At 47.5% G+C, this 258,063-nt stretch overlaps 1 protein-coding gene across 1 annotated transcript; it reads left to right on the top strand.

Moving 5' to 3' along the window:
* Positions 1-36,010: 36,010 nt before the first annotated feature.
* Positions 36,011-209,723, top strand: eif3eb (eukaryotic translation initiation factor 3, subunit E, b). Its single transcript, XM_072466877.1, has 13 exons — positions 36,011-36,188; positions 39,003-39,120; positions 45,510-45,627; positions 74,167-74,209; positions 74,905-75,009; positions 84,190-84,315; positions 84,716-84,840; positions 106,781-106,907; positions 124,833-124,934; positions 155,956-156,065; positions 189,149-189,251; positions 198,083-198,217; positions 209,544-209,723. The coding sequence occupies exons 1-13, from the start codon at positions 36,099-36,101 to the stop codon at positions 209,580-209,582; spliced, it is 1,341 nt and encodes a 446-aa protein (XP_072322978.1). The 5' UTR covers positions 36,011-36,098; the 3' UTR covers positions 209,583-209,723.
* The last annotated feature ends 48,340 nt before the right edge of the window (positions 209,724-258,063 follow it).

The raw sequence follows: 258,063 nt of genomic DNA, 5'->3' as shown, positions 1-258,063 counted from the left end.
AGTTGGCCCAGTACCCAAAGAACATGGCCTCGCTCTTGCCGCGGTTTACCTTGGCTCCCGAGGCCAGTTCAAACTGGCCGCAGGCATTCAAGAGCCTGCGCACAGACGCAGGATCCGAGCAGAAGATGGCGACGTCGTCCATGTACAGGGAGGCCTTGACTTGCACGCCTCCGCTGCCTGGGATCGTCACTCCTCTTATACCCGGATCCTTCCTGATGGACTCGGCAAAAGGTTCTATGCAGCACACAAACAGGGCCGAGGAGAGGGGGCAGCCCTGCCTGACTCCAGATTTGATCTGGGACTTTTCTGATTCCCACCCATTGATTGAGACTGCGCTATAGATGTTGGTGTAGAGCAGTTTGATCCAATTGCGAATTCCCTCCCCAAACCCTATTTTGGAGAACACATCCATCATGTAGGTGTGCGATATTCTGTCAAAAGCCTTCTCCTGGTCAAGGCTGATGAGGCAGGTGTCCACCCTCCTGTCCTGCACATAGGCGATCATATCCCTGAGTAGCGCGAGGCTATCAGAGATCTTCCTGCCGGGTACAGCACAGGTCTGGTCAGGGTGGATCACCGACTCCAGAGCAGACTTGACCCGATTGGCGATGACCTTGGCTAGAATTGTATAATCCACATTCAACAGTGAAATGGGTCGCCAATTTTGAATTTCTTCCCTTTCCCCCTTCTGCTTGTAGATCAGGGTGATGATGCCTTTCCTCATGGATTCTGACATGCTGCCGTCCAGAAGCATACTCTCGTACACTTCCAGCAGGTCTGGGCCCATCCAGTCCCACAGAGCCGAATACAACTCAACCGGTAAGCCATCGCTTCCGGGAGTTTTACTCGTCTCAAAGGACTTGACGGCCTTTGTCAGCTCATCCAGAGTTAACGGTTCGTCCAGGTTTTCCAGCTCGCTGTCGCCTAAGACCTCCGTGATGGTCGACAGGAAGGTCTGGGAAACAGTGCTATCTGTTGGCTTCAGATCATACAGTCCGGCATTAAAGGATTTACTGATCCTCAGGATGTCAGACTGCGATGACTTTACAGAGCCATCTTCTTCCTTCAGGCTGCTGATCACAAAGGTCTCTCTGTGCAACTTTTGGAAGAAGCGTGAGCACTTTTCGTCCTGCTCCACGGAGCGGACTCTGGAACGGAAGATAACCTTGGAGGCCTCCGAGGTGTAGAGCGAGGCTTGCTGGCTCTTCACCTCTTGGAGATCCTCCTTGACATCCACCCCCATCGACTGCAGCTGGAGCAAATTCTGCATACTTTTCTGGAGCCTGGACATGACCCCTCGTCTCTCTCTCACCTTTTGAACGCCCTGAAAATGAAAAACCTTTTGATGTTCCCCTTAATTGCTTCCCACCAGAGATGTGGAGACTCAAAGAGGGGTTTCACGGTTCTCCAACCTTTGTAATCCCTCCTGAGTTCCTCGAGGTTCTCAGGGGTCAGCTGTTTTACATTCAGCTTCCATGTCCCCCTGCCTACCCCCTGGTCTTCCTGCAGGTGGCAGTCGGCCAGTAGGAGGCAGTGGTCAGAGAAGAACACCGGCTTAACATCGTTGGACCTGACCGTGGAAGCACGGGACACAAGAAGAAGTCTATCCTGGAGCGGACGGACCCGTCTGGCCGTGACCATGTGTATCTATGCTGCGCTCCGTCTGCAGGGTTGCTGCAGACGTTGAGCAGCTTAGCGTCTTTTACCGTTTCCATCAGGAGCCTGGACGTAGTGTCTAGTTTGCTGTCGGCTCTGCTGGATCGTCCAGCCGCATCGAAGATGCAGTTGAAGTCACCACCCAGGATGACCGGCTTGGAGGTGGCCAACAGCAGTGGGAGTTGCTGAAGGACTGCCAGCCGCTCACTTTTTACGGCCGGGGCGGACACATTAATTAGTCTGAGAGGGGTGTTTTTGTATTTGACGTCTGCTACGAGGAGGCGCCCGCCCACCACCTCCTTAACGTCGGAGATGGTGAAGTTGCCTCCCCGCAGCAGAATACCCAGGCCGGAGGAGCGGCAGTCGTTTCCTCCTGACCAGATGGATGGCCCGTGGGACCACCAGCTCGACCAGCGCCTGTAGTTACTGAGGTGCGGAAGCATCTTTGATGCTTCGCACATTTATGGATGCAATTTTAAAACCCATCGTAAAAAGATAGATTTACCAGTCTCAAGAGTCCAGGGTCTATACAGTTGGCTGTTCCAGCTGTTGGTTGTTCCCCAGCATGCCGGTGGTGCTCACAAACTTTAGCACAGTTGCAGGGCTGAGAAAACTGTTCTGGTCCGCACTGGCCCCGTGAACTTGATGCAGATGCATTGGGGGGGTGGTGTAGCCCTGGCGTTCGTTGTGGCAGTCAGTAGGTGTTGGGGTTGCAGGCCGGTCTTCGCCTGGGTTGTTGCTGCTTGTTACTTTCGGGGGTTGGTCTGTGACCTTGTTTTCGATGTCCGGCGTTTGGTGGCCGTTGGTCATATTGCTGTTCCCATGAGCCAGAGGTTGATGATCTCGGCATGTTTTATTTCCTTCCCTGTCTGTGGTGTGGGGGGTCTGTCCATCCCGTTCCACATTGGTGCTTTGCCTCTTTATTTGAGGCCGATTCTTGTCTTGTTTTCCCTCATCGGAGGAGGTGTCAGCGCTAAGTCCGCTGGCTGGAAGGTGCCGCTTTTTGCCACTCCCCCTCGGGGGTTTCTTCAGTTTATTTTTTTGTTTCCTCTTTCGTTTGTCCCTGTTCACCGTTTCCCAGGGCACTTTATTCTTTGTCCCATCCTCTTCCATTGAGTGTTCCTCGTCAGATGAGGTTGGGGTTGAGTTGTCAGGGCATGCTGGGGCCTCCCCTTTTTGTTGAGGGCCCTTCTGTTGCTTTTCCGCATTCTGCGCTGTGGTGTCTTTGTCGATGGAGGGTGCATGAACCTCCCCTGTGGTCGCCTTTTTGACTCCGCTGATGATGATTTGTGCGTACGTTGCCCCGTGTTTCGGGCAGGCCCTGTAAAGATGGCCGGCCTCCCCACACAGGTTGCAGCACTTGTCTTCCTTGCAGTCCTTAGTCATGTGTCCCTCCTGCCTGCAGTTTTTGCAGAAGGTGACATTGCAGTTTGCGGCAACATGCCCCGTTTTGCCACAGGTGTGGCATACTCGCGGCTGTCCCACGTAGTCGAGGTAGCCACGATTTCCTCCAATGGCGAAACTGGAGGGGGGATGCAGGATGGTTCCGTCGCCGTCTGTTCTCAGAGTCACCTTGATCTGGTGCTCACTTGTCCAGATGCCAACGGTGTCTTTCAGTTGCACGCTGTTACTTTTCAGCTCAACGTACCTGGCGAGGAATATGAGCACATCAGACACGGGGACGTGGGGGTTGTACGTGTGCAGTGTAACAACCCGGTTTTGCTGCGACAGTAGCGTAAACAGAGGCTCTGCAGTCAGGATAGACAGGGGGCTCTGGTTACCTTTTTCTTTGAACACGTTCAAGAATTTGATGCAAGCTGCGACACTCTTGAAGGTGACATCAAAATATCCATTGTTGGGGAAGTCTTGCAAGCAGAAGATATCTGTTGCTTGAAACCCGCAGCACTCGAGCAGCACCCGCTTCACGAAGAAATTGCGATCCACAGGTGACTCCCCTTCCGCCTTCTTCGCTCTGACTTGGACAGTGTTTCACACTCCCCAGCCTGGTGGTCGGGATGCAGCTGCAGCCATAGCTCACACGTTGAGTCTAAACTGTATCGGCGTTAGACCTAAACCAGAGGCTCAGACCAGCATGTAGATCCACCAATAGCAGCAGAGCTCTAAACGTTTCCTCTTTGACGACTTCAATCCCTCCGTGTTCTCCAATCCACGATCGACATCGAAATCCTCAGCTTCCCATGATCAAATATACACTTGATCTTAGCCAAAAGGCCGAGAAGAACATAGAACATTACAGCGCAGTACAGGCCCTTCGGCCCTCGATGTTGCGCCGACCTGTGAAACCACCCTAAAGCCCATCTACACTATTCCCTTATTGTCCATATGTCTATAAGCGAGAAGCATTTGTGGGGACCAGTGCTGAACGGCGCCCGCCTGAAATCTCAGAGGATAAAGGGATGAATCCCAAAGCCACGGGTTCCTCGGGAATCTGCACATCAGAGTCAGAGTAGCTGCCTCGCTCTAATATGCAGATTCGCCAAATTGTGATCCGCCCACAAGGTTTACATCGCAACATCTCGGGAGACCGCGTTGGGTCTCGCGAGGTGTGGCGAGCCGGGTAGATCCCGGGAGCGGGGTCTTCCAACCTTTAGCGGCCGCGCTACGCCGCGGCGGGCTACTCTTCGGGTGCGGCGTGGCCATTGGATCGTGCCCTGTGTTCCCAGTGACAAGAGGGTGGGTAACCAGGGGACACAGATTTAAGGTCATTGCCAAAAGAACCGGGCCGGGCTGGGGAGGTGGAGAAAATGTTAATCAGTAAGTTGTTGTATTCAGGACTACACTGTCTTAAAGGAAGCAGATTCTATAGTTACGTTCAGAAGAGAATTGGGTGAATATTTGAATAAGAAAAAGATTGGCAGGGCTAGCAGGAAAAGAGCAGAGAGAGTGGGACTAATGAAATTGCTCAATGGGTCAAAGAGCCTTCCTCTGCACTGGTTATTTCAGAGTTGCATGAGTTGGATATGGGATGGCAGTCTTTCGTTCTCCTTGCTCCCGCACTCCAGTACAAGAACATTTGAAGCTTGAATCTCATTTTTCATCTGGTGGCCCTCATTCCACACAACACTGCCAAACAAAATATGTTGGTTGTGCCCCGCTTCATTGAACTGCTATTCGAAACAGCATTAACGTCAATGGTAATGGCAATAATTAAACATGAGCTTTTATCTTTTACGCTGATCAGATGAACTGGGCACAGGAATCCACGACAGGGCGCAGAGCTGAAGACTGCGAAGCAAAGGCTCAGTTAACACTACTGACTTCATCTGAAATCAGAAGCTGTGTCATATAAATCACATTTTGACATGTTAGCTTTAATTCAACTGAGCTGCCGCTCAGCTGCCTGGTCACATGGGAACAAGGGAGGCAGTGTTCCCCCGACACACTGCTTTACTCTGCAGTAAGCAAGTGCTGTGCGCAATGCCGTGAGCTTGTCAAGGGAGCCAGGTCAGTGGAACCTGTTTAAAAATGGCCCAGTTCACAGCTGCACTTGTCTGGGCGTTCCTCTGCGTTTTCAGCACACGAACACCTGAACACAGCTGTGAAAATCCGCTGAAATGATCAGTTATTCCGTGTCACGTGAATACAGAGTCAGAAAATCGACCAAACTCTCCACCAGAATCAAACCAAGGCGATATCTCTTCGTATCTTTTTAAACCCCATCTGCTGCATCACCTCTAACAACAAGTGTAAGGAGCTCATGGGCCTCCTTGTCAATAAGATCACCATCTGATCAAATTTTATCAAATGGTGCAGGCTCGAGGGGCAGAATGACCTCCTCCTGCTCTGAGTTTCTACACCCTCAGATCAGCCGTCACTTTTCCCCTTTCCATTAGCCCACTGAGACAAACTAACTTCTCTGAGTGCTAGCACTAGTCCCACTGTACCAGCACAGAACCTGCAGCTTACTCCACTTTTCACCCACCTTATCTCATGTCCTCTCTATTCTTCTTTTCAGTGAGACTCAGCTCCTGCTCCCTGACCCTACCCCCATTAAACTACTGATCTCGGAGCTTCCCTTCCTGTTCCCATGTTAGCCGATAGTGTTCACAGCATCCTCTCCTCAGGCACTGATCCTCTCTTTTAAATCATCACCCAGTTCATCAAAAAATCAACATTTGACCCCATCATCAGTGAAGACTACGATCCCATCATCTTCCCTGGAGCTCCATGTTTGAATCCCTCCAATCAGGTTCCTGTCCCTGTCACGGTACCGGAACAGCTCTGATCGAAGTCACAACATCCAGTCTGTGTCTGTGACAAAGGGGAACTTCCCCTACTTACCCTTCTCCTCCTGTCTGCCGTCTTTGACACGATTGACCACATCATCCTCCTCCAACACCCCTCCTCTGTCACCCAGCTGGATGGGACACTCTCACCTACTCCCATTCTCATCAATATAACCCTAACCAGGGAACCACCTACAATGGCTTCTCTTCCGACCCCCGCACTGTTACCTCTGGTGTCCTTCAAGGATCAATCCCTGGCTCCTCCTATCCACGTGCTGCCCCTCAACAACATCATCCAAAGTGCAGTCTTAGTTTTAATGACACCTCACCCACACCTCCCTCGATTCCTCCCTTGTTGGTAAACTATCAGACGGCTTATCTGACATCCAGTACTGGATGAGTAGACATTTCCTCCAATTAGCTATTGGGAAGACTGAAACTGTTGTCTTCTGTCCCTGCCACAAACTCCATTGTTGAGTTACTGTCTCTATCCCTCTCCCTGGCAACCCTCTGAGACTGAATCAATCTGTTGGCAACCGTGATCTCCCTGAGAAGGCTTCCAGTTACATTTCCGCGCCATCACTAAGACCGTCAACGTCCATCTCCAGGGCATCACCGGACACCCCTACCTCAGCTCATAAGTGCATAATTCCCTGAAGGTGGCCAGGCAAATTGAAACAGTTGTTAAGAAGGCTAATGAGGAAGGAGCTGTACTCTGAAAGCTAGTGATTCGAAAGTGGGCAGCACGGTAGCATAGCATAGCATAGTGGTTAGCACAATTGCTCCACAGCTCCAGTGTCCCAGGTTCGATTCCCGGCTTGGGTCACTGTCTGTGCGGAGTCTGCACGTTCTCCCCGTGTGTGCGTGGGTTTCCTCCGGGTGCTCCGGTTTCCTCCCACAGTCCAAAGATGTGCAGGTTAGGTGGATTGGCCGCGATAAATTGCCCTTAGTGTCCAAAATTACCCTTAGTGTTGGGTAGGGTTACTGGGTTATGGGGATAGGTGGAAGTGTGGGTTTGGGTAGGGTGCTCTTTCCAAGAGCCGGTGCAGACTCAATAGGCCGAATGGCCTCCTTCTGCACTGTAAATTCTATTGGACTTTAACCTGGTGTTGTAAGACTTCTTACTGTGCCCACCCCAATGCCGGCATCTCCACAGCAAGAAGGCTAATAGCATTCTTGGGTTTATAAATAGAGGCATAGAGTATAAAAGCAAGGAAATGATGCTCCATCTCTCCAAATCATTGGTCAGACCACATTTGGAGTATTGTGTCCAGTGTTGCCACCTTATTTCAGGAAGGATGTTAAAGCCCTGGAGAGAGTGCAGAGGACATTTGCGAGAATTATATCAGGAATGAGGAATTTTAGATACAAGGAAAGATTGGAGATATTGGGCTTGTTATCCTTGGAGCAGAGAAGGTTAAGAGGCGACCTTATTGAGGTGTTCAAAATTCTGAACAATTTTGACAGGGATATTCTGTTTCCACAGGTTGGGATGTCAGTGACTAGGATCGCAATTTCAAATTGGTCAGCATGAGCTGGGAGTGAGATGAGGAGAAACCTCTTTCCTCAGAGAGCTGTTGGGGGTTGGAACGCGCTGCCTGGGAGAGCGGTGGAGGCGGATTCCATCGGAGGTTTCAAAAGAGAGCTGGATATATATCTGAAAGTGATGAATTCAGAGGGCCATGGAGATAGAGCTGGGGAATGGGACGAGCTGGGTAGCTCTTTTGGGAGCCGGTCTAGACACGATGGGCTGAATGGGCTCCTTCTGTGCTGTAAATAACCAACTAACAGACTTCCCTTTCAGGCAGCGAGTCCCAGACTCCCAACACCCTCTGGGGGAAAAGGTTTTCCCTCACATCCCCCCTAAACCTCCTGCCCCTCACCTTAAATCTCTGCCCCCTGGTCACTGATCCCTCCACCAAGGGGAAATGTTTCTTCCTGTCTACTCTATCGGTAATATCCCACATGGGACCTATGAGGCGGGAGCGATTATCGTCCCCGTGCTCCTTGCGGAGTACAAACCCCCCACTGAGGGGCAGGGGAACCTTTGTATAAATGGTTAGCCAGTGAGGCAGCAACCAGAGAAAGAACCCGGTCGAGATTACCGGGTAGCGCAGATACCGTTATTATAAATAAAACTAACTTCTTATTTTACTTGGTTTGGACTCCCCGTGTCCTTATTAAACTATCTATGCCCCTGATAATTTTATACACCTCAATCATATCCCCCCTCAGTCTCCTCTGCTCCAAGCAAAACAACCCCAGTCTATCCAATATCTTTTTATAGTTAAAACCTTTCAACCCAGGCAACATCCTATCTGGCTGCATCACAGCCTGGTATGGCAACTGCTCGGCCCAGGACCGCAAGAAACTTCAGAGAGTCGTGAACACCGCCCAGCCCATCACACGAACCTGCCTCCCATCCATTGACTCCATCTACACCTCCCGCTGCCTGGGGAAAGCGGGTAGCATAATCAAAGACCCCTCCCACCCAGCTTGCTCACTCTTCCAACTTCTTCCATCGGGCAGGAGATACGAAAGTCACAAACAGACTCAAAAACAGCTTCTTCCCCGCTGTTATCAGACTCCTAAATGACCCTCTTATGGACTGAACTGATCTCTACACATCTTCTCTACTGAGCTCCGTCTGCTTCACCTGATGCCGGTGTCTATGTATTTACATTGTGTATTTTATGTTTGCCCTATTATGTATTTTCTTTTCATATACGGAATGATCTGTCTGAACTGTACGCAAAACAATACTTTTCACTGTACCTCGGTACACGTGACAATAAACAAATCCTATCCGATCACTGCAACTTCAGAGCGACTCTCAACAATATAGAAAGATAGAAAATAGGAGCAGGAGGAGGCCATTCGGCCCTTCGAGCATGCTGCACCATTCATTATGATCCAGGCTGATCATCCAACTCAATAGCCTAACCCCACTTTCTCCCATATCCTTCGATCCCCTTTGCCCTCAGTGCTATATCTAACTGCTTCTTGAAAACATGCAATGTTTCGGACTCAACTACTTCCTGCGGTAACGAGTTCCACAGACCCACCACTCTCTGGGTGAAGGAATTTCTCCTCACCTCTGCCCTAAATGGTCTACCCCGTATCCTCAGACTGTGACCCCTGGTTCTGGCCACACCCACCATCGGGAGCATTCTTCCTGCATCTACCTGTCCAGTCCTGTTAGAATTTTATAGATTTCTTCAAGATTCTTCAGAACTCCAGCGAAAACAATCCTAACAGACTCAATCTCTCCTTGTACGTCAGTCCTGCCATCCCTGGAATCAGTCTGGTAAACCTTCGCTGCACTTCCTCGAGAGCAACAACATCCTCCCTCAGAGAAGGAGACCAAAACTGCACACAATATTCCAGGTGTGGCCTCACCAAGGCCCTGTACAATTGCAGCAACACATCCCTGCTCCTGTACTCGAATCCACTCGCAATGAAGGCCAACATACTGTTTGCCTTCTTTACCTCCTGCTGCACCTGCGCGCTTACCTTCAGTGACTGGTGTACGAGGACACCCAGGTCTCTTTGCATGTTGCCCTCTCCTAATTTATGGCCATTCAGATAACAGTCTCCCTTCTCGTTTTTGCTGCCAAAGTGGATAACCTCACATTTATCCACATGAAACTGTATCTGCCATTCATTTACCCACTCACTCAACTTGTCCAAATCACACTGAAAGATCTCTGCATCCTCCTCACAGCTCACCCTCCCACCCAACTTGGTATCAGCTGCAAATTTGGAGATATGACATTTTGTTCCCTCATCTAAATCATTAATATGTATTGTGAATAGCTGGGGACCCAGCACCGATCCCTGCGGTACCCCACTGGTCACTGCCTGCCAATTTGAAAAAGACCCATTAATTCCTACTCTTTGTTTCCTGTCTGCCAACCTTTTTTCTATCCATCTCAATACACTACCCCTAACCCCATGTGCTTTAATTTTACACAATAATCTCTTACGCGGGAATTTGTCAAAAGCCTTCTGAATGTCCAACTATACCACATCCACTGGCGCCCCCTCATCAACTCTACTGGTTAAATCCTCGAAGAATTACAGTAGATTTGTCAAGCATGATTTCCCCCTCATAAATTCATGCTGACTCTGTCTGATCCCGCCACTGTTTTCTAAGTGGTCTGTTATAAAATCTTTGATAATGGATTCTAGAATTTTCCCACTACCGATGTTAGGCTTACTGGTCTATAATTCCCTGCTTTCTCTCTACCTCCCTTTTTTAAATATCGGAGTGACATTAGCTACCCTCCAATCTGCAGGGACTGTTCCAGAATCTATAAGAATCCTGGAAGATGACCACCAATGCATTCACTATTTCTAGAGCCACCTTCTTCGGTACCCTGAGATGTAGATTACCAGGCCCTGGGGATTTATCAGACTTCAATCCCATCAATTTTCCCAACACCATTTCTCCAGAAATATTGATCTCATTCAGTTCCTCCCACTCACAAAACCCTGCGTTCCCCAACATTTCTGGTATCTGATTTGTATCCTCCTTTGTGAAGGCAGAACCAGAGTGTGTATTTAGTTGCTCAGCCATTTCCTTTCCCCTATTATACATTCCCCTGCATCTGACTGTAAGGGACCTACATTTGTCTTCAAATATGTGCAGGAAAGTTTTGTCTGCAAGGTGAATAATGAGGCCATCCAAATAAAATTATTAGCGGAGGCAGATATAAATTTTAAGAAGACGCTGGCAGTAGACTTGGCGATGGAGAATGCTGAGAAGGGCGTACAGGAGCTTCAGAGCATGCAAAATGACATGGCCCACCTGTTAGGATGGGAACCTGCAGGCAGCAATGGTGCCAGAAATGAAGATGTGGGCCAGAATTCTCTGGCTGTTTGCTGGCGGTGGGATTATCTGGTCCCGCCGGCAGTGTACCACCACCCGCAGGCTGGAAGTGTACCACCACCCGCAGGCTGGCAGTATACCATCACCCGCAGGCTGGCAGTGTACCACCACCCGCAGGCTGGAGGTGTACCACCACCCGCAGGCTGGCAGTGTACCACCACCCGCAGGCTGGCAGTGTACCACCACCCGCAGGCTGGAAGTGTACCACCACACGCAGGCTGGAAGTGTACCACCACCCGCAGGCCGGCAGTGTACCACCACACACAGGCTGGCAGTGTACCACCACACGCAGGCTGGCAGTGTACCATCACCCGCAGGCTGGCAGTGTACCATCACCTGCAGGCTGGCAGTGTACCACCCACGCAGGCTGGCAGTGTACCACCACCCGCAGGCTGGCAGTGTACCATCACCCGCAGGCTGGCAGAGTACCACCACACGCAGGCTGGCAGTGTACCACCACACGCAGGCTGGCAGTGTACCACCACACGCAGGCTGGCAGTGTACCACCACCCGCAGGCTGGCAGTGTACCACCCACGCAGGCTGGCAGTGTACCACCACACACAGGCTGGCAGTGTACCACCCACGCAGGCTGGCAGTGTACCACCACACGCAGGCTGGCAGTGTACCATCACCCGCAGGCTGGCAGAGTACCACCACACGCAGGCTGGCAGTGTACCACCACACGCAGGCTGGCAGTGTACCATCACCCGCAGGCTGGCAGTGTACCATCACCCGCAGGCTGGCAGTGTACCACCCACACAGGCTGGCAGTGTACCACCACACGCAGGCTGGAAGTGTACCACCCACGCAGGCTGGAAGTGTACCACCACCCGCAGGCTTCCCGACGGCGTCGGGAGGCTGCAGTGGTAATTTCCATTGACAGCGAACAGGGCTGCCTCCAGCCGCCAATAAACATGTGGCTGGAGACCAGAGAATCCTGTCTGCAATTTTAAAACGGGAAGCAAATGCAGCCACAAATAGAGTGAGAAGATTTAAAAGAGGCAATCAATCGCCTATGGTTGAAGTCGAGTGTTACCGGTGAGTGAGTAATCACTCCTCTGAAGCCTGCCAGTGCAAAGAGTCTGAACTGCCCAGTAACAGGGTGAGTAACAGAGTGAGTAACTGTGTGAGTAACAGTGTGAATAACAGTGTGAATAACAGTCAATAACCGAGTGAGTAACAGAGTGAGTAACAGAGTGAGTAACAGAGTGGGTAACAGAGTGAGTAACAGAGTGAGTAACAGAGTGAGTAACAGAGTCAGTGACAGAGTCAGTGACAGAATGAGTAACAGAGTGAGTAACAGAGTGAGTAACAGAATGAGTAACAGAGTGAGTAACAGAGTGAGTAACAGAGCGAGTAACAGTCAATAACCGAGTGAATAACAGAGTGAGTAACAGAGTGAGTAACAGAATGAGTAACAGAGTGAGTAACAGAGTCAGTGACAGAGTGAGTAACAGAGTGAGTAACAGAGTGAGTAACAGAGTCAGAATCAGAGTCAGTAACAGAGTCAGTCACAGAATGAGTAACAGAGTGAGTAACAGCCAGTAACCTAGTGAGTAACAGAATGAGTAACAGAGTCAGTGACAGAGTGAGTAACAGAGTGAGTAACAGAGTCAGTGACAGAGTGAGTAACAGAGTGAGCAACAGCCAGTAACCTAGTGAGTAACAGAGTGAATAACAAAGTAAGTAACAGAGTGAGTAACAGCCAGTAACCTAGTGAGTAACAGAGTGAGTAACAGAGTCAGTGACAGAGTCAGTGACAGAGTGAGTAACAGAGTGAGTAACAGAGTGAGTAACAGAATCAGTAACATAGTCAGTAACAGAGTCAGTAACAGAATGGGTAACAGAGTCAGTGACGCAGTGAGTAATAGAGTCAGTAACAGGGTGAGTAACAGAGTGAGTAACAGAGTCAGTATCAGAGTCAGTAACAGAATGAGTAACAGAGTGAGTAACAGCCAGTAACCTAGTGAGTAACAGAATGAGTGACAGAGTCAGTGACAGAGTGAGTAACAGAGTGAGTAACAGAGTGAGTAACAGAGTCAGTGACAGAGTCAGTGACAGAGTGAGTAACAGAGTGAGTAACAGAGTGAGTAACAGCCAGTAACCTAGTGAGTAACAGAGTGAGTAACAAAGTAAGTAACAGAGTGAGTAACAGCCAGTAACCTAGTGAGTAACAGAGTGAGTAACAGAGTAAGTAACAGAGTGAGTAACAGAGTCAGTGACAGAGTCAGTGACAGAGTAACAGAGTGAGTAACAGAGTGAGTAACAGAGTGAGTAGCAGAGTCAGTAACAGAATGAGTAACAGAGTCAGTGACAGAGTGAGTAATAGAGTCAGTAACAGGGTGAGTAACAGAGTGAGTAACAGAATCAGTATCAGGGTCAGTAACAGAGTCAGTAACAGAATGAGTAACAGAGTAACAGAGTCAGTGACAGAGTGAGTAACAGAGTCAGTGGCAGAGTGAGTAACAGCCAGTAACCTAGTAACAGAGTGAGTAACAGAGTAAGTAACAGAGTGAGTAACAGAGTGAGTAACAGAGTGAGTAACAGAGTCAGTGACAGAGTCAGTGACAGAATGAGTAACAGAGTGAGTAACAGAGTCAGTGACAGAGTGAGTAACAGAGTGAGTAACAGAGTGAGTAACAGAGTCAGAATCAGAGTCAGTAACAGAGTCAGTAACAGAATGAGTAACAGAGTGAGTAACAGCCAGTAACCTAGTGAGTAACAGCATGAGTAACAGAGTCAGTGACAGAGTGAGTAACAGAATGAGTAACAGAGACAGTGACAGAGTGGGTAACAGAGTGAGTAACAGAATGAGTAACAGAGTGAGTAACAGAGTCAGTGACAGAGTGAGTAACAGAGTGAGTAACAGAGTCAGTGACAGAGTGAGTAATAGAGTCAGTAACAGGGTGAGTAACAGAGTGAGTAACAGAGTCAGTATCAGGGTCAGTAACAGAGTCAGTAACAGAATGAGTAACAGAGTCAGTGACAGAGTGAGTAATAGAGTCAGTAACAGGGTGAGTAACAGAGTGAGTAACAGAGTCAGTATCAGGGTCAGTGACAGAGTGAGTAACAGAGTCAGAATCAGAGTGAGTAACAGAATGAGTAATAGAGTGAGTAACAGCCAGTAACCTAGTGAGTAACAGAATGAGTAACAGAGTCAGTGACAGAGTGAGTAACAGAGTGAGTAACAGAGTGAGTAACAGAGTCAGTGACAGAGTGAGTAACAGAGTGAGTAACAGAGTGAGTAACAGCCAGTAACCTAGTGAGTAACAGAGTGAGTAACAAAGTAAGTAACAGAGTGAGTAACAGCCAGTAACCTAGTGAGTAACAGAGTGAGTAACAGAGTAAGTAACAGAGTGAGTAACAGAGTCAGTGACAGAGTCAGTGACAGAGTGAGTAACAGAGTGAGTAACAGAGTGAGTAACAGCCAGTAACCTAGTGAGTAACAGAGTGAGTAACAAAGTAAGTAACAGGGTGAGTAACAGAGTGAGTAACAGAATCAGTATCAGGGTCAGTAACAGAGTCAGTAACAGAATGAGTAACAGAGTAACAGAGTCAGTGACAGAGTGAGTAACAGAGTCAGTGGCAGAGTGAGTAACAGCCAGTAACCTAGTAACAGAGTGAGTAACAGAGTAAGTAACAGAGTGAGTAACAGAGTGAGTAACAGAGTGAGTAACAGAGTCAGTGACAGAATGAGTAACAGAGTGAGTAACAGAGTCAGTGACAGAGTGAGTAACAGAGTGAGTAACAGAGTGAGTAACAGAGTGAGTAACAGAGTCAGAATCAGAGTCAGTAACAGAGTCAGTAACAGAATGAGTAACAGAGTGAGTAACAGCCAGTAACCTAGTGAGTAACAGCATGAGTAACAGAGTCAGTGACAGAGTGAGTAACAGAATGAGTAACAGAGACAGTGACAGAGTGGGTAACAGAGTGAGTAACAGAATGAGTAACAGAGTGAGTAACAGAGTCAGTGACAGAGTGAGTAACAGAGTGAGTAACAGAGTCAGTGACAGAGTGAGTAATAGAGTCAGTAACAGGGTGAGTAACAGAGTGAGTAACAGAGTCAGTATCAGGGTCAGTAACAGAGTCAGTAACAGAATGAGTAACAGAGTCAGTGACAGAGTGAGTAATAGAGTCAGTAACAGGGTGAGTAACAGAGTGAGTAACAGAGTCAGTATCAGGGTCAGTGACAGAGTGAGTAACAGAGTCAGAATCAGAGTGAGTAACAGAATGAGTAATAGAGTGAGTAACAGCCAGTAACCTAGTGAGTAACAGAATGAGTAACAGAGTCAGTGACAGAGTGAGTAACAGAGTGAGTAACAGAGTGAGTAACAGAGTCAGTGACAGAGTGAGTAACAGAGTGAGTAACAGAGTGAGTAACAGCCAGTAACCTAGTGAGTAACAGAGTGAGTAACAAAGTAAGTAACAGAGTGAGTAACAGCCAGTAACCTAGTGAGTAACAGAGTGAGTAACAGAGTAAGTAACAGAGTGAGTAACAGAGTCAGTGACAGAGTCAGTGACAGAGTGAGTAACAGAGTGAGTAACAGTCAGTAACAGAGTCAGTAACAGAGTCAGTAACAGAATAAGTAACAGAGTCAGTGACAGAGTGAGTAATAGAGTCAGTAACAGGGTGAGTAACAGAGTGAGTAACAGAGTCAGTATCAGGGTCAGTAACAGAGTCAGTAACACAATGAGTAACAGAGTAACAGAGTCAGTGGCAGAGTGAGTAACAGCCAGTAACCTAGTAACAGAGTGAGTAACAGAGTAAGTAACAGAGTAAGTAACAGAGTGAGTAACAGAGTGAGTAACAGAGTCAGTGACAGTCAGTGACAGAATGAGTAACAGAGTGAGTAACAGAGTCAGTGACAGAGTGAGTAACAGAGTGAGTAACAGAGTGAGTAACAGAGTCAGTGACAGAGTGAGTAACAGAGTGAGTAACAGAGTGAGTAACAGCCAGTAACCTAGTGAGTAACAGAGTGAGTAACAAAGTAAGTAACAGAGTGAGTAACAGCCAGTAACCTAGTGAGTAACAGAGTGAGTAACAGAGTAAGTAACAGAGTGAGTAACAGAGTCAGTGACAGAGTCAGTGACAGAGTGAGTAACAGAGTGAGTAACAGTCAGTAACAGAGTCAGTAACAGAGTCAGTAACAGAATAAGTAACAGAGTCAGTGACAGAGTGAGTAATAGAGTCAGTAACAGGGTGAGTAACAGAGTGAGTAACAGAGTCAGTATCAGGGTCGGTAACAGAGTCAGTAACACAATGAGTAACAGAGTAACAGAGTCAGTGACAGAGTGAGTAACAGAGTCAGTGGCAGAGTGAGTAACAGAGTGAGTAACAGCCAGTAACCTAGTAACAGAGTGAGTAACAGAGTAAGTAACAGAGTAAGTAACAGAGTGAGTAACAGAATGAGTAACAGAGTGAGTAACAGAGTCAGTGACAGAGTCAGTGACAGAATGAGTAACAGAGTGAGTAACAGAGTCAGTGACAGAGTGAGTAACAGAGTGAGTAACAGAGTGAGTAACAGAGTCAGAATCAGAGTCAGTAACAGAGACAGTAACAGAGTCAGTAACAGAATGAGTAACAGAGTGAGTAACAGCCAGTAACCTAGTGAGTAACAGAATGAGTAACAGAGTCAGTGACAGAGTGAGTAACAGAGTGAGTAACAGAGACAGTGACAGAGTGGGTAACAGAGTGAGTAACAGAGTGAATAACAGAATGAGTAACAGAGTGAGTAACAGAGTCAGTGACAGAGTGAGTAACAGAGTGAGTAACAGAGTCAGTGACAGAGTGAGTAATAGAGTCAGTAACAGGGTGAGTAACAGAGTGAGTAACAGAGTCAGTATCAGGGTCAGTAACAGAGTCAGTAACAGAATGAGTAACAGAGTGAGTAACAGAGTCAGTGACAGAGTGAGTAACAGAGTGAGTAACAGAGTCAGTGGCAGAGTGAGTAACAGAGTGAGTAACAGCCAGTAACCTAGTGAGTAACAGAGTCAGTGACAGAGTGAGTAACAGAGTGTGTAACAGAGTCAATAACCAAGTGAGTAACAGAGTCAGTGATACATCACAAGTGAATAATATGGAAGAGTCCAGTACTCCGGATTTAAATGTTCACCCATTGTTCAACGTGAAAGTGGGCAAAGACGCCCCATCACTCTGATGTTTTTGGTAAACGGTGAACCCTTAAAGATGGAAGTTGACACGGGAGCCTCTAGCTCGGTGATAGGAGAACACACATTTCGATATTTACAAGGATTCTAGCCATCGCGTTTGAGGGGTACTGCAGCAAAACTAACAACTTACACAGGAGAAGCGGTAAGGGTTACTACCACAGTACTGGAAACCATTAGCAACAATCCACTCAGCTCCCAATAACAATACCGTCAGGCCAAGGGCCAAGTCTTTTGGGCCGTGATTGGCTCTAAGTAATCTGGTTAAACTGGATGGAGATCTTCCAAGTATGGGAAGAGGGACTGCCTGAGTTAATGAAGAAGTATGAGAATGCTTTTCACGATGAGTTAGGTAAAATAAGGGTCCTCCAGGCGATGATCTATGTAGATCCAGAGGCAACTCTCATTTTCTTAGAGCAAGACCAGTGCCAAACACCTTGCGAGAATGTTTGGACACGGAATTGAAGATACTGGAAGAATTGGGTACTAGTACTATCCAGCCAGTTCAATTCACAGGGTGGGCAGCATCCATAGTCCCCGTGATAAAGCCGGACAAGACCGTCGGCATTTGTAGAGACTACAAATTAACAGTTAATCACGCTGCCAAGTTAAATAAGTATCCAATAACCAAGATTAAAGACTTGTACACAAATCTGGCTGGAGGTCAGTCGTATAAAAACCTAAATTTGAGCCATGCATATCAGCAACTTGAGTTAGATGAGACTTCCCGAGGTTCTATTGCGATAAACACACAAAAAGATTTGTTTCAGTATAGTATAGGCGCCTACCCTTTGATGTGTTGTCAGTATGTGCTATTTTACAGAGAACAATGGAAAGTCTATTGCAAGGTCTGCCACAAGTCGCAGTATACCTGGATGATGTTTTGATAACTGGATCGTCAGCAGCTGAGCGTCTGGCTAACTTAGAGAAGGTGCTACAGAAATGTCAAGGGGCTGGAGTACACCCCAAGAAGGAAAAATGTCCTTTTCAAGCCACTGAAGTAGCCTGTCTGGGGTACCACGTAGATGCCGAAGGATTAGACTTCATGGAAGACAACATCAGAGACATAATGGAGGCATCGGCCCCCAGGAACACTCCTGACCTCAATCATTCGTAGGAATGGAAAATTACTCTGGCCTTTTCTACCAAATTTGTTGACATTATTGGCCCCCTTGCCTGTGTTACAAAAAAAGCACCAGCGTTGGATTTGGAAGACGCCCCAGAGCGAAACTTCATTGGTACATTTATCTTGTTTATTGGTGCATTTTGGCCTGTCTTGGGGATTGGTGTTAACCTGTGATGCCTCCCCATATGGCCCTGGTCAATGTTGTCACTCGAAGGCTTGTCAATGGTATATGGGGTAAATAGGTTCCACCAGTATGTATATGGGAGGCACTTTATGGATAGCAAACCACTCTTGGGTCTTATTAAAGAAGATAAGACTATTCCACCAATCGTATCAGCAAGAATTCAGCCTTGGGCGTTAATTCTGTGTGCCTACGAATATACATTCAAGCACACATTCTGAATGTTCATGTGCTCAGTCACCTGCCTTTACCAGAGAGGGCAGCACCCACTGCAAGAGATTGTTACACTGTTGGGTTCCTTGGACATGTTGACAGTTTCGGGGCAGCAACTCAAGTATTGGGCCAGCAGGAATCTGCTGTTGTCCAAAGTGAGGCGCAGGAGACTGAGAGGTTGGGCCAGTGGGCCAGTTACTGAAGAGATGACATCATATTATATACGAAAGGATGAGTTAAGTTGCGAAGAGGGCATCATACTTTGAGGAGCCAGAGCGGTCGTCCCTGTACCAGGAAGGTCCATGCCCCAGCAGGCAGCTCTGCCACCTGAAACCATGTTGCCAGCAGGGTACGGTGTTGACTGGCCCGGCAGTGAAGTACCGAGCCAGCCTGTGACAGGCCCGTCTGTTGTCCTCATGGAAGCGGATGGCTCCGAGTTACCAGCTCCTGAGGAGATGCCGGGTATGGTGGCTTCTGCAGCAAGCACCCCAGGGGGAGCACCCCCGACAGAGGAGTTACCCGCTCCACTAGAAATCGGAAACCACCTGAAAGACTGCTGGATTGAGGGCATGTGTTTAATGTTCCAGTTATTGGGGACTAAGTAACTTGATTATTATCAATGTACAAAAGAAGTGAAGAGAGGGAGGGATGGGGTGTTTGTCCGCTTTCAGGGGCGGGCAATCTGCCGAGAGGGCCAGGTAACCAATCAGGGACCAGGGTGGGAATCCGAGTAAATGGGGGGTTTGTGTATCAGTTCGATCCTGGAAGCTGATTCACAGCCATGAGGCCACCAGCTTCTGCATTGTAGTTATATGTAAATAATCATTGCAGTTGTTATTTACCTAACTTGTGAACGGGAAATATTACATTTTATATCGAGTGTCTCGAAACAGACATCTCTCAGCCCATTGGGCTGGATTCACCATTTCTGAGACTAAGTGTTGACGCCAGCGCAGGATTTGTGGAGTTTTACGACGGAAAAACTCGGTGCCGACCCCTCACCGATCCTGCGACCGGTGCGGGGTTGGCAGACACGCCGAGTAAAACTCCCGGCTCCCATGGCAAAAATGGCCGGAGAATGGCCGGGTCCGTGGGTGCGCAGGCGCACGGCAACGACCTGCAGCAGCCGTGCCGTAAAACATGGCACCGGCCGTGCGTGGACCCCACCTGCCCCCCTTGGCCACTCCCTGGCCACTTCCCACCAGTCCCCCAGCCCTCGCGGAAGCCCCCCCCCCCCACCCCGGGCCAGCAGCACGGCTCCCGTCCCAACTGTGGCGGCGCTGGACCCGGTCCGCAGCCGCCACGCCGGGTTCTCGGTTGCTGAGACCACACGTGAACCTTGCCGATGGGAACTCGGCCCATTGGGGGCGGTGAATCGCGGGGGCCCCGGAGAACAGAGGGTCAGGCCCGCTAATGATATGCCAATGGTGCTTAAAAGCAGCGCGTCGAGAGATGCATTTACGCCATTTTCGGGGTGCCGGACGTAGGCGTCAAACCTGCACCTACCGCAATTTTAGCGTCGGAAGCTTTTCTCCGGCCAATCGGGTTTCGTGATTCCGCCGTCGGCTGATGGTGCATCCGCCCAATGTGTCTGAGGTGCTCACCATTTACTGAGTCAGTCGAAGATATAACTCAGCCTGTTGGGAGAAAAAGACCTCAAACAGGATTCTCCGCCGGCGGGATTCCCAGTCGCGCTGGTAGCGCCCACCCCCGTGGGTTTCCCGGCGGCATCGGGTGGCCACAATGGGAAATCCCATTGGCAGGGGGCAGGAACGGAGAATCCCACTGCTGGCGAGGGGGCGCCGCCCAGGAAAACGCGGCTGGCAGACCAGAGAAACCCGCCTCTCACCTCAGTCCTTCGGAGCCGGTTTAAAAAAAAAATTAAAACACATTGTCTCAAAGATCTACCACTTAAATTTAACTCTTTTCCAAATCGCCTCTGTGGAATGAAACAGTCATTACCGATGTGGACTGACTTTTCCATCCATTGCAGAACTTTCCAAGCTGATGTAAAGAACCTTTTTTCAACAAAATACCAGTGCAGGTGCGAAACTCTGATTCACACACACAAGCTGCTGTTTGAACTGTTTATCGTGACTGTTCAAGGCCCCAATGCTGGCAAATCTCCTGATAATGATAAACCACTTCAGCCATTCATCACTGCTGTAGAAAGAAGCACTTCTTAACTAAACAGTGATGTTAACAGTGGTGAAAACAGTGCTTGACAAAGCAATGCTGTGATATGCCATGGCACCCGAGGAAGGAGCAGCGCTCCGAAAGCTAGTGACATCGAAACAAACCTGTTGGGACTTCAACCTGGTGTTGTAAGACTTCTTCCTGTGAAATAAGGAACAGCCCCACTGATGAAAATTCTTCTTAAAAAACATTTTGAAGGGTATTAAGTTAATTTTGTTTCTAAGTTCCATAAATTTGTTTGTAAAGAACAAAACTATTCCAGTCAAGGTAATATTTCCTACTTTGTGGTGAATAGTAGTACAAAGAAACAAAAGATTTGCATTGATGTGCAGGTTCGGTGGATTGGCCGCAATGAATTGCCCCTTAGAGTCCAAAGGGTGGTGTTATGGGGAGTGTGCCTGGGGTGCTCTTTCAGAGGGTCAATGAAAACTCAATGGGCCAAATGGCTTCCTTCTGCACTGTAGGAAATCAATGAGATTTCTCCAAAGTGGGCTGCATTCTCCCATCCTGCGGCTATGTCCACAGATCCGTCTGGTCTTACAACCAGAAAGTCTGCGCCGCGCGCTGGGGGGGGGGCTAGCAGCCGTGAAGCGTAAAGCCCCCGGCTTTACCTGTGGATACGGCCGAAGAATGGCCGGGTCTGTGGCCGCGCGAGCGCACGGCGGCCACCTGCGGCGGTCGCACCGTACAACATGGCGGCCACTTGCTGCGGTCGCACCGTACAACATGGCGGCCACTTGCGGCGGTCGCACCGTACAACATGGCGGCCACCTGCGGCGGTCGCACCGTACAACATGGCGCCGGCCGCGCGCAGACCCAGCCTGCCAGATAGTGCCCCCCTGTAACCCCCCTCGCCACCCCCGGACCATCCCCCACCAGTTCCCCCAGCCCCCGCCGAAGCCCCCCTGCCAGCGGAACGGCTCCCTCCCCCAACTGTGGCGGCGCTGGACACAGTGCACAGCCCCAAGGCGAGGTCACTGAACGGTGAGAGCACACGCGAGCGACGCCGCGGGGGCGGAGCATCGGGGGAGGGCCTCAGGTGACGTCCTGAGGCCGTCCACAAGGCGCACGGCGTACCCCTCAAGTATGCCGGTTTTGAGGGGGCGGAGGATCACAAAAACGGCGGCGCCGCCGATTCCAGCGTAAAAGGGGATTCTCCGGCCAAACGCGATTTCGGCATCGGTGTTGGGAAAATACAGCCCGTGTCTTTGACAACCACAGAACATCTCAGCTACTGAAGTACGACAGGAAATGTGGTCATTCATTTTACAGTCTCTCTGATCCCAGGCTGCTGAATGTAATAATAATAATAATCTTTATTGTCACCAGTAGGCTTACATTAACACTGCAGTGAAGTTACTGTGAAAAGCCCCTAGTCGCCACATTCCGGCGCCTGTTCGGGTACACAGAGGGAGAATTCAGAATGTCCAATTCACCTAACAGCACGTCTTTCGGGACTTGTGGGAGGAAACCGGAGCACCCGGAGGAAACCCACGCAGACACGGGGAGAACGTGCAGACTCCGCACGGACAGTGACCCAAGCCGGGAATCGAACCTGGGACCCTGGAGCTGTGAGGCAGCAGTGCTAACCACTGTGCCATCCCAAATTAATTAGTTTAATTTTAAACATTGCATATGAATTCCTTTTGACTGTCATTTATTTTTTTCCTCTACTGCTACATAAAATGGGGAAGGTGGTGGCGTGGTGGGAGTGGCACTGGATTAGCAAGCCACAGGCCCAGGGGAACACTCTGTGGACACAGGTTCAATTCCCACCACAGCACTTAAATTCAGTTAATAAATCTAGAATTGAAAATTAGTCTCAGTGATGGTGACCATGAAAGTGCCATTGGTTGTTTTAAAACTCCAGCATTAGTTCCCGAATGTTCTTTAGTGAAGGAAATCTACCGTCCTTACCTGGTCTGGCCTACACGTGACTACAGACCCACAGCAATGTGGTTGGGTCTGAAATGGTTGTTCAGTCAGGCAGTTCGGGAAGGGCCACAAATGCTGGCCTTGCCTGCAACTCCCACTTCCTTCGAAGGAATAAATAAAAACATTTAAACGCACTATTATTCCAATTTCCAGCTATTTACATTGATTTCTATTATTCATTCTTCATGACACAATATTATTTTTCCAGACTTATGAAGTATCCTCCAACTTTTTGTGAGCAATGATATGGAAGGGTAGTTATACCATCATCTCAAACCTGCATGAACAATGTCACTGAAGGCTGATTATTGCTTGATATTAAATTCAGATGAGCAATGCCACAGGAGAGCAGCTATATCTTAATAATAATCTTTATTAGTCTCACAAGTAGGCTTACATTAACACTGCAATGAAGTTACTGTGAAAAGCCCCTAGTCGCCACATTCCGGCACCTGTTCGGGTACACAGAGGGAGAATTCAGAATGTCCAATTCACCTAACAAGCTCGTCTTTCGGGACTTGTGGGAGGAAACCGGAGCACCCGGAGGAAACCCACACAGACACGGGGAGAATGTGCAGACTCCGCACAGACAGTGACCCAAGCCGGGAATCGAACCTGGGACCCTGGCGCTGTGAAGCAACAGTGCTAACCACTGTGCTACCGTGCTGCCCTTGATTTTGGATTCACATGAGCACTGCCATGGGAGGTGGGTTTAGGATTGAACTTGGTTTCAGAAGTGCAATGTTGTGTCTTGACCTTGGATTCATATGAGTAATTCCCCAGGTTCCAGTTATAAACTGATCTTGGATTCATATGAGCGATATCACTGGGGATGTTTAGCAAAGAGTGTAAAGCCTGACTCTCTTTTGCTCACTCTGAGTCAGGGCCCCTGCTGCTTCTCGTGGCATGATCCCTCCTCCAGTCTTCTGTGGTAATGCCCTGACTCAGCTCATTATTTTCATATCTTGTCATTCTTTTTTTTAAATTAAATATTTTATTGAAAATTTTTGGTCAACCAACACAGTACATTGTGCATCCTTTACACAATATTATAACAACACAAATAACAATGACCTATTTTATAAACAAAAAATGAATAAATAATAAATAACAAAAATGAAAACTAGCCCTAATTGGCAACTGCCTTATCACAAGTAACACGCTCCAAAAATATAATTTAACAGTCCAATATGTAATTATCTGTAGCAACGAATTATACATACTATACAGTATATATGAACAACCCTGAGAGTCCTTCTGGTTCCTCCCCCCCCCCCCCCCCACCCCACCCCCCGATCCTGGGCTGCTGCTGCTGCCTTCTTTTTTCCATTCCATCTATCTTTCTGCGAGGTATTCGACGAACGGTTGCCACCGCCTGGTGAACCCTTGAGCCGACCCCCTTAGGACGAACTTTATCCGCTCTAGCTTTATAAACCCCGCCATGTCATTTATCCAGGTCTCCACCCCCGGGGGCTTGGCTTCTTTCCACATTAGCAATATCCTGTGCCGGGCTACTAGGGACGCAAAGGCCAAAACATCGGCCTCTCTCGCCTCCTGCACTCCCGGCTCTTGTGCAACCCCAAATATAGCCAACCCCCAGCTTGGTTCGACCCGGACTCCTACTACTTTTGAAAGCACCTTTGTCACCCCCATCCAAAACCCCTGTAGTGCCGGGCATGACCAAAACATATGGGTATGATTCGCTGGGCTTCTCGAGCACCTCGCACACCTATCCTCCACCCCCAAAAATTTACTGAGCCGTGCTCCAGTCATATGTGCCCTGTGTAATACCTTAAACTGAATCAGGCTTAGCCTGGCACACGAGGACGACGAGTTTACCCTGCTTAGGGCATCTGCCCACAGCCCCGCCTCGATCTCCTCCCCCAGCTCTTCTTCCCATTTCCCTTTTAGTTCATCTACCATAGTCTCCCCTTCGTCCCTCATTTCCCTATATATATCTGACACCTTACCATCCCCCACCCATGTCTTTGAGATCACTCTGTCCTGCACCTCTTGTGTCGGGAGCTGCGGGAATTCCCTCACCTGTTGCCTCGCAAAAGCCCTCAGTTGCATATACCTGAATGCATTCCCTTGGGGCAACCCATATTTCTCGGTCAGCGCTCCCAGACTCGCGAACTTCCCATCCACAAACAGATCTTTCAGTTGCGTTATTCCTGCTCTTTGCCACATTCCATATCCCCCATCCATTCCCCCCGGGGCAAACCTATGGTTGTTTCTTATCGGGGACCCCCCCAAGGCTCCAGTCTTTCCCCTATGCCATCTCCACTGTCCCCAAATCTTCAGTGTAGCCACCACCACCGGGCTTGTGGTGTAGTTCCTCGGTGAGAACGGCAATGGGGCTGTCACCATAGCCTGTAGGCTAGTCCCCCTACAGGACGCCCTCTCTAATCTCTTCCACGCCGCTCCCTCCTCCTCTCCCATCCACTTACTCACCATTGAAATATTAGCGGCCCAATAATACTCACTTAGGCTCGGTAGTGCCAGCCCCCCCCCATCCCTGCTACGCTGTAAGAATCCCTTCCTCACTCTCGGGGTCTTCCCGGCCCACACAAAACCCATGATGCTCTTTTCAATCCTTTTAAAAAAAGCCTTCGTGATCACCACCGGGAGGCACTGAAACACAAAGAGGAATCTCGGGAGGACCACCATCTTAACCGCCTGCACCCTCCCTGCCATTGACAGGGATACCATATCCCATCTCTTGAAATCCTCCTCCATCTGTTCCACCAACCGCGTTAAATTTAACCTATGCAATGTGCCCCAATTCTTAGCTATCTGGATCCCCAGGTAACGAAAGTCCCTTGTTACCTTCCTCAACGGTAGGTCCTCTATTTCTCTACTCTGCTCCCCTGGATGCACCACAAACAACTCACTTTTCCCCATGTTCAATTTATACCCTGAAAAATCCCCAAACTCCCCAAGTATCCGCATTATTTCTGGCATCCCCTCCGCCGGGTCCGCCACGTATAGTAGCAAATCGTCCGCATACAAAGATACCCGGTGCTCTTCTCCTCCCCTAAGTACTCCCCTCCACTTCTTGGAACCCCTCAACGCTATCGCCAGGGGCTCAATTGCCAGTGCAAACAATAATGGGGACAGAGGGCATCCCTGCCTTGTCCCTCTATGGAGCCGAAAATATGCAGATCCCCGTCCATTCGTGACCACGCTCGCCACTGGGGCCCTATACAACAGCTGCACCCATCTAACATACCCCTCTCCAAAACCAAATCTCCTCAACACCTCCCACAAATAATCCCACTCCACTCTATCAAATGCTTTCTCGGCATCCATCGCCACTACTATCTCCGTTTCTCCCTCTGGTGGGGCCATCATCATTACCCCTAACAACCTCCGTATATTCGTGTTCAGCTGTCTCCCCTTCACAAACCCAGTTTGGTCCTCGTGGACCACCCCCGGGACACATTCCTCTATTCTCATTGCCATTACCTTGGCCAGGACCTTGGCATCTACATTTAGGAGGGAAATAGGTCTATAGGACCCGCATTGTAGCGGGTCCTTTTCCTTCTTTAAGAGAAGCGATATCGTTGCTTCAGACATAGTCGGGGGCAGTTGTCCCCTTTCCTTTGCCTCATTAAAGGTCCTCGTCAGTACCGGGGCGAGCAAGTCCACATATTTTCTATAGAATTCGACTGGGAATCCATCCGGTCCCGGGGCCTTTCCCGCCTGCATGCTCCTAATTCCTTTCACCACTTCTTCTACCTCGATCTGTGCTCCCAGTCCCACCCTTTCCTGCTCTTCCACCTTGGGAAATTCCAGCCGATCCAAGAAGCCCATCATTCTCTCCCTCCCATCCGGGGGTTGAGCTTCATATAATTTTTTATAAAATGTCTTGAACACTCCATTCACTCTCTCCGCTCCCCGCTCCATCTCTCCTTCCTCATCCCTCACTCCCCCTATTTCCCTCGCTGCTCCCCTTTTCCTCAATTGGTGTGCCAGCAACCTGCTCGCCTTCTCCCCATATTCGTACTGTACACCCTGTGCCTTCCTCCATTGTGCCTCTGCAGTGCCTGTAGTCAGCAAGTCAAATTCTACATGTAGCCTTTGCCTTTCCCTGTACAGTCCCTCCTCCGGTGCTTCCGCATATTGTCTGTCCACCCTCAAAAGTTCTTGCAGCAACCGCTCCCGTTCCTTACTCTCCTGCTTCCCTTTATGTGCCCTTATTGATATCAGCTCCCTCTAACCACCGCCTTCAACGCCTCCCAGACCACTCCCACCTGGACCTCCCCATTATCATTGAGTTCCAAGTACTTTTCAATGCACCCCCTCACCCTTAGACACACCCCCTCATCTGCCATTAGTCCCATGTCCATTCTCCAGGGTGGGCGCCCTCCTGTTTCCTCCCCTATCTCCAAGTCCACCCAGTGTGGAGCGTGATCCGAAATGGCTATAACCGTATACTCCGTTCCCCTCACCTTCGGGATCAATGCCCTACCCAGCACAAAAAAGTCTATTCGCGAGTAGACTTTATGGACATAGGAGAAAAACGAGAACTCCTTACTCCTAGGTCTGCTAAATCTCCACGGGTCTACACCTCCCATCTGCTCCATAAAATCTTTAAGTACCTTGGCTGCTGCCGGCCTCCTTCCAGTCCTGGACTTCGACCTATCCAGCCCTGGTTCCAACACCGTATTAAAATCTCCCCCCATTATCAGCTTTCCCATCTCTAGGTCCGGAATGCGTCCTAGCATCCGCCTCATAAAATTGGCATCATCCCAGTTCGGGGCATATACGTTTACCAAAACCACCGTCTCCCCCTGTAGTTTGCCACTCACCATCACGTATCTGCCCCCGTTATCCGCCACTATAGTCTTTGCCTCGAACATTACCCGCTTCCCCACTAATATAGCCACCCCCCTGTTTTTCGCATCTAGCCCCGAATGGAACACCTGCCCCACCCATCCTTTGCGTAGCCTAACCTGGTCTATCAGTTTCAGGTGCGTTTCCTGTAACATAACCACATCTGCCTTAAGTTTCTTAAGGTGTGCGAGTACCCGTGCCCTCTTTATCGGCCCGTTCAGCCCTCTCACGTTCCACGTGATCAGCCGAGTTGGGGGGCTTCCTACCCCCCCCTTGTCGATTAGCCATCACCTTTTTCCAGCTCCTCACCCGGTTCCCACGCAGCTGTATCTCCCCCAGGCGGTGCCCCCCCCCCCGCCCATCCTCTCCCATACCAGCTCCCCCCTCTCCCCAGCAGCAGCAACCCAGTAATTCCCCCCTCCCACCCCCTCCGCTAGATCCCCCGCTAGCGTAATTACTCCCCCCATGTTGCTCCCAGAAGTCAGCAAACTCTGGCTGACCTCGGCTTCCCCCCGTGACCTCGGCTCGCACCGTGCGACGCCCCCTCCTTCCTGCTTCTCTATTCCCGCCATGATTATCATAGCGCGGGAACCAAGCCCGCGCTTCTCCCTTGGCCCCGCCCCCAATGGCCAACGCCCCATCTCCTCCACCTCCCCTCCTCCCCCCATCACCACCTGTGGGAGAGAGAAAAGTTACCACATCGCAGGATTAGTACATAAAACCCCTCTTTGCCCCCCACATTCGCCCCACCACTTTGTTCGAACGTTCTTTTTAATAACCCGCTCATTCCAGTTTTTCTTCCACAATAAAAGTCCACGCTTCATCCGCCGTCTCAAAGTAGTGGTGCCTCCCTCGATATGTGACCCACAGTCTTGCCGGTTGCAGCATTCCAAATTTTATCTTCTTTTTATGAAGCACCGCCTTGGCCCGATTAAAGCTCGCCCTCCTTCTCGCCACCTCCGCACTCCAGTCTTGATAAACGCGGATCACCGCGTTCTCCCATTTACTGCTCCGAGTTTTCTTCGCCCATCTAAGGACCATTTCTCTATCCTTAAAACGGAGGAATCTCACCACTATGGCTCTGGGAATTTCTCCTGCTCTCGGTCCTCGCGCCATCACTCGGTATGCTCCCTCCACCTCCAACGGACCCGCCGGGGCCTCCGCTCCCATTAACGAGTGCAGCATCGTGCTCACATATGCCCCGACGTCCGCTCCCTCCACACCTTCAGGAAGACCAAGAATCCTCAGGTTGTTCCTCCTTGCGTTGTTTTCCAGTGCCTCCAACCTTTCCACACATCGTTTCTGATGTGCCTCCTGCGTCTCCGTCTTCACCACCAGGCCCTGTATATCGTCCTCATTCTCGGCTGCCTTTGCCTTCACGACCCGAAGCTCCCGCTCCTGGGTCTTTTGTTCCTCCTTTAGCCCTTCGATCGCCTGTAGTATCGGGGCCAACAGCTCTTTCTTCATTTCCTTTTTGATCTCTTCCACACAGCATTTCAAGAACTCTTGTTGTTCAGGGCCCCATGTTAAACTGCCACCTTCCGACCCCATCTTGGTTTTTGCTTGCCTTCCTTGCCGCTGTTCTAAAGGATCCACTGCAATCTGGCCACTCTCTCCTCCTTTTTTCATCCGTATCCAGGGGGGATTCCCTTCTGGTTTACCGCACAGTGTTTTTAGCCGTCAAAATTGCCGTTGGGGCTCCTATCAAGAGCCCAAAAGTCCGTTTCACAGGGAGCTGCCGAAACGTGCGACTCAGCTGGTCATCGCCGCACCCGGAAGTCTATCTTGTCATTCTTATCTTCTAATTGTGTTTGTGTCTCACTGTGCAGCTTTGTACCAGCGATGAACTATCGCTACAAAGAGCTGTCACTCTGATGCATGCAAATTAATCCAAGCATTGCCAATATTGCGACACCACTTAAACAAAAATAATTTATTGGCCAATCATATCGTGTGAGATAGTGTTACTGCACACTGACTGCTGACTATGACGTGTTGGCTGTAGTCCAATATTTACAGTAATTGTGTCTGATGCAGAGCCCACGGAATATTAAATACTGTGGTCTTTGTTGACCAAATTGCAAAGTAAAATAATTGATCAGGGGTGGGTCAGATCAGAACTGGCCAGGGACTTGCTTCAGTTTGTTATGTCCGGTGGGAGTGGGGGGTGGTGGGGTGGGGGTAGAATTAAAATAACAAAGTCTGAAGAGGTGGCAAATCTGAGAGAGGTGAACAAAGATTTTTTATATTACCATCTTGTCGTCGCTGTCGAAATGCCGAGTGCCGCCGATGAGCACGATCTTCCAAAGTTTCAGGAAATAGCAAGAGTGGATTCCCTGGTTGTTGTGTTTTCATTAAACCAGTCTTTAATGTTGTCTATCTGTTTCCTTCGCTGCGGGCCCCTCGCACTTCTTCTGTAACCCTGCTGTGGTGATTAGGCTCTTGTGGTGAATGTATTCACCATAATGCATGACAGTGTAACCATTGTATCCACCTAATGTAACCTTTGACCTGGAAGTGGTGATACGAGCTGCTTCCAGGTACTGCTTGATTAGGGATAGTCAGCACGGATTTGTGAGGGGTAGGTCTTGCCTTACAAATCTAATTGAATTCTTTGAGGAGGTGACCAAGCATGTGGATGAAGGTAAAGCAGTGGATGTAGTGTACATGGATTTTCGTAAGGCATTTGATAAGGTTCCCCATGGTAGGCTTCTGCAGAAAGTAAGGAGGCATGGGATAGTGGGAAATTTGGCCAGTTGGATAACGAACTGCCTAACCGATAGAAGTCAGAGAGTGGTGGTGGATGGCAAATATTCAGCCTGGATCCCAGTTACCAGTGGCGTACCGCTGGGATCAGTTCTGGGTCCTCTGCTGTTTGTGATTTTCATTAATGACTTGGATGAGGGAGTTGAAGGGTGGGTCAGTAAATTTGCAGACGATATGAAGATTGGTGGAGTTGTGGATAGTGAGGAGGGCTGTTGTCGGCTGCAAAGAGACATAGATAGGATGCAGAGCTGGGCTGAGAAGTGGCAGATGGAGTTTAACCCTGAAAAGTGTGAGGTTGTCCATTTTGGAAGGACAAATATGAATGCGGAATACAGGGTTAACGGTAGAGTTCTTGGCAATGTGGAGGAGCAGAGAGATCTTGGGGTCTATGTTCATACATCTTTGAAAGTTGCCACTCAAGTGGATAGAGCTGTGAAGAAGGCCTATGGTGTGCTCGCGTTCATTAACAGAGGGATTGAATTTAAGAGCCGTGAGGTGATGATGCAGCTGTACAAAACTTTGGTAAGGCCACATTTGGAGTACTGTGTACAGTTCTGGTCACCTCATTTTAGGAAGGATGTGGAAGCTTTGGAAAAGGTGCAAAGAAGATTTACCGGGATGTTACCTGGAATGGAGAGTAGGTCTTACGAGGAAAGGTTGAGGGTGCTAGGCCTTTTCTCATTAGAACGGAGAAGGATGAGGGGCGACTTGACAGAGGTTTATAAGATGATCAGGGGAATAGATAGAGTAGACAGTCAGAGACTTTTTCCCCGGGTGGAACAAACCATACAAGGGGACATAAATTTAAGGTGAAAGGTGGAAGATATAGCAGGGATATCAGAGGTAGGTTCTTTACCCAGAGAGTAGTGGGGGCATGGAATGCACTGCCTGTGGAAGTAGTTGAGTCGGAAACATTAGGGACCTTCAAGCAGCTATTGGATAGGTACATGGATTACGGTAAAATGATATAGTGTAGATTTACTTGTTCTTAAGGGCAGCACGGTAGCATTGTGGATAGCACAATTGCTTCACAGCTCCAGGGTCCCAGGTTCGATTCCGGCTTGGGTCACTGTCTGTGCGGAGTCTGCACGTCCTCCCCGTGTCTGCGTGGGTTTCCTCCGGGTGCTCCGGTTTCCTCCCACAGTCCAAAGATGTGCAGGGTAGGTGGATTGGCCATGATGAATGCCCTTAGTGTCCAAAATTGCCCTTGGTGTTGGGTGGAGAGTTTGGGTAGGGTGCTCTTTCCAAGAGCCGGTGCAGACTCAGGGGGCCGAATGGCCTCCTTCTGCACTGTAAATTCAATGATAATCTATGATTAATCTAGGACAAAGGTTCGGCACAACATCGTGGGCCGAAGGGCCTGTTCTGTGCTGTATTTTCTATGTTCTATGTTCTATGTACTGTACTGTAACCCTGGTGTGCTCCGCCTCTGGCTCCGCCCTCACCGGGGCCATATATAACCTGGCCACCTGCGGGTGCCACTCATCTGCACAACCGACTCTGGCTAGGCAAGTTCACGACTAATAAAGCCTTATGTTCACTCGCTCTCTCGGCCTCTTGGTGAATTGAAGGTATATTAGCACTCCAACACTTTTGCACGGATAATATGCCCAGAGAACTCCCCTTTTGATAGTTACCGCATATAATTGTGTAACAGTTGACCCGACATTCCCAGGGACAACGTCCAACAATCTCAGAAATAAAATATCAGTCTTGAGATGTTAATAATTTGATTTCATTGTAAATGTGTAAATACTGATGAAAATGACCACCCCAGTAAGTAAATGCTTAAACATGTGTGTTTATGTTTAAATTCTATTTATATTTATTCAAACTATTAAAGGTTATGAATGGCAAACAGTGTTGTGATTATTAAAAATGTTCGACAATTAACATGGATTCTTTATGGTGTTTGTGTTACTCATTCCCCTGAAATGACCTGTTCTTTGTTATTTCATTTGTGCCGAAATGAAGGAGGAATACAACGCCTCAGTCACATTCCCCATCCAGTAAAGGGCCCAGTGACTTTTAGTGGAATAGATTGGTCTCAACAATTTGATTCTTAAACATGTATTTACATTATTTCAGTTAATCTATTGGCAAAATATGCCGATTTATTGTAAGGCTGATGGTTCTAAACTTCAGAATTTCACAGACAGACAAATGTGAAAAAAGCTTCTTTGGAAATCTTTAGATTGACACTTGTCCACAAATTGGCAGCCACTCGGTGTCTGGTGCCCCAGTACATGGGGCTGGAAAAGTTAGTATGCAGCCACAACAGGTGATTCGGAAGGTGATCCGGAGCATGGCGAGGGGAACGGAACATAAAAGTTGGGATGTCTCACTGGAGTTGCACAGGACATTGGTGCGACCACATCCGGAGCCCCGTGTACAGTTTTAGCTCTCCCTATTTTAGAAAGGACATGACTGCATGAGGAGGAGTTCAGAGAAGGTTCACTCGCCTGATTCCTGAGCTGGGAGGGGTGTTCTTGTCTGAAGAAAGGTTGAACAGGCTGGGCCTGTGCCTATTGGAGTTGACCTGAGGAAGGAGCAGCGCTCCGAAAGCTAGTGATTCGAAACAAACCTGTTGGACCTTAACCTGGTGTTGTAAGACTTCTTACTGTGCCCACCCCAGTCCAACGCCGGCATCTCCACATCGTTGGAGTTTAGATTGAGGGGTGATCTTATAAACGATCCTGTGGGGATGAAGGATGAGAAGATGTTTCCCCCAGTGGGTGAGACTAGAACAAGGGGCCACAGTTTAAACATAAGGGGGCTCCCCTTAAAAAAGGTGAGAATTTTGTTTCTCTGAGAGTTATGAGCTTTTACAACTCCTTTCCCAGAGAGCGGTGGAGGCAGGGTCAGTGAATATTTTTAAGGCAGAGGTAGATAGATGCTGCTCTGACAAGGGTGTCAAAGGTCATAGGGGGCAGACAGGAAAGTGGAGTTGAGACCACAATCAGGTCAGCCAGAATCTTATCAATGCCGGAGCAGGCTCGAAGGGCCGAGTGGTACACGCCTGCTCCTAATTCAGATCATCGCATAGAGAATGACTGTAGTGGGAATTGACCCAGGAAAAGGTCAGGAGGGAGTGAAAAGGTCAAGGATCATTGAGGAAACAATTAGATGCAGCAATGTAGGGTTTTTCTGGGTAATTGTGTTATTTAGTAACCCTGCCAACAATTCGCTGCCTCCTCCGGACATCGTCTGAGACTGAAGCAGGCGGTTCCAAACCTCGCACTCCGATTTGATCATCAGCTGAAATGTCAGCCCCGTGTTTGCTCTAAACGGCTGAATTCCGCCTCTGTAACCTTGCCCAATGCCGCCCTGGCCTTGGCACATCTGCTCCTGAAACCCTCCTGCATGCCTTTCTCCAGACTGGGCTATTCCAGCGCCCTCCTGGTGGACTCTCAGCTTCCACCCTCCAAAGACTTGAGCTCAACCCAAATTCTGGTGCCAGTTTCCGAACCACCACCAAGTCCCGTTAACCCTTGATGCTTTCTGCGCGCTGACTTAAAAAGTGTTTCTCAGTCTGGCATCAGCTCGATTTAAAAATTCTTATCCTTGCTTTCAAATCCCTCAAATATTTTCAAATGGCTTCACCTCTCCCTATCTCTGTAATCTCAGTGTGATAACATTCAGGAGAACCATTAATGACTGATCTCCTCAGGGGTTTGTAGGGTTCCTGTGGTGAGCGGGCAGAGACCCGCCCTGCTGGGTGGGGCTTAGTTAGCGGATAGTCCTGGGCCGGGACGCTTGTTTTGTGAACCATGGTAGTCGCTTCATTGTCAGTTTCAAATAAACCAGTGTTTTAATCTCCAGGGGACCCACGGGGACGACCTGATTGACCTCCCTGTGGGACACGTGGAGTACGAGCTCCTCCGCAGAGGGACGGAGGCCCAATAGTCGGCTGGTTAAAGCTGTCCCAGGAAGGAGCGGGCACCTCTGGGTGATCCTGGCTGGAACTTGGACTGTATTTCCTTTTTAAAAAAAAAAAATTTTTTTTAGAGTACCCAATTCATTTTTTCCAATTAAGGGGCAATTTAGCGTGGTCAATCCACCTACCCTGCACATCTTTGGGATGCGGGGGTGAGACCCACGCAGACACGGGGAGAATGTGCAAACTCCACACGGACAGTGACCCAGAGCCGGGATCGAACCTGGGACGTCAGCGCCGTGAGGCTGCAGTGCTAACCGCTGCGTCACCGTGCTGCCCTTGGTCGCTGCATTTCCTAACTGTGAGTTGGAAATAAACCTCTTGTGACTCACCTTCTTGGGGCTTCTCATTGGCTGCAGTAACCAGTTTGGCCTTTCACCCCGTGCCTCCTGGAATTCATTGACTCTGCCAGCCCCACACTGCTCCGAGATATCTGACCTCTTCCAGCTCCCCAGGCTGTAACCATTCCACTATTAGTGGCCGTCAACTGCCAAGACCCTAAGCTCTGAAATTCCCTCCCTAAACCTCCCTGAGTCTCTCTTTGTCTTTTGGATATTCCTTACAACCTGCCCCTTTGACCAAGCTTTTGGTCCTTTTCCTTAATATGTCCTCGCAGTAGCTTGGTGTCTGCGAATGCTGCAGTGAAGCAACTAGCCACATTTTACTGTGTTAAAGGTGCTATATAAATCCACCTGGAGAAATGCAAGCTGCTCTTGCTCGTGTGGTGCAGAGGGCCGCATTCCGGCCTCTCAGCCAGTCGCGCTGAGTTTGAGTCCCACCCCAGGACCTGAAGGAAGGTGTGTTCTAATGAACCTGAAAATCCTTCCACTCTTCGCCAATGGTGGGTGCAGGACTGGGAGAGAATCCCTGGTCTGCTGTGTGATGCAAAGCAAGTTGGAGCCTCGACCGTCATTGTCCATAGAATCCCTACAGTGCAGAAGGAGGCCATTTGGTCCGTCAAGTCTGCACCGACCCTCTGAAAGAGCATCCTGCCTAGGCCCACTCCCCCCCTGCCCCATCCATCCTTCTGTCAGGAAAAAGATACCAAAGTTTGAGGTCACGTACCAACAGACTCAAGAACAGCTTCTTCCCCACTGCCATCAGACTTTTGAATGGACCTACCTCGTATTAAGTTGATCCTTTCTCTCCACCTTGCTATAACTGTAACATTATATTTTGCAGTCTCTCCTTCCCTATGTACGGTATGCATTGTCTGTACAGCAGGCAAGAAACAATGCTGTTCACTGTATACTGATACATGTGACAATAATAAATCCAATCCAATCAGACTCCGCAGTCAGCCAAGCCGGGAATCAAACCCGGGACCCTGGCGCAGTGAAGCAACAGTGCTAACAATCGTACCGCCCTGTCCTAACCCTGGACCATAACATGTAAAAGTGTACATTATCGCGGCAACTGGGACTCCCTGAGTGAACAGCAACACATTCCACCAGCCAGATACATCTGACAGCCAAGTGGCGATGGGCTGAATGGCCTCTGCTCCTGCTCCCTGGAAGCAGCAGCTGGAGTTTGATTGACACCGTGTAGGGGCGGGGCCCACTGGGATGGGCGGGGCCGGGTCGGTGGGCGGGGTCTATGACGCGTGAGTGGGCGGGACCCGATTGCCCGACGCGGGAGGGGGGCTGGGCCCGCGCTGGGGGCGGGGCCGGGGTCAATGACGCGTGAGTGGGCGGGACCCGATTGCCTCGACGCGGGAGGGGGGTTGGGCCCGCGCTGGGGGCGGGGCAGGTGTCGGGCCTGGATCGCAGGCTCTGGGGGCGGGGCCCGGATGCGGGGGGCGGGGGCCAAGCTCTGGGGCGGGGCAGGGGGCGGGGCAGGGGGCGAGGCCATTCGCGTTGGACCCGGTGGGCGGTGCCACGCGCTGTCCGCCGCCTCTCGCTGTTAATAAAGTTGGGGCGGTTTGAATAGCCCTCTTGCCAAGATGGCGGACTATGACCTGACGATGCGGATAGCCAATTTCCTGGACCGGCACCTGGTCTTCCCGCTGCTCGAGTTCCTCTCGGTGAAAGAGGTAAAGCCTCGGGCCTCCCCCCGCGCTCGCATACACCTCCCGGGGGAGCCGGCAGCGGCCGCCAGCCCGGGCCCGAGGCCTCTCAGGCCCCGCACGTGAGCTAGGCCCGAGCCTGGGCCTGGAGTGAGCCGCCGGGCCTCGGCCTTGTGCTCTCGCCCTCCCGGTCGCACCGCACCCTCCGCGGGAGTCCCGCTCTGGAGGGAGGCCCCGAGCGTGGGGGACGTTTCGCCACAACGTCCACCCCCTCTGCATTTCTGTAGCGCCTGTCTTTCATTCCAGCTGATGTCCCAAACGCTTCACCGCCGGAGTGGAGCCGCTGCTGCTTTTCCCAAAACACAACAGCCGGGTTTACACACGGAAAACTCCCCAAACATCAGAGTGATCCTGACTGAGTTATAATTTAGGGATAAAAGCAAATCCTGTGGATGCTGGAATCTGAAACAACAACAGAAAATGCTGGACAATCTCAGCAGGTCACCTCTGTGGAGTGAGAGGGGAGCTAACGCTTCCAGTCTGGATGACTCTTTGTCAAAGCTTCAACAATCATCCAGACTCGAAACATTTGCTTCATTTACTCTCCGCAGAGGCTCAGAACGGCTGAGATTGTTCAGCATTTTCTGATTTTTTACTTTTGTGATGGTGACTGAGGGATAAATGTTGGCCAGGATGCTGCTGAGAACTCAAAACATGTGCCATGGGATCTTTTACATCCACTGAACACGGGCCTTGTTTTTCATTTGTTAGATGGCACCTCTGGCAATGCAGGGCTTCCTCAGTACATCGCAGAAAAGGTGCCTTACTGGGGTTTTATAAAAGTCGAGTGCTGCACCACACCGTTGAATACTCTGCTGGACTCAGTTGATACAAGTTGTATTGTTTGTAGCTTTAAACTTTGCAGGATGGTGGGACACAGCAGCGAGATTTAACGGTGCTTGGGTTGTTCCATTACGACAACAGTTTATATAGCTGTTAATTTTTGTAACATCCCAAGGCACTTCAAGGGTGGCGTGGTAGTACAGTGGTTAGCACTTGCTTCACAGCGCCCGGGTCCCAGGTTTGTTTCCCGCTTGAGACACTGTGTGGAGTCTGCACATTCTCCTCGTGTCTGCATGGGTTTCCTCCGCGTGCTCCGGTTTCCTCCCACAAGTCCCGAAAGATGTGCTGTTAGGTGAATTGGACATTCTGAATTCTCCCTCTTGTGTACGGCTAGTAACTTCATTGCAGTGTTAATGTAAGCCTACTTGTGACAATAAATATTGGCTTATTATTACTATAAAACAAGCTAATATACTGAGCCTCTTTACGGTGTACTAGGTCAGGAGACTGAAAGTTTGGTCGCAGAAGTGTGATTTTTAAAAAAAAAAAGAGAGGTCAAGGGATGGAGGTGTGCATGGAGGCATTTCCTGACCTTGGGACCTAGGCAACTGAAGGCGCAGTCACCTTTTCCTGAGTGCCTTGGGATTGAGAATGACTTCCACTCTGGTTTGATGGGTTCTGAGATGACTGCAAAGTCCAGTGTGCGGTCTGCAGACTAAAAGTTTATGGAGCAAATGTAGGTAAAGGGAATTGAGGTGCATGTTAGACATAATCCAGCTGAATGGTGGAGGTAGGCGTGAGAGGCCGAAGGACATTCCTTATGTTATCATAACAAGTATGTCAGCAATTACAGCACATACCGATGTATATTTACGATTTCTTGATAATGGCCGGTAAAGCAGTTAGGTTGCATGGGATTCCTGGCTTTGAATCCAGGAACTCCACAAACCTTGATAAATCACTGTTAGACCTCAGTCAGTGTATCCTTTACGAAGGATGTCAAGGCCTGTGAGAGGGCACAGAGGAGGAGATTTACCAGGGATGAGGGAGAGGGGAGAAGCTACTTTTCTTGGAGCAGAAAAGGTTGATGCAAGATCTTCCAAATTTTGAAAGGCTTTGATAGAGGATGGAGGGAGAAATGGTTTTGTCTGTTAAGTGGATTGATAACCAGAGACTAGATTTAAACAGTAGAACGAGAAGGGAAATTAGCTGTTTCTTCACATTGTGAAGACTAATTTGAGTTCAATTCTATTGCTGCCATTAAGAGCAGTATATCATTTTTGCCTGTAGAAGGGAGTGTATGGTCCACGGTATATGTAACTACTTGCTCATTGCCTTGAGCTTTGCTGAAGTGACTAAAATAGTTATACAGTTCAACAGGTTTCCAGTAGGCCTCTGCTACCTCACCCAGGTGCCCATAGGCACCAAGTGTTGGCATGCTATTTGTGTGTGGGGAAAATCTCACCTTGACTGAGACCTGAGCAGTGATTTATTAAGGTTTGTAAACTTCTTGTATGGAATGTCCCAATTTTTCAAAGCACCCCATACAATTTACCTGCCGTATCAACTTACCCCGCTATCTTCAAGGATGTGTAAATGTACATTTTTCCTCCTCCCCCACCCTCATTCAATCCCATTGCCCGAGCAACAGGGAGCAGGGATCATTGCTTGGCTGTCAGGAATGGGATGCTGAGCTGATCTTTTTGTTCTCTTTTTGATTGGAGGGCCTCCAGGTTAACAATTTATTGCACTATCTGCTGCCTACCTGAATTCACTTAATCAGGCACCGATTCCTGGCGTTCTGCTGCATTTGGTTTCCTTTACCCACACATCATCCATTTTGGAAGTTGATAAAATTTGATCAAGTGATGTATAGTTTCTGGGCTGATAAATTGATTATTAAGGTGGCTGGGCATCGTACTTGAGCAATGGTCTGACCAGAGTGGCAGGTGAAGTTTGAAGAATTCTGCACTAACATTTGGCACATTTTGATTTCAGATTTACAATGAAAAGGAACTACTCCAAGGGAAATTGGACCTTCTTAGTGACACAAACATGGTTGACTTTGCTATGGACGTGTACAAGAACTTGTACCCTGATAAAGAAATTCCACAAGGTGAGTGGTATTTAATAGGTTGTGAAATTCAGGATTTAGAAAGTCAAATCTTTACAGCTCACAAGCAGTGGTCTTATGAATGAAAGCCATTCATAACCTGCCCCCTGTAGAACCATACTTGCGTGGATCAGTAGCATTTATTCCACAAGGGTTTCATTTGGGTTAGATTTGTGCATCTCGCTTAACTCTTAGCTTTGCAGCTATGCAATGATGAATTAGCCATTGTACAACCACTTCCACACGGCGAATGGAATATATTATAACACCAACACTTTAATGCAATGTTGTAGAAAGCTGCAATACTTCTTACACCAGTTGCAGCAACCACTTTCCAACTTGTGGAGGAATAGGAAAATGGGACATACATGCTGGAGAAGGAAACTGAACTGTGACAAGCCTTGGAGATGACTAACTGAGCAATACAACATTTGGAGGCACTAATGCAGATGTATACATGTGTCAACCATTCAGGCGGTTGCTTTGCCCTCAATAAACGGCTGGTCCGTGAGCCATGAGCCTTATGCCAACGTTGTCCTCCACTCTTGGCATTTTTTCACAAACCTTGTTGGAATACTGCTTGCAATACTGTTTGGCATAATTTCATTGCCTTGCAATCCCTTGCCATTCCATTCTTGAATGACTGCAGAGAATGGGTACAGAGACCATACAGTAAAGAGTTCACTCGCTCAAAATCAGACAGTCTGGGGATGGCTCCCAGTATGCATCACCTGAATTATTTCCAGTCATACTGTTGGTCTGAACACTAGAATCTTGCCATTATGGTGCCACTCAGTAACCTCACTGTAGATGAGGGAAGATTCAATATAACCTTGTACCATTTGCTGATCAGACCGTATTAGTAATGTGAGGTGAAAATCTCAGTCACTTAGGAACAGAAGGAAACTGTTCACTGTTCGAAGTTCTTCCATTAAGATCAAATCTGATCCGTATCTCAAATCTATTCAGACTGTTGCTCCATATCCCTCAATCTCTCGGAAGAGATGGTGGTGCAGTGGTAACGTCACTGGACTTTTAATCCATAGATGCTCTGGGACCACGGGTTCAAACCTCACCACGGAAGCTGGTGAAATTTAAATTCATTGAATGGACTATAGAATCTCAGGAATGGTGACCATGGAACAATCATCGATTGTTTTTCAAATAAACCACCTGAATCACTTTCCTTCCGTCACCGCCCTGACCTCGTCTGGCCTGTTCCAGACCAACAGCAATGTGGTTGACTCGGAATAGCGAACCAGTCAGTTCAAGGGCAATTAGGGATGGGCAATTAAGCTCTACCTGCAATACCCACATCCCACGAAAGAGTTGTTAAAAAATCCCCATAACACATCTTATCAATTTCATTGGAGGACACTTTGCGCGCCCCACATGTTATTTCATTGAATCGACAGGCTTATTGGGAGAATTTGCAAATGAACCCAAACGGAGTAGCTGTTTGTCAGTATGTTTAACATAACACTACAGACGTAGGACCCATTTGATGTCTGTAAGTGTCTACTGCTCTGTTTCTGGCTCTGCTCTAAAATGCCCCCCCCCCCCCCCCCCCCCCCCCCCCCCCGATGGCCCCTCTCTCCTTATGAAGTTGGCATGGTAAGGGCAGCACGGTGGTGCAGTGGTTAGCACTGCTGCCTCATGGCTCTGAGGTCCCAGGTTCGATCCTGGCTCTGGGTCACTGTCCGTGTGAGGTTTGCATATTCTCCCCGTTTTGCGTGGTTTCGCCCCCACAACTCAAAGATGTGGGGGCTAGGTAGATTAGCCACGCTAAATAGCCCCTTAATTGGAAAAAATGAATTGGGTACCATAATTCTTTTTTTTTTTAATGAAGTTGGCACGGTAGCACAGTGGTTAGCACTGTTGCTTCACAGCACCAGGGTCCCAGATTCGATTCCTGGCTTGGGTCACTGTCTGTGCGGAGTCTGCGTGTTCTTTCTGTGCCTGTGTGGGTTTCCTCCGGGTGCTCCGGTTTCCTCCCACAAGTCCCGAAAGACGTTGGGTAATTTTGACATTCTGGATTCTCCCTCAGTGTACCCGAACAGGTGCCGAAATGTGGCGCTCGGGGCTTTTCACAGTAACTTCATTGCAGTCGTTAATGTAAACCTACTTGTGATGAGAAAGATTCTTCCCCTTCCCAAATCTGCAGGTACCTAAAGGCCCCCCCCCCCCCCCCCCCCCCCTCAGGTCCGGCGGAGCTAGATGCGAGGTTTAGCGGGTGGTGGCAGGCAGGGATTGAGCACTTTGGTGACTTGTTTATAGGGGACGGATTTGAGGAGCTGGAGGACACACACCAAGTTCGCTTAGCTTTAATACAAAAGAGGGCAGCACGGTGGCGCAGTGGTTAGCACTGCTGCCTCACAGCGTCGAGGTCCCAGGTTCGATCCTGGTTCTGGGTCACTGCCCGTGTGGAGTTTGCACATTCTCCCCGTGTCTGCGTGGGTTTCACCCCAACAACCCAAAGATACGCAGAGGAGGTGGATTGGCCACGCTAAATTGCCCCTTAATTGTAAAAAATGAATTGGGTACTCTAAATTTATTTTTAAAAAACTATAATACAAAAGGGGAGCATGCTTGGTCCTCATGCTCTCTGTTGAATCAGGTTCAAAGGAGGAGCGGGCAATGTACATCTCAGGTGCAGACTTCAGCCAGTTCCTTTTTGCCGTCTTCATCTTTATGAAAATAGAAAATCCAACCTTGCATGTGTCGGTCGTCGTGAAGGGCATTAGCAACAAAATACACGTTTTACTCAGCACAGGATACTCCTGGGAGACGCTACTCCAGAATGCTGACAGCCTCATGGGCTTTTGCTGTGTTTTTAATGTGGTATCACAGGTCAGGTACAGCAGCGTAGTCTTTTAATTTGGAGTCAGCTTTAAGTTAATAACTGACTCTGGGGTCTCAACCACAAAAGGACTTTTTCACCCACCACTTCTCTTCCAAAATCTGAAGCATCTCCTTTCATTTGATCTCATTTGGGAGCTGGACCCATCCAGACAAGTGGAGAGAATTTGGACATTCTGGATTCTCCGGCAGCAGCACACCCCTCCCCGATGAACTCAATGCATTCTATACTCAGTTTGAGCAGGTAACCAGCAATCTGCTGTCGAGTGCCCCAGCAGCCCATAACTCACCCATACCCACCATCACAGCTTCCGAAGTCAGACCGGCCTTCCTGAAAGTGAACCCTCGGAAGGCGACGGGCCTGGACTGGATCCCTGGTCATGCATTCAGAGCCAGCGCGGACCAGCTGGCAGAGGTGTTTGCAGACATCTTCAACCTGTCCCTACTCCACTCCGAGGTCCCCACCTGCTTCAAGAAGACCACCATCATACCGGTGCCAAAGAAGAACCAGGCAACGTGCCTCAATGACTACTATCTGGCTGCATCACAGTCTGGTATGGCAACTGCTCGGCCCAGGACCGCAAGGAACTTCAGAGTCGTGAACACCGCCCAGTCCACCACACAAACCCGCCTCCCATCCATTGACTCCATCTACACCTCCCTCTGCCTGGGGAAAGCGGGCAGCATAATCAAAGACCCCTCCCACCCGGCTTACTCACTCTTCCAGCTTCTTCCATTGGGCAGGAGATACAGAAGTCTGAGAACACGCACGAACAGACTCAAAAGCAGCTTCCCCGCTGTTGCCAGACTCCTAAATGACCCTCTTATGGACTGACCTCATTAACACTACACCCCTGTATGCTTCATCCGATGCCGGTGCTTATGTAGTTACATTGTATACCTTGTGTTGCCCTATTATGTATTTTCTTTTCTTCCCATGTACTTAATGATCTGTTGAGCTGCTTGCAGAAAAATACTTTTCACTCTACCTCGGTACACGTGACAAGAAACAAATCCAATCCAATCCAATTTGCCAGTACTTCCCTGCCTATAACACACATGGGCTTTGCATCCTTATTTGCATTGGCACAATTGACAAAACCATACCTCAAGAAATCATCTTTATCCTGCTTTGTTCCCAAGTTGGAAAGTTGTGACTAGTGGTGTTCCACAGGGAGCGGGACTTGGGCCTCTGTTGTTTGTAGTATACATAAACGGTTTGGAAGAAAATGTAGCCGGTCTGATTTATCAAGTTCACGGATGACGCAAAGGTTGATGGAGTGAAAATGAAAATCGCTTATTGTCACAAGTAGGCTTCAAATGAAGTTACTGTGAAAAGCCCCTAGTCGCCACATTCCGGCGCCTGTTCGGAGAGGCAGGTGCGGGAATTGAGTCGCGCTGCTGGCCTGCCTTGGTCTGCTTTCAAAGCCAACAATTTAACCCTGTGCTAAACCAGCCCCTCAAATAGTGGTAAATGATGTTGAGGATTGTCAGAGGATACAGCAGGACATAGATAGGTTGGAGACTTGGGCAGAGAAATGGCAAATGGACTTTAATCCAGACAAACCTGAGGTTATGGATTTTGGTAGATCTAACATAGAAGAGAAATATACAGTAAATGGCAAAACTCTTGGGAATATAGAAAGTCAGAGAGATCTGGGCGTACAGGTCTACAGATCTTTGAAAGTGGCAACACAAGTGGACAAGGCAGTCAAGAAAGCATACGGAATGCTTGCCTTCATTGGACGGGGCATCGAGTATAAAAACAGGACTTCAGCGGCCCAGGAAGGCAGCTCACCATATAGAAACTTCAGCAGTCAGCTTGTACACAGCAAGATCCCAAAAACAGCAATGTGATAATGATCAGTAACATGTGTTTGGGGTATGGTTGACCTAAAAAATATTGGCCAGGACTTCAAGGCACACTTCACTGCTCTTCAAACAATACGATGAGATCCACCTGGCATCTACCACTACCGCTGTTGATATTGAGGGAGATCTGCATTGAATTTCTCCATTTCATGGTGATTCTGGAATCCATTCTCTGCGCACAGTGGTGGAAAGTCCTCACCCAATATCCATGGTGGAGACTTCCACATTGAATTTGTTTATGCTCCCTTCTCAAACCTCCCCAAGCTGAAGAGCTGTGTGGTATTCCCTGTGGTTCCCCGGCTTGTTATTCCAATGCTGCTTGCTGCTCCGTGGTTTTCTTCCTGTCACTGAACTACTGTGGACATGTGCCAGATTTGAATTCTTGGAGGCTGTGGTTGTGATTTGAGCTGCACCCTTCCCCTGTGCCTGCGTTCTGTTGTCTGGCTTTATGGAGATGAATTCCAGTTCTAGTTGTGGATGACTGCCTTTAAGAAGCACATAATGTCTTTGTTCTTTTCCCCATTCTTCATTTGATGGCCTGGTCTGCCGATCAGTAGCTTCTGTGTATCAGGACCCTTGTTGTAGTCTTTAATTCTCATCATTGCTGCTGCTTGAAGATGGAAAAACGTAAAGGTATTCAGCATAAAATATCCAACTGTAGAAGTGGATAATCAGTGCCAGAAACCTGTGCAATGCCTTTTTTAAATTTCAGAGTCAATAAGTGCATTTCGAGATGCTGCAAGGAGTTTGAAGCAGAATTGACCTCACAGTTGACTTGGCTACACTGTCATAGAAGCACTGTAGTGAACTATTTTCATGTTCCAAGAAATAGTGAAAACCAAGAAGATGTGCATGAGTCACCCATATAGAGATGTGCTATTTCTAGATGTCTGGCCTCGAAACCTCACCACCGGGAAGGGGCCTTTTTATAATGTTTAGCACAAAGTAGATTAAAAAATGTGCCAATTGAGTGGGGGCGGCGGGAGGGGGATTTGTTACGTGTTGCAGCAGTTGGCTTTTGTATTTTTGTGATTATGTATATATTTAAGTGCCTTTATTGAGATTATTATTATGTTTTTCAACAAAAAAAAATTGTCAATTGAGAAACCTTCGAAAACACTTTGTCCTGGCTGGCTCCTCATAATTTGCTTCTTCATGTCGAGGAATTGTAATTGAATCTTTTTAATTAGCTATAAAGAATTAAGATGGATATGCCTTCCTGCCGCGCCTCGCGCCTCCTGCCTCGCCTCCTGCCGCGCCTCCTGCCACACCTCGCGCCTCCTGCCACACCACGCATGACCATAGCACATCCCAAACACTTAGGACCAATTTTTGTAATGTAGTTACTTTTGAAAGGCAGCTCACCACCACTTTCTCAACGGCATTTGGGGATTAGCAATTAATGCTGGCCGAGCCAGTTACGCCCAAATCCCATGAATGAATTTTAAAAATCACTTGTAATGTTTTGCAGGGAGGAGGTGGGATGTTGAGAGGAGGGGAGAACTTCACCTAGAAAAAACGTTTCTTTCTATGTCCCCAAATAGCTACAACTTGTGACTAATCTTTAAACAGAACCCAGGGGAAGTTAACACTTGTTAATTTGAAGACCTTGCCTTGTGTAAGTGCACATTTGAGTAAAACTGCTCTGTTTGAATGCTCAGCTCTGAGGGAGAAGCGAACCACCGTGGTAGCTCAGCTGAAGCAGCTCCAGTCTGAAACTGAACCAATTGTAAAGATGTTTGAGGATCCAGAAACGACAAGACAAATGCAATCAACCAGGTAGGCAGCCATGAGACCACATTACACACAAGGAATTGGAAGCACAAATGTTTTCTGTTATTATTTATCTTGGCTTCAGTTGCGTAGAGAAATGAAGTTAGATGTGGGCCAGGTTTCTGATCTGGTTTTAAACACATGAAAGGGGAGCGTAATGGTAAGCTGCTCCACAGGTGATCGCGGGCTTGGTTTGCCCTACCCTCCCCTTTGAAGATCTGTGACACATAATAATCTTTCTTATTGTCACAAGTAGGCTTACACTAACACTGCAATGAAGTTACTGTGAAAATCCCCTCGTCACCACATCCCGGCGCCTGTTCGGGTACACGGGGAGAATTCAGAATGTCCAATTCACCTAACAGCACGTCTTTCGGGACTTGTGGGAGGAAACCGGAGCACCCGGAGGAAACCCACGCAGACACTGGGAGAACGTGCAGACTCCGCACAGACCGTGACCCAAGCCGGGAATCGAACTTGGGACCCTGGCGCTGTGAAGCAACAGTGCTAACCACTGTGCTACCGTGCCACCTCAAATGTACTTTTTTAAAAATATAAATTTAGAGTGCCCAATTCATTTTTTCCAATTTAGCGTGGCCAATCCACCTACCCTGCAAATCTTTGGGCTTTGGGGATGAAACCCATGCAAACACGGGGAGAATGTGCAAACTCCACACGGACAGTGACCCAGAGCCGGGATCGAACCTGGGATGTCGGTGCCGTGAGGCAGCAGTGCTAACCACTGCGCCACCGTGCCGCCCTTAAATGTACTTTTGTACGTGCCTGATATTTAGCAGTAGATAATCAAGAATGAAATCTGGAAAGGGTGATGCAGTGGTTAGCACTGCTGCTTCACGGTGCTGAGGACCCGGGTTCAATCCCGGCCCCTGGTTTATATCTGTGTGGAGTTTGCACCTTCTCCCCGTGTCTGCATGTGTCTCAACTCCACAATCCAAAATGATGTGTAGGCTAAGTGGATTGGCCACGCTAAATTGCCTCTTAATTGGAAAAAAATGAATTGGGGACTTTAAATTAAAAAAAAAGAATGAAAACTGGGGCAGAGAATTGATTACAGATGCTTAATGCTTTCTGTTTTCCTGATTGGTGGAGTTCTGCATTTACCCTTTGTGTCACAAATCCAAATGTGCAAATAGTACCACTCATCTATTTAACTCTTCCACTGCCAGAAATGATTTTATCTGTCTCGATTCATAGTCATAGAATTTACGGTGCAGAAGGAGGCCATTCGGCCCATCGAGTCTGCACCAGCTCTTGGAAAGAGCACTCTACCCAAGGTCAACACCTCCACCATATCCCCATAACCCAGTAACCCCACCCGACACTAAGGGCAATTTTGGACACTAAGGGCAATTTATCATGGCCAATCCACCTAACCTGCACATCTTTGGACTGTGGGAGGAAACCGGAGCACCCGGAGGAAACCCACCCACACACGGGGAGGATGTGCAGACTCCTCACAGACAGTGACCCAAGCCGGAATCGAACCTGGGACCCTGGAGCTGTGAAGCAATTGTGCTATCCACAATGCTACCATGCTGCCCCTAATTCAGTTGGTGGTTGGGAGATGCTGATTGGGGGGTGGGGGGGGGGGTACAGATGCTTGACCCAGGCACAGTTGATGTGTGCTTGTTTGCCAGTGTAAGGAGTAAAAGCAGATGTGACTGACTGTCCAGGCAAATTAAATTATTTTTATTGAGCATATAATATGACAGTGCGATATATCTACCGTTCTCCCCATCTATAAATAACCACCATCTGTAACAATCATCATTTCTGTAAATTGCAAACTGTTCAATACACGTTTTTTGGTTAAAAATAAATAAACCGCTATTTGCTCTGACATCCTAATATAGTCTATTCAATAGAATTTTGATGATTTTGTTTTTTCAGTTACATGAATTGGCTTAAATAAAATATTGAATTAATCTCTGAGAAGCTGTGTAATTATAAAAATGAAGCCAGTAATAGCCAGTTAGTCATCCGGCACAGAAGGAGCCCATTGAGCCCATCCTGGCACTACAGACCAACCAGTCAGTCCCATTCCCTCAGCTCTGTCCTCATAACCCTGCAGGTTGATTTTGCTCAAGTGTCTATCCAATTTCCTTTTAGAATCATTGATTGTTTCTCCTTCCACCACCCTCGAGGGCAGCAAGTTCCAGGTCATTACCACTCGCTGTGTCAAAGAAGTTTCCTTCGTATCCACTTTATAACTCTGTGCTGAAACCTCAAATCTGTGTCCCTTAGTCCTTGTACCAGCAGCTGATGGGAACAGATTTCCTTTGTCTGCCAAAGCTAAATCTGTCATCGTTCGTCCCCATATTGTAACTAAAACACCGCATCTCTGAAACCATTCTGATAAATCTCAAGGATCATCGCATCCTTTCTAAGGTATGGTGACCAAAAAAGGGCATGGTAGTCTTTTTGTGGCCTAACCAGAGCTTTGTGAAGCTTCACCATAACTTCCCTGCTTTTGTATTCAATGCTTTGCTCATTGCTCTCAATACGTCCTACCACTTTGAAAGATCAATGGCTGCCCAGGTCCCTCCCTCCCACTCTCCCCCGCACCCTGGTCTGTATTGCCTCTTGTTATTCCTTTTGCTCAAATGTATCACCTCACGCTTAAGGAATAACAGCAAAAGGGATTATTATTTAAATGATAAAATATTAAAACTTGCTGCTGTGAAGAGAGACCTGGGTGTGCTAGTGCATGAGTCGCAAAAAGTTGGTTTTCAGGTGCGACAGGTGATTAAAAAGGCAAATGGAATTTTGTCCTTCATTGCTAGAGGGATGGAGTTTAAGACTAGGGAGGTTATGCTGCAATTGTATAAGGTGTTAGTGAGGCCACACCTGGAGTATTGTGTTCAGTTTTGGTCTCCTTACTTGAGAAAGGACGTACTGGCACTGGAGGGTGTGCAGAGGAGATTCACTAGGTTAATTCCAGAGCTGAAGGGGTCGGATTACGAGGAGACGTTGAGTAGACTGGGACTGTACTCGTTGGAATTTAGAAGGATGAGGGGGGATCTTATAGAAACATATAAGATTATGAAGGGAATAGATAGGATAGATGCGGGCAGGTTGTTTCCACTGGCGGGTAAAAGCAGAACTATGGGGCATAGCCTCAAAATAAGGGGAAGTAGATTTAGGACTGAGTTTAGGAGGAACTTCTTCACCCAAAGGATTGTGAATCTATGGAATTCCTTGCCCAGTAAAGCAGTAGAGGCTCCTTCATTAAATGTTTTTAAGATAAAGATAGATGGTTTTTTGAAGAATAAAGGGATTAAGGGTTATGGTGTTCGGGCCGGAAAGTGGAGCTGAGTCCACAAAAGATCAGCCATGATCTCCTTGAATGGCGGAGCAGGCTCGAGGGGCCAGATGGCCTACTCCTGCTCCTAGTTCTTCTGTTCTTATGTTCTCTGGATTCAATCTACCCACCATTGTTCTGCCCATTCTACTAGTCGATCAATATCCTGTTTCAGTTGATTGGTATCATTCTCACTGTTTGCTGCATCTACAAGTTTGGAATTGATCAAGGCTCCCTTAGGCAGCACGTTCCAAACCCATGACCACCATCATCTAGAAGGACAGGCAGCAGACACATGGGATCACCACCACCTGGAGGTTCTCCTCCAAGTCTCACACCATCCTGACTTGGAAATATATCGCCGTTCCTTCATTGTTGCTGGGTCAAAATCCTAGAGCTCCCTTCCTGACAGCACTAGGGTGTACCTACACCACGTGGACTGCAGCGGTTCATGAATGCGGCTCACCACCACCGTGTCATGGGCAATTAGGGATGGGCAACAAATGCGGCCTAACCAGCGACGTCCAGATCCTTAAATGAGTGAATAAAGAAAAACATTGGCAAAGTTTGAAATGTTACTCTGTATTCCAATCAAGATCAAAATATATTGATGTATTTTTTACAAAAGCAACTTATGGCTAGAAAACAGACTGCAATGTTTGATCAATAGCCTTGCATGACGACTGTTAAGAATTGGAGCATTTCCTGAGCCTGGACGTTTTGCCTGTTGTTTTTCAGTGTAAGACTGAGGTAATTAAGTAGATGTCTACACAATCTCTAATCCTTTTAGAAATAATGAACTGACATTTGTTCTATTATTCCATTTCCTCCCCGAACACCCAAATTTGGTTTCCACACTATAATAACCTTTGGTTTCAGACTACTCAGCTATGAGGTATGCATGAAGTACATTATAGGATCTTGGTGTGCACATCTCCTTTCCTGGGTGTGCTTGTTGAGCAGTGGGGAGTACAGATTTGAAGCTTACCACTTCTTGAAGTCACAAACACAGACCTGCCCCCTGTGCTACATACCACCAACTACTGAAACTCATTCTTTTAAACTTCAAGTCACTGAGTGCAAGCTGTGTTAGTAGTTCTCCTGTTGCTCGTTTTGAGTAATCGTGTTGTAAAATATTTCTAACTGCAGAGCTTTTAAGTTAATTGTCAAAATAAGCAGTGGGGGCAGGATGAAGAGCATTCTTTCTAACCCAGCGAGTTGTCGTGATCTGGAATGTATAGCTAGAGGATGGTGGAAGCAGATTAAATTGTAACTTTCAAAAGGGAATTAGATATATATGAGAAAAGAAACTTTGCAGGTCTGTGGCAAAAGAGCAGGCAATGGGATGAGGGTTGCCAACTCCGGCCAAACATGTTCTGGGAGAAGTTGATGGAAGTGACTTCACGGAAACCTGGTAAGGTGCTGGCCAGCCGTTTTGGGGTGAGGGGGCGACTTTTCAAAGCTAGCAGGTCACCCTCCTACTTCATTGAGAAACTCATTCGGCATCTGAAATCTATCCATCCAACAGAATGAATTTGGACCCTGCTAGATTCAAAAAGCAGAGAAAATAATGGTTATTCACTGCACTAAACAGAAGTAAGCCTTAAATACTGAAACTTTACAGATGCACATTGTCCTTTTCTGATCATGTTCTTGTTCCCGTTGACATTGCTCCTCATCTCGTTTCCTTTTAATTTATTTTTTATGTGATTCTGTTTTTTTACACTCTCTAAAGCCCTACATGGGCAGCACAGTGGTTAGCACTGTTGCTTCACAGCGGCAGGGTTCCAGGTTCGATTCCTAGCTTGGGTCACTGTCTGCGGAGTCTGCACATTCTCCACGCGGGTGCTCTGGTTTCCTCCCACAAGTCCTGAAAGACGTGCTGTTAGGTAAATTGGACATTCTGAATCTCCCTCTCTGTACCCGAACAGGCGCCGGAATGTGGTGACTAGAGGCATTTTACAGTAACTTCATTGCGGTGTTGATGTAAGCCTACTTGTGACAAAGATTATTATTACATGTCTGTGCGCACACAAAATCTTGATGAGGTCAAAGCTCCATGAATACATTAAAAGTGGAAAGTAAATCATGGGCGGCAAACAGTCTATTGATCGCATAGTAAACCTAAAATCGCCACAATTCATACCAGTGCACAGAGGTACTTGCACATTGGTAACTGAAACTATTGGTTTCCAACCAGCATCCACTTGGGAAGGAACAATGCATGTTTCTGTGCACATGCGCAATCGATGCAGCATGCTTCAAATTGAGTTGGAGGATGTGTCCGTGTGACGCACTTGCCAAGAACTGAGAATGTTGGAAATGCACAACATTTACTGAGAAAACGGCATTCCAATCTCCCGGAATACTCTCTTTGGCCACCGGGAGATTGATGCTGATTCCAGTAGACTCCATGCGATTCCGGGAGGATTGATAACCTTACACGGGACTAATTATGTCACTCTTTCATGGTGCCTGCACAGGCATGACGGGGCTGAATAGTTTCCTTCTGTATTGTAAACTTTTATGGCAGAGTCAAGTTTTCAATCTGCTAAAAATGTGCCCGCTTTATGAGGAATTGTCACTTTGCACTATCTTGATCAGAAGTGTTTTAAGGGTGAGTGGAGTCAGAAGCTTCAGATGTGCAGTATCTGTGGTTAAAGTCTGGCCAATGGAGTGGAGCTAATTTGATTTACTCAAGCAAAATTGTTCCATTTATCACATTTAAAACATATGTTTTTTTTTAATGAAACAACTTTATTAATCTCCATCTGGAGAGTGTTTCAAAAGCTGATAGTTTGTCCTTTAACTATCTGCTGTTTAGTTGTGACCCTGCACATCATTAATTGATGTTTCCAATTATGAGTATTGCTACTAAATGATTCTTGCATGTAGCCAAATGGCACAAAAATTATATATGTCATTTTTATAATTATATTTGGTGTAACTTTACCGATACATTAAAGGAAGTATTTCATTGAAGTCCTGGCTCTGTGAGGTACCACCAGATTGTAGAGCTTAAGAGGATCAAATGAGAGGCTTTGGTTGTATGTTTGCAGATCAAAGTTGGAGGACAGTCTCTGTGCAAGGTGTCATTAATAGATTTGACAAGCCACATCAAATGCAGGGCAGTGAACAGCCCAGAGTATTTTCGGCGAGAGGGTTTGCAATTAGAACTAATGGTTTACTGAGAACGAGGGGGCCACAGACAAATGGGTCTTGTCCTGACTTCTTCAGCAGTAATTGAAGACAGTCTTTGTGTGTTTTTCAAAAATAAATGTCATAGATTGTGCAGTGACTTTGACAAGATGATGACTTTCCTGCTTCCCTCGCTATCTGTTTCGAGTGGAATAAGTGAGCCCGTCATACTTGGGAAATTTCTTTCAAAGACATGCATGGTTCCAGTTGCACTGCTGTAAGACTGTTAGTGTGTCTGGCTGCAGGTAGGCTGCAAGGTGACCTCCGTGACTTCCCGCCAAAGAGAAAATGCTGGAAAATCTCAGCAGGCCTGGCAGCATCTATAGGGAGAGTAAAGAGCTAATGTTTCGAGTCCAGATGACCCTTTGTCAAAGCTAAAGACAGAGAAAGTGGAAAATATTTATACTGTGGAGTGAGAATGAAAGATGAGCCATAGCCACAGAAACCCAGGGAAACTGGGTTGTATACCAACAAAAAGGAAGGACGGTAAAAAGAGGGAAAATCGACCGTGGATATCTAAGGAAATAAGGGAGAGTATCCAATTGAAGGAAAAAACATACAAAGTAGCAAAGATCAGTGGGAGACTAGAGGACTGGGAAATCTTTAGGGGGGCAACAGAAAGCTACTAAAAAAGCTATAAAGGAGAGTAAGATAGATTGAGAGTAAACTTGCTCAGAATATAAAAACAGATAGTAAAAGTTTCTACAAATACATAAAACAAAAAAGAGTGGCTAAGGTAAATATTGGTCCTTTAGAGGATGAGAAGGGAGATTTAATAATGGGAGATGAGGAAATGGCTGAGGAACTGAACAGGTTTTTTGGGTCGGTCTTCACAGAGGAAGACACAAATAACATGCCAATGACTGATGGAAATGAGGCTATGACAGGTGAGGACCTTGAGAGGATTGATATCACCAAGGAGGTAGTGACGGGCAAGCTAATGGGGCTAAAGGTAGGCAAGTCTCCTGGCCCTGATGGAATGCATCCCAGAGTGCTAAAAGAGATGGCTAGGGAAATTGCAAATGCACTAGTGATAATTTACCAAAATTCACTAGACTCTGGGGTGGTCCCGGCGGATTGGAAATTAGCAAACGTGACACCACTGTTTAAAAAAGGAGGTAGGCAGAAAGTGGGAAATTATAGGCCAGTGAGCTTAACTTCGGTAGTTGGGAAGATGCTGGAATCTATCATCAAGGAAGAAATAGCGAGGCATCTGGATGGAAATTGTCCCATTGGACAGACGCAGCATGGGTTCATAAAGGGCAGGTCGTGCCTAACTAATTTAGTGGAATTTTTTGAGGACATTAACAGTGCGGTAGATAACGGGGAGCCAATGGATGTGGTATATCTGGATTTCCAGAAAGCCTTTGACAAGGTGCCACACAAAAGGTTGTTGCATAAGATAAAGATGCATGGCATTAAGGGGAAAGTAGGAGCATGGGTTAATTAATAGAAAGCAAAGAGTGGGGATTAATGGGTGTTCCTCTGGTTGGCAATCAGTAGCTAGTGGTGTCCCTCAGGGATCAGTGTTGGGCCCACAACTGTTCACAATTTACATAGATGATTTGGAGTTGGGGACCAAGGGCAATGTGTCCAAGTTTGCAGACGACACTAAGATAAGTGGTAAAGCAAAAAGTGCAGAGGATACTGGAAGTCTGCAGAGGGATTTGGACAGGCTAAGTGAATGGGCTAGGGTCTGGCAGATGGAATACAATGTTGACAAATGTGAGGTTATCCATTTTGGTAAGAATAACGGCAAAAGGGATTATTATTTAAATCATAAAAAATTAAAACATGCTGCTGTGCAGAGAGATCTGGGTGTGCTAGTGCATGAGTCGCAGAAAGTTGGTTTTCAGGTGCAACAGGTGATTAAGAAGGCAAATGGAATTTTGTCCTTCATTGCTAGAGGGATGGAGTTTAAGACTAGGGAGGTTATGCTGCAATTGTATAAGGTGTTAGTGAGGCCACACCTGGAGTATTGAGTTCAGTTTTGGCCTCCTTAATTGAGAAAGGAAGCACTGGCACTGGAGGGTGTGCAGAGGAGATTCACTAGGTTAATCCCAGAGCTGAAGGGGTTGGATTACGAGGAGAGGTTGAGTAGACTGGGACTGTACTCGTTGGAATTTAGAAGGATGAGGGGGGATCTTATAGAAACATATAAGATTATGAAGGGAATAGATAGGATAGATGCAGGCAGGTTGTTTCCACTGGCGGGTGAAAGCAGAACTAGGGGGCATAGCCTCAAAATAAGGGGAAGTAGATTTAGGACTGAGTTTAGGAGGAACGTCTTCACCCAAAGGGTTGTGAATCTATGGAATTCCTTGCCCAGTGAAGCAGTAGAGGCTCCTTCATTAAATGTTTTTAAGATAAAGATAGATAGTTTTTTGAAGAATAAAGGGATTAAGGGTTATGGTGTTCGGGCCGGAAAGTGGAGCTGAGTCCACAAAAGATCAGCCACGATCTCATTGAATGGCGGAGCAGGCTCGAGGGGCCAGATGGCCTACTCCTGCTCCTAGTTCTTATGTTCTTATGAAACCGGGTGCTAATGGCCACAGAAACCAAGGGGAAAGAGTGTTAATGGCAGTCCCCAGAGAGGACAAAAGGTGTGAAAGGCAAAACTGCAGAGAAACTAACATCAGAGGGTAAAATGTGACAGATGTAGATGTGGGGGAAGGGGAAGCAAAGGGAAGAAAGGGTAAGGAAAGTTGGATAAGAATGGCAGAGGGGTTAAATATATATAAAGAAAGACAAGGGTGAAAGAAATTGTAAAAGACAGTTAAAATGAAATGGGATGAAAACAAATGGGTGGAGGTGTGGTAGAGCTGATCATCTGAAGTTGTTGAATTTGATGCTGAGACCGGAAGGCTGTAGCGTGCCTAACTGGAAGATGTTGTTCCTCCAGTTTGCGTTGAGCTTCACTGGAACATTGCAGCAAGCCAAGGACAGACATGTGCTCGGGAGCAGGGGTCTTGTGTTAAAATGGCAAGCAACGGGAAGGTCAGGGTCCTGAATGCGCAGACAGAAGGTGCTCAACAAAGCGATCACTCAGTCTGCGTTTGGTCTCTCCGATATAAAGAAGACCACATTGGGAGCAGCGAATGCAATAGACCAGATTGAAAGAGGTGCAAGTGAAACACTGCTTAACTTGGAATGAGTGTTTTGGGCCTGGGATGTTAAGCATGGAAGAGGTAAAGGGGCAGGTGTTACACCTGCAATTGCATGGGAAGGTGCCATGGGTGATGGGAGAGGAGGTGGCTAGGGTGGAGGAGCAGTGATTTCACAGTCTGACCAGATCCTGCTCTCAATCTCATCAGAGGAAATAGAGGTTAGGAATTACAGTGTGAATCAACCTATCCCATGTTCGTGTGTCAGGGAGTGGTGCTGGAATTGAGTGGTTCTTTGCAGAAGTTCCTTTCAGTTCTATACTCATTTTGGTTGATGTAGACAAATTGGATTCTTCCTGACAGTCAGCCAATTTCGTAAAATAGGAATATAATGGGAGAGGAGTGGATTCTAAAAAGAAGGATGAAACAATCCGGGAGAAGGGTGAAGTGAAAGAGCAAACATCGGGAGGTGGATAAAATGAATGAAACTAACTGTATGGCAAGTGCATCAGAAAGCAAAGCAAATAACACCTGGACACACAACCGCGCAGATCATTGGTATTCTCATGACTGAGATTGGCAGCTTTTTAAAAGATATTGTTGTTAAAGTTTTCATTTTATAAAACACAAATAAACGAATCCGTACAAAACAAAATACCATTTTCAAACCCCCACCCTTGAGAAGAAAAAAGAACCCCCTGATCCCCTTATTAATCATGAAGTCCCAATATTCATCAAGAACACCAGATTTGTGCCTGAGGTGCTGTTACCTACAGGGCTGCAGACCCAAGAGCTGGAAGGTGGAATTAGACAGCATAGTTCATTCTTAGAACATAAGAACTAGGAGCAGGAGCAGAGAATTTAGCCTCTCGAGCCTACTCCACTGTTCAACACCATCATGGCTGATCTCATCCTGGCCTCAACTCCACCGTCCTGCCCGTTCTCCGTAACCCTTCAACCCATTACCAATTTAAAAACTCCTCCTTAAATTTACTCACTGTAATCCCAGCATCCACCGTACTCTGGGGGAGCGAATTCCACAGATTCACAACCCTTTGGGAGAAGTAGTTTCTCCTCAACTCCGTTTTAAATTTGCTGCCTCTTATCCTGGGACTATGACCTCTCGTTCCAGAATGCCCCACAAGAGGAAGCATCCACTCCATGTCTACTTTATTCATACCCCTTTTAGCATAGGTACCTCAATTTGATCTCTCCTTATTCTTCTAAACTCGAAAGAGTATCGGCTTAAACGGGTCAATCTCTCATACGACAAACCCCTCATCTCTGGAATCAACCTAATGAACCTCCTCTGAACTGCCTCCAACACCACTGCATCTTTCCCTCAGCTTTTGGTGTCTCAACGTACTGTCATAGCCATTCTGTCTCTGGCACATCGATTAATCTGCTTGCCTTTAATGCACTCATATCAATGTTTTACACTCCATTTTATTTGGCTGTAACTCATTTTAAAGACGATCAAAATGAAGTTTTGTGAAAGTTGCTCCCACCTCTTAAAGTTGACAGTGGTAGCTGGGAATAGAATGAAGCTCAGCTTTATGAAGAGATATCCAAACTTGAAAAGCAACGAGTAAATAAAAGGTAAAATTAGGAGAAACAATGGGAGGAATGGAGAGCTGACAAATGACTGGTGATCATTTATTAAAATACTCTTCTTTAATTAAAGTATCTCTAATGCTTATTTTAATATTTCTGGTTTGTTCGTAAATAAATTTGCTATTTGAGTAGTTTTATTAAATTAATCTTTTGTTCCAGCTCATGCACTGTAATGCAGAAAATTTCATTGTAAATTTATACAGGACAATATAGGATGTCTTTGAACGCGCTAGCAATCCAAGGGTCAGGTGCTGTGTGTGGAATATTCGGGGAAATTGTCTGACCATAGCTGGTTTTATTTGGATGTGAGCCCACTAGAATCTGGTTTGAGACTTCCCATTTGCTTCACTTGTTCCGGTTCTAAACAACAGGAAACTTTGCTGCCATCACTGTGAGTTGAATCCAAGCCCATTCCCAAAGGTCAGTCATTAACCCGTTGTACATGGCAGTATGTATGGTACATGTCTCTGACAAAGTATTTTTTGAAATGAGGATATTGAGCAATGTGGTCTTGTTAGTGGACGTGGTCAGGAGAGTGGGTTGCCCAGAGGGTTTTCAGCTCTGGGACTGGATTTCAAATCTATTCTGTATGAACTATTAGCTGGAAGAGGCGTATTTGAGCAGCATGCTGTTGTCCAGAGTATGTGCCCTTCAGGTTTGTAAGTGATGTAAAATCTTGGAACAAACAAGGAACAGTGGGGATCTGGCAAAATTCATGCATTATAGAGTCATCGAGTTCTACAGAACAAAAGGAGGCCCTCCAGCCCATCGTGTCTGTGCTAGCCATCAAGCACTTACCTATTCTAATCCTATTTTTCACCACCTGGTTCACAGCCGTATATGCTGTTTCAAGTGCTCATCAAAATGCTTCTTAAATGTTGAGGGTTCGTGCCTTTGCCTCTCTTTCAGGCAGTGAGTTCCAGATTCCCACCCCCGTCTGGGTGAAAATGTTCTTCCTCAAATCACCCCTCAATCTCCTGCCCTGACCTTAAATCCGTGTCCCCTGGTGATTGCCCCCTCTATTAACCGGAAAGGTTTCTTCATATTTACCCGATTTATGTCCTCCTCATTTTGTGCACCTCGATCAGGTCCCCCCTCGGCCTTCTCTGCTCGAAGGAAAACAACCCCAGCCTAACCAGCCTCTCTTCATAAGTGGAATGCTCCAGCCCAGGCAGCATGCTGGTGAATCTCCTCTGCACCTCCCCAGTGCAATCACATCCTTCCTATAGTGTGGTGCCCAGAACTGTACACAGTACTCCAGCTATAGCCTAACCAGCATTTTATACAGCTTCATCATAGCCTCCCTGCTCTTTTGTTCTGTGTCTCGGCTAATAAAAGGCAAATATCCCATATGCCTTCTTAACCACCTTATAGACCTGTTCTGCTGCCTTCAGGGATGTTTGGACGCGATCCAAAGATTCCTCTGTACTTCCTAGCGTCCTACCTTTCATTGTGTATTCCCTTGCCTTGTTAGTTTTCTCTACGTTTACCAAGAGAAAATGGCTCTGTCTGCTTCACAACTGCATAGCAGGAAACAATACTTTTCAGATTATGATGTATTTTAATTAAACATTGTCACATGTATTGTCTTGCTTTCTATTCAATTTGTTATTTTTAAGCTTTGAAACAGTGCCATTACTTCACTTTAAAACACTTGAGGTGTTCCTTTATTTGCCCATTCCAGTACACAATCTTACAATTTTTTCAAAAAAACATCGTTTTATGGATGATTTGCTCAACAAAATGTGTATCGGTTTGATTGATCAGTACCTGGATAGTTCTGCTGTGTCTGAAATCAGATCTGTGGACAGTTGAGTTGTCTCAGCGTGTGCTTGGAGTGAGGGGCGGCAGCATTACATCAAGGCACAGCAATTTAAATTTATATCATAGGTTGGGAGGAGGAACAGATTGTGCTGTTGGGAGAAATGAATGTGAAGCTCTTCAGTACCTGTTTTGATTATGAAAATCAAAGCTGGACTGAAATTAAAGCATTCTGTTTTTTAGTATTAAGTGGTAGTGAAATTGGTATTGAATAGTTAATGGGTTTGACACCGAGAGTGTGCTGAGTTTAACATACCCTATTCAATTAAAGGATTTATGGCTGCAGCTTTGGTTCGTGGCTCCATCTCTACTGATAGTCTACTCCCTCGCGTGGCCTGATTTGGCAGCTCCTCCAAGCCAGTTCACTTGCTGATGTGCTGAGTGCTCTTTTCAACATGTAAGAAATAAATGATATGCTGAAGCACGCGTTTCTTTAATACCTGATTTTAAAAGAATTGATGTGATTTCCTCCATTTGTGTTTAAATCACTTTTTGGACTGGTGTGTAAAATTCCAGATCCACCATGAATTGTCCTGCGGGTCAGTTAGTTCATTATAGATATTACTTCAAAAAGCCCGGTGATAATGACATTACAAGCTGTTCACTAACATTTTCCAGTTCAGCACCAGAAATATCCTCCGTTGATGTCTTCAAATCTGAATTTGAATTTAGTGCTTCCTGTGTGGAGCTCTACAGGATGCAAAATCGAAGGCTTGAAAGAGTTAGCCAGAGCTTTCATTAAAAGCCACTGCCGCAAGTTCTGGATTTACTTAGCCAAGTCTTTGAAGGGTAAAGTGCTGTTAACAGTGACAGTTTGGTGATTCAGTTTAGGAAGTCCGAGCAGATTAGATGCTGCAACCCCAGAATATTGTGCCTTACTTTCCAACTCCATAAATGTCTAATTCAAAAAGATTACGGGTGTAGAAATGTTCTTCAAAAAGACAGTCTGAACTTAAGGGTGTAAGTTTTATTGAAGTTCTTACTGTGAAGGGGCAATCTATTCAATACTGTCATGTGCTAATACTTAACCTGCACTTTTGAATGTAGCAGCCTTTTATATAAAATGTACAGAATATTGTGCTGCCTACAGTTGAAAAGGTTTGCGGTTTCATGGAATGTAAAGCTGTGAGAGAACTCCAGTTTGTAGATGGAAACTCAGCCTCACTGTACCCCCAGCTCCCCCAGTGCAGCTGCCAACTATTAGCGACATATAGAAAACCCTGGTCTTTACTGTCCTGACAGATAAATTAATGGTTCTCTTGAACTAAGTCTGTCCTAACTTTTTTTCAATTTTACTCATTTTAAATGTAACTTTCTACTTTGGCTTAATTTGTAACGTGGTATTATCGACATTTAATATTTTCATGGCTCCACGAGGTTTGTGTTTGACAACCTTTTTTCTACACTGTAGTGCTTGAACCTTTTTCCTTGCAAATCCCCACCCTTATTCTTGTTGCTGTTTCTCTTGCACATCTCTGGTGCAAATGTTCAACTTGTGACAAGAAGTTTTGTACATTGCTTCCGAATATGCTCTGCCCAGTGTATTGTAAAGCCTTGGCGGATGTATTTCACAGAGGACAGGACTGCAGTATTCTTGGTTTGTATCTCAAAGTTCTGTTAGTTTTCAATCACTTAATCCCATTTTTTATATATTTGAAGTATTACGATTACTGTGCCTCCTGGCTCCCTTTCAAAACTTCCTTCACCAGTTCAGTTTGTATTAGTTGTATGTTGCTATTTGCACTTGATCACTATCCTGTGTAACATTGTGTTGTTATATTTGCCATTGCCGACTTCCGGTTGCGGCTATGCTGAGCTAAGTCGCACGTTCGGCAGCTCACGCCAGAAACGGACTTTTGGGCTCTTTTGAGGGGCCCCAGTGGCATTTGTTTGACGATTCCCAGTGTGGGAAGGTGACCGTATGGATTGGACCAGGAGTGGAGCGGTGAAAAAAGTAATTCTGGTGCAGCGAAAAGTGCGAGGGAGGAAAGCTAAGATGGCGGCGGGTGGAGACCAGGCAGCGTGGGCGCAAGAGCAGCAGGAGTTTCTCGCGCGCTGCTTCACGGAATTGAAAGCAGAGCTGCTGGAGCCGATGAAGGCTTCGATCGACAAGCTGGTCGAGAACCAGAAGGTCCAAGGGGCGGCGATCCGGGAGGCGCGGCAGAAGGCCTCCAAGAATGAGGACGAGATATTGGGCCTGGCGGTGAAGGTGGAGGTGCACAAAGCGCTGCATAAGAAATGGCAGGAGAAGTTCGAGGACATGGAGAATCGGTCTAGGAGGAAGAATCTGCGGATTCTGGGTCTCCCGGAGGGAGTGGAGGGGTCGGATGCTGGAGCATATGTGGTCACGATGCTGAACACGTTGATGGGCGCGGGTGCCTTCCTGAGGCACCTGGAGCTGGATGGAGCTCACCGAGTCCTAGCGAGGAGGCCCAAGTCTAATGAGCCGCCACGGGCGGTATTGGTGCGGTTCCACCGCTTGGTGGACAGGGAGTGTGTCCTAAGATGGGCAAAAAAGGTGCGGAACAGCAGGTGGGAGAATGCAGAGGTCCGTATGTACCAGGACTGGAGCGCGGAGTTGGCCAAGAAGAGGGCCAGGTACAATCGGGCTAAGGCGGTTCTGCATCGGAAGGGGGTGAATTTTGGGAGGCTGCAGCCGGTGCGACTGTGGGTCATGTTTAAGAACCGGCACCATTACTTTGAGACGCCGGAGGAGGCGTGGACCTTTATTCATGCCGAAAAGTTGGACACGGACTGAGGGTCGGTTGTGAGGGGAGGTCGCGGGGGGCTACTGTGGTTACTGTGCTTTGGGGGATGTTCTGTTTTGTTTCCGTGGGTGCTGGGTGGGGTAGGGTGAATTGGTTCGAAGGGGAGGTTTTGTGAGAGTGTGGGCATCGGTGGTTGGAAGGACGCGGCCCCGTTGGGGGGAGGGGAGATGGGAGGCCCGAGGTGGGGAGCTGGGCTTAGGCCGCAAAAGGGAGGTGCTCCAGTGAGGGCGGGGCCAGTCTGATGGAAAGCACGGGCTTTTCACCACGCTAGAGAAGGAAGGGGGCAGAGCCGTGGAGGGAAGGCCGGTGTTGGAGAGGAGCGCCCGCTGATGGACAGGAGGGGGGTGGGAGACTACCACATTGGGGGGTCGATGGAGTGGCCGGGGTCAGCAGGAGTCAGCTGACTTACGGGAGTGTTATGGGGGGAGCAACGCAGCTCGGGGGGGACCAAGCTGGGGGGAGGGGGGAACTGGGTTGCTCCTGCATTGGCCAAAGGTGAGCTGGAGCGCGGAGAGAGAGTCGGGGCGGGGGTCTGCCGCTGGGGGGAATGGAGAGTGCGGGAGGCGCGAGCACATGGCTGGTCTAGAAAAGGGGTTGGCTAATTGGCGGGGGAGGGGGGGGAGAAACACTGGGTTTCATTGTATGCCGATGACCTGTTACTGTGTATGTGGCAGACCCAGTGGGGGGGATGCTGGAGGTGATGCGAATCCTCGGAGTTTGTGGACTTTTCGGGGTATAAGCTCAACATGGGGAAGAGTGAGCTCTTCGTGGTACACCCAGGGGACCAGGGAAGGAGGATAGACAAGCTTCCACTGAAGAGGGTGGAAAAGAGTTTTTGGTATCTGGGGATCCAGGTGGCCAGGAGCTGGGGGGCCCTACACAAGCTCAACTTGACAAGGCTGGTGGAGCAGATGGAGGAGGTGTTTAAAAGGTGGGATATGCTGCCACTCTCCTTGTCGGGTAGGGTACAGTCGGCGAAGATGACGGTGCTCCCGAGGTTCCTTTTTTATATTCCAGTGCCTCCCCACCCTGATCCCTAAGGCCTTTTTTAAGCGGGTCAGTAGGAGCATCATCGGATTCGTGTGGGCGAAAAAGACCCCGAGGGTGAGTAGGGTGTTTCTGGAGCGGAGTAGGGACAGAGGAGGGTTAGCGTTACCTAATCTGTGTGGGTACTACTGGGCTGCCAATGTGGCGATGATACGCAAGTGGATAATGGAGGGGGAGAGTGTGGCGTGGAAGAGGCTGGAGATGGCGTCCTGTGTGGGCACGAGTCTGGGAGCACTGGTGACAGCACTGTTGCCGCTCCCGCCGACTTGGTACACCGCGAGTCCGGTGGTGGCGGCGACTTTGAAAATTTGGGGGCAGTGGAGGCGTCACAGGGGTGAGGTAGAGGCTTCGGTTTGGTCCCTGGTCCGGGAGAACCATCGGTTCGTCCTGGGGAGAATGGATGGAGGGTTCCTGAGCTGGCACAGGGCAGGAATTAGAAGGATGGGGGACCTTTTTTTAGATGGGACGTTTGCGAGCCTTGGGGCGCTGGAGGAAAATTTGGGCTTCCCCCTGGAAATGCCTTCAGGGTCATGCAGGTAAGGGCATTTGTAAGACGTCAGGTGAGGGGGTTCCCGCTGCTTCCAGCACTCAGGATGCAGGATAGGGTGCTCTCGGGGGTGTGGGTTGGAGAGGGCAGGGTCCCGGCCATCGACCAGGAGATGCAGGAGGAGGAGGAGACCTTGGTGGAGGAGCTAAAGGGTAAATGGGAGGAGGAGCTTGGGGAGGAGATAGACGAGGGTATGTGGGCGGACGCCCTGGGTAGGGTTAATTCTTCCTCCTCTTGCGCCAGGCTTAGCCTGATACAATTTAAGGTTCTTCACAGAGCGCATATGACAGGGGTGAGGCTGAGCAGGTTCTTTGGGGTGGAAGACAGGTGTGGGAGAACATAGAACATAGAAAATACAGCACAGAACAGGCCCTTCGGCCCACGATGTTGTGCCGAACCTTTGTCCTAGATTAATCATAGATTATCATTGAATCTACAGTGCAGAAGGAGGCCATTCGGCCCCCTGAGTCTGCACCAGCTCTTGGAAAGAGCACCCTACCCAAACTCAACACCTCCACCCAACACCAAGGGCAATTTGGACATTAAGGGCAATTTACCATTGGCCAATTCACCTAACCCGCACATCTTTGGACTGTGGGAGGAAACCGGAGCACCCGGAGGAAACCCACGCAGACACGGGGAGGACGTGCAGACTCCGCACAGACAATGACCCAAGCCGGAATCGAACCTGGGACCATGGATCTGTGAAGCAATTGTGCTATCCACAATGCTACCATGCTGCCCTTAAGAACAAATAAATCTACACTATATCATTTTCCCGTAATCCATGTACCTATCCAACAGCTGCTTGAAGGTCACTAATGTTTCCGACTCAACTACTTCCACAGGCAGTGCATTCCATGCCCCCACTACTCTCTGGGTAAAGAACCTACCTCTGATATCCCTCCTATATCTTCCACCTAATGGGAGGTGCTCGGGGAGCCCAGCAAATCATACCCATATGTTATGGGGGGGCGGTGTACTTGGTGTTTTCTACTGTGTTTATTATTGCTTAATGAGGGGGTTTGTATATTGGGGGAATTCGTGATGTAGTTGTAAGATGTTTATTTATCTGTTCTTTGTTTTTCTTTTTTCTGTAAGGGGGGGGGGGTTTGTTGAAAATGTGTAAAAATTTGAATAAAAATATTGCTTAAAAAAAAAAAATATTTGCCATTGCCTGAGAGATTTCGACCAGTAATCTAGCCATTTTCTATTTTGTTGCTACATCTGCCATTTCTGCTTTTCCTATTTATGTTGTTTGCAAATTTGATGAGTTAACACGCAGAAATCCACTTTTCAGTATTCTGAACATCTTCAGTGTAACTTTATAGTTCTCGCATATGTTCTCTTATTGTTAAAAAATATTCTATTCAGGTATTTTCATAAAAACAAACCAAAGCAGAAGCAAAATTGTACATTATAAATAAGCAACATTCACCTTCCCACCATCACCCCCTTCTCTCTCTCTCTCTCTCTCTCTCTCTCTCTCTCTCTCTTCTCTCCCCCCCCCCCCCCCCCCCCCCCCCCCCCAAACCCCCTCAATCCTCCTTAAACAAGTCAACGAATGGCTTCCACCTCCGAGCTAACCCATTAGCCGACCCCCTCAGGAAGAACTTGACCTTCTCCAGCCTCCGGAATTCTGCCAGGTTACTCACCCACACCCGCGCTTTCGGTGGCTCCGAGTCTCTTCACCCAAGCAAGATCCGTCTCCAGGCTATCAGGGCGGCAAAGGCCAAAACGTCAGCCTCTCTCGCCCCTTGGACTCCCGGGTCTTCAGACACCCCAAATATCGTCACATCTGGACCCGGGGCCACTTTCACCCCCAACACCTCTGACATTGCGTCCGCAATGCCCTGCCAGAACCCCTTTAGCTTCGGACATGCCCAAAACATGTGGACGTGATTCGCGGGCCTTCCCACCCACACCTAGCCTCTGCCTCCTCAGAAAACCTGCTCATACCTGCAACCGTCATATGTGCTCTATGAATTACCTTAAACTGAATGAGGCTTAGTCTCGAACACGAAGAGGACGCATTCACCCTCCACAGGGTCTCAGCCCATGTACCAGTCTCTACCTCCCCACCCAGCTCCTCCTCTCACTTCCACTTTATATCCCCCACCTGAGCCCCCTCCCAATCCATCACTCCTAGTAGACCTCGGGCTACCTTCACATCCCCTATCTCCTCTTTCGACATCACTTTATCCTGCAACCCCAAGGGCGGTAACTCAGGAAAAGACGGCACCTCTCTCCTCACAAAATCCCGAAACTGCAAGTAGGTAAAACCGTTCCCCCTGGGTGGCCCATACTCTTCCTCCAGATCCTCCACATAAATAGGTGTCCAAACCGCTTGATTCCCACCTGCCGCCAGCCCTGAAACATCTCATTCAGCTGCCGCGCCCCCCTGCCGGTGCATACCTATGATTGTCACAAATCGATGCCCACACCGAGGCACCCTCCAGTCCCAAATGCTGCCTCTGCTGCCACCACCACACCCTCAAGGCCAACACCACCATTGGGCACACGGAGTGTCTGGCCGGTTACAACAGCAGAGGCGCTGTCAACAACGCCCTTAAACTCGATCCCTTAGAAGAAGCTGCTTTCATCTGCCCCCACATCAACCCATCCCCCACTACCCATTTCCTGACCATGGCAATGTTCGCCGTCCAGTAGTAGTTCATTAAACCCGGCATCGGCCAACACCCCCCCCATCCCACTTCTTAAAAAATGCCCCTTCATCTGCTCCACCAGTCAAGTCAAATTCAACTTGTGCAGCTGCACCCAACCCCGCGTCACCCAAAACTCTCTTATTTTTAATCAATAAATCCATTTCCATCGTCTTCCTCTAGTTTTCTTTTCAGTGGAAGCCATTCATGTGGACCTTAAATTACTGAAAATCCAAGTAAGCCCTTTTTGACAGACTGCACTGCAAAACACTCACCTTCTAATTCAATTTTGTCTGTTAAATGTATTTATTGTCAGAATAATTTCAATTGCTCTACCTATTAGATTTGGTGCCCTATTAAAATATAGTGCTGCATTCACTTGTATCCAATTCTGCAGGAAGTCTGCTTATGTCGAATGATTCTGATGTGACAATAGCACGTCCCCTTCCCCTACAAATGTCCTTCCCAATCTGCTACAGATCACTAAATTAGCTTTTAATCTTATATTTCCCGAGCTTATTAACAGCCTTTGTTTTTGTTGGCAACTGAAAGACGATGCTTTCCAATCTCTGAGTTCTTGGAATGCATCAAGGATATTTGGTTACAAGTCCAATTGCAAAATATTGCGGATGCTAGAAATACTTAATGCTGTTGTGAACCTTCGTGGGGCAAAACTCATCTTGCTAATTGCTATTACCCCCGAGAGCAAGAACAACTCTCCCTTTAAACAAATTGCGTTTGAAGTGTTCATTAGAAAGGGAATCAAACAATGTTGCCCTAACTGGGTGTGTAGTTCTTGTTAGAAGCACCATTCGCAGCACAATAATGGCACCTTTGGGCATTGTGCGTCTGAGCATTATAGTATCAGTCCATATTTTGTTTTGCTCAAGAATGCTGCATACTCCATTGTCCAGATACGTTCAGCACATTGTCCATCCAGTTCATTGTGGTTACGTATTGCAGGAGAGAAACTGAATGGTAATGATGTTAGACTTCCAGTGACAAAATATAGGAAGTAAAGGGTAATATGTAATCGTCTGAGCCGAGGGGGGATGGAGAAACTAAACAACATGGCAAACAAGTGCTTGAATGATGCAGTACAGTCAGATGATTGGATGAAGCACAAGAACTTGATGCTATTGCAAGATACAATACACTACACCATGTCAAAATCTCAGCTAACTGTTGAATTCTGTACAGTTGCCAATATAATCCCTGAACCTTTTGGTGCAGATCTCAACTAAAACGTGCTCGGAAGCAGTTTGAGCATCCTGTAAATGCAGCGGCGAAACATCTTTTTTTCCTCAAATTTTTTCCCCCTGGCCTTCCATTGTAAAGAAGTACATTTGCAAGGAATCAGCATGCGATGAGCAGGGTTCGGGGTAGAATGTGTTCATCAACTTCAACTCGTGGGCAGATAGTCACATGCTGAACAGGTGGTCCTCATTTCCCTTTTCATGTTAAGAAGATATTTATAAATTACAAACTGGGATGCATATGGACCAAACTCCTTAAATGTAGAGATTCTAAAACAAATAATAGAACGATGACAGCTATTTTATGTATGGCAACCAGTTGTGCCCATCCGGTTGTTCTTGCTGTCGTTAAAGGGTAATTGGGTGCCTTAAGCTGCTTGGGCGTTTGAAGTTAAGTCCTTGTATAATTGTGCTTCAGCTAAGGAGCAATGCCACAAGGCTGAAGTAAGTTGACTTTGAACTTTAATGGGTGTTCTAGAGTTATTGCACTGACAATGCCTGACTGTATGGTGCTCTCTAATTAATATAAATTATAACTTATTCACAATTGGTTGCTGGTTGATTAGCTTAAGTTAAGGAAAATGTAATTTCCTATAGTGATGTTAATAGAAAGATGCGATTTTATTTGAATAAATAAGCCTGGTTAAATGCTTCAAGTTGAAACATAATTGAGTCAATCTTCCAAGTGGATCAGAAGTTTAAACAAATAAATATGGTCATTGAACAAATCTGTACTTGGGCAAGTGTTCATAAAGCTGTTGAGGATGAGGGCTAAAGTAGCATGGCCCTATTAGGTTACATTTTCTTTGCTAGTACATGCCAGTGCATATACTGAAATCAGGGTAACTAGAGATTTATTTGCATCTTTGCGATGAGGCCAAGTGATACTTTCAACTTCTTGTCTAGTTTAATTTTACTTCAAACTTCCTAATTCAGTGCAACAACATCAATTTTTCACTGGCTTATTTGGTCTATTAAAAATTTAATTTGTGTGTTTTTCACAATCCTGGCCTCGTGAGCATATCCACATTTCTGCAGCCAAGCAATTATCTCGTCACGTAGCTCAGTTCAAAATTTTGTTTGGGCTGAAGTGTTGAACGAGGAGAAGTTTTATGAAAACTGAAATAGAGAACCTTATTTGAAATAGGTTTAGAATAAGGGGCGGCATGGTGGTGCAGTGGCTAGCACCGCTGCCTCCCGGCGCCGAGCTCAGGTTTGATCCCAGCTCTGGGTCACTGTCTGTGTGGAGTTTGCACATTCTCCCCGTGTTTGCGTGGGCTTCGCCCCCACAACACAAAGATGTGCAGGGTAGGTGGATTGGCCACGCTAAATTGCCCTTTAATTGGAAAAAATGAATTGGGTAATCTAGATTTAAAAAAAAAAAAAGAATAGGTTTAGAATGATGTCTTGTTAACATCATTACACGGCACAAAATCATGGATTCAGTTGTCTTGGGCTTCAAATGCGTCACGTCTGCAGGGAAAACACTTGCCAACCTATTGTTTAAATCCATATGAAGTGAAAATAGCAAATAGCTTCCCCCAAAAAATTACTGAAGCCATTAGAAGTTGGATGACCACACCCACATGTTCTGGGCCTGTCCCAAGCTTGCTGGACAGCCTTCTCCGAGGCAATGTCGAAGGTTGTGGGGTGAGGCTGAAGCCATGCACAATAGTGGCAATCTTCGGGGTATCGGAGCAGCCAGAACTACACATGGATAAGGGGGCTAACGTCTTGGTTTTGCTTCCCTAATGGCACGCTGCAGAATCCTGCTCGGCTGGGCAGCACCACCCACAGCTGCAGACTGGCTCGCTGACCTCTCGGAATTTAGCCACCTGGAGAAGATTAAGTATGCCACCCGAGGGTGGGAGGAAGGCTTCATGGATACTTGGGGTCAGTTTGTCGGCCTGTTCCCAAACCTATTCGAGGCCAGCAACGAGGAGTAACTTGAGAATAAAAAAAGCAAGATGATGAGGAGCCAAGGAACTGTGCAACCATGCCGGGGGGGGGGGGATACGGAAGGACGGTGGGGAAACCACAAAAGAGAAGAGGAGGGAGGGGATAAATCCCCTTTCCCTGAAAATAAAGCAAAACACAGCTGAAGGGATTGGGGGGGGGGGGGGGGCAAGTGGGAGCATGAAGGAACTATAGACCGATTCAGAGGGCAGCGAAATGTATGTCGGGTCAATTAAACAAAAGACAAAATAAACCTTTCTGTACAATAAAGTAAATTAGCATGGGTAAGAAAAATGTGATGTGTGTATATACAATTGTTTATAAATATGAGAAATTGCCAATAAAAAGATTTATTTAAAAAAAAAAGTTGGATGGGAAAGCCCCAAGATCTGGATTCATACCCAGTGCCAAGGAAGATGGAGGTCAATCATCCCAGTCCCAGGAGTTCCTTTGGGTAGTGACTAGGCCAAACTGTCTTTGGGTGCTTCCTCAATAACTTTACTTCCATTGTACGGTCAGAATTGGGGATGTTCGCTGATTACAGTGTCCAGGTCCACCACATGGACTACAGCAGTTCAATGAGGTTCACCACCATCACCTTCCGAGAGCAATATTTTGATATGGGCAGCGAATGCTGGCCTTGTTGGTGACATCAGCGATTTCTTCTTACACCTTCCCCACTAATAGTGACCAGACTTAAAAGAAAAACACAGTTCTGGAAAAGGAAATTCAGAATCTTCGTGACAATACTGCCCATTTCATGTTCTGATAGTTCACATGAGCGAAGCCCTGTATAGATCTGCCTTTCTGGCTGGAGTTCTCAATTTTCAGTACTTCTGTGAATACAAGGAATTTTTATCCGCTGTGGGAAAATTTTGTGAGAGAGGTGTTTTGCCCTGCTCTTGCAATAGTCAATATACCAAGAGAGCAAGCCAAAAACTTAGAATTACCTAAAACATATGCAGCAAAATGCTAGATAGATATAATTGCAAATGACTGTCATGCACGTGTAGCTGTCAGTCACAGTAACATTAAGTTTTTGTACGCTGGCTGGGGGCACGATGAGTTCAGTCAAATTACATTTTCTGCACAAGCTTTTACAGAACAAATAGTATTGAAGTGACAATTGAGAAGACAATTATTCAGTTGTATGGTTTGCACCGAAGCTGTCAAAAGGCGGCACGGTAGCACAGTGGTTAGCACTGTTGCTTCACATCTCCAGGGTCCCAGGTTCGATACCTGGCTTGGGTCACTCTCTGTATGGAGTCTGCACGTTCTCCCCGTGTCTGTGTGGAGTCTGCACGTTCTCCCCGTGTCTGCGTGGGTTTCCTCCGGGTGCTCCGGTTTCTTCCCACGAGTCCCGAAAGACGTGCTGTTGGGTGAATTGGACATTCTGAATTCTCCCTCTGTACCCGAACAGGCGCTGGAATGTGGCGACTGGGGGATTTTCACAGTAACCTCTTTGCAGTGTTAATGTAAGCCTACTTGTGACAATAATAAAGATTATTATGTGCTGAAGAAGATAAAAGGGAACAAAAATGATTTGTAAAGGTTTTCATGATTCTTTATCCAAACTGATTTGACCTCTTTAGTCCTCATAGTCATACAGCACAGAAAAGGCCCTTCTGCCTGTCGAGTCTGCGATGGTCAAAAACAGCTACCGAACTATTCTCAACCCATTTGACAGCACTTGGCCCATAGCTTTGTATGCCTCGTTATCGCAAGTGCACACCTAAATACTACTTAAATGTTTTAAGGGCCTATGCCTCCACCACCCTTTCAGGCAGCAAGTTCCAGACTCCCATCACCCTCTGGGCAAAAACGGTTTCCGCACATCCCCTCTAAACCTCCTACCCCTTATCTTAAATCTATGCCCCCTGGTCATTGATCTCTCCACCAAGGGAAAAAGTTTATTCCTGTCTACTCCATCTGTGCCCTTCAAGATTTCATACATCTCAACCAAGTCTCCTCTGGCCAAGGGAAACAATCATCTCTCATCATAAGAAACACTCTCCAGCCCAGACAACATCCTGGTAAATCTCCTCTGCACCCTTTCCACTGCTATCACATCCCTCCTATACTGTGGATTCCAGAAATGCACACAATACTCTAGCTGTGGCCTAACCAACATTTTATACAGTTGCAACATAACCTCCCTGCTCTTAAACTCTATGCCTTGGCTAATAAAGGCAAGTGTACCATACTGTATCCACCTGCTGAACTACCTTAAGGGACCAGTGTACATGCACACCAAGGTACCTCTGATCCTTGTGCTTCCCAGGGTCCTGTCGCTTATCATGTATTCCCTTGCCTTGTTTGTCCTGCACAAATACATCATCTCACACTTATCCAGATTTAATTCAATTTGCCACTGATAGCTCATCTGACCAGCTCATCTGTATTCTCCTGTAATCGAAAGCTATCCTCCTCACTGTTTACCACCCCACCAATTTTCATATCATCCGCAAACTTGCTGATTGACCTTTCTACATTCGTATCTAAATCATTTATATAAACCACAAATAGCAAGGGTCCCAACACTGATCCTTGCGGAACCTCACTGGACACAGGCTTCCAGTCAGAAAAACGCCCCTCGACCATCACCCTCTGCTTGCTGTCACCCAACCCATTTTGGATCCAATTTGCCAAATTTCCTAGGATCCCATGTGCTCTTCCTTCGCTATCAGTCTCCCATGTGGGACTTTATCAAAATCCTTGCTGAAGTCCTGCAGACTACGTCAAATGCATTTCCCTCATCTACATACCTGGTCACCTCTTCGAAAAATTTAATCAAGTTGGTCAGGCATGACCTTTCCTTAACAAAATCATGCTGAATGTTCTTGATTAATCGCTGCCTCTCCAAATGCAGATTAATTCTGTCTCTCAGAATTACTTCCAGTAGTTTCCCCACCACTGAGGTTAGACTGACGGGTTTGTAGTTTCCTGGTTGATCCCTTCCTCCCTGCTTGAATAATGGTGCCACATTGGCTATCCTCCAGTCCTCCGGCACCTCTCCTGTGACCAGAGAGGAATTGAAAATTATTGGCAGCACCCCTGCTATTTCCCCCCTTGCGTCACTCAACAGTCTGGGATACATTTCATCTGGCTCTGGAGATTTGTCTACTTTTAAACCTGCCAGACCACTCAGAACCTCTGTCTATGTTAATCTCTTCAATTTTATTCCAGTCCTTCTCCCTGATTTCCATACCCACAACCGTCCCTCTCACGAGTGGACACTGACACGAAGTATTCATTTAGAACCCTACCTACATTCTCCGGCTCCACACACGCCTTACCCCTGTGGTCCTAAATGGGCCCTACTCTTTCCCTAGTCATCTTTTTACCCTTAATGTACTTGTAAAACAACTTGGGATTTTATTTTACCTGCCAGTATCCTTTCATGTCCCCTTTTTGTTCTCCTAATTTCCTTTTTAAGTTCCCTCAAACACATTCTATATGCCTCTAGGGCTTCTGCTGTTTGAGCCCTCGATATCTGCCATAAGCCTCCCTTTTTCTCCTTATTCAATGCTGCATATCCCTCAAAATCCAGGGGTCACTGGATTTGTTGACCCCACCCTTTTTCCTGATTGGAATATGTTGGCCCTGTGCTATCCCCATTTCCTTGAATGTGTCCCACTCTTCTGTCACAGATTTACCTAAAAGTGTCTGTTCCTAGTCCACTCTGACCAAATCATATCTGATCTTATTAAAATTGGCCGCCCTCCAGTTTAGAATTTTGATCTCCGGCCCATCCTTGTCCTTCTCCATAACAATCTTGAACCTAACAGAGTTATGATCACTGCCTGCAAAATGCTCCCCCACTGATAGTTCAACCACTTACCCAGCTTCGTTACCTAAAAACAGGACCGCGCCCTCTCTTGTGTGATCTTTTACGTACTGGCTTAAAAAATTATCTTGGATGCATTTTAAGAATTCTGCTCCCTCTAAACCTTTCATGCTATGACTACCCCAGTTAATATCAGAGAAATTGAAATCCCCCACTATCACTACCCTATTACTTTAACACTTCTCTGAAATTTGTTTACATAACTGCTCTTCTATTTCTCTCAGAGTGTTGGGGGACCTATAGAACACTCCCAGCAATGTGATTGCTCCTTTTTGGTTTTTATGTTCTACCCATATGGCTTCAGTTGAAGAGCCTTCTAAGATGTCTTACTGCTTTAATTGATTCCCTGATTAAAATTGTGACACCCCCTCCTCTCTTACCTCCTTCCCTATCTCGCCTGAGGGCCAATCCTGCCCCTATCTCAACCATGTCTCCGTGACAGCAATGACATCATACCCCTATGTTTTAATTTGTGCCGTCAATTCATCTGCCTTGGTTGTCAGACTTATTGCATTAAAATAAATACCATCCAATCGTGCCAAACTCCCTTGTGACTTAACTGGTCTAGACATTCTATGCCTTTCAGATTCCCTTCATGTCTCTTCTAATTTTGGCTTATTTTCCCCTGTTTCCCTAATTTCCCCCATTGGCTAATGGGGGAACATGATTTAAAAGAAAAATTGGTCAAGTCCTAATTTATTCCTGGATGCTTCACCGCTTCCTCACACCCAACATGCCTAGCTTTTGAAAGCAAATTTAAGATGGAAAATGAGATGCATTATCTTATTTTGACAAGTGGACAGAGATCACAGGTGTACAATGTTGACCAAAATGCTCCTGCTCCTGCCGCAGGTTTCCCTTGACAAAGGATTGACCTCTTCAGTTGGAAACATATTTCTGCGTGTTGGAAGCCTGTTTATTCTACATTCATACACACTGCATGATTGCGCACATTTAATTTTGCAGGATTGGCTGGAGTTCAACAGACTGCCAGCCAAAGCATACTTTCATAGTTAACCCAAATGTGGTGCAGTAATGTAAAACAGACCATTATGTTTTGATTTGAGAAAACTTAAATGTCGATTTGGGCTGATTTGAAATGGCATCAGCCTCTAATCCATCTTGGCATTTGTGATTATATGCATGCACATGTACAGGGCGAGTATATGGTGAGCTTGTTCTAGTTTCCATCTGCATGTATCCACTATAGGATAATAGTCCATTCCAAAAACTGTTGATTAATGCATTGTTCTTGGTTCCAATGAAATATTGCACGTTTTTGCACCACCTTTTTGTTCCTTTAAACATTGCAGGACATGTTTCCTGTAATGTCCTTCAATTGTAAATAATTGTTAAATGGATGTGTGCTTTCAATTGCTTAAAATCTTTATTTTCTAAATAGGGACGGACGAATGCTGTTTGATTATCTAGCAGAAAAGCATGGGGTAAGTTGGCATTCGTTAGTTATCGTGGATATTTAATTATTGACTGCAGAATGATATTGTCATTCAGCTGCTGTGGAATGATTCGAGTGATTGTTCAAACAATGGATTAGCGCTCCCCACATTAGGCTTTCCCCAAGCCCTGCCGTATGTTTTCCAAAAAATTAATTTACGGGATGTGGGTGTCGCTGGTTAGGCCAGCATTTATTGCCCATCCCTAGTTGTCCTTCAGAAGGTATTGGCGAGTTGCCTTCTTGAACCGCTGCAGTTCTTGAGGTGTAGGTACACCCAGAGTGCTGTTAGGGCAGAAGTTCCAGGGGTTTGCCCCAGCGACAGTGAAGGAATGGGGATATATTTCCAAGTCCGGGTAGTGAGTGACTTGGAAGGCAACCTGTTTGCCAGGCTTAATTTTTAATGGTGCCAGTCAATTATTTTGTCACAAACTACTTCACTAGTTTCAAATAATTCATCTTAAATATATTTTCAGATCAAATGGAACTTGACTTGATGTAATAAAGCTGCTCAATTATTGAATCTTTAAAACTGATGAATAGTTATTCCCAAAATTACGCATTCTGGTATAATTTACATCAAATTGTATCATTTGTGTTAATTCTCCAATAAAAAAGATAGTATCATAAATTGAAAAGTCTTTCTTCCCTCCAGCTTATTTTAAAAATAATCTTTCTTCTTTGAAGTTTCGTCAGGAATATTTGGACACCTTGTACCGATATGCTAAATTCCAGTATGAGTGTGGCAATTATTCGGGAGCAGCAGAATATCTCTACTTTTTCCGAGTTTTGGTGAGTAGTCTCCTACAGGTAAATGAAGCTTGGTGCTTGAATGTCTGGAGGCTCTGATCAGGTCTTGTTGCGCATGATTAGGAGGAGTACGGTTTTTCTTATAATAATCTTTATTATTGTCACAAGTTGGCTTACATTAACACTGCAATAAAGTTACTGTGAAAATCCAGCGCCTGTCCGGGTACACAGATGGAGAATTCAGAATGTCCAAATGACCTAACGGCACATCTTTCCCGGGTTCGATTCCCTGTTTGGGTCCATGCCTGTGCGGAGCCTACACGCTCTCCCCGTGGCGGCGTGGGTTTCCTCCGGGTGCTCCGGTTTCCTCCCACAAGTCCTGAAATTGGACATTCTGAACTCTCCCTCTGTGTACCCGAACAGGCGCCGGAGTGTGGCGACGAAGAGATTTTCACAGTAACTTAATTGCAGTGTTAATGAAAGCCTACTTGTGGCAATAAAGATTATTATTACTAACATTACAACAGCAACGACACTACAAAGGTAATTCGTTGGCTGTAAAACACTTTTAGAGCATCCTGAGGTCATGAAAGGCGCTATAGAAATGCATGCTGTCTCAAGTGTTTGTTTCCAAGTTGATGGGAAACAGGAGTGAGTGTGACGTGTGTATAATGGGGTGAGGGGGGTGGGAAAGAGGAGAGAGGAGGGTGTGATGGGGCCTCTCGTAAGAAATGGATATAGAAAATATCCAAGCATTGCTCTGGGTACAAGCAGTAATAATGTTCCACATGAGCCAGAAAGTCAGCATAAATGGTAAATACAGACAGTCTTGACACCTGATCGGACACTTGAGAGCTTTCAGTGCTTCTGTTGGATTGAAGTCAATGCCAGTGTGATGTAATACAATCCTGGAAGTGAACCAGAATTTATAATGTAATAATTTGAAATAGAAGCTTGAAATATGTTTCTGAGGAATTGAAAATTGATTTCTCTCTTGACTTTCTGCATGGAATGATGACTTGAGCTCTCTTTTGTGGACAAGAGTAAATTTAGATGGAGGAATAAAATCTAATGTAAATAACGTTTTTCTTGAGATCACGTTATTATGGGATGGGGAAGTGGGGGAGGCGGTTTGTGCAAGTGTAAACATCAACCTCTTGTGAATATAACGATGTTGGTCGATTAGTGAGTCTGTCACTTTAGAATGACTCGAGTAAATGCTGGAAGCCATGATCTCTAAAACTTTATAGGCTCAGCCACTGAAAACTGCATTAATTCATCTGCAATAGAATGGGTTTACCTGCATCCCCTTGTACATAATTGCTGTGAAGCTCCTCCCGAGGTTGCTGTTCGTGTTTGTGTCTTCCAATCTTCATCCCTAAGGCATTTTTTAGAAAGATGAATGCGACGATCTCTGATTTTATATGGGTTGGGAAAGCCCTGAGGGTGAAGACTGTCCTTCTTGAGCGGGGCGCGGGGAGGGGGGCTTGACCCTTCCGAACATTAATTCCACTGAGCAGCTAATATATCGATGGTTAGGAAATGGGTAGTGGGGGAGGGGCCGGTGTGGGAGCAAGTGGAGGCAGCGTCTTGAAAGGGAACAAACCTCCGGGTGCGGCGATGACCAGCTGAGTCGCACGTTTCGGCAGCTCCCGGTGAAACGGACTTTTGGGCTCTTGATAGGAGCCCCAACGGCAATTTTGACGGCTAAAAACACTGTGCGGTAAACCAGAAGGGAATCCCCCCTGGACACGGATGAAAAAAGGAGGAGAAAGTGGCCGGATTGCAGTGGATCCTTTAGAACAGCGGCAAGGAAGGCAAGCAAAAACCAAGATGGCGTCGGAAGGTGGCAGTTTAACATGGGGCCCTGAACAACAAGAGTTCTTGAAATGCTGTGTGGAAGAGCTCAAAAAGGAAATGAAGAAAGAGCTGTTGGCCCCGATACTACAGGCGATCGAAGGGCTAAAGGAGGAACAAAAGACCCAGGAGCGGGAGCTTCGGGTCGTGAAGGCAAAGGCAGCCGAGAATGAGGACGACATACAGGGCCTGGTGGTGAAGACGGAGACGCATGAGGCACATCAGAAACGATGTGTGGAAAGGTTGGAGGCACTGGAGAACAACGCAAGGAGGAACAACCTGAGGATTCTTGGTCTTCCTGAAGGTGTGGAGGGAGCGGACGTCGGGGCATATGTGAGCACGATGCTGCACTCGTTAATGGGAGCGGAGGCCCCGGCGGGTCCGCTGGAGGTGGAGGGAGCATACCGAGTGATGGCGCGAGGGCCGAGAGCAGGAGAAATTCCCAGAGCCATAGTGGTGAGATTCCTCCGTTTTAAGGATAGAGAAATGGTCCTTAGATGGGCAAAGAAAACTCGGAGCAGTAAATGGGAGAACGCGGTGATCCGCGTTTATCAAGACTGGAGTGCGGAGGTGGCGAGAAGGAGGGCGAGCTTTAATCGGGCCAAGGCGGTGCTTCATAAAAAGAAGATAAAATTTGGAATGCTGCAACCGGCAAGACTGTGGGTCACATATCGAGGGAGGCACCACTACTTTGAGACGGCGGATGAAGCGTGGACTTTTATTGTGGAAGAAAAACTGGAATGAGCGGGTTATTAAAAAGAAAGTTTGAACAAAGTGGTGGGACGAATGTGGGGGGCAAAGAGGGGGTTAAAAAGGGGGGAAAGAGGAGTTTTATGTACTAATCCTGCGATGTGGTAACTTTTCTCTCTTCCACAGGTGGTGATGGGGGGAGGTGGAGGAGATGGGGCGTTGGCCATTGGGGGCGGGGCCAAGGGAGAAGCGCGGGCTTGGTTCCCGCGCTATGATAATCATGGCGGGAATAGAGAAGCAGGAAGGAGGGGGCGTCGCACGGTGCGAGCCGAGGTCACGGGGGGAAGCCGAGGTCGGCCAGAGTTTGCTGACTTCTGGGAGCAACATGGGGGGTGTAACTGCGCTAGTGGGGGATCTAGCGGGGTGGGTGGGAGGGGGGAGTTACTGGGTTGCTGCTGCTGGGGAGAGGGGGGAGCTGGTATGGGCGGGGGGGGCACCGCCTGGGGGAGATACAGCTGCGTGGGAACCGGCTGAGGAGCTGGAAAAAGGGGATGGCTTATCGATAAGCGGGGGGGGGGGGGGGTAGGAAGCCCCCCAACCCGGCTGATCACGTGGAACGTGAGAGGGCTGAACGGGCCGATAAAGAGGGCACGGGTACTCGCACACCTTAAGAAACTTAAGGCAGATGTGGTTATGTTACAGGAAATGCACCTGAAACTGATAGACCAGGTTAGGCTACGCAAAGAATGGGTGGGGCAGGTGTTCCATTCGGGGCTAGATGCGAAAAACAGGGGGGTGGCTATATTAGTGGGGAAGCGGGTAATGTTCGAGGCAAAGACTATAGTGGCGGATAACGGGGGCAGATACGTGATGGTGAGTGGCAAACTACAGGGGGAGACGGTGGTTTTGGTAAACGTATATGCCCCGAACTGGGATGATGCCAATTTTATGAGGCGGATGCTAGGACGCATTCCGGACCTAGAGATGAGAAAGCTGATAATGGGGGGAGATTTTAATACGGTGTTGGAACCAGGGCTGGATAGGTCGAAGTCCAGGACTGGAAGGAGGCCGGCAGCAGCCAAGGTACTTAAAGATTTTATGGAGCAGATGGGAGGTGTAGACCCGTGGAGATTTAGCAGACCCTAGGAGTAAGGAGTTCTCGTTTTTCTCCGATGTCCATAAAGTCTACTCGCGAATAGACTTTTTTGTGCTGGGAAGGGTGTTGATCCCGAAGGTGAGGGGAACGGAGTATACGGCTATAGCCATTTCGGATCACGCTCCACACTGGGTGGACTTGGAGATAGGGGAGGAAACAGGAGGGCGCCCACCCTGGAGAATGGACATGGGACTAATGGCAGATGAGGGGGTGTGTCTAAGGGTGAGTGGGTGCATTGAAAAGTACTTGGAACTCAATGATAATGGGGAGGTCCAGGTGGGAGTGGTCTGGGAGGCGTTGAAGGCGGTGGTTAGAGGGGAGCTGATATCAATAAGGGCACATAAAGGGAAGCAGGAGAGTAAGGAACAGGAGCGGTTGCTGCAAAAACTTTTGAGGGTGGACAGACCATATGCGGAAGCACCGGAGGAGGGACTGTACAGGGAAAGGCAAAGGCAACATGTAGAATTTGACTTGCTGACTACGGGCACTGCAGAGGCACAATGGAGGAAGGCACAGGGTGTACAGTACGAATATGGGGAGAAGGCGAGCAGGTTGCTGGCACACCAATTGAGGAAAAGGGGAGCAGCGAGGGAAATAGGGTGAGTGAGGGATGAGGAAGGAGAGATGGAGCGGGGAGCGGAGAGAGTGAATGGAGTGTTCAAGACATTTTATAAAAAATTATATGAAGCTCAAACCCCGGATGGGAGGGAGAGAATGATGGGCTTCTTGGATCGGCTGGAATTTCCCAAGGTGGAAGAGCAGGAAAGGGTGGGACTGGGAGCACAGATCGAGGTAGAAGAAGTGGTGAAAAGAATTAGGAGCATGCAGGCGGGAAAGGCCCCGGGACCGGATGGATTCCCAGTCGAATTCTATAGAAAATATGTGGACTTGCTCGCCCCGGTATTGACGAGGACCTTTAATGAGGCAAAGGAAAGGGGACAACTGCCCCCGACTATGTCTGAAGCAACGATATCGCTTCTCTTAAAGAAGGAAAAGGACCTGCTACAATGCGGGTCCTGTAGACCTATTTCCTCATAAATGTAGATGCCAAGATCCTGGCCAAGGTAATGGCAATGAGAATAGAGGAATGTGTCCCGGGGGTGGTCCACGAGGACCAAACTGGGTTTGTGAAGGGGAGACAGCTGAACACAAATATACGGAGGCTGTTAGGGGTAATGATGATGGCCCCACCAGAGGGGGAAACGGAGATAGTAGTGGCGATGGATGCCGAGAAAGCATTTGATAGAGTGGAGTGGGATTATTTGTGGGAGGTGTTGAGGAGATTTGGTTTTGGAGAGGGGTATGTTAGATGGGTGCAGCTGTTGTATAGGGCCCCGATGGCGAGCGTGGTCACGAATGGACGGGGATCTGCATATTTTCGGCTCCATAGAGGGACAAGGCAGGGATGCCCTCTGTCCCCATTATTGTTTGCACTGGCGATTGAGCCCCTGGCGATAGCATTGAGGGGTTCCAAGAAGTGGAGGGGAGTACTTAGAGGAGGAGAAGAACACCGGGTATATTTGTATGCGGACGATTTGCTACTATACGTGGCAGACCCGGCGGAGGGGATGCCAGAAATAATGCGGATACTTGGGGAGTTTGGGGATTTTTCAGGGTATAAATTGAACATGGGGAAAAGTGAGTTGTTTGTGGTGCATCCAGGGGAGCAGAGTAGAGAAATAGAGGACCTACCGTTGAGGAAGGTAACAGGGCACTTTCGTTACCTGGGGATCCAGATAGCCAAGAATTGGGGCACATTGCATAGGTTAAATTTAACGCGGTTGGTGGAACAAATGGAGGAGGATTTTAAGAGATGGGATATGGTATCCCTGTCACTGGCAGGGAGGGTGCAGGCGGTTAAGATGGTGGTCCTCCCGAGATTCCTCTTTGTGTTTCAGTGCCTCCCGGTGGTGATCACGAAGGCTTTTTTTAAAAGGATTGAAAAGAGCATCATGGGTTTTGTGTGGGCCGGGAAGACCCCGAGAGTGAGGAAGGGATTCTTACAGCGTAGCAGGGATAGGGGGGGGGCTGGCACTACCGAGCCTAAGTGAGTATTATTGGGCCGCTAATATTTCAATGGTGAGTAAGTGGATGGGAGAGGAGGAGGGAGCGGCGTGGAAGAGATTAGAGAGGGCGTCCTGTAGGGGGACTAGCCTACAGGCTATGGTGACAGCCCCGTTGCCGTTCTCACCGAGGAACTACACCACAAGCCCGGTGGTGGTGGCTACACTGAAGATTTGGGGACAGTGGAGACGGCATAGGGGAAAGACTGGAGCCTTGGGGGGGGGGTCCCGGTAAGAAACAACCATAGGTTTGCCCCGGGGGGAATGGATGGGGGATATGGAATGTGGCAAAGAGCAGGAATAACGCAACTGAAAGATCTGTTTGTGGATGGGAAGTTCGCGAGTCTGGGAGCGCTGACTGAGAAATATGGGTTGCCCCAAGGGAATGCATTCAGGTATATGCAACTGAGGGCTTTTGCGAGGCAACACGTGAGGGAATTCCCGCAGCTCCCGACACGAGGTGCAGGACAGAGTGATCTCAAAGACATGGGTGGGGGATGGTAAGGTGTCAGATATATATAGGGAAATGAGGGACGAAGGGGAGACTATGGTAAATGAACTAAAAGGGAAATGGGAAGAAGAGCTGGGGGAGGAGATCGAGGAGGGGCTGTGGGCAGATGCCCTAAGCAGGGTAAACTCGTCGTCCTCGTGTGCCAGGCTAAGCCTGATTCAGTTTAAGGTATTACACAGGGCGCATATGACTGGAGCACGGCTCAGTAAATTTTTTGGGTTGGAGGATAGGTGTGCGAGGTGTTCGAGAAGCCCAGCGAATCATACCCATATGTTTTGGTCATGCCCGGCACTACAGGGATTTTGGATGGGGGTGACAAAGGTGCTTTCAAAAGTAGTGGGGGTCCGGGTCGAACCAAGCTGGGGGTTGGCTATATTTGGGGTTGCACAAGAGCCGGGAGTGCAGGAGGCGAGAGAGGCCGATGTTTTGGCCTTTGCGTCCCTCGTAGCCCGGCGCAGGATATTGTTAATGTGGAAAGAAGCCAAGCCCCCGGGGGTGGAGACCTGGATAAATGACATGGCAGGGTTTATAAAGCTAGAGCGGATTAAGTTCGTTCTAAGGGGGTCGGCTCAAGGGTTCACCAGCTGGTGGCAACCGTTCGTCGAATACCTCGCAGAAAGATAGATGGAATGGAAAAAAGAAGGCAGCAGCAGCAGCCCAGGATCGGGGGGGGGGGAGGGGAGGAGGAACCAGAAGGACTCTCAGGGTTGTTAATATATACGGTATAATATGTATAGGTCGTTGCGACAGATAATTATATATTGGACTGTTAAATTATGTTTTTGGAGAGTGTTACTTGTGACAAGGCAGTTGACAATTAGGGTTAGTTTTCATTTTTGTTGTTTATTATTTATTCATTTTTTGTTTAGAAAATAGGTCATTGTTATTTGTGTTGTTATAATATTGTGTAAAGGATGCACAATGTACTGTGTTGGTTGACCAAAAATTTTCAATAAAATATTTATATAAAAAAAAAAGAAAGGGAACAAACCTGAAGGCTTTATTAATGGCGCCTCTGCTGTTCTCGCTGGCTCGGTACTCCACAAGCCCAGTGGTAGTGGCAGCCCTGAGAGTGTGGAGGCAATGGATGAAGAACATGAGACTGGAGGGGGCGTCAGTGTGGTCACCTATCTGTGATAACCACTGGTTTGCTCCGGGGAGGCTGGACGAGGGCTTCAGGAGGTGGCAGCGGGCAGGTATTGAGAGATTTGGGGATCTCTTCATTGAGGAGGGTTTCCCGAACTTGGAGGAGCTAGAGGAGGAGTTTGATTTGCCGGGGGAATGGGTTCCGGTATTTCCAAGTGCAGGATTTTGTCCAGTGGCAGTCCTGGGCTTCCCTCGCCTCCCACTAAGGGGGCTGCAGGATAAGATGATGTCAAAAAAAGGGGTTGGGGAGGGGAGGGTCTCGGAAATATATAAGGAACTGATGGAGTGGGAAGGGGTTCCAATTGGGGAATTGAAGAGGAAGTGGGAGGAAGAGCTGGGAGGGGAGTTGGAAGTTGAGTTATGTGAGAAGGCCCTGAGCAGAGTCAATGCAACCTCATCGTGTGCCAGGCTTAGCCTGAACCAATTTAAGGTGGTCCACAGGGCTCATATGACTGTGGCTCGGTTGAGCAGGTGGAGGACAGGTGTGGGAGGTACGGGGGAAGCCCGGTGAATCATGTACATATGTGCTGGGCGTGCCTGAGGCTGAGGGGTTTTTGGCAGTGATTTCCAGATGTCATGTCGATGGTCCTGGAAGTGAGGGTGACTTTGAGTCCAGAGGTGGCAATATTTGGAGTGTTGGAAGATCCCAGGGTGGAGGGGAGAGAGGCCGATGTTTTGGCCTTTGCCTCCCTGGTGGCCCGGAGATGGATTTTGCTGGGCTGGAGGGACTCGGAGCCTCCAAAGTCGGGGGTGTGCAATAGCGACATGGCAGGGTTTCTCAGGCAAGAGAAGATTAAGTTCACCTTAAGGGGTTCACTGCAGGGGTTCGCTCCGAGGTGGCAGCCGTTCATCGACTTCAAGGAGAATTGATGTCAGCAGGAGAGAGGGTTGGGGGGAAAGGGGAGGCATGGAAGTGACGAATATGGGTAGGGAATCTAATGTATGGGTAGTTATGGTCTTAGGGCTGGGGGGTGTTGAGTATGTTATTGTGGGGATTTTGTGTGTGTTGGATCTCTTCGTTTAAAATGTTAAAATTCTAAATGCCTCAATAAAATATTTTCTCAAACAAAAAAAATAATTGCTGTGAAGTTGGGAGTAAGCTACTTGTGTGATTGCTGTGTTTTGGTGAAAGCTTAACAGTACAAAGCAGAGTTTGCCAGTTTTCTGCCTTGGTGTCCAAGTTCAGAAAGACAAATGTCTCAATAATTAGTCATGAGCAGCATCTTTTTCTTTGTGTTTTTCCAATTTTATTGACTTGACGTGCGCATTGCCACTGATTGCATCTGTGGAGTGTTGTACAGCTTGCTATATTTAAAGTCACTGTGCTGAACTAATCATTTGCTAATTCACTGCAGGAAAGGCAAGATCAGTAATTTAAGAAACAAATACACAAAAGAAACTGTAAGGATCCAATTTGTTGAAACCGAGTGCCTCTGGCGCAGTGCCATGTGGAGAACTGCAGCCGTTAATCAAGAAAAGTTGAAACGTTTTGTAAAAGTTTGGGTTCTAAATGTGCTAAATTATGTTGTGTCACAGGCAGCTTGAAACGTACAGTAGTGAAATTTAATTCCAGCAATCTGGCCAGCACTTTATCAGCTTTTTACTAATCAACCAGAATTACCGTGTGACCCCCAAACTGCTATCTTGCACTGAAAAAGCAAGCCGATGGGACTGTCGCCAATGCTGGCTTTGGATAGTTTCCACGTTTCAGCAATTGTTTCGTTTGCCCCACCAGTTATGTAAGGGAACAAGCTTATTAAGTTGAGATAATTTACTGCATTTTCTTTCCTTTTCAACAGGTCCCTTCCACTGACCGGAACGCCCTGAGTTCACTCTGGGGGAAACTAGCATCAGAGATTCTGATGCAGAACTGGGAAGCTGCTATGGAGGATCTAACACGACTCAAAGAAACCATTGATAACAATGTAAGCACCTATCACACTTTCTCCCAAGGTTCGGTTTAGCCAATTTATGGTAGCATAGAATCCCTACAGTGCAGAAGGAGGCCGTTCGGCCCTTTGAATCTGCAGCCACTGTCCGAAAGAGCACCCCACTCGGGACCATTCTATCCCCGTAACCCCACCTAATTTTGGATAATAAGGGACAATTTTGCATGGCCAATCCACCTAACCTGCACAGCTTTGGACTTTGGGAGGAAACTGGAGCACCCGGAGGAAACACGCACAGACACGGGGAGAAAGTGAGCATTTTTCAAATTACAAAATGAGTGCATCAATGTGCTCAGTAGAGTGTGTCTCGTGCAAATGGAGTTATAAAATAGATTTAACCTGCAGATTAAAAGCTTGTTTAATTTCTTTCTCCTAGTCTGTCAGTTCTCCACTTCAGTCTCTTCAACAGAGGACATGGTTAATCCACTGGTCACTCTTTGTCTTCTTCAATCATCCAAAGGGCAGAGACAATATCATTGACCTCTTCCTCTATCAGGCACAGTAAGTACCCCACGCACGCACACGCACTATTTTTCATTGTTAAACTTTGCACGCTACAACGTTTAACACTCCAGTAACGGAAGCACCTTTGTGGGGGATCTAGAACCAGACAGCACGGTTTAAAAACAAGGAATTTCGAATTTAAGTTGGAGATGAAGGGGAATTCCTTCGCTCAAATGGGTTGTTAGTCTTTGGAATTCTCTTTTACAGAAAAGGGAGGAGGCTGGCTCATTGAATATATTCAAGGCTGAATTAGATAGATTTCTGATCTACAAGGCAGTGACAGTTCTGTGGGGTCGACAGGAAAGTGGATTTAAGGCCACAATTAGATCACGCATCATTTTACCGAATGTCAGGACATGCTTGAGGAGCGAATGGCCTACTCTTAGTCCTGTTTATTATGTTCTTACGAAGACTGAAAGTCATGCTTGTTCCTTTCTTGTTATTAACATGTTCTCTAGTTTTCCATTGCAGCTTGGTGCTTTTTCACCCAGGAACTGAAAGACCATTTTGTTGGCCATGACACTTGTCATATGCCATGTTTTTTTTTGTAAAATTGTATTGAAGTCTAGGAAAAGTGGTTCAGCACCAAGTATTATGTTAATTGTAGTCACAGCTTATAACTTGCAGCATCTGCAATTTGTGGCCTTGCAAGCATTATGAGCTTCAGAGCTTGGAAACGAGCCAAAACATTGTTTTGTTATTGAGATCTTGGCTGGTTTCTTAATGGGGGAATATTTCAAATCTTGTCACAATTGTTAATGCAGCTCCCTTTTCTAAATATCCTCAAGAGTCCAAACTTTTCAGTGATGATTTGGAAGTAAACCTGAAATCTAGTTTGCAACTTTCCCTTTATTGAGCTGCTGAGGTTTTAACAGTTTAGTGAAAATCAATCAGCTGACATCCTTGTGGTGGTGACTTGTGAGAATTGCAGATTTCTGCAGGTGGCACCAACTGGTGAGCCATGCAGTCGTGGAGCTCTGTAATAATCATGCATCAAGCTGTAGCAACTAATCTGATAAACGTCCAGGATAGAAAAAAAATCAGGAGAAGGAAGAAGGCTGTTGGAGCTGATCAGAAAACAGTTGGAAGGGATGGTCTCTGAGCAGAGTTTCCCTAGTTGTCATCCAACAGAGCGGTTTAGAAACTAAAGTCATGGAATTGGATCAGGTACTTGTCCAAAGTGTCCCCAGTGTGCATATCGTGCCATTTTAAATTCACAAATTTGTTTGAAGTAACTGGGCACATGTGTCTGGCGTAAAATGTTGACTCCTGATTTAAGAGTACAAAGTGAAAATATTTGGATTTTTTGCAGTTTGAAATTGTCTTCAATTGTTTGGTAAATTTCGTGAAGTTGGGATGGAATGTGTTTTTAAACTTTTCTTTGTCCTGTTACTTTAAACTATATCCAGATTTTCAATCAGCTTGCCTTGCTGGTTGGAAGCAATGCTTCCAATAAACGTTGAATTTTACTGGGTGTATTTGTGGCCCAGTGAATTTTGATGCATAGAAGTAAATTATCTATAAATGTGTTGTTGCTGATCGATTATATGAAGTGAGAGTTATATGAGTGATTGTCGGCATTTTTCCATTTACGCAAGCTGATGGAGGTGCCCCAAGTCAAATCCGTTGGGGATGGGATCGCCTCGTGCACTTCTGCTGGTTGCCGGAGACACCAATCCACGCGAAGCCACAAATGGGGTGTTAGAAGTGGTTATTCACTGCCAATGTGGGTTGTTGTTTTGGTGTTGGTGCCTGTTCCCAAGCAGCTGTAGCTGCTGAACATCATGGTGTTTGCACATCTGCTCTTGGGTAATGTCACCATTGCCCGTCAGCAAATATCTCCCAGATATGAAAATCCATGTTTAGGGCCTTCACTTCTGCTTGCAAGCATCCTTGAAGGCAAGCTTTATGCACCCTACTGGCTCTGTTAACTTGCCAGACAGAAAATACTTGGGTTACCTGCACCTTCCATCAGACAGATGTGCAGAGCCAGTGCAGGCACCTCTGCTTGATGAGTGTCAACATACTTAGCAGTTTTTTGCCTTTGAGAAGATTGCCACATTTGAACATAAGAAATTCGAAGCAGGTGGAGGCCGTTCGGCTCATTAAGTCTCATTGGCCGATCATCTAAGTCTGTGCCATTTCTCCCCCATTATCCCCATATCCCTCTCTGTCTTTGACATCCGGGACCATATTGATTTCTGTCTTGAACATGTTCCACACCCCTCTGGGGTAGAGAATTCCCCATGTTCATCACCCTCTGGGTGAAGAAATTTCCCCCTCTGTCTTAAATGACCTACCCCTTATTCTGAGACTGTCCCTGGTTCTAGACACACCAGCCAGGGGGAACATCCTATCCACATCTACCCTGTCATGCCCCGTAAGATTTTTGTCCTTTCGCAGGATGCCTGCTATGAGGGATAGTTTATGGCATAGATGTACTAAATGGTAGGCACAAAATAGAACTTGTGGAGAATTATGACAAGTTGCATGTTGGTTGGCAGAGTTTGAAATTTTGCGGGAGGTTATGAGCATAATTATACTGCCATGATTATACTGAGGCTACATTGAATGTGAATTGTTCACATACACAGGAAGACCTAGCCAACATTCAGGCTTGGACTGAAGTGACCAAAAGTATTTGTGACACACAATGCCAGGCAATGACTATCTCCAACAAAAGGGCATAATGACCTCTCCTTAACGTTCTTGAACTGCTGCAGTATGTATAGGTGCACTCACTGATCTGTTAGTGAAGGAAAGCAATGTAATTCCAGGCCAGGATGGTGTGACTTGCCACTTGTGTCGGTGGTGCTGGGAGTGGATGTTGAAGGTGGTGAATGGGGTGCCATTCAAGCAGGGCTGCTTTGTCCTGGATGGGGTCGAGCATCCTTGTACCAGCCTCCCCGAACAGGCGCCGGAATGTGGCAACTAGGGGCTTTTCACTAACTTCATTTGAAGCCTACTTGTGACAATAAGCAATTTTTATTTCATTTCATCTCGAGTGTTGTTGGAGCTACAGTCATCCAGGAGTGTGGGGAGTGTTCCATCACACTCCTGAATTGTACCTTGTGGATCATAGAACCATAGGATGCCTACGGTGCAGAAGGGGGGGCCATTCGGCCCATCAACTCCACAGTGACCCTCCGAAAGAGCACCCTAGCCCTGTAACCCAACTAACCGTTGGACACAAAGAGACAATATAGCACAACTAAATCAGTTCAGTTGTGCGAAATAGTGAATGCTGATGTTTTTGATTCTTCAAACATTGTAACTTATTTCTGAGGTCAGATTTTCCATAATGATGGATATATTTGAAAATTAATCAACCATGACCACAGGCATACCAATTGTTCAGAACGTCGGTTGTACTTGTGTTTTATGGAACTTTACCTGTGATGGTGATTCATTAGATATATTTCACATAGTACGGGAAATTGTAAATGTTGTGGTGCTCTGAGTAGCTTCCAACTTACAAGATTAGAAGTTTGCTTGTTTCAAAGCCAGATAAAAAAGAATGATTTGAGCAGCCTGACTGATAATTGCTGAATGACTAACATGCAAGCAGGGGGCTGAATCCTGAAATTCTTTGGTGTGCAGAGCTTCTGCAGTTTCAAATTAATTGTCCATCTTCAGGCACTGTGAATGTATGTGCATGGCCTGTGTATCTGATTGCTGAAAGGGATCTGTTGGTCTCCAGTTAATCAAGGTTCTATCGAGGACATGTGGGAAGCTTTCTAATGTAGACCACATGAGTGCTAAACGCCTACTGCAGTGCATGGTGTGGATGAATCCTGTTCAAATTACAAGATGTCCTGCCTGTTGCAGGCTGTTCTAATTTGCCTTTGAGAGCGTGTCACTGATTCTTAATTGCTCCCCTGTTTCCTGCAGTGCTCTTTTGGTAAAGAAAATTGCTTGCTTATTTTATCTCCACTTTTGGCTCTCAGGAGGTGTTCTTTTTTTTTTGTATGCTTGGCCTGTGGCATTTTAAATACCACTGCTCTATGCTCGTTAAAATGGAATTGAATTAAGCTGTAATGATCTTGTAGCTGTTTCATGTAACCAGTGAGGTTGGATCGAGTGCATTGCTGGGTCCAGGGCTTCTGCTTCCAAGCTGGTAATGTGTAGTTTTGTTAAAAAGACATTGTCCCCCATCTGGCTCTTTCTGGGACTCTCTGCCAAAACCATTTTGAGCATGCAGGAGAGGGGGAGAGCGGGGAGAACAAGACATACGACCGTTTATAGCTTCTACAGTGAAGTTTCTGCGAAACATTTTCTGGTGCACACTGATTCTAGTTATAGTTGTTTGCTAATACAGAACTTAATTATTACTTGGTGGGGGGGAGAGGATACATTTTTTGTGGACGGTTTTGGTCTTGCACTTATCAAGACCATGTAAGGGAAAAACTGTTTATTCGGTATGAGAAGAGAATGCTGATTGTTTGGCAAATGGGCTCTGATGAGTAGAAGCATTGCTCAGGCGACTGCACCGATTGGTGACTGCCAGCTCACTGCCCAGCGTTGTTTGAAATTTAAACCAGGCAGCTTTGACTCTTGATTGGTCAAGGCATTGCTCTGAGGGATGAACCAGCGAAATGCTGTCACTTTCTGTCAGCTGAAACAAGCACAATGCACGTACGTGTGCCTTCTGTCTGCAAAGAAACACAGCCCTGTGTGTTAATAATATATGTAGCTTCCAGGACACACTGCAAGCCCGACTGACCATCTTAAACTGGCTGTCGGTGTAATTCTGAGCACACAGAGGATTATTTGGCAAATGTTGCCTAATCGCGGAATCACATCTAAAGATTTGTAAGCATTGGCTGGTTGTGTAGGGTCTATACCTTGCCCACTGAGACTAGTGGAAGGGACGTGCAGTTTGATATGATCCGCCAGTCTTTGGGATGAATGATCTACATACCCAGAATCTCTCTGACACTGAAATTCACACACCATATTACTCTTGTGTGACAGACGGGACGTCTTTTTGGCTTGACGGCAGCATCCCGTAAGTGGTGAATATCACTCATGTTGCTGCTGCATAGTAGCAGTGTGAAACAGCAAGCTTCACCTGTTGCTCAAATATTTGTGTTCGTTTACCCTTCCAGTGTAATCGGAGGTAGACTGAGCACATTTCAGAGCCAAAGTGACCGCCTTCTGTCTGTTGATGAGTTTGTGAGGAGTGCAGCACAAAGTGATCAGGGAGCCATTATCCTGCTTTGACGTTCCCTATTTCAGCATCAAGCTGTACATGGTGAACAAATGGATCGGGTCTTATTTACGAGGTCGCTAATAAGGCCAATCTTCTATTGCGTGGAATTGTAAGAATCCCAAAGCTTGTATTGATCAGTGAAGGTGGGCTTGCGATAGACTGTGGTAAAGAACCCCAGCCAGATTTCTCAACTAGTACGTCAAGGAAAGTGAGTTCATTTGACTGCTCCATTTCAAATGTGCATTTGAGTGCAGGATGGAGTCCATTAAGGCACGTGGGGAAATTATTACCTGCTGCTGTGGATTCAAATGCAGCAGACTTATCATCCACATTTTGGAAATTAGCAAAAGGTAGGAGGCTAGTTGTCATTCCGTTGAAGACACGTTTTCATGGAACCCAACAAAGATGTTGGCGAGATTTCCCTTGCATCACATTTTTGTCAATGCACTGAAGAGTGCAAGTCAAAAGCTTTGCCAAAAAATGTCTCCTAATCTCAGTCCTAAATGATCGGCCCCTTCATCCTGAGGCTGGTTTTGATTTCCCGATCAGTGGAAACAATCTCTCAGCATCCACCCTGTCAAACCCTTTCATAATCTTGTAGATCACCTCTCATTCTTCTCGACTTCAGAGAATATAATCCCAATTTACTCAGCCTCTCATCGTAAGACAACTCCCTCATCCTGGTGAATCTTCACCGTATCACCTCCAATGCAAGTGTTTTCGTTCTTAAATGTGGAGATCAAACTGCACAAAGTATTCCAGATATAATCTCGCCAAACCCTACACAACAGTGTTCCTCTACTTAATCCCTTTGCAATAAAAGCCAACATGCATGCCTTTTGCCAATTGCTTGCCACATCTGCATGTTAACTTCCTGTGTTTCTTGTACAGCACACCTAAATCTCTTTGAACACCAACACTTACAAGTTTCACACCTTTGGAACAAATATTCTGCTTTTCTATTCTTGCGACCAAACTGAATAACCTCACACTCAACATTATACTCCATCTCCCATCTTGTTGCCCACTCACTTAACCTGTCTATATCTCTTTGCAACCTCTGTGTGCTCCCCACAGCTTACCTTCTCACCTAGCTTGGTGCTATCAAGAAAGTTTGATACATTACTCTCTGTCTCTGCATCCAAGTCATTAATATTGAATCAGTAAATCGCTGAGGCCCCAGAATTGATTCTTGTGGAGAGATTTAAAGGGAGATTTAATAGAAACATTCAGAATTGAGGGAATTTGAAATATTAAATAGGAGCAACTGTTTCTACTGGGAAATGGACCAGATGTGGAATATTTAAGAAATTTGGCAATAGAACCTGAGGGAGACGTGGAAATGTTGTTACTCGCAGCGTTGTTATTGTCTGGAATTCATTGCCTGAAAGGGTGCTGAAAGTACTCTGAAAGTACACTGAAAGTACACTCAATAGGAACTTTCGAAAGGAAATCGAATCAATACCTGAAAAGGCAAGAATTTACAGGATTTTTAGAAAAGAGCAGCAAAGAGTGGGACCCAATTGAATAGCTCTTGCAAAGAGCTGGCACAAGGACGATGGGCTGAATAGTCCCTGTGCTGCGTGATTCCAATATTACAGAATATCAGTCTACCCAGAAGCGATGTAGCTGTGAATTCTCAAGAATCAGAAGGAGGAAATCGTATTTTGGTTGATATTTTCAGAGCATCATAATAACAGATAAGTGGGATTGAAGGATGACAAACCGGTTCAATATTCCGAAATGGAGTAAAACCCAAGTCAAATCAATTTGTCTAACTTCCACGGTGGGGACTGTGCTTGGGGGACATTGTGTTGGGTATCACAGAGTATAACCCCTCCTTCTGCTTGTGAAGTAAAATTGAGCATTTGAAGTAGTTTTCTCGTCAAACCTTACTCTAAACCTTTTACCTTTGGCTTGTCTGACAATGATTTGGAAAAACAACCGCTTAATTTGAGTGGCGGAGAAGATCTGGCCAGACCCCGAGGGAGTATCAGGGCCCTACGTCAAATAAGTTGCAGACACTTATCCATTAAATAATTCCTGTAAGACCTTGCCTTTAAGATGATGCAATTGCCTGAGAATCGTCCTGAGAGGTGGTCCTCCCAAGCTGGGTGTGCAGTAACAGCTACGGGTTTCTCCCTTAGGACTATTAATTCAAATTGCAGGCTTGTCCAAAAAAATAAAAAACTAGGAATAGAAAAGTTCTGAAATGGTGTTCCAGGACGCATAATCAAATGTATAGTATGCCGAGTCTTGCTGTGAAACGTCATTTGTTATGGTGTTAATGATTACAACCGTTGTCATTGCCCAGGATTTGTGATGTACCAGTGGGAGAATGGGCAAGATGTTTTTGTGTGTGTGTGTGTGTGTGTGTGTGTGTGTGTGTGGTCTTTGTACATTTGAGTACATATTCAGGGAGGTTCTGAGGCTGTTGGGCAGCACGGTAGCACTGTGGTTTCACAGCGCCAGGGTCCCAGGTTCGATTCCCCGCTGGGTCACTGAAATGAAATGAAATGACAATCACTTATTGTCACAAGTAGGCTTCAATGAAGTTACGGTGAAAAGCCCCTAGTCGCCACATTCCGGCGCCTGTTCGGGGAGGCTGGTACGGGAATTGAACCGTGCTGCTGGCCTGCTTTGGTCTGCTTTCAAAGCCAGCTCTTTAGCCCTGTGCTAAACCAGCCCCTTGTGTGTGCGAAGTATGCACGTTCTCCACGTGTCTGCATGGGTGTCCTCCGGGTGCTCCAGTTTCCTCCCACAGTCCAAAGACATGTAGGTTAGGTGGATTGGCCATGATAAATTGCCCTTGGTGACCAAAAAAAAAAGGTTTGATGAGGTGATTGGGTTACGTGGATAGGGTGGAAGTTGGTCGTTGCAGACTCGATGGGCCGAATGGCCTCCTTCTGCACTGTATGTTCTATGTTGTGCCTTTAGATGTACTGATAAATTCATTTTATATTGGTAAAAGGGTCCAGTAAATCCATTGCACCAAACCTGCCCCGTATGTGTGAATAGTAGAGGAACTGCAAAGTGCAAGAGGCTGTGCACTTCTGCTGAGGGGTTGGTTGTCCGCTCTAAATACCTTCATATTTTAGGGAAGTATCATCCGTGTTCTACTCTGGTGTCATGCCTGATTGCGGCCTGGAAGTGATGGGCACTTAGAAGTGGCAGGTTCTTTTCATTCCTCTCCCTGTGTGGGCCCATGCCTGCTCTGCAGTATTCTTCATTCTTTGGTGAGTTGAGTAAACCTCCACCCCCAAGTCCTGTGGTATCTCTTTGAAGCTTACACATAGAATATCTACAAGAGAACCTCGTGGTGCTTTTACCCTGCTTTCTTTTCCTTGAAGGCTGTAACTCTTTGGGTGCCTCTCCGGAATCACTGAGGTGGGATGAGTAACTCATTTTGTAGAATGCCATGGGCTCGGATCAGAAGCATATCCGAGAGTTATAGCCTCGCTGTTCTCTTGCAGATTCAGTTGAATGAGTTCTGTGGGTATTGCTGATTTATTCTGTGTCAACATAAGATGAAATCTTTGTGTTAGAATTTAGTTGGCTTTCATTATATGAAAAGCAGATTGTGCTTTTGATGAAGTTTAAATTTGGTAGTTTCCGTGATGTAAATAGCAGCATTGCTGCTTCGTTTGAAGCGTTTGGTCTACTCCATTGTTTAGGACTGTCTTTTTGATGTCAGCATGTGAAATGTTTGTATCTTCCTGTTGATGGGATATTTCCGTTTTAAACATTTCCTGTCTCTATGCATGAGTTCTGATTGGAGAAACCCTGAAGCAATGCTGATTGGATGGTCTCACACTGATGAAACAAGTCATGTGGTTAACAACAATCAATCACATTCTCACTCCGTTTCCAGTCAACCTCGCCTTTTCAGCTTTTAGCCTTGAGTTCTGGAGCAGAGTTCTACTGGACTCAAGTTTCACCCTGTTTCTCTCCCCACAGATGCTGGCAGACATGCTGAATTTTTCCAGCACTTTGTTTTTATCTGAGACCTCCAGCATCTGCAGTATTTTGTTTTCATTTCACTATCAGTCCCTGACCTTCGTCAGAGAAAACATATTGTGAAAGAAAGGTATTGCCGGCTCTGCAAGCATGTGCTGAGACCCTGCTGCCTAAGACCACCCTTTCCTGCTGCCCCTAATTCCCACCCATTCGAGACATTGAACCCAGTCTGCCTCTTTCAGGTGCACCCTTTTACAACTGGCGACGAGACCTCCACAGGTCCTCGCTTCTCCCTTTGGATAATGTCGGAGAAAATCAACATGCCTGAGTCCCATGGAGTTTTTCTGGGAAACAGGTGTTTGAAGAATTAGTAAATATCTGGATTTAAACTCTGGAAGCGATGCTGTCGAGGAATTTTTCTTTAGGAATTCTTTCAATACCAATTTAACTAAGTGAGAGTCCCCACAAAAGGCTGGCGATGAACCAAGTTTCAAGAGCACAGACGCGCAAAGAGGCTATGGGATAGCAAGGACTTTAAATTCTTGCATAATGAGTTGCAGCTTGCATTTCTATAATGTAGGAAGCAACCTAAGGCACTTCACAGAAGCACAATCAATCAAAAGTTGACACTGAAAGGAAGGAGGTACTGGAACATGGAACTGAAAGGAAGGAGGAGATTCTAGAACACGGAACTGAAAGGAAGGAGGAGATTCTAGAACACGGAACTGAAAGGAAGGAGGAGAAACTAGAACATGGAACTGAAGAAAGAGGAGATTCTCGAACATGTAACTGAAAGGAAGGAGATGATTCTAGAACACGGAACTGAAAGGAAGGAGGAGAAACTAGAACATGGAACTGAAAGGAAGGAGGAGATTCTAGAACACGGAACTGAAAGGAAGGAGGAGAAACTAGAACATGGAACTGAAGAAAGAGGAGATTCTCGAACATGTAACTGAAAGGAAGGAGATGATTCTAGAACATGGAACTGAAAGGAAGGAGGAGAAACTAGAACATGGAACTGAAAGGAAGGAGGAGATTCTAGAACATGGAACTGAAAGGAAGGAGGAGATTCTAGAACATGGAACTGAAAGCTTGGGCTGAGGTATGTGTTGGAGATTTTCTTTTCCAAGAAGGAAGAGAGGGGTTCGGTTTAGGACAGTTTTGGGGAATTATTGGATGGTGGCATGGTTGTCAGTAATGGGCTGAAGGCAATAAGAATTGGAAGAAAGCAGATTTCCCAAGAGAGGTTGTATGCCTGGAGATCAGAGATAGGGAGGGGATTGGCCATGGAGCGATTTGAACATGATACAAGTTTTAAAAGCAAAACATTTGCAGACCTAGAGTCAGTGGAGGTCAGTGAGCGAAAGGGTGATGGTGAATGGAATGCAGCTTCTACTGCACCTCAAAGCCCTCTTATGACCCCCTCAGAGCGAACTTAATCTTCTCCAGCCACAGAAAGTCGTACAATCCCCCTGCCAGGCTTCCACCCCTGGCGGTGCCTCTCACCTCCAATTCAAAAGGGCCCTTCGCCAGGCAATCAGGGAGGTGTAAGCTGCATCATCGTACCCCTTCTACTCCAGCAGCTCCGGTTCTCCCGAAACCCCAAAGATTGCCACCGTAAGTCCGGTCTGACCTCAGCCCCCGCTATCCTACCCAGCGTCCCGAACACCGCCTATCAAAAGCTCTCCAGCTTCTCGTGTACCAGAACGTGTGAGCAGATTTGCTGGCCCCCGCCCACACTTCTTATACCCATCTGTCACCCCTTGGAAGAACCCACTCATCCTTGCCCGAGTCATATGCACCACCTTGAACTGAATCAAGCTCATCCTCGTGCAGGAAGAGGTTGAGTTTAATGAACCCCATTTCTAACTATACAGACGTGGCCTACATAGATATATAGGAGCAGGAGCAGGAGGAGGCCATTCAGCCCTTCGAGCCTGCTCTGCCATTCATCACCATCATGGCTGATGATCCAACTCAATAGCCCAATCCTGCTTTCTCCCCATAGCCTTTGATCCCATTCGCCCTGACTGCTATATCTAGCTGCCTCTTGAATATATTCAAAGCTGACTTCAGGTTGCGGCTATGTGGAGCTAAGTTGCACATTCGGCAGCTCCCACTAAAAACTGACTTTTGGGCTCTTTTCAGGGCCCCCAACGGCATTCTTTCGATGTTTCCCGGTGTGGGAAGGAGATTGCAAGAGTTCCCCGACAGTGTATGGCTTGGACCAGGAGCGGGGCGACTAAAAAAAGTGGTGGTGAACCCAAAGAAGGTGCGAGGGAAGAAGAGCAAGATGGCGGCGGGTGGGGACCAGGCATCGTGGATGCAGTGGGCGCAGGAGCAGCAGGAGGTTATCCAGCGCTGCTTCAGGGAGATTAAAGCGGACCTGCTGGAGCCGATGAAGGCTTCTATAGACAAGCTGCTGGAGACACAGACGGCCCAGGGGGTGGCGATCCGCGAGGTCCGACAAAAGGTCTCCGATAATGAGCACGAGATCTTCGGCCTGGCGGTAAAGGTTTAGGCGCACGAGGCGCTCCACAAGAAATGGCAGGAATGGTTCGAGGAGATGGAGAATCGGTTGAGGCGGAAGAATTTGCGGATCCTGGGCCTCCCGGAGGGGCTGGAGGAGTCGGACGTGGGGGCCTATGTGGTTACCATGCTAAACTTGCTGATGGGAGCGGGGTCCTTCTAGGGGCCCCTGGAGCTGGAAGGGTCCCATAGAGTGCTGGCGAGGAGGCCCAAGGCTAACGAGCCGCCGCGGGCGGTGCTGGTGCGGTTTCATCGGTTCGCTGATCGGGAGTGCGTGCTCAGGTGGGCCAAGAAAGAGAGGAGCAGCAGGTGGGAGAAGGCGGAGGTTCGAATATACCAGGACTGGAGTGCGGAGGTGGCGAAGAAGAGGGCCGGGTACAATCGGGCGAAGGAGGTGCTGCACAGAAAGGGGGTGAAGTTTGACATGCTGCAGCCGGCGCGACTGTGGGTCACCTATAAGGACCGGCACCATTACTTTGAGTCTCCGGAGGAGGCGTGGGCCTTTGTCCAGGCCGTGAAACTGGACACAAACTGAGGGTCGGGATGGGTGGTCGGGGATTGTTGTTGGGGTGTTACACTTTGAGGGGGGGTTCTTTGCTCTTATTTCTGTTTGGTTCGATGAGGGTGGTTAGGGTGGGTTGGGCACTGTATTGGTTGGGTCTGTCGGGTGGGCTCTTGGAGGGGGGTAAGTAAATGGAGTAGGGGTGGATGGCCGGTAGGGGGGATGGGGCCCCGCAGGGGGAGGGCGAGGCGCGAGTCGGGGGTGAGGGGACTGGGCCTGTAAAAGGAGCTGCAACAGGGGTGGAGGAGCCGGGCATGTGGAAAGCGCGGGCTTTTTCCCGCGCTGGAGGGGGCGGGGCCGCAAGGATTGTTTCCCGTGCTTGGGATGGAAGGGGGAGGCGGAGAGTCTGTGGATGGGTAATGGAGGAGGAGGCTATGTCCCACAATGGGAGGAGTCGGGAGTAGCCGGGGTCAGCATGAGTCAGCTGACTTGCGTGAGTGCAATGGGGGAGTAAAGCAGCCAGGAGGGGTCCTAGCTGGGGGGGGAACCGGGATGCTGCTGCTATGGTCAAGGGGGAGCTGGAGCGAGTAGAGGGGGTTGTGACGGGGGTCTGCCGCCGTGGGGCGCGGGCGCGTGGCTGGCCAAGGAGGGGTAATGGCTAGTCGGCGGGGGAGGGGGGCGGGTGGCCCTCCGATCCGGCTGATGACCTGGAATGTAAGGGGACTGAATGGGCCGGTCAAGCGGGCCTGGGTGTTCGCGCACCTGAAGGGGCTGAAGGCAGATGTGGTCATGCTCCAGGAGACGCCCCTGAAGGTGGCAGACCAGGTAAGATTGAGGAAGGGGTGGGTAGGTCAGATGTTTCACTCCGGGTTGGATGCCAAAAATCGGGGTGTGGCAATCTTGGTGGGAAAGAGGGTGTCGTTCGAGGCGTCGAGCATTGTGACAGACAATGGCGGCAGGTACGTAATGGTAAGTGGTAAGCTGCAAGGGGAGAGGGTGGTGCTGGTCAATGCGTACGCCCCGAACTGGGACGATGCGGGTTTCATGCGGCGCATGTTGGGTCGGATCCCGGACTTGGAAGTGGGAGGCCTGATAATGCGGGGGGGGACTTTAACACGGTGTTGGATCTGGCACTGGATCGCTCCAGGTCTCGGACGGGTAGGAAGCCGGTGGCGGCTAAGGTGCTGAGGGGGTTTATGGACCAGATGGGAGGGGTGGACCCTTGGAGAGTTGCAAGGCCGGGGGCTTGGGAATTTTCATTCTTCTCGCATGTCCATAAGGCTTATTCTCGGATTGACTTCTATATTATGCGTAGGGCGCTGATAGCGAGAGTAGAGGATACCGAGTACTCGGCGATAGCCATTTCGGATCACGCCCCGCATTGGGTAGACCTAGAGCTGGGGGAGGAGAGGGATCCGCGCCCGTTGTGGCGCTTGGAGGTGGGGCTGTTGGCGGACAAGGAGCTGAGTGAGTGGGTCCGAGGAAGCATAGAGAGATACCTGGAGGCCAACGATAACGGGGAGGTCCGAGTGGGGATGGTATGGGAGGCGCTGAAGACGGTGGTTAGGGGAGAGCTGATCTCCATTAGGGCCCACAAGGAGAGGAGAGAGCAGAGGGAGAGAGAGCAGAGGGAGAGGGAGAGGCTGGTGGGGGAGATGGTGAGGGTAGACAGGAGGTGCCGGAGGAGGGACTGCTGAGGAAGAGGTGTAGCCTCCAGGCCAAATTCGACATGTTGACCACCAGGAAGGCGGAGGTGCAGTGGAGCAAGGCCCAGGGGGCGATTTAGGAGTATGAGGAAAAGGCAAGTCGGATGCTGGCGCATCAGCTTCGGAAGCGGGACGCAGTTAGGGAGATCGGGAGAGTTACGGATAGGGGAGGGAGTGTGGTACGGAGTGGGGTTGACATCAATGGGGTCTTCAGGGACTTTTATGAGGAATTGTATCAGTCCGAGCCCCCACGGGAGGAGGGTGGGATGGGCCGTTTTCTGGACCAATTGAGGTTTCCGAAGGTGGAGGAGGGACTGGTAGCGGGATTGGGGGCTCCGATTGGGCTGGAGGAGCTGGCCAAAGGGATAGGGAGCATGCAGGCGGGGAAGGCACTGGAGTTGGACGGTTCCCCGGTCGAATTCTACAAGAAATATGTGGACCTGTTGGGCCCGTTGCTAGTTAGGACCTTCAACTAGACAAGGGAGGGGGGGGGGGGGCTTTCCCCCCGACAATGTCCCAGGCACTGATCTCCTTGATCCTGAAGCGGGACAAGGATCCCCTGCAGTGTGAGTCTTACAGGCCGATTTGATTGTTAAATGTAGATGCCAAGGTGCTGGCGAAGGTCTTAGCCATGAGAATTGAGGATTGTGTGCTACAGGTGATCCACGAAGACCAGACGGGATTCGTGAAGGGGAGGCAGTTGAACGCGAATGTGCGGAGGCTCCTGAACGTTATTATGATGCTGGCGGGGGAGGTGGCGATAGTGGTGGCGTAAAATGGATTAACTTGTGGACTTCTCATAAGAATATCAAATTTTTCAAACAACTTAGGCAGTGACTCTGAAAATTTCCAATTGGGGCTGGTCTGCAGTGTAAAGGTAGATCAAGGGATAAATTGTTCAATTTGATCACTTCAATGTTTGTAGTTTTAAAAATAAATACAGGATTCATGCACGTTTCAATTAATTGATGAAGATTGCAGAGGAAGTTTCAATGGACAGTGGATTTGAAGAGTGTTCCACTTAATTTTCTTCAGCTAAAAAAAAGGACGGTGCAGGAGTTTGCCATCTTAGCTTTTATAATTCATTAATAAAGCTATACATAACTGATGTACAAATAGTTTTCTCACTTACATTGCAAAGATGCAAGAAGTAGTGCTTTTGATTTCAACTATCATTTATATAAAATGGGTTGAGAGAGCAGACTGCAGTGTTGCTATTGGTTGCACTCTTGCCTTTGAGTCACAAGGTTCTGGGCCAAGTACCACCCCAGGGCTTGAGTGCAGAAATGAAGGCTGATGCTCCAGTGCAGCACTGAGGGGGTGCTGCACTGTTGTGAGGTTGCTGTCTTTCAGACGAGAATTTAAACCAAAACCTCATCTGCCTATTCGAGTGGATGTAAAAGATCCCGTGCCATTACTTCAGAGAACAGGGGAGTTAACCCCAGTGTCCTGGCCAATGTTTATCTGCTCAGTTAACATCACACAAAAATAGATCAGCTCGACGTTATCACATTACTTGTTTGTGGGAACTTGCTGTGTCTATGTTAGCTATCCCGTTTCCTACATCACAGCAGTAACTGCACTTCAAGAATTCCATTGGCTGTGAAGTGCTTTGAACCACCCAGTGCTCATGAACAGTGCCATGTAACTGCAATTCCTTTATCCCCATTCTATTATGGGTCGGATTTCCAAAATATATATTGGGTGATGAACAGTAACAAGGGTCATGAATTTTTGTTTTAATTAGGTTTTGCTGGAGGAGTGTGGGGCTGCCATTAATATAGAACCCATTCACTTGCTGTTTCAGCCTGGTCTAATCGTCAGTGGCCGGGGAATGTTATTATCCCAAGCTGCACAATGTTTCGAGGTCTCTGACATTTATCAGAATACTACACCACTTTTGCTTTCAATATTAGACCCCAATAATCAGACTTTAGATGTGTGTGTGTCAATTTTATTTTTAAAAAATTGGCGATTGTATTATTTCCCATGTTTTGATTTAAATATGAAAGAAGATGAAACTTGAAGTGTATTAGTCTAAGATTTATTTCATGCCTTTATGGCTGCAAAGCATTTCCAGGCTCTTCATAGAAGTGGAAGCAATGGCATAGGTGGCAGGGTAAAGGAGAGAAGCATTAATCAGGGTGACCGAAAACTCTAATCAAGTTGTTGGGGTAAGGGAGTGGTCCTAAATCAGGAGATTTTGGTGGTGGGGTGGTCACAGGCACTGTTTTGTAGACAGCAGTTTGGTATTAAGGGGAAATGAGGGGTTCTGCTTGCAGGTCAGGGGCATTGAAACAGGATTATGTAACTTTGGCTGTCCTTGACCTGTTTGTGTGCTGTCATTGCATTTCAATGCCAAAAAGTCTGTGCTGCTAGAGTGGCTGCATCATCACCTGATTCGACTTCTGTGTCTCATGCAAGGATTGCATTCGAGGTTTGATATTGAGACTCAAGATAGTGATTTGACGGTAAAGTAATACCTGAGAGTAGGCATTAAAAGCTGAGTGAAACCAGCTTCAAAGGCAATTAGTGGCAGTGAATCGTCCACAGCTGACCTGTAATGTAGGTACTAATATGATAGTTGATATATTTGTAATTGAATACTGTACTATTTGGATATTATGTCATATCTTTAGCTAGAGACTTGGGTCAAACTTATACATGAACTTTTCATTTGGACTCTGTTGAGATTTTCGAATCCGTTTTCTCACTACAATATTGTACTAGAAATAGATGCAGTAAGTGCGTCATTTACATTATAATATTGATATTCTCCCAGTGTACAAAGTATGTGGTTTAGATAATGTGTCTGAGCTAATATCATTTGAGTGCAGGTTCAGTGCAGTGACTGTTAGATGTCAAGAAATTTGTTAATGTATAAAATATATATATATATATATATAAAAGAGGTCGGTTATTCAAGCTCCTTCAGCTGACATTGAATGGACATAGTTCTGAGCATTATGGGCTGATGTGGTTCTTGGTTCTAGTTCTATAATCCCATTTCCATGCTGCTGGTTTGGAAGGAGAACCCCCACATTTCCCTCAACCTCATTGTAGCTCCAAGCTGTTCCCAATAAAACAGTACCTGTGATTTCAGGCTTTTGGAATTCCAGCTCTTCTGTCAAAACATGACCGGCTGAGTGTCTTGGACGTCATATTCTGTTTTTGGGACGAAAGACTGAACGTTGTGTGGGATACCAAGAGAACGCACGTGCCTGCTCAAGGAGCCACAGGATTTTTTATGTGTACCTGCGTTGGGCAGACAGAGACTCTGTGCAGCGTATCGTACGAAAGGTGGCACCTATGACAATCGGCAGTGTGTCAGTACTACACTAAAGTGACAGCCTCAGTTACACGAGTGGGGCTCAAACCCACAGTCTCCGAGTCAGACATGGGTACAACCACTGTGCCAAACTGACCACAACTTTACTGAGCAGTGTGAAGAACCTGCACAAGGAGAAACGAAACCAGAAATTGGCTAACGGCTCTGATTTAAGCTTTTTAGCTGACTGATACTTTCAATAAATGGTGCTGGAGAGCGAGAAAATTATCTTTTGCATCACGTTTGATTCCCTGCCTCCCCAGCCCCAAGGTCCTCCAAGTCCAACGCGAAATGTCTCACTTCAGCATATAGACAGCATGGGTGTACAGCTGAAAGTTGTTGCTGGTTTGGTATTCTTAACTATAATACTGTCTGTGGAATTTACAGCATTTTCTCTGGGTGGTGGCAGAAGTTGTTCCTCTGAGATTTCTGGTTAAACTGCTGTTCAGCCTCGAATGGTTCTGGAATTTAAAAAAAAGTTTGTATATCTTTAGTATATGTATATACAGTAAAACGGGATAATTGATAACAAAGTTCTGTGCCTGAGGAGAATCATAGTTTTCAGTTTAGAAACTTTGCAGGGTTAAGTAGGAACAAAGCATGAGGTGGGGGTCCCACTTTTCTAAACTTACTCCTGTTGTGTGGATTAAACCCCTACAAAGTTCATGTGTTTCGCACGCATCAGTGTGAATCAAAAGCTTGCCCTCGACGATTGTGGGGTAATACTGTCCCGTAAAAGTCCAGGCTTTTGAAACATGATGTTGTCTTTCAAATGAAAAAAAAATCAATCAAAACACTTGGGGCACACGTGGACGGTGGCAATCATGTTGGGAAATGTGTAGCTTTCTCCTTGAATTAAATTTTGCTTCAATAATTTTTCTCATAAAATGATCAGTTTGAGGTTAAAAATTGGCAGCTGCAAAAGAATTTAGATGAAGGTCAATATTTTCACTGTGGAGTGTGGTCCTGTTGTTACGTCATTGGGGGAAATACTATCAAAAGTCTGTCACTGGGCATTTACACAATATGATGAGACAATTTGGCTGTGTTGACCGAGGAGTTTTGAAATGAAGAGATGGTGGGCGAAATGTTTTAAATGTCGATGATTGGCAAATAGCAAAAGAACAACTATTCTAGAACATTCTGACTCGGCCTGTAAGGGAGAAGAAAATTGACTCAATATCAGCGAGAAATAACATTTAGTATGCATCTTTTCTGTGCGAACATCATGTGAAATGAAAATTGCTTATTGTCACAAGTAGGCTTCAATGAAGTTACTGTGAAAAGCCCCTAGTCGCCACATTCCGGCGTCTGTTCGGGGAGGCTGGTACGGGAACATGTGTTGCCCATAATATACACACAGGCTTTCGTTGGGATTGTCGGGTGAAAGTCGCATCATATTTAGCTTTACCAGAGCCAAGCTAATCGCACATTCTGCAGGGGAAGTACAAATTGTCACCAAAAACTGTAACTCGAAGCTGTAGTGACTGTACCACACATACATTGTTGCTGGACCTCCAGAGCGGAAGTGTGGCTTTATTCAAAAAGTCAAATCCTGCAGGCACTAGAAATTTGAAACAAAAGCAGAAAATGCTGGGAATATTGAAGATGAGGCAAAATTGTTCTCACGAGCAAGGGGGTTGGTAATGAGATTTAAATTAAAATAATTGGGCTAAAGGACTAGAGGCAAAATGAGATTTTTTTTTTAACGCATCGAGTGAGTTGTTGTGATCTGGAAGATTCTGCCTGAAAGGGCAGTGGGAGCAGATTCAATAACTTTCAAAAGGGAATTGGATCGACACTTGGCAGAAAGAATGTGCAGGGCCACGGGGAAAGCGCAGAGGGAGTGGGACTAGTTGAGTAGCTCTTTCATTGGCCTGAAGGATGGGCTGAATGGCCGTCAGTGCTGCATCATTCACTGAATGGGGCAGGCAATGAGGTTGAAAGAAAGTAGCAGAGTTGGTTTTTCAGATGATCCTGGCGTCTAATCCGTTTTGGGAAAGGATCCACAGCTGAAGCATAAACTCGGGAATCTTTTGCTCTGGTTTCCTAATTCCACTGTCACGTGAGGAAAGGTGATTTTTACAAACTTGAAGGCTGTTGTGAAACAAATTAAGAATTCAGAAGCTATGTTTGGTCATGATCCCATGTTAGTAACCATGTACTATAACAGTGTGCACTTGGGGTTTGTCAGGTGTTCCTGATGTGGAGTCCTTTGTGGCAGTACCGTATGGCAGAACAAGTGGATAGCACTGTGGCTTCACAGCGCCAGGGTCCCAGGTTCGATTCCCCGCTGGGTCACTGTCTGTGCGGAGTCTGCACGTTCTCCCCGTGTCTGCGTGGGTTTCCTCCGGGTGCTCTGGTTTCCTCCCACAGTCCAAAGACGTGCAGGTTAGGTGGGATTGGCCATGATAAATTGCCCTGAGTGACCAAAAAGGTTAGATGGGGTTATTGGGTTATGGGTATAGGGTGGAAGTGAGAGCTTAAGTGGGTCGGTGCAGACTCGATGGGCCGAATGGCCTCCTTCTGCACTATGTTCTTTTCTCGCTGTGCTTTGTGCTGTATCATAAATTCAATTTTGAAGCAACCAATACTTTAGGTAAGTCTACAGTTGCTTAAAATGAAAGCTAGTGAGAGTGGTGATTGCCTGAAGGAGGATTGGGTATAAATATTTTGGTGCCACTCGTGTACAACTTACTAATCCTGGCCGGTTAAGACTTTTGTTATTTAAGGGAGGAAAGAGCAGACTATTTGTGATAAGTGAGGCTTGTTTTTGTAAAGGACTCCTCCTGGCAGGTTGCCAATGGATCGGCATTGATCAAATTCACATTGAGGTTGGAGCATTCCGTCTACTGCTCAACTGTTACATGTGGAGCGGCCTTGGCACTATCGTCAGAGCTCTTGAATCCTGAGGGTAGCATTAATTCTGTTTCACAATGTGAACTTGCAGGGGACAATTTGGGTATCTATTAGAAAGACAGAGTGGGCTGTATGTAGAACAGGGAACTTGAGAAAAATCTGAGTGCCACTGTACAACTTGTTCATTAAAAGGAACTTCTGCAGGGTCTGCTGACTTTAGAAACTCACAGCACAGGAGAAAGCCATTCGACCCATCCCACCTGTGCCGGCAGGAAGAGCTGTGCAGCCTAGTCCCACTTTCCAGCTCTTGCTCCGTTATCCTTCGCATCCCCAGTGTACATTCAGGTTTTTGTTTTAAACACTACTTGAAATCTCAGGTTTGTTGACCTCTCTGCTTAGAAAAATAGGGTCCTTCCTATGTATCTGGGTTCCTCAGAGTTTTATACACCTCAATTAAATTTCCCCTCATCTTCTTCCATTTGAAGGAAAGTAGGCCCAGCCTAGTGGCTCTTTCCTGGTAACTCCATTCCGGACAAGAGCCTCGATTTGCTCCTCTGTAATCGCTCTGCTGTGATCACACCCTTCCAGTGAAAAGGTGACCAAAACTGCCCATTTGATCAAACTGCACCGTGTGGCTCAAGACTGAGTTTCACGCCTCCAAACTTTGGGAGTGAGACTGACTGGCCTGGGGAAAAAAATCATATTCCAGCAGTCTTAGATTTTAATAACCCGTCGGAACTAACTCAAATGGCTTGCTCTCTAATGCTGGAAATGTTTCACGATGATGAATATATTTAACACTGCTGCGAATGACGGTGCCCCATATCTCTGGTAATAGGCACACACTCTGCTTCGGCTTCTCCCAAACTGCTGATTTGAAGTTAACTTGTGTCATTGAATCGGAGAGAGAAAGTTGGACTAATTGCTAAAATATTATTCTTGGATTACTGGCTGAGAAAGGTCTGCATTGCAAGAGGAAATTAGACCCATTTCAGCAGCTGAGTGAATTATGGAAATTAGCATGTTAATGTGGTTTTTGAAGTAAATTTATTCTGTGGTCTGTGTACATAACTAACAGTGCCATGGTTACACATGTTGGCTCTGGTGTATTTATTTTTACCATTTGCCCTCATTAGGCTGTTTCTCCTACTATTTACCACATCCTTCCTCAGTTGAGCCAGGGAGGAGTGGCTGAAGTGAACAGCTCACGGTGCAGCTGGGTCATTGATGTGTGAGGCACTCTTTGTGTGGGGTAGGAGTGACTCCACAAGTCTCCATTCTGTGCACATTGTGCAGTTCACAGTTTTTCATCTAGTAACCCAAAAACTGATGTTGTGTTTGCCTGTGCATTCCAAACCAGTCTAATGACCGTCAGGTGAACCTGGGTCAGTGGCCCTGTGAGTTTCACTTCATTTTTTAAAAAAAATCGGCGGTGTCCCGATGATGTACTTGAAGCCCGGAGTCTTGTGAGCAGATCTGTGGGGAGGCGGTGGCATAGTGGTATCATCACTGGACTAGTAAACCAGCGACTCCGAGTAATGAGGACCCAGGTTCAAATCCCACCAATGCAGATGGTGAAATTTGAATTCAATAAAAATCTGGAATTAAAAGTCGAATGATGACTATGAAACCATTGCCGTTAAAACCCATCTGATTCAGTAATGTCCTTTAGGGAAGGAAATCTGCCGTCCTTACCCGGCCTGGCCTACATGTGACTCCAGACCCACAGCAATGTGGTTGACTCTTAACTGCTCCCTCAAGGGCAATTAGGGATGGGCAATAAATGCTGGCACAGCATTCCATGAACGGGAAAAAAATTGATTTCTCTTTATCTTCCATTCTAGATATCTGAATGCCATTCAGACCATGTGTCCACACATCCTTCGTTACCTCACCACAGCAGTCATCACCAACAAGGATGTGCGAAAACGTAGACAGGTCCTGAAGGACTTGGTGAAAGTCATCCAGCAAGTAAGTTCTGCTCATTTCTTTCTTCACAATTCCCTCATTTTTCCAGTGTCTGCACTCCTTCGTTTTCCCCTGATCCTCTTCCCTCCCTCTGATCTTTTGAAATCCAAGCTTATTGCTGCCTGATGGATAGTTTGCAACTTACCAAACATTCTGTCTAGCCTTCGTGCTCTCGTGCACAGTAGCTCTTCAATTCAATAACAACATAGAATTGTAGCTAGCTGCAAACTTGGGCAATAATATTTCTTCAGGAAACTTTGCTGCACTCCCTCTATACTTGCCATATATATTTTCTTGTATAAGGAGACAAAAACTGAGAACACTACTCCAGGTGTGGTCTCACCAAGGCCCTGCACAGCTACATCAAGACATCTTTGCTCCTGTACTCATGGTCTCTTGCAATGAAGGCCAATGCACCATTTGCCTTCCTAACTGCTTGCTGTACCTGCATGCTTGCTTTCAGTGACTGGTGTACTAGGGCGCCCAGGTCCTTTTGGTATGTCAACATTTCCCAATCTATCACTATTTAAACAATACTCTGCCATTCTATTTCTCCGTCCCAAGTGTATAACTTCACATTTATCCACATTATACTGCATCTGCCATATATTTGCTCACTTACTCAACTTGTCTAAATCACTTTGAAGCCTCTTAACGTCGTCCTCACCACTCCCATTCCCACCAAATTTTGTGTCATCAGCAAACTTGGAGATATTACTTTTGATTCCCTTACCCAAATCATTGATGCATATTATGAATAGCTGGGGCCCAAACACTGATCCCACTAGTCCCTGCCTGCCACCTCGAAAAAGACCCATTGAAAATGAAATGAAATGGCGGTTGCGGCGATGACCAGCTAAGCCGCACGTTTCGGCGGCTCCAGCTCCAACGGACCTTCGGGCTCTTTTAAGAGCCCCAACGGGAAATTTTCGCGCGACGAAACCCGGTGTGGGGTGAGTTAATAGGGAGTCGTCCCCCCCAACGAGTCCCCCCCCCCAAACGAAAGAGGAAAATATCGGCGGCGGCGGCTGCAGCGCGAGGAATCCTCGACGATGGGGACAGAAAGGAAAAAGAAACAAGATGGCGGCGGAGAAAGCCCAGGCGACATGGGGGCCCGATCAAGACGAATTCCTAAGACGGTGTGTGGAGCTACTAAAGAAGGAGGTGCTGACCCCGATGCTACAGGCAATTGAGGGGCTTAAGGAGGCACAAAGGACCCAGGAGACAGAGCTCCGCGTGGTGGAGCAGAAGGTGACGGATAATGAGGACGAGATCCTGGGCCTGGCGGTCAAAACACAGATGCACGAGGCGCTCCACAAAAAGTGCATTGAAAGGATTGAGGCCCTAGAAAACAGAGCACGAAGGAAGAACCTTCGGATTCTGGGTCTCCCTGAGGGAGTGGAAGGAGCGGACTGCGGGGCTTACGTGAGCACGATGCTAAGCTCGCTGATGGGAGCTGAGGCCCCTTCGGGCTCCTTAGAAGTGGAGGGGGCTCATCGGGTCCCGGCGAGGAGACCAAAAGCGGGAGAACCACCTAGGGCGACAATCATGCGATTTCGCCGCTTTAATGATAGAGAAGTAGCTCTGAGATGGGCCAAAAAGGTACGGAGTAGTAGATGGGAGAATGCAATGGTACGGGTGTACCAGGATTGGAGTGCGGGGGTGGCGAGAAGGAGGGCGAGTTTTAATCGAGCCAAGGAGGTGTTACACAAGAAGAAGGTGAAGTTCGGGATGCTGCAGCCGGCACGACTATGGGTCACGTACCAGGAGAGACGGCACTACTTCGAAACGGCGGAAGAAGCATGGACCTTTATTAAAGATGAGAAATTGGATCGGAACTGAGGGACTGATATTACAGGGAAATGTTACTGTCGATGTATATAGAGAAGTAAATTGGGAAGGGGGGAGACACCAAGAAATGTGGGCGCCGGTGGGGGGGGGGGAAAGAAGGGACATAGGCGGATGATGAGGAATGGGAGTGGGGTGGGAAAGGGAGCTGCGCCACGAGGCGGGTCAGCTACAGAGATGTTCCCGCGCCAGAAAGATAATGGCAGGAAGATAGGCGCAAGGTAGATGGGAGTTCCCCACACGGGGGGGTCAAGGAGTGAGCAGGAGAAGCCGGGGTCAGTTGAAGTCAGCTGACTTGCGGAAGTAATATGGGGGGAGCAATCACGCTAGAGGGGGATCTAGCCGGGGGGTTGGGGGGGGGGGGGGTGGGGGGTGGGGGGAGAATAACTGGGTTGCTGCTGCAGAAATCAAAGAGGAACTGGCTAAAGAAAGGGTGGTCGGGGCTGGAATGCGACACCTGGGGAACGAGTGGGAGCGCGGAATCGGGGCATGGGACTGGCCTTGAGAAGGTGATGGCTAGTCGACACGGGAAGGGGGCAGGTAGCCCCCTAGTGAGGCTGATCACGTGGAACGTGAGGGGCCTAAATGGACTGATTAAAAGGGCCCGAGTGCTCGCGCACTTGAAAGGACTGAGGGCAGACGTGGCTATGCTGCAGGAGACGCAACTGAAGGTGGCGGACCAAGTTAGGTTAAGGAAAGGATGGGTGGGACAGGTGTTCCATTCAGGGCTAGATGCAAAGAATAGAGGGGTGGCCATACTGGTGGGGAAACGGGTAGCATTCGAAGCAAGGAGCATTGTAGCAGATAGTGGAGGCAGATATGTAATGGTGAGTGGCAGGCTGGAGGGAATGGAGGTTGTGTTGGTTAACGTATATGCCCCGAATTGGGACGATGCGGGATTTATGAGGCGGATGCTGGGACGTATACCGGACCTGGAAGTAGGAAACTTGATATTGGGAGGAGACTTCAACACCGTGCTGGACCCAGGGTTAGATAGATCCAGATCTAAGACCGGAAGAAGGCCGGCAGCGGCCAAGGTGCTTAAGGGGTTTATGGACCAAATGGGGGAGTGGATCCATGGCGATTTCTTAGACCGAGGGCCAGGGAGTTCTCCTTCTTCTCCCATGTTCATAAAGTGTACTCCCGGATAGATTTCTTTGTTTTGGGAAGGTCGTTGATCTCGAGGGTGGAAGAAGCTGAGTATTCAGCCATAGCTATTTCGGATCATGCCCCACATTGGGTGGACCTGGAACTAGGAGAGGAGAGGGAGCAGCGAGCACTCTGGCGATTAGATGTGGGATTGTTGGCGGATGAGGGAGTTTGTGGAAGAGTGCGGGGATGTATCGAGAGGTACCTGGAGGCCAATGACGACGGGGAGGTCCGAGTGGGAGTAGTATGGGAAGCACTAAAGGCGGTGGTCAGAGGAGAGCTGATCTCCATCAGGGCCCACAAAGGGAAAACAGGCCAAGGAAAAGGAAAGACTACTGGGGGAGATCTTAAGGGTGGACAGGGAATTTGCGGAGACCCCGGAGGAGGGACTGTACAGGGAGAGACGACGACTCCAGACGGAGTTCGACCTTCTGACCACCAGGAGGGCGGAGGTGCTGTGGAGGAAGGCACAGGGGGTGCGGTATGAGTATGGGGAAAAGGCTAGTCGTCTGTTGGCCCATCAGCTGCGAAACAGGACAGCGGCGAGGGAGATAGGGGGAATTGGAGACAAAAAGGGAGCTACGGTGCGGAGAGCAGGGAAGATAAACGGGGTGTTTAAAACCTTTTACGAAAGACTTTATAGGTCCCAACCCCCGGAGGGAAAAGAGGAGATGCGGCAGTTCCTGGACCAATTAAGGTTCCCGAGGGTGGAGGAGCAGGCGGCGGAAGGCCTGGGGGCACCAATTGGGGTGGACGAGGTTACCAAGGGGCTGGGGAATATGCAGGCAGGGAAGGCTCCGGTACCAGATGGGTTCCCGGTGGAATTTTATAGAAAATATGTGGACCTGTTGGCCCCGCTGTTGGTGAGGACGTTTAATGAGGCCAGGGAAGGAGGGACTCTACCCCCGACAATGTCGGAGGCGACGATATCGCTAATTTTGAAGCGGGATAAAGATCCGCTGCAGTGCGGGTCCTATAGGCCTATTTCACTATTAAATGTGGACGCCAAATTGCTAGCAAAGGTGCTGGCATCGAGGATAGAGGACTGTGTCCCGGGGGGTGGTGCACGAAGACCAGACAGGGTTCGTAAAGGGGAGACAACTAAATGTCAACGTGCGACGGCTATTAGGGGTGATAATGATGCCCCCAGTAGAGGGGGAGGCAGAGATAGTGGCGGCAATGGATGCAGAGAAGGCATTTGACAGGGTGGAGTGGGAGTACCTATGGGAGGTGCTAAGGAGGTTCGGGTTCAGGAACGGGTTTATTAGCTGGGTCAAACTCCTTTATGGGGCCTCAACGGCAAGTGTGGTCACGGGTCGGCAAAGATCGGAGTATTTCCGACTATATAGGGGAACAAGACAGGGATGCCTGCTATCTCCATTACAGTTCGCGTTGGCAATTGAACCACTGGCCATGGACTGAGAGACTCCAGGAAATGGAGAGGGGTGATTAGAGGGGGAGAAGAACACCGAGTGTCGCTCTACGCGGATGACCTACTGTTGTATGTGACGGACCCAGTGGGGGGGATGACAGATATTGAGGGAGTTCGGAGATTTCTCGGGATATAGGCTTAACATGGGGAAGAGTGAACTTTTCGTGATACACCCTGGGGACCAGAGTAGAGAGATAGAAGGCTTGCCTCTAAGGAAAGTGGAAAGAAACTTCCGATACCTGGGGATTCAGATCGCCAGGAGCTGGGGAACCTTGCACAGACTTAATCTGACACGATTGGTAGAACAAATGGAAGTGGACTTCAAGAGGTGGGACATGCAGCCACTGTCGTTGGCGGGCAGAGTGCAGGCAGTAAAGATGATGGTCCTCCCGAGGTTCTTATTTGTATTCCAATGTCTCCCTATACTAATTACTAAGGCCTTCTTTAAAAAAATAGACAGGAGCATCACGAGCTTCGTGTGGGCAGGGAAAGTCCCGAGGGTAAGGAGGGGGTTCTTGCAACGTAGCAGAGACAGGGGGGGACTGGCGCTGCCGAATTTGGGTGACTACTATTGGGCCGCCAATGTGGCGATGATCCGTAAATGGATGATAGAGGGAGAGGGAGCGGCGTGGAAAAGACTGGAGAGAAAGTCCTGTAAAGGGACGAGTCTAGAGGCGCTGGTGACGGCGCCGCTACCGCTCTCACCAAAATTTTTTACCACAAACCCAGTGGTGGCGGCAACATTAAATATCTGGGGACAATGGAGGCGACAGAGAGGTGTGCTGGGAGCCCTGGTGGGGTCCCTAGTCAGGAACAACCATAGGTTTGCCCCAGGGAGGATGGATGGAGGATTCCAGAGCTGGCACCAGTTGGGAATTAGGAGGGTGGGAGATTTATTTATAGACGGGATTTGCGAGCTTGGGAGCGTTGGAGGAAAAGTATAAGCTGCCCCGGGGAAACTTTTTTAGGTATATGCAGGTGAGGGTGTTCACAAGACAACAGGTGAGGGAATTTCCATTGCTCCCGACACAGGGGATCCAGGATAGAATGCTCTCGGGGGTGTGGGTCGGGGAGGGCAAGGTGTCAGAGATACACCGAGAGATGAGAGAAGAGGGGGAGGAGCTGGTGGGCGAACTAAAAGGAAAGTGGGAAGAAGAGCTCGGGGAGGAGATAGAGGAGGGTATGTGGGCTGATGCCCTAAGCAGGGTAAACTCCTCTTCCTCGTGCGCCAGGCTTAGCCTGATTCAATTCAAGGTGCTACATAGAGCACACATAACGGGAGAAAGGTTGAGCAGGTTCTTCGGAGTGGAGGACAAGTGGACAAGTGGGGAGGTGCGGCGGGAGCCCGGCAACCACACACATGTTTTGGTTGTGCCCGGCACTGGAGGGGTATTGGAGGGACGGGAGTGATTTCGAAGGTGGTGAAGGTCCGGGTCAAACCAGGCTGGGGGCTAGCTTTATTTGGAGTTGCGGATGAGCCGGGAGTGCAGGAGGCGAAAGGGGCCGATGTCGTGGCCTTTGCGTCCCTAGTAGCCCGGCGCAGGATTTTACTCATGTGGAAGGAGGCAAAACCCCCCGGACTGGAGGCCTGGATAAACGATATGGCGGGGTTCATTAAACTGGAGTATATGAAGTTTGCGCTGAGAGGATCGGCTCAAGGGTTCACCAGGCGGTGGCAGCCATTCCTCGACTACCTAGGGGAACGTTAGAGGGAAGATAGATGACCGGCAGCAGCAACCCGGGGGGGGGGGGGGGGGGGGGGGGGGGAGTTTTATTTTATGTTAATTGTTTAGTTTACCATGTTGGTTAGTTACTTGTTATTAGACTGTGGTTATTATGTTACATGTACTGCTAAAAAAAAAATTTTTTTTTTTTTTCTTATGTTCGATGTGTAAGGGGAAAAAATTGTGATCGAAAAATTTTCAATAAAATATATTTTATAAAAAAAAAGAAAATGAAATGAAATGAAAATTGCTTATTGTCACAAGTAGGCTTCAAAGTTACTGTGAAAAGCCCCTAGTCGCCACATTCCGGCGCCTGTTCGGGGAGGATGGTACGGGAATTGAACAGTGCTGCTGGCCTGCCTGGGTCTGCTTTAAAAGCCAACGATTTAGCCCAGTGTGCTAAACCAACCTCATTTATTCCTTCTCTCTGTTTCCTGGCTGCTACCGATTCTTAATCCATGCCAATATGTTACCCCCCCCCCCCAAACCTTTGTGCTTTAATTTTACGACTAACCTCTTAAGGGGTCTTTATCAAATACTTTCTGAAAATACAAATACATCACTTCCACTAGTTCACCCATATCTATTCTACGAGTTACGTCCTCATCCACCATGATTCTTCTTTCATAAATCCATGTTGACTTTGTCTAATTCTGTTGATATTTTCGCAGTGTCCTGTTATCACATCCTTCATAACCGGCTCTAGCATCTTCCCTGATCGGCTAACAAGTCTGTAATTCCCTCTGGTGTCCCTCCATTTATTAAGTAGCGGGTTTACCCTCCAATCTGCTGGGACTGTTCCAGAATCGAGACCATTTTGAAAGATTAAAACCGCTTATCGAGCCCTGGGGATTCATCCACTTTCAACCCCATTAATCTCTAATCATCATCGCTTGGTCAGGTGCTGTTTAATTTCTGGAGCAGCCAGTATTGGGGAAATGAGATGTGGCCATACTGTGCAGTAAGATTAAAACACAACAGATGTAACCTGAAAACTTTGCAGGTGCATTCCTTCTGTATGTCTGCCTTGAAACATTTGGAACAAAGAACAAAGTACAGATTTCGGAATTCAAAAATTTTGTGTCTCAACGAAATATCCCGCTGAGTATTGTACTTAAAACCACATTGCCATTCTCAAAATAAGTGGCTGGCATATTAGAAGAATAATGGCATTTCTCTCTTCCCCAGTGGAGATGCATGAATATTTTAAATTTCTGTTGCAACTGAAGATTCAAAATACATCTCTGGTGAGAAATGGGGGCCCTCCTTTGAGAAGGAAGGATGTTCAATCCCAGAAGACAAATTGATCTCCGCGTTTCAAGTGTGAAATTCCATTTCTCTCCTTGCTCTCTGATGCTGCAGCTTTTGCAGAGCCTTCAAGCAACTCTTAGGGATGTTGTAGTAGAACAGGGCAGCAATAAGAGAGCCAGAAGACTTGTGTCCTTCATTCTGATCTTGGGGATGACCTTGTTTCAATGCTTATTGCCCAGTCACTAACTGCAGGGAGGAATTTCATACGATTCAAGCCCCATCCAACCCCTGATACATTTGACAAAGAGTGATCCAAACTCGGAACGTTCGTTCCCATTTCTCACGACGGATGGTGTCAGACCTGCTGAGATTGTCCAGTATTTTCTGCTTTTGCCCCCAATACATCTCAACCCACCCACCTTGCTCTTGCTGGCCTGTTAATTACCTTCCTGCTTTAGCAATCTCTGAATTGCCAATTTAAACCCGTGTTTATTACCGAGTTATCCGAAGTGTTACTGTTCCTCCGTTCTAATGCTCTTTTGTTTTGTGATTTATAGAAAAAGATTGAGGTTGTTGAATGTTTTTGATATTTTCATCATAACCAGGCAGTATATCATCTGAAACATGCCTTCTTGTCTGTGGTGTAAGGGCAGCACGGTAGCACAAGTCGATAGCACTGTGGCTTCACAGCGCCAGGGTCCCAGGTTTGATTCTCCGCTGGGTCATTGTCTGTGCGGAGTCTGCACGTTCTCCCCGTGTCTGCGTGGGTTTCCTCCGGGTGCTCCTGTTTCTTCCCACAGTCCAAAGATGTGCAGGTTGGGTGGGTCGGCATGCTAAATTGCCCTTGGTGTCCAAAAAGGTGTGGACGGGTTATTGGGTTACGGGGATAGGGTGGAAGTGAGGGCTTAAGTGGGTCAGTGCAGACTCGATGGGCCGAATGCCTGCCTTTACACTGTATGTTCCATGTGTACCTGGATCACATGATAAGCTTATCAGTTATCATCTTGTGGGATGCTCAGAATGTTTCCAAGGCCAAGTGACTCATGCCCACTGGCTAAAACTAATGGTGAAATTTATTTACAGCTTAAATTAAACTAATGGAACAAAACAGGGAGTATAAAGCAAAAATAAAATTTATGAATAAGGAGATTAATTAATTATTTCTTGTGCAGAGTAATAAGCGGTCGGACTTTTAGATCAAAGTATTCTGTAGATCTGAATGATGCATTGTTGATCATGGGTGGTGTGAAATGTTCAGCATGACAGTACATTGTGATGCTCCAGCCAGAAATAAAGCCTGTTGTAGCAGTAATACATCCGTAATTGCCACAATGGTGAGGAGAACTGTTTATTGTGCCAGTGAACGCGTGTTCACATATGATCAGGACTGTTCATACCTGCCAAAACTTGCAATATACATAATTTAATTAGCAATTTAAAACATGCAGAAATGATCAATTTGGCATCTTTTACCCTATTGACTCTCCATCTCCATTTTTACAAATGCATGAGGAAATTTGGTTCAAGCTATTTCATAACTGGAGGAAACGACATAGCGAAATCTTCCCATTTTGTCTCAAATCTTTGTTGCAATATGAAAAGCATCCGGTATCGCTGTAGGAACTAGATTGGATTTAGTAGCTGAGATACCGTTTCTTGTCCAAGCATTCTCCCTGACTTATTGCTCGCAGTAGCTAGTGGAAGGAGTTGGTCGTGAAGCAGAGATATGTGGATGAGTACACAAGTGAGAGAGAAATGAGAACTCGGCAGCCCGGCCCCGAAGTTGGATATCATGATGCAGCTGGTAGTGTTGCTTTCTTATGGAAGAAATTAAGGAAGCTTGCTATGATTTTAAAACTTAAAAGTTAAGCATTATGCATTTGCTTACCTAAAGGAGAAGGTGCAAAGTCTTTTAATTTAGTTTGCACTCCAGAAAGCTTTGTTATACTATTGCATTCAGTGGTATAGAGATTGCCAGGTGTTTATTGTACTGGATTGATTTCAGGTACTTCAGCAAGTGTCACATAGCAGAGTATTCTATAATGGAAGACCCTGTTTGAAAAGCGATCGCGAGAAGGTTGATCTGTTGAATTATGTTTTGCTCCGATTCATCATTAAGATTAAAGCTAGGGTACGGTTTGATTGCTCTTTGGATTGAAGATATCCTGTATTCTTATTGTTATGCAATAGTGAACGTGGAAGAGATTGAGGGACCCCTTTTCTGAATGTGTTCGCAATGCTACTTCCAGAACATAAGCATGTTCAATTCATTTCCCAATTGCCAGACCTGTGCCTTTTGAGTCTTGGTGACATTGCTTTCATTACATGCCTATCAAGCTTTATATTATGTGCAGATAGTATATCAGAAATGGCGAAAGGGCTAGAAAACAATACGTTAGTCAATCTGTTCTGCAGCAACTGAAGTATTAAATTATTTGGGTAATATTACAAGAAATAATGTGTCCTCATTACATCACTTGTGTTATTGTGCTGATCCTCTGTAACATCACACTTCTGTCCTTCACCTTCATCTGATGCAGTATTCATCAGCCGTTTCTTAGATCATTCTCCCAATATTTTCCAGTTTAAAATGTGGCTTTAAATCCCACATGTTTAAAATATTTGAGCACGATGCCTGGATTGGCTGACAAGTTAAGAACGTGTACATGTGATTTAATGTGGACTATGTCTGCAACCTTTTTTGCCCCCTTTGCCTTTAAATTGATGCGTGGCATTTAAATCCAATTAATCTCAAACCTTTAAACCGGACCTTCAAGAAACGCCACTTTCATGCTTTAATGCAATTTGTATAGTGACTACATTTTTAGAAATTGCAACAGATTGCATGGCCCACCTGCAGCCCAAACTGAGAGCTCTTTAAGCAAACCAAGCGTTGGATTGCTGCCATGTGGTGTTTATTATCATCTGCAGCCATTTCATTGAGTCCAAGAATTGTGATAGCCTTACTGGATTATTGTGATAATTGTTGTGATAGTCTGACTGTTGTTAAATTGCTGTTGCATTTGCAAACCCAGCAACAATCTTAGCATAGTTATATTGGTATGAACATAGAACATACAGTGCAGAAGGAGGCCATTCGGCCCATTGAGTCTGCACCGACCCACTTAAGCCTTCACTTCCACCCTATCCCTGTAACCCAATAACCCCTCCTAACCTATTTGTACACCAAGGGCAATTTATCATGGCCAATCCACCCAACCTGCACGTCTTTGGACTGTGGGAGGAAACCGGAGCACCCGGAGGAAACCCACGCACACACGGGGAGAACGTGCAGACTCCGCACAGACAGTGACCCAGCGGGGAATCGAACCTGGGACCCTGGCCACAGTGGTATCAATTTGTACTACCGTGCTGCCCCTCTGTTGCTTGTACCTTCTGTTTTTAACATATCAATAGGAGAGCAAGCTCACCTGGCGTCACTGTGAATAAATACACTGATGATAGAGACTGAACTCTACAAGTGGGATCTTCTGTTTGATCCCAGCTCCGCTGTATTAGTTGAAGTCCAGAAAGTCACATTCTGCTGGATAGGCAAGAGAGAAATTTGAGCCAAGGATCCTGTCGCTGATTGCTGTCCACTGACACTAGCTGAAGAGTACATGCCTGCGGGCAGTGGGTGTGATGCTTTTGTGCTTTCGTACTGAATAAGGCTTGGGCACCCATGCTTCCCAAGGACATGCTTAAAACGTGCCCACTTGATAAAGGGTTGCTGGTGTCAATGGAACCAAGTCAAACGGGTTGTTGCCTTCAGGAGAAAGTGGAGGCTGAGTAGGTGTAGCAAGAAACCCGAGAACAAGTGAATCATTGTCAAAATGACATTCTCTCGAGAGAAAAATACCTCGAGCATTTGACGTTGAAATCTACCTAACTAATTTTTAGCAACCTGGTGAACTGAATTTTACCTTTCTGTTTAATGTGAAAGTTTAGGATACAAGATCTGGAAGTCTTTTAACAAGGGTGGAATAGGTTAGACACCAAATTACATTTAACCAATTGCCAATTCAGTTAAGTGTTTTTGGTCACGTGGATCTGTGAAATTCATTGTTTATGTGAGTTTTCTCAATCTATTTTCCATCAGCCACTAAATGGCGCAAATCCACCTCTTTAAATGTATTAGAATTCCAATCCATGAATTGAACCCCAACTCTAATTGATGAACCGGTTCCATCTTTGAGCACTCCATTTGGCACTATCCTCCAAACTTGATCAGCACTTGGTGGAAAGTGTGGTTCCACTGGCCGGCTTTCCATCCTTAAATTTAATAATAATAATAAACCTGATACAAAAACAAACTGTTGGGAGAGGATATTGAATGAAGTTTGCTGCAGTGCTGTTTCTCATGGATCTATTCTCTTTGTAACTCAAACTATTTTAAAGTCTCAGACTGGAGTTTGTTTTTTGGACGTTACTGTTTCCACAGACTTAGAGAAAGTGTCACTGATTTTTGTTGCCAGAAAAAGTGCGGCTAAGTTAAATGTTCCAAGTCCAGTTCTTCTTGGATTTGCCGTTTCTAACTTCTGAGCACCATTGATTCAATGTAGATCGTATGCAAGATAAAAACTTTCTATTATCCCAAGTGCAGTATTTCGTTGGTCATATGACTTTGTTCCAAGATGAAAGGAGAAAATGCAAATCTGAAATGAAAGCGAGAGTAAATTTGGAAATGAGTAATCGATCAGTCAGCACCAGCTGAGAAAAAAAACACAGATTCAAATGTTCCGCATGTGCACCCTTCATTGGACAAGCAGCATTGCAATTCTCCAGGGTGTCATTAATCCACCTATTCTGCTTCAATTGCATCTTCAATTAAAGTCCCTAAATCATTACCATGGCTGTGGAGTGTTGGTATTGACGGTTAAAAATCTAGCAGCACCAAACGCCCACTCCTGCCCCCCCCTGTGCTCTTTGGTATGCTGTTGTAAGGGTCCTTCCTGTTGATTTCCTTTCCTACAACTTTACTTTTGCTGTCATCATTTTGAACATGGATACTTAATGAGCATATACCTTAACGTTGAGCAAAGAAGAAAGGAATTCAAAAGTTACAAAAGAGAACGTTGTGCTAGCTTTCGAGCAACAGAACTCCGACTTTGTGGCACCCAAGAGATGGGGTGGGACTTGATTGGATTGGTTGGCTGGTGGCCAATCAATTGGCCAAAAGGTGTATTCTGCCCAGTAACAGGAAGTGATTGGATCCTTCCTCTTGCTCGCTCTCTTTCCCTATTCTCTCGCCGCTCTCTCTCGTGCTCTCTGTCTCTCTCTCTCTCTCCACTCCCCCTCAAACACAGACTCTTAACTTTTATTTATTACTTTCACCCTCTCTTCCCCTTTGTTTGTCCCGTGTGTATAGAGGGTGAGGGCAAGTTAAAGTGGAGGATTAAGATTTAGATAATAGTTGACCAGCTGTATTTGCTGCATGTTTCATTATAGTTCTTGTTACAAATAAAAAGTAATTGTGTTTAAATTTACAAACCCTAATTTACAATTATTATGCAGCCAAGGGCACGGTAGCACAGTGGTTAGCACTGTTGCTTCACAGCTCCAGGGTCCCAGGTTCGATTCCCGGCTTGGGTCACTGTCTGTGCGGAGTCTGCACGTTCTTCCTGTGTCTGCGCGGGTTTCCTCTGGGTGATCCGGTTTTCTCCCACAGGTCCTGACAGACGTGCTTTTAGGTGAATTGGACATTCTGAATTCTCCCTCATCCAACAGGCGCCGGAATGTGGCAACTAGGGGATTTTCACAGTAACTTCATTGCATTGTTAATGTAAGCCTACTTGTGACAATAATAAAGATTATTATTATTAAGACTGTGAATTTTTCTAAGATTTATTGGTTAATTTAATTGTGTTGCGACTCAGGGTAAGGGGGGCTGGAAGTGACCGTTCCTTAGCCCAGGGTGGCGCAACACTGGACCCTGCTTTGATCTCTTAAGTTCTATAAATCCTTGCTTGTTCCCACTTGAGCCCAAGCTCTCCGGACTTGAGTTTGTGTTGCTTTGTTTTTTGGGGGGTGGTATTTGTCAGGCAAACCAAAACCATGTGAGTTTCTTAAACACGTGTTGGATATCTGGCCAAAAATCGATTTACACATTTCAGCCTAGCTCCGTCAGAGTATAGATTTTGGCTTGGTTTTATGAAAAAACACTCATGGAATTGTTTAGCAATTACTTTGCCAGCTTAAATCAATTTCGCTATTTTATAATTTATGTTTTTATCCGGTGTCAAAGGTAAAAGTTGACATGTTATAAAAAACCCATTTTCAAGACTAAATAGAAATTTTAAAATGTTTTAAAATTTGGTGTTTGTTGATCTAGTTCACTTCCTTGGATTATAACATCCTTGCTATGGAATATACTTGAACTGCTTTCTGATACATTTTTATTTCTTTGCCTTGCACTTAAAAGGGAGTATTGTACTCTGAACAGTTGTCTGACTTATTGTAATATTGTAACATAGGAACTATGATCTCACTCTCTGCAATGAGTATTGATGGAAATGTTATCCTTTGATGCCTATTAAACATCCAAGCGTGTTACTTCAGTGTGTCAGACACAATCGCTGTTGTTTGTAACTACTTGAGCAGCCCGCTTTCCTTTTCCCTGACTCATTCCAATCAGCTGCTGACGAACATTGTACGGAAGGGGTGAATTTTTGGACAAGTCTAACATGAATCAGGACCTTTTATTAGTATATATTTTTTTACAAATAACGAGACAAAAAACTTCACAGCAGAACAAGTATTACTGCAAATGTAAGAACAAGCAACACAGGATAACTTCAGAACAACAGGCTTTTTTTCAATGTTTTAACAAATAAATTCAGAGTACCCAATTATTTTTTTTCCAATGAAGAGGGAATTTAGTGTGGCCAATCCACCTAACCGGCACATCTTTGGGTTGTGGGGGTGAAACCCGTGCAAACATGGAGAGAATGTGCAAACTCCACACGGACAGTGACCCGTTGCCGGGATCGAACCTGGGTCCTCAGCGCCGTGAGACAGCAGTGCTAACCACTGCGCCACCATGCCACCCTCAGAACAACAGACTTTAACAATTAGTGCCTCCTGTTTTAATACAAGATCATTCAGAACGTGGGAGTTAGAGGATAAGACCATATAAATACAATAGGAAATTATCTCAGGCCGCACACCTTTATGGCGAGATCAAGACTAACAATATGGCTCATGGGAAATTTTGCAGGACTAGGTCAGACAAGGCAGAGCATATAAATTTGAGATAGGGGACCGCACTTAATGGAATTCACTAGACTTGGAATGGATCACAAATGTCAGGAATTTCATAGGAATACACTTCATAATTAAATTATGCCAGTTTTGAATTGAAGAATGCTTGTTGCTGATCCAGGAACAGAGGATATTTTCATGGCCTGCGAATGTTAAACAACCTTTCTTCATTCTCCCAGCTGGAAGACCCAGCATTAGGACCAAAGGATCAAATTCTAAAACTCTTGTCAAATATCCTCTCAAGCTCCTTAACTCCACCGGACCAATAGGACTGAATTTTAACACTGGTCCAGACATGGTGGATATAATCACCTTCGGCTATCGGCACTTTAGGCACATTGGGGATATAGCAGAATCAAACCCGTGTCTCAATCTCGGCGTGATGTGCAAACACTGCAGTACCTTGAACTGAGTCTCCTTCATTCTGTTACATACCAAATGTTTACTGGCGTAATCCCATATACTTCCCCATGGCTCCTCATCAATATTAGTTGCCACATCTTTTTCCCAAAACTGCCAAGTACCCAATGCACTAACATCTAGAACACAAGGTATCATGAAACTTGCTAACTAACTGTTTCGGCACCGCAGAAATCAGGATTTTTGCCACCGGGCAAATCGATGAGTTAAGACACTTTATTGGCTTATTCAGATAAAGTCTCTTGAGTTGCAGGTACTTAAAAAAGGAATGCCTCAATATGGCAAGTTGATATAGCTGCTCAAAGGATGACAGGGAAGCAACACTGAACATATCTCCCAGCCTACAAATGCCTCCATCTCCTCCAAGTATCGAATCCATGGTCTGTAAAACCTGGTGGGAGGTCCAGGCTGCCCTGAATGGGAGAAAGAGTGGGTTAGTTTAGATCTCCCTTCTAGTTGACTTCTGCTCGCTGAGTATCAATAATAATTGGACTGTCACACCTAACAGAACCTGTCCCCATAAAACAACGGTAAACCGACTGGTCTGCTTCACTATTGATCCAAATGGAGGCAGGGTCCTTCCTAACCCAATCCCTCATAAGCCTAACATGAGAGGCTCATTTGTATCATCTAATATTTGGATCCCCAAATCCCCCATGGAACTTGGGAGTTGCAGCTTGGCAGACTTCGAAATAAACTAATCATTCCATTAATCTTCTTTAACACTCCAGCAGACAACAAAATTGGCAACATCTGCAAGGGATACAGCAATCTAGACAATACTTTCATCTCAACTAAAGCAGTCCTACCAGCCATGATACCGACAGGGATGACCCAACGAGTCAAATCCCACCTTGTCAATGCAATCAACTGAGGGAAGCTTAAATTAAAAAATTATTTTATTGCAAACCAGTATCAAAGCAGGTTACGACAAATAAACACTCCGGGAAACATCCTTCCCAGCAATCAACTATACAGTCTGTACAAATTTTCCCCCTTTTTTCACCCCCTCGTCCCCGCAACGAACAGCTCCTCAAACACGGTCACAATCATCCCCTACCTTTTCTCAAACCTCTCTGCAGAGCCCCTTAATTCATACTTTAATCTTCTCCAACCATAGGAAGTCGTACAGGTTAGCCAACCAAGCCGCTACCCCCGATGGTGATGCCGACCGCCAGTCCAGTAAAATTTGCTGCCTTACAAGCAGAGGGGCGAAGGCCACGACATCGGCCTTCCTCCTCTCCATGAGCTCCGGCTTCTCTGAAACCCCAAATATCGCCACCAAAGGGTCCGGATCCTCCACCTCCAACTGAGGGAAGTTGGCCCCATAGTTGTTTGAAAGAGGGGGTAATTTCAACACCCAAATACGTAAACCGCAATGGGGGCCTCCTAAAGAAAAAATTGACAAGGCAGGGGGGAGGTCCACCCCTTAAATCTCTCACCGGCTTGGCTTCCGACTTTGTAAAATGAATCTTATAAACCGGAAAAGGCACACTAATTTATAATAGCGAGGACTGAAACATCCAACTTCGACACAAACAGCAGCACATCATCAGCATAAAGCATGATCTTGTACTGCTACTCCCCACAGCTCAACCCTGATATCAGGGGATCCTGCCTATAGCCACCGCTAGTGGCTCTACGGCCTGCACAAACAAGGGGAACGGAGAGCCTCCTGGCCTTGTCCCTCTCTGAAGGCTAAAGTCTCAGATCTAAGGCCATTTGTGTGCACTGCTGCTAAGGACCTACAACACCTGAACCCAGTGTTCCCCGCCCAATCCAATCTCTAGAGTGTGTAAATTAGATAATTCCATTACACTCGATCAAAGGCTTTATCCGTGTCCAAGGAGATCATCAACCCATCCAACGCCTGCTTCTGTAAAGCTTGGATCACATTCAGCAACCATCTGACATTATTACTAGAAAAGTGACCCTTTATGAACCCAGTCTGATCCTCCTGAATGATCAGTGGAAGAATTCTGCCTTGAAAATCAGGGAGATATTTGCTTCCCGAAGTATTGTGGTAACAGACCTGCTTTGAAGGATGACCGTACATACAAACCAATGGCACTATTAACAGGTCCTTATATTCCCTATACACTCACACCCAAAACCATCTGGCCCAGGGTCTTTACCCGTCTGAAACTCCCTAATGGCCACAGCCACCTCACTTCTAGAGATTAGGAGTATTAAGGGCCAGACATTGATCCGCCAAAGCCACAGGGAGCTTGAGGCAATAAAAAAAGCTTGTCAACACTTGCCCATACTTGTCAACATTTCACCAGACTGACCCAATTTGCTTAATTCAGCATAAAACCCCCTACACGTCCTATTAATATCTTTGGTTTTCATTAACCTATCACCCCTAGAGTTTCAGATAGAGAGGATAGATTCAGCCCTCTTCTTGTCATAATGCTAAAGAGTTAGGGGAAGAAAAAAATCAACTTTGCCATTCTGTAGGTAAAAGTAACTTTGCTGAACTTTATAAATTGTTTAGAATTTGAAGTGTTGGTAATAGCCAACAATTAATTTGTGAGTTTTTGCTGTATGAACAGCCTGTTAATTAATCTCAGTGAGTTTCATGTGAACTAAATCAATTGATTTATTTTGTCCTTAATGGGTCTGAAAAAGAATCAATTATATTCAAAAGAACCTTGTACCATGCAACGTGTGTCATGCCAAGTGCAATATTTTGATACTGCTCTCTAGTTTGGGAAGTTTAGTCTAAAGTCTGCTTAGAAACATATAGGATTACCACTGGTAAATCTGAGTAATTTCTTGGTTAACCACTTATTTTTCCAAGTGCCTCGTCAAATCAATTCATTTCTCGATTGTTTTTTGCAGGAATCTTATACTTACAAGGACCCCATTACAGAATTTGTGGAATGCCTATATGTAAATTTTGATTTTGATGGTGCTCAGAAGAAGTTGCGAGAGTGTGAATCGGTGAGTTGTTTGTTTTAATGTTTGTTGCACGGCTAATCTTGCGGACATACTGCACAATTCTGACCACTGCCATGAAAATTTCGCTGTTGGCAATAATGTACCCTGTTTAAATATTGTATCTTTCAGTGACAATACAAAAGTTGTATTTTTGGATTCAGGAAATGTATTAACTCACCTTTAGCTTTCTTTTCTCTAACTCTCCCAAATGATATGGCTGTGGTGCCAGCGACTGTACTTGACAGACACATCGAATCCCTACAGTGCAGAAGGAGGCCATTCAACCCATTGAGTCTGACCTGATCCACCAAAAGAGCACCTTACTTAGGCCCAGGTCCGCACCCTATCCCAGTTACCCCACCTAACCTTTGGGACACTTGAGGGGCAATTTATCACGGCCAATCCACCTAACCTACACATCTTTGGACTGTGGGAGTAAACCGGAGGAGCCGGGGGAAACCCACGCAGACACGGGGAGAAAGTGTAAACTCTACACACACAGTCACCTGAGGTCTGCATCCTGGGTGTATGGGACGTAATTCCTTCAGTTTTATGATAATATAAGTTAATTGTCAGCTTCGTTGATTGACTCGTTATCATCAGTTCCTTAAATCCAAATAAATTTCACGCACTATTTGATACATTGGAATTCTTTGGTAGAAGGTTAGAGTGCCTCGCACAGCCGAGCGGTGAAACGTATCTGCCATTGTAAAGGAAAAGACTGCACTTCGGTTTACTGGGCCTGGTAATGGCTGCACTGGGGTTTACTGGGCCCGGTAATGGCTGCACTGGGGTTTACTGGGCCCGGTAATGGCTGCACTGGGATTTACTGGGCCCGGTAATGGCTGCACTGGGGTTTACTGGGCCCGGTAATGGCTGCACTGGGGTTTACTGGGCCCGGTAATGGCTGCACTGGGGTTTACTGGGCCTGGTAATGGCTGCACTGGGGTTTACTGGGCCCGGTAATGGCTGCACTGGGGTTTACTGGGCCCGGTAATGGCTGCACTGGGGTTTACTGGGCCCGGTAATGGCTGCACTGGGATTTACTGGGCTCGGTAACTGCTGCACTGGGGTTTACTGGGCCCGGTAATGGCTGCACTGGGGTTTACTGGGCCCGGTAATGGCTGCACTGGGGTTTACTGGGCCTGGTAATGGCTGCACTGGGGTTTACTGGGCCCGGTAATGGCTGCACTGGGGTTTACTGGGCCCGGTAATGGCTGCACTGGGGTTTACTGGGCCCGGTAATGGCTGCACTGGGATTTACTGGGCTCGGTAACTGCTGCACTGGGGTTTACTGGGCCCGGTAATGGCTGCACTGGGGTTTACTGGGCCCAGTAATGGCTGCACTGGGGTTTACTGGGCCCGGTACTGGCTGCACTGGGGTTTACTGGGCCCAGTAATGGCTGCACTGGGGTTTACTAGGCCCGGTAATGGCTGCACTGGGGTTTACTGGGCCCAGTAATGGCTGCACTGGGGTTTACTGGGCCCGGTAATGGCTGCACTGGGGTTTACTGGGCCCAGTAATGGCTGCACTGGGGTTTACTAGGCCCGGTAATGGCTGCACTGGGGTTTACTGGGCCTGGTAATGGCTGCACTGGGGTTTACTGGGCCCAGTAATGGCTGCACTGGGGTTTACTGGGCCCGGTAATGACTGCACTGGGGTTTACTGGGCTCGGTAACGGCTGCACTGGGGTTTACAGGGCCCGGTAATGGCTGCACTGGGGTTTACTGGGCCCGGTAATGGCTGCACTGGGGTTTACTGGGCCCGGTAATGGCTGCACTGGGGTTTACTGGGCCCGGTAATGGCTGCACTGGGGTTTGCTAGGCCCGGTAATGGCTGCACTGGGGTTTACTGGGCCCGGTAATGGCTGCACTGGGGTTTACTGGGCCCGGTAATGGCTGTACTGGGGTTTACTGGGCCCAGTAATGGCTGCACTGGGGTTTACTGGGCCCGGTAATGGCTGCACTGGAGTTTACTGGTCCTGGTAATGGCTGCACTGGGGTTTACTGGGCACAGTAATGGCTGCACTGGGGTTTACTGGTCCTGGTAATGGCTGCACTGGGGTTTACTGGGCCTGGTAATGGCTGCACTGGGGTCTCCTGGGCCCGGTAATGGCTGCACTGGGGTTTACTGGGCCCGGTAATGGCTGCACTGGGGTCTACTGGGCCCGGTAATGGCTGCACTGGGGTTTACTAGGCCCGGTAATGGCTGCACTGGTGTTTACTGGGCCCGGTAATGGCTGCACTGGGGTTTACTGGGCCCGGTAATGGCTGCACTGGGGTTTACCGGGCCCGGTAATGGCTGCACTGGGGTTTACTGTGCCCGGTAATGGCTGCACTGGGGTCTACTGGGCCCGGTGATGGCTGCACTGGTGTTTACTGGGCCCGGTGATGGCTGCACTGGTGTTTACTGGGCCCGGTAATGGCTGCACTGGTGTTTACTGGGCCCGGTAATGGCTGCACTGGTGTTTACTGGGCCCAGTAATGGCTGCACTGGGGTCTACTGGGCCCGGTAATGGCTGCACTGGTGTTTACTGGGCCCGGTAATGGCTGCACTGGTGTTTACTGGGCCCGGTAATGGCTGCACTGGGGTTTACTGGGCCCGGTAATGGCTGCACTGGGGTTTACCGGGCCCGGTAATGGCTGCACTGGGGTTTACTGGGCCCGGTAACGGCTGCACTGGGATTTACTGGGCCCGGTAACGGCTGCACTGGGATTTACTGGGCCCGGTAACGGCTGCACTGGGATTTACTGGGCCCGGTAACGGCTGCACTGGGATTTACTGGGCCCGGTAATGGCTGCACTGGGGTTTACTGGGCCCGGTAATGGCTGCACTGAGGTTTACTGGGCCCAGTAATGGCTGCACTGGGGTTTACTGGGCCCGGTAATGGCTGCACTGAGGTTTACTGGGCCCAGTAATGGCTGCACTGGGGTTTACTGGGCCCGGTAACGGCTGCACTGGGGTTTACTGGGCCCGGTAATGGCTGCACTGAGGTTTACTGGGCCCAGTAATGGCTGCACTGGGGTTTACTGGGCCCGGTAACGGCTGCACTGGGGTTTACTGGGCCCGGTAATGGCTGCACTGAGGTTTACTGGGCCCAGTAATGGCTGCACTGGGGTTTACTGGGCCCGGTAACGGCTGCACTGTGGTTTACTGGGCCCGGTAACGGCTGCACTGGGGTTTACCTCCAAGTTGTCACTCCCATTTTCATATGACATTGTTAAAGTGCAGGCTTTTGGGTGATGAATTTAACTGGGGGCCCTTCAGCCCTCTGAAATGCCCTTAATTATAATCTACCCCATCCCTCACTGTGTGCTTGTTCGGGGTCGTTCTTGTCTGGATGAGAGCTGAAATGTATCATTAGCACTAGGAATATTTGAATTATGATTGGAATGCAGTTAAAGCTGACAGAATTCATCAAGACATTATTTAAAGAAAGCCAAACTTTAGATTGGGAATTGCTGGCAGCGTTGTTAGTGATTGTCTATCCCTGGCTGGTTCTGAGGAGGTGCTGGTGGGATGCCTTTTCCAACCTCAGTCATTGATCTGGAGTAGGTGAAGCAATATTTCACAAGGGAGTGGGGCCCTTTGGTTAATGAACATCTTGGTTAGTGAAAGTCATTGGAATTCAGTTTTGCAAATGGCAGTCTCAGAAGTGTAGTCACCACTGCCATAATGACGGTGAATACGATCAAAAGAAAGACAGTTTATAAAAAAGATTCTTCTGTCAGTAAATAAAGCCCCAGGCAGTTCTGCTTTTAATGCTTTTGAGTGCCGAGTTTATGGATTGTTAAGAATTTTTAGTTTTCCAAAAGTGCAGAGCCAACGCTGAGTGAAAAGAACTTGATTCCACGGACTCCAATCACTGATATCCAAATGTTTAAAATATATTGAATAAGATCCAGGGAACCAAGCTCATGCTGGGGCTGCCTTACCAGCCAAAAACCTTCGCTACAATCTGCAGCTTGTAATTCCAAAGCATAACATTTAACACTTCTCATCCACAAGTCACACCGGTAAGAACAAAACTTCAGAATAGTCACGTTTTGCTGTCACCTCCAAAACAATGTTGGCTTGCAAACCAAATGAGTGTGTTCTCCGGCTGTGGCGAGTGTGTTAGTTTTTTAGGGCCTCAGAGGTGATACCAGGAGGCAGACCGTTGAGCTTTTGAGATAGGCTAGAAAGCTGAATTTATTTTCGTTAGGAGAGGAAAAAGATGCAATGTTTGTAAAAATAATAAAGGAAACTTGTATTTGTTTTACTTGATGAAACCATTTGAACGGATTGTGAGCCGAGGATAAGCTTCACATATTTGTGCACTGAATTAGTCGAATATTGAGTGCGTTCCTCTTTAGCAAGGAGTCAAAAAATGGGCTGGTGATTGGTCCATTTTAAACCATCAAACCTAATTGGAGACATCACAGTCACTTCATTGCGATATAAGCCTACTTGTGACAATAAAGATTATTATTAGTGTGCTGTTTTCAAGGCAGCTGGTTTGTCCTTCTCATGACCAATGAATGGAGCCATGCAACGTAACCACAATGTCACTGGAGTGATCTTGGAAAGATTTATAATTCCAGGTGACTCTTATCACCAGTGGTCCAATTTTTTTGGATCCCAATTATGATAACTCTGCTATCAAGATGTCAAGATAACATACCTAATTTAATGGCCAGAATGGTTTAGAAAAAAGTACAATAATCATTACAAAGTGTCATGCGAGAGTGCCTTTAAGAACTGGATGTTTAAGCAATGTACCTTTAAGAAAACAGTGATGTCATAGAATGGGTGGAGCTCAGCTCAGTTCGGCCATTTTGCAGGTTTTTAGTTTCAGTTTAAAAGCAGTGTTTGTGTGTCTGTGTGTTTCCAGAGAGCTGCAAGTTTTGCAGTTTGGTTTTGCAGCTTAAAAAGTGCCTGGCTGGTTTGCTGGAGCTGAAGGCAACCAAGCTAATATGTCTCTGCCATTCTACAGAAAATATATATATCCTTTAACCTGATGCAATACTGTTTAAAGGTGTTAAGTCTCTTGGAAGTTTGAAGGAACATTTTAAGGAGTTATTTACTGTTGCAATATTTTCGGAGTTATCTTTGAAGTAAGGGGTGTTAAGAGATCCAATGTTTATTTAAGATGTTAAGTTGAGTTCATGGAATAAACAAGTTGAGGAATCTTGGTTAGTGAAAGTCATTGGAATTCAGTTTTGCAAATGGCAGTCTCAGAAGTGTAGTCACCACTGCCATAATGACGGTGAATACGATCAAAGAAAGACAGTTTATAAAGAAGATTCTTCTGCCAGTAAATAAAGCCCCAGACAGTTATTTACTGGCAGAAGAATCTTTTTTATAAACTGTCTTTCTTTTGATCGTATTCACCGTCATTATGGCAGTGGTGACTACACTTTGCCATTTGCAAAGTTAACTGCATTCCTGATGTAGTGAGAAACAAAACGCAGACTGTTAGATTTGGCAAGAACATTGCAGTTAACCTTACCTGATAAAATGCGAAAAGATGAGGTAATTATGGCGGTGGTTAAGCATTTAAAGTTGCCTGAGATAGGGTTTGACTCATTGGAAATGGCCAAAATTCTGTTGCAAATTAAGCAAATGGAACATCAGAAAGAATTAAAGCAGCTGGAATACGAGAGTCATAGAGAGGAAAGAGAAAGAGTGAGAGAGGAAAAAGAAAAGGAGAGAGAAGAAAGGAGAAAAGAAAGAATAGTCCTAGCAGAACAAGAAGAAAAAGAACGGGAGAAACAGATCAGGGAAGAAGATAAAGAGAGGGAGTTTGAACTTCAGAAAATGGCCATGAAACATGACAATCAGTTAAAATTGGCAGACTTAAAGGGACACGTAAGCGAGTTAGAGGAGATGGATGAGGATAATGAGAAAGAGCGTCATAGTCGAAGGCTTGGTGGGAACCTATTTAAATATGTCCAAGCATTGCCAAGGTTTGACGTGAAGGAAGTGGAAGCCTTTTTCATTTCATTTGAGAAGGTAGCTAAACAAATGAAATGGCCACAGGACATGTGGGTGTTACTCATTCAAACAAAGCTGGTAGGTAGAGCTTGTGAAGTGTTTGCATCACTACTGGAGGAGGTATCTGGAAGTTATGAGGAGGTGAAGAAATCCATCTTAAATGCATATGAGCTAGTGCCTGAAGCGTGCAGACAAAAGTTTAGAATTTTAAGGAAAGAATTTGGTCAACCATACATGGAGTTTGAAAGGCTCAAACAGAGTAATTTTGATAGGTGGATAAGGGCTTTGAAAATAGACCAAACGTATGAAGCTCTCCGAGATATTATACTTTTGGAGGAGTTTAAAAATTCAATTCCTGATGTAGTGAGAACTCGTGTGGAAGAGTAGAGGGTTAAAACTGCGAGATTAGCAGCGGAAATGGCAGATGATTATGAATTAGTTCATAAATCAAAGATTGGTTTCCGACATCAGTTTCAGCTGGTGAGGGATAGAAACTGGGGACATGAGAAATACTCAAGTGGTAAAGGTGATCTGATGGGAGACAATAAAGAGAGTGTACCTCAGATTAAAAAAGAAATCCAGGAGGGTGCAAAAGAAATGAAAAGTTTCAGATGTTTTCACTGTAATAAACTAGGCCATGTAAAGTCACAGTGTTGGTGGTTGAAGAAAAGCACTGGGAAGGCTGATGTGGTAAAACAGGATAAGACAGTGGGGTTTGTTAGAGTGGTAAAGGAAAGCCCAAGTGAAGCGAAGGAGGTGCAAACGATTGTACAGCCTGTTCAAGAAGTAATTGTTAAGAAGGTGCCAGATGTCTTTAAAGAATTTACTTGTGTGGGTAAAGTTTACTCGTGTATCAGGAGGAGCAGGTAAAGAAGTCACAATTTTAAGAGATACAGGGGCTAGTCAATCTTTAATGGTAAGAGATGAGGAATTATGTAGTTTGGGAAGAATGTTGCCAGAAAAGGTGGTGATATGTGGAATTCAGGGTGAGAGGAGTAGCGTTCCATTATATAAGGTAAGGTTGAAAAGTCCAGTGAAGAGTGGTGAAGTGGCAGTAGGTGTAATAGATAAACTATCTTGTCCAGGAATGCAGTTTACCTTGGGTAATGATATAGCTGGATCGCAGGTGGGAGTGATGACTACTGTGGTTGATAAGCCAGTGGAAAATCAGTCAACTGAAGTGTCGAAGGACGAATATCCTGGGATTTTTCCGGATTGTGTAGTAACAAGGTCGCAAGTCACAGGTTAAGAAGAGGAGAAATCAAAGAGTGAAGATGAAGTTGAAGTGCAATTATCAGAAACTATTTTTGATCAGATGGTTGAAAAAAAACCAAGAACAGGTGGAGGATGAGGTGGATATTTTTAGTTCAGGAAAATTGGTGCAGTTACAACAGAAAGATGTAGAAATAAAACGGATATATCAGAAAGCAGATACAGCAGAGGAATCTGAGAGTATACCAGAGTGTTATTACTGTAAAAATGATGTCTTGATGAGAAAATGGAGACCTGTGCATATGCAGCGGATGAAAAGTGGGCAGAAGTTCATCAAGTAATATTGCCGGTAGGGTATAGAAAGGAGGTGTTGCGAGTTGCACATGAGGTACCAGTGGGAGGTCATTTGGGAATAAGGAAAACTCAAGCTAAAATCCAGAAACATTTTTATTGGCCTGGACTACATAAAGATGTAGTTAAATTGTGTCAATCATGTCACACATGTCAAGTGATAGGGAAACCTCAAGCAGTGATAAAACCAGCGTGCTTAATACCCATTCCAGCATTTAAGGAACCTTTTACAAGGGTCCTAATTGATTGTGTAGGACCACTTGCGAAAATGAAAAGTGGGAATCAATCTCTTTTGACTATAATGGATGTGTCTACTGGGTTTCCAGAGGCCATTCCAGTACGTAATATTACAGCTAAAAGGATTGTGGAGGAGTTACTTAAATTCTTTACTAGATATGGACTACCCACAGAAATTCAATCGGATCAAGGAACGAATTTTACTTCAAATTTATTCAAAGAAGTTATGGATAGCTTAGGAATAAAACAATTTAAATCAACTGCGTACCATCCAGAATCTCAGGGAGCGTTAGAAAGGTGTCATCAGACATTAAAGACAATGTTGAGGGCGTATTGTCAAGCTTATCCAGAGGATTGGGATAAAGGAATCCCATTCGTACTGTTTGCACTTAGGGATGCACCTAATGAGTCTACCAAATTTAGTCCTTTTGAACTAATTTTTGGTCATGAGGTAAGAGGACCACTTAAATTGATTAAGGAAAAATTGGTGAGTGAGAAATCGGAAATTACATTATTGGATTACGTGTCAAATTTTAGGGAACGATTAAATAGAGCAGGTGAATTGGCCAGACAACATTTGAAAGTTGCACAAAATGTGATGAAACGGGTAGCGGACAAGAAATCCAAAGTTCGTAGTTTTGCCAGTGGGGATAAAGTTTTAGTGTTGTTACCAGTGGTAGGGGAGCTTTTAAAAGCTAGGTTTTGTGGACTGTATCAGATTGAAAGGAAATTAAGTGAGGTGAATTATGTGATAAAAACACCAGAAAGAAGGAAGACTCACCGAGTGTGAATATGTTTAAAAGGTACTTTGAAAGGGAAGGAGAGAAGAAGGAGGTTTTAATGATTCTAACTCAAAGTGACGAACCAAATCCAGATGATTGTGAATTTGACATACCTCAAATTAAATTGGAAAATGAGGATGTTTTTAAAAATTGGGATGAATTGTTAAGTTACCTTCCAGAGGAAAAACAAACTGACCTGAAAGAGTTATTGATATCACATGGGCAAATTTGTAGAGATAAATTGGGAAGTACTAAAATGGCTATACATGATGTCGATGTGGGAAATGCTGTTCCTATCAAACAACATCCATATAGACCTAATCCTTTAAAATTGGCACAGGTTAACAGAGAGATTGAGAGTATGCTGAAGAATGGCATAATTGAAGTGGGTTGCAGCCAATGGAGCTCCCCCATAGTGATGGTACCTAAACCAGACGGTACCCAACGGTTGTGTGTGGACTATCGAAAGGTGAATGCAGTTCCAAGAACGGACTCTTATCCTATCCCACCATTGAAGGATTGCATGGAGAAAGTGGGACAATCTGCTTTTATTTCCAACTTCCAGACATGGAAAGAACATTTAAAACACCGTGTGGAGTTCTTCGATCGACTTCAGGTGGCGGGTTTGGTGATGAACCTAGCCGAAAGTGAATTTGGAGAAGCCCTTTCCTTGAGGAGTTTCCGATATCCTCAAGACGAAGGGAGGCAATGCGATCTCTTAACATGAATGAATTTGATCGAACCTTTGTGCAAAGGTTTTGTGGCGTGATTACTCCACTGATGGACTTGCTAAAGAAACCTAAAATAATTCAATGGACAGCGGAATTTCAACAGGCATTTGACTGCCTGAAAGCTGTGATCACCAATGCTCCTGTATTGGAGAATTGCAAGGGACTCTGTGGTCAGATTGAACTGAAGTATCTGAATCTGAAGAGAAATGCCGAGGCGTAGAGGAGTGGATGGATTGTGCAGAGACTTTGTTCAAAGAGACTGTCAATCGAGAAGGATTTCGGTTGGAGGAAGAAGAACAAAGAAAAATGGACTATATTATTGTACCTGTTTGCGTGTGTTGTTTTTTTAAAAACGAAAAGGTATATTTACTGTGTACATTTCTTAGTGGGTGGTGCCCCGAACAGGCGCTGGAATGTGGCAACTAGGGGCTTTTCACAGTAACTTCATTTGAAGCCTACTTGTGACAATAAGCGATTTTCATTTCATTTTTTCATTTCAAAAGTGAAAAGTGAAACCATCTTGAAGCTGATGGTTTTTTTTTTCTTGGTGGGAGGTGTCATGCGAGAGTGCCTTTAAGAACTGGATGTTTAAGCAATGTATCTTTAGGAAAACAATGATGTCATAGAGTGGTTGGAGCTCAGCTCAGTTCAGCCATTTTGCAGGTTTTTAGTTTCAGTTTAAAAGCAGTGTTTGTGTGTCTGTGTGTTTCCAGAGAGCTGCAAGTTTTGCAGTTTGGTTTTGCAGCTTAAAAAGTGCCTGGCTGGTTTTGCTGAGAGCAGTTTAAAAGTGCCTGGCTGTTTTGCTGGAGCTGAAGGCAACCAAGCTAATATGTCTCTGCCATTCTACAGAAAATATATATATCCTTTAACCTGATGCGATACTGTTTAAAGGTGTTAAGTCTCTTGGAAGTTTGAAGGAACATTTTAAGGAGTTATTTACTGCTGCAATATTTTCTGAGTTAACTTTGAAGTAAGGGGTGTTAAGAGATCCAATGTTTATTTAAGATGTTAAGTTGAGTTCATGGAATAAACAGTGTTTTGTGTTTAAAAACCCACGTGTCCATAATTGTAATCCCACACCTAGGAAAAAGCCGTGTGTTCGGAAAAGCAACAAATCCATTAAAGGGAGAGGTTGGTTGAACTCCATGATACATTTTGGGGTTCAAAAAATGCCTCACTCATAACACAAACTTACTGAAAAGAAATTGGGAATTGAAAAAGTGTATATTTCTCCCATTCTCTTGACTTCATTATGCTCCGATAAAAGGACGGAGATTTTTTTTTTTGGCCACTGCGCTGGTTCTGGAATTCCATTATTCTCAAACGCTGGGAAGTTTGGTTGCTTTTCTATCTTGTTTGCTTCTGTGCAGGTCATGCAGACTGGCCATGTTCCCATTACTCAGCACATCACTCACTTTGTGGTTACGCACAGGCACAGGTGTTCTGATTTAGGCTGTGGTCGAATAAATCCTAACAGCGCTAAGAAAGAATGGAGAAAATAATGACAGATGCTGGAAATGTGAAGCAGAAAGTCCGCTTAGCCTCTGGGTGGAGTTGATGAATTGATGTTTCGAGTGTGGATGCTTTTGCCAGCACAGTTCAGCCTGCCCCGCTGAGTGTCTCTGTGACATTAAGAAGAAGCCTTTCCAAATCCTTTCCGAGCCTTCAGAACCGTGAAGTTCAAAAAGACTAAACTGAAACTGATGAATTTAGCTGCCAGTTGCCTGGGCATGCTGGGTCTGGGTCATGGCTGAGAAGCTCCTGTATATAATAGATGGGTTGTGGAGCAGCAAAAACAATTAGTTTGGGGGGAGGAGTGGGGGTGATGAATACAGTGTCATGAGTTGCAATGGCCAAGTGAATGTTACCCATTTGAACCATTGCTTCAACTACCGTGACCACACTGATCAAGAGCATCCTTCCTATATCCCCACTGTCATTCCCCCCCCCCCCCACCGACCGCACAAAGTAAAGTCTGCAGAGCTGGGGTCTGATCTTTCTCAATTACATTTTTTCCCAATAAGCGCAAGCTACACAGCAGTAAGTCTACTAAAGTTTCGCTGCTTTAAAATTTTTTTTAGATGATACGTAACCCTATCTGGCCCTAAATAGATGGAAAGTTGGAGCCTTTTTGTCAGCTGTTTCATTTGTGAATCGTGCAAATCCTGATGTCTGAGTTTGCTCATTTTCTTAGCGTCCACATGCGTCACAACACATTGTCATGATGAATTCACCCCAGTGAGCAACTCCCATCAAAACCTGACTTGGCTGTTGTATTAGGCTGGACAAATTGATCAAGTTAAAAAGCTTGCTCCAGGCTCGACGACAGGATCACGACGATCCAGCCTGCTGGGAGACAAGTCCTTGCTGCCGGAGTATCAATCTCTGGTTCGTTCCTGCCGCAAAGACACCTTAGTGTCCAACTTGGCAGAGCAATCCTTCTTCCACTCCCATGGCCCAACATAAATAGTGCAGGAGTGTGGGATGTGTTCATGGCAGCAGTGCTCTTGGAAGACTGGTATTTTTCAAGTAGCGATGGCGTAGATGTGACTGGCGCAGAGTTTGTGGGGAAACGATTGCAAGGCCTTGGAGACATGGAGTGAATGGTGACAGTCGGGAGATGGCGGAGGAGAAATCTCAGGTTTTGAGTCACCAACATGCAGTGTGCAACAGGAATATAGTGAAAGCCGAGATTCGCTTTTCTCCATTTGAACATACAATGGCCTTGCACATCCAAACAGTAAATTCAAGCAATATGCCAATTATACTTGCTGCAAGTTGAATTATTTAAGTGCTGCAGCAGTAAATTGGGTATTTGAGCACTTTACACAGCTGGTTCGTATTAAAGGCTGCATCGTTGTGGAACAGTTCTAGTAAATGTTAAAGTTAAACATTTTATGCCATAATTGTATTGTGCTACATTGTGTTACATTATATCACAGGCTCGTAAAATACACCCAGCCAAATATTTTCCTCCATTTAATATGTACAGGCTGCTGTTTTGGCATATGCTGCTGAAACATATGCTGGGAAAGTAATGGTGCACTTGTTTTACTACCATAAGTAAGATTTTGGAGGAACGGGTACAAATGGGATGTCAGCCAGCAGGGAGAGATACAAAGGCCGTAATTTCATCTCTTGTCAAATGGCATCCTTATCAAAGCGGTTTTAGAAACACAAACAAAACTGGATTTCGGTCTTAAACTTAACACCATGTATTTATTGTCCAGTTTAATTTTTATTGGAAAATTAAACTGTTCTTGAACTGCAGTGACCTTGACTCGGTCCATCTCCTCTGTACCTCTTTTGGTTGGATATTTTGGCCTATTTCCAGCTGCCAGGTGTCAGTTTAATGTGTTTTCAGGTTATTATTGGATATATGGACGCTTTTTTAGATCTTGTGATCAGCAAACAGTCAATGTACCCGTTTTGTCGGATTCTCTGAATTGTTTTACCTGGTTACTACCGTTTGTGAGAAAACATTGCTCATTGTAACCTGAGTTTGTCAGCTGGTTAATTCTGGGTCCATTTTGGTGGAGTATTCCACTTTAACTACCTACAGTGGTCTCTGGCGCTCATGTAAAGAAATGCCCCATCTTTGGTCTTGCTTTTCATTGCATCATGAGATTGTAACTGTTTTATCACCCTCTGCTCTTCACTTGTTCGTTCCAGTTGAATCTTTTGATTGCTTGCTGGGATGCGGTTTCGTAAGTAAAATCAGAAAATACTGGAAACCACTGCAGCACTTAAATAATTCAATTTGCAGCATCTATAATTGGCAGATTGCTTGGATTTACTGTTGGAAGTTCAAGGCCTCTGTGTTCTCAAGTGCAGAAAAGTGACTCAGCTTTCAGTATATTTCTCTTGCATAAATCATATGCTGGTGACTCAAAGCCTCAGATTTCTCCTCTCAACCTTCGCTCCACTCTCCCCATTCATTGCATCAGTTCTCCCAGTCCCAGGAATCACTTTTCCACAACTTTGCATCATTCGTCAATCCCATTGATTGTGTATTTATGTACCATGCCCCGGGACATCCTTTCCTGAGGCGTGGCACATTGGCGAGACCACGCAGACGCTGCGACAACGGATGAACGGACATCGCACGACATTCGCCAGGCAGGAATGTTACCTTCCAGTTGGGGAACATTTCAGCAGTTGAGGGCATTCAGCCTCTGATCTGCGGGTAAGCACTCTCCAAGACAGCCTTCAAGATGTGTGACAAAGCAGAATCGCCGAGCAGAAACTGATAGCCAAGTTCCGCACACATGAATACGGCCTCAACCGGGACCTTGGATTCATATCGCATTACATTCATTCCCCACCATCTGGCCTGGGCTTGCGAAATCCTACCAACTGTCCTGGCTTGAGACCATTCACACCTCTTTAACCTGGGATTATCCCCCTCTCCAGTCGCTCTGTCTGGACCTGTAAAGACTTAATTACCTGCAAAGACTCCCAATCAAAGTACCATTTTGCATCATTGAATTTGTCTATATATGTGTTTCTGGAGCCCACCTCTTCATTCACCTGAGGGAGGAGCTGCGCTCTGAAAGCTAGTGATTCGAAACAAACCTGTTGGACTTTAACCTTCATAGAATCATAGAATTTACAGCGCAGAAGGAGGCCATTCGGCCCATCGAGTCTGCACCGGCTCTTGGAAAGAGCACCTTACACAAGGTCAACATCTCCACCCTATCACCATAACCCAGTAAACCCACCCAACACTGAGGGCAATTTTGGACACTAAGGGCAATTTAGCATGGCCAATCCACCTAACCTGCACATCTTTGGACTGTGGGAGGAAACTGGAGCACCCGGAGGAAACCCACGCACACACTGGGAGGATGTGCAGACTCTGCACAGACAGTGACCCAAGCCGGAATCGAACCTGGGACCCTGGAGCTGTGAAGCAATTGTGCTATCCACAATGCTACCGTGCTGCCCCTTGTGTTGTAAGAGTTCTTGCTGTGCTCACCCCAGTCCAACGCCGGCATCTCCACATGATAGAACCTTCATGGCAGCTGTGAGTTGGTACAGTTCAGTGGGTAGAACTTTTGCTTCAAGTTCTGCAGTGATTTATGAGGTTTGGACTATTCTATTCAGCATTTCTCCATTACGAATGTAAGGGGGCAAAGTTAAATTAGCAAACAAGGTTTTCAGGCGTTCAAAACAAATTGTGTGTTCGGTCTTGGTAGACACTTGCCAGGTCTACATGTAAATTTGTGTGTCAGTCATGGCTCAGTTAGTAGCACTTTTGCCTCTTGAGTCCGAGGTTGGAGATTTGAACCTCGCTCCAGGATTAGTGCACATAAATCTAGGCTGGTGCTCTAGTGTAGGTGTTAAGGGATTGGAGTGCTGCACTGCTGGAGGATACATTTTGCAGTGAATACAAAAGGTTTTTTGTCGCTATTTTGAAGAAGGGTGGAGCCTAAGATTATCCTTCTGTCAACATCACTTAAACAGATGGTCTGGTCATTTTCACATTTCTGTTTATGGGATGGTGCTGTGTGTAAATGGATTGCTCTGTTTCCCAACGTTACAACAGTGACTAAATGCCAAAAATTCTTCATTGGGTGTAAAGTGTTTTGGGACATCCTGAGGTCATGAAAGGTGCGAGAGAAATGCAAGACCTCTTTCGCACTCCATGTATTGTAGAAATGTTTTCTTGCCCCATCCAACAACAATTTGCATTGATATAGCATCTTAACATGGCAGCACGGTGGCGCAGTGGGTTAGCACTGCTGTCTCACGGCGCCGAGGTCCCAGGTTCGATCCCGGCTCTTGGTCACTGTCCGTGTGGAGTTTGCACATACTTACCGTGTTTGCGTGGGTTTCGCCCCCACAACCCAAAGATGTGCAGGGTAGGTGGATTGGCCACGCTAAATTGCCCCTTAATTGGAAAAAATGAATTGGGTACTCTAAATTTAGTTTTAAAAAAAAGATATAGCGTCTTAACATAAAATAACACGAGCATTATGAAATAATATTTAACAGCCAACGACAGGGGTAAGGAGCATCTTAAAGGAGGAGTGTTGTGGGAGAGGTTTGAGGATGGAACCCCAAAGCTTGAAGGACAAGGCAGCTGAAGACACAACTTGCAAATCAAATCCGGCAAGGTCAATAGGCCAGAATTGGGGAAATGGAACACAGCGAGTCTTTCGTTTACTGTTAAAAGTCATTTAGGTTTAATATTCCTGCCAGAAGTCGAGTTTGCAGAATGAGAATCGTGGCATTTTGGAAGCAGGGCAGAAACTTCACAGCAGGAATAAAATGTCTTTGTGAAACACATGGAGGCAATAATTTAATTTTCTCTCCATGCCTGACTTAAGTCATATATCCCTCTCTTTGGTTACTAAATGTGTGGAGTCCAACCGGCATTAATGTTTTAAGGCCATATTGATTTGTGCTCCTGGCATATTGTGTTACAAGCTTTCCATATAATATTCAATTCTGTTTTTCAAATTAACTTCACGTGATTGTGTTGCGGTGCAATTTTTGAACTGTTAACAACCCTATTGCAAAGACCAACTTTCAGCTGCTCAATCTCTTATTGTAATGAACAAAGGCAGTTGAGAGCAGATATCTCAAGCTAGCAGGCTGCAGGGCAGAAAGAGTTGAATCACAGCTCTCAAGTTCTCATTTGTATTTTGTGCTGATGTTTAGATTATTGTTATAAATTCCAGAATCCATATTTTTAATGGAACAATCGCTGCAAACTTGCCAGCCTCTTAAGAACCTAGATCCATGAAGCTAAAGCCAAAACAAGCAGGGTACTCTGCTATGTTCACAGGACAGTTTACTGTAAAACCAAATATCCAACAAAGATCTATGCCAATGCCTGTGTTCCGCACCAGTCTCTTCCCATCCTAGTTCCCCGCTTTGCAGGAACACATCTATTTATCTCTCCATCATGCTTATCTAACTTCCTCTGAAATGAGCCTGTGCTATTTGCCTTGCACAATGCTGCCTCCAATGTGTGCATGTGCATGGCCTTTCAGCAGTTGTGAAGGTACCAGGCACGATGTTCACCAGCTGTCCATTTTAGATAGTTACATTTGTGATGCATTGGAGTAAACATGGTATGTGACAAAGAAAATTGCGGGATAATTGGCCTCACTTAACCATGTGGTAGCAAGTTTCACACTCTCACCTGTCTTGACTTTCCACTGGATTTATTAGTGTGCATCTTTACAGTCCCTAGTTCCGGCCTCATTTGAAGGTAGAAGCAGCATTTTTACATCTACCCTCTCAAACTCTTTCATCCTTGTAAAAACCTTAATCAGGTCACCTTCCAATCTGACTTTTGTTCAGCTTCAGAATCAATGCTGGGCACAATTTTAGCCCCCTCACCTATTGGGGGGATATTGAGGCTTTGAAAAGAGTGGAGAAGAGGACCATAGAATTAATTCCCAGTTTATAATCTCTTTGCTACCCAGATTAGCTCAGAGCTGTCTGGCTGTGGTGTGTGAGGTTTGCCCACTTGGATGGACCAGTAGGCATGCCTGTCTTTTCCAAAGGATGGATGTTTTAATGGGTTGTACCCTGGCATGGGGAATTACAACGAAGAACAAGGCTTGTTGTCCATGTGCTAGCTCTTGAGAGATGGGAGGATATACTTGGGTGTAGCCTTGAGAGCAAAGTAGGCACAGCAACCCATGTGTTGCAGATGAGAGCAAATTACTGCGGATGCTGGAATCTGAAACAAAAAAATACTGGACAATCTCAGCAGGTCTGACAGCATCTGTGGAGAGAGAAGGAAGCGAACGTTTAGAGTCTGGATGACTCTCTATCTTTCACAACTGATTTTGAAAGTGGTTTGACTGTCCAGGTTTCAAACTGCAAAGTCAAATGTCCAACACAAGAGAATTACACCCTTTGGGGAAGTTGAGCACTGAAACAGTTCTACACATGAATTAATTTCGGGAGAAGTATCTTGGAAATGTTAATTTAAACATTTTTCTACCTCTCCCCATTCCTGTGGCTTACTCTGCTGGGCTTAAGTTATACTGGCGCTGCTGGTCTTGTTATTGGAGGGCTGTGTGAAGTATATCCCTGAATTGTGAGATGAGCTATCCCGATGTGAATATTTGGAGAGCAATGACACCGTCCTTCAAATGGTAGTGCTTTTTTTGAATGCGTTTACTGATATATGTAAAGTTTTTGTCAGGATTGAGCTGTGTCTGCTAAAGTGTGGAGAGTTGACCATGTGTTCAGCTCTTCCATAATTAGAAACTTGGAACTTTAAAAAAATAATTCAGGAGATCCAAACCTTTTGAAACTCATCGGACTACTTGCACATATGATACTGTTATCAGTTCCTATTGATTTTGTGCCTCGAGTGAGATATGATGTGGAGATGCCGGCGTTGGACTGGGGTGAGCACAGTACGAAGTCTTACAACACCAGGTTAAAGTCCAACAGGTTTGTTTCGATGTCACTAGCTTTCGGAGCGCTGCTCCTTCCTCAGGTGAATGAAGAGGTCTATTCCAGAAACACATATATAGACAAATTCAAAGATGCCAAACAATGCTTGGAATGCGAGCATTAGCAGGTGATTAAATCTTTACAGATCCAGAGATGGGGTAACCCCAGGTTAAAGAGGTGTGAATTGTACCAAGCCAGGACAGTTGGTAGGATTTCGCAGGCCAGATGGTGGGGGATGAATGTAATGCGACATGAATCCCAGGTCCCGGTTGAGGCCGCACTCGTGTGCGGAACTTGGCTATAAGTTTCTGCTCGGCGATTCTGCGTTGTCGCGGGTCCTGAAGGCCGCCTTGGAGAACGCTTACCCGGAGATCAGAGGCTGAATGCCCTTGACTGCTGAAGTGTTCCCCGACTGGAAGGGAACATTCCTGCCTGGTGATTGTTGCGCGATGTCCGTTCATTCGTTGTCGCAGCGTCTGCATGGTCTCGCCAATGTACCACGCTTCGGGACATCCTTTCCTGCAGCGTATGAGGTAGACAACGTTGGCCGAGTCGCACGAGTGTGTACCGCGTACCTGGTGGGTGGTGTTCTCACGTGTAATAGTGGTATCCATGTCGATGATCTGGCACGTCTTGCAGAGATTGCCATGACAGGGTTGTGTGGTGTCGTGGTCACTGTTCTGAAGACTGGGTAGTTTGCTGCAAACAATGGTTCATTTGAGGTTGCGCGGTTGTTTGAAGGCAAGTAGTGGGGGTGTGGGGATGACCTTGGCAAGATGTTCATCGTCATCAATGACGTGTTGAAGGCTGTAAAGAAGATGACGTAGTTTCTCCGCTCCGGGGAAGTACTGGATGACGAAGGGTATTCTGTCGGTTGTGTCCCATGTTTGTCTTCTGAGGAGGTCGGTCCGGTTTTTCGCTGTGGCGCGTTGGAACTGTCGATCGATGAGTCGAGTGCCATATCCCGTTCGTACGAGGGCATCTTTTAACGTCTGTAGATGTCTGTTACGCTCCTCCTCGTCTGAGCAGATCCTGTGTATACGGAGTGCTTGTCCATAGGGGATGGCTTCTTTAATGTGTTTAGGGTGGAAGCTGGAGAAGTGGAGCATCATGAGGTTATCCGTAGGTTTGCGGTAAAGCGAAGTGCTGAGGTGACCGTCCTTGATGGAGACGAGTGTGTCCAAGAATGCAACTGATTTTGGAGAGTAGTCCATGGTGAGTCTGATGGTTGGATGGAACTTATTAATGTCATCGTGTAGTCGTTTCAGTGATTCTTCGCCGTGGGTCCAAAGGAAAAAAATGTCATTGATGTATCTGGTGTATAACGTCGGTTGAAGGTCCTGTGCGGTGAGTAGGTCCTGTTCAAACTTGTGCATGAAGATGTTGGCGTATTGGGGTGCGAATTTGGTCCCCATGGCTGTTCCGTGCGTCTGGATGAAGAACTTGTTGTCGAAGGTGAAGACGTTGTGATCCAGAATGAAGCGGATGAGTTGCAGAATTGCGTCTGGAGATTGGCAGTTGTCGGTGTTGAGTACTGAGGCTGTTGCAGCAATGCCGTCGTCATGGGGGATGCTGGTGTAGAGTGTCGAGACGTCCATTGTGACGAGGAATGTTCCTGGTTCAACTGGTCCATGGGTGCTGAGTTTCTGTAGGAAGTCCGTCGTGTCGCGACAGAAGCTGGGTGTACCTTGTACGATGGGTTTCAAGATGCCCTCGATGTAGCCAGAGAGGTTCTCACACAGGGTCCCAATGCCTGAAACGATAGGGCGGCCTGGTGTGTTGGCCGTATGTATTTTCGGGAGGCAGTAGAGAGCTCCAATGCGGGGAGTACGTGGGATGAGAGCACCTAGGGTGCTCTGAAGATCTGGATCCAAGGTCTTGATCAGTCTGTTAAGTTGGCGGATGTGTTCCTTGGTCGGATCTGAACAACTGAACAACCAAGAACACTACAGACAGTTACCCGCAGATCCGACCAAGGAACACATCCGCCAACTTAACAGACTGATCAAGACCTTGGATCCAGATCTTCAGAGCACCCTAGGTGCTCTCATCCCACGTACTCCCCGCATTGGAGATCTCTACTGCCTCCCGAAAATACATAAGGCCAACACACCAGGCCGCCCTATCGTTTCAGGCAATGGGACCCTGTGTGAGAACCTCTCTGGCTACATCGAGGGCATCTTGAAACCCATCGTACAAGGTACATCCAGCTTCTGTCGCGACACGACGGACTTCCTACAGAAACTCCGCACCCATGGACCAGTTGAACCAGGAACATTCCTCGTCACAATGGACGTCTCGGCACTCTACACCAGCATCCCCCATGACGACGGCATTGCTGCAACAGCCTCAGTACTCAACACCGACAACTGCCAATCTCCAGACGCAATTCTGCAACTCATCCGCTTCATTCTGGATCACAACGTCTTCACCTTCGACAACAAGTTCTTCATCCAGACGCACGGAACAGCCATGGGGACCAAATTCGCACCCCAATACGCCAACATCTTCATGCACAAGTTTGAACAGGACCTACTCACCGCACAGGACCTTCAACCGATGTTATACACCAGATACATCGATGACATTTTTTTCCTTTGGACCCACGGCGAAGAATCACTGAAACGACTACACGATGACATTAATAAGTTCCATCCAACCATCAGACTCACCATGGACTACTCTCCAAAATCAGTTGCATTCTTGGACACACTCGTCTCCATCAAGGACGGTCACCTCAGCACTTCGCTTTACCGCAAACCTACGGATAACCTCATGATGCTCCACTTCTCCAGCTTCCACCCTAAACACATTAAAGAAGCCATCCCCTATGGACAAGCGCTCCGTATACACAGGACCTGCTCAGACGAGGAGGAGCGTAACAGACATCTACAGACGTTGAAAGATGCCCTCGTACGAACGGGATATGGCACTCGACTCATCGATCGACAGTTCCAACGCGCCACAGCGAAAAACTGGACCGACCTCCTCAGAAGACAAACATGAGACACAACCGGCAGAATACCCTTCGTCGTCCAGTACTACCCCGGAGCGGAGAAACTACGTCATCTTCTTCACAGCCTTCAACACGTCATTGATGACGATGAACATCTTGCCAAGGTCATCCCCACACCCCCACTACTTGCCTTCAAACAACCGCGCAACCTCAAACGAACCATTGTTTGCAGCAAACTACCCAGTCTTCAGAACAGTGACCACGACACCACACAACCCTGTCATGGCAATCTCTGCAAGACGTGCCAGATCATCGACATGGATACCACTATTACACGTGAGAACACCACCCACCAGGTACGCGGTACACACTCGTGCGACTCGGCCAACGTTGTCTACCTCATACGCTGCAGGAAAGGATGTCCCGAAGCGTGGTACATTGGCGAGACCATGCAGACGCTGCGACAACGAATGAACGGACATCGCGCAACAATCACCAGGCAGGAATGTTCCCTTCCAGTCGGGGAACACTTCAGCAGTCAAGGGCATTCAGCCTCTGATCTCCGGGTAAGCGTTCTCCAAGGCGGCCTTCAGGACCCGCGGCAACGCAGAATCGCCGAGCAGAAACTTATAGCCAAGTTCCACACACATGAGTGTGGCCTCAACCGGGACCTGGGATTCATGTCGCATTACTGCGAAATCCTACCAACTGTCCTGGCTTGGTACAATTCACACCTCTTTAACCTGGGGTTACCCCATCTCTGGATCTGTAAAGATTTAATCACCTGCTAATGCTCGCATTCCAAGCATTGTTTGGCATCTTTGAATTTGTCTATATATGTGTTTCTGGAACAGACCTCTTCATTCACCTGAGGAAGGAGCAGCGCTCCGAAAGCTAGTGACATCGAAACAAACCTGTTGGACTTTAACCTGGTGTTGTAAGACTTCGAGTGAGATAGGCAGTGCACTTGTTTCTCAAAATACCGTACTGCCAAATCTCCTCCCATGTTGGGGCTGTTTGGGTGAGACACTGAAGAGCTGCCGGCACCTGTGGAAATTCACTCCGCACGATAGCCTTTATTGTCACAAGTAGGCGTACATTAACACTGCAATGAAGTTACTGTGAAAAGCCCCTAGTTGCCACATTCCGGCGCCTGTTCGGGTACACAGAGGGAGAATTAAGAATTACCTAACAGCAAGTCTTTCCGGACTTGTGGGAGGAAACCGGGGCACCCGGAGGAAACCCACGCAGACATGGGGAGAACGTGCAGGCTCCGCACAGACAGTGACCCAAGCCGGGAATCGACCCTGGGACCCTTGCTCTGTGAAGCAACAGTGCAACCACTGTGCTGCCGTGTCGCCCGAGGAGGACAGAGTGGGAAAAGCACCATTTTCCTGATTGCTTCCTTTCCAACTACAGAAAGATGGGATATACTTTGTACTTCCACAATCACTGCATGCCCAATGAAATCATATACTGGTGATGCACAGATAACATAACATAAGATTAGGGGAAAAGAAACTGATCTTAATTATTAAACTATCTGTGCAATACTTCTGTTTGCTTACTAAAATAGTAGCCATGTGTCAGATAATGTGATTACTTTGTTATGCCCAGAAACAAGTCTTATTTAATCTTGAATACACAGTCTGAGAGAACATGTAACTGGAATGTATGGTAAATCAAGAAAGTGATTGATGCATTTATCTATTTTAATTCAATGTAATTGTCACTCTAACTTGTAGTGAATTGAGCTGATTTTAATTATGATAGTAGTTAATTATTTTGCTGACTGAAGATGAAAGGGGAAATAATAATGCTTTCATGATTCTCCTTTTCTAAAATTGGCTGAAAGAGCTGAATGAATCAGGTAGATTAATGGTTGTTTCCGAGATTCTTTGTGGTGCTTGTAAGCAGATTACTAAAGTTCAATGTGGCAAATGATCACTATGTAGTGGGGTGTTTGATTCACGTCTGTGCCTTCATGTGGGGTGAGCGGTATTTTATGGGCATATCAGAGCCTCTATTCACTTAGACAATATCGTGCTTCTATTCAGTTTCCAAAAAAATAAATGGCCTCTATGAGCAAGCATCTAATTTTTGTTATGAAAGTACTTTAAAGGCTTTGACTGTTTAAGCGTTTGGGTATTTTAATGAATCATCTTTGTCTGACTACAGAGTCATGTCGTTACAATTATACCCTTTGCACACAATGTTCAGTGTTGACAGCTATTCATTCATGAGCTGCAGTTACTTCAGTAGTGTGCATGCTCTCGTCTATTTATGGATCATTTAAACCAAAGATGTTTGGTAGTAATTATCCAGAATTAGACCCAAAAATATGAAATGAGATGTTTGTATGTGTCAGAACCAGAGGTGGCCATTCCATCCATTGAACCGTCTCTTCCACATTAGTCATGGCGTATCTACCTCTTCCTCCCAACTCCCTGTCCTTCATATCCTTGAAGATCATCGCCACCCAAATCAGTATCCAACTATATTGTCAGAATCTCAGGTGGTGCCGTAACCGTGGCATAATGTGGCATTACATCCTACATTCATGGATCCTCCTTTCTTGGGCCTAATCTTTTATCTTAAAAGTCGCAGTTGAGTTCATGGCATCGCATCTGTGGGTGAAGCTGGGATGCAAGGTAGGGGATAATTTGAGCGCGATGTGCAAATGTAATTCTGTGTTTAAAGTCATAAGTTCTGCCCTTATTTTTCTAAGTAACTGGATTTAATATTTATAATTAGAGTGAAACGGACAGTAATTTGCGAATCGCAGTGGTAGAGTTGACGGAGTTCGAACATGCCATGTGAGCTGAAAGGGCCTTCACGGGCAGGTGGATGTAATTACTGTCTAACTAGTTTACAGCTGCAGTGTCAGGTGATGAATGGAGGTCTGGTATGGGCACTATTTCTTGATCTTGTGAAACAACTCCATTTTCACTTTCCAATACCTGCCGATTAGCTACCATGATCTGGAATTTCTTTCCTCCGTCACGCTGCGAAGTTCATCGCTGTTGAGGGACACAATGGCAGCGTAATGTCTGCTACTAAATTACACAGCAATCTGGAAGTTAAGGTGCATCTGACTGGGCCCCAGCGTTGATGGCCCTGATGCCATTGTTTGAAATGGCAGGGGTCATTACTTTGCCCGTTGGTTCTCAACTGATAATCGCAGGTGTAAATCGAAGACTCTGCTCTCCATATGTCCTCTTCTAGATAGTTGCAAATTGTGATTAAAATGTTTTTCATGATTCCCCTGGTTCTGCACCCCGTCCCCTGTAACTGCACCCCTGGCTCCTCCCTTCAAGTCCTGTCGCCAACAATGGCAGGAGTGAGGAACTGAGGGAGTTGGAGTGAAGCCAGAGTGAGGGAGGGAAGAGAAATGGAGGTTCTGGGGCAAGGGTGTATAAATCTCCAAGGGACAGACCCTCAAAGGGGAAAGCAGCCTGTGGTCATCTGGGACTATGGCGACTGTAGCCTTATGCTTATTAAAGTTGTTTTCAATTGCTTACTGTTGACTCATTGCAACTGCCCAGAATTAAAACTTGGAGTTAAATGGCCCGTAACCAATTTGCATTGCAGCTCACTGCACTATTTCTCCAGTTGACCGTTTGAACACCAAGGGACTCTTAAAAGCTGCTGTGGCTTTCCATTGTAGGTTCAGCACTAATTGGAGGACAGCTCTGTGACTCAAATATCCCTCAACAACACTCCACAGAGTGATGCAGTGAAACAAACTACTGGTGCATCAGCATTCTGGAATAACAAGTTCAATAGTGGCCGCACCTTCCCAAGGAGAAGCGCATGGGTGGCCCTTGCTTCCTGCTTTCTGATTAGTTAGGGAGCAGCTGAGTCTTGAATCCAGGGCCAGCTGGTTGCTGCAGCAGTTGCTATTGAAGTCAGCAGACATTCTTGCCTAACTTGCTGTCACTTTTAATTCCGAAATGTCTTGAGCAGTGCTGTGAAGCTAAGCACTTGCTGACAGAAGCTGCTCTTGCTCCTGGGTTGGGAGATGGAAGAACAATGCTTTACAACAGACCACCAATCAAAATTAAACTGTCAAAGATACAAAACTGACACAGGCTGATTTGCTGTTACAGGGAAAGGATTTCCGGCACAGCCTGTGATTTTAGGCACGTTCAGCTGTGTCAAATCACTTGCTCAAACTCAGTTGAAAAGAAACATGTTTGGAGTGTGGTACCAATGTGTGTTTTGCTTTGGCTGTAGGTGTTACTTCAGTTGAAAGTTTAATTTGGAATCCATTGATAGTGACTGCTGTATTTACCCCATATTTAAAAAATAGACAAAATAATATCGTATGCCAGCTGTGGCACAGTTAGTAGCCCTCTTGCCTATGAGTCACAAGGTTCTTAGTCCCCCTTCCAGGGCTGACAACTCCAATGCAGTTTTTTTAAAAAGTATTTTTATTGAAGTTTTCCCATTTTAACAAACACAACAAAACCATGGGAATGGTACAGATCAACAAAAGTGCCTCAACCGAATTAGATACAGAATGTGACAGGAGAGCAGCTGTATAGGACCTTGGGTCACATTTGGAATATAGTGTTCAATTCGGGTCGCCACACTACCAGAAGGATTTGGAGGCTTTGGAGAGGGTACAGAAGAGGTTTACCAGCATGTTGTCTGGTCTGGTGGGCGGCACGTGGCGCAGTGGTTAGCCCTGGGACTACGGTGTTGAGGACCTGGGTTCGAATCCCAGCCCTGGGTCACTGTCCATGTGGAGTTTGCACATTCTCCCCGTGTCTGTGTGGATTTCACCCCCACAACCCAAAGATGTGCAGGTTAGGTGGATTGGCCACGCTAAATTGCCTCTTAATTGGAAAAAATAATAATTGGGTACTCTAAATTCATATTTTTAAAAAATGTTGCCTGGTCTAGAGGTATTGGCTATGAGGAGAGGTTAGATAAACTAGGATTGTTTTCACTGGAACCACGGGAGGTTTACGAACTTATGAGGGGCATGGACAGATTGGCGAGTCGCATGCTTTTTGCCAGGGTCAAAATGTCAATTACGAGGAGACATAGATTTAAGGTGTGAGGGGCAGGCTTGGAGGGCTGAAGGTCCCGTTCCTGTGCTGTACTGTTCTTTGTTCAAGTGGCTGACCTACCGCCCAGCCGGCCCCTCTCTTCACTAACCGCGCTGCACCAGCCCCACTGGAAAACACTGGAAAAATCATGTCAACCTTAACCGAGGAGGCCCCACTACCAAAGCGAAGAAGAATCGTCCAGGCACCCGTTAATTGGAGTCTGGGCAGGGGTGAGGCGCTGATTCTCATCCCCCCCCCCCCCCCCATATGATGATGGAAGCCCCCCCTTAACCCAACAGACCAAATCAGGACCCGTAACAGCACACTGCACATTCCGATAAAGAGAAGAACTCTTCCCCCGCAGGGGACGAATGCCCTAATTTAAAAAAAAAAAAGAAATTTAGAGTACCCAATTATTATTATTTTTTTTCCAATTAAGGGGCAATTTAGCGTGGCCAATCCACCTACCCTACACATCTTTGGGTTGTGGGGGTGAAATCCACGCAGACACGAGGAGAATGTGCAAACTCCACACGGACAGTGACCCGGGGCAGGGGTTGAACCTGGGTCCTCGGTGCTGTGGGGCAGCTGTGCTAACCACTGCGCCACCGTGCCGCCCAGAATGCCTTAATTAAAGATTATCAGGCACAGACTAGCACTGTATGCCATTGCAAGGGGGATACTAGGGGACGGAGCAGCCATGCCTCAACTGAACCAAAGACGCTGCCTCCCCATGGGAGCCCCACTACAACGAGGAGGGCACTCGGGAAGCCACTAGGTAAGACCACTTGGAAGAGGGCAACTCACTCCTCCGTCAAGCCTGCCATCATCCCGATGTCGACAGCACGGCTGAGGCGTAGGCCTGCTCGCCAGCATATCCAGCACTGCAGGCTGGGCCTTACTCCAGCCACCTCCAACTACCTCGATTAAAGGAAGATTCTCCCATCACCAAAATCCAATCGGGATCATCCAGGGATGTAGTGCAAGACATATGGGCTTTGAGGTACTTTAGATGTCATGGTTGTGAATTGCTGTATGATTCCAAGTCTTTTTTTTAAATCTAGACTTGGCTTTATAGTGAAACACTGGAATACTATAACAAAATGGCAATTATTTATTCAGTGCATGCTGCATTGAGTCATTAGGTACTCGGGCCTGTTTCCATTAAGTTACTTATTCTATTAACCTGCATCCTCTAGCTAATGTGTGATAATTTCTTCCTCTGAGACTGGGCCCATATTCTCTCGAGTTTAGAAGAAAGAGGCAACCTCATTGAAACATCAATTTTTACAGGGATCTGTAGTGTGGATGCAGGAAGGATATTTCACTGGTTGAGGGGATCGTGGGAGGGGGCACAAGAATCAGGGGACACAGTCTCAGAATAAAGGGAAGGGCCATTTAGGACTGAGATAAGGAGGAATTTCTTCAGTCAGAGGGTGGTGAATCTTTGGGATCCTCTGCCCCAGAGGCTGTGGTGGCTCAAAGTCATTGACTATGTTCAAAGCAGAAGTCGATAAATTTCTAGATATTAAAGAGGTCAAGGGATATGGGATAGTGCAGAAAAATGACATTAGATAGATGATTATGTAAGCTCTAGGTGAATGGTGGAGCAGACTCGAGGGGCTGAATGGCCTATTGCTCTTTGTTCCCATGCTCCGAAGTGTAAAACTTGTTTTTCATCTTCGCCTCTGTTGTATAAAACAAAACTCTGCTGAGAGCTGCTTTATCAATTGTTTGTTTGTGGCCTGGGTAAATGGTGATGAAAGCAAGCACCATCCTTATTTTCTCCAGTTAAACCAATGGACTTTCCAAATCAGGGGGTTGAGAAGAGTTTGCTGCTGTACTGGGACTGTGGATAACACTGTCGAAGGGTAGGGTTGGTGCGAGGGTCGGTGCAGACTCGATGAGCCAAATGTCATCCTCCTGCACCGGAGGGATTCTATGCTATGAATAAATTATGATTGGTGCTGCAGGGGCAGTGTTTGCCTTGGTGGACCCCCGGCACTAAGGTTCATGTGGGGGTGGGGGGGAGCTATCGTTTTAGCAGGTGGTACACTACTGACTTAACCATGTGTCACATTCACACCTGGACGATTGTACAAAACCCATTCATAAGGTCATGTAAAAAAAATAGTTGACAAATGATTAGTGGTAGATGGCACTGAAGGAAAGCATTAGCATTTTCTGAGAAAGCAAATTTGCTTGAATTTTTCATTTCCTACCTCAATTCATATAGATGTAGCGCATCAATACATGAATGGCTTTGGAACGCTGCCTTGCACTTGGCTCCTTCCATAAATGTGATCAGCGTGTTTTAGCAAAATCTGAGTGGTTGCATGCTGTGACACTGAGGCAGGCTCTCCATTTGAAACCAGAAGCAAAATGTTCCAAGCATCAAGATGGTCGGCCAGTAGCTCTGGAGAGGACAGGTCAGGTGAGTTTGCATTTCCCAACCTCTTCAAAGCTTCCTCCAATTTGAAAAAAGAGCTACACTTGAAAGGCAAATTCTTGTCCTCTCTGGTGTTTTCAGCATTTTCTGTTTCGGTGGATAGTGATGTTATCTTTGCCACCAGAGTTCTTTCTGATGAATTTTAGATTTTTGTTCTTCACCCTCGACCATTCGAGTCCTTCCTGAGCCTGCAGAGGCCATGATGAATTGCTGGAGTGCTTTGGGTGCACTTGCACTACGTGCTTCCACTTGTCCCATGTCACTACTCCATACCTGGATTCTGTCATTACTATATCATCTCCTAATACCGGAGCACAGAAACATCAAACTGATGCAGTCTCCTTCAGGCAGGTCCATTGACCAGTTGTGCTGATGACTGACGAACAACATAAACCAAGCCCTTGGACTCGGAGTAAAGCTATCCATAATCCCCTGCTTGTGCGCAGCAGTCACTCTCCTAAGCACGATTGGTAATGCTTCTTTTGAACCTTACTTCCCTGAAAAATCTATCCAGAAAGGTGGCTAATTGGATAAGATGGTTTTTATGCTCAAGACACTATTCCTAAAAGAGTTTTACTGGGCCCACTGAGCTCATTTTGTCCATGTGGAAGTAACAAACTCTGACTTCAGTTAGTGCAGTCCGTCAGTCTTTGGTGATGACTCTTTGACCTCAACGGTAAACATGAAATGCTGTTCTGTTTTTGCAGAAATTTCTACTCTTGCCTATTTTATTAGGGGCTGAGATGGTGCGTGCACCTGGCCTAAAATCAGCCTCGGTCACTGCAGAAATCCGGGAATAGGACTTGAACCCTTAACCGTCTGCCTTAGAGACTCGAGTGTTCCTCTCTGAGCCAAGACTGAAGCTTATGGATAGGAACGCAGCAGAACCCCTTCAGTAAGATTACTGAGCAGCAGACACTGGGCCATGACTTCACCTGAGGATGTTGAAGTGGTATGGGGATTTAAATGTTAAATTACGGATAGTCACTGAGGGCTGAGCACGCCACCCGGGGTCTTGCTTTGTATGTCCAACATGCCCAGGCTGAAAACACCATTACTCAATTTTTACTACAGTACAGTGCCTGTGGATTAGTGTCACGTTGGTATTTAACTTTTGTTCAATTTAAGTGTTTTGCAATGGTGAGGTATAACACGTCTTGAGTTTGACCAAATCTGACGCCGAGCATATGGGCTGCACCTCCTGTTTCGATATTTTACTTGTTTATCAGTCCGTTTCGGTGATGATTCCCTGTGTTAACAACAGCTTGGTTTCCGTCAGCATCAACTTTTATTTAACACAGCCCTCGACAGCACTGCAAAGAAATGATTAAGGGATGTCAATTTTTCATTTAATCTCAACAATAACCCAAGGAAAGAACTCCCTTGCATTGTTTCCAAGCTTTAGTGATCTGGCTACAAATTTGTTTTTGCTTTGTTGCTCGAGCTATTCGGCTAAGGGGACCAAATGGAATATTTCCAAGTTTGCTGATAACTCAAAACTTGGTGGGAATGTGTGTGGTGAGGAGGACGTTACGAGGCGTCAAGGTGATTTAGACAAGTTGAATAAAATACAAGACACATGCAGTATAATGTGGATACATTGGGCAGCATGGTGGTACAGTAGTTAGCACTGTTGTTTCACAGTGCCAGGGACCTGCGTTCGATTCCTGTCTTGGGTGATTGTCTGCGCGGAGTCTGCACGTTCTCCCCGTGTCTGCGTGGGTTTCCTCTGCTTGCTCCGGTTTCCTTCCACAAGTCCTGAAAGACGTGCTGTTAGGTGACTTGGGTGATTCTCAATTCTCCCTCCGTGTACCCAAACAGGCGCCGTAGTGTGGCGACTCGGGGATTTTCAGTAACTTCATTGCAATATTAACGTAAGCTGATTTGTGACACTAATAAAGATTATAAATGTGAAGCTATCCACTTCGGATGGAGAAAGAATGGCAAAGTATTATTTGAATGGTGATAGGTTGGGAAAAGTTGAAATTTCCTGGGTGTCTCATACACGTGTCACTGAAAGCAGGTACAGCAAGCAGTTAGGAAGGCAAATTGTATGTTGGCCTTCATTGCAAGTGGACGTGAGTGCAGGAGTAAGGATGTCTTACTGCAGCTGGACAGGGCCTTGGTGAGATCACACCTCGAATAGTGTGGACAATTTCCAGAGAGGGAGTGATTCCTGGGGTGGCAGGATTGTTGTACGAGGAGAGATTTGGCCGATTGGGCTGGTATTCACTGGAATTTAGAAGAATGAGGGGGTTCTAATTGAAACGTGTAAAATTCTGACACAGCTGGACAGACTGAATGCAGGGATGTTGTTTCTTCTGGCTGGGGGTGGGGGACAGAGATTGTAATGAGGAGAGGTTTCTTCATTGAGGGTGGTGAAACCTGTTAAATTCTCGACCACAGAAGGCCAAGTCGCTGAATATACGTAAGAAGGGAATAGATTTCTAGACTCCAAAGGAGCCCAGGTGTTTGGGGAGAGTGCTGGTGTATGGTGTTGCGATAGAGGATAAGCCACTTTCCTGTTGAATGACAGCCAGATCAAAGGGCTGAATGACCGACTCCTAATTTCTATGTTTCTGTTAAGTTCTTGCAGATTTCCACTTCGTACCTCCAACACACTGCAGTGCCCAGAAACCTTTCAGTTCATGTTGATCCTATGTGAAACATTCATTATTTTTCCCTGATGTTGTCCAGTGAGCATCATTTACTTAAAAGATCATTTAGATATATTGCAGCCTGCGACAACTACAGCAAGAGCGGGTTTTATAAAGTAAAGGGGATCTTGCTCGTTTAATATGGGGATTGAACATTTTCTATATCATAATCTCCATTCCCATTCCAGGTACTTGTGAATGACTTTTTCTTGGTGGCCTGCCTCGAGGACTTCATAGAAAATGCCCGACTCTTCATCTTTGAGACGTTTTGCCGCATTCATCAGTGCATCAGCATCAGGTACATACATTTCCCAATCTCTCAATTTGTGCTGCAGCAGCTTCTTAGCAAGGAGCATCTCGTGGCAAACTAAACATTTGAGGGTTTCAATAGGTGATTCCTTGGAAACGAGTCCCATTCGGACCCAAGGATGGGAAGTTACTAGCTCCAGAGTGAAGAGAGCAGATATGGTTTACAATTAACTGACGTGTGGTAGTGCTCTTGAAATCGTCTGTGTATAAATTTCGGGTTCAGATTAATCTTAGCTCCCAATATTTGCATACAGCTGTGATTGTTCTTTTCAAACCTTGTTTTAATATCTAATTCCAACTTGGGGATTGAGTGGAATTTTGGAGTTTGAGAGAATTCAAATTCATGGCTTGGACTTGAAGTGAGGCTCGGTGCTGATTCCCTGTTTGATGCACCCGCCCTTTATTTGATGTCTTTATATTGTTTGATATGAGTATGCGTTTGAATGAAATATGCTGTTTCAGTTACTTCTTGGCTCTCTTTTCCCCTGAAGCTGATTTAAGAGATCAGTGTGTGAAGTAGTTCTCTAACCAGTAAAATGCTTGAAATTGATGATTGCGTGACTTTCATGGTATTTGATGGAGTGGGCTTTGGATGTTCCTGTCTTCCTAGTCTGAGTTCAAAATATTTTCTTGTAATTTGGCCTTTCAAGTTCGGAGTTTCCAAAAATACAATCTGTTCAGCAAGTACAGATTCCCTTTGCCGCTGCAGTAGATTGTACTCAGTCACTCATGATCAGAATGGGTCGCACCATGCTCTGGTGAGAGGTGTAAATATGTGTATATCCCAGCTAACTTTGATATAATTAAGCCTTGTAACCTGTAATACCCAAGAAAACAAAATCTGATCTCTAAACTCTTTGTGACTTGGTGATCAGGATCTCTTTATGGGGAATCAAATGTTACAATCACTATGCAGCCTAGTTTAACCAAAGCATACTTCTCTCCTCCTCACCATTTGAGAGTTAGAGAATAGTTAAGTAATTGTATTTAAACCCCAACTCTGGGAGGCAGGGCTGCGCAGTGGTTAGCACTGCTGCCTACGGCGCTGAGGACCGGGGTTCGATCCCTGCTCAGGGTCACTGTCCGTGTGGAGTTTACGCCTTCTCCCCGTGTTTGCGTGGGTTTCGCACCCCAGAACCCAAAGATGCGCAGGGTAGGTGGATTGGCCACGCTAAATTGCCCCTTAATTAGGCAAAAATACTTGGGTACTCTAAATTTATCAAAAAAAGGAAAAAAACAAATGCATACCTGAAAAGAATGGTGTGTATCTCTGGCTTACTATTTCCCCCTTTTAGAAGGGATAATGAAGATGTTTTAAATTAAAATGTGTGTGTGTGTGGTGGGGGGGGAATCAACCTATGCACTAAATGTTGGAATTTTGCAGAATTGCCCCTTAATGCAGCAGCCCCCTGTTTCCCGCTGATGTAGTTTGTTTGAGGTGGGTATGCATTTGAATGAAATGAGACTACTATTTAAATCCTTCAGGCTCTATTTTTACTTGGAGTTGATTAGGAAGTGTGGCTGCTTCCAATGTGCTTGTGACTTATTTGTATTAGTTGGTGTAATACAGTTGCTGGTCTGGTTCAGTATTGGAAGCAGATTTCCTGAACTTAACTATGTTCTACACCACAGGATGCATACAGTATTTGAAGTCTTTTAAGTAGTGACTATTAAGCTAATGCTAAACATACATGTGGAGTCACAACTATAAATTACCTGATGATACAAATAAAAGTGGATTTGATCTCCCTTGTTCACCATTTTCCTAGAGCAGAAAACATTTCAATTGTTCTAAAGTGTTAGGAGCAAGATACAAAAATGGGAAGCTTCAAACTTAATAAAAGTCTGAGTGATTTGTTTGGAAGCAAGTGGGTGACAATATGACTAGATGGGATAAAATTATGTGCATTGCTAACCACACAGTTGCGGGGTGTGGTAAACCACTGTGTTCTGATATTAAGGGTTGTACGGTAGAACCTGCACTACAGGTTCATCTGGGGCCCCTGCATGCTAGCCCCACCCAGGAGCCGGGTTATAAATATGCGTGGCCTCCAGCTCGCAGCCATTTCGTCAGCTGCTGTGGGAGGCCACACTTCAGAGACTAATAAAGCCTCAGTTTGATTTCAACTTCGTCTCCAGCCAAATTGATCGTGCCTCAATTTATTAGTCTCTGATTCAGAAGATGGACCTCCGGATTAAACCAGATCGCCTGCAGCTGGATCCACACGCAGGCGATGCCAGAAAGGACTTCCAGCACTGGCTAGCTTGTTTTGAAGCGTATATCAACGCGACGCCGACCCCTGTTCCAGAGGCTCAGAGGATTCAAATCTTGTACTCCAGACTCAAGTCTAAAATCTTCCCGCTGGTCCAGGATGCGCCCAATTACGCTGACGCTATGACTCGACTCAAAGAGAGTTATGAGCAGAAGACGAACACGCTTTTCACCAGATACGCGCTCGCAACGCGTACTCAGCTACCTGGTGAGTCAGTCGAGGACTTCTGGAGGGCCCTGATCCCACTAGTTCGGGACTGTGACTGCCAGGACGTTACAGCTAAGGAGCACTCAGATCTCCTTATGAGGGACGCTTTTGTAACTGGGATTGGGTCTGATGTTATCAGGCAGCGGCTCCTATCAGGGGCCACGCGTGACCTCGCAGAGACTAAAACACTTTCCATGACGGTCGCCCTGCGCAATGTACAGTCCTACGCCCCCAACCGCGCGGCTCACTCCTCCTACGCTTCATGAGCCCCACAGGCAGCCGCCCCAGCGGGGGCGCTACCCACCCAATACGCCTGCGCTACGCGCCAGCCAATGATCTCCGGGGGGCCCCCGATGCTATTTTTGCGGCCAACAAAGACACCCCCGCCATCGCTGCCCAGCCCGTGCTGCCCTTTGTAAGGCCTGCGGGAAGAAGGGCCACTACGCAGCGGTGTGCCAGGCCCGCTCAGCGGCAGCGGTCACCCCCACCACACACCCCCGGTCACGGACAATGGGCGCCGCTCTCCTCCCCAGGCCATGTGCGAGCAATGGGCGCCGCCATCTTTTCCCCCGCACCAGGCCCGCTCAGCGGCAGCGGTTGCCCCCCGGTCACGGACAAAGGGCGCCGCTATCCTCCCCTCCTCCCCAGGCCATGTGCGAGCAATGGGCGCCGCCATCTTCTCCCCCGCACAACATGTGCGTTCCATGGGCACTGCCATTTTGTCAGCCCAGGACCTCCGAGCACCGCCATCTTTTCCACCCCCGCAGCACACGGAGACCAATTGCGTTTCAGGACACCGACGCAGCGGCCGCCTCACTTTCCGACGATCAACCACAACTCGCATCCATGGTAATCGACCAGTCCAGACCCCACACTCTGACCAACGCATTCACCAGCTTGAAAGTCAGCGGCCACGTGACCTCTGCCTAATGGACTCCGGGAGCACCGAGAGCTTTGTACATCCAAATACTGTAAGGCGCTGCTCCCTTAAGGTACACCCTACCAATAAAAGTATCTCCCTGGCCTCCGGATCCCATCGCGTAGCGATCCGGGAGTACTGCACGGTCACGCTCACAGTCCAAGGCGTAGAGTTCCGCGATTTTCGCCTCTACGTCCTCCCTAACCTCTGCGCTGCACTTATCCTTGGCCTGGATTTTCAGTGCGACCTCCAGAGCCTGACCCTTAAATTCGGCGGATCCTTACCACCCCTCACTTTGTGCAGCCTCGCGACCTTAAAGGTCGATCCTCCTTCCCTCTTTGCCAATCTAACTCCAGATTGCAAACCCGTCGCCACCAGGAGCAGATGATACAGCACCCAGGATAAGGCCTTCATCGGGTCCGAGGTCCAGCGGTTGCTTCAGGAGGGAGTCATCGAGGCCAGCAACAGCCCCTGGAGAGCTCAAGTGGTCGTGGTTAAGTCTGGGGAGAAAAATCGAATGGTCGTGGACTGCAGCCAGACCATCAACAGGTACACGCAGCTCGATGCGTACCCCCTCCCACACATATCTGACATGGTTAACCAGATTGCACAATGCCGGGTCTTCTCAACGGTGGACCTGAAATCCGCTTACTCCCAGCTCCCCATCCGCAAATCGGACCGGCCATACACTGCCTTCTATCTAATTCTATCTTCACTCTGTTTGGTTTCCCCACCTACATCCACAGTAACAGGGGATCCTCATTCATGAGTGATGAGCTACGTCCGTTCCTGCTCAGCAGGGGTATCGCCTCCAGCAGAACGACGAGCTACAACCCCCGGGGAAACGGGCAGGGAGAATGGGACGGTATGGAGGGCCATCCAGCTGGCCCTACGGTCCAGAAATATCCTGGCCTCCCGCTGGCAAGAGGTCCTCCCTGATGCACTACATTCCATTCGCTCATTACTTTGCACTGCTACTAACAGTACACCGCATGAACGTCTTTTTGCCTTCTCCAGGAAGTCCACATCCGGGGTATTACTCCCAACTTGGCTCACAGCTCCGGGAACCGTGCTTCTCCGTAAACATGTGCGGCTCCACAAGGCGGACCCGTTGGTGGAAAGGGTGCACCTGCTCCACGCAAACCCACAGTACGCCTACGTGGCGTTCCCCGACGGCCATCAGGATACCGTCTTCCTCAGGGACCTGGCACCAGCAGGTTCCGCCCCCACGCCACCCCCGTCACCTGGGCCCCTGCATGCTAGCTCCGCCTAAGAGCCGGGTTATAAATATGCGTGGCCTCCAGCTCGCAGCCATTTCGTCAGCTGCTGTAGGAGGCCACACTTCAGATACTAATAAAGCCTCAGTTTGAATTCAACGTCGTCTCCAGCCAAATTGATCGTGCCTCACGGGGGAAGATTGAGGGAAAGGGGTGGGATGGTGAGAACTGACATTTCCATAAGAGAAAACAGCCAAGAAAATTGTCACAAGATTGAATAGAAAAGCCTCTTCAGTTCTGCACAGCACTCTGTGCAGCCTTTCACAGCCATTGAGACGAATCCGAGCAAACGGATTATTTTAATTTTACACAGGTGATCCAAGCCCTGTGATGTCTGTGCCCATGTGCCTGAGATGATCATTGTATCCTGTTTGTTGATAAAAGTTGTAGGTACCAGTGGAAATATTTCTGCTCTTAGTCTGTCGTGCTTGGGATTGCTGTGGTAAGGAAGCAGTAGCATGCTTTTCAGGATTGGATGAAAATTTCTGACGGCATATTTATTCTATTGGAATGTTACAGGTGTCAGCCAGCATCTTTGTCAAGCAATTGGGAAAATATGTAAATAGCCCTTGAGCATGGTTAGAAGAGTTTTTACTGAACTTTCACAACTCTGGTCAGCTGAGCAATCCTCGCTTCAGAGGGATCTTTTCGGAAAGATTTGGAATAGATGGCGTTCTTGAGATATTTAGCGATGATGGAGTTCCCATCTTGTGATTGTCCACTGGAAGGATGAGATTTTCAGTCTTTCTTATGCCTCATAATGCAGATGAGCCTGAGCTGGTCACAATGTTTTATTGCGAATAATTGGCTGGCTGACCAATAGGAGTCTAACGCCTTGTGTTTAACCAAACCTGCCTGTTAAGAATAGACATCTTGGGGCTGGAATTCTGAATTATGTCCCATCCATCTTTCAATTCCAGCTGTTCTCTTCAGGCACATTTAAGTTAAAATCAGGGTCTCATTGTTTGATGTGGAAGTTTTGTCGATTGAAAATCGGGTGTGAATTTCATGGTGCAGGTTTGAAATGGCCAGCATTAGCATCAGATGAAGTCAAGGCATTGGAGAGTGTGCACAAACCTTCAAACAACTGACCTGCCCAAGTACCAAGTAGCACCTGCCCACCTGTGGCAGAGTCTGCAGATTGTGTTGGACTTAACAACCACCTCTGAACTGGAGCGACAGCAAGTCATCCTTGATCCCAAGGGACTGTCTAAGAGCAGATGAAGAGAGAAGACAAAGGATTTTGCATACGGCACTATTTACAGCTTGGTTTGTGCCTGGAGCTTGGGAGCAATGTTTTAACTGTACACCTGGCCTGTCTCTTTACGACCACAGTTGGGTTCTCAATAGGAATCCAGATAGTTGCTTGTAAATTGATGAAAACAATTAGGGCTCAATTGTGGGTTCCTGAGCAGAGGGTTCATTTAAAGGGATGGTTTTCTGCCTGTAATAGTGAGTGATGAAAGTGCACAAGCTTAAAGTGTTTGTGTAGATATTAACAGGTCGCTTCTTTAGCACGTTCCAGTATGTCTTGAGGACGTCATTGCAAAGGAAAGAAGTGGGATCCACACTTGTAAGAAATCTCTTAAAACAGTGGCATTTTGTTTGGACCCTGGAAATTTAATTGTGTTTCCTTATGCGATGAAATTGGATAAATAACAGTTAAAAAATTTCTCCAGCTGTTTAACTTAAGATTTTATAAGATACTAAGAAAGATATAAAATTGAGACCTTCCCAGCCAACACTTGAAAAGTACCTTGTGTTGTAAATAGCAATTTTTTTTAGCTGTGAATGACCTCCTCTTGAACTGGAAGAAATGGTGTTTTATAAGACCTGCTTTGTGCTATTCTGCAGTGACCACAAGGACACTATTAGTCATTTATTTTCCCAGAGTTAAATGAATGAATACATAACATCAAGTTTTAGTCTCACGTAATTGTATGTTTCTGATGTTAATGTGTGTTTGTGAATATCTCTGCACCAGGCATTGACTGCATGGAGTAAGTTAGGTGTTGGCAGACCCTGATTGCGACAGTATATTGGATGGTGTATATCATGCAGCACCTCCGCAATTTTGACAGCTGGGATTTCGATAATCCTGCCCTGATGGTCGTTGACTAGTGCTGAATTGTAAACGGCAAGTTAAGGGATTACATTAGGAACTGTAAATGAGCACATTCTCCCGTGTCTGCGTGGGCCTCACCACCACAACCCAAAGTTGCGCAGAGTAGATGGATTGGCCACGCTAAATTGTCCCTTAATTGGGGGGGAAGAAATTGGGTACTTTAAATTTATATATTTTTTAAAAGTGTAAATGAACCAGCACAAAAAAAAAAGTTGCACACAGTGGGTGGAAGCAAGCAGGGTTTTAAACAATTTGGAATAGATTGAGGATGAGAAGCTGCGCAGGTGGCCGGTGGAGTCCACGGGACGGCACGTAGCACAGTGGTTAGTTAACATGGCTGCCCCACAGTGCGAGGGACCCGGGTTCAATTACAGCCTCGGGTCACTGTCTGTGTGGAGTTTGCACTTTCTCCCCGTGTCTGCGTGGGCTTCCTCCGGGTGCTCCAGTTTCCTCCCACAGTCCAAAGATCTGCAAGTTAGGTGGATTGGCCGTGATTAATATAAGGGGATAGGGATGGGGGAGTGGGCTTGGGTAGGGTGCTCTTTCGGAGGGCCAGTGCAGACATGATGGGCTGAATGGCCTCCTCCTGCACTGTAGAGATTCCACGGATTACTGTATGAACCAGTTGTTGTTTTCTCTACATATGCAAAGATGCTGCTGCTTACACCGTGTTGGTGTGCAGGCAGTTACAGGGAGCTGTATCACCGTAAACAACACAACAATAACCCAGCCAAACAGTTCAGATACGGCTTATCCAAACAGCTTGTTATATAAACAATCAGCTTTATCATTGGCATTTGTTTGTCTCCAGACTCATCCCCTGCCAAGCCTCAGTAGAGTGCAGGTTACTCCTGTCGCTGCGGTTTTTATGTTTTTTTATCAGTATGATGGAAGGAAGTTACAGAACCAAAGTAATACTGATCCATTTGGAGGCAGTTTGTTGATTCATTAATCAAAAATTAATTAATTTGATGTTGGGGCTTGATGCAAATAAGATATTCCCTCCTCCCTTTTCGTTTCCATACACAACTTCTAAAATGAACATTTTTTGTATTACTGGCAATTTGTCGAAGACATTGCCTACCGTTAGTCGTTGACTACCAAGTTGTTTTGAGTCATAATGAATTAACTCGACTTCGTGGTATTCCTCAACATCAGTTAATAGCCAGGGGTTGAGTGCACATTGTGACAGTTGACAGAAGTGTGCAGGCAAAAAATAGTGCATGTTGGAAATAAGGTTAGGGTGTAGGAAGTGTGTTCCACACACAATCTCCAATAGTACGTGGTTTTTGATGGTCCACATTGTTCTGTTTGGCGGGTGGGTTGATTGGTTGGCGGAGTCTGATGCACCTGAAGTCACTTGGGGCACATGAAGGACGAGACCGGGCAATACCTGCAGCTGTGGTGGCAGGACAGCGATCCAAAACAACTGCGCAAGATCAGGAGAGCCCAACAACAAAGTTACTCTAGCTGGAGGGGTCGGAGGGAAAAGTAAAGCAGGGTCGTGTGGGAGGGAGGGTCAGTGGATTGGGCAAGGGGCGGGAGGGAGTTGGTGGAGAAATGAAACTGCAGCTGGTGAGGGGAGCCCAAGAAGGGTTACCCTGGCGGGAGGGATTGGAAAAGGTGGCAGCCAGAGGAAGCATAGGAGGATGGAATAGGATGAAGATTTAAACAAGAACTGTTGCAATAAGGATACTAAATTCATTATAAATGCTTCGCAGATGTCTGCCTGTTTTTCGAAAATGTTCATTGATAAACCATCTGCCTTGAAACTCTCCAATAGTTGCCCTTATTGCCAAGATGTTCATTGCAGAAGTCCAGTAAATAAATTTCTCTTGCCTACTGAACATCTTCCACTCATAATTTCGAACGTTTACAGAAATTCTCTGATAACCCAGAATGGAAAATGGAAAAATGACCACTTCCTCTCCTCATTTTGCACATACTCTCCTCTGTTCTTTCTCTAGCTACTAAATTTATATACTTCTCTACCCTGCTCCGAAAACAGCACGAAAGAATGCTTTAATTTTCTATGTCCTCCTGCAGTGCTTCTAAAATGATGACAGTGTAGTACTAACACATCCAGGGAATGAAACGTTTTTGGGTGTTACCAAATATCATAATTTATAGGATGGACTTTGTCGGCATCATTCAAATCTGAATTCAAGTTTTAAGTCAACATACTGCTGAAATTTCACTGACAAAGATCAAGATCAGCAACATATGCAAGTCTCCTTTTTAAAGCAATACAGTGCAGCTTTAAGAATCCTGCCATTACTGTGTCTCAGAGGCTTGCTTTTTGTAAAGGCAATTGTATTTTGTCTACTTTGTTTTCTGGATTATCAGTGAATTGATGTCAACTTGTTACCTTAGCCGTGGGAGATTTCCAGTAGACACATGCGTGTGTTTGGGGAAGGCCATTTCTGGTTCACATTAATTCAGCACAAGAAAATAAATCATTTTGAAGGGCTGCGATATAATTCTGTCTTTAACGAGCTTCTGTTAGCACTGATTTGGACATCTGGTTCATTTCTTCAGAGTAAAACCTGGTCTTGAACAGAAACACTCAACATCTGAAACATGGTTTCTCAGCATTGATAACACCCTGTTGATCAAACACTGCTGTGAGAAAATCAAGTAGAACTAGTTTAGTTGTTTCATCTTCGTTACTTTCCACGACTGTATTGTGGTGACCACTTTCAGCTATCTTTGCACGTTTTCACAAGTCTTTAACCTTGTGAGTCAAGTTTGTTTGGTATGTACTAGTGGTCTAGTATGCCCTACACAACTAGAAAACAAATCTGTTTACTTTTGCTTGACAGCTAAATGCTGGTAAGAGCTTTTAGCAGAGCCGCTTGCTATTTAGGTGCTGCCGCAGGATCCTTTAACCATTCAACTGGACAGGTAAAGTGCACCTCCTTTTATCAGGAGAGAAGGATGCCACCTCCAGCTCTGCGGCAGTCTCTCAGTGCAGCTCTAAAGATTACATCCTCGGACCTCAGAGGGACACACAAATCCCAGTTGGGAAAGTAAGACAGCTTCCATAGAAGCAAAGGGACTTGAGGGCTGTGTCGTGTATTTGAGATTTCGCTTTCAAAGTAAGCATTGAATTTTCAGTTGTTCCATGGAGCACCTTGCTCTTTGTACTGTGAAGGGTACTTGAAACATCATACTGCAGTTATCAGCCAGCTGACCCTGGTCCTGCCAATCATCTCATCGATATGGAAAGTCTTGTGCACTTGTATGTCCATATTTTAATTATTGTGAGAATATAACAGTCAGTTCGAGTGCAAGGATTGCTCAAATCTCAAGGCTTGCTGAATAAATTTACTTCCTTGTAAGGAGGGAAAGTGTTTGTTGTGATACGATATTCATTTGAGCTATGGAAGGCTGTCATGTTTTCTGCACAGGGGTGAATTCTCAAGAAGCTGGCTAGTTAGTGTGCTGTTGACCCACAGGGCTTGCGGTGAAATAGGCAATAATGTTTTGGCTCTATATCGAGAGGTATACAGATATATTCTTCTATACCATGGCGCAATGATTACTGCCATGTGGCTTTGATAGAATCAGCTGAAAATTCTGTGGTAAATTTTGGACACCATTGTATGAATATGTTCAAGTTTAACAGGAAAGCTGAGGAAAGTGAGCATTTTATCAGAGAGCCCCTTTGAACTTTGTGAAAATTCTGCTTTATAATTACAGCACGTAATGGAGCCTAAAGCTACCGTGGTTTGCTATTCATTTATTGCTAGCACAGCTTAAATTGCAGCAAATCTTGTAGACCATGTGAATAAATGTTTTTAAAAAGGGGGGGCTAAGCTCGGCGCTGCAAAGCTGCAGTATGGAAAGAAACGGAGATTTATTTTATGCTGCAGACACTTCCTACACTTAATGAATGATATTTTGTGATCAGTGCAAGTTGATATGAAAGCATCCTAAAGGAAACGGGGTAATTGCTGAAATGGTGCCATCACAAGTCCGGAGGAAAACACTATTACCACTTGTTATCGGCCTAAAGAAACACTGGCAGTTTGACAATCCGTTGGGTTCAGTGTTCAGCCTCGTGGAATTTGGTCCTGTTTATATCAAGTGGAAAATCTGTATTCCCAAAACTAACACTATCTGGTCCTAATAGGGCTGTTCAAAAAATGGAGATCTCCAGCCCATGAGAAACCAGTGCTGACAAATCCAATTTGTGAGCGTAGTTTGGCATGAGTGCTAAAGTTGGGGTACCCTAGCTGTCGATCTGCAAAACTTGGACACCCCTTCCTCATTAACATTGATCAGCCTGGATTGGTTAGACCATTAGGGTTTTGGGGTTGTTGGTCTGACTGCTGCAGTGAATCTTTGGTATGGGATGAGTTGTAATTTTGACCCTTGTGCCTTGCTACAACTGGTGCTTTTATTTGTACCCAACAACACTGACTTGCATTGATATAGAGTCTCTCAATGTAGTAAAAAGCCCCAAGGTGCTTAACTGAAGTGTAATCCGATTTTAAAAATGAGGCTAAAAACGTGGTTAAAGAGCGATTTTAAGAAGCATCCTTAAGGAGAAGTTCAGGAGGGAATTGCAGAACTTCAGGCCTAGGTAGCTTAAGACATGGGTGGATACGCTGCAGTTTTAGTGGAAATGCTGCTAGGATTCTGAATTGCTTCACAACTTACACACATTAGCCCTGGAAGTTTGTATTTGTGCCCGAGCGAGTGTGCTGTTCCACATGTTTCTGTTTCCCAAAATTGCTGCAGTGTTGCCAGTTACTAAATTTAAAAGATATGAGGTATTCCTTGATTGTTTACTGTTGGTACTCAAAAATGTTTACTTTTGCCGTTACATTTTTGATCTGTGGATGATTAATGGATTAATCGACTCATTCTAGCCTTCGTAAGGTGTGCTCGGTACGCCACTTTCAGCTGGAAGAGACTCAGCCTCGCACAGGGCGAGGTCGAGTTCACCCTCCTCAGCGCCTCACTCCCAACCTCTTCCTCCAAGTACGGACCCAGCTCCTCCGTCCATTTTGCCTTCACACCCTCAACAGAGCCTGTCTCTTCCCCCCCCCCCAATCATCCGCTGGTATATACCCGACAGGCTGGCCACCTCCAAACCAAACCAGAGCAGGATAAGATCCTCTTGAGCTAGGTAGAAAACTGCTTCATTAGAAAGGCTGAAAAGTACTTTTTGACCAAGCTGCTCCCCAGGGATAGTGGGAGGCCATCCCACCTTTGCAAGTGCACTTTGACCATTGCCACCAGATTAGTATGGTTTAGCCTCCGGAGTTTCCCCCAGTCCCTTTCTATCTGGACACCCAAATAACGAAAGCGACTTCCAGCTAGGCGGAACGGCACTCCCCTAAACTCCTCGACCCGCCTCATCAACCCAATCACAAAGTATTCACTCTTTCCCATATTTATCCTGTAACCAGAAAAGGCCCCCAAATACTCCAAGATTCCCATAATGTTTTCTGTTGATGCCTCCGGATCCCTCACCGATAATAGTAAGTCGTCGGTGTACAGTGAGACCCTGTGTTCCAGCCCACCTCTAACTATTCCTCCCCATGTATTCGAGGAGCTCAAGGCCATGGCTAGTGGCTCTATTGCTCGTGCAATCAGCATCGAACATCTCTGCCTGGTACCCCGGTAAAGACGAAAGAAGTCAGAGATCACTTTGTTCGTGCAAACACTGGCAACAACAGTTGTACCCACACTACAAGGCCCGACCCAAATCCAAATGTTTCCAAAACCGCAAACAGATAATCCCATTCTACCTGGTTGAATACCGTCCCGGCGTTGAGCGAGATTATGACCTCCGGGGCCCTCCCCTCCCCTGGAATAAACACCACATTCAACAGTTGTCTCATGTTTGCTGTCAGCCTCCGCCCCTGACAAAACCTATTTGGCCTATCCCCACCACCTCTGGCAGACGAAATTCAAGTCTTAACGGCAACACCTTAGCTAACAGCTTCGCTTCCACATTTAATAGGGCGATTGGACGACATGACCCACAACCTAAGGCCTTGTCTTTTTTCAAGACCAGCAAATTCGATGCCTGCCTCAGTGTCTGTCGCAAGGCGCCTTTCTCCAACGAGTCCCTAAAATCCCAAACAATAGACGAGCTAATAGATCTATGAATTTCTTCTAAAATTCCACCGGAGGCCTGTCAGGCCCTGGTCCCTTCCCCGACTGCATCAGTTTCATCTCCAGCTTGACCTCCTCCAACTCCAGCAGAGTTTCAAGGTCCTCTTGCAACTCCACCTCCACCGTGAGACACTCCAACCCTTTTTAAAAAATAAATTTAGAGTACCCAATTTTTTTTTTTTTCCAATTAAGGGCCAATTTAGCGTAGCCAATCCACCTACCCTGCACATCTTTGGGTTGTGGGGGCAAAACCCACGTAAACAAGGGGAGAATGTGCAAACTCCACACAGACAATGATCCGGGGCCGGGATCGAACTGGGGTCCTCAGCACCATGATGTAGCACTGCTAACCACTGCGCCTTGCCGCCCTAGGGCACACCAAACCACCCAGGAATTGCATTATATCTTTCCCATCCATCCCGTGGAGACTCCGACCTGTATAGGTTTTTGTAAAAAGTCTTGGATAGCTCATTTACCTTTTCTTGATCTGAAATGAAAATCGCTTATTGTCACAAGTAGGCTTCAAAAGAAGTTACTGTGAAAAGCCCCTAGTCGCCACATTCCGGAGTCTGTTCGGGGAGGTTGGTATGGCAATTGAACCGTGCTGCTGGCCTGCCTTGGGCTGCTTTCAAAGCCAGCGATTTAGCCCTGTGCTAAACCAGCCCCATCTGAGACCAGTACCCCCATCCTGTGTCCTAATCTGGGTAAACTCCCTCTCAGCCTCCTTTTCCTCAGTTGATATGCCAGGAGCCATATTCGTAAATGGCCCCTTTAGCTCGCCTCCACTGTCGTAATGCCCTATCAGCAGTGAACAGAGTAAACTGCGTTTGCAGCTTTTTCCTCTCCACTAATAGTTGTTGGGATGGGTGTCCGCATACTCACAATCCATCTCTATCGTATCGTCTGCTAGCTTTCCCGACTCCATCCTTGTTTCCAGTTCGACATGGGCCTTAAAAGATAAATTTCTCTAATTGCAACCTTCAGTGGCTCCCACAGTACCGAGAGAGAGACCTCCCCATTGTCACTGTTCAAAATCTAATCCTGGGTAGCCCAAGATCCTTGCACAGAACCCAATGTTCGCCAGCAGACCCAGGTCCAGCCACCACCCCTGCCGATGCCCCCTGCCCATCCCGAACCCCAGATCCACCCAATGTGGGGATATGGTCAGAAATGTCTACCGTGGAGTACTCCAATTTCTTCACCCCTGCCATTAGCGATCGGCTTATGGCAAAATAATCAACCCTGGAATAAACATTGTGTACTGAGGAGAATGAGAACTCTTTCCCCCCTGGGTGACTGAACCGCCACGGGTCTGTCTCTCTGTTTCAGCCCTAAACTGAGGAAAGGACCCACCCCCCGGCACCCCAACAACTACTAAGCCCAGAAAGAAGGAAAATCATTTTTAAAAAAACAGCGGAAACAAGCCTATCCAAACACCCCCACCATTAACTCAACTGGTAAAAACATGAATAATAAAAGCTGTAAAGTATGAATATCCCAACCACTCACCAGCATCCCTCAACCCGTGCCGAGACCACAATCTTTTTTTAAAATTGTACTTTTTCCAAACATGTAAAAAAAAACAGCAACATGTACAAACACTCTCCACAAACTCACAGTCCACAGTTTGTACAATTTCTCCCTTTTTACCCCCTCCTCTTTCCCCTCCCCTGCCCATGACGAACAGTTCCTCAAACATCGTCATGAACAAACCCCCCGTGTCTGAAAGCTCTCCACTGACCCCCTCAACTCAAACTTCATCTTTTCTAACCGGTCCGGAGAAAGTTGTCCCCCAGCACTCCAAGCCAGGCTGCCACCCCGGCGACGTATGCCGCCCCCAATTCAGCAAGGTCCTTTGGCGGGCAGTTAAGAGAGGCGAAGACCACAACGTTCACCCCCTTCCCCTCCAGCAGCTCTGGCATTTCCGACACCCCAAGGATCCACCACCATTGTGTCCGGCCTGACCTCCACCCCCACAATCTTCGCTAGTGTCCCAAACACCGCTTCACAGAACCTCTACAACTTCTCGCAACCCAAAATCAGGTGTGCATGATTCACTGGCCCCCGCCCACACTTCTCGCACCCATCGGCCACCCCGTGGAAGAACCCATTCATCCTCGCCTGGGTCATGTGCACCCTGTGCGCCACCTTAAACTGGATCAAGCTTGTCCTCGCGCAGGAGGAGGTTGAATTCACCCTATGCATCGCCTCGCACAACAGTCCCCAGCCTATTTCCCCCACCCCCAACTACTCCTCCCATATGATCCTGACCCTCACCACCCCGCTTTCCCAACCACATGGAAATGTTCCCAATTCTACCCTCCCCCAACTCATCTGGAGCAGCAGTTGCTCCAACAGGATGTATTCCAGCAATCTGGGAAACGTTCCCCACTCCTTTTGCACAAAGTCCCTCGCTTGCATATATCTAAACTCTCTCCCCTCAGTAACTCAAACCTCTCCCGCAACTCATCCAGACCCGCAAACTTCCCTTCCGAGCACAAGTAGCTCGCCCTATCCAGCCCGCCTCCCTCTAGTTCCCATATATCCCATCTCTCCCGGCATTATCCTGTGATTCCCACACAGTGGTGCCAATACCCAAATCCCCTCTAACTTAGTGTCTACTCATCTGATTCCACACCCTGCCCGTCGCCTGTACCACTGGGCTCCCCATATACTTCCCCGGAGCTAGTGGCAGCAGAGCCGCCACCACAGCCCTCAGCCTGAAACCCCTGCAAAGATCTCGTCTTAAGCTGGTTAAGTTTGGCGTTTCCTTCCTCGAAACAATGTCAGGAATTTGGGGAGTTAGGGTGGATGCCTTGCCCAATGGTGCCGATCTTTGGAGTGTCGGACTTGCCAGGGCTGCAGGAGGGGAGGAAGGCCAATGTCTTGGCCTTCGCCTCTCTAATAGCTCGGAGGCAGATCTTGCTCAGGATGAGGGTATGGGTGCTGCTTAAGGCTAGGGGATTTGTTGGAATTCCTGCATTTGGAAAAACATAAGTACATGATTAGGAGATGGAGAAGGGGTTCCAATCGAGGTGGATGCCGTTCATTGCCTTTTCTAGACTATTCTGTATGCTGTGATTGAAAAATTTTTCTGAATTCAAATATTTAAAAAGGAAAGAATGATTGGTTAATTGACTTGTGCTGCGGCTGCAGTTCCCGCGGAGCTGGAATTGACCGCGGACTAGACCGGGGGGGTCGTAACAGCTGCTCCTCAACTCCATTTCCCTGCTGTTGCTCCATTTCCCTTGAAAGTCATAATGTATATTGAACTCCCCTTGAAAGTTTAATGCAACACTCACAGGAGGAGAGTGTTCCAGATTTGCACTCTGCCCTTTTGTGAAAAAGTTCCTTGTGATTTTACTCCTGGGAGGACTGGCTCTGATTATTGTGCCCTTTGTTTTCCTGGATTCCCCATGAGAGGAATTAGTTTCCCCTCCAACTACCTGATGGAATCCTCCATCATTTTACTCACTGTCAATTAGATCACCCCTTGAGAATTCTGTGCTCCAGAATGTAGGTTTATGCTTCTAGCCTCCCAGTTTGCTCCTTGTAGTCTCTGAATAATGCCACATTCGGCAGTGTACCCCTTCCAGTGCTTGTGTGTCTTCACTGAGAGGCAGTGCCCAGAATTGAACACAATGCTCCAAGTGAGGCCTGGCCAAGGCTGGGTACACCTGAAGCAGAACTGCTTCTGCTGCACATTCCAATAGCCTTGAGATTAAAGTCAATGTTCCATTGGCCTTTTTGCTAGGTTTCTGTACCCGTGCACTTGCATGGACACCTAAATAGTTTCTAGCCTCACTGTTGTGAAAACACTCTAATTCGTTTGCCAAAGTGAATGACCTCACCTGTCCCCGCATTGATCTAATTTACCACAATTGTGCCCACTCACTGTCAAAGTCCCTTTGTGACACCCACCTGCCCTGCTTGCAGTGTCACCCAGCTTAATGTCATCTGCAAAGCTTGATATTCAGCGTTCCATATTTCATTCTTCCTGTGTCTAAGTCATTGGTAAATATGGTGAAAGGTTGAGGCCCCCGTTTGGATCTGTAGGGAATACCAGTTATCACATTCTGGCATCTCAACACACGATGATTGGGAAGGTGCCGTTCGCTACACTGCAGACTGGTCCTCTCGCTGCTTCACCATAATCTTCTGTATACAATTGATTGAGAAATTTGAGTTCCTTTTTAAGATCATAAGATTTTTTTTATGTTTCTGGGAATTGTATTTAAATTTTGAAAAACTTTTTTGAGAGAAATTATTGCTGTGGGAGCAAGGTTTTTTAAATTACTTCATGGGATGTGGGCATTGTTGGCAAGGCCAGCATTCATGGCCCATCCCTAATTGCTCTCAAAGGTGTGGGGAGCCACCTTCTTGGATACAGCTGTGTCTTGTGAGGCCATTGCAGAGAGCAGTTAAGAGTCAACCACATTGCTGTGGGTCTGGAGTCACATGTAGGCCAGACCGGGTAAGGACGGCAGATTTCCTTCCCTGAAGGACATTGGTGAACCCGATGGGTTTTCCGACAGTCTGGTAGTTTCATGGTCACTATTACCGAGACTATCTTTATAATTCCAAATTTATTTAATGACCTGTGTTCGAATATCTCAGCTGACATGGTGGGATGTGAGGTTATGGTTTACTAATGTTCGACATGGCCTGTGGATTACAGTCAAGCATCAAAACCACTGTCCTTTGTGCAAAAATCTCAGGATTTTGCTCGTCAAGCTTACTAGAACTTAGTTTGAAAGAATGCCTAATGGATATAATTTATTTTGATTTTAAGAAAATATTTGATACAAGTTCTCTACATCAGAGTTATGAAGATAATGGGCTGTTAAACAGCTGGCTTGTAATGCAGAACAAGATCAGCAGTGCGGGTTCAATTCCTGTTCAGGCCTCCCCGAACAGGCGCCAGAATGTGGCGACTAGGGGCTTTTCACAGTAACTTCATTGAAGCCTACTTGTGACAATAAGTGATTATTATTATTATTAATTTGACACTTGTACCAATGCAGAATAATTGTTCAGAAATTAAGCAAAATATAAATCCTAGAATCTCTACAGTGCACAAAGAGGCCATTTGGCCCATTGAATGTGCGCCGGCCCTTGGCAAGAGCACCTTACCTAGGCCCACGCCCCCACCCTATCCCCATAACCTAGTAAACTCTTCTAACCTTTTGAACATGGAAGATCCACCTAACCTGCACATCTTTGGACTGCGGGGGGAAACCGGAGCACTCTGAGGAAACCCACGCAGACACGGGGAGAATGTGCAAACACCACACAGTCAGCCAAGGCTGGAATTGGACCCGGCTCCCTGGCGCTGTGAGGCAGCAGTGCTAACCACCGTGCCACCCTGTGGGTGCTGGAATCTGAAATAAGAAGAGAGGGTGCTGGGTATTCTCAGCAGGTCTGCCAGCGTTTCTCAGGAGCCAAGCCGAGGTCTGGGCCGTTTCGAGTGGTGCACTCTTCGTTGGAACTGAAAGTCCGGTTCGGAAGAAGGATCTGTGATTCAAATCATTAACTCGGTTTCTCCTCTGATAGCTGCTGGCAGGCCAGCTGAGGTTTTCCAGCATCCTCTTGTGTTCATAAGAAATTAGTTGGATTAGAGCACAGTGTTTCTGCACACTGGGCAATAGGCAGACCTTTAAATTACTTGCTGCTGAAGGAGTACTCAGCAGTAAATATCTTCCAGTAGAATGCTCTCCTTTCAAAAGCTCATCATCCCCATTATCCTTCACTTTCCCCTTGCTCCCGGTTGGTTTGCCTATTGAACCCCCCTGACTATAAATGACCATTTTCCTTCGCTTGTCCATCTTTGTAAGCAGGCAGTAAAAGCAGCTGCGTGCGCAGAGACATACTGACATTAGTAGCTCGGGTGACTGTGTCCCTCACATAACATTCAGGAACTGGCAGGCCAGACTCGTCTCCACTTAGCTTCAGGACCCCGAATTTGCAGAAACTCGTACATCAAATGTTGATTAAGCTTGTGGTTCGTCGTCTGCCCTACTCTCAAAGGACCCCAGGTCCCCTCACCAAAGTGCCCACCAACAGATGGGCAGAATGATCAGACTGCTGTTTCAGTGCTGAGGCTAGACCACTCGTAGCATTGGGATTGCTAAATAGTGTCCTAGCTACAGCAGAAGTTATCTTTTAAAAAAAAAAAAAAAAAAATTTAGAGTACCCAATTCTTTTCTCCCAATTAAGGGGCAATTTAGCGTGGCTACTCCACCTACCCTGCACATCTTTTGGGTTGTGGGGGTAAGACCCACGCAAACACGGGGAGAATGTGCAAACTCCACACGGACAGTGGGCCGGGGTCGAACCTCGGTCCTCAGCACTGTGAGGCAGCAGTGCTAACCACTGTGCCACCGTGCTGCCCCTCAGCAGAAGCTATCTGTCTTGCACTTAACTGGAGAAAGGGGACAGCACTGCTTCCATAAACAGTGTAGTTAGTTAAATGCTTTGAGTAAGAAAGTAATTGTTTTAATGTTGCTTTTAAGGAATTGTGTAAATATGCCAAGCTGCTCAGTATTCTCCAGTCCATAACACAGATTTGAGAGCTGTTCTGTGATCACGCTAATATGCTTAATTGCAAATAAAATTGGTCTTTTTCTGGCAGGCATTACAATCAGATTAATTTCCTTTTAAAACCTGGGAGAGCTGCGTGGTTGAAATGAACACATCCCTTGCGTTTATAACTTAGCCCATACATATCAGCAGGCTTTAATGTGGCAGCAGATTCAGAGGGTGGGGGTGGAATATAAACGCAATCCCACAAAAGTTTTTATTGTGAGATGGAAAATGAAGTAGGCTCCCATGCATTGAGGCTGAATATTGGCACGTGCTGAACCATAGATCATTCAACATCATGATTCTCAGAAGCAGATTTCATACCTCAACCCCAGCAATAAAACCTGGTATGCCAAGAAATGTGTTGGCCTCGGAGCTGAGCCGAACCTGCTGGTCATTCAAAGATATCTCTGGATGATCCTGAAGTTATTGCTGCCATTAACTGACAGTTGTACTTTGGTGGGCGAGGGGCTGGGTATTTATTCATTTAACTCCATTGGTAACCGCCGATCAATCAATTATTTCAGTGCCAAAGTTCCTTTGGATCTACTCCCACTTTGCGGGTCTTCCCAAAACTCAGCTATATCATTCATTCTGAGGGAAAAAATAATCTGCAAACAGAATGACGCCTGCTGTTAGCTGCTCGAGAGGCATTGCTGGCATCTGTGGGTGCCAAGGCTGAAGACAGATTTGCTGTTGTATAGGAGGTTCAGATCCAAAAACCCGTCTAAAATTCACCCCGCCCTTACAAATCTAGAATTATTACATAGAGGAATTAGTGCATGTCCCTGGCAAGCTTGGAGTTTTTAAAGAATCACTTCAGACATTCCTAATTTTGTTTCGGACTGGAGAAACTTTGTCAAATACCCCCAAATAATTCACCATCGTCCCCCTTTCTCCGTCAATTTGTCCACGGTTTCACTGTTTGTCAGGCCCGTCTCCACAAATTGGCTGCTGCGTTTACCGACAGATCTAATCCCTTGGCCTTTGGAAACCTGAGGTCTGGCACCATCTGAGGAGAGAGGAAGAGTGTTAACATTTCTAGTCCATTATGACTCTTCACTGAGCTGATCCTATTCTCTCTCCACAGGCTGTCAGACCTGCTGAGATTGTCCAGCATTTTCCGATTCCCCCCCCCCACATTCCAGCATCCGCAGTAATTGCTTGAATATTTGAGCTGTTACTGTTGGGCCTGTGATCTCGATACTCGTTCACGTACACTGTACCTATGATGTTGAACCTACCTGTGCATCTATTGGTGGGATATTGAGAAAGAAAGCAATGTGTGTATGCCTATTTTCTGACTTTTGCAACTCCATTACTGAATGAAGAAGGTTTACCTTTAGCTGCGTGGTAGTACAGAGCCCGAGTGTTGCTGAAAAAAGAGACATGCTGTCAAAACTTTGTGACTTGCACTCACCAGGACAGAATTAGAATACTATCGAATTTCAAAGGGAACAGCAACTCGTGCTGCATGAGAGGAGGGTGCTGATTGACCACAGCCCACATGGTCAACCAGTGTGTTGCAGTGGGGAATGGACCAGGTTATTCATGAAGGCCCCACCTTCTTAACCTTGTCCCTTACCTGAGGTGTGGTGATCCTCAGGTTAAATCATCACCAGTCCCCTCGGGGGGAAAGCAGCCTCTGCTCTGGGACTATGGCGGCTTTACTTACCAGAGAACAGTTATCCTCTGGTGCATTTTTGATGACAATGCCTTGACTAATCAAAGTAATTGTGCTGCTCTATCTTTATTCATTCATGGGCTGTAGGTGTCGCTGGCTAGACCTGCATTTGTTGCCCGCCCCCAATTGTCCTCGAGAAGGTGGTGGTGAGCTGCCGCCTTGAATCACTGCAGCCCATGTGGTGTAGGTACATCCACCATGCTGTTAGGGAGAGAGCTCCGATTGCTGGCAAACGTTTACTTTCAGTAAGCAATACTTTCACTTTGTACTCGAAACATCCCAAGAGGTTAACACAATTAGTGACTTTTTGGGGGGGATGCAATGACTTCTACAGATGAAGGCTTTAGGAAGACATTTCTTCCTCTTTTTATACCGTGAGGATTCTGCCATAGATTACAATTTGTGAAGTGCAATGCATGTGCGATTGTAATTGGCTAGCCTACTGGTTTTGCAATATTTTTCTCAGAACACATGGCTCCAAAACATGGGACAGGTCTGACGCACTCCAACCAATACTGTTAATGTGTAATTGTTGAAAGTTACTTGTTTATAGAACATAGAACGATACAGCGCAGTACAGGCCCTTCGGCCTACGATGTTGCACCGAAACAAAAGCCATCTAACCTACACTATGCCATTATCATCCATATGTTTATCCAATAAACTTTTAAATGCCCTCAATGTTGGCGAGTTCACTACTGTTGCAGGTAGGGCATTCCACGGCCTCACTACTCTTTGCGTAAAGAACCTACCTCTGACCTCTGTCCTATATCTATTACCCCTCAGTTTAAAGCTATGTCCCCTCGTGCCAGCCATATCCATCCGCGGGAGAAGGCTCTCACTGTCCACCCTATCCAACCCCCTGATCATTTTGTATGCCTCTATTAAGTCTCCTCTTAACCTTCTTCTCTCCAACGAAAACAACCTCCAGTCCATCAGCCTTTCCTCATGAGATTTTCCCTCCATACCAGGCAACATCCTGGTAAATCTCCTCTGCACCCGCTCCAAAGCCTCCACGTCCTTCCTATAATGCGGTGACCAGAACTGTACGCAATACTCCAAATGCGGCCGTACCAGAGTTTTGTACAGCTGCAACATGACCTCCTGACTCCGGAACTCAATCCCTCTACCAATAAAGGCCAACACTCCATAGGCCTTCTTCACAACCCTATCAACCTGGGTGGCAACTTTCAGGGATCTATATACATGGACACCTAGATCCCTCTGCTCATCCACACTTCCAAGAACTTTACCATTAGCCAAATATTCCACATTCCTGTTATTCCTTCCAAAGTGAATCACCTCACACTTCTCTACATTAAACTCCATTTGCCACCTCTCAGCCCAGCTCTGCAGCTTATCTATATCCCTCTAACCTGCTACACCCTTCCACACTGTCGACAACACCACCGACTTTAGTATCGTCTGCAAATTTACTCACCCACCCTTCTGCGCCTTCCTCTAGGTCATTGATAAAAATGACAAACAGCAACGGCCCCAGAACAGATCCTTGTGGTACTCCACTTGTAACTGAACTCCATTCTGAACATTTCCCATCAACCACCACCCTCTGTCTTTCAGCTAGCCAATTTCTGATCCACATCTCTAAATCTCCCTCAATCTCCAGCCTCCGTATTTTCTGCAATAGCCTACCGTGGGGAACCTTATCAAACGCTTTACTGAAATCCATATACACCACATCAACGGCTCTACCCTCGTCTACCTGTTCAGTCACCTTCTCAAAGAACTTGATAAGGTTTGTGAGGCATGACCTACCCTTTACAAAGCCATGCTGACTATCCCTGATCATATTATTCCTATCTAGATGATTATAAATCTTGTCTCTTCTCATCCCCTCCAAGACTTTACCCACTACAGACGTGAGGCTCACCGGTCTATAGTTGCCGGGGTTGTCTCTGCTCCCCTTTTTGAACAAAGGGACCACATTTGCTATCCTCCAGTCCTCTGGCACTATTCCTGTAGCCAATGATGACATAAAAATCAAAGCCAAAGGTCCAGCAATCTCTTCCCTGGCCTCCCAGAGAATCCTAGGATAAATCCCATCAGGCCCCGGGGACTTATCTATTTTCAGCCTGTCCAGAATTGCCAACACCTCTTCCCTACGTACCTCAGTGCCATCTATTCTAATAGCCTGGGTCTCAGCATTCTCCTACACAACATTATCTTTTTCCTGAGAGAATACTGACGAAAAATATTCATTTAGTATCTCGCCTATCTCTTCAGACTCCACACACAACTTCCCATCCCTGTCCTTGACTGGTCCTACTCTTACCCTAAATTGCTGTCCCTTGCATGTTTAACTCTTCAAATGTGGCCTTTGAAAGAAGGAGCTTGCATTTATACAGTGCCTGTTCCATCCTCCGAACGCCCGTAGTGCTTCACAGCTAGTCCTGATCTATAATGTAAGCCAATGAGTGATATCGTAGATTTAGGAAAAATCGAGGGGGTATGAGACCAGAATGATTCCTAGCTGAAGCCCCTTCGTTACTTGGGCCTGAACTGGGTCTATTTACTATCAGTGCAGACTCAGAGGTGATCTGATGGAGATCTATGAAAGAGCTGAATTGTATGCCTGTTGAATGGATAATTTTAAATGATCTATTCATATTGTGGCAGGGGGTGGGGTGGGGGGAGGGGGGGGGGGCAGCGGGATAGGAGGGAACATGCTTTTAAACTGTATAGAAATGAAAATAGTCTGGACTTTGGGGAATTATTTTCCCAGAGAGTAGCGACCTTCAGTGGTATGTGACCAGCTGGGTCCTGACTCTGCCTTTAGGAGGGAGCTGGGCAAGTTGGCTGGGCCAATAATTGCACGATATAGAAATTAAGTGTGTTAGCAGATAACGGTCCCCATGGTCACTGCAAACTCCTGAGATTTTATCCCTGTATTAACTCTGGGATTTTAACATTTTTCTTGCTTCTCTTGGGTGGTGATGTGGAAGCAATGGAGTGGAAAGTATTTAGTCCTGAATGCGGGGTGAGCATAGAGGACCAGCATGTTTGTCATTTTGAGTGCCTATTTCCCAGTGCCATGGAAATAAATGACCAGATTGCCTGTGTCAGTGGGTATTGGGAGAGGGATAAGTGGTGGGCAGGATTCTGGGAATACTCTAGACTTTCTGTATGCACACCTGTTCTTGATCTACTTTACTCTTGTGAATTTTCCGCACTTGCCATAAAATCTCACAGCTCACTCACATCTTCTGTTAACGTTCAGCTTTACTTATCCATGCTGAAGAATTTGAGTGTGTATTTGAAAGCACGATGACACTTCATAATTGGGCCTGTTGGTTTCAGTTTGGTGCGTGCAGAAGCAGAGTTAATTGCGATGAGAAAGTTACTCAACTTCTGAAGAAATTTAATTGCAGGAAGTAGTGGGAAAGTGCAAGGTTCTTGGTCTGTGGCTTTAGTGCGTGCTATTTACTGGCAGGTAAATGTAGACTGCTGCTGCAGGAGAATGCCAGCAGTTCCTTGAGACTTGCAGTTGATGATAGACTGGGATTTATGTGTCCCTGAAACTAGCCACACAGCAGCAGGATATGCAACAGGTTTATTGAAAAACCACAGGAAGCACCATCTGCATTTGTGATGCTTACTCAAAGGAATGCATCTTGGATTTTTCGAAAGGAATAAAAATGACACACCTCACAGTTTAGGCAGAGAATGTGATGGAGACTGGCCTTGAGTCTGGACTTTAATGGTACCAGTCAGAGCACTGACCACGACAGGTCACGTTTACAAAGCATTAGAATCTCTCTGATCTATGATCGTCCCTTCAGGGTCAAAGTGATCTAGCAAATTGAATATCTTAACAATGCAATTACGGAAGCATTTCTCGAGACCAATTTTTCACTGTGGTTCATTCTGCGTAGCATACGAGAAAACTGGGGTTGCCAAGTTTAGTGTGAACCCTCCTCTGGTGTTGTCTTGTTACCTGTTTCAAGCAGAATGTCGGGTATTGTTGCTGCAGAAAGTTGGTGCTGGCATAACAGCGGCGAGTGTGAAGGGCTGCTGGACCTGAGACCGATTAACCTCCCAGGCCCAGTCCAGAGTATGTGGATAAAACTTAGAATTTTTATTGATGTTTTCCTTTTCCCCACAGTAAGGAAATGAATAATAGTTCCCGGTGACCATTAATAGAAGTTGCTGACACCCGATTTATGGTATACAACTGAAGCAGCTGGCCTATGGCTCCCCTGCAAGTAAAAACACTCTTAACGTGTTTTTCATCAACAGAGAGCAATATGCGAAAGCTCCTGCCTTGTTCCAGTACTCCAGCTCATTAATGGGGCTCTTGTAAATATTGAGGGCTGGTATTTGGGTTTTATAAACAGCGATAGAGAATGCGCGCACACCAAAGTAATGAAAAATTTGTAATACCTGATATTATTCAGGCAAATATTCTGTGCAATGCTTTGGGCATCCCAGTGTGAAAAGGCTGTTTTAAAGTCATACAGAGCATAAAGACCAGAGTCATCAACTCCATGCTCCCACAATGCCTTGAGTATACCGCCACAACCGGTCCACAGCAGACTCTATCTCCCTGGCCCTACACTCATCCCTGGAGCATCTTGACAACAAGGACTCTTAGGTCAGGCTCCTATTCGTTGATTACAGCTCCGCCTTCAACAACCCCAATCCCAGTCAAGCTCATATCAAAGCTCCAAAACCTAGGACTTGGCTCCTCCCTCTGCAACTGAATCCTCGACTTCCTGACCCATAGACCACAATCAGTAAGAATAAACAACAACACCTCTTCGATGATAGTCCTCAATACCCGGGCCCCGCAAGGCTGGCCCCCTACGAGACTCTCTGTATACACACACACGACTGCGTGGCAAAATTTGGCTCCAACTCCATCTACAAGTTTGCTGATGACACAACCGTAGTGGATCAGATCTCTGGAACTGGAAACCATTGTACTAAAAACCCATCTGGTTCACTAATGTCCTTTAGAGAAGGAAATCTGCCGTCCTTACCCTGTCTGGCCTACACGTGACTCCAGACTTAGAGCAACGTGTTTGACTTTTTTTTTGGAAAATATATTTATTCAAGGTTTTGGCGATTTACCAGGAACTGCAGGAAGAGCAGGAGGCCTCAGTGGAGGAGCTAAAGGGTAAATGGGAGGAGGAGCACAAGAAAAAGAAACAAAAACACAAGCAGAAATTATACATTGGATTTCCCCCAAATACAATAAGCCCCCATATAACAGTAGAAAACACAAATAGGGAAACCCCCCACCTTAACCCAAACACCACCCCAAAAGCCCCCCCCCCCCCCCCCCGCCGGCCCCTGGGCTGCTGCTGACCACCTCCTAACGCTCCGCGAGATAGTCTAGGAACAGTTGCCACCGCCTGGAGAACCCCTGCACAGACCCCCGCAAGGCAAAACTTTATCCTCTCCAGCTTGATGAACCCAGCCATGTCATTGATCCAGGCTTCCACACTTGGGGGCTTCGCATCTTTCCATAATAGCAAAATCCTCCGCCGGGCTACCAGGGACGCAAAGGCCAGAATACCGGCCTCTTTCGCCTCCTGCACTCCCGTCTCGTCCGATACCCCAAATAATGCTAATCCCTAGCTCGGCTTGACCCGGGCGTTTGCCACCTTGGACATAGTCCTCGCAAAACCCCTCCAAAACCCATCCAGCGCCGGGCACGACCAGAACATATGGGTATGATTTGCTGGGCTCCCCAAGCACCTCCCTCACCTGTCTTCCACCCCAAAGAACCTGCTCAGCCTCGCCCCTGTCATATGCGTTCTGTGAAGAACATTAAATTGTATCAGGCTAAGCCTGGCACAAGAGGAGGAAGAATTAACCCTACCCAGGGCGTCCGCCCACATACCCTCATCTATCTCCTCCCCAAGCTCCTCCTCCCATTTACCCTTTAGCTCCTCCACTGAGGCCTCCTGCTCTTCCTGCAGTTCCTGGTAAATCGCCAAAACCTTGCCTTCTCCCAGCGGGAATTCCCTCACCTGCCGCCTCACAAACGCCCTCACTTGCATGTACCTGAAAGCGTTTCCCGAGGGTAGCCCAAACTTCTCCTCCAGCGCCCCTAGGCTCGCAAACGTCCCATCGATAACCAGGTCCCCCATTCTTCTAATCCCTGCCAGCTCCGAAACCCCCCATCCATCCTTCCCGGGACGAACTGGTGATTCTCCCGAATCGGGGACCAAACCGAGGCTCCCACCTCGCCCCTGTGTCGCCTCCACTGCCCCAGATCTTCAGCGTTGCCGCCACCACCGGACTCGTGGTGTACCTTGTCGACGAGAGCGGCAGCGGTGCCGTCACCAGCGCCCTCAGGCTCGTGCCCACACAGGACGCCATCTCTAGCCTCTTCCACGCCGCCCCCTCTCCCTCCATTACCCACTTACGGATCATCGCCACATTGGCTGCCCAATAATAGCCACATAGATTCGGCAGCGCCAGCCCCCCTGTCCCTGCTACGCTCCAGAAACACCCTCTTCACCCTCGGGGTCTTATTCGCCCACACAAACCCCATGATGCTCCTGCTTACCCGTTTGAAAAAGGCCTTGGGGATCAAAATGGGAAGGCACTGGAACACAAAAGAACCTCGGAATAACCGTCATTTTGATAGACTGCACCTTACCCGCAAGTGGGAGTGGCAGCATATCCCATCTTTTAAAATCCTCCTCCATCTGCTCCACCAACCGCGTCAAATTGAGCTTGTGCAGGGCCCCCCCAACTCCTAGCTACTTGGATCCCCAGGTACCGAAAGCTCCTTTCCGCCCTCTTCAGCGGTAGCTCGTCTATCCCCCTTCCCTGGTCCCCTGAATGCACCACAAAGAGCTCACTCTTCCCTACGTTGAGTTTATACCCCGAAAAGTCCCCAAACTCCCTAAGGATCCGCCTGACCCCCGCCATCCCCTCCACTGGGTAAGCAACATACAACAACAGGTCATCGGCATACAACGACACCCGGTGTCCCCCCCCCCCGAACCGATCCCCTCAATTTCCTGGACTCGCTCACTGCCATGGCCAGCGGCTCAATTGCCAGTGCAAACAAGGGGGATAAGGGACACCCCTGCCTCGTCCCCCGGTACAGCCGAAAGTAGTCCGACCTCCGCCGGTTCGTAGCCACACTTGCCACCGGGGCACAAAATAGCAGCCTGACCCAACTGATGAACCCCTCCCCAAACCCAAACCTCCGCAACACTTCCCAAAGATTCTCCCACTCCACCCGATCAAAGGCCTTCTCCGCGTCCATAGTTGCCACTACCTCCACTTCCCCCTCCACCGAGGGCATCATAATCACATTGAGGAGCCTCCGCACATTTGTATTTAGCTGCCTACCCTTCACAAATCCGTCTGGTCCTCATGGATCACCCCCGGGACACAGTCCTCAATTCTCGTAGCCAGCACCTTCGCCAGCAACTTAGCATCAACATTGAGGAGCGAAATCGGTCTATACGACCCACATTGCAGTGGATCCCTGTCCCGCTTCAAAATCAAAGAAATCAGCGCCCTGGACATTGTCGGGGGCAAGTTCCCCACTTCCTTCACCTTATTGAAAGTCCTCACTAGCAACAGGCCCAGCAGCTCCACGTATTTCCTGTAAAATAATACCAGGAACCCATCCGGCCCTGGGGCCTTCCCCGCCTGTATGCTCCCCAATCCCTTAGCCAGCTCCTCCAGCCCAGTCGGCGCCCCCAAACCAGCCACCACCTCCTCCTCCACCCTCGGGAACCTCAGCTGATCTAGGAATCGCCGCGTCCCCTCCTTCCCCGCTGGGGGTTCAGACCTGTACAGATCCCCATAGAAGTCCCTAAATACCTTGGTTATTCTCACCGCGCTCCGCACCGTATACGTGTTTGACTCTTAACTGCCCCTCAAGGGCATGAACAAATAAAATAAAAAATTAAGTTTGTCACTGAAAGAGGAAAGAGATTAGGAGAAATTTCTCTGGACGGTGAATTTTTGTGAAGGTTTTGCTCAGTAAGTGGTTACGGTAGAGATCACTGCATCTTTTCAAGTAAAGTTAGATAAATATTTGAAAGAATGGACAATTGAAACAGGCCAGCAAGACAAGTTTGGGATTGGGCCAACAAACAAGCCTCTCCCCCCTCCCCCTCACGCCTCCCCCTCCACCTCCCGCCTCCCTCTCCCCTCCCCCTCCCACTCCCCCCCCCCCTCCCACTCCCCCCCCCTCCCACTCCCCCCTCCCCTCCCGCCTCCCCGTCCCCTCCCCTCCCACTCTCCCTCGAGCCTCCCCCTCCTGCCTCCCTCTCCCCCTCCCCCTCGCGCCTCCCACTCCCCCTCCCACTCCCCCTCCCGCCTCCCACTCCCCTCCCGCCTCCCACTCCCCCCCTCCCCCCTCCCGACTCCCCCTCCCGACTCCCCCTCCCGACTCCCCCTCCCGACTCCCCCCCCCCGACTCCCCCCCCGACTCCCCCTCCCGACTCCCCCTCCCGACTCCCCTCCCGACTCCCCCTCCCGACTCCCCCTCCCGACTCCCCTCGCGCCTCCCACTCCCCCTCCCGCCTCCCTCTCCCACTCCCCCTCCTGCCTCCCTCTCCCTCTCCCCTCCCCCTCCCCCTCCTCCCCCTCCCCCTCCCCTCCCCCTCCCCCTCCCCTCCCCCTCCCACTCCCCTCCCCTCGCTCCTCCCTCTCCCCCTCGCGCCTCCCCTCTCCCCCTCCCTCTCGCGCCTCCCTCTCCCCTCCCCCTCGCGGCCTCCATCTCCCTTCCCCCTCGCGCCTCCATCTCCCTTCCCCCTCGCGCCTCCCTCTCCCTTCCCCCTCGTGCCTCCCTCTCCCTTCCCCCTCGCGCCTCCCTCTCCCTTCCCCCTCGCGCCTCCCTCTCCCTTCCCCCTCGCGCCTCCCCCTCTCCCTTCCACCTCGCGCCTCCCTCTCCCCCCTCGCGCTCCCACTACCCTCCCCCTCGCGCCTCCCTCCCCCTCGCGCCTCCCTCTCCCTTCCCCCTTGCGCCTCCCTCTACCCTCCCCCTCGCGCCTCCCTCCCCTCGCGCCTCCCTCTCCCCTCCCCCTCGCGCCTCCCCTCTCCCCTCCCCCTCGCGCCTCCCTCTCCCCCCCTCGCGCCTCCCTCTCCCCCCCTCGCGCCTCCCTCTCCCCTCCCCCTCGCGCCTCCCTCTCCCCTCCCCCTCGCGCCTCCCTCTCCCCTCCCCCCTCGCGCCTCCCTCTTCCCTTCCCCTCGCGCTTCCCCTTCCCCCTCGCGCCTCCCCCTCCGCTCCTCCCTCTCCCCTCCCCTCGCGCCTTCCACTCCCCCTCCCTCTCGCGCCCACCCTGCCCCTCGCGCCCTTCCACACTCCCCTCGTGACCCCCTGCCCCTCGCGCCCCCCCTGCCCCTCGCGCCCCCCTGCCCCTCGCGCCCCCCCTGCCCCTCGCGCCCCCCCTGCCCCTCGCGCCCCCCTGCCCCTCGCGCCCCCCTGCCCCTCGCGCCCCCCTGGCCCTCGCGCCCCCCTGCCCCTCGCGCCCCCTGCCCCTCGCGCCCCCCGCCCCTCTGCGCCTCCCTGCCCCTCGCGCCCCCCTGACCCTCGCGCCCCTGCCCCTCGCGCCCCCTGACCCTCGCGCCCCCTGACCCTCGCGCCCCCTGACCCCTCGCGCCCCCTGACCCTCGCGCCCCCCTGACCCTCGCGCCCCCTGACCCTCGCGCCCCCTGACCCTCGCGCCCCCTGACCCTCGCGCCCCCCTGCCCCTCGCGCCCCCTGCCCTCGCGCCCCCCTGCCCCTCGCGCCCCCCTGCCCCTCGCGCCCCCCTGCCCCTCGCGCCCCCCTGCCCCTCGCGCCCCCTGCCCCTCGCGCCCCCCTGCCCCCTCGCGCCCCCCTGCCCCTCGCGCCCCCCTGCCCCTCGCGCCCCCCTGCCCCTCGCGCCCCCCTGCCCCCTCGCGCCCCCCTGCCCCTCGCGCCCTCCCTGCCCCTCGCGCCCCCCTGCCCTCGCGCCCCCCTGCCCCTCGCGCCCCCCTGCCCTCGCGCCCCCCTGCCCCTCGCGCCCCCCTGCCCCTCGCGCCCCCCCTGCCCCTCGCGCCCCCCTGCCCCTCGCGCCCCCCCTGCCCCCTCGCGCCCCCTGCCCCTCGCGCCCCCCTGCCCCTCGCGCCCCCTGCCCCTCGCGCCCCCCTGCCCCTCGCGCCCCCTGCGCCTCGCGCCCCCTGCCCCTCGCGCCCCCCTGCCCCTCGCGCCCCCCTGCCCCTCGCGCCCCCTGCCCCTCGCGCCCCCCTGCCCCTCGCGCCCCCTGCCCCTCGCGCCCCCTGCCCCCTCGCGCCCCCCTGCCCCTCGCGCCCCCCTGCCCTCGCGCCCCCCTGCCCCTCGCGCCCCCCTGCCCCTCGCGCCCCCTGCCCCTCGCGCCCCCCTGCCCCTCGCGCCCCCCTGCCCCTCGCGCCCCCTGCCCTCGGCCCCCTGCCCCTCGCGCCCCCCTGCCCCTCGCGCCCCCCCTGCCCTCGCGCCCCCCTGCCCCTCGCGCCCCCCTGCCCCTCGCGCCCCCCTGCCCCTCGCGCCCCCCTGCCCTCGCGCCCCCCTGCCCCTCGCGCCCCCCTGCCCCTCGCGCCCCCTGCCCTCGCGCCCCCCTGCCCCTCGCGCCCCCCTGCCCCTCGCGCCCCCCTGCCCCTCGCGCCCCCCTCCCTCGCCCCCCTGCCCCTCGCGCCCCCCTGCCCTCGCGCCCCCTGCCCCTCGCGCCCCCTGCCCCTCGCGCCCTGCCCCTCGCGCCCTGCCCCTCGCGCCCCCTGCCCCTCGCGCCCCCTGCCCCTCGCGCCCCCCTGCCCCTCGCGCCCCCCCTGCCCCTCGCGCCCCCCTGCCCCTCGCGCCCCCCCTGCCCCTCGCGCCCCCCCTGCCCCTCGCGCCCCCCTGGCCCTGCGCCTCCCTGCCCTCGCGCCCCCCTGCCCCTCGCGCTCCCCTCGCCCCCTCGCCCCGCCCCCCCTGCCCCTCGCGCCCCCTGCCCCTCGCGCCCCCTGCCCCTCGCGCCCCCCCTGCCCCTCGCGCCCCCCTGCCCCTCGCGCCCCCCCTGCCACCTCGCGCCCCCCCTGCCCCTCGCGCCCACCCCTGCCCCTCGCGGCCCCCCCCTGCCCCTCGCGCCCCCCCTGCCCCTCGCGCCCCCCCTGCCCCTCGCGCCCCCCTGCCCCTCGCGCCCCCCTGCCCTCGCGCCCCCTGCCCTCGCGCCCCCCTGCCCCTCGCGCCCCCCCTGCCCCTCGCGCCCCCCCTGCCCCTCGCGCCCCCCCTGCCCCTCGCGCCTCTCCCCTCCCCCTCGCGCCTCTCCCCTCCACCTCGCGCCTCTCCCCTCCCCCTCGCGCCTCTCCCCTCGCGCCTCTCCCCCTCCCCCTCGCGCCTCTCCCCTCCCCCCTCGCCCCCTCTCCCCTCCCCCTCGCCCCTCTCCCCCTCCCCCTCGCGCCTCTCCCCTCCCCCTCGCCCCTCTCCCCTCCCCCTCGCCCCTCTCCCCTCCCCCCTCGCCCCTCTCCCCTCCCCCTCGCCCCTCTCCCCTCCCCCTCGCCCCTCTCCCCTCCTCCCGCCTCTCCCCCCCTCCCGCGCCTCTCCCCTCCCCCTCGCGCCTCTCCCCTCCCCCTCGCGCCTCTCCCCTCCCCCTCGCGCCTCTCCCCTCCCCCTCGCGCCTCTCCCCTCCCCCTCGCGCCTCTCCCCTCCCCCTCGCGCCTCTCCCCTCCCCTCGCGCCTCTCCCCTCACCCTCGCGCCTCTCCCCTCCCCCTCGCGCCTCCCCCCTCCAACAAGCTGAAATCCTATTCATTGGAGTGCTCTTGGTTTTATCCTTTGATTATACAATGAAAGGTTTTTCATTTGTACCATTTCCGAGGACAAGGTGAAGATCGCTAACCAGTTGTGTGGAGCCGGAAATGATGGAATTGTCGCGTTTCAGATGTTTTTCTTTTATTGCAGTATGCTCGCAGAGAAACTGAATATGACTCCTGAGGAAGCCGAGAGATGGATTGTCAACTTAATCCGAAATGCAAGGCTGGATGCAAAAATAGATTCAAAACTGGTGAGAGGTTTCGTGTTTGGATTGTGTGTTTGTCCCGAGCAGAATGTGATGTATCGTCACCAAATGCTGGAGTTACCAAGGCTGAGAGTGTGATAACCTGAACTGAGTATTTGAACTTGTGGTGTTCGCCTCCAGAAGATTCCTCAGCTGCTGGTCCTTCTGTTATCTACAAGTAGCACATTGTATTAACACACACGGGGACAACATCTATAGAGGCTGTTTACTGTGGGCAGCGTACTGCTGCGTGGCAGGGTGGCCACAGTATATACCAACAACAGCTGCATTTATATAGCACCTTTAAATACTTCCTATCACCCAAGGCCATTCAGAGAAGCGTCATCAGGGTGCGATTAGTGTTTATCATCTTCTGTCAGTCCACAGCAAAACGTTTGTTTCCCGACACGAGAAAAAGGTAAACCGTAAAGCTTCGCGGAGCTGCTTTCTGATTTAGGAGCACAGGAAGTGGGGGCAGGAGGAGGTGAAGCAGCCCCTCTTACCTGCTCCTCTATTCAATAAGACCATTGTGGAACTTCTGTATTGACTCTACTATCCCACCCTATCCGCATTTCCCTTGATTCACCTCTCGATATACTCGGGCATTGAGCATCCACAACTCTCTGTTTCTCCTTATTTCAGTCCAAAATAGCCAACCCCCCCCCCCCATCATAAGAACCAGGGAACAGGAGTCGGCCACCTGGCCCTGATGAGATTGTGGCTGATCTTTTGTGGACTCGGCTCCGCTTTCCAGCCGGAACACCATAACCCTTTATTCTCCAAAAACTATCTTACTTTATCTTGAAAACATTTAATGAAGGAGCCTCTACTGCTTCACTGGGCAAGGAATTCCATAGATTCACAACCCTTTGGGTGAAGAAATTCTCCTAAACTCAGTCCTAAATCTACTTCCCCTTATTTGAGTCCCCCTAGTTCTGCTTTCACCCGCCCAGTGGAAACAACCAGCCCGCATCTATCCTATCTATTCCCTTCATAATCTTATATGTTTCTATAAGATCCCCCTCATCCTTCTAAATTCCAATGAGTACGGTGCCAGTCTACTCAACCTCTCCTCGTAATCCAACCCCTTCAGCTCTGGGATTAACCTAGTGAATCTCCTCTGCACACCCTCCAGTGCAGTACGTCCTTTCTCAGGATGTGGAGATGCCGGAGTTGGACTGGGGTGAGCACACTAAGAAGTCTTACAACACCAGGTTAAAGTCCAACAGGTTTGTTTCGAATCACGAGCTTTCGAAGCACTGCTCCTTCCTCAGGTGAATGAAGGAGCTGTGCTTCGAAAGCTAGTGATTTGAAACAAACCTGTTGGACTTTAACCTGGTGTTGTAAGACTTCTTACTGTGCTTTCTCAGGTAATGGAGTATAATGTGGGGAAGTATGAAATTAGCGATTTTGGGAGGAAGAATGGAAAAGCAGAATGAGACCAGTAAACATTGGTGTTCCAAATGATCCCGAGACATTGGCCCAAGTCTAGATACTCCAACCAGGCAAAGTTACTTCTCAGCTTCTACCCTGTGTGATCTCACCAAAGCCATGTAGAATTGCAGCAATAGAGGCTAATATACCACTTGCTTTCCTAATTTCTTCCTCTGACTCTGATTCACATACAAGGACTGCCAGATTTAATTTGGAACACCAATGTTTACTAGTCTCATTCTGCTTTTCCATTCTTCCTCCCAAAGTAGCTAATTTCACATTTCCCCGTATTATACTCCCATTTGCCAACTTCTTCACCAGCCACTTAAATAGTCTGTGTTCTTTTGCAATGTCTCTGCGGCCTCCTCACAATTGACTTTTCCACCTAGTTTTGTATTGACAGAAAACTTGGGAATGCTGCGTTTGGTTCCTTCATCTAAGGAATTGATGTAGTTTGTAAATAGTGAGAGTCGAGCCCTGATCCTTGTGGCTCTCCATTAGTTGCACCTTGCCATCCTTCTGTTTCCTGTCAGTTAATCCATGCTGATCCTTAACCCCAATCTCGTGAGCCTCCATCTTGTGTTATTTCCGAAGGAACAGATAGCACCAGCACCACTTTTCATAACTTCCTCTCCCTAAGCCACCTGTGCAGTTTCAATCATCTTATTTGTGGCTCTCGCCAGTAGCTGTGAGAGTGCACTGCTATTTTTTAAGCTGACTTGTCATCAACTCTCCTTCATTTTCCTCAATCTCTCTGATGGCAGTAGTGTTTTTTTAAAAATAATTTTTATTAGGGTTTTCTCAAAATAACAACAGAATGGATAAGAAACCCAATAACATTAAATACAGAACAAATTAAAACAACCCCCGTGCCCCCCTCCCTCCCCATACATAAATAGTAAATTAACACCCCGGGTTTAACACAAAGCAAACATAGCAAATATATACCCCCTCCCCCCCCCCCCCCCAGATTCCCCAGGGCAAATAAACAAAAATAAAGTTGAACCCCCCCCACCCGGGCTGCTGCTGCTGCTGACCATCGTCTATCGTTCTTCCAGGAAGTCCAAGAATGGTTGCCACCGCCTAAAGAACCCTTGTACCGATCCCCTTAAGGCAAATTTCACCCTCTCCAATTTAATAAACCCCGCCATATCGCTGATCCAGGATTCCACGCTTGGGGGCCTCGCATCCTTCCACTGAAGGAAAATCCTTCGCCGGGCTGCCAGGGATGCAAAGGCCAGAATACCGGCCTCTTTCACCTCCTGCACTCCCGGCTCCTCTGCCACCCCAAATATTGCGAGCCCCCAGCCCGGTTTGACCCTGGATCCTACCACCCTCGACACCGTCCTCGCTACGCCCTTCCAAAATTCCTTCAGCGCTGGGCATGCCCAGAACATATGGGTGTGATTTGCTGGGCTCCCTGAGCACCTAACACACCTGTCCTCACCCCCCAAAAAACGGCTCATCCTTGTCCCGGTCATGTGTGCCCTGTGCAGCACCTTAAACTGTATGAGGCTGAGCCTTGCACACGAAGAGGAGTTCACCCTCCCTAGGGCATCTGCCCACGTCCCCTCTTCGATCTCCTCTCCCAACTCCTCCTCCCACTTATCTTTCAACTCCGGCACCGAGGCCTCCTCCTCCTCCTGCATCACCTGGTAAGTTTCCGAGATCTTCCCCACTCCAACCCACCCCCCCGAGAGCACCCTATCCTGTACTGTGCGTGGCAGCAGCCGCGGGAATTCCACCACTTGCCACCTGGCAAACGCCCTTACCTGTAAATATCTAAAGGTGTTTCCCGGGGAGAGCCCATACTTTGCCTCCAGCTCACCCAGGCACACGAACTTCCCGTCCACAAACAGGTCCCCCAACCTTCTTATCCCTGCCCTGTGTCACCCCGAAAACCCTCCATCTATTTTCCCTGGGACAAACCGGTGGTTCCCCCGTATCGGGGTCCACACCGAGGCCCCAACTTCCCCCCTGTACCACCTCCACTGCCCCCAGGCTCGTGGTATACCTCATTGGAGGGAGCGGCAGCGGTGCCATTGCCAGCGCCCCCAGACTCGTGCCCACACAAGACGCCGTCTCCAGCCTCTTCCATGCAGCCCCCTCCCCCTCCATCACCCACTTGTGCACCATCACCGCATTGGCGGCCCAGTAGTACCCACAGAGGTTGGGCAGCGCCAGCCCCCCCCCCATCCCTACTCCACTCCAGGAACACCCTTCTCACCCTCGGAGTCCCTCACGCCCACACCAACCCCGTTATGCTCCTGTTGACCCGCCCAAAGAAGGCCCTCGGGATAGAAATGAGGAGGCACTGGAACAGGAACAAAAACCTTGGGAGCACCGTCATCTTAACTGACTGCACCCTACCCGCCGAGGGACAGCGGCAGCGCGTCCCACCTCTTGAACTCCTCCTCCGTTTGCTCCACTAGCCTCGTGAAACTGAGTCTATGCAGGGGCCCCCAGCTCCTGGCCACCTGAACCCCCAAGTACCTGAAGCTCCTCTCCGCCCTTTTTAGTGGGAGCTCGCCAATCCCCCTCTCCTTGTCCCCTGGGTGAACCACGAACAACTCGCTCTTCCCCATGTTGGGCTTGTACCCTGAGAAATCCCCGAACTCCCTGAGGATCCTCATTACCTCCGGCATTCCCCCCACCGGGTCCACCACATATAGCAGCAAGTCGTCCGCATAGAGCGACACCCTATGCTCCTCCCCACCCCGCTCCAACCCCCTCCAGTGCCTCGACTCCCTCAGTGCCATAGCCAGGGGTTCAATCGCCAGTGCGAAGAGCAGGGGGGACAGGGGACACCCCTGCCTCGTTGCTTGATGCAACCGAAAGTACTCAGACCTCCTCTTGTTCGTGGCCACACTCGCCATCGGGACTTCGTACAACAACCTAACCCACCTAACAAACCCCTCCCCAAACCCGAACCTCTTTAGCACCTCCCACAAGTACCCCCACTCTACCCTATCGAAGGCCTTCTCAGCGTCCATCGCCACCACTATCTCCGCCTACCCCTCCCTCGCCGGCATCATAATCACCTTCAGGAGCCTCCGCACATTCGCTTTCAACTGCCTCCCCTTCACGAATCCCGTCTGGTCCTCGTGGATCACCTGCGGCACACAATCCTCAATTCTCGTGGCTAAGACCTTCGCCAGCACCTTGGCATCTACATTTAACAGCAAAATCGGCCTGTAAGACCCACACTGCAGGGGATGCTTGTCCCGCTTCAGGATCAAGGAGATCAGTGCCCGGGACATCGTCGGGGGCAAAGCCCCCCCCTCCCTTGCCTCATTGAAGGCCCTAACTAGCAACGGGCCCAACAGGTCCACATATTTCTTGCAGAATTTGACCAGGAAACCGTCCGGCCCCGGTGCCTTCCCCGCATGCATGCTCCCTATCCGTTTGGCCAGCTCCTCCAGCCCAATCGGGGCTCCCAATCCCGCTACCAGTCCCTCCTCCACCTTCGGAAACCTCACTTGGTCCAGAAAGCGGCCCATCTCTCCCTCCCTCATGTGGGGGCTCGGACTGATACAATTCCTCACAAAATTCCCTGAAGACCCCATTGATGCCATCCCCACTCCGCACCGCACTCCCTCCCCTATCGTTAACTCCCCCGATCTCCCTAGCTGCATCCCGCTTCCGAAGCTAATGCGCCAGCATCCGCCTTGCCTTTGCCCCATACTCATAAATTGCTCCCTGGGCCTTCCTCCACTGCACCTCCACCTTCCTGGTGGTCAACAGGTCGAATACTTTACCTGAATGCTCGTAGTATACGAAATAAGGTAAATGAGTTGATGGCGCAAATCATCGTGAATGACTATGATTTAGTGGCCATTACTGAAACATGGTTAAAAGATGGTCACGACTGGGAGTTAAATATCCAAGGGTATCAGACTATACGAAAGGATAGAATGGACGGTAAGGGCGGTGGTGTAGCTTTGTTGTTTAAGGATGGCATCCGGGCAATAGTAAGGGATGATATTGGTGCTATGGAGGACAAGGTTGAATCAATTTGGGTGGAAATCAGGAATAGTAAGGCGAAAAGGTCACTGATAGGAGTAGTCTATAGGCCACCAAATAGTAACAGGATGGTGGGGCAGGCAATAAACAAAGAAATAACGGATGCATGTAGAAATGGTACAGCGGTTATCATGGGAGATTTTAATCTGCATATCGATTGGTTTAACCAGGTTGGTAAAGGCAACCTTGAGGAGGAGTTTATAGAATGTGCCCGGGATAATTTCCTGGAACAGTATGTAATGGAACCTCCAAGGGAACAAGCGGTCCTAGATCTGGTCCTGTGTAATGAGGCAGGATTGATTAATGATCTCATAGTTCTGGATCCTCTTGGAAGGAGCGACCACAATATGGTGGAATTTAAAATACAGTTGGAGGATGACAAGGTAAAATCAAACACTAGTGTTTTGTGCTTAAACAAAGGCTATTACAATGGGATGAGAGAAGAACTAGCTAAGGTAGACTGGGAGCAAAGACTTCATGGTGAAGCAGTTGAGGAACAGTGGAGAACCTTCCGAGCGATCTTTCACAGTGTTCAGAAAAGGTTCATACCGACAAAAAAGAAAGACGGTATAAAGGGGAAAAATCGACCGTGGATATCTAAGGAGGTGAGGGAGAGTATCAAATTGAAGGAAAAAGCATACAAAGTGGCAAAGATTAGTGGGAGACTGGAGGACTGGGAAGTCTTTAGGGGACAACAGAATGCTACTAAAAAAGCTATAAAGAAGAGTAAGGTAGACTATGAAAGTAAACTGGCTCAGAACATAAAAGCAGATAGTAAAAGCTTCTACAAATATATAAGACAAAAAAGAGTGGCCAAGGTAAATATTGGTCCTTTGGAAGATGAGAAGGGAGATTTAATAATAGGAGACGGGGAAATGGCTGAGGAGCTGAACAGGTTTTTTGGGTCAGTCTTCACAGTGGAGGACACAAATAACATGCCAGTGACTGATGGAAATAAAGATATGATAGGTGAGGACCTTGAGATGATTGTAATCACTTAGGAGGCAGTATTGGGCAAGCTAATGGGGCTAAAGGTAGACTAGTCTCCTGGCCCTGATGGGATGCATCCCAGAGTGTTAAAAGAGATGGCTAGGGAAATTGTAAACGCACTAGTGATAATTTATCAAAATTCACTAGACTCTGGGGTGGTCCCAGAGGATTGGAAAGTAGCAAACGTGACACCGCTGTTTAAAAAAGGAGGTAGGCAGACTCAAAGTAATGGTGCCGGTCCTTGTAGGTGTCCCACAGTCGCGCCGGCTGCAACATGCCAAACTTCACCCCCTTTCTGTGCAGCACCGCCTTCACCCGATTGTACCCGGCCCCCCTCTTCACCACCTCCCCACTCCAGTCCTGGTATATCCGAACCTCTGCGTTCTCCAACCTGCTGCTCCTCTCTTTCTTGGCCCACCTGAGCACGCGCTCCCGATCAACAAACCGATGAAACCGCACCAGCACCGCGTTAGCCTTGGGCCTCCTCGCCAGCACTCTATGGGCCCCTTCCAGCTCCAGGGGCCCCTGGAAGGACCCCGCACCCATCAGCGAGTTTAGCATGGTGACCACATAGGCCCCCACATCCGACCCCTCCAGCCCCTCTGGGAGGCCCTGAATACTCAAATTCTTCCACCTCGACCGATTCTCCATCTCCTCAAACCGTTCCTGCCATTTCTTGTGGAGCGCCTCGTGCGCCTCCACCTTTACCGCCAGGCCTAAGATCTTGTCCTCGTTGTCGGAGACCTTTTGTCGGACCTCACGGATCACCACTCTCTGGTCCGTCTGGGTCTCCAGCAGCTTGTCTATAGAAGCCTTCATCGGCTCCAGCAGGTCCGCTTTAATCTCCCTGAAGCAGCGCTGGATAACCTCCTGCTGCTCCTGTGCCCACTGCATCCACGCTGCTTGGTCCCCGCCCGCCGCCATTTTGCTCCTCTTCCCTCGCACCTTCTTTGGGTTCACCACTTTTTTAGTCGCCCCGCTCCTGGTCCAAGCCATACACTGTCGGGGAACTCTTGCAATCTCCTTCCCACACCGGGAAAAGTCGAAAAAGCACCGTTGGGGGCTTGAAAAGAGCCCCAAAGTCCATTTTTAGCGGGAGCTGCCGAATGTGCGACTTAGCTCCACATAGCCACAACCGGAAGTGATGGCAGTAGTGTTGAGTGTTATCCAGCACAATTTGGGAAAACTGGGGAAATAATATAGGTTTGGACTTCTGGAAAGAGTGGGGGTGGAAAGAAGAGTGAAGACTTTCCATCAGATTGGTGGCTAGTGTTGAGATAACCATGTGACCTGAACTGATGTTGAAATAACGAGATTGCCCTTTTCAATGCCATGGACTCCCATATTTAACTGCAATGAGCTTCCAGGCACACAATCCACATCATCATTAAGACTGCCTATTTCCACCTCAGCAGCATTGTCCAACTTGCACTCTTCCTCAGCCGATCTGCTGCTTAAACCCTCATCCATATCTTTCTGGTCTTTAGATGTGACTATTCCAGTGCATTTCTGGCTGACCTTCCAGGTTCCACCAAAGACTGGAGGTCGTCCAAAACTTGTTACCTGGATCCCAAATTACACGCATCGCACCACTGTACTTGCTGATGTCTGTTGGCTCACGGTTAACCAATGCCCCAATTTAAAAATCCTCATCATTGTTTTCAAATCCCTCCATGGCCTCACCACTTCCGATCTCTAAAGTCCTGCGGCCGTACAACCCTCCAAGGTTATTGTGCATCTCCAAACTGGTTGCTTGAGCATCCCGGATTTTAGCCATTCTACCACTTGGCAGCCGTGCCTTCAGTTGCCAAGGCCCTAAATTCTTGAATTCCTTCCCTATACCTCAGCTTCTTCAAAGCGGTCCTAAAACATACCACTTTGACCGGGCTTTTTGTTGTCTCCTTGTGTAGTTCAGTGTCAAATTTTGTTTAACTACTTTCCTGTGAAGCACCTCGGGGTATTGTACGACATTAAAGGTATTTTATAAATATAAGCTCACCTTTAAATCATTTGTTACAGTGGAGGCTAACATATTAAAGCCGTTGGGTGCCCCATATTGAAAGGATAGGTTTGGTTAGTGACCTTTGTGCAGAAAGCAAAGGTACACCACTGCATGTGCCGATGAGCATCGCCAGGTTCAGCCTCCATTTTAGTTGAGGGGGCCATCAAACAAAACATTAGCAAACCAAGGCTTTCACACGTGCTTGATTTTGTGTTTGAGATTAGAACAGAAATATGAACTAATTTCTCTGTCCGCAGGTGCTTTTCTTCCAAGTTGTTAAAATCCCTTGACCAACTTTAGTTCCTTTTAGTACACTGCATCAAATTATGGGCGCGTGCAAAGCGCTGAAAATTTCCAGTGATCGTAGCAACCATTTTTTTATTTGCAGGGCCACGTCGTCATGGGAAACAATGCTGTGTCCCCCTATCAACAGGTCATCGAGAAAACAAAGAGCCTCTCTTTCCGCAGTCAAATGTTAGCGATGAACATCGAAAAGAAAATGAATCAAAACAACAGGACAGAGGTGAGCGCTGTTATCTGCTTTGAACATAGCCTCTGGAGCAGGGCCCACAAAAAGCACCTATATTGGGCAGACGTACAGCGGGAAGAGCGAAGGCTCTGCTATATTACACTAAGTTTGGTAAATTGAAGTTAGTTACCTACCTGTCTTAAACTCAAGGTTTGACCCCATTTTGTGACCTTTAGTATATTAGGAGAGTGTTAGATTTTTGGGGGCACCAAGGGAATTACGCGATAAGGGGATTGTGGTAGGAGGTGGGATTAAGCTAGAGCATCCATGATCTGATTGAAGTTGGATCAGGCTCGAGGGGCTGGATGGTTTACTCCTCCCATTTCTTACGTTCACAATTGTGAATATTTGTAGACCACAAAACATCCAGCATAATAGTTACAAACAACAACTAATGTAAGATTAAGTATCATTTTAAAATTGTCTTCAAGTCCCTGGTCAGCCTTCCAGTTATGCTGAATCCACTGTCACAATTATGCAGCAGACAGAGTGAAGACTCTGCTATGTTACACTTAAGTTTGGGAATAGAGTGAAGTAAATCGCCACAAATCTAAACTTGGCCCTTTCAATTTACAAATGGCCTGTCATGCCAGTAATCAGATGTTATAGTTGCCTTATTCTCACCCAAGCAAGAACAAGATGACCTTGTATTCCCACAAGAATTGGATAAAACAATTTGCAACACAATACAACAACTAGTGAATTTTAATTCCTCCTGCCATTTACATTTCTCGGTTCATCAGTTAAAGCTTTTTACTTGTACCCATTTTGTATTTAGAAAATCAGTGGACGGGCAAAATTTAGTCTGATGTTATACTCTCTCGTGCGCATGGAGTGGCCGTAGTATTTCACCCCTGGGGGGCGGATTGGAGAGAACTGAACTACCACTGGGGCATAAGGACACTGCAGGTGGAAACTTTCAAATTCACCGGTGCAAATTTGCCCCTTTTTGATCGACGCAGGGTTTTTTTTTTTTTTAAGTGCCCGCACGGTACATTGAGTTGTTTTCTTCTGCTTCCAGCCAGAAAAGTTACCACTCTTTTTTTTTCCCTTTTCATTTTATTGATAATTGCACCTAGAGGTTAAAGCCTCTGGAAACCTGAAGTGTTATTTACCTAAAGATTTTGCAGAAATCCTGAGCTCAGTGCATCTCTCTGGCCGTATTCGCAGTTACTGGTTGTGTCTGGTTCCAATAAGCAGCAACAAAGCTGAGTTTCATAGTTATGTAAAGTTGAATTTGCTGTGATTGGGTGTGAAATGCAAAATGAAGTAAGTGTCACTATGGAAAGTACATCCAAGTTGCTTTGGGGAAAAGAGGGCTCCTTATGTTGCGTGTTAAAATGGAAATTAAATAGTGCTTGCATTTTAATGAACGTTAATATCACTGATCTGCCTCTCTAGTGGAGCTGTATCCGCACCCGTTTCAGTTTAGCAAATCTGATGGGACGGTGACAAGATTCCACGCCAGTGAGGATAGAGAATTGGCCGTGATTGATTAAACACTGGTGTCAGACTGTTGTTTTCTTTCTCGTTGTTCTCTGTCATGACGGGAATATAGCACGGGGTTGAAGAAAGCATGTGAGCAAGCTGTGCGTCCACAAAACAGCCTCCAGCTGTGCTGAGAAGGAACACACTTTGCCACGTATTTTTCCAGTGCTGCCAAAAAGGGGCATTGCTCAACTGCACATCCGAAGAGCTTGTAAATACAGCTCTTATCCGTTTGTTCACATTCGCAAGCCAATCAGAAGGCTGACACCCGAAAGCAAGGCAGTACTCTGCGACACTAACTGTTATATAAGCGTGGCCTTTCCACAAGGACCTGCCCCAAACTTTCCTTCATTTTACTTCATTCCCTCCTCGGTCTTGTGTACACTTTGCCTCTTTTTCCTGCCATTTTTGAGTGTTTCTGAAGTTTTGTTCAGTGCTTTCGACTTCTATCTGGTCATCAGTATCAAATTGCAGATCAGACGTTATGCCTCATTTATTGAGACATAATATTCTTGACATTTCTTTCCGGTTTGAAATTAAGTTGCGTTCTGTGTTTGACAGAGCTTGGTGATCCTATCTTGGTGATGCTTGCCCAAGCACTTGGCTCGGTTCAGAATGCGCCTAAAGAAGAAACCGAAAATCCTCAGCAATTTGCTTTGCTTCCTGATATAGCCGAGGGGTATTGTGATCTGCTTCTCCAGAAGGAGCTAAATAACATCCTAGGCTTCAAATACCAAATAAATTGATGAAATGTTAAATAATAATAATAATAATCGTTATTAGTCACAAGTAGGCTTACATTAACACTGCAATGACGTTACTGTGAAAATCCCCTAGTCGCCACACTCCGGCGTCTGTTTGGGTACACCAAGGGAGAATTCAGAATGTCCAATTTACCTAACAAGCACGTCTTTCGGGACACGGAGAACATGCAGACTCCGCACAGACAGTGACCCAAGCTGGGAATCGAACCTGAGTCCCTGGCGCTGTGAAGCAACAGTGCTAACCACTGCTACCATGCTGCCCAAAGAACAAACAGTACCGTTTTAACAGTAATCCTTAAGCTTGTCCATATTCTTAAGTGATGAAAAATAATAGTCTGGACAGCTAAGCTAATACTTTTCTCAATATTTATGGGTGCTGTTTGTCCTGATTTATTTCTGAATTAAACAAAATCCCTTTCCTCCTAATAAAAACGGGAAACTGACTCGAACCAGATTCAAGTAAGCATTTTATTTTATTTTTAAAATACTAATTTAACCATAAATGAACAAACCTCATGATGTTTGTATTTGAATTGAGTGGCTTGGTTCCCCCCCCTTTACAGGTCAAAGAATTCTGTACCTGTCCGGACTGTGATAATTTATTTTGATGTTTTCGTGCAGATGAAGTGTGTCTATTAAATGTTATCGCGAGTATGGCTCTGTGTTCACTTTGAAGCAGCTAAATGATTCAACCCAAACGTTTTCTCCTCTATTGTTAACTCCGCCCTTTTCATGTAATTGAGGAAATACATTTGTAAAAATCTCAAATCCTCAATTTCCAGGAGTGTATGTTGCTCCTGAACCCAAGAGGATCATAGATGTGTAGCTCATGGCCCGAGAGCATGTCGCCCATTGTGTGTACCCATTCGCCTATCAGCCGTGCACAATTTTTTGGGGGTTTCACACTTTGATCATGTTTCTGTTTCTTGCCCATTGAAGAATCTTCTGTAGGAAAGGCCCATGTACACTAACCTCATTTTTTTTTTTACTGCATCTGTCCTCCACGTCTTGCCCAACACTTAGAAAAAGAACACGCAAATAAATTTGGGTAATGTCAGAAGTACCTCTTCAAACCACCAAAGACGATGAGTGAGGCTTTGATTATTAGCCAAACTCTTACTTCCATTTTGCTGTAAGTTCTGCTCTTTCCCGGGCACAAGGCCAGTGCCAATTTGTGACCCATTTGGCAATGTCGCTCTTGACATCATGAAATTAGTATTTTGTCAAAAACCTAAATCCTTGTAATGGGGCTGTGCTGTCGCACGTGGGGTTGGCTTATGTCTTTATGTTATGTAGCCGCAGGCACACAAGTCAGTAATATGTATAGGGTAGACCGTGTTGATCTCTGCTTGATACTTTGTGAGAACTGCACTATCTTCAAAATACTCCATTGGAATAAAAGGCTTGAACTCTAGACCATGCAACTGTTTTCCATAAAACTGTCTTCAATATTTAGAGTTTAGAATACTTTTCTCTCAGTATTGCTCTTATAGCCACTGCTCATAATCCTTTCTCAAATAATTCCGTTGCCAAGAACCTGATTGAAGTTTTTGCAGAACTATTAATTGAGTGGCGCAGTTAGCCTGCTCAATAGGGTAACAGTGGACGAGGTCGCTTGGATGGTTTCTCTTTAACAAGTTGGTTTATTGGGGAAATGAATATTGCAAGCAGGCAGCACGGTGGCGCAGTGGGTTAGCCCTGCTGCCTCACGCGCCGAGGTCCCAGGTTCGGTCCTGGTTCTGGGTCATTGTCCATGTGGAGTTTGCACATTCTCCCCGTGTTTGCGTGGGTTTCGCCCCCACAACCCAAAGATGTGCAGGGTAGGTGGATTGGCCACGCTAAATTGCCCCTTAATTGCAAAAAATGAATTGTGTACTCTGAATTTATATACAAAATTTTAAAAAGTTTAAAAATGAATGGTGCAAGCTGGTAACTTTCTCGGAACAGGAGGAGGCCAGTCATCTGTTTGAGCCTGTCCCTCCATTCACACAGTCCGTGGTTAATATGCATCTCAACTCCACCACCCAACTCTACTGCTGTTATTCTTGCCTCTGGGAGGAGGAAAATGAATGTGAGTTATATACCGTGCCTCTTTCAGAGGCTACCTTGCTTTGTAATGACGGCTGCACTTCATTTTAGGACATGCTAAGGTCACAAAAGACACTGTGGAAATCTATGATCTATTTCTTCTCTCATCTAGTGGCAAGTTCCAGAGTTGGATGGACGAGGTGGAAAGGGGTTGCTTGCCCTGGGTCAGAGGCAGATAAACAGTTGCAGCTGCTATTTCAGCAGCTCAGTTGATAGTGCAGTTTTACAAACGGCTCATTTCAATGTATCGGTCTTGGCTGTGATGTTTTGACCACTTGGGGAGATTGGATCTCAAGGAAGTAGTTATACTCAAACTAATCATGTATCTTGCTGGGACTGACCGTGACAATTTCATAAAGAAATACGCCAGGTTTAAACACCTCAAATCACCCCCTGCTCCCTTTAATAATAATAATCGCTTATTGTCACAAGTAGGCTTCAATGAAGTTACTGTGAAAAGCCCCTAGTTGCCACATTCCGGCGCCTGTTCGGGGCGGCCGGTACGGGAATTGAACCCGCGCTGCTGCCTTGTTCTGCGTTACAAGCCAGCTGTTTAGCCCACTGTGCTAAACCAGCCCCTATAATTCGATAATGACGTTTACTCCTTCAGTGATCATATACCTTGATATCGGATGATACAGTATGTTTTGGGGGGCGTTGGCCAGAAGTTATCCTTAAGGAAACTTCTGAATATTAAAGATGTGGGAAGGATGAACATTCTGGTGCTGAGCCTTAATGGAAATTAATTTTCTTTCTCTCTGGTTTTCTTGTCTTGTTGCTTGAGACATTTCAAACGCCACTTCCAAGTTTCACACCATGCGCACCTGGAATTATATTGACTGTTTTAGAATTTTGACCCAGTGATGACAGAGGAGCTCCCTCCTTAACCACACTGTGAGCATCTTCACTCCACACTGAGCAATTCAAGGGACGGCTCACCATCTCGAGGATAGCTAGGGTTGGGCAATAAATGCCAGCCTTGCCAGCGGTGTGCATATTCTGACGGTGCCCCGTCACCTGCAATTGAAAGTGACCCTTCTAAACCAACTTGCCATGATTCTTCTGTGCCTGCCTGATGTATCTTTCATGTTCTTTGGTCTAAATCAAAGAATTATCTTGAGACTGTAGTGTGGTACTGGATGTAAGAGATCCGGACCTGTATTGTAAGCTTTTACCCGACACTCTGAGTAACACTGACATTCCAGATCGACAACCTGTGTAATTTTGCAGCAAACAACCTTGAGCAGTTGTTTTGTTTTGTGCCTCCCCTGAATGTTTACAGTTGTGCCAGATGTGTCAGCTTGTAAAAATAGTCGCCCTGCTCTTAAATTACTGCATTTTCGTACCAAGGAAGCTTTGAAAGTTGTTAAGTAATGGGTTTCATGCATCACATTGCTTTAATATGGGGATTTCTAGATTGAAAACTGCCAAGAAGTGAGAACGCCCCGCTTAATCTTTCTGCATTCCCCTTGTATCTCACGTTGATTCTAATATTACTCCATTTCCTGAAGCATTAATACTGATGAGAAAATCTTCACCGACTTATTTGAATTTGTGTCTGGGGCCTCTGGGTGGGGGGCAGTTTCTCCGGAACTCTGTACAATCCTGCAGCACAGAAAGAGGCCATTCTGCCTATCATACCCGCACTGGCCCTCGAAGGAATTATTCATTCCCCTGCTCTTTCCCTCAACCCTATCAATGTTTATTTTTCAAGTAATCACCCAATGATAAGTTAGGGTTGAGTCTGCTTCAAGTGCATTTCAAATCATCATAGCTCGCTGTGTAAAATAAAATTGTCATCCTTCCATCCCACCATTTTCTGGCATTCAGCCGGATCCTGGGACTTTTTACTTTGGAATATAACAGGTTTACAGGGGCGATGGTTGAATTAAAGAAGTAAATGGAGTGATTGGATTCGGCTGATTTGCAGAAGTTATTTGAGGTGGATAGGAATGGTCGGGAGTATGACTATAAAATCGTTAGATCAACAGATTGGTTATTTGACAAGTAGTGTTTCACTTTGCCGAGCCAGAGCTCTCTGGAATAGATTACTGAAGCATGTGATGGAGCATGCAATCGCTGACATTCCATTGAAAGACAGCTTGTTATGATCTTCGGAGAACACTTGCAGTTGCTGGTTAGCTGGGGTTATTGCAGTTTGCTTCATCGGCAAGAGTCTACAGGGGATTTTCTTCCTTCCTTCTGAACTGGTCAATCGTTTTTCTCCTGTCTTTATTTGTTAAAGTGAAATACTGAAAGCAGGCCAGGAAGCAACTGTGGAGAATTTCCATCCGAATTGGAAGATGTTCGAGATGAGCAAATCTCCGACCTGTTCTTTGGCCGGGCGTTAAAGTGTAGAATGGAATTGGGTGTCAACGGCCCGCTCACAATGGATTTCATCCTTCCTTACCGCCTCGGCAGAAATCCATTTGCTTGTTAGATACCCAAGTTCTTTTGTGGTGTTATCCAGGAGAAACATCAGAAAGATGAATTCAAATATCCACCTTGGGAATGATGGTCCCATCTGCAGAGAAGCCAAGAGAGGTGGATGTGGGAGAATTAGCCGAATGGTGGGCAGAGAGGGAGGGCTAGAATACCTAATCGAGAGATGAGTGAGTAGACTTGTACAGAGGCTGATTGCGAGTGAATACAGAGGCTGATTGCGAGTGAATACAGAGGCTGATTGCGAGTGAATACAGAGGCTGATTGCGAGTGAATACAGAGGCTGATTGCGAGTGAATACAGAGGCTGATTGCGAGTGAATACAGAGGCTGATTGCGAGTGATTACAGAGGCTGATTGCGAGTGAATACAGAGGCTGATTGCGAGTGAATACAGAGGCTGATTGCGAGTGAATACAGAGGCTGATTGCGAGTGAATACAGAGGCTGATTGCGAGTGAATACAGAGGCTGATTGCGAGTGAATACAGAGGCTGATTGCGAGTGAATACAGAGGCTGATTGCGAGTGAATACAGAGGCTGATTGCGAGTGAATACAGAGGCTGATTGCGAGTGAATACAGAGGCTGATTGCGAGTGAATACAGAGGCTGATTGCGAGTGAATACAGAGGCTGATTGCGAGTGAATACAGAGGCTGATTGCGAGTGAATACAGAGGCTGATTGCGAGTGAATACAGAGGCTGATTGCGAGTGAATACAGAGGCTGATTGCGAGTGAATACAGAGGCTGATTGCGAGTGAATACAGAGGCTGATTGCGAGTGAATATAGAGGTTGATTGCGAGTGAATACAGAGGCTGATTGCGAGTGAATACAGAGGCTGATTGCGAGTGAATACAGAGGCTGATTGCGAGTGAATACAGAGGCTGATTGCGAGTGAATACAGAGGCTGATTGCGAGTGAATACAGAGGCTGATTGCGAGTGACTACAGAGGCTGATTGCGAGTGACTACAGAGGCTGATTGCGAGTGACTACAGAGGCTGATTGCGAGTGAATACAGAGGCTGATTGCGAGTGAATACAGAGGCTGATTGATTGCGAGTGAATACAGAGGCTGATTGCGAGTGAATACAGAGGCTGATTGCGAGTGAATACAGAGGCTGATTGCGAGTGAATACAGAGGCTGATTGCGAGTGAATACAGAGGCTGATTGCGAGTGACTACAGAGGCTGATTGCGAGTGAATACAGAGGCTGATTGCGAGTGAATACAGAGGCTGATTGATTGCGAGTGAATACAGAGGCTGATTGATTGCGAGTGAATACAGAGGCTGATTGCGAGTGAATACAGAGGCTGATTGCGAGTGAATACAGAGGCTGATTGCGAGTGAATACAGAGGCTGATTGCGAGTGAATACAGAGGCTGATTGCGAGTGAATACAGAGGCTGATTGATTGCGAGTGAATACAGAGGCTGATTGCGAGTGAATACAGAGGCTGATTGCGAGTGAATACAGAGGCTGATTGCGAGTGAATACAGAGGCTGATTGCGAGTGAATACAGAGGCTGATTGCGAGTGAATACAGAGGCTGATTGCGAGTGAATACAGAGGCTGATTGCGAGTGAATACAGAGGCTGATTGATTGCGAGTGAATACAGAGGCTGATTGCGAGTGAATACAGAGGCTGATTGCGAGTGAATACAGAGGCTGATTGCGAGTGAATACAGAGGCTGATTGCGAGTGAATACAGAGGCTGATTGCGAGTGAATACAGAGGCTGATTGCGAGTGAATACAGAGGCTGATTGCGAGTGAATACAGAGGCTGATTGCGAGTGAATACAGAGGCTGATTGCGAGTGAATACAGAGGCTGATTGCGAGTGAATACAGAGGCTGATTGCGAGTGAATACAGAGGCTGATTGCGAGTGAATACAGAGGCTGATTGATTGCGAGTGAATACAGAGGCTGATTGCGAGTGAATACAGAGGCTGATTGATTGCGAGTGAATACAGAGGCGCTGAGTGAGGTTTGGGAAGAGGAACAAAGTTCAGCGGAACTTGGGCAAAATATTTTTTTTTAATGGGGTGAGGAAGCAACTACTGCTCCCAAAAGCATTGAAGATAATTGAGTGATTGTAACTATCTGAATCTACTGGAAAGAAGTTGTTTTCACTCCCGTGCAAGGACAAGGTGCCACATAAAGATACAGAGGCACTGGAAAAAGTGCAAAAGAGATTTCCTCGAGCTGCAAGGATATAATTATGGGTAAAGATTGAGGAGGCTGGAAGTCTTTTCTCATGGGAAATGAAGACTGATTGGTTACCTAATAAAGGCCTGAAGGATTATGGAAGATTTTGATAGAGTGGGCAGTGTTTCCTCTTGTGAGGGAGGGCAACACTAGATGCCATCAATGCACCATTATCTGCAAGTTCCCCTCCGAGCCACACACCACCCTGACTTGGAAATATATCGGCCGCTCCTTCACTGTCGCTGGGTCAAAATCCTGGAATTCCCTCTCTAACAGCACCGTGGGTAGACCGACACCACAGGGCTGCAGCCGTTCAAGAAGGCAGCTCACCCACCACCTTCTCAAGGGTAATTAGGGATGGGCAATAAATGCTGGCCTGGCCAGACACGCCCACATCCTGAGAGTGAATTAAAAAAATAAGACGGTCAGTAATAAATCCAGTCGGGAATTCAGGAGAACCATCTTCACCCAGAGAGTGATGAGAATGTGGAATTTGCTCCCACAGGTTGGTGAAGTGTCGATACATTTACAGGAAAACTGGATAAACACAAGGGAGAAAGGGATAGGATAATGCTGACGGGCTGAGATAAAGGGGGGGTGGGGGTGGTTCAAGTGGAGCATAAATGGTGGCACGAACTGATTGGGCTGAATGGGCCATTTCTAAATTCCACGTAATACGCTCATAAAAGGATTGTTACTCATGATTAAAGACTTTGAGAGAGACGAAAGTATGGTCAGCTCCCCATCTTTATACTTGTGCAAATTGAAACTTGTTTAGTTGTCACATGGATAATGGTGGGGATGGAGGTGTGAACCTTTTTCCTCATGAAGGTTTATAAGCTCCGTACCTAGTGCATTTTTAGTTTCAAGACAGTGACGTTTATTAACAAGTTAGAAGTAAACCTCTGTGAAAGGCCACTGCGAGCATGTGGGAGTAATTTTGCACTTGTGATTGCTACATCAGTCCTGCAACAGCTGGTTCACTGAGCAGTGTTCATAACCTTTGACAGAGTGCAAAGACCCTTTCGTATATTGTAAATTTTATTGAAATGAGCAGTTTTCCTCGGCTTTAACAGATCCAGCTTCTGGTGTTGTGCGCTGACTTAATTCATGCAGTGTGTGGGTGCTACCTGACCAGAGCAATATTGACCAAGTGTAGCGGAACGGTTGGTGTGGTGTATGGCTTTGTGTGAAGAAGCACTGGTTAATAACTAACATGGGAATAGGACCATGAAAACATGCTTACAATCCAAATCTGAACTTTTGATAAAGAAGTTAGGACTATTCTGAATTGGGTTTAGTTAAATATTTATCCATTGTATGCTATGATTGTCCTGTGAAAGATTTTACACTTATTTCTACCAGTCTCATTTTTGGGCCATTGTAATTGAATTTGTGTCTGTAATGGAGATTGAAAGTAGTGCAGTGACGCAGATTGTTGCCATAATTCCGGCCTGGAATTCTTACATACAATCTCATACTGAGTGCCCTCTGCTGCTGTTGCACCATGATGAAGCTCTGGGCATTTTCTTAATGATAGAGGGAATTTGGAGGCCAGGCTATTTTTGAGACGTTCTCTCTCTCTTCCTCCTCCTTCTCTTCCTCCTCCTCCTCCTTTTGAAGAAATTAACTCATTTCTGTTTCCATGTGTTAGGTGCAAGTCTTTTGGGGAACATTGCCACATTGAGGGGGAGTTTTGTGGGGAGCAAACTCTTGGGGCTATAGTCCAGCTTGTGTGCACAGTCTCGCCAATGCTGTATTAAATTGCAGAATGCATTTTTTGAAGTTGACAGGACCAAGGTGGGTGAATGAGTGCGGATACAGCAGCGAGATCTGACTGAATGGTGCAGCAAGCTCGCCGTGCTGAATGGCCGCATCCTCGGGCTAAAGGCTGTGGCCACTTGGTGCTACAACCAAGTGATTTGTCCCATTTCAGCAGGACTTTGCAGAGTAGTTTGGTTCCGTTGGTAAGCTGTAAAAAGTGTTTGAATTCCCATTTTAGGAGGCTGAGAAACAGTCTGATGGAGTTCAGCTAATAGCACTTGAAATTCTGATGCTTCACACTTCAGATACTTAATAATTTAGTTTATGGGCATCTGGGTTTTTTTTGGAACTCTGTGGCAGTATTTTAAACATAGTGTAATGGCTCGTCGGCAATAAATGGGGCACAGATTTCCTTATTCAGTAAACTACAATCGGAGTCTAGAAGCATTACAGACAAGGTCTTAAACTCTGAATATATTCAATTAACAAGACGCCAATGCTTAACATGTGCTAAATAAACCTGCTGCGTTTTTCCTAATAGATTTGGTTTCACTTGTTTTTCATTTGTTTTGCAGGCTCCCAACTGGACCACGACAGACTCTGGTTTCTACTGAAGGAAATTACAAATCTCTGCAGATTGAAGATCAGATCAGAGTTGTTTGAAGTTCCATCTTTCTTCTTTTTTTAACAACGTGGACTTTGTCATATTTTGGAATCTATATCAATGGATAAAATAAAATGTCAACTTTAAAACATTGCAATCTCTTGTTCTTTATTTAAGGGCTATTTGTAGTTCTGTCGATCTGTTATCACTCAATCAAACTTGCTCTCGTAGTGTTAGCATTCCATGGGAAATCACTGTTGTATTAAGTGATGTTGTGCTGATTGCAAAAGCTGATGAATTGCACCTTGTGAGCATCAAGAGTTGGTAGAATGTGTCTTCTTCAAGATCAAGTGTGTGAAAAATGTATGGTTGGCTACACTTAAAATATAGCTTTAGCCAGGAATTCAGGAGCAAAAGCAACCAAGCAATTCAGATCTTAAAGGCCTGTAAGCGAAGTGCATGGTTTCAGTGAATAATGTAAACACAGCAGCTGTTACCGACTGCTTCCTTTGCAAAGTCACAGTTTCCTATTAAGCAATCAACTATTCACATTGCTCACCAGTCTGCTGGTACAGTGGGGAGTCTTATCAGCATTAACATGCTCCGACCTGTCATAGATTATCATAGAATTTACAGTGCAGAAGGAGGCCATTCGGCCCATCGAGTCTGCACCGGCTCTTGGAAAGAGCACCCTACCCAAGGTCAACACCGCCACCCTATCCCCATAACCCAGTAACCCCACCCAACACTAAGGGCAATTTTGGACACTAAGGGCAATTTAGCATGGCCAATCCACCTAACCTGCACATCTTTGGACTGTGGGAGGAAACCGGAGCACCCGGAGGAAACCCACGCACACACGGGGAGGATGTGCAGACTCCGCACAGACAGTGACCCAAGCCAGAATCGAACCTGGGACCCTGGAGCTGTGAAGCAATTGTGCTATCCACAAGGCTACCGTGCTGCCCTATCATCCGAGAAGTAATTAGCTCCACCGTTTCCTTTGTGTTAATGTGGCTCCTCAGTTGGTCGTACTCTTGTCTGTGAGTCAGATGATTGAGATCGAACGTTCTCACTCCAGAGACTTGAACACGAAATTCTGTCTGAAACTCCCAATGCCATTCTGAGGGGGTGCAGCACTGCCAGAGGTGCTGTCGTTTGGACCATGTTAAACAGAGCCTATCTTCTTGGCTGGATGTGAAAGTATATTGAAGAAGAACAGGGGAGTTCTGCCTGGCATCCTGATTAATATTTATCCCTCAAGATCAGTCAAACAGATTATCTAGTCGTTATCTCTGGGGAATGGGCAGGGAAGTGTAAAGTGATGCATTTTGGTAGGAGAGATGATATAAAATAAAGGATTCCATTCTAAAGGCGATGCAGTAGCAGAGGGACCGAGGTGTACATGAACCTCATTCATTTCCTTTGCACAAGTGGTTGAAGATGGTGAGACAGATTGAAAACGTTATCAATAAGACAAATGGGATATATGCATAGAATGAGGCAATGATGTTGAACATGTATAAAACACTGGGAGTATTGCGCCAAGTTCTGGGCACTATGCTTCGGAAGGATGTGGAGACAATAGAGAGTGTTCCGGAAAGAATTCCGAGCAGGTTTCCAAGGATAGGAGAATTAATTTACGTGGGCTGGTTGGAGGTCATTGTACGGTTCCACTGACGGAATGGACCAAGGAGCGTCGGGACAGAAAATGGGAAGGTCACATCATCAGGATCTACCAGGATGTTGGTGCTGAACTGGCAAGGAAACCGGCAGCTTCCAACAAGGCCAAAGTCGCTTTGTATAAGGGGGGGGTCGGTTTGGGGTGGTGTACCAGCGAGGCCTCGGGTAACCTATGAGTCGAAGGACTATTTTGTGGCACCGGAGGAGGCGGATGTCTTTGTTGAAAAAAAAGGTGGGCTCGGTTTGAGTTAATTGTGTGTTCCTGTGAGGTTTTTTGATTGTTATGGGGAGAAAGGGGTGTTGGAGTGTTTTGTATTTATGTGCTGGTATTTTTTTGTTCTTGGGTGGGATGATTGTTTTACATGTTGGTGGGGGGTTTAATGTTACGAGGGATGTTGGTACATGTATTATGGTTGTTACAGGAAATATATAGCTCCTGGTGAGAAAATGATTTTCGAAGGGGTTTTGTTTTACTCTGTGTCCTCGGGGCGGGCAGCAGTTTTTCTTTTGTTTATTCCCTGGGTGGGGTTATCCTGCTCACAGTGAAGTCAGCGAGCTAACAGGAGCCAGGTGGGGGGGAGTAGCTGCAGCTTTTCATACCAGTTTAGTTTGGGATAATGAGCTTCGTGTTTTGTTTGGGGTTGGGGGTAGGTGGGAGAGGGGTATCGTTCGTTTTCATGCTACCGATATGAAAATTTGGGAGGGGTATTATTTGGGGGCGGGGTGGGGGGGGGGCAGGGTTAGTTTGCTGTTGGTGGCTATAGATTTTTCTTTGCTTGTCTTGCTGGTGGGTTTGCTGACCATCTTGGGTGGACCTTGTGCCTGTACTCTCTGGGTAGTTGCTTGACCTTCCCTTTTAGTGGAAATGGTGGCTCCACGGATGATAGTGGGGAGGGGGGGAGCCCCCAATTCGGTTGGTCACCTGGAATGCAAGGAGGTTGGGTGGCCCGGTGAAAAGTTTGAGGGTATTTGTTCACCTGAACAGTTTGAGTTCTGATGTTGACTCATTGGGGATAAGGGAGCAGAACAGGTTGAGGAAGGGGTGGGTGAATCGGGTATTTGATTCTAACTTCGACGGTAAGGCTGGAGGTGCGGTGATTTTGATCAATAAACTGCCATTGAGGAATATGTCAGGTTTAATAAGAACGAGTCTGTCTCGCCCTCATGTTATGGGAAGACCTTAAGGTGGTTATTAGAGGGGAGATAATCTCCTATAAGGCACATATGGAAAGGACTGAGGGTGGAGTGGCAGAGGCTGGTCGATTCTATTCTTGAGGTGGACCCGCAGTACTCGCTTGACCCTACCCTGGAGTTGCTGGCAAGCAAGAAGAAGCTGCAGACACAGTTTGAACTGCTGTCAACAGGTCAGGCGGTGAGCCATCTGCAGCGCTCCAGGGGGTATTCTGTAAATATAGGAGAAGGCCAGTCATAGTTTAACCCATCAGCTCAGGCGGCTTCCTGGGGTATCTCACAGATTAGGGATTTGAGTGGCAGTTTGACCCCAGTCAAAAGTCAACATGACTTTCAAGTCATTCTTCAAGAACCTTTATAGATCAGCACCCCCGGAGGAGAGTTCGGACATGGCCGATGGGTTGTCCTCCCCATTGAGAGAGAGGGAGGAGTTGTGGCCCAGTTAAGTCCTGAGAAGATATTGAAAGGCATTGGATCAATGCAAATGGGTAAAGCCCCCGGGCCTGATGGGTTCCCGGGTTTGTTGGCCGCTACACTTGCACAGGCATCTATCTCTCTTATCCTGAAGAAGGACGAGACCCCACGCAATGTGGGTCAGGTGAACCCATATCGTGTTTGAATGCATGTCCCCAACTGCTAGCCCCGGTGCTGGCAATGTGATGAGTCCTGTCTCCGAAAGGTGATTGCAGAAGACCAGACAGGATTTGTCGTGGGTCGGCAATTGTCGGCCAATATACGATGGTTGTTGAATATTGTTCTTTCCCCAACTCCTGTGCCTGAGCCAGTGGTAATTGTATCCATGGACGCAGAGAAAGTGTTTGATCGGATGGAGTGGGGATATCTTTGAGATCCTTGGGAGGTTCGGTTTGGGGCAAAAGTTCATTTTGTGAGGATGACTATTGTTTGAAGCCCCCAGAGCTCGTGTCCACACTAATGCCTTGAGCTTGGGGTATTTTTTGTTGAACAGGGAGGTTTAAGACGGGTGTCTACTATCGCCACTTCTGTTTTCCTTAGCGATTGAACCATTGGCCATAGCATGGAAATCTTCCAATAAGTGGAAGGGAATAAAGCGGGAGGGAGGAAACATCGGGTGTCCTTGTCTGCAGACGACCTGTTGCTTTATATTCCAGATCCAGTCTCCACTATGGATGAGATAATGAAGACACTTAAGAGTTTTAGCTCCTTTTTGGGGTGTGTGTTGAATCTGGATAAGAGCGAATACTTTTAAGGCAATCCCCTGGGGAGGGAGCCAATCTGGGAATGTTACCTTTCAGTCTTGCCCAATCTCGCTTTCACTATCTGAGAATCCGTGTTCAACACCCCAAACCGATGGAGCATTGCTTTGGCCTTGTTGAATCCTGCCCGCCTCTTGACCAGGTCGGCCCCAATGTCCTGATATAACTCGACCTGATGATTCCCCTTCCAGCTACAGTCCCGAGTTGCTTTCACCCACCTCAGAATCTTTTCTTTGTCTTGAAATTTGTGCATTGGCACAATCACAGCCCCCCCGGGGTGGCTCCCCTGCCCTCAGCCTCTGTCTCAGGGGCCAGTGGGCCTGATCCACCTCGGGGACCCTCAAATACCTTCTCATCCTCCAACTTCTCAAACATCTTCGTCACATACCTGGTGGCACTCATTCCCTCCTCTCCCTCCGGCAGACACGATTCGGTCACATTCAAAACCATCTTCTCCACTTCTTTTACCATCACACCCTGTGTCTCTGGACAGTTTTCCACTCGATCCAAAGACCTCCGAAGAGGCGCTACTGGACCTCAATCACGCTCGACCAATCTCCCTGCATCTCCTTTCGCTGTTGTTGAAATGCGTCTTTCATGAAACTCATAAACTGCCCCATCCGCGACGTAGCCATCGCCGACGACCCATCCCCCTGCACCTTCTTTCCCAAAACTGCTGCTTCATGAGGATCCTCCAACCCCGAAGCGAGAGTTTTCACGGACTTTTCCAGGGTGTGATACCTGTCATCATCCCACACTGGGGGAGAATCCACCGCCCATCTCTCTCCTCACAACCTGTCACCAAGAATCATCCATCAAATGGGCAGAAAGTTGCAACCCAACATGCCCACACTGCGGGGGACCGGTGAGACCATGGCCGCCACTGGAAATCCAGAGTGCCAGGTTTGAGCTGCCGGTGAGTCTTCAGCTCACTGGGGCGAACTTGTTCTGGTACTCCTAGATTCGTAACTTTTTGCGACAGACTCTTCAGAGGCCGGCGCAATGGTTAGCACTGAAGCCTCACGGCGCCGAGGACCTGGGTTCGATCCCGGCCCCGGGTCATTGTCCGTGTGGATTTTTCACATTCTCCCCGTGACTGCGTGGGGGTTTCAACCCCACAACCCAAAGATGTGCAGGTTAGGTGGAGTAGCCACACTAAATTGCCACTTAATTGGGAAAAAAATAATTGGGTACTCTAAATTTTTTTTTTTAAAAAGGAAACAAATGCACGGTCAGGGGGTCAGTTGAGGGGCTCTACCTGAGGTGACAGCCATACATTTCCTTTTTTAAAGATTTAGTCACTGTGGGTTGTTGGGGGGGGGGGGGGAGGGGGATAGGCTTAGTTTATGGTTGGGGGGGGGGTGGTAGGGATTATTAGGATGTGATCTATACTGTTGGTTGTGTGTCTTTTATATATTGTAACTTGTAACATCCATTTTTTTTAATAAACATTTTATTGAGGTATTTTTGATATAGTAACAACAACCAAAATAAACAATATACATGAAACCATAAACATAGTGCAAAAGCCATTTACCTCTCGTACAGGTCCCACCCTTATTGACCCCCTACTCTAATCTAAACTACTCCCCCCCCCCCCCCCCCCCGGTCTGCTGACGATTAATTTTCCGCGAAGAAGTCGACGAACGGTTGCCACCTCCGGGCGAACCCCAACAGTGACCCTCTCAAGGCGAACTTGATTTTCTCCAAACAGAGAAAGCTAGCCATGTCCGATAGCCAGGTCTCTGACTTCGGGGCTTTGAATCCCTCCAAGCTAATAGTATCCGTCTCCGGGCTACCAGGGAGGCAAAGGCCAGAACGTCTGCCTCTTTCTCCTCCTGGATTCCCGGGTCTTCCGACACCCCGAAAATCGCCACCTCTGCACTCAGTGCCACCCTTGTTTTTAACACCGTGGACATGACATCTGCAAACCCCTGTCAAAATCCCCTAAGCTTCGGACATGTCCAGAACATGTGGACATGGTTCGCTGGTCCTCCCGCACATTTTGCACACCTGTCCTCCACCCCAAAGAATCTGCTCATCTGGGCCACTGTCATGTGAGCCCGGTGAACGACCTTGAATTGTATCAGGCTGAGCCTGGCACGTGTTGCGGACGCGTTGACTCTACTCATAAGTAAAGTCTGCGTCTCCTCCGACCCCATAAGCTCCTTTATAAATGTCCGAGACGCTCCCTTCTCCTACCCACCCTCTGGAAACTACCCTGTCCTGAATCCCCCTTAGCGGTAGGAGCGGGAAGGTTGACACCTGTTTACGTAGGAAGTCCCGCACCTGCAGATACCTGAATTTGTTTCCCCTCGCCAACCCAAACTTCTCCTCCAGCGCCCTCACACTCGGAAAGCTCCTCTATAAACATATCCCCCATCCTCTCAACCCCTGCTCTCCGCCATATCCGGAACCCCCCATCCATACTTTCCGGGGCAACCCAGTGATTATTACAGATTGGGGCCCAGACCGATGCTCCCTCTGCTCCCACATGTCTCCTCCATTGCCCCCAGACTCTCAGGGGTGCCACCACCACGAGGCCGGTGGAGTACCGTGCCGGCGGGAACGGCAGAGGCGCAGTTACCAATGCCCCCAAACTGGTGCCTTGCATGAAGCCGCCTCCATTCGCTCCCATGTCGACCCCTCCCCCACCACCCACTTCCTGATCATGGCTATATTCGCCGCCCAGTAATAGTGACTAAAATTTGGCAGCGCCAGCCCGCCCTCTCCCCGACTCTGCTCAAGCATTACCTTCCTTACCCGCGGGGTCTTGCCCGCCCAGACGAAGCCAGTGATCACTTTGTTGACCCTTTTAAAAAAGGGCCGCGGAATAAAGATGGGGAGACATTGAAACACGAACAGGAATCTTGGGAGGACCGTCATCTTCACTGTCTGCACCCTCCCAGCCAATGACAACGGGAGCGCGTCCCATCTCAGAAAATCATCCTTCATTTGGTCTACTAGCCGGGCCAGATTTAATTTATGCAGCCGGTCCCATTCCCGTGCCACTTGAATGCCTAGGTACCGAAAGCTTCCCCGTACTAATCTAAACGGCAGCTCCTCTAATTGCCTCTCCTATTCCCTCACCTGGATCGCAAACATCTCACTCTTTCCCATATTAAGCTTATACCCCGAAAACTGGCCAAATTCCCCGAGAATCCTCATGATTTCTTCCATCCCCAATATTGGGTCCGAAACGTACAGAAGCAGGTCATCCGCATCGAGCAAAACTTTGTGCTGCACCGCCGCCCCCCTCCCAGACCTGTCCGCTCCAGCCCCTTGAGGCTCTTAGAGCAATTGCCAACGGCTCTATCGCCAGCGCAAACAACAATGGGGAGAGGGGGCATCCCTGTCTCGTCCCTCGGTGCAGTCTAAAATAGTCTGATGTTGTCCTATTCGTCCGTACACTCGCCACAGGAGCCTGATACAGCAACCTGACCCAGTCAATAAAGCCCCCCCCCCCAAATCCGAACCGTCCCAGTACCTCCCACAGATAGTCCCATTCTACCCGATCAAAAGCCTTTTCTGTATCCATTGCGATCACTACCTCCACCTCCCTACCTTCCAGGGGCATCATGATCACATTTAACAGCCTTCTTACATTGGCCACCAACTGCCTTCCCTTAACAAACCCCGTCTGGTCCTCCCCAATGATGTCCGGAACACAATCCTCAATCCTGGAGGACAAGGGTTTGGCCAGCAAATTGGCGTCCACATTCAACAGGGAGATCGGCCTGTAGGACCCACACAGCTCCGGGTTCTTGTCCCGCTTCAGAATCAGCGAAATCGTGGCCTGTGACATTGTCGGGGGCCGCACCCCTCTTTCCCTCGCCTCATTGAACATCCTCATCAACACCGGCCCCAATATCCCAGTGAACCTTTATAAAACTCCACTGGGTAGTAACATCCATTTTAAACGGTTATATTGTTAAAAATTAAAAATCTTCAATAAAAATACATATTTTTAAACGTTCACTGCTCCGAAGGGAACAATCCCAGATTCCCTGGTGCTTCACTCTTGTAAATCAATGGCTGATTATATCCAAATGTGCCAAAGGAGTAACTGAAACCAGCCACATGGAGCAAAAGACCAAATTGTGTGGATGCTGGATATCTGGAGTATTAACAGATGGTGGAAATCCTCAACGAGTCAGCACCTGTAGAGAGAGGAGGACAAGGTGAGCGACCTGCCAGCGATAGGGACTCACGGGTCCAAGAGCCAGAGGGGAGATGAGGAATTTATTTCACTTAGTGTTGTTGCCCAGGATTGGGCTGGAATTGCTGGGAAATGAAGGTAAATCTGCAGATTCCTGCTGCAATCCGCAGATAAAAGAAAAACCTTTCATTTAGTTTTTTTTTGTCTGCAAGTTATAAATAGATTAGAGGGTGAGAGGCTGGGGAAGCTCCTTTCAGTTGCTGCACTGACAATGTAGAATCATCCATTTGTGCTATGAGTCTTTTCATTTTCTGATTGATCATGGAGAGGTGGTTGGGGGGAGTGGTTTGAGGGTGGGTGTTCGAGGGGAGGCGATTGTCATAATATACACCAGTATATCATGGTGCAGACACACACACACTGATGGACATGCAGTGGGACCAATCAGCATACACAACACCGCAGCCAATCACCAGTGAGAGCACACGCACTATAAAGACAGGGGGCAGGAGAGTTCCCGCTCATTCTAGTAGCAGCCAGCTCGGAGCACAGAGCTCACAGCCTGCAACACAGACATTCACCATGTGCTGAGTGCATCGACTGGTTAGGACTAGGCAAGGGTCAACAGTTAAAGCTGGTATTGCATTTACCCACAGTTCAAGTATGTTAATATAGTTAACCTTATAATAAAATAGAGTTGCACCACTTCCAGTGTTGGTGACCTGTTTGTGATCCAGAACACCCAACACATCATGGTACAAGGAGTGGATGCATACTAGCACTTCTGAGACCCACTTGCAACTAATCAGCATTCCGGCATCCTGAAGTATGGAGAGCATCAACCCGCTGCCGCCGCTCCGCATCGCCGGCAATCTCGGGGTCAATTGGAAGTTTTTTAAACAGCGCTTCCAGCTTTTCCTCGAAGCCACGGACAGGGAGAACGCCTCGGACACCAGGAAGATTGCTCTGCTCCGCTCCACGGCCGGGCAACACGCCATCCACATCTTCAACTCCCTCACATTCGCAGACGACGAGGACAAGACAAAGTACAAGACGGTTCTCCTCAAATTCGATACCCATTTCAGCATAGAGGTCAATGAAAGCTTCAAAAGGTACCTGTTCCAGCAGCGCTTGCAGGGTAAGGACGAGCCTTTCCAATCCTTTATAACACACCTCCGCGCGCAGTCCTGCGGCTACGGGCCCACCTCCGACTCCATGATGCGCGACCAGATCGTATTTGGTGTTCTGTCGGACTCCCTGCATCAGCAGCTCCTCACAATTAAACAACTCACCCTAGCGACTGCCATAGAGACCTGTGTCCTGCATGAAAATGCCACCAGCCGGTACTCCCACATACAGGCGGCTGAAACGGCGCGGCAAGGTCCTGTAGCCACCTGAGTTGGCCACTTCCTGACTTAAAATGGAGAACCGCAAAGGCTGAAGGGACATTCAGCCAACACAGGCAAAGACTAGCAAATACAGAAATCATGTGTATTGAAACCTGTAAGAAACCAGACAGCACTGAAACCAGCAGCCATCTGCATAGTAATGTGCGATTCCAAGGCACAATCCCAACAGTTAAGGCGAATAAAGCCAAGCCAGACTCCTCGGCGCCAGCAGCAGCCAAGACAAAGGGAGGCCAACGGACAATTAGGGACCGCCCAACGATCAGAGAACAACTCCAGTATTGGAGAAATCGATCCAAGCTTTTGGGACGCAGTCCAATCATTTGGAACCAGGTACGGGGTTCGCCCCGAAGGGCAGGAAGCCCCTTGGGACTATAAAGTAAAGCCCCCAAGTTCAAATCGGTCTTCTTTGGCAGGGTCACTCAGCAACGCGAAGCAACTCGTGAGAGTGACCTGTCTAAGCTGCCGCATCAACCAAGTAAGTCTCCAGTCAACGCTCGCTACGAGATAGGCGCTCCGAGCTACCAGTCCATACCAGCTTTTGAATCCTGCAGACTCAGGACCTGAACGAAAGGCCATTTGTTCCCCTGACCTGGTGGGCCAGTTCCAAAGCTAAGTATAGGCCTTTTAGTGATAGGAATAGACTAGAAAGTAGAGTTTATGCATGAGTAGTGATTTACTGTGTATAATAAATGTGTTTTGATTTGAATGTTACTAATTGGTGTGTTGAGTTATTGATCAGCACTTGAACCTGAACCTCGTGGCGGTATCATAAAGATACCTGGCGACTCTAGAGCAAAGGTTAAACAAACAGAGCAAATTACGATTTCAGAGCCAACCAAAAGTTAGCAACATATTACTGGCGACATCCTGACGGGACCCGATCTAGAAGTGGCTTAACCACTCCAGTAGAACCCAAAAATTTGAATTAGAAATCCAATTGGGAACAGAAAACACACAAGTGTTCAAGCAGTTCTGATCAATCCTCATAATTCGGAAGTGTGTTAATGCATGCGTAACTAACAGGGCTATAAGGTAAAACTGATAGATTTTTGTTGCGAAAACCTGTCAGGAGTTTGTATTCTGGAAAATAGCGAAAGCCGGACCCGTAATTACAGCACCGCCTTATTACCCCTTGTTCCAAATTTAAGAGAGCATTCAGATAAGAAAGATGGCAATGCAGGCAACGCAACGCCTCATGAACCCCAAAGAATTCGTGGTCGCAGCGACCAGCAGTAGAGTAGGCCGGTGTCCCGTTTGGGAAGAGGAAATCAGAAATTACCTCAAAGGGAAAGGATGGCCCCTTTGGAGCGAATTCTGTGAAAATGAGGAAACAGGACCCGGGTGTATAGGACATACTTGGTGGAAGAACCTGAGCGAAATCCATAAGAAAAGCTTGGGAAAAGCTCGCAAGCCGATGGCAATCGTGTCCTGTTTGGCACAATTGCGAGGCACAGAGGAGGTTGTTCGGACGCTCCGTAAAGAGATAGAGGAGACACATCGAATGAGTAAGGTCGATGTGAGCAAGATAGAGAAAGAGAACCTAGAATTAAGAAGGAAGTTAGCAGCAAAGGACAGAGAGGTGGATGATGCCAAGAGGGCACACCAGTCTTGTCTGGCGCACCTAAGCAGCTTCCAGACACAGTACGAAAAGGCCTATCAGGACACGCAGCGTGCAGTCCTGGTAAGAGAGGAAACAGAGAAACAGCTAGAGGCATTGCAAAGGCAGTGTAGCCACCTGAAAGCAGCATTACGAGCACTCCATACTACCACCACGGAGCAGAGACAAAGCTCATTAGATCACGCAAAGTGGCGGAAGCAGATTGCAGAACTGCAGTCTTTACTTTTAGTTCAGAATGGATTCCAGAGCACCTTTGGATCACAGTTAGACGAGGAAGACGGCCCGGATTGGGAAGAATTAAATGAGACCGCGCAGAGATGTGTTCAAGGAACATGTGCGCAAGGAAAGCCCCAGAAGAGAAAAGCGCCCCAACCCCCCACATCGCAGGTAGTTCAGGCACCAATGAATCCAGTAACCACCCACCGCACAGTCACATCGGAAGGAGACACGGAATTCCTGTACACGACCCCCTTAACCGTGACCCAATTACGGGACGCGTGCAAGAAAATCACACCGTTCCTCCCCACCTCAGACCCCCACCACTTCTCTGCCAGAGTAAAGCAGCAGGTGACCATGTACGGCCTGGATGAGCGTGAGCACGTGAAGCTCACAGTTTTGAGTTTAGACCCTTCGGTCGTAGCAGCCCTTCCCGACTCACAGAATGTAGGAGGAGGAAATGCACGCAGTGATCCTAGATGCGATCGGCTACAACAGAGGTGACCCCGTAGAAGGCCTGAATAAGTGCAGGCAGAAAAAGACAGAACACCCCACAGCGTTTGCTGGACGCCTGTGGATTCATTTCACAGCAGTTTTTGGAAATCTAGACCGCGCCCATTTGTCCCAAGACGGTATGGCTAAATGGACCCGCACCCTTATCTCCCATGCCACAGAGGCAGGACAAAAAGCCTGTACCACTATGACCCCCTCAGAGGAAGCCCACAATGAGAAATGGGTTTTAAAAAGATTGTCCCGCACCTGGGAGCAATCTGTCCAAAACAAACCTGCAGTTAGGAAACCCGAGGAACAGCAGGCAGAAGCAGACATCCAAGCGGTGAAAACGCACCAGAACCCCGCATGGGTGAACGAAGGCAAGAACAGCCCCCCACAAAAGCCACAGGAGTGTTACAACTGTGGACAGTTAGGACACTTTGCATGAGAGTGCAATACCCCACGAAAGCCACAGAGAGCCCAGCAGGCAGGCACTCTGAATAAGAATAGGACAGAGCCCATACATAGTGTGAGCGCCCGTTCAGACCAGACGGACCTGACCGGAACGGACTGACGGTGTTCGGGCTCCCCCAGTTGGGTCTGCGACACCCTTTGGGATAGGTCCGGCCGACCAGTAGTTGCAGCAAAGATACGGGGGCAGTCCATCGAATTTCTCTGGGACACAGGAGGGTCCCGCACGACAATCGATTCCTCCACCATATTCCAGAAAGACACGTGGCCCACTACAGCCACCATCACCCTCAGCGGCTTCACAGGCCACTCACAGCAGGGACACATCACAGCCCCTGTACCCATTCAAATCAGCAACATCGCCACCAAGCACCCCGTAGTTATAGTCGACCTGCCCCACACAGCAGAACACATTTTGGGAATTGACTTTATGAACTCCCACCACCTTTCATTTGATCCAGTCAACCAGTGTGTCTGGAAAATGGCAAAATCCACAAGAGCCCCCGCAACGCTCACAATAGGTGAATACGCAAACAAGATTACCGCAGTCGGCGAATTCTGGTTTGACCCGACCACAATTAGCACAGACAAGCAGGTTAGGGCAGTTCTGCAGAAGCACAGGACAGCATTCGCGACCCACAAACACGACTGTAGCCGGATGACTGGTTCCGTTCAAATCACAAGACCTGACCCTAGACCCCAAAAGCAATACGGATTTCCCCAAGAGGCAGAGGGAGAAATCGCAAAAGTTATCGACAGCTTATTAGAGCAGGGCGTACTCAGATCAGTAGCCTCCACTAATAATGCCCCGGTTTGGCCAGTGAGGAAGCCCGATGGATCATGGCGACTGACCATCGATTACCGGGAACTCAACAAAGTCACCCCCGCAGCAGCCCCCACGGTAGCCACAAGTCCCGAGACCATGCTCAAACAGGGACTCAACTCACGATATTTTACGGTTTTGGACATCAGTAATGGATTCTGGTCCAGTCCATTGGCAAAAGCGTGCCAGTACAAATTTGCCTTCACTTTTAAAAATCAGCAGTACACGTGGACATGCCTTCCACAAGGATTCCACAACTCCCCCTCCATTTTCCACCGACAGCTGGCAAATGGTTTGTCAAAATTTTCTCGCCCCGAATGTCTGGTCCAGTATGTGGACGACCTATTACTGCAGACAGACACCAAGGCAGACCACATCGAGCTTCCCGTACCAGCCTCCCCGAACAGGCGCCGGAATGTGGCGACTAGGGGCTTTTCACAGTAACTTCATTGAAGCCTACTTGTGACAATAAGCGATTTTCATTTTCATTTCTGGCCGAACTCCTGGAACTCCTACAGAAAATTGGTTGCAAAGTAAACCCCAAAAAGGCCCAGATTTTGGAAAACAAAGTGATATATTTGGGTACGGTTATCACGCACGGTAAACGCGAGATTGAGCACAAAAGAATTGACTCGATTGCCAAATTGCCCCTTCCCCAGAATGTTTCAGCCCTCCGGTCGTTTTTAGGACTGGTTGGCTACTGCCGAAACCACATTGACGGTTTCGCCAGCAAGGCAGCGCCCCTCTCAGACCTCCTAAAGAAAGGAGCCCCTTGGGAATGGCTTCCGCAGCATACGGATGCTGTGGATGCTTTGAAAAGAGCCCTCATTGCAGCCCCCGCGCTACAGGTTCCAGACCCGCTTTCCCCCTATGCTATAGAGAAAGGTCGCACAGACCGCACCCTTTCAGCTGTGCTCCTCCAGGAACGGCACGACCAGTTAAGACCCGTGCATTATGCCTCCAGACTTTTAGATCCTGTGGAGCAGGGATTTTCGGCCTGTGAAAGGCACCTGCTCGCAGTTTTCTGGGCGGTTCAGTATTTTTCCTACATAACCGGACTAAACCCCATCACAATCCTCACAGAACACACCCCCACCCAGCTTTTACTTGACGGACGACTTAAGGACGGTACCGTCAGCCAAATTAGAGCAGCCAGGTGGACCCTTCTTTTGCAGGGACGGGACATCACCGTTAAAAGGACCAAGACCCACACTTTCCTAGCTGATAACCTTCAGTACCCAGGCACCCCCTATGAATGTGACATCATCTTACCGCACCACAACACAGGCCCCTTTATTGCAAAAACACCCCCCCAGAAAGATAGGTAGTTCACCCCAGAGCCCCCAGCCCACAGACACGTGCGCACCTTTAAGGATTTATGTGGACGGTTCTTCCACAGTATTAGAAGGGAAGCGCATTAGGATGCGGCATTTATGTCGAGGACGCGCAGGGGCGCGCCCTAGAAGAAATCTCATTAAAACTACCAGGACACTTAGGCGCGCAGGCGGCAGAACTAGCAGCCGTTGCGTATATTGTAGATCACCCAGATTCCTTCCCCAGCCCGGCAGACATATACTCGGACAGCCTCTATGTCTGTAACAGCCTTACAGAATTCTTACCCCTGTGGAAAGCAAGAGGATTTGTTTCCGCAGACGGAAAACCCCTCCCTTCAGCTCCGCCACATTTTAGGAAAAGCACAGGACAGGACATTTGGAATTGTTAAAGTTCGAAGTCACCACCGTTCCTCCCCCCCTGGAAATGTAAAAGCTGACGCACTGGCTAAAGCAGGTTCCAGGCATGGATACTTTTGGACACCCCCCCCGAAACGCACCAGTTAGTGCAGTTCAGGTCTCACAGACTAATATCGAGGATTTAGTGCAGGCCCAGAAGCAGGATAGCAATCTCGAGGAGATTTTGAAAGGACAATTCCCAGCACCCTATGATAGATTTAAAAATGCACTGACCACACATGACGGTGTGGTGTTAAAAGACACCCTTTATGTGGTTCCTGAACAGGACAGGAATCAACTCATTTGTTCCATGACAGTCATGGGCATCAGGGAATTGATCCCACGACAGCCCACCTCAGGCAGCTCTGTTGGTGGCCAAGTTTAAAAGAAGACGTAATGCACTACGTTGAGAATTGCCTTATCTGTGCCCAGAACAATCCGGACAGATACGCAAAGAAGGCTCAACCTAGTCACACCCGCCCCGTTAATGGCCCCTGGACTATCCTCCAGATCGATTTTATAGGACCATTGCCCCCTTGCAGGAATGGTTACAAATACGTATTAGTCGTCGTAGACACTTTTACGAAATGGGTAGAGGCATTCCCATCCAGAACAAACACGGCAAGACCACCGCAAAGATCTTAACCCACCACATCTTTACGAGATGGGGACTCCCCCGCAGCATTGAATCCGACCAAGGTTCCCATTTTACGGAACGTGTCATGAAGAACGTCCTCACGATATTTGGCATTACCCAAAAATTCCACATCGCATACCACCCCCAGTCAAGTGGTATCGTGGAGCGCATGAATCGGACCCTAAAATCAACCCTCAGAAAAATGGTCCAACAAAACAACACCTCTTGGGATTCAGTCCTCCCTTTTGCGCTGATGTTTTTAAGAAATACTGTCTCAACATCCACAGGATACACCCCACACACTCTCATGACCGGACGCCCCATGAAAGGCACAGAACTTTTATTAGGATTGGACTTGACCAGCCCCGAAGTGACGGCCCTCACACACGAGAACGCAGTCAAACAGTTAGTGGAGAATGTGAAAACGGCTCAGCTAGCAGCCGCAGTAAGATTAGGCACCAGGAAGAAACAGAGCAAGGCCTGTTTCGACAAGACAGTGCATGCGACTGAGTTTGAAGTAGGACAGCAGGTCATGCTCTCCATCTATAACCCCAGCACATTCCTGTCACCAAAGTATTCGGGTCCGTACTCCATTGCGGACAAAGTAAGCCTCTCAGTGTATAAAATAAAGTATCCCAACGGAAAGACTGCGTGGTTCCATATTAACCAGCTTAAGGCATATGGCCCACAGTCCAACCACGCACATCACGTCATGCTCGACGCAGCAGACCATGCCCCGCCCACAGCCAATGTATCCCTACCCTCCCCAACATGCCCACCACATCCACGGACTCGCCCTCAACTCCACCCCCGACCTCTAGACTCCGCCCCAGAATGCCCACAGACAGCAGTAGCAGCGACAGCGACTGTGACTCAGACAATAGCCACAGCACGCCTCCCTACTATCCCCAGGCAACAGGACCCACACCCAGCGAATCTGACCACGATTCAAGTGATCCCTTCCTCATCACGTTCCTCAACAAACCCCATCAAACACCACTGCCCTACGATGACGATTCCGTCCCCACAGAACTAGACACCACCTTTTGGCACCGTGATAATTCATTCAGGCTCGTCCGGAACGATGAGATGGACCGCAAATCGCACCATGCAGCCCTATCAGCCCTTTTCCACTCGAGAGTATGGCATCCGGGAGAAGATCACGACTTTGAGTCTGACTCCCAAAGCGAGAACCCCTTTGCGGCCCTGTTCACAACTGATAACTGAGGTGTCCAGATGATGTTAAAAAGGAACCGCTTGGGAGAAACGGTGTCCTTTCTGATGGAACCTACAGCATGTTGTTTGTTACTGTTAGTGTTTAATGTTGTTTGTAAGATCGGAATTTTTTTTTTCCACGGCCCCACGCCTTATTTGTCTGCAGAAACCTATGAAAACTTGCCAGCACGCTCATCGGCAGAAACCGCTGAGAGCTTGCCAGACCCCCGTTCATAACTGCTCTTCTGGTTCGAAGGTAGAACCAATAAGGCAACCCCCCACGATGACTACATTTCTTGCCCGTTCTTGTCGGTTGCTCAGGCAGTGGAGAAACGGCATTGGTCTCCGCCCTGCCTGAGGACCCCCCCTCTGGTCAGCTACGCTCGGGTAGAGCACACACGGCATTGGTCGCCGTCCTACCCGGGGATTCCATCCAATTCTTACCCGTCGCGGCCCATACGCATCTCATTTCGGCACTCTTGGTTCAAAAAGTTTTGTTTTGTTTTCAAGCAACCCTTAGATTGCCATCCCTGTGCTATTTACATCCTCAAACATTTGGATGGTAAATCGCACAGCCTGCGAGACGGCTCGCACTGGTTCAGTATTTTTAAGTGTGGCTTGTCCTGAATATTCGGTTTTTTAAAAAATGTTTTTTAAATGAGGGAGTCACACATGGTGACAAATTGTAAAGGGAGAATTGGCACTAAAGGACAGACATACTAACGCACGAGAGATTAACCAAGATAGTAACAGACACTATGCTTGATCCATATAACCCCAGAAGCTCCAGGAAAAGAGATGAAACAGAAAGGAAGAGACAAAAAGAGAAAGAAGACAACAATGAAGACGGCATATGTGTTTTTCGTCATAATGTGTATTCGGTTGAGCGCGAACACGAACCCCCTGACCCCAACCCAACCCATCCGTCAATGATTCACTTCCCCATAGCACCCAGAGCCCAGTAACAGGCAACTCCACACCATCATGGTGAGATAAGCTCATAACATGGTACTCCCTTTCCTACGTAGTCGAATCCCTATTAGTGTTGGCGATACTCTGCAGCATCGTGCAGACTATGAGGAAATGGCGAAGGAGAGCCTACCGCGCTCGCACCCCGGTATACAGAATAAGATCCCCTATGTTCAGTTATTCCCAGGACCCCAAACCCCTCGATCTATAATAAAGGACATTCGTTTGCATTCTTCTGTAAATAAAGAATTGGAAATATTGTACAACCCTGTGTTTGACTGCCAAGCCAGGAAAAATGTAAATGCTGCTATTATTTTGTATTGTTTAGGAAGTTAATAGGACTGAATGTTTAATGAGTGTAGTTTATTGAGGACAGTTAGAGGTACCGTTTTTTTATTTTGTAATGCATGTCCCTGTTTTGACATAGCGCCACTTACAATGTTAGTTAAAAATCTTCATTGCATAGTTATGGTCAGTGTAGAGGCCATAGAAGAGTGCTCACCGGGTCGGGGAATGAAGACAACGTAGTTATGTGATCCTTCACGCTTCGCGTTAGGGATCACAAGGAGGGAGTGTAGCCACCTGAGTTGGCCACTTCTCGACTTAAAATGGAGAACCGCAAAGGCTGAAGGAAAATTCAGCCAACACAGGCAAAGACTAGCAAATACAGAAATCATGTGTATTGAAACGTGTAAGGAACCAGACAGCACTGAAACCAGCAGCCATCTGCATAGTAATGAGCGATTCCAAGGCACAGTGGCAACAGTTAAGGTGAATAAAGCCAAGCCAGACTCCTCGGCGCCAGCAGGAGCCAAGACAAAGGAAGGCCAACGGACATTTAGGGACCGCCCAACGATCAGGGAACAACTCCAGTATTGGAGAAATCGATCCAAGTGATCGGAACGCAGTCCAATCATTTGGAACCAGGTACGGGGTTCGCCCCGAAGGGCAGGAAGCCCCTGGGGACTATAAAATAAAGCCCCCAAGTTCAAATCGTCCTTCTTTGGCAGGGTCTCTCAGCAACTTGAATCAACCTGTGAGAGTGACCTGTCTCAGCTGCCGCCAAGCAAGTAAGTCTCCAGTCAACGCTCGCTACGAGATAGGCGCTCCTCGCTACCAGTCCATACCAGCTTTTGAATCCCGTAGACTCAGGACCTGAACGAAAGGCCATTTGTTCCCCTGACCTGGTGGGCCAATTCCGAAGCTAAGTATAGGCCTTTTAGTGATAGGAATAGACTAGAAAGCAGAGATTATGCATGAGTAGTGATTTACTGTGTATAATAAATGTGTTTTGATTTGAATCTTACTAATTGGTGTGTTGAGTTATTGATCATTACTTGAACTTGAACCTCGTGGCGGTATCATAAAGATACCTGGCGACTCTAGAGCGAAGGTTATAAAACAGAGCAAATTTCAATTTAAGAGCCAACCAATAGTTAGCAACAGTCCCCACGAGGCGGAACGGGTCCAAACAATTGAACACCTCCAAGGCTGCAGCCTGGATGAGGGCGGCCATTTCGTGCGCTTTTCGCGGCCTTGTACGCGCCAAACGAGGGGACGGTGACGTGGAGGAACATGATGTGCAGGCGCGCACCACGCAGGACTGCACCGCGCATGCGCGGTGGTGCAATGAGCGTACTGACGTCACGACGTGTGGCAACTGTGGCTCCGCCCATTTAAAGCGGCAATGTCCTGCAAAATCGCGACAATGCCTGAGATGTGGCAAACTTGGCCACTATGCTGCCTGCTGTCGAGCAGCTCAGCCTGCCAATTTGCATCGCTTCAGCCAGCCTCGCAGGAAAGTCCGGGCAATTCAACCCATGTTCACCGAGTCTGATTCCGACTTCCCGCAGATCAGTGACACCGTGAACCCGAGGGAGCCTTTTCGAGTCGCTGTTATAACAAAGAACAGGCTGTCCCCGAATCAAAACCACCAGCCGCTGTCGGTGCACACCATTGATCCAGACGACGAGTGGTGTGCCACCCTGACGGTCAACCGATCCCAGATACGATTCCACCTGGACACTGGTGCTTCCGCTAATCTCCTAGCGTGGTCAACCTTTCAGACCCTTGGGGTTAAACCAACCATTCTTCCGTCGACCTGCCAACTAGTGGACTACAATGGCAACTTCATTCCTGCTACCGGTTCATGCCAACTCGAAGTGACGCACAACTCGCGAAAAGCCATCCTTCCCTTCGAGATGATGCGCTCCTCGAAGGACTCTCTGCTAGGCGCACAGGCGTGCAAATTCCTAAACCTCGTTCAAAGAGTACACTCTCTCTCTCCAGAGGACACGTCTGCCTTCCAGGATGCGGACTTCAGGGCGCAACTCAATGCCATCATCGACCAGCACCGCAACGTTTTCGAAGGCATGGGCACGCTTCCATACACTTACAAAATCCTGCGCAAACAAGACGCCACGCCTGTGGTTCATGCACCTCGCAGAGTCCCAGCGCCCCTCAAGGACCGCCTCAAGCAGCAGCTGCAGGACCTCCAGGACCAAGGAGTGCTCTCCAGAGTGAGAGAACCAACCAGCTAGGTCAGTTCCATGGTGTGCGTAAAGAAGCCTTCCAGCGAGCTCCGGATCTGCATTGACCCAAAGGATCTGAATCGCAACATAATGAGGGAGCATTATCCTAACCCCAAGCGCGAGGAGATCACGGTCGGAATGCAAAATAAATTCTCAAGGGAATGCAAAATAAAATCATACAACCATTCAACCCTTTGAAGCATACAGACATTCCGGTGAATCTGTCCTGAATCCCTATGGTCGTTTTCCACCAATTGTTTCTGTTGCGTATCCTTGTGTTGAGTGTCGATTATAGAAATGGATACATTTTACAAAACCTTCCATGACCCTCTGCAAGATTCCCCCTCAACACTTTGCAGCCGGTCAATTCATTCTGAAGCGTGGTCACTGTTGCAAGGAACGCAACAGCCAATTTTAAGCACAGCAGGATCCCACAGACAGCGATGTGGTAGCGATCAGATGATCAGTTTTTGGGATGTTGGTTGAGGGAGAGGTCACAGGGCCTGATACTACCCTGTGCCATGGGGTCGTTTCTGTCCACCTGAGGAGCCACAATGGGTATTCAGTCTCTTTGCAATGGTCGCACCCCCGACGGTGCAGCATTCCCGTACAAGTAGGCATGGTACAATTCGGCGCCCAGAGAAACAGAAAGCTACAAAAACACTTGGCTGAGGAAGGAAAGGTGTTTGGGATAAAAACAAGAATTGGGTTGTGATTCATTATTCTTGCTAATTCTATGGAACATGTATGATCGACCTGTGTAGTTTTATACTATCGTAAAACCCCTTTAAGAGACATTCCACACCTCAAAGAACAATTGCCATTAATATTGCCTGTAAAATGAGTGAGTTCATTTGAATTTGCTCTTTTCTCAAGTCTGGAACATTACTCAATCCTGATGCATGACTTTTACCAGATGACTAATAAATACCAAAGAGCGGGGAAGAAACTGACATTAATGCATTGTTTTTTCCCTTGTTGGTAAAGCATTTTAATATTAATCCCTTAAAGGATATAACTCAACACTGAATCAACATATAGTAACGAGAATAAGATTGAAATAGGCATCTTTCACTGACACTTACGTGATTTGATCTTTGGAATTCTGTCATGATGTAGGAGGCCAAAGAAAACAGTGTACTTTAGAAATACAGTAACAGGCACAGCACATAGCTCATGGTACGGAATAGGATTCGCCTGACCTCCCTGCTCTTCCTTGATTCAAATCATTTACCATTTAACATTGCGGCTGAATTATGATTCCCCAAATCATGTAAAGGGCCCCTGCCTGTGTGAGTAATAGTGCACCCTTAGCACTAAAGAGGCTGTTTTTAATCAAACAAACCTTTGAAATTATGCATATTATCTCATATATTTACATCAAGGACTTGACCATTGTAATTCTTCTCAAATACTTTTCATATTTTTGCATCATCTAAGAATGGCCTGCTTCCCATAAATCGTTCACCCCCTCGAGATAAATCCTGGCAGTATCGTTTACAATCCTAATTGAGATGACACGCACCACATTCTATTCACCATTTTACTTCCAGCTTGCCAAACAAATTTGAATATCGTTTTAATAGATTACACTGAGGAATTTCAATATCACAGTCACACTGTGGGATTGCAAATCAGTGGCACAGAAATGGGCTGTAATTTAAAAAAAAAAAATCTGGATACACTTAACTAAGTAAATTTACTTTGGCACCAGTTTGCATTTTACTAAACTCCTTCCCAGAGATGTCATGTTATACTGTAATGGCTTTAGAAATAAGTAATGGAATCATCGATACAGCAGATAGGGATAATGAATAATTTATTTCACTCTCAAGTAATATGTTTATATCAACCTGATATTCTAAATCCATTAAAACTTAATTGTCACTTCACCCTGCTTGAAGGAGCAAGAAATTCTCAAATATGGAAATTAATAGCTATTCTTATACTCTTACTCACAAGAATACAGCACAGAAGAAGGCTCTTTGGCCAAATGTGTCTGTCTTGGCCCTTTCAAAGGGTAATCCACTTTGTCTCACATCCCTGCTCTTTTCTCATTATCTGTACGATTTTTAAAGTGTTTATTCAATTCCTCTTCGAAGGTAACTATTGTGTCTGTACCTACCATCTTCTCAAGCAGCTTTATACACATCCTCACCACTTGTTGCATGTTTCCTCATGTCATCTCTGGTTCTTTTACCAATGACGCTAACTTTATAGTCACCGACCCTTTAGCCACTGGAACCAGTTTATCTCCATTGACTTGGTCTAAAGCAGTCACGATTTTGGACAGCTCTATCAAATCTCCTCTTAGCCTTCTCTGCTCCAAGAGACCGTCCCCAGCCTCTCTAGTCTATCCACCTAACGGAAATCCCTCACCTCCCGAACCATTCTGGAGTAAATCCCTCTCCAGAGGAAATCTTTAAGCTCTCCTCAGCCTGGTGCAAGGAACCTCCAGCTGGAGCAGAACGAGTATTAACGCCCAGGGTTAGCCAAACCCCCTGGCTTAGCCGTGATACCATGTGTTTTGTTAATCTGTTCTGCCACCTTCAATGGTTTGTGGGCAAACACTTGAGTCTCTCTTGAGCTTACACCCCCTTTAGAATTGTAACATTTATCAGGTATTGTCTCTCCTCCTTCTACCCCTAAATGTGCCAACCCAAACATTTTTATGCTTTGCATTTCATCTGCTGTGTTTTCCCATTCCACCAGTCTTTACTCTTGAAGTCCAGACTAAGTAACCTTTCTAAATACTTCACCTGACAGCTAGTGGGCAGCAAGGTAACACAGCGGTTAGCACTGTTGCGCCAGGTCCCAAGTTCGATTCCCGGCTTGGGTCACTGTCTGTGCGGAGTCAGCACGTTGTTTGCGTGGGTTTCCTCCAGGTGCTCCGGTTTCCTCCCACAAGTCCCGAAAGACGTGCTGTTAGGTGCATTGGACATTCTGAATTCTCCCTCTGTGTACCCGAACAGGCGCCGGAATGTGGCGATTAGGGCATTTATTTATTTATTTATAAATTTAGTGTACCCAATTCATTTTTTCCCAATTAAGGGGCAATTTAGCGTGTTCAATCCACCTAGCCTGCACATCTTTGGGTTGTGGGGGTGAAACCCACGCAGACACGGGAAGAATGTGCAAACTCCACACGGACAGTGACCCAGAGCCTGCAGTGTTAATGTAAGCCTACTTGTAACAATAAAGATTATTAAAAGATTATTAGCCTATAATTAGGTTAATGAAAGAAAAACTTGCATTCCGATAGGACCTTCCATGATCTCCGGATGTTCCAAAGTGCTTTACACCAATGAAGATCGGCCAATGGTATTTTAGGGACAGGTTTTGTCCTGAAATCTACCAAGTCGACTTTTCAGAATAATTGCCATGAATAATTAATTAAATGAGTACCACTAATTATCAGAACAACATGTGCAATCTGCCTGGGGCAGTTTTTCAGCCACTCGGTCATAAATCTCCATATTTTTCAGTGAGGAGATTCTGTGTCATTAGCGCAACATTTGTATTTGTTGCTAATTCAGAAATAAGGAAACAGTTGGAAAGGTTATGATTCCTGCAAGTTGTTTAAATACTCCTTAGTTACTCCTCGACGCCAACCTGCATGGAAAAGGTCAAACCACACCATAACTAACAAACTAGAATCAGAGAATCCCTACAGTGCAGAAGGAGGCCATTCGGCCCATTAGGTCTGCACCGACCCTTTCAAAGAGCACCCGACTGAGACCCATTTGCACCCTGACCCTGTAACCCCACCCAACCTACACATCACTGGATACGAAGGGCCAATTTATCATGAAGATCCACTTAACCCGCACATCTTTGGACTTTGGGAGGAAACCTACGCAGACACGGGGAGAACGTGCAGACTCCGCACAGAGAGTGATCGAGGTCCCTGGCACTGTGAGACAGTAGTGCTAACCCAGGTCCCTGGCACTGTGAGACAGCAGTGTTAACCCGGGTCCCTGGCACTGTGAGACAGCAGTGTTAATCCGAATCCCTGGCACTGTGAGACAGCTGTGTTAACCCGGGTCCCTGACACTGTGAGACAGTAGTGCTAACCCGGGTCCCTGGCACTGTGAGACAGCAGTGTTAACCCGGGCCCCTGGCACTGTCAGACAGCAGTGTTAATCCGAATCCCTGGCACTGTGAGACAGCAGTGTTAACCCGGGTCCCTGTCACTGTGAGACAGCAGTGTTAACCTGGGTCCCTGGCACTGTGAGACAGCAGTGTTAATCCGAATCCATGCCACTGTGAGACAGCAGTGTTAACCCGGGTCCCTGGCACTGTGAGACAGCAGTGTTAATCCGAATCCCTGGCACTGTGAGACAGCAGTGTTAACCCGGGTCCCTGTCACTGTGAGACAGCAGTGCTAACCCGGGTCCCTGGCACTGTGAGACAGCAGTGTTAACCCGGGTCCCTGGCACTGTGAGGCAGTAGTGTTAACCCGGGTCCCTGGCACTGTGAGACAGCAGCGTTAACACGGGTCCCTGGCACTGTGAGACAGCAGCGTTAACCCGGGTTCCTGGCACTGTTGGACAGCAGTGTTAACCTGGGTCCCTGGCACTGTTGGGCAGCAGTGTTAACCCGGGTGCCTGGCACTGTGAAACAGCAGCGTTAACACGGGTCCCTGGCACTGTGAGACAGCAGTGTTAATCCGGGTCCCTGGCACTGTGAGACAGCAGCGTTAACCCGGGTCCCTGGCACTGTGAGACAGCTGTGTTAACCCGGGTCCCTGGCACTGTGAGACAGTGGTGCTAACCCGGGTCCCTGGCACTGTGAGACAGTAGTGCTAACCCGGGTCCCTGGCACTGTGAGACAGTAGTGCTAACCCGGGTCCCTGGCACTGTGAGACAGTAGTGCTAACCCAGGTCCCTGGCACTGTGAGACAGCAGTGTTAACCCGGGTCCCTGGCACTGTGAGACAGTAGTGCTAACCCGGGTCCCTGGCACTGTGAGACAGTAGTGCTAACCCGGGTCCCTGGCACTGTGAGACAGCATTGTTAACCCGGGTCCCTGGCACTGTGAGACAGCAGTGTTAATCCGAATCCCTGGCACTGTGAGACAGTAGTGCTAACCCGGGTCCCTGGCACTGTGAGACAGCAGTGTTAACCCGGGTCCCTGGCACTGTGAGACAGCAGTGTTAATCCGAATCCCTGGCACTGTGAGACAGCAGTGTTAACCCGGGTCCCTGGCACTGTGAGACAGCAGTGTTAATCCGAATCCCTGGCACTGTGAGATAGCAGTGTTAACCCGGGTCCCTGTCACTGTGAGACAGCAGTGCTAACCCGGGTCCCTGGCACTGTGAGACAGCAGTGTTAACCCGCGTTCCTGGCACTGTTGGACAGCAGTGTTAACCCGGGTCCATGGCACTGTGGACCAGCAGTGTTAATCCGGGTCCCTGGCACTGTGAGACAGCAGTGTTAATCCGGGTCCCTGGCACTGTGAGGCAGCAGTGTTAACCCGGGTCCCTGGCACTGTGAGACAGCAGTGTTAACCCGGGTCCCTGGCACTGTGAGACAGCAGTGTTAACCCAGGTCCCTGGCACTGTGAGACAGGAGTGCTAACCCGGGTCCCTGGCTCTGTGAGACAGCAGTGTTAACCCGGGTCCCTGGCTCTGTGAGACAGCAGTGTTAACCCGGGTCCCTGGCACTGTGAGGCAGCAGTGTTAACCCGGGTCCCTGGCACTGTGAGACAGCAGTGTTAACCCAGCTCCCTGTCACTGTGAGACACCAGTGTTAACCCGGGACCCTGGCTCTGTGAGACAGCAGTGTTAACCTGGGTCCCTGGCACTGTGAGACAGCAATGTTAACCCGGGTCCCTGGCACAGTGAGACAGCAGTGTTAACCCGGGTCCCTGGCACTGTGAGACAGCAGTGTTATCTCGGGTCCCTGGCCCTGTGAGACTGCAGTGCTAACCCGGGTCCCTGGCGCTGTGAGGCAGCAGTGTTAACCCGGGTCCCTGGCACTATGAGACAGCAGTGTTAACCCGGGTTCCTGGCACTATGAGACAGCAGTGTTAACCCGGGTCCCTGGCGCTGTGAGGCAGCAGTGTTAACCCGGGTCCCTGGCACAGTGAGACAGCAGTGCTAACCCGGGTCCCTGGCACTATGAGACAGCAGTGTTATCTCGGGTCCCTGGCCCTGTGAGACTGCAGTGCTAACCCGGGTCCCTGGCGCTGTGAGGCAGCAGTGCTAACCCGGGTCCCTGGCACTATGAGACAGCAGTGTTAACCCGGGTCCCTGGCACTGTGAGACTGCAGTGTTATCTCGGGTCCCTGGCCCTGTGAAACAGCAGTGTTAACCCGGGTCCCTGGCACTATGAGACAGCAGTGTTAACCCGGGCCCCTGGCACTGTGAGACAGCAGTGTTAACCCGGGTCCCTGGCACTGTGAGACAGCAGTGTTAACCCGGGTCCCTGGCACTGTGAGACAGCAGTGTTAACCCGGGTCCCTGGCTCTGTGAGACTGCAGTGTTAACCCGGGTCCCTGGCACTGTGAGACAGCAGTGTTAACCCGGGTCCCTGGCACTATGAGACAGCAGTGTTAACCCGGGTCCCTGGCGCTGTGAGACAGCAGTGTTATCTCGGGTCCCTGGCACTGTGAAACAGCAGCGTTAACCCGGGTCCAGTCTACCTAACCTGCACATCTTTGGACTGTGGGAAACCCACGCAAACACGCGGAGAACGTGCAGACCCCGCACAGACAGCGACCTAAGCCGGGAATCGAACCTGAGACTCTGGAGCCATGAAGCAGCAGTGCTAACCACTGTGCTACCGTGCTGCCCACGACGTTACAACGTTCGGCGCATGTGAGCTCGAAGCATAGGTACAAAACCGATGTCACACCATAACGTTCTCCATTGTGGACACGGGCAGAAGTCCACCACAGGAGCGCATGCCCGTGAGGCACTGAACCTAGCTGAGCAGCTGCAGATGTGGATTTGCTCAGTGACGTGACACGGGAACATGATAAGCCCATCTTAAAGCAGTTACGAGATTTACAGGTGAAACTTTCAGGTCCTGGACAGCCAATGAGTTTAACTCTGGAGTTTAAGTTTGAGCCAATGAGTACTTCACAAATAAAGCAGTGACAAACACATACTGGACGGAGTCACAGCCTGATCAATCAGATCTTTTCTTCTTTATCCTCTGCCCACGGAATAGTTCCTGCCGTGGATGCCCAGGTACTCGAGGCCAGTCCATCAAAGCTCTTGCAGCAAGAACAGACGGATACATCATCGTGCAATTCTCCAACAACAGACGAAGCATGTATCGCTCTATTGGATGAGGATGAGCCACTAATTGAGACTAAAACGCAAAGTGAAGTAATGCCTAATGTTGAGGACATTGATCCAGCTCAGATACCGGAATGCGAGGATTTGCAAATCAATCCCTGAAGTCGCAAACATGCCTGCAACTGCGAAAGCGTCCAAAGGGATGCCGACATCAGAGTCCTCACCAGTTGTTGGGCTGACAGTACAGCGTTCGAGCGCAAGCACCGTGGATCACTCAAACATCCTCATTCCAGCAAAGGCTCCAGAATCACCTATTGTGGCAGAAGAGCCAGAAACAACTTGCACAGCAGACTATCCAGAAACAGCTGATCCCTTTGCCGAGACCAGCAGCAAGAATGATGGTGCAGGTGCACAGGTAGATGTGAGTGAGCCGCACTAACTTCACGGATGATGCAACTAAAGCTAAGAAGAAAAGGGGAAGGAAAGAGCTGATCATAAAAAGGAGAAGAAAGAGTAAGGGAAAAGTCGAGGACACTATTTGTTGACGAGACAGCAGCCGCAACAGTGAAGACACCAGAAGACGGCAATAAGGCAATATACAGGAACCCACACGGAGTAGGAAGCTTCACTTCAAAAGGCTGAAAGACTTGGTGTCACTGTGAGGTAGCAGTGTTAACCCGGGTCCATGGCACTGTGAGACAGCAGTGTTAACCCGGGTTTCTGGCACTGTGAGGCAGCAGTGTTAACCCGGGTCTCTGGCACTGTGAGGCAGCAGTGTTAACCCGGGTCCCTGGCACTGTGAGGCAGCAGTGTTAACCCCGGTCCATGGCACTGTGAGACAGCTGTGTTAACCCGGGTCCCTGGCACTGTGAGGCAGCAGTGTTAACCCGGGTCCCTGCACTGTGAGACAGCCGTGTTAACCCGGGTCCCTGGCACTGTGAGACAGCCGTGTTAACCCGGGTCCATGGCACTGTTAGACAGCTGTGTTAACCTGGGTCCCTGGCACTGTGAGACAGCCGTGTTAACCTGGCTCCCTGGCACTGTGAGGCAGCAGTGTTAACCCGGGTCCCTGGCACTGTGAGACAGTAGTGTTAACCTGGGTCCCTGGCACTGTGAGACAGCAGTGTTAACCCGGGTCCCTGGCACTGTGAGACAGCTGTGTTAACCCGGGTCCCTGGCACTGTGAGACAGCAGTGTTAACCCGGGTTCCTGGCACTGTTGGTCAGCTGTGTTAACCCAGGTCCCTGGCACTCTGAGACAGCAGTGTTAACCCGGGTCCCTGCACTGTGAGACAGCAGTGTTAACCCGGGTCCCTGCACTGTGAGACAGCAGTGTTAACCCGGGTGCCTGGCTCTGTGAGACAGCAGTGTTAACCCGGGCCTCTGGCACTGTGAGACAGCAGTGTTAACCCGGGTCCCTGCACTGTGAGACAGCAGTGTTAACCCGGGTCCCTGGCACTGTGAGGCAGCAGTGTTAACCCGGGTCCCTGCACTGTGAGGCAGCAGTGTTAACCCGGGTCCCTGACACTGTGAGGCAGCAGTGGTAACCCGGGTCCCTGACACTGTGAGACAGAAGTGTTAACCCGAATCCCTGGCACTGTGAGACAGCAGTGTTAACCCGGGTCCCTGACACTGTGAGGCAGCAGTGTTAACCCGGGTCTCTGGCACTGTGAGGCAGCAGTGTTAACCCGGGTCCCTGGCGCTGTGAGACATCAGTGTTAACCTGGGTACCTGGCACTGTGAGACAGCAGTGTTAACCCGGGTCCCTGGCACTGTGAGACAGCAGTGTTAACCCGGGTCCCTGGCACTGTGAGACAGCAGTGTTAACCCGGGTCCCTGGCACTGTGAGACAGCAGTGTTAACCCGGGTCCCTGGCACTGTGAGACAGCAATGTTAAATGGGTCCCTGGCACTGTGAGACAGTAGTGTTAACCCGGGTCCCTGGCACTGTGAGACAGCAGTGTTAACTCGGGTCCCTGGCACTGTGAGGCAGCAGTGTTAACCCGAGTTCCTGCAGTGTGAGACAGCAGTGTTAACCCGAATTCCTGCAGTGTGAGACAGCAGTGCTAACCCGGGTCCCTGGCACTGTGAGGCAGCAGTGTTAACCCGGGTCCCTGGCTCTGTGAGGCAGCAGTGTTAACCCGGGTCCCTGGCACTGTGAGACAGTAGTGTTAACCTGGGTTCCTGGCACTGTGAGACAGCAGTGTTAACCCGGGTCCCTGGCACTGTGAGACAGCTGTGTTAACCCGGGTCCCTGGCACTGTGAGACAGCAGTGTTAACCCGGGTTCCTGGCACTGTTGGTCAGCTGTGTTAACCCGGGTCCCTGGCACTCTGAGACAGCAGTGTTAACCCGGGCCCCTGCACTGTGAGACAGCAGTGTTAACCCGGGTCCCTGCACTGTGAGACAGCAGTGTTAACCCGGGTCCCTGCACTGTGAGGCAGCAGTGTTAACCCGGGTCCCTGACACTGTGAGACAGAAGTGTTAACCCGAATCCCTGGCACTGTGAGACAGCAGTGTTAACCCGGGTCCCTGACACTGTGAGACAGCAGTGTTAACCCGGGTCCCTGGCACTGAGAGACAGTAGTGCTAACCCGGGTCCCTGGCACTGTGAGACAGCAGTGTTAACCCGGGTCCCGGGCAATGTGAGACAGCTGTGTTAACCCGGGTCCCTGGCACTGTGAGACAGCAGTGTTAACCCGGGTCCCTGGCACTGTGAGACAGCAGTGTTAACCTGGGTGCCTGGCACTGTGAGACAGCAGTGTTAACCCGGGTCGCTGGCACTGTGAGACAGCAGTGTTAACCCGGGTCCCTGGCACTGTGAGACAGCAGTGTTAACCCGGGCCCCTGACACTGAGGCAGCAGTGTTAACCCGGGTCCCTGGCACTGTGAGACTGCAGTGTTAACCCGGGTCCCTGGCGCTGTGAGACAGCAGTGTTAACCTGGGTACCTGGCACTGTGAGACAGCAGTGTTAACCCGGGTTCCTGACACTGTGAGACAGCAGTGTTAACCCGGGTCCCTGGCACTGTGAGACAGCAGTGCTAACCCGGGTCCCTGGCGCTGTGAGAGAGCAGTGTAACCTGGGTCCCTGGCACTTTGAGACAGCAGTGTTAACCCGGGTCCCTGGCACTGTGAGGCAGCAGTGCGAACCCGGGTCCCTGGCACTGTGAGACAGCAGTATTAACCCGTGTCCCTGGGACTGTGAGGCAGCAGTGTTAACCCGGGTCCCGGACACTGTGAGACAGAAGTGTTAACCCGAATCCCTGGCACTGTGAGACAGCAGTGTTAACCCTGGTCCCTGACACTGTGAGACAGCAGTGTTAACCCGGGTCCCTGGCACTGAGAGACAGCAGTGCTAACCCGGGGCCCTGGCACTGTGAGACAGCAGTGTTAACCCGGGTCCCGGGCAATGTGAGACAGCTGTGTTAACCCGGGTCCCTGGCACTGTGAGACAGCAGTGTTAACCCGGGTCCCTGGCACTGTGAGACAGCAGTGTTAACCCGGGTTCCTGGCACTGTGAGACAGCAGTGTTAACCTGGGTGCCTGGCACTGTGAGACAGCAGTGTTAACCCGGGTCGCTGGCACTGTGAGACAGCAGTGTTAACCCGGGTCCCTGGCACTGTGAGACAGCAGTGTTAACCCGGGTTCCTGGCGCTGTGAGACAGCAGTGTTAACCCGGGTCCCTGACACTGTGAGGCAGCAGTGTTAACCCGGGTCCCTGGCACTGTGAGACTGCAGTGTTAACCTGGGTCCCTGCACTGTGAGACAGCAGTGTTAACCCGGGTCCCTGCACTGTGAGACAGCAGTGTTAACCCGGGTCCCTGGCACTGTGAGACAGCAGTGTTAACCCGGGTCCCTGGCACTGTGAGACAGCAATGTTAAATGGGTCCCTGGCACTGTGAGACAGTAGTGTTAACCCGGGTCCCTGGCACTGTGAGACAGCAGTGTTAACTCGGGTCCCTGGCACTGTGAGGCAGCAGTGTTAACCCGAGTTCCTGCAGTGTGAGACAGCAGTGTTAACCCGAATTCCTGCAGTGTGAGACAGCAGTGCTAACCCGGGTCCCTGGCACTGTGAGGCAGCAGTGTTAACCCGGGTCCCTGGCTCTGTGAGGCAGCAGTGTTAACCCGGGTCCCTGGCACTGTGAGACAGTAGTGTTAACCTGGGTTCCTGGCACTGTGAGACAGCAGTGTTAACCCGGGTCCCTGGCACTGTGAGACAGCTGTGTTAACCCGGGTCCCTGGCACTGTGAGACAGCAGTGTTAACCCGGGTTCCTGGCACTGTTGGTCAGCTGTGTTAACCCGGGTCCCTGGCACTCTGAGACAGCAGTGTTAACCCGGGCCCCTGCACTGTGAGACAGCAGTGTTAACCCGGGTCCCTGCACTGTGAGACAGCAGTGTTAACCCGGGTCCCTGCACTGTGAGGCAGCAGTGTTAACCCGGGTCCCTGACACTGTGAGACAGAAGTGTTAACCCGAATCCCTGGCACTGTGAGACAGCAGTGTTAACCCGGGTCCCTGACACTGTGAGACAGCAGTGTTAACCCGGGTCCCTGGCACTGAGAGACAGTAGTGCTAACCCGGGTCCCTGGCACTGTGAGACAGCAGTGTTAACCCGGGTCCCGGGCAATGTGAGACAGCTGTGTTAACCCGGGTCCCTGGCACTGTGAGACAGCAGTGTTAACCCGGGTCCCTGGCACTGTGAGACAGCAGTGTTAACCTGGGTGCCTGGCACTGTGAGACAGCAGTGTTAACCCGGGTCGCTGGCACTGTGAGACAGCAGTGTTAACCCGGGTCCCTGGCACTGTGAGACAGCAGTGTTAACCCGGGCCCCTGACACTGAGGCAGCAGTGTTAACCCGGGTCCCTGGCACTGTGAGACTGCAGTGTTAACCCGGGTCCCTGGCGCTGTGAGACAGCAGTGTTAACCTGGGTACCTGGCACTGTGAGACAGCAGTGTTAACCCGGGTTCCTGACACTGTGAGACAGCAGTGTTAACCCGGGTCCCTGGCACTGTGAGACAGCAGTGCTAACCCGGGTCCCTGGCGCTGTGAGAGAGCAGTGTAACCTGGGTCCCTGGCACTTTGAGACAGCAGTGTTAACCCGGGTCCCTGGCACTGTGAGGCAGCAGTGCGAACCCGGGTCCCTGGCACTGTGAGACAGCAGTATTAACCCGTGTCCCTGGGACTGTGAGGCAGCAGTGTTAACCCGGGTCCCGGACACTGTGAGACAGAAGTGTTAACCCGAATCCCTGGCACTGTGAGACAGCAGTGTTAACCCTGGTCCCTGACACTGTGAGACAGCAGTGTTAACCCGGGTCCCTGGCACTGAGAGACAGCAGTGCTAACCCGGGGCCCTGGCACTGTGAGACAGCAGTGTTAACCCGGGTCCCGGGCAATGTGAGACAGCTGTGTTAACCCGGGTCCCTGGCACTGTGAGACAGCAGTGTTAACCCGGGTCCCTGGCACTGTGAGACAGCAGTGTTAACCCGGGTTCCTGGCACTGTGAGACAGCAGTGTTAACCTGGGTGCCTGGCACTGTGAGACAGCAGTGTTAACCCGGGTCGCTGGCACTGTGAGACAGCAGTGTTAACCCGGGTCCCTGGCACTGTGAGACAGCAGTGTTAACCCGGGTTCCTGGCGCTGTGAGACAGCAGTGTTAACCCGGGTCCCTGACACTGTGAGGCAGCAGTGTTAACCCGGGTCCCTGGCACTGTGAGACTGCAGTGTTAACCTGGGTCCCTGCACTGTGAGACAGCAGTGTTAACCCGGGTCCCTGCACTGTGAGACAGCAGTGTTAACCCGGGTCCCTGCACTGTGAGACAGCAGTGTTAACCCGGGTCCCTGCACTGTGAGACAGCAGTGTTAACCCGGGTGCCTGGCTCTGTGAGACAGCAGTGTTAACCCGGGCCTCTGGCACTGTGAGACAGCAGTGTTAACCCGGGTCCCTGCACTGTGAGACAGCAGTGTTAACCCGGGTCCCTGGCACTGTGAGGCAGCAGTGTTAACCCGGGTCCCTGCACTGTGAGGCAGCAGTGTTAACCCGGGTCCCTGACACTGTGAGGCAGCAGTGGTAACCCGGGTCCCTGACACTGTGAGACAGAAGTGTTAACCCGAATCCCTGGCACTGTGAGACAGCAGTGTTAACCCGGGTCCCTGACACTGTGAGGCAGCAGTGTTAACCCGGGTCTCTGGCACTGTGAGGCAGCAGTGTTAACCCGGGTCCCTGGCGCTGTGAGACATCAGTGTTAACCTGGGTACCTGGCACTGTGAGACAGCAGTGTTAACCCGGGTCCCTGGCACTGTGAGACAGCAGTGTTAACCCGGGTCCCTGGCACTGTGAGACAGCAGTGTTAACCCGGGTCCCTGGCACTGTGAGACAGCAGTGTTAACCCGGGTCCCTGGCACTGTGAGACAGCAATGTTAAATGGGTCCCTGGCACTGTGAGACAGTAGTGTTAACCCGGGTCCCTGGCACTGTGAGACAGCAGTGTTAACTCGGGTCCCTGGCACTGTGAGGCAGCAGTGTTAACCCGAGTTCCTGCAGTGTGAGACAGCAGTGTTAACCCGAATTCCTGCAGTGTGAGACAGCAGTGCTAACCCGGGTCCCTGGCACTGTGAGGCAGCAGTGTTAACCCGGGTCCCTGGCTCTGTGAGGCAGCAGTGTTAACCCGGGTCCCTGGCACTGTGAGACAGTAGTGTTAACCTGGGTTCCTGGCACTGTGAGACAGCAGTGTTAACCCGGGTCCCTGGCACTGTGAGACAGCTGTGTTAACCCGGGTCCCTGGCACTGTGAGACAGCAGTGTTAACCCGGGTTCCTGGCACTGTTGGTCAGCTGTGTTAACCCGGGTCCCTGGCACTCTGAGACAGCAGTGTTAACCCGGGCCCCTGCACTGTGAGACAGCAGTGTTAACCCGGGTCCCTGCACTGTGAGACAGCAGTGTTAACCCGGGTCCCTGCACTGTGAGGCAGCAGTGTTAACCCGGGTCCCTGACACTGTGAGACAGAAGTGTTAACCCGAATCCCTGGCACTGTGAGACAGCAGTGTTAACCCGGGTCCCTGACACTGTGAGACAGCAGTGTTAACCCGGGTCCCTGGCACTGAGAGACAGTAGTGCTAACCCGGGTCCCTGGCACTGTGAGACAGCAGTGTTAACCCGGGTCCCGGGCAATGTGAGACAGCTGTGTTAACCCGGGTCCCTGGCACTGTGAGACAGCAGTGTTAACCCGGGTCCCTGGCACTGTGAGACAGCAGTGTTAACCCGGGTCCCTGGCACTGTGAGACAGCTGTGTTAACCCGGGTCCCTGGCACTGTGAGGCAGCAGTGTTAACCCGGGTCCCTGGCACTGTGAGACAGCAGTGTTAACCCGGGTCCCTGACACTGTGAGACAGCAGTGTTAACCTGGGTGCCTGGCACTGTGAGACAGCAGTGTTAACCCGGGTCGCTGGCACTGTGAGACAGCAGTGTTAACCCGGGTCCCTGGCACTGTGAGACAGCAGTGTTAACCCGGGCCCCTGACACTGAGGCAGCAGTGTTAACCCGGGTCCCTGGCACTGTGAGACTGCAGTGTTAACCCGGGTCCCTGGCGCTGTGAGACAGCAGTGTTAACCTGGGTACCTGGCACTGTGAGACAGCAGTGTTAACCCGGGTTCCTGACACTGTGAGACAGCAGTGTTAACCCGGGTCCCTGGCACTGTGAGACAGCAGTGCTAACCCGGGTCCCTGGCGCTGTGAGGAAGCAGTGTAACCTGGGTCCCTGGCACTTTGAGACAGCAGTGTTAACCCGGGTCCCTGGCACTGTGAGGCAGCAGTGCGAACCCGGGTCCCTGGCACTGTGAGACAGCAGTATTAACCCGTGTCCCTGGGACTGTGAGGCAGCAGTGTTAACCCGGGTCCCTGGCACTGTGAGACAGTAGTGTTAACCTGGGTTCCTGGCACTGTGAGACAGCAGTGTAACCCGGGTCCCTGGCACTGTGAGACAGCTGTGTTAACCCGGGTCCCTGGCACTGTGAGACAGCAGTGTTAACCCGGGTTCCTGGCACTGTTGGTCAGCTGTGTTAACCCGGGTCCCTGGCACTCAGAGACAGCAGTGTTAACCCGGGCCCCTGCACTGTGAGACAGCAGTGCTAACCCGGGTCCCTGGCACTGTGAGACAGCAGTGCTAACCCGGGTCCCTGCACTGTGAGGCAGCAGTGTTAACCCGGGTCCCGGACACTGTGAGACAGAAGTGTTAACCCGAATCCCTGGCACTGTGAGACAGCAGTGTTAACCCGGGTCCCTGACACTGTGAGACAGCAGTGTTAACCCGGGTCCCTGGCACTGAGAGACAGCAGTGCTAACCCGGGGCCCTGGCACTGTGAGACAGCAGTGTTAACCCGGGTCCCGGGCAATGTGAGACAGCTGTGTTAACCCGGGTCCCTGGCACTGTGAGACAGCAGTGTTAACCCGGGTCCCTGGCACTGTGAGACAGCAGTGTTAACCCGGGTTCCTGGCACTGTGAGACAGCAGTGTTAACCTGGGTGCCTGGCACTGTGAGACAGCAGTGTTAACCCGGGTCGCTGGCACTGTGAGACAGCAGTGTTAACCCGGGTCCCTGGCACTGTGAGACAGCAGTGTTAACCCGGGTTCCTGGCGCTGTGAGACAGCAGTGTTAACCCGGGTCCCTGACACTGTGAGGCAGCAGTGTTAACCCGGGTCCCTGGCACTGTGAGACTGCAGTGTTAACCTGGGTCCCTGGCGCTGTGAGACAGCAGTGTTAACCTGGGTACCTGGCACTGTGAGACAGCAGTGTTAACCCGGGTTCCTGACACTGTGAGACAGCAGTGTTAACCCGGGTCCCTGGCACTGTGAGACAGCAGTGCTAACCCGGGTCCCTGGCGCTGTGAGAGAGCAGTGTAACCTGGGTCCCTGGCACTTTGAGACAGCAGTGTTAACCCGGGTCCCTGGCACTGTGAGACAGCAGTGCTAACCCGGGTCCCTGGCACTGTGAGACAGCAGTATTAACCCGTGTCCCTGGGACTGTGAGGCAGCAGTGTTAACCCGGGTCCCTGGCACTGTGAGACAGCAGTGTTAACCTGGGTCCCTGGCACTGTGAGACAGCAGTGTAACCCGGGTCCCTGGCACTGTGAGGCAGCAGTGTTAACCCGGGTCCCTGACACTGTGAGGCAGCAGTGTTAACCCGGGTCCCTGGCGCTGTGAGACAGCAGTGTTAACCCGGGTCCCTGGCACTGTGAGGCAGCAGTGTTAACCCGAGTCCCTGGCACTGTGAGGCAGCAATGTTAACCCGGTCCCTGACACTGTGAGACAGCAGTGTTAACCCGGGTCCCTGGCACTGTGAGGCAGCAATGTTAACCCGGTCCCTGACACTGTGAGACAGCAGTGTTAACCCGGGTCCCTGGCACTGTGAGGCAGCAGTGTTAACCCGGGTCCCTGGCACTGTGAGACAGCAGTGTTAACCCGGGTCCCTGGCACTGTGAGACAGCAGTGTTAACCCGGGTCCCTGGCACTGTGAGACAGCAGTGTTAACCCGAGTCCCTGGGACTGTGAGGCAGCAGTGTTAACCCGGGTCCCTGGCACTGTGAGACAGCAGTGTTAACCCGAGTCCCTGGCGCTGTGAGGCTGCAGTGTTAACCCGAGTCCCTGGCACTGTGAGACAGCAGTGTTAACCCGGGTCCCTGGCACTGTGAGGCAGCAGTGTTAACCCGGGTCCCTGGCACTGTGACACAGCAGTGTAACCCGGGTCCCTGGCACTGTGAGACAGCAGTGTAACCCGGGTCCCTGGCACTGTGAGACAGCAGTGTTAACCACTGTGCTCCTCTTCCTCTCCCCCATCAGCATACCTTTTTATTCCGACCTCCTCGACTGCATCAATAATATTTGCCTCACCTGCTCCCAAAGTTAATTTTCTGATGATAGGGGGATCTTCGTTTCTGTGATGTTCCTTCGACGCATCCTTCCTGAGAGATTTAAAAGTGATGTGCTGATTTGCATTTATCCACATGCTGACTATGGGTCAGTGTTTCGCACTCTCACCTCTGAAACATGAGGTTGTGGATTTGAATCCCACTTCGGCCTGAGCCCAGTCTGATAGCCCCAGTGAGAGGGCAGGAGTGGGAGAATGCTGCTGGAGCTGCTGTCTCTGACAGACAGACCCTTGCTTAAACACGTTTATTTTGAATCACTAGCTTTCGGAGTGATTCCCCCCCAAATGAAGATTTGACCAATGGCCTGACAAAAGGCTCAGTTAAACGATGAATGTAGACTGGCTGGCTGCACCTGAGAAGTCTCTCTTTGGGTTAGGAACTGAGCTTAGGAGGAACTTCTTCACCCAAAGGGTTGTGAATCTATGAAATCCCTTGCCCAGTGAAACAGTTGAGGCTCCTTCATCAAATGTTTTCAAGATGAAGATAGATAGTCTTTTGAAGAATAAAGGAATAAAGGGCAGGAAAGTGGAGCTGGGTCCACAAAAGATCAGCCATGATCTCATTGAATGGCGGAGCAGGCTCGAGGGGCCAGATGGCCTACTCCTGCTCCTAGTTCTTATGTTCTTATAAGAGCTCTCAGACGTCTGATGGAGGTGAAAAATGAGCAACTTGTTGTTGCAGGATCTGGCTCTGCAACAGAATGGAAGCCATGTTTACCCTCAGCGATTCCAAAAGATATCATTGTTAGTGAAACACTTTAGCACAATTGCAAGAGCTGAAAAGTGTAAACGGAGGTTTGTACGTATCTCTTTATTCCTCGTTCCCTCTCACATAATGACAACAGAATCTCCTCTTCAAACCTATGAAGATTTTTAAAAAATCTACAACATTTAAAATAGTGGAGCAGCAGAAGTGTACACAAAATATTTAACAAACAACAGAATGTCTAATATTTCTCCCTATGATGGGAAGTTAGAGGTATAGAGAGGTATACAGAGAGATAGAGGAAGAGAGAGACCAAGAGAGGAAGTTATAACATCTTCCATGTCCTCGGGATCTTCTCAGACGCTTCACAGCCAAGTTAATGATTTTTGAAGTGCAGTCGCTGTTGGAATGTGGGAAACACGGCAGCCAAGTTATGCACAGCAAGATCCCACAAAGTGCAATGTGATAATGACCGGGTCATCTGTTTTAGTGATATTGATTGAAGGATAAATATTTGGCCCCAGGACACTAGGGAGAACTCCACAATTCATCTTTAAAACACCAGTCCAAAAGGTTTATTTCGAATCACTAGCTTTTGGAGCACTGCTCCTTCCTCAGGTGATCATTTAAGACAGAGATGAGGAGATGAAATTTGGGGGGTGAGTGTCTGGAATTTCCTTCCTCAAAGGGCAGGGGAAGCAGAATCTTTGAATATTTTTAAGGCAGAGCGAGAGAGATTCTTGATTAACAAGGTGGGGTGAAAGATTATCGGTGAGGGAGGTGGGATGTGGGGTCAAGGTTACAATCAGACCAGCCAGGATCTTATTGAATGGCAGGGCTGGCTCGAGGGGCCGAGTGGCCTAATCCTGTTCCAGGCTTGTATGTTTTATATGTTCATGTGTAAAATCTTTCTCTACAATCTGCAATTTGCAGCAATGTTTTGCAGTGATGCTCCAGATAATAGCTGGGACCAGGGTGACTGGGCAAACCTATCTGAAGTATGACGCCTGTTACACCTGCTATTTGTCAGAATTGAACATGAAAGCTCTGGTAATCAATCCACTGCAGGTTATGACATTGAGTCTGAATCTTGCACCCTGCAATGCTCTCCCATTCATCAGTTATCTACCCAACCATTCTACCTGTGGTGTCAAGATTTAATTTTTAAAATTGCGTCAAATGGGGTATACATTATCATAAAAGGTTTTTGCTGATGTACTTAAAGACAGCAACACATTGGCAATCTTGGATGGCGTTGCATAAACCATGTTGGTTTGGCTTTTGCCATTTGTCGCATTACCCGAATCTTGTTCCATGTTTGAAGCGTGTTGTTGGATATTTTTCCTCTGATCAACACAGGAACTACAGAAATTGCCTCTTGTTTTGCCTGGAGAGGATGCACTGTTTGCTGGTGTCTCCAAGATTGAAGATTGAAGGAAAGGTCGGGAGAGGAAGATGAACGCATCGTTGGATGGTCTCTTTCTATGCTATTTATTCTCTGATTCTGTAATCACATTAACTGAGATGTGAGCCTGTGGCTCAGTGAGTAGCACTCTCACCGACCCCCCCCACACCACCATCCCCCACCCCCTTTCAGGCAGATATGAAGATTTTGTAACACTATGTGAAGATATATGTGAAGACAATTTGTGAAGATATATGTGAAGACATTCTGTGGAGATATATGTGAAGACACTATGTGGATATATATGTGAAGATATATGTGAAGACACTATGTGAAGATATATGTGAAGACATTATGTGAAGATATATGTGAAGACACTATGTGAAGATATATGTGAAGATATATGTGAAGACAATTTGTGACGATATATGTGAAGACACTATTTGGAGATATATGTGAAGACCCTATGTGAAGGTATATGTGAAGCTACATGCGAAGACAATATGTGACGATATATGTAAAGACACTATGTGGAGATATATGTGAAGACACTATATGAAGAGAAATGTGAAGATATATGTGAAGATATATATGAAGACACTGTGAAGATATATGTGAAGATATATGTGAAGACAATATGTGAAGATATATGTGAAGGCACTGTGAAGATATATGTGCAGATATATGTGAAGATATATGTGAAGACACTGAAGATATATGTGAAGATATATGTGAAGACACTATGTGAAGATATATGTGAAGACAATTTGTGAAAGTGTATGTGAAGACACTATGTGGAGATATATGTGAAGACACCATGTGGAGATGTTTGTGAAGATATATGTGAAGATATATGTGAAGACAATATGTGAAGATATATGTGAAGACACTGTGTAGATATATGTGAAGATATATGTGAAGACAATATGTGAAGATATATGTGAAGACAATTTGTGAAGGTGTATGCGAAGACACTATGTGGAGATATATGTGAAGACACTATGTGAAGATATATGTGAAGGCAATTTGTGAAGATATATGTGAAGACACTATGTGAAGATATATGTGAAGATATATGTGAAGATATATGTGAAGACAATTTGTGAAGGTGTATGCGAAGACACTATGTGGAGATATATGTGAAGACACTATGTGGAGATATATGTGAAGATATATGTGAAGACACTGTGTGAAGATATATGTGAAGATATATGTGAAGACAATTTATGAAGATATATGTGAAGACACTGTGGAGATATATGTGAAGAGAATATGTGAAGATATATGTGAAGACACTATGTGGAGATATTTGTGAAGATATATGTAAAGACACTGTGTGAAGATATATGTGAAGATATATGTGAAGGCAATTTGTGAAGATATATGTGAAGACACTGTGTGAAGATATATGTGAAGATATATGTGAAGACACTGTGTGAAGATATATGTGAAGATACATGTGAAGCCAATTTGTGAAGATATATGTGAAGACACAATGTGGAGATATATGTGAAGATATATGTGAAGATATGTGTGAAGATATATGTGAAGACATTCTGTGGAGATATATGTGAAGATATATGTGAAGATATGTGTGAAGATATATGTGAAGACATTCTGTGGAGATATATGTGAAGATATATGTGAAGACACTATGTGAAGACACTATGTGAGGATATATGTGAAGATATATGTGAAGATATATGTGAAGATATATGTGAAGACATTCTGTGGAGATACATGTGAAGACACTATGTGGATATATATGCGAAGATATATGTGAAGATATATGTGAAGATATATGTGAAGACACTATGTTAAGATATATGTGAAGATATATGTGAAGATATATGTGAAGACAATATGTGAAGATATATGTGAAGACACTGTGTGAAGATATATGTGAAGATATATGTGAAGTCAATATGTGAAGATATATGTGAATACACTATGTGAAGATATATGTGAGGATACATGAGAAGCCATTTGTGAAGATATATGTGAAGACACTATGTGGAGATATATGTGAAGATATATGTTATGATATATGTGAAGACAATACGTGAAGATATATGTGAAGCTATATGTGAAGACAATATGTGAAGATATATGTGAAGACACTGTGTGAATACACTGTGTGAAGATATATGTGAAGATATATGTGAAGATATATGTGAAGACAATTTGTGAAGGCGTATGCGAAGACACTATGTGGAGATATATGTGAAGACACTATGTGGAGATATATGTGAAGATATATGTGAAGGCACTGTGAAGATATATGTGCAGATATATGTGAAGATATATGTGAAGACACTGAAGATATATGTGAAGATATATGTGAAGACACTATGTGAAGATATATGTGAAGACAATTTGTGAAAGTATATGTGAAGACACTATGTGGAGATATATGTGAAGACACTATGTGGAGATGTTTGTGAAGATATATGTGAAGATATATGTGAAGACAATATGTGAAGATATATGTGAAGACACTGTGTAGATATATGTGAAGATATATGTGAAGACAATATGTGAAGATATATGTGACGACACTGTGGAGATATATGTGAAGAGAATATGTGAAGATATATGTGAAGACACTATTTGGAGATATTTGTGAAGAGATATGTGAAGACACTGTGTGAAGATATATGTGAAGGCAATTTGTGAAGATATATGTGAAGACACTATGTGGAGATATATGTGAAGATATATGTGAAGACACTGTGTGAAGATATATGTGAAGATACATGTGAAGCCAATTTGTGAAGATATATGTGAAGACACAATGTGGAGATATATGTGAAGATATATGTGAAGATATGTGTGAAGATATATGTGAAGACATTCTGTGGAGATATATGTGAAGATATATGTGAAGACACTATGTGAAGACACTATGTGAAGATATATGTGAAGATATATGTGAAGATATATGTGAAGACATTCTGTGGAGATACATGTGAAGACACTATGTGGATATATATGCGAAGATATATGTGAAGATATATGTGAAGATATATGTGAAGACACTATGTTAAGATATATGTGAAGATATATGTGAAGATATATGTGAAGACAATATGTGAAGATATATGTGAAGACACTGTGTGAAGATATATGTGAAGATATATGTGAAGTCAATATGTGAAGATATATGTGAATACACTATGTGAAGATATATGTGAGGATGCATGTGAAGCCAATTTGTGAAGATATATGTGAAGACACTATGTGGAGATATATGTGAAGATATATGTTATGATATATGTGAAGACAATATGTGAAGATATATGTGAAGCTATATGTGAAGACAATATGTGAAGATATATGTGACGACACTATGTGGAGATATATGTGAAGACACTATGTGAAGATATATGTGAAGGCAATTTGTGAAGATATATGTGAAGACACTATGTGAAGATATATGTGAAGATATATGTGAAGATATATGTGAAGACAATTTGTGAAGGTGTATGCGAAGACACTATGTGGAGGTATATGTGAAGACACTATGTGGAGATATATGTGAAGATATATGTGAAGACACTGTGTGAATACACTGTGTGAAGATATATGTGAAGATATATGTGAAGATATATGTGAAGACAATTTATGAAGATATATGTGAAGACACTGTGGAGATATATGTGAAGAGAATATGTGAAGATATATGTGAAGACACTATTTGGAGATATTTGTGAAGAGATATGTGAAGACACTGTGTGAAGATATATGTGAAGGCAATTTGTGAAGATATATGTGAAGACACTGTGTGAAGATATATGTGAAGATATATGTGACGACACTGTGTGAAGATATATGTGAAGATACATGTGAAGCCAATTTGTGAAGATATATGTGAAGACACAATGTGGAGATATATGTGAAGATATATGTGAAGATATGTGTGAAGATATATGTGAAGACATTCTGTGGAGATATATGTGAAGATATATGTGAAGACACTATGTGAAGACACTATGTGAAGATATATGTGAAGATATATGTGAAGACATTCTGTGGAGATACATGTGAAGACACTTTGTGGATATAAATGCGAAGATATATGTGAAGATATATGTGAAGATATATGTGAAGACACTATGTTAAGATATATGTGAAGATATATGTGAAGATATATGTGAAGACAATATGTGAAGATATATGTGAAGACACTGTGTGAAGATATATGTGAAGATATATGTGAAGATATATGTGAAGTCAATATGTGAAGATATATGTGAATACACTATGTGGAGATATTTGTGAAGATATATGTGAAGACTCTGTGTGAAGATATATGTGAGGATACATGTGAAGCCAATTTGTGAAGATGTATGTGAAGACACTATGTGGAGATATATGTGAAGATATATGTTATGATATATGTGAAGACAAATTGTGAAGATATATGTGAAGACACTATGTGGAGAGAAATGTGAAGATATATGTGACGACAATATGTGAAGATATATGTGAAGACACTGTGTGAAGATATATGTGAAGATACATGTGAAGCCAATTTGTGAAGATATATGTGAAGACACAATGTGGAGATATATGTGAAGATATATGTGAAGATATGTGTGAAGATATATGTGAAGACATTCTGTGGAGATATATGTGAAGATATATGTGAAGATATGTGTGAAGATATATGTGAAGACATTCTGTGGAGATATATGTGAAGATATATGTGAAGACACTATGTGAAGACACTATGTGAGGATATATGTGAAGATATATGTGAAGATATATGTGAAGACATTCTGTGGAGATACATGTGAAGACACTATGTGGATATATATGCGAAGATATATGTGAAGACATTCTGTGGAGATATATGTGAAGATATATGTGAAGACACTATGTGAAGACACTATGTGAGGATATATGTGAAGATATATGTGAAGATATATGTGAAGACATTCTGTGGAGATACATGTGAAGACACTATGTGGATATATATGCGAAGATATATGTGAAGATATATGTGAAGATATATGTGAAGACACTATGTTAAGATATATGTGAAGATATATGTGAAGATATATGTGAAGACAATATGTGAAGATATATGTGAAGACACTGTGTGAAGATATATGTGAAGATATATGTGAAGTCAATATGTGAAGATATATGTGAATACACTATGTGAAGATATATGTGAGGATACATGTGAAGCCAATTTGTGAAGATATATGTGAAGACACTATGTGGAGATATATGTGAAGATATATGTTATGATATATGTGAAGACAATATGTGAAGATATATGTGAAGCTATATGTGAAGACAATATGTGAAGATATATGTGACGACACTATGTGGAGATATATGTGAAGACACTATGTGAAGATATATGTGAAGGCAATTTGTGAAGATATATGTGAAGACACTATGTGAAGATATATGTGAAGATATATGTGAAGATATATGTGAAGACAATTTGTGAAGGTGTATGCGAAGACACTATGTGGAGGTATATGTGAAGACACTATGTGGAGATATATGTGAAGATATATGTGAAGACACTGTGTGAAGATATATGTGAAGATATATGTGAAGATATATGTGAAGACAATTTATGAAGATATATGTGAAGACACTGTGGAGATATATGTGAAGAGAATATGTGAAGATATATGTGAAGACACTATTTGGAGATATTTGTGAAGAGATATGTGAAGACACTGTGTGAAGATATATGTGAAGGCAATTTGTGAAGATATATGTGAAGACACTGTGTGAAGATATATGTGAAGATATATGTGAAGACACTGTGTGAAGATATATGTGAAGATACATGTGAAGCCAATTTGTGAAGATATATGTGAAGACACAATGTGGAGATATATGTGAAGATATATGTGAAGATATGTGTGAAGATATATGTGAAGACATTCTGTGGAGATATATGTGAAGATATATGTGAAGACACTATGTGAAGACACTATGTGAAGATATATGTGAAGATATATGTGAAGACATTCTGTGGAGATACATGTGAAGACACTTTGTGGATATAAATGCGAAGATATATGTGAAGATATATGTGAAGATATATGTGAAGACACTATGTTAAGATATATGTGAAGATATATGTGAAGATATATGTGAAGACAATATGTGAAGATATATGTGAAGACACTGTGTGAAGATATATGTGAAGATATATGTGAAGATATATGTGAAGTCAATATGTGAAGATATATGTGAATACACTATGTGGAGATATTTGTGAAGATATATGTGAAGACTCTGTGTGAAGATATATGTGAGGATACATGTGAAGCCAATTTGTGAAAATGTATGTGAAGACACTATGTGGAGATATATGTGAAGATATATGTTATGATATATGTGAAGACAAATTGTGAAGATATATGTGAAGACACTATGTGGAGAGAAATGTGAAGATATATGTGACGACAATATGTGAAGATATATGTGAAGACACTGTGTGAAGATATATGTGAATATATATGTGAAGACACTGTGTGAAGATATATGTGAAGACAATATGTGAAGATATATGTGAAGATATATGTGAAGACACTATGTGAAGAGAAATGTGAATATATGTGTGAAGATATATGTGATGACAATATGTGAAGATATATGTGAAGATATATGTGAAGACAATATGTGAAGATATATGTGAAGCTATATGTGAAGACAATATGTGAAGATATATGTGAAGACACTGTGTGAATACACTGTGTGAAGATATATGTGAAGATATATGTGAAGACAATTTGTGAAGATATATGTGAAGACATTCTGTAGAGATATATGTGAAGACACTGTGTGAAGATATATGTGAATATATATGTGAAGACACTATGTGAAGAGAAATGTGAATATATGTGTGAAGATATATGTGAAGACAATATGTGAAGATATATGTGAAGACACTATGTGAAGAGAAATGTGAATATATGTGTGAAGATATATATGAAGACAATGTGAAGATATATGTGAAGATATATGTGAAGACACTATGTGAAGATATATGTGAAGACATTCTGTGGAGATATATGTGAAGATATATGTGAAGACACTGTGTGAAGACACTATGTGAAGAGAAATGTGAATATATGTGTGAAGATATATGTGAAAATATATGTGAAGATATATGTGAAGATATGTGTGAAGACATATGTGAAGACAATTTGTGAAGATATATGTGAAGACATTCTGTGGAGATATATGTGAAGATATATGTGAAGACACTATGTGAAGACACTATGTGAAGATATATGTAAAGACACTATGTGAAGATATATGTGAAGACACTATGTGGAGACATATGTGAAGACACTATTTGAACATATATGTGAAGACACTATGTGAACATATATGTGAATATGAAGATATATGTGAAGACACCATGTGACGATATATGTGAAGACACAATGTGGAGATATATGTGAAGACAATATGTGAATATATATGTGAAGACAATATGTGAATATATGTGAAGACACCATGTGACGATATATGTGAAGACACTATGTGACGGTATGTGTGAAGACACTATGTGACGATATGTGTGAAGACACTATGTGAAGACACTATGTGAAGATATATGTGAAGACACAATCTGAAGGTCCCATGACGCTATGTGTAGATGTGCAGGGGAGCTCTCCCTGCTGTCCTGGGGTCAGTATTTTATCCTCGGTCAACATTAAAAGAGCAGATTACCTGGGTCAATGTTGCATTGCAGTTTGTGGGATCTTGCTGTGCACAGGCTGGCTGTTGAGTTTCTGCATTACGACAGGGACTACACTTCAACAAGACCTCATTGGCTGTAAAGCAGTTTAGAATGCCTTCAGCTTGTGAAAGCGCTCCAGAAATGCAAGTTTCTCTTTATCCATGTGAAATATCACCTCAAATAGAATTGATTTTGAAAATCCCGGAGCAGACAATGACACCCAGATTCGGAGGTGAAGCAGTTTTGGAGCAGGGAGTCCTGTTCCGTAACTGGCAGATTACATTATGAATGTGGGAATATAAACATTTTACATATGTTGTGTCATCCATATTATCTTTGTTCAAAAAATATTTTTATTCACATTTTTGATATTTTAACATTGTTAAACACACAACATAGCAAAGAAAAACCCCCACCCCAATGTCCCGGCCCCAGTAAACTCAGCCACACATCCCACTAAGCCCCCCCACCCCGCATTAACAGCTGGGGGTAACCAGCTCCTTGAACTGTAGTACAACAAACCCCATCTCTTGTGAACCTCCGTCTCGCCCCCCTCAGAGAAAATGTCACCTTTTCTAAATACAAAAACTCCATTAGATCCCCTCCCGCCACACCCAGGCACAGGGTGGAGAGGCTGACCTGCACCCCCAACAGGACCCGCCTGCGAACAATCGACGAGGCAAAGGCTAAAACATCTGCCCCCGCTCCCGTCAGCAGCTCCCGCAAGTCCAACACCGCAAAGATGGCTCTAACACCAGGCTCTAAGTTCACATGCAGGATCATCGCCATGGTGCTGAAGAACGACCTCCAGAATTTCCCCAACTTTGGACAGGACCAGAACATATGCGTGTGATTGGCCAGACCCCTCCCATACCACTCACAAATATCCTCCACGACTTCAAACAACCAGCCCATCCTCGACTTTGTCAGGTGCACCCTGTGTACCAGCTGTAACTGTGTCAACCCCAGCCTCACACATGAGGTTGAGGCATTCACCCTCCGCAGCACCTCACACCACAACCCCTCCTTCAGCTCCATCCCAGCACCTCCTCCCACTTGGTCGTAACCCCTTTAGAGGCACCCTACCCTCCTCCAAAACCCTCCCATTGAT

The sequence above is a fragment of the Scyliorhinus torazame genome, chromosome 11, assembly GCF_047496885.1.
Source record: "Scyliorhinus torazame isolate Kashiwa2021f chromosome 11, sScyTor2.1, whole genome shotgun sequence".
In the NCBI taxonomy this organism is placed as follows: domain Eukaryota; kingdom Metazoa; phylum Chordata; class Chondrichthyes; order Carcharhiniformes; family Scyliorhinidae; genus Scyliorhinus; species Scyliorhinus torazame.
This window is presented reverse-complemented; position numbering and strand designations above follow the sequence as displayed.

Bases quoted from the DNA above. Each gene is read 5' to 3' on its own strand.
- eif3eb (XM_072466877.1), top strand. From the start codon at position 36,099: ATGGCGGACTATGACCTGACGATGCGGATAGCCAATTTCCTGGACCGG. The intron at 84,841-106,780 runs GTAAGTACCCCA...CTTCCATTCTAG, and splicing joins CTCTTCCTCTATCAGGCACA to ATATCTGAATGCCATTCAGA. The intron at 124,935-155,955 runs GTGAGTTGTTTG...TTCCCATTCCAG, and splicing joins AGTTGCGAGAGTGTGAATCG to GTACTTGTGAATGACTTTTT.